The sequence below is a fragment of the Acipenser ruthenus genome, chromosome 6, assembly GCF_902713425.1.
Source record: "Acipenser ruthenus chromosome 6, fAciRut3.2 maternal haplotype, whole genome shotgun sequence".
Lineage (NCBI taxonomy): Eukaryota > Metazoa > Chordata > Actinopteri > Acipenseriformes > Acipenseridae > Acipenser > Acipenser ruthenus.
The window spans coordinates 61,798,168-62,026,788 of record NC_081194.1 but is presented as its reverse complement, the minus strand read 5'-3'; the positions used below and the strand labels follow the sequence as shown (position 1 = coordinate 62,026,788).

Below are 228,621 nucleotides of genomic sequence, written 5' to 3'. Positions count from 1 at the left end.
CATTTCCAGATATTTCTAAATATTTGAAGATATCTTCAAATATTTAGAGATATCTCTAAATCATTTTAAGATATCTAAAATGCATTTTTAGATATCTTTAAATCATTTTAAGATATCTTTAAATGGGGCTTTAAATGAGATATCTAAAATGCATTTTATATATCTTTAAATCATTTTAAGATATCTCTAAATGTTTTTGAGATATCTTTAAATACTTTTCAGATATCTTTAAATCATTTAGAGATATCTCGAAATAACTTCCCGTTCATTTAAAGATATCTCTAAATCATTTGAAGATATCTTCAAATGAACAGGAAGCTATTTCAAGATATCTTCAAATGATTTGCAGACATCTTTAAATGAACAGGACGTTATTTAAAGATATCTTCAAATGATTTAGAGATATCTTTAAATGAACGGGAAGTTATTTCGAGATATCTCTAAATGATTTAGAGATATCTTTAAATAATATGTGGATTTGGCTAGCGTGGTGCGCCAAACTGTCATTTAGACATATCTTAAAATTAGGGTTTTAAAGATATCTGTAAATCATTTGAAGATATCTTCAAATAACTTCCTGTTCATTTAAAGATATCTGTAAATCATTTGAAGATATCTTCAAATAACTTCCCCTTTATTTAGAGATATCTTCAAATAACTTCCTGTTCATTTAGAGATATCTCAAAATCATTTGAAGATATCTTCAAATGAACAGGAAGTTATTTCAAGATATCTCAAAATGACTTCCTGTGAAAATGCTCTATGTTTTCAATGGACTTCCTGTCCATTTAAAGATATCTTCAAATGAACAGGAAGATATTTAGAGATATCTCTAAATGATTTAGAGATATCTCTAAATGAACAGGAAGTTATTTGAAGATATCTTCAAATGATTTAGAGATATCTTTAAATGAACAGGAAGTTATTTGAAGATATCTTCAAACGATTTAAAGATATCTTTAAATGAACAGGAAGTTATTTCGAGATATCTTTAAATGATTTAGAGATATCTTTAAAACCCTCATTTTAAGATATCTCTAAATGTCAGTTTGACGTGCCATGCTAGCACAATCCATATGGTTTCCATAGTATTTAAAGATATCTGTAAATCAATTTAAGATATCTTTATTTCATTTTTAGATATCTCAAATTGATTTACAGATATCTTTAAATTAATTTTAGATATCTTAAAAACTGCACAATTAAAGATATCTGGAATTCAATTTGAGATATCTTGAAATGTTTTACAGATATCTCTAAATATTTCAAGATATCTTAAAATGCAATTAGAGATATCTCTAAATGATAATTTGGCTTGCCATAGGTAATGGTATCTTAACATGTATGTAGCTGATATTAAATCTTCTGCAAGTCTTACAATGGAATTTGGCAAGATAGCAAGTTAAAAATGATCTACTTATGATTCTGACCTCCTCAGCTGCAACCTTTTGTTTCTATTTTTACATCTATTTATTTATTAACTGCAGAACGGCAGTTGTAAAGGAACCTCGAGTGGTGGCACAGATTTCCACTCCATATAACTACCGTTCAGTTTATCAACAACCTGGTCAAAATGTGTCATCCACACCATATCATCCATCCACTTCGTTTAACCAGGTCAGCTGTTCACAGCAGTTCCAGCAGGTAATTGACTAATGCATACTTTTGTTCAAAGACGTAATGCAGAATAAGACTTAGGTCACATTATAATTTTAGAACCGGTCAATCCATATTAGTTTACGTCTGCAAAAACAAGAAAAGTAAAGCCTTATGTAATATGTCTACAACACATGAATAATATATATTAATCCCTTTTTTTAATAGGCACTCCAATGACTGCATTATGATCACAGGAAAAAACTACTATGTATTAAAACAAATCGGCAGAGGAGGTTCAAGTAAGGTACTGTCACTTAAAGAAACCTAAAATTCACTGTGGCTGCATTGCTTCGGTTAGTCTAAAGTGTTTAAAAGTCACTGCATTTTTTAGTGTGAGGTTTCAGTTTGGGCTCTGATTCGATTCTGCAAAACTGAATTGGAGGATGGGAACAAAGGAATCTTACAGAAGAGGAAGAGGAAGAGGGAGGGAGGGAGGGAGGGAGGGAGATCACAATAAGCTAGGAGTGTTTTTACAAATGCATCCAGGACATACTTTAATGTTTTTAAAATAATCAGTACATTTTTTTAATTTATTTTTTTAAACTATAATACTGGTATGAGGCAACTTTACAAAAAAATTTATATATATATATATATATATATATATATATATATATATATATATATATATATATATATATATATATTGTAATGGAGTGGGCTTTCTTATTAAAGTAATACAGGCTTTAGGACCCTGGGGATTAGGAGAGGACACTCCATTTTGGTAACACTGAAGTAACAGGAGGCCATTTTGCTAAAGGCCTCCTAATTGGGTTAAATTATTTGTTAATTGTTTTGGCAGTGGGTCTGATTGGGGTAAATTAGAGCCAGCTGCCCACACTTATGACTGTGGGGCATATAAACCTCACAGTTGGTTAATTCAGGGCTGTCAGGTTGGAGAAGGCAGTCAAGTAAAGTGAGTACTGTGTGTACTGGATTGTATGTTTGGGTCGGTAAGCAGCTTAGCTGCCCGACGCTCAGTCAGGGACTGTATTGAGTTTAGGAAGTACTCCTGAGAGGAGTTAGGTTTTGTTTTGCTTATTTTTGTTTGGATGTAATTGCAAATAAAGATACAGGCACTGTCCTGTTTAACTGAGAACAAAGTGTGAAACTGCTTTATTGTGTATCAGAATACGGGGCTGGTAAGAGCGGACACCTGGAACAGTAAATACAGAGGGGTGACTTTATCACATATGGTACCAGAAGTGGGGCTTAGAAGAGCCCAAGAAAGCACAAAGGGAGTGCATACGGCAGCCTACCGAGGCGCTGCTGAGGGAGGAGAAAATGGAACAGCGGGCCGCCCAAAAGACAGGTCCAGAAGGAGAAGCACCTGTCAGTGGATCTCCCTGGTGTGAATGGTGTGGAAACCCGGTCCACCGCTGGAGAGAGTGCCCGGATGTCCCGCCAGACTGGTGTGGACTGTGTGAAGGGTTTGGACACGAGTGGCAAGAATGCCCAAACCGAGATCCAAAAACGGGGCGTTACCAGCCTAAGAAGAGAGAGGACAAGCGGTACAGGTTGACCCGGGAGGCTGCACTAAAGTTTTCCTGGTGCCAAGAGGATGGACACGAGGAAGCCAGGAGGGAGCTGCTACTACAGGAACCAGAAGTTTTCTGGGGAGAAGTACACACTGTGAGGGGTTGTCAGCCGCCACAGGAGACGCTGCTGAGGAAAAGACAGTGTGACCTGCAGCTGCCCATACAAACCCAGGATGATGGGAAGAAGCGGTTACAAGCTCAACGGGAGGAGCAGCAGAAACTGAAGAGCCAACTGCAGGAATTAAAGAAAAACATGGAGGTCCTTAACCAGGAGAAGACAGCTGCTCTTGACGAGGCAGAGCAGTGGAAAAACAAGCTTTCAGAGTGGAAAAAGAAGGCCGAAACCAAGTTCTTGCAGAACCATAGCGCTGTAATGTCACTACAAGGCAAGTTGAAAGAGCTGGAGAAGCAAGTTTATGGAAAAGATGAACAGTTAAGCAAGCTCACAAGGAATGCTGCTAAACAGCACAGAAGCAAGTCTGAGAGAGACCAGGTGCTGGACAAGAAAGAGAAGAAAATCGGTGAGTTAACTGCTGAGCTACAAAACTGTGTGTTCAAGATAAAGGAGCTGGAAAACCAGCTTGAAAAGAGTGAGGAACATGAGTGTATTATAGTAGAGCTGCAGAAGAAGAATAAAGTAAAAGAGGCAGAAAACAAAGAACTGTTTCTGAAACTTCAACAAGCTCAAGTACAGTCTTCCGAAATGGGAAACAGAGTTAAAGAAACTGAAGATCAGTTGTATACTTTGAAAAGAGAGACTGAGTGTTTGAAACAGGAGCTTGAACACAAAGAAGAGGGTTTTGAGAAGTTGAAAATAGAAGCGCTGAAGAGTAAAGAAGAAATGCACCGAGCAGCAGAGAAATGCAGTGCGGATGTACAGCAGATTTTAAAGGGAAAGAACAGTGAAATACAAGAAGTGCAGAACTTTCACAGAATCAAGCAGAAGGAGATGGAAGAGACAGTTAGTGAACTGGAGAGGGAAGTCCAAAGTCTTGTGCGAGAGTTACAGGTTGTCCAAGAGAGCAAGGGGAACCAGATTGCAGAGCTGAAGAAAAGCGCTGATTATTTGAAAGCTGAGTGGGAAGAAAAGTTACAGTGTGTTGTGAGTAAAATGAAACGGGAGAAGTTCGAACTTCAAAAGAAATACAGGGAAAGTAGTGACGACGCAAACTCTCACCTGTCCCAGCTAGAGACCCGAGTGCAACAGCTGACAGTGGAAGTTGAGGATAGCACCTTGCAGTGTCAGAAACTGACCCAGGAGAAAGTAGTCTTGGAGCAACAGCAAGTGAACAGCATTACAGAACTATATGAGGTTAATCTAAAGTATAATGCCATGTGGGAAGAAAAGGAAGTGCTTGGAAAGAAGCTTGTAGAAGCAAATAAAGAAGTTGAAAAACACTCCACTAGAGTGAAGCAGCTTATACAAGAGAAGGAGAGGTTGCAGAAACTGTACAAGATGAAGGAAAGTGAAGCTGCCGAAGGGAGCCGGGAGAGTGACACTCTGAAAAAAGAAGTCCATTACTATGCAAGTAAGTCGAAGTGGGCACAAAACAAGTTAAAAGAAGAAGTTATTGCACATACAGAAACCAAGAGGAGACTGGAAGATACTGCCAGCAAACTAACTCTAGTGAGAGGAAAAGCTGAACAGGAAAAGTTGAAGGTACACCAAGCTGAAAGCAAAGAGCTTGATACTCAGAAGAGAGCCTTTAAAGAAAGACTTTGTGCTTTGAAGTCCCACGTAAAGTGCCTGGAAGCTGAAAAGTTAAGTACTGAGATTGAATTTGCAGACTACAGGAAGGTTGTCCTTAGACAGAAAGTTGAGCTTCAGAATCTACGGGATCAAGTAAAAGGGGTACAGAAACTTGAAGGACAGGTTAAGCAACACGAGTCTGTCCTACAAGAAGAACAAATGAACAGAGGAAAGTTTCAAAAGGACCTGCAGAAATGGATGAAACAGAGTTCAGATATGGAGAGCCAAGTGAAGGAACTCTGCAAGCTGTTTGGAGCGCGAAAGGGAGTTGGAACTGCGGTCAGAGAGGCACTGCGAAAGATATGTACTGCTCTTAAAGAAGCAAAACAACAGCAGACCAAGCAGGAGGAAGGCAAAGTTAACCTGAAGCCGGACTTGAGGAAATTGAATCGGGAGGCAAGGATGCATCAGGAGGAACTGCGCAACAGAGCTCAAGCCTTGATGGGAAACCTTCAGAAAACTCATCAGGAAAACAAGTTCATGTTGAAAGATATAGAAGCCATGGAAGAGAATCGGTCCAATGTCTCCCAGTGTCTGAAGGAGTTGCAGACACAGCTAGAGAAGCAGAAACAGAGCGGAAAGGAAGCCTTAGTTCAAAAGGAAAGAGTTAATCAGAAAGGGGAACAGGAGCATCAGAAGAAAACAGAGTTGGCATTTAGAGATGTAAATGGGGTTAAATGTCTGCTGCAGGCAAAAGCAGAAAAAGCACCCAAGCCCTCTAGCCAAGAGAATAGAAAACGGAAGCGCAAGAATAACGCTTGTACTGTTTCTTTGAAGAATAGAACGAATGGTAAGCTAGAGCGCTTGTTACAGAGAAACAGAAGGCGTAAGGTCAAGCTAGAACTAGCTTCACCGCCAGCAACTGAGGGGGAGGAGGCACCTCAGTCATTTCAAAATGTAGTGTCAGAGAAGGGGCACTCGCAGAGTTTGCAGCAACCACTGGAAGGGTCGCTGAGTAAAATAGAACCTGAGCAGAAGGAGCTTGTGCAGCTGGAGCCGACGCAGGGGGATCCTCAGCAGCCACCGGAGATGCTGCGGAGGAAAATAGAGCATACAGTGCTGGAGAACCTTCTATTGTTGCCAGCATTACCAGCGGTAAACAGTGAGCTTAGGCTACTGCTGAACCTGCAAGAAGGGACAAAGGGGACGTTGGGTTTAGTGGGTAGGCCAGAGGTTAGAAGTGCACCCCCTTATAGAAGCATGGAGCTGATGAGAGGGTCAGCTCACATCAGAGGCCTGGTCTTTGATCGGGGCCGACTGAGCTGTAATAGTCCCTGTCACCAGTCTGGAATGAGTACAAGTGGACTGTGAAAAGGTGTTGGCTAAAAGAAAGCTAACAAAAAGTGTAAGGACATCATAAAACAACTGGCAGGTGAACAAAGTAACCAAATAATGTAATGGATTTTGGCGGGTATTAAAACTAAAGACGGTGTAATGAATAAGTTTGTAAATGATAACTGTGTGTTAATTAAGGGAAAGTAAATATAGCATAGAGTTGGTATGCCCGACCCCACAGGATCGTGCAGAGGGGGAGGATATGTAATGGAGTGGGCTTTCTTATTAAAGTAATACAGGCTTTAGGACCCTGGGGATTAGGAGAGGACACTCCATTTTGGTAACACTGAAGTAACAGGAGGCCATTTTGCTAAAGGCCTCCTAATTGGGTTAAATTATTTGTTAATTGTTTTGGCAGTGGGTCTGATTGGGGTAAATTAGAGCCAGCTGCCCACACTTATGACTGTGGGGCATATAAACCTCACAGTTGGTTAATTCAGGGCTGTCAGGTTGGAGAAGGCAGTCAAGTAAAGTGAGTACTGTGTGTACTGGATTGTATGTTTGGGTCGGTAAGCAGCTTAGCTGCCCGACGCTCAGTCAGGGACTGTATTGAGTTTAGGAAGTACTCCTGAGAGGAGTTAGGTTTTGTTTTGCTTATTTTTGTTTGGATGTAATTGCAAATAAAGATACAGGCACTGTCCTGTTTAACTGAGAACAAAGTGTGAAACTGCTTTATTGTGTATCAGAATACGGGGCTGGTAAGAGCGGACACCTGGAACAGTAAATACAGAGGGGTGACTTTATCACAATATATATAGCAGTGTGGAGTAGTGGTTAGGGCTCTGGACTCTTGACCGGAGGGTCGTGGGTTCAATCCCTGGTTGGGGACACTGCTGCTGTACCCTTGAGCAAGGTACTTTACCTAGATTGCTCCAGTAAAAAACCCAGCTGTATAAATGGGTAATTGTATGTAAAAATAATGTGATATCTTGTAACAATTGTAAGTCGCCCTGGATAAGGGCGTCTGCTAAGAAATAAATAATAATAATAATAATAATATATATATATATATATATATATATATATATATATATATATATATATATATTAATTTTTATATTAAGTCATTTTGCTAGGTGGTTGTGTTTTTGAGTATTCACATAATTTTCTGTTTTTAATAGGTATTCCAAGTTTTGGACCACAAGAAACAGGTGTTGCTGTTATGTGAATCTAGAGGATGTAGACAACCAGACTATTGAAAGTTACAAGAATGAGATTGAACATCTGCATAGACTACAGCAACACAGTGATCAGATAATAAAGATTTATGACTAGTAAGTAGATCATATTGTAGGGCATAGAATGCTACATGATTTATTTTTTTTGTAATACACGACATTCAAGCTACATTTTATTCAGCAGATAATTTTGTAATATTTTTGTAGAATCATTTAAATTGTGAACGGTTTACTTTTTAAAATGAAAATCAATCCAAATAAATGGTTGTGTAGTTTTCTTGCTAGATGAGAATGAGTTTTCAACAATTAATTAAATCCGAACAGGTACATTAAAGGAAAAAATAGTTTTAGTCTTGTTGGCAAAATAAGTACTTTTTATATTGCAGTAGTTTGATCTTGGTGTGGGATTTTTCTTTTTTGTTTAGTGAAATAACTAACAGCTACATATACATGTTAATGGAGTGTGGAAATCTTGACCTGAATTCTTGGCTAAGAAGCAAAAAAGCAGTAAATCCATTGGAGTGCAAATTCTATTGGAAAAACATGTTGGAAGCAGTTCAAACCATCCACCAGATTGGTAAGAACTACTTGTCATTTCGCCATGCTTGTTGTTGATTTTTAGAAGCATTTCCCCCCCCCCCCCCCAATTTGTTTTGTATTGCTGACAATTCGTCCATTGGAGGAAAACCCAGGTCAAAGGTAAGTTTGTGTTGATCCATGAACTATTAATATTGAATAGTGTTAGTTTTACAATTAATTTAAAGAATTGTAAAACTAATACATTTGTATTGCATGCATAAAACTGTGCATCTGAAATATAATGCATTTTTGTACTAAAATCTTGATTGAATCAACAGTATTATATTTAGGGCTTCTGTTTTTCAGGTTTTATTAATTGTATTTTTCAGTGCTTATGTTTAGCTATTTTTGAGTTTTATGTAAAAAAAAAAATTTTTTTTCGGGGCTTTTGTTTTTAATACTGTATGACATTAGTGTTTTCGGTTACTTTCCAAAATGCTTATAGTGCTTAATGTGTATAGTAACTCAACAGTACTTGCACGCTTAAGTTGTACCTTCTTTCCTTTGCTGTCATCCACAACGAAATCCCTATGGTCACGGGCACAATCTTCTGGGGTTTTTGTGTGGAGACATTTTTGTACATTTCGCCACAATTCTGTTTTAAATCCTCCATATCTTAACTGTAATACAGCTTTAAATCCCGCTAGCAAGCTTCCATCCTGATTGTAATCTCGTTTTAAATCTCACATGCGGAGTCTCTAATAGAAATGTAGGAATGTGCTGTCACTCAGTAGTTGGGGCGGGTTTAAAGTATTCAGAACGAATCAATGATAGATACAAGTTAGGAAGGCGGGACATTGCTCAGCAGATTTCCACAGGTTTTCCGGTGTTTATTGGCTATCCACCGATCTTTTTTTTTATCGGGGGTGTTTTATCGGGTTTTATCAGTTAAAACCAAAAATCGGAAGCCCTAATTATATTACTACTTTTCATTATTGCAGAGCAACAGATTACCTCCCAAGAACTGAAGCGTATCTTTGAGTTGGCTTCTATTAATTCACAAAATAGCATCTCCAGAGCGGCTAATGTAAGTATAGATCCCCAAAAAATAAAACGTAATAAGTTGATACTTAAGCGCCATCCTTTTTTAAATATGAATGCAGATTTAGTCAATCAGTTCAGCTCTACATGGTCGTATTCAGAGTGCTGAATATGGTATTTACATTGTGCCTGGAATCCACATCATAATTTGGTACCATGTGTTTGAAATATGTGGTATATAAAAATATTATCTGTAAAGAACAAGTCTGTCTTATACCTGTACACCAATATTTCAAATGTGTACTCTGTATTGCAGAACTTGGCAAAGATGTGCAACAGTGGCATAAAAATTGATGTATCTGAATGCATGAAACCTTCCAGTAATCCTGCGTGAAAGATGTGAGGAAGCGCCTCTTTGGACTACTACTGTATTAGTTGAGGACAACTCTAGTTAATCAATAAATACACAAATGTTACTTTTGTTTCTGTAAATATTCATGAATCATTCTGTTTGGATACCATCTCTGAAAATCTAGAGGTCAGTTCTCTTTGATATCCATGCAGTAAACGTTGAAAGATGTAACAAAAAAAATAAACATGTTTTACAAATTCTTTTGCGAGACACTTTTTGAAAACATGCAATGGTTAAATGTCAACAAGTACAGCATTTTAACTTAATGCTGTTTAGGGTAGTGGGGGAGGGATATTCAAAAGATTGCATACCGGAAACGCAACATAAGGACGTCCATAACGTTTCCATGCATATGAAGGGCTGGACATCATTCAATGACTGAAAAATAAGGGGAGTGATTTCCTTAAACAAGGTTCTAAACAAGGTCTTTGTGGATGGATCGACGGAAACTAATTGTGATGTACCCACTGCAATCTGAACTTGTATTTTACTGTAGCTTGCAATGGGAAAATTAGGTACGGTATATTTCTACAAACCAGTATGTTGGGATTACCTTTTGTTTAGGTACTATAACTGCTTGCAAAATATTTCATTGTGGGCAAGAGTAAAACAGTGTATTGTACACTGTTTTTAATTATTGGCTATACAAGTAAATCATATTGTTAAATTAATTTCTTATGGTTTTGCCATGTGTGGGCTAGTGTGCTGGGTGGCCCATTTATAAATGTACATTTGTTCTACTGTACAGAACTTGTTTTGATGTACCCTGACTAAAATAAAATTTCTAACTTTGCAGGAACAACATTGCTGAGAGCCAAAAAAAAAAAAAATGCATACGTTCGATTGCATCCACTACTGTACATCCCTGCAGCGCCTAATAAAGGGATCAGCAGAGAAATGTTGGGTGAAGTCTCTTAATACAAATTCCTTGGGGATTTTTTTGTTTGTTTGCTTTTCCCAATGCAAACCTTTTCTGGCCAGCTAAACTGTATTAAAACATTTTACAAATGATGTGAGTTGTAATTTTCCTCTGCTGCCAGTGGGTTAATATATTTTTAAAAAGTGCTAAAATGATCTTCATGAGAGCTGCATACATAAATTGTGACAAGTACCAACACCACTTTAAGGTTTACTGAGAGGGTCTGCTGTGGATATGTAAAATCCCTGTGGTGTGCGCAATTAGGAAATACTGCTTTATAATTAGTGCAATATGGTAATAAAATGCATAAAGAAATCATAGCTTGATGAAAGTATTTACAGGAATAGCTGCTCAAAATTCACCAAACCCTTTGATATTTACAAGGACTTAGAATTACAGGCTGGAAATGGCAGCATAGCTTTTTTTTTTTTTAACTGCCCATCCTACAATTACATGCAGTATTCAGGGTTCATACGGTCATGGAAATCCTAGAAAAGTAATGGGATTTGAAAATGGCGATTTCCATACCCTGGGGAAAAAGAATAAATTAAAAGTCTTGGAAAAGTCATGAAAAAAAATACTGAAAAAAATGTTTAATATTGTTTGAACTGCACTATAGTATAGCGCTTCAGTAGGAGACAGAAAACAAGAGAGATGCTTTTATCTTTTTCAAAAGGCTTTATTCAACAACAAACCTTTTCTCACACACAGTCCACAGCTCTGTCAGTTTCTCTGGTTACATTTACAAACAACCAAAATGGTGACGCAGCTGGATGCTTTATCCATTACTGCAACCCTATCAGAAGACAGGATTGCATCACTAACTGCATGTTTAAACCAATTCAAGGAACGTGCACACCTGCAGGTGATTGACTTTCAACGCATTCTGGGCCTGATGGGAGCAGTGTCACAGGTTCTGCCTTTTGGGCTGCTTCGCATGCGCCCTATACAGATATGGTTCAGCAGACAGGCTCCCTGCCCCATACTTTACCCCGATCGCCCACTCAGAGTGTCTTCACGCTGCCGTAAAGCACTGGGGTGGTGGCTCGATCCCATTCACCTCCACATCCACTCTCTTCTGGGAGCAGGTCTCAACAGGGAGGTTATTACGACAGATGCCTCCATGCTGGGCTGGGGTGCAGTCTGGAATGACAGGGGAGTCCAAGGACGGTGGGGTGCCACCTCAACACAGTGGAACTGCAGACTGTATTTATTGTCCTGCGGTATTTCCAAAACAACCTTCTGAACCATCATGTTCTCATTCGCTCAGACAACACTACAGTGGCCTACATCAGCCATCTGGGAGGTTGACATTTGGCAGGGCTCAACAACATTGCTTGGAAACTGTTTCTGTGGGCACAAACACGATTCCTGCCACTCAACCAGAAGCCTTGCTACCTCATGGGGCCTGTTCCTTGGAGCATCTATGACTGACATCTGTAATGCAGCTGTATGGGCGACTCCACACACCTTCACAAGGTTCTACAATCTGAATGTTGTGGACCTGACATGACCCAGTCTTGGGAATAGGATTCTACAGGCTGCTGCACAATCCCTCTGAGGATGCCTAGACAAACGTATGAACGTGCTCCCTCTTGGGTATAGCTTACCCACGTGTAAGGAAGGATGTTATATTTGTCAGGGAACGGTGGGGTTGTATTACAACCTTGGTTCCCTAAAAATAAAAACATCCTTCCTTACATTCTTTGTCACTGTGTTCATGTGACGTGTAGAATCTGTAAGAGGGGGAGTGCCTTGCGCTGACGGTACTTGTAGGTAAGGGGGCTCCCAACGTCAGCGCAGGGGCTCACTTCTAAGCGAGAGACTTGTATATAACGATTCAGGGCTGTTATGGTTGATACCCACACGTAAGGAAGGATGTTTTTATTTTTAGGGAATCAAGGTTGTAATACAACCCCTCTGTACTTTCACCTCTGACTATAGCATTACTTTGACTGGTAAGCAATTTTTGACAGAATTTGCCAGGTGAATTTATTAATGTTTCTTGGAAACAGTGATGGATATTGTGACGACTCAAGCTCTCAACACGATGGATTACCCTGGAGACAAGGTGTGCATGGGTAAAAGACATTACCATTAGTCTATTGTTTTGAACAAAACTCAATACCATCCCGAGTCGATGTTTGGGCCAGCACCACGCCACCAAAATAATAACAAACTCCCGTCACTAACTAAATTGTAGTGATTTTACAAAAACCATGGCAAAAATGTGGCACGTTTTCATAACAGTGACAGAACAATGCCAGCACGGTGCAGTGGGTTTGTGGAAACCAGGTAAGTGGTGTAGAGCTGGCAGAGCGCTCCGGGACTTGAAGTTGGATGTACTTACTTGTTTATACCTGTCAATGCTACGCTACCCCGAAGCCGTCATAATGAACCTGCGGCAAAGTGACTCCTCGAGACCACGTTCAATTCACAAAATGTCTAATTTTCAATCACTCGACAACACCCACAGTAGAGAAATGATCATTAATTAGGAACAAAATGAGAATACGTTAAAATAAAAAAAATAAAATTTTTTTTTTAAAAATGATGTAAAGCTGGTACATATCTCAGAGAAACTGGAGGGGAACTGGAAATTAAAGACATTCCTGTCAATGACTTTCAAAACTTCAGTCACTCGACAACACCCACAATTCCTGTTGTTTAGGACCTTTTAACAAATCTGCCTCTGTGACGATTTACAATCATCCAAAATAATACCATCTCGGGTTTCTGTGTAAGTAAGCAATAAGGCACGACAGGGTTTGGGATATACTCTAATATCTACACGACCCGGGTGCGTTATAAGTTAGTGTGGCCCATATATTTTCGCACGTTTAAGAAGAGACTTATAAAACTCTTATATCTCAGCTCTTTGATATAATTTCCCTTATAAACATAATAATAATAATAATAATAATAATAATAATAATAATAATAATAATAATAATAATAATAATAAATCTGACTATTTGGCTACAGAGGATGGCAACAGGTATGCTATTTCCAGTTTGGGGAAACTACACAAACTGGACTGTGCACAGTACTAAACCACAGAATAAATACACCAAATACACATTTGACCATAACTGGGGCTGAGACATTAATTTAGGACAAAAAACAATAACTGCTGTGGACTATTTTAAATTGTTGATATAACTGATATAATTGATATAAATAATAAATACTACTAATAATTATTTTACCTTTCATCCACTGCTTGAATATTTATTTCTTTCCACACGTGAGTTGAAAACGGCACCGCCTTTCTCGCTGACCAATCAGAAAACTGTATCAGGTTTCTGCCTCCTCGCGTAGATTCAGCTTCCTGATTTCAGCAATAATGGCGGCCGCGGCTAGGTTTTTGCTGAAAAGTGCAGCGTCTTCTAAAGCGTCTATCAATAATATTACCAAGGGTGTGCACAGCGGGTTGGGGCTCACCCTGCTCCGACTGTCACCTAAATGCGACCCACACGCCAGAACCCAGAAACGACATGCAGCTCACTTCACCTTCCAACCTGACCCAACTCCTACAGAGTATGGTAAGACTCCAGAACCGTCCTTGCAGATTCAGAGGGCAGACTATGGAAAAACCAGTTACACAACAGTAAACAAATGTGGAACGTACCAAATGTGTTTAAATATATGTATTATGTTATGTTACGAATAGGATTTTGTAAGATGTATCTTTTCAACTATTTTAGTTGGTAATGTGTTTTTTTTTTTTTTTTTTTAAGAAAACATGTTCGTGTCATTGAGCTTTGTTGACAATGCCTGTTTAGTGGCATGGCTGTGTTATGACAATGGCTTGTTTTAACACCGCAACAGTACTAGGGTTGCCAACTTTCCATTTTTACCAAACCGGACAAAACCAGCAATGCGAGTGGAGTGATGGATGGGGGGGAAGGGGGGTCGTGCTCGTGCTCGTGCTCGTGCAGATCACAAAACCCGAAAAAGCATCGCTGTGTGTGATTTTTTTTTTTTTTTTTTTTAATTATTATTATTATTAATAGATGCTCAGTAATCGGATCCCACTAAGTAGTGAATGGCAAAATAACGCAGAATACAATTCAGTGTAAAAAATACCCAAACGGCAATGAACAGTGAGGTAAGCAAGATCCAGACTTTTGCTGTCTGGTCAGTGGTTCAGACCGTACATCTCATTAAACCCCAGTGAAAACATCAATGCAAACCCTTCTGTCTAAATTGTATACATGCATTTGGTTTTGCACATTTTCATTTTGTCGTTAAAGAGGTTAAAGCTCGATACTCCGGGACACACACTGTACTGTGCAATAAAAGCTGGAACCTTGCTTTTTGGGGTTCTGGCACCGTACAGTCACTTTCTCCAACCCATGCACATTGGAAAGACAACTTCCCAAACAAAGACAGACAAATTCATACAATTACCGATTTAGGGCCAGAAAGTGGTACACGTACCAAAACATGACCTGTGTAATGCCAGAAAATAGTATTGTCAGTGGTGTGATTGACTACTGCACAACTCGCTATGAACAAGACAAACTAGTTCATCCACATGTTTACAATTTTAGATCACACAATTTGTTGCTCATCAGTTGCATACATTTGCTGAATTAAGAAAAAAAGAACTTAAGGGGTCAAACTCAGTACATCGTACCCTCATTTACCTGAAATCATTTGCGCAGTAGAATCTTATTGTATTCTGACTGACATCACTTTTCACATTATTTTTATTTATTTATTTATTTATTTGGCAGAAGCCTGTATCCAAGGTGACGTACAGGTGTTACAGGGCAGTACTGTACAGGGTTACAATTCAAAATTAATATTTAAATAGTTTACAGTAAGTGCAAATAATACTATAATATGAACTAGAATACAACAAGTTCGGATTACAAGTTATATCTACAATGACATATTAGTAGTGCAATAGTGCAAGGATAGTGCATCAGCTGAGGATCCAGTAACGTGGTGCGTAGACATAGATCAAGAGATGTACAAGTGCAGTCTAAACAGGCTTTACACCAATTTGGCTGTTAAAGACATTTTCTCCACTAGCCAGCAGAGAAAATACATTTCTTTCTTTTTTTCTGGTCATAATCTCTTTCCAGCATATCAATAAAGCAGTGCTTCAGCAGGGGGCGGGACTCTCTACACTCAGCCCTATTTCCGCCTGTTTTTGACTGTTTTCATTTATGTATGTTTAACTACTGGATAGTTTGTGCTGCATGTATGTAACATATCAAATGAAAGGCCACAAAATATCCTTTCATATTATGTAAGTTGCAACAGGATCAGACATACTATATGTGTTAAAGATAGTGTCCGAGAATCACTTACGAGAGAATAAAGTCTTGTGGCACTTAAAATATCCAGCACTACTTTTTTTTATTTATTTATTTTAACCAGAACTAGTCAGAATGTGGCTCATAGTGCTTGCGTCACTGACACCCACTTCCTTAGAGATTGTTGTAGCGTTTCAGGCATTCTAAATTGGGTGAAAAATACAGTAGCTTGGTATCTTAAAATATCTCTGCGGGATTTTTCTGCACTGAAAGTTGCAAATATGCGGGAGCAACTTGGAAAATGCGCTATTCCTGCGATCCCACGCTGAAATTCAAGCCCTGAGATGTATATAATTTCAATTTGTAATTTTGAGGAGGCACTTCCTCCCTTGCCTCCTCTAAGGCTACATACACACACACTGCAGCTGGCTTGACAACCGTATTTACAAACGGCACTCGCTGCGGTTGTTTGTTGTACACACACACCTTTCATTACTAAAGTGAGTGCACTCCCTGTTTAAACAAACCACTGAACTCGGGCCATCATTACATGCTGGTGAGGTTTTGTGTGAGAACATGGAGGCCGTGTTTTTCTTTATGCTTTTGGAAGAAAGTACTGTACGTAATCGATCGAGAGCTCGTCAAGCACAGCTATGCTCTTTTCTGCAAAACCAGCGGAGATGCCGTTTTGCTTTTTCTGCACTGCTAAATACAGTGGTGACGGTCTGCAGTACCATGACTGTAAATCGAAACATTTGAGCGATCATCCCACCAGAAGGCTGGTGGGAATGACTTGAGTGGTTTGACTGGATTAAAAATGTACGTATGTCTAAGGAGTCCTATACGTGTCTTTGTCATTTACTGAGACATTTCCTGGAGTGCCAAAACACACAGATGAGACATTTGGTATCGATGGAAAAACGAGTTGCGGTTGCACTGTGATGTTTGGGGAAAAAACACCACCAAAAATACCATTTTTTTCTTACAGCAAAATATTATACAATTGTACTTTGATTAAACTTGGCTCATCAGGCACCTCTCTCTCTCTCTCTCTCTCTCTCTCTCTCTCTCTCTCTCTCTCTCTCTCTCTCTCTCTCTCTCTCTCTCTCTCTCTCTCTCTCTCTCATTCATATATATATATATATATATATATATATATATATATATATATATATATATATATAATAAATAAATAAATTATTTTTAGCCATGTTTCACACGGCAATGTCTGATAAACAATTACATCATTAGTTGTGCAGAAATCCACTGAGTACCAACTGCGGTTGTGTGGTTGTAATACACACACACAGTGCGCATTAACTAACCGAACTGAATTAATAACCGCACTCGATACTTGTTCTGAAAAGGATGAACTAGTGCAATTGTCGCTGCCCTTTGTAACCAAACTGTGTGTATACAAATTGTATTCAGAGCAAAAGGTGAACTCACAACCGCATTTAGCCTGTGTGTGTACGTAGCCTAAGGATCCTCCACTGGTACACATTGTGCCACTTTAAGGTATACCGCAAAACAACACCACACCGGTACTATTACATACTTTATTGGTTATCTGTAGATTATTACATATTTTAGACCAAATAAAAATATGTGTGGTTCCGGTTACCCGACCTACCCAATTTTTTCCACTCAACCATAAATATTTTTTGATGATAACGGGCTACGTTTTTCGATATCAATCTGAAAAATGGATCACTGTGTGCGGCTTCATTTTCGTTAATTGATATTATTGAAAACCACAAACCAAATTTGAACAGACTGTGACTCGTTTGTAACAAGGCAAGTGGAAAGTTTATTTATGAAGATGCACCCTCAAAATGAGACAGGCGGCTGTGAGGTGGAGAAAGGCGAGCTGGTGGGAGAATGAAGCAAGATGACGGTGTAAACTAAACTATCACTTGCCACTTTTACCAGCTCACACTGCTTATTCGGAAAATAAAAAGTACCTACCCTATTTTTTTTTCCAGCGTAACCAGAACCACATGTTTTTTTTGTTTGGCATACATATGCAATACTTGAAAGTATATTATGAATGAGAATCAATTATTACAATATTCAGATACATGCAGCCATAGTACAGTATATGCTTTTATTATTGATACATTTAGCCCAAGTGTGTTTAAAGTGGTAAATGCTTCACCCAGTAGCCCTTCACAGCATTCGTACTGTGTTTTTTATTGCCTTCCATTCTGAAATGTTTGTACTGTAGGTGTTTGGTCATTTCAAATGTTAGTACCTGGGTTTAAACTAAACCAGTGTAGCATGTGTCCTGTAGTCCACCCTGAAGTCTGAGCCCACCACTAAAAGGCCTCCAACTGCCTGGGTTGTGAAGAAATGAAAAAGTTTCAGACATTCCAGAAATGTGTGGTAATCTTGCATTTTGCAATTCTGTAATTCAAAACTAACGTGTTGGCAAAAAATGAATACATTTAAGCCTGAAATTGCAAAATAAAGCAGTGATTTTCACAAAAAAGAAGCTGAGGTCAAAGCAATATTGCAGAAAATATTGCAGTGCAACAGAGATTCCTGTGTTACAGTTTGGGGGATATAACAGTTTAACCCCTCTGCAAGGTGACTGCTCGCAAGGACGTTAGGAGAATAATGATATCGAGTAGTTTCAAAATATCTGAAATTGATCATAAATTGACATAACGCTAATAACACAATCTTAATTTCCAGTAGTCTTCCTTGGACTTCAGTCAAGTTCCTCCTTCTTTATTCTAAGCTGAACAAATTCACTGCCTTCAGCCTATCTTTTAAATCATCCCATTGCGTGCTGGGATTTGTTTGGTAGCTCTTCGCTGGACTCTCCCCTGGTCAGCAATGTCCTGATGACCAGAACTGAACACAGTATTCTACATCACTTCCTTTTGATTTGTACCCTACACCAGTGGTGCGGAGAGCCAGTAAGGGGGTTGCGATTTTGACTAAAGGGGCAGTTCTGTAATTATATAGGATATTTCACCGCAAAACTCCAGCACTGCTAGCTCAGTAAATTGAATATATTTCAATTTATGTCGACTTCAAATGTTCATCCAACTCTTTCTCCGGTGATCAATCAGGGCTAAGTTAGAGATTTGATTACAAGTACTTTTAGGATTTTTGATGTCTTATGCAGCAGACTCCCAAACCAAGGCAAACACTAGAATAGTTATCTCGTATTGCAGTGTCTTAAAATGGTATGTCTGTTCCAGTTGGTCGCAGGCTAGATCTTCAGCTTGTCACAGTTCATAGACTTGTTTGTGTATCCAGAACCTGGGATTTTGTGTCGAGAACCCTGTTTGAGTGTCGCACTCATGCTTTTGTAATTTTCTCTTTACCCCTGTGATTGGATAGGTTGGTTATTTTGGGCGGTGCCTGAGTCCACATGGAGTATTTCCCATTGGTTGTTCTCGTTCCGATGCGGCCCCTTGTTGTTATTATTATTATTATTATTATTTATTTCTTAGCAGACGCCCTTATCCAGGGCGACTTACAATTGTTACAAGATATCACATTATACATTATTTCACATTATACAGATATCACATTATTTTTACATACAATTAACCATTTATACAGTTGGGTTTTTACTGGAGCAATCTAGGTAAAGTACCTTGCTCAAGGGTAAAGCAGCAGTGTCCCCCACTGGGGATTGAACCCACAACCCTCCGGTCAAGAGTCCAGAGCCCTAACCACTACTCCACACTGCTGCCCATGTTCTCCATTGGTCCGCTATTCTGCCCCCTGTCGTCTGGATTTATGAGATGGACTGTTTTCTGTCCTAGGTATCAAAGCACCCAGAACTGTCTGGCTTGCTGCGCCAAAGGAGTCATTTAGCGATCGTTAAGATAAGCCATTTGTCCAGTATTTAGTTTACGATTCTTTTTAAAAGTATTCTTTGTCAGTGTGGGAGAGTTTGACCAGAAACCAAGTAGACACAGAGAATGGCTTAAAATCCCCCTCTGTATATTTCAATTCTGTTACTTTCATACACAGAATGATATTGTGATCCACTCTGACGCTACAGCGGGCTTGGTTCTGTCCTGCCCATTTTGTATTTGGATCCTACATTTTTGTGACCGGCACTTTAAATTTGTTAACATTAAATACAATTTTCCAAATTTCTGCCCAGTTCTGGATGTGATCTCAATCCTTTAGGATTTCCTGGGTGATTGAGAGCATGTTAGCTACCCCCTCTAGCTTTGCTGCCCAGGGTCATCTGTTAACCAAATGTCATAAATGTCATGGCAAGTATAACAGGTATGCTAAAACAAATTTGGCCTAATTTTTTTAACTTAAATTTAACCCGGTACACTTTCTTCAGCAGTTGGATTGTGGCCGTACTGAATGTTGCTCTAACAAATTTGTATTTATTTATTATTATTATTATTATTATTATTATTATTATTATTAATATATATTTTTTCTTTACCTGTAGGCCAAACCCAGAAAATGAATCTGTTCCAGTCTATAACAAGTGCCTTGGATAACACTCTAGCGAAGGACCCGACTGCAGGTAAGGTATTGAAAACATGCAAACCTTTCCCACTGCACCCAGTTTAAAATGTTTACACACACCAATCAGCACATACACCTATTTGAAACAATGCAGGCCTAAAACCATCCCCAAAGGCTTAAATAACATGGTCTTTATTCTGTGCTAGCTGAGAACTCAAGCAAAACTGGCGTTTAGTTACTATGCACCAGGATTGTAGATTTCAGTTCAGCGATGCACTGTCCTAAATGCTCAATCTATGTCTGAAAACATATTTGGTTCTTAGTATGGTTTGTATGTAGGAGAATGTGTAGCAGTGGAACGTTCCATTGCTAGAAATGGTACGTCTAAATCCACTGTTTGGAAAAAATTACGACATTGTTGTATTGAGCGATAATAAAAGTCCATGTGGCTTTATTCAATGCAAATCTTGCAAAATATTACTGAACTGTGACAGTAAAAAGACGGGAAATTCATATTTGCAGTGGCACACTGAAAAGGGATGTATTCGTCCTGTAGTTTGTCCAAAATGATTATGTGAATTTGCAAGAGCATCTTAATGTGTGATTATTTATGGTAAAAAAAAGCTTTGACGAAGCCTGTTGTCTTCTTTCAAATCATGCAGTGTTGGATTACTAGGAAAGGAAGTAAATGAGATATGATTAATTGAGAGTGATTTTTTTCTTTTATTTACGTTTTAACTGGAAATCGGGAATAGACTCTACACAGAAGGTACTTAGTTTTAATAGCGTATGTTTGGAATTGTGATATTTGTGGAGATGGTCAGGTCGGGTCGGGTATGCAAATATTTCAAAGGTCTCGGGCTCGGGTCGGGTTTGGATTTGCTTGGTCGGGTTCGGATCGAATACTTAAAGGCTGTTCTAATGTTTTATGTTCATGTGCTCCTGTTTCTGTTTTTCTAGTCATCTTTGGAGAAGATGTTGCCTTTGGTGGTGTCTTCAGGTGCACTGTTGGGTTGAGAGACAAATATGGTAAGTTTTATATAACTTATATATCCTGCTAAATATAAGTAGATTTTCATTTTCATTTACATCAATGAAATATAACAGTGGACATCATTCTACGTACCTGCGTAACCATGGATATCGAAGTAAACACCTTAATGTCGATCTCCTACCTGAACCTTCCTGAAAATCAAATCTGCTGTTTCCATTCCACCATCTTCATCGCTTGCTACGACTTCACGATCACATGGCGTATTGTTCCTGTCATCCCTGACAGTCCTAGACGCAGCGCCAGAATTCATCGTAGAAGTGCAAGTCCAGGCATTTCCTTCAAGTCAGTAGGTTGGCTTAAACAGAGCAAAGAGCAACATGTTAACATTTCCTACTGTTCCAGTTCATATCCCATCGGCTGTTCAATATCCAGCCCCTACCAGATATAAACAGCCTGATATTATCAACTGCTACGACTGCACCTGTAATTCCACCAAATCTAAAGACTTGCATGGTCGACCAGTTTTTCAGATTGGAGGTTGGTGAATTTGCTGTATACATCGTGTAGTTTTCTCCATATCTGTTCCCATTGTGGAGAAGCCCACTCCAGTACTATTTATCCCCTTCACTCTAGAACTACCTCTAGATCAATCCCATTAATATAAAAAAGCTCGGTTTTATATTCAGGTTGGAGGAGTGTATGTATACTGAGCATCAAAAGAAACATATCCCTTTATATTTGGATAAAATTCACTAGATGTGATCAAAAAATGACAAACTCTGTTTTAGAGCAGGTGCTGTGACTTTTTATTGTGCTGATTAACAATTGACATCACGAAGATGCTGCAAAATGATCTGCCAATCTTGGGCAGGTATTGTGACTCTTGGTCTCCCATTTTGTGGCCTGTTATTGACAGAGTGTGTCTGGTTATACCGTCTCGCCAGGTTTGAAATTGCTGGCTGTGAGCACCCAAGACGGCGAGCCACAGTACGCTGCCCTAGTCCAGCCTCCAACATGCCGATTGCACGAAGGCGCTGCTGTCTTGATAGATGTGGCATATTGTTTTTTTTCTGTGATTTTCTTTTATTGCTTTTAATCAAGCTTGCAATTCAACTGCTGAAATCACTCCATATCCAGTGTCCAATCAACTGTCTCGCTAATTAGGTGATTAAGCGCATATTCTTCAGTCATAGTCACTCAAGTGTGTCATGGTTAAGGATGAATGATCAAGGATATTATTTACTGAAACAAAAGAAGAAACAAACACAACGTGTTTCGACACATAGTGTGCCTGTAAGCTCGCTCGTCATTGCCGCTGGTTCCCTCAGCACCAGCACATCTGATCTACAACCCATTCACAGACTTGCTCAGCGTCAGCTGGCCTGTTGTGTCACAATTCAATTTAATCTCGTACTGTGAGAAAATGACTCATTAGCATAATGTAGTATTGTTGCCATTCTTTTTACTGTGCCTCTCAGCACTAAGTCACGAGAAAGACGTGCTGTATCATTGGTTAATGAAGGGCAAACAGAGGAGCGACACTCTTAGACTGAGCTCAATATGACCGCGCTTCCAGGAATCTTCACTGGCAATTTGTCCCTAATAATAATAATAATAATAATAATAATAATAATAATGTGAACTCACAGTTGTCAAGTACAGTACTGCAGCAAGGACGAGATTACATAGAAATAAATTGATTTGTGACAGAACAACTTAAATTGTAATACTTTAAAATGCAATGGTGCAATACACATTCTAACTCCCTTTCATGTCTTCAGTGTATATACATTGCTAATTTATATAGACATTTCAATGGCCGCTGCATTTTTATAATTCAATGTTATCCCCCCCACCTCAAGTAGCTATGACATGGTTCAAGCAGCTCCCTGCGTTATGAAACGAGTAGGAGAGATAACATAATAGTGAACGAAACACAATCTTTAGAAGTGCATCGATTTCTGGTTTCATTTATTTTGTGTAATACATTCTCACTACCTTATGTAGTTCTGCTTTTTCACTAGTAAAATGTGCGCCTTCACAAAAGGGGTTAGAATGTTAAAAACAACATAGCGTTTTTTTTCCTGAATAGAGTGTCCAGCAATGCACCATAAAAATGTGAATCACTCACAAAAACATTGATTCGTGTTTTTTTTTTATTCAAATTTCATCAACATAATAGGTTCTCTGTATTTCTTTTTTGTTGTTTTATGAATGAGTCTGACATCGCCTTGGTGCCCTTGGGTTGGATTTATGTTTTGCCTTCTTGCCTTCTAGAACTGCCTTGGTGCCCCTGAATCTTCACACCCAACGAAGGCAACATTGCCTTGCCCTTCATGACTTTAACTTCATGCCCTGTAGGTCACTTTTCCATTGTAAAAATAAAATGGTATAAAAAAAATCTAATTTAAAAACAACATCAACTTTCATAATTAAAAAATACAAAGGATAATTTGGCCAAAAATAATATTCATGGTGCCACTGATTCGACTAGGAGCTTAGATACAGCCTTAGTGATACAACAGGGGAGGTCCCCGGTTCAAATCCCACCTCAGCCACTGACTCATTGTGTGACCCTGAGCAAGTCACTTAACCTCCTTGTGCTCCGTCTTTCGGGTGAGACGTAATTGTAAGTGACTCTGCAGCTGATGCATAGTTCACACACCGTAGTCTCTGTAAGTCGCCTTGGATAAAGGCGTCTGCTAAATAAACAAATAATAACAGCACAAATAAGAAGCTTATTTGACCAAAAGTGCAGTCTGGTGTTATTGCAAACACTCGCACAAGCAAACGCGACAATTGTGTGATTTTTATGTTTCATGCTTCATTTTCTGTATTGTATCATGACCCTCGTATTGCAAAGACACTGCCGATACCCAGCCCTAATACACACATATAATAAATTAAAATACTCCTCCACCCTGAGATTTTGTTCTCTATTTAATTAATGGTCTGGTCTTCCCTTCAGGTTTACATGTCCTTCCATTGTAAAAACGTACTACCTGCCCTTTTAGAACCAGAAACTGTCGATTTTCTTTTAATAATTAAGAAATCATACAACATTTTACGTTACATCTCTTCAAAGTCCTTTTTCTGACTACCATATTGGCCCCATCGAACTGGCTACAAGAATATATTCTGGTTTGAAAAGGTTAACGTTCCCATTCCTAGCATTAACATTAACATTAAAACAAAGTAAAACATTTCTCTTAATTTTACCACCATTGACCACGCTGTCTCCCTAATTGAACAAGGCCTAGGCCTTCTTCCGGGCCTGAATAAGAGCATGGGGCGGCTCAAAGGACGGACTATCAGAGGTTTTCCTGCTCCAAGGCAATTTTTTCCTCTCCTCTGTTGCCTTTGAACCAGTGCTTATAATAATTCTGTTTTGGTAGAAAGAGGAACCCTTTGGGATTTGGGGTCTCCGGTCTTCATAAAAATATAAATTGGCGATTGTCTTACTAAGCCAAATATTATATATCATCATACATCTCGTCCTTTGGTCTGTCAGTATCACACTGTATTAATTGTATTTGCATTCTGTTCAATACAGTTATATTTCTCTATAGCGAGGTGTTTGTCTTGATTTCCTAAAATGATGCTTGTGAAGTATAGTTTGGGAGGAAGGACAGCCCCAGTGCTCTGTCTCATTACTGTATAAAATCACTGATTTACAGGTGGTTTATCATACTAGTACTATCATCAACCTCCCTCCACCTCCCCCTTCTCTTCCATTACAGCTAACTGCACTTATGTGGGGGTCTTATTAAACCCAGCAGACAAGAGGCCAAATATTGTACATCATCATATGTCGCATTCTGTTGTCTGCCTATATCACATAGTCATTGAGTTGGCATTCAGGCCAATAGAATTATATTTCTACATATATGGGGCGTTTGCTTAATTTCCCAAACTCAGTTACACAAACTAGAACACACACTGAGATTTTGCTGCAGTATAGGGATTTATTTATTTATTTATTTTAATGTAAATTGTCAATCATGGGGTTTCCATGCAAGTTATTTTTTTAACTCGAGACATTTACTCGAGAGAAATATCATGTGAAAAATGTTTTTTCTGTTCGCTCAGTTTATTTTACTCGAGTAAACCGGGCTTTTCACCCGACGTCATGCAAATGAATAGGAAAGGTGGGGGTTGATATGTAAATTAGCGATGCATAAAGAACTCGTGCTGTTTGAAGATTACTAGTGAAATTTTGTGAAACTGCGGTTTCCATGTGCAGAGAAGTGGTACACGAGTGACATCCAGTTCACCAACTATATTTATTAACGTGGAGGGCAGACACGCGTTGTCTTTAGACATAGCTGGGATCAAAAAAAGGACGGGAATTAATTCAGTTAGACATTTAAGCAGCTCACTTGATATTCGTGTTTAACTTTAGCGTAGTTTTTACAGCAAGGGTATTCTCAAACACCTGCTTTAATACCATAACAAGGGTATAATGCAGTTCATGGTAAGTGGTTTTATACAGAACTGTAAAACCACAAGAGATATACAACATGACAGACCAGACACAGCAAAAAAGCCACCCGCATTAGCATTAAGGTGAACTACAGCCTGCTAACTATAAAGTCACCCATCAGCCACTGCTTTCTGCCGTCTTGGAATCTACAGTAAATGACCTGCTACCTTGCAATATTTTTAGTTAAGGATAAACACGCTCATTAATATTTACATGTGAAATGCGGGTTTCCATATGAAACTGGGCATGGATTTTCCTGTGTTTTTCATCATTTACACGAGTATATGAAATTTAACCTATCCCTCTCTTAAAGGGGTATGTTTTATTTTATTTAAATAAATTTATATTGACTTTTCTGCTTAGGTCAGTATATACCACACTAACTAATGTGGGGCTTCTTTTGTAAAGACTATTCAGAACAATTGTTAACACTAGGGGGTGTGCAGCTGTAATTTATGGTCCTTCTGCAACTCTGGCGACCGAGTTTGTAACTGGAAACAACTGAACTGCAGCTGCACACCACTAGTGATCATTTTTTGAACCACTGTACCTCTCAAATTCAACTTGGTTGAGGAATGTTTGAAGAATATATAGCAATGTAAATAATGATCTTGGCAGAAACAACAATAGAAATTGATATCGGGCACACATAGTAGGATATTAAAAAGGTATGAATTAAAATATAGATGATAAAAAGGGGTACGTATTATACAGTACTATGGAATAATATCTTACCTGTTAGAACATAAAGTTTACAAATGAAAGGAGGCCATTCGGCCCATCTTGCTCCTTCAGTTGTTAGTAGCTTATTGTTGTGCGCTTCCATTTGCAATTAATTAGCTGTAGATCTTGCATGTGTAGGTTTCAAAGACCAATATATAATATAGCAGTCATCAAACCTATATTTCTTTTTAAAAACTATAGCTGACACTATACTACGGTAAAGAATGCTCTGCATTTTGCATGGGGAAGGGAATCTTGTTTTGCCCTTTTTAAATCTGATGACTTATTTTTTTTTATATTCAAAATGTACAGTAATACCCTGTTGGAAGGAAGGGCTGATATAGCTAAGAGTTCTGCCCAAGGAAGTCTTCTATGAGCCAGTCACGTCTGTTCAATATGTTCCAAAATATATTTTAGTATAATGCAACAATTCTGTTAATCGCTGGATTTGGGTCAGATAGATCCACAACTTAATTATAAAATTATGTATTTTTTTTATATTGATGTAATACTTCAGAACATTTATTGGAGTACAATGAGGTCTTTTTTTTTTTTTCTTTGTTGAAAATATGGTCTGATGACTTTATATTGTGGCAGTCCAAATTTAATTTCCTTTGCTGTTTTTCACTTTTCATGTGCAAACCTTTTTTTGCAACTATTTACTAGTGGTTAGGTATTTGACAGCAATTTTGCAAACTCCACATTTTTTAACAGCTCATATCTGTTTTAGGGGCCTACTTCTTCATATTGTCAATATTATTGAAAATCCTTTTGGCAAAACTTTACTGTGCCCTTCACATTGACCTATGACCTAATGTGACTAATATTGTGGTCATGACCTTTTGGATGATAAAGACCAAGCACTTTGAAATGATGGCTTCATATTCAGTACACAACTGTATCCTAGGAGTCTCTTTGTCACCTTCCATCGTTGGTTTTATATAAGAAAAAATAACTATTTTGTAGCAGTAGCTTACAAAGCTGTCAGCCTCCATTTGAGGTACTCCCTTCCTATTTGGAGGGTTATATTTGCATTGACCTCTGACCCAATACATTGGTCATGATCGCTATGATTCTCTTAATCAAGTTCCATTATCAGTGTTGTCCAGCAAAAAATGTAATGTTTTACTGCCACTCTGTTTTACCCTCCAGCCAGGCCAAATCAATTATACTAACTGTATGCTTTGACAATGTGTCTTTTGGTTGCCACACTGCAGTTCTATTCTGTGATTCTCTCGGTCATTTTAATAAAGGTTTGCTGTTTTACCCTCCCACCTTACTTTAACAAAAAAAAAAAAAAAAAAAAAAAGTTAATAATACTCAAGTGACTGGTACTGCTACATTTTCTCACATTACATATACTTTTCATTAAAAATTAAACAATGTATTGGTTTTAATTGCAAATAAAATACCTCTGCCTCGACCCATTCCTCACTTTTTAAATGCAGTTAAATGCAGATCATGTAATGCATGTAAATTGGAATCTTTTTTTTTTTTTTTAAACTGAGGTTGTGTGCTCAGGCTAGGAAACATTTCGTTTGTTCGTTCTCAGTTAATCCGTGTCATGTCTTTGATTCGTTTAATTATTTAAATCTGCCAGTCAGGGCTGAGTCTAGTGCCATGGCATTGAACTGAATGATTTTACTAGACTTCAGTGCAATAACATTTAAGAAAATCTAAGCATGGTGAGAAAGTGCAATAAAAAATGTCATGCCAGTAACTTTTTCCAGTGGTTATTCAACCATTGGAAGTACTATTGTTAACAAAAAAAAGAGAAATAAATAATTGTGCATATATTTGGTCCTGGAGAATTATGTTACATGCCTGGCTTTTGTTTTCAGGTAGTCAGTGCTCAAGTAGATGTTTAGAAAATGTGTAATATTGTAATATCCACTGGATGGCAGACAGTAACTGAGTTAAATCACAACTATTATTGCTAAAAGCATACAACTTGTTTTCCCCCCACTTTGGCAACTGAGTACTACAAAAAAAAAATGTGGTATGGTTGTTTTGTGACAGAATGATGTGAGTTGCAAGAAATACATACTTTTAGGATTATGGGTTCATAGAGGCTGCCAAGCAAAATGTAAAATGTCTCTAAAATTAAATTCAACTTATGTTTTCTTTTATTTATAGCTTATATACATTTTTAGTCTTGGTAAGCTGAATGTCATCCTACATAAGAGGAAAATAAAATGAAGACAGATTTCCTCAACTGTTAATTAATAAAATGTAAAAAAAAAAAAATAATAATAAAATAATATATAATATATTTCCCGGGATTATGTCTAAATTTTCTTTCCTTAGCACTACTAATGACTTCCAGAAAAAAAAGGAAAAACCTTATAAATCGAGGTGCTGAGACTTTTTTTTTTTTTTTTAGTAACATAACCTCTTGTCCAGTCTCTTAAAGAATATTCCAGCATGTGTGCACAGTACATGTATTTTATTGTGGTTTAAAACTATGACTGCTATAAACATCATATGGCTTCCAAGATACAGTGGTTTGCAGAAGTATTCACCCCCTACCAATAATGTCACATTTTGTTGAATTACAAATAATATGTGCACAGTTTTTTAAACAAACTTTTTTTATTCAAAGCTGTAGTGGTTAAACTGAACACTGTTATATGAGGAGGAGGTTAAATGTCAGCAAAACTTAGAAAGAAATTGTACAAAATGATATGTACTGGTTGCATAAGTGTTCAGCCCCTTAAGTCAGTACTTAGTAGAAGCACCTTTTGCAGCAATTACTGCTATGAGTCTTTTTGGATAGGTCTCTACTAGCTTTGCCCAGTAGGATGGTGACATGTTTGCCCATTCTTCACAGGAAAATTGCTCCAGTTCTGATAAGTTTGTTGGGGATCGTCGATGGACTGCAATCTTCAAGTCTCGTCATAAATTTGACCACAAAACCTTTTTCCACATGTCTGCAGTATCATCTACATGCTTTTTCGCAAACTCCATACATGCTTTAAGATGAGGCTTTTTGAGTAATGGCTTCTTTCTTGCCACCCTTCCATGCAGGCCAACCTTGTGTAGGGATGGCATATTGTTGATGTGTGCCATCTCAGACACAGAACTTTGCAGATCTCTCAAGCTCATTGTTGGCTTCAGAGTGACATCCCAAACCAGTTTCCTGTTTGCCCGGCTGGTCAGTTTGGGAGGGCGACCTGATCTGGGTAGTGTCTAGGTGGTATGAGGCATCTTCCACTTTTTAATGATGGACTTCACTGTGCTGAGAGGGATAATCAGCACCTTTTGGAATTTTCTTGTACCCTTCTCCTGCTCTGTGCCTCTCTACCACTTTATCCCTGACTTGTTTCAAAAGCTCCTTGGTCATCATGGTTGCTTTGTTGGATCACTATGTGAGTTGCATCTTGAAAGTCTTTATATACCTGAGGGAAATTATCTACAAGTTAAACCACTTTGAGTACACACAGACTGAAACCATTTCACTAATTTTGTGACGTTTCAAACAAATTATTTGCACCTGAGCTGATTTAGGGCTACAGAGATTAATCTCTGATTAATAATAATAATAATAATAATAATAATAATAATAATAAATAATAATAATAATAATAATCATCTGATTAATCTGATTTAGGCAACTGAGAATAATCGGTTTTTCTCTGTAAATCTTACTTATTTATATTATATATGCATTTGTAACTTTATCAATGTGGAGTAGTTTGTGTAGATTCTACATGTAAAATCTAATTTGAAAGTGTCGTGGAGTATGCTCAGATGCCAACAAAATGTGAAAACTTTGCAGGGAGGTGAGTACTTCTGCAAACCACTGTATATGATTCAATAGTCTGTGGAAAAGGTCAGTTGCTACAGTTCTAAGGCAGTAGCCAAAACATAAAGCTGAATAAGTAAGTCTTTGCTAATTTAGACAAGAGTGGAGATGTGCACCTGTGATGGGGTACACCCTGCCCCTGTGTGTGCATGTTACTGTGTTGTATTAATTATTTTAAAACAGTTTAGTTTGTAAAAAAACACAATGTTTTGTTATTGTTGTTTTGCAGCATGGATGGGGTCAAAATTCCCCATCCATGCTAAACTCGTGCAGAATGTGACCATCTCCAGGTAGATTAATTTATTGCTAATCTGGAGACGGTCACATGTCTATAAACCTACAGCGCTGGCTGATCGGGGTTGGGTTGTCCAGCAGAGGAAAGAGACAAGTTTACACCAGCACAACACTTGTTTTTCTTTCGTGTTTGTTTTGTATCTGTCTATTTATTTTGGCCACTGTGCCATTTTGGTTGTTTTCTACTTCCTGGCCTGACATCACCACGTGAGCTGACCTGTTCACAGCACCCAAAAGTGTTCACATGACAAAATCTCAATATGCAATGATATTTTTGTATACAAGGGCTCCCCCCCCCATTTTGTGTAGCTTAACTTCTAGTATGACATACAAACATATTACCATGGCCCATATATTAATAATATTAATATATTAATAATATATTGACAGGTATGTGTGTTATATGTTGTGGGGGTTGGATCTTGTACATTTAATGGAATTAATCTTTCTGTGACTTCAGTGTGTTGAACACTCGTTTCAACTTGGCATTGTTTACATGCCATTATGATGTGTGGGTGGTTCAAATCTGTAAATTTGCAACCAAAAAAATAATAATTTAGCTATGTCAAACTGGTATAAAAGGTGGTAAAGCAGTGTAATTTTGAATGTTTATTGGCAGAGTACTGTACAGGTTGCTGACAGATGTTTTCATTAGCCTGAAGTGATTGATTTAAGTAAATAGCAGACCCTGCTATGCAAAACTGCTTTAAACTGCAGCTGCTGCTGCAAGATCTATTTATACTCAAGGCAGGTTAATCCAAACGGTCAGTGCATGATGCTTTCTCTCTGGCTGACGCACGAGACTTCAGATAATGCAGGGCCGTTGCTTTTCACCTCCAAACAAGAGTTCAAACAGAGCTGTTACTCAGATGTTGTTTTTTTTTTTTTTTTACTTTGACAAGGGAAATAGAGAACAGACGTCAGTTCAGAACTGTCTCATTACCATTTAAATGAATGTCGTTATAAAAAGACTCTTTGCAGCATTCCTTATGATGCTGTTTAGATTATATTGGCTTCAGAAATACTAGAGAGGATGACGCAGGAAAGTGCCCCCTTATTTAGGAAGATTAATTTCTTTTGGTTCCCCAGTAACCTTAAATTTAATAAAGCCTAAGCAAGATTTCTTTAAACCTATTTGATAGTAGTTGTTGTTGTTGTTATTATTATTATTATTATTATTATTATTATTATTATTATTATTATTCGTTTTTTTTTTTTTTTAAATAGATGTTTGTTATTTTGCTTCTTTCAAAACTGCACATGTAAGACATACACAGCATATGGATGTGCACTACAGGCAGGATTTATGGGTTTATTTAATTGGCTATAGTACATGAGAATTATTGTTTAAGTGACAAATGGTTTAATGATGCCATTTCTAATTGTTAGATAATGGTTTATGTATTAATTACGTGATTGTTTTTTTTTTTGTTGTCTGTTTAGTTTACTTAAGATGGTTTACATGCTTATAAAAAATGTAAACGTGGCAAACTTCATTAAAACTACAGTTTTGAATAGATAATCTGTGGAACATACTGTACAGCATACAGCTCCTCTTTGCTCCTTCATTGAAGATTTCTTAGTTGCCCATAATACCTTGCTTACAAAAAAAAATTAACAGGGGTGTACAATTCATATTGCCTGACGCCGGGGACAACAAGATTTGTGTGAGGGTGTGACAGAAACAGAGTGAGTCTTGGTGGTAAATCTGCCTCCCGACCTGTGAGCGCGTGAAGTAAAGAGAACAGAGTACCCTGGACTGGATGGCCTGACAGTTCATTCCCTGGGTTAAAAGGAAGTCGGTCATCTAGAAAGGGGTCGGAACTCCTGTACACTAAATCATTGAGTAGTAGTAGAGACGGCTAACACGTTCTGGAGCTTTCGCCAGAGGCCAGCACTAACCCGGACATCACTGCACCTGTATCACGATACACTGTATTTGCACCACGACCACTACAGCACTCACCCAGGACTGGTGACCGTGTTTGTATATTGTGGATGTAATAACTGTTTATTATTTGGGATTGCAAACCCGTTTTATAGAACAGTGCAATACACATTGCTGTGTATTGCCTCGGATTATTGTTGAAGGTCACCAGACCTGGATTAAGAAAATAAATCTATTTTCTGATTGGATTATCACTGTCTGTCTCTTCCTTGCACACAACGTCACTCCTACACCTGTACCCTGCGAACCACTTTGCCACAGAGGGACAACAAGTTTTGCCGTTCTGCTCTGCTCGTTGGACAATTACTTCATACAAATGAAAATGGAAAAAAAAAAAAAAAAATCCAACTAAACCTGAAAGCAAAAATATATATAGAGTACACAAATACATGTATCATTTTAATTCACAAACCCTCAGTCACACACAGTAGCAAACTTTACTTTAAAATTGAAATGAATGGAACAGTACTTTGTCTGCAGTAGGAGCCCAGTAAAGTTTGACTGCCAGCTCTAGGAAGAATATTTAACATAATAAAAATTACAAAAACCTTTAAACTAAACTGCTGCCTTCTCTGAATTCTGACTCGACTGTCCGCTGAGTACCCTCAGTCTCCCACTGAAACGCCCACAAAACTAAATTATTTCTCTTTATCCAATGGCCTTATAGTAAACCAAAACGTATTAAAGAAAGCTTCATCACCATTCTTGTGGATAGTGTAGTTTAGAAACCAATCTTTAACCCTTCCGCTCCGGTGAACATTCTACCTGTCTGAGATATGACTGACATGACTTTCGGCTTATGTATCAGGACAAATATCCACCGAAAGTATACCGGATTATACCTTTCTAAACAGCTGAGAATCTGAACATTATTATTTTCACTCTGATGAAATATACCCTACGATTATATTAGTTTGAATGTAAAAAATAAGTTCTAAAATGTACTCCAATTTATTTTTCTTCAGAAATGTCTCCATAAGTGTACTTTAGAGATCTCCTACCTAAAAGTCTGAGATAGTTTGAATCTTTTTAGTTTCATTAATTGTTATAGTTAATTTAGTTGTTGCAACATTGGGGAAAAAAAAACAATTTCCTCTTGATTTTGATTTCTGGCCTATCAAACCCCAACGGCTTCTGTAATTATTCCATTGCTACTTCAAACTGGAACCCTGCCACAAATAAAGCATGTTCTGTGGATTGCATTATAAGAATAAAAACAAAACTGAGAAAATCAAACAAACTAAGGCTGGTTTTGCATTACCTCCGCTGTCTGATTTTGGTACCGTTTATGGCCTGGCTATTTGAGTTTGAATTGTTTGTGCTTTTTCATAAAAAAAGTAATGATATATTTAATTAATTGACCTACTCAGAAACAGTCATCACATATACTAATGAGTAATATGCTTATTTATGTTTGTTAACCCCTCCCTCCTTTCATTTTCTTAGGTCAGGACAGGATCTTCAATACTCCATTGTGTGAGCAAGGAATTGTAGGCTTCGGTGTTGGAATTGCAGTAACTGGTGCGACTGCAATTGCTGAAATCCAGTTTGCTGACTACATCTACCCTGCCTTTGACCAGGTATGTTTTTCACAGCGACCTCCTATAACAGTTGACCAATTCTAACCACTTTAAATAAATAAAATTCACTGAATATATTCTGAAGGTAATTGGTTTTGTAAGGTGTTTGAGTGTTTTTGTGTCGATACAGTTTTTATGATAATCCACCAGTGTCTATACCCGTGCTTTTTTTGTTTTGTTGCCTTTATTTTTTATGCAAATGCTCAGAATGAAGATAACCTATCCTTACTAATTGTCAGAGTAATAGTAATGGCAACCATCCTGCCCACAGTACACATACTTCTTAATCTTCCCATCTTTAGATTGTAAATGAGGCTGCTAAATACCGGTACCGCTCTGGGAACCTGTTTGATTGTGGGAGTTTGACAATCCGAGCACCCTGGGGTTGTGTGGGCCATGGATCACTATATCACTCCCAGAGTCCAGAGGCCTTCTTTGCACATTGTCCTGGAGTTAAGGTAAGCACATAATATGGTGGGTAAGAATTCGCTTGCAAGTAAATGTTCTATATATAACCTTAAGGTCTTGTATTTTAATTAGGTATTATTAAAACAAATAGTAAACTGCCTGTCGCACAGTAACTTGCAATACAACTACATTCAGAATAAGGTATTTTTTTAACCCCTTAACTGCTGTAAGACATACCTGGCACGTCCTCAAAAACGCTCATTCAGTGCTGCCCAATGTACAAGGTACGTCCTTATTAAAAACATTTTATATGAACACTGGATTGCAGTTATTTCACTCAGTATCGCTCATCGAGAAGCTCTTACAGATAAGGTACAGATAAGTTTTAAAAATGAGTGGCATGTAACAACATAGGAGTGAAAAACTAAAGGATTAAATAAACGGATGAATAAAGAAAATCAAATAATTAAGGACTACTGTAGCTCTTAAACATCTCATTACAAAAATGCAAAAAACTAAGTCTTGGCACCCTTCACTTTGACCTGTGACACAAGATTTTTTGGTTTCTTGATAATTAAGACGTAACGCTTTGAGAAATTGGGTTTAAACAACTGTATTCTATGTATTCTGTATTGATCAATATCAATTATGGGTATTGCAGAAGAAAAATGAACCCTTTTGTGTCTGTAATTTAACAAAGCTGCTATCACCAGGATGTAAAAAGCCTCTTATTGCAGAGACTGTTTGTAATGACTTTGTATTAGTAGGGTTATGACTTTGTTTTTGGAGTATAGAGACTGTACATTTTGAGTTAATGTATTGTTACAGTACCGAAAATGATTATTAGGTAAAAGTAGAGTAATAATGACTTTCCAGGTGTAAATATGTCTCAGGAGTGTGTATATTTAATTTATGAAATGCTTAAATCTTCTGCCTTTTTTTCCCCCCAATTTAAATTTGGAAATCTAGACTATTATTGTTTATATTAGACATTTGTAATTACTGGCGCCACAAGGTCTTCCACATAGCTCTCTGTCGTAACTGATTTAGGCAGTGTGCCATGCTGAAGTTGTTGGTCACACACACTTTCTTTGCTGCACTGTGAATGCCTAATATATGTCAGCTGGAATAAACTAATTTTGACCACATGTGTGAAAGCAGCAAATGTGCCAAAATGTATCCCGGAGGCAGGAAACGCAGACCAAAAATCAATATGTGCTCACTATGCAGTCATATCCATCTGAATATCATCAGTGAATATCTGACATTTTGTTTTTAGCTTTGTCGAATAATATGCATGTGAAAAATGTCAAAGGACTTTTTAAACTAGAGAGGATAAGGGATTATCGCCTACCGGGAGTACCCGCCTACCGATGCCTTGACCAGACTGCACCCAGCTACCTCCAGACCCTAATCTCTCCCTACACCCCCACCCAACTTTCCTCTCCGCCTGCACTAGAAGACTGGCTGTACCTCCTCTATGCTCCCCTGCTTTCAGAGCCCACTCCTTCTCCACCCTCGCCCCATAGGAACGACCTTCCTACGGATTTCAGGACTGCCCAGTCCCTAATCACCTTCCGGCGCCTCCTCAAGACAGACCTCTTCAGGCAACACCTGTAAAACTCAACTCATCCCTTCTGGACAATATAGCACACTGCCTTTAATGCACTTTAACTTGCACTTATCTGCTCCCTATTTTACTGTATTTAATCCTGCACTTAATCCAATCTGTAGTGTTTTGTATTTCACTTGCACTCGTATCCAACCCTGACGTAACTGTCAACACTTTTTATCTGCTCTTAAATTGCCCCGATATCAAATTGTACTGTGTTTTGTATTTGCTCTTATTAGGACTGAAGTCATTGTATTTTGTATCTTGCTCTTAATTGTACTGTAATTCTTGCTGTGCATTTTATTTTGTATATAACTGTAAGTCGCCCTGTTGCTGCCACTAATACCGTTGTGATAGTTGGGAGTGAAACTCTGCAACAACGTCTGTTCATGAATCTTTTGCCTGTAATAGTCTGTTCTTGTCTTGCCTGTGACTGAAACTAACATGCAACAAAAAGGTGCAACTTTTATATACAGAACCAAGGATTGCATTTGTATAAACAAACCAATATGAGGGACGCCCCATTTGTGTTACATATTGTCGGTCTTTCAAGATTTTACATTGAATTACATTTAAAAATGTATGCAAGTAGGACTAATTACCTTAAAATGAGTAACATTTCACATGGTCCTACGCAGGATTTGATACAGATGGGATGAGTTGATTTCTGCATATAGTATATGCCCTATGATAGTTTAATTAAAGGTGAAAGTTCTTCCATAACAAATACTTCATTTTTAATCGTCACTTGCAAACAAAATGTCATCAATTCATTAAAATGATGTTGTATCCTGTTTCTCTGCATTCATTTATTTCAGATTGTTATTCCAAGAAGCCCAGTTCAAGCTAAAGGGCTGCTGCTATCTTGCATTGAGGACAAGAACCCCTGCATATTCTTTGAGCCAAAAATCCTCTACAGGGCTGCAGGTGAGCTGCGTACATGGATGATTTACGATGTTGCCATCACCAGAAAATGAAACAGCAAATTGTATGCCATTAGAAATATGTATCTTGGAAATGATACATGTGTTTTGCTCATGCTGCACCGTACATTTTTGTTTTTGTTGGCTGTTAGGCATTCTGTGTACCATTTGGTACAAAAATAAAACGGGTTGTTCTGTTATTTTGTTCTAATATATGCTTCGTTGTTGAGTAAAAGGAAGTCTAGAATGAGCTAGGAAGTGTATTAGGACACAGCAGTCTATTCACGCAGAGCGGGTCAGCAGACACTGAATTCCTAACAGTAGTTCCACTGACACTGGGGCGGGGGGGATTTTAAACGTTCCAGTATTAATTTTCTAGCACTTTATTTCAAAAAAGCAATTTTGTGTGCAAAAATGGAATAATCATTTTTTAGACTTTTTGGTTCTGTGAAAGCAGTGAATTTATTTATTTTTATTTATTTATTTATTTAATATATATATTTTTGTATTTTCTTAAATCTGGTGCAGCAGTGTTTGTTAATCCTAATTGTTCTGGTAGTAGTCTTTCTGTGCCGAGAGAGGTGTCTGCCAGTGGTTCTAGAGAGAACCAGATGGTGAAAAGTAATTTCAGATGAAAGTGACTTTTGCGCAGCCTGATTCTGCAGAATGTAATCTCACTTCAAAAAGACACATAGATGGGAGTTGATAGTTTCAGCACGTTTGGGTCCTTATTACAGGGACATGGCCTCTATTCGTGAGCATTTTACAAGGTCATTAAAGTTGCACCAATACTGTTAAGTCTGAGATCTGATATCTATTCCTTGTATCCATTCTGTCCAACAGGTCTAAGAAATTCTAAATCGGATTTATATCCAGTATCTGTCCAGCCCAATCCAAAATATGTTGTTACATGTCCTGAGCTGTTGCTTTCTGGCCAGGGGCATTTTTAATATTACCATCTGTTATAAGGGTCTTTATGCTGCAACTGCTTGTGAGGTCCCTTTAATGTAGATCTTTTGAATAGCCATTTTACAGCACAGCCCGGAGTAGCATGTCCTATAGGTGTTCAGTGTGACCTGAACAGCACATCTGATGAAAGGTGTTTTCTTCTCCGCTAGGGGTGTGCACCAGTAAGTTCTTCCCCTCCAAAACAGTGAGTTTATTATATATTATTAATGTGACATCTCAACCAAACTCGTTGTTTCAGTGGGGGAAGAAATTACTGGTGTGCACACCCAGTGGTCATTTTTACATTGGCCTCTGTCCACCTTGCTCAGCGACTTTATGGAAGGTAAATATTTTGATGACTTTGTTAAATATCCTGGAGTGCAGGAACAGTAATAAATGATGATTTAAAGTAAAGTACAAAACAACTTGTATTTACATTTGAATGGCTGGTTTCACTGATCTTGGATTAGCTAATTATTTTAGGTAAAGCAGTTCAAAACTAGTGCTAATCAAGGTCTGTGAAACCAGCTCTGATACTACTCTGAGTTAAAGAAATCTCTGTTACTGCTTTACTTCCTCAGTCATATCACCCCAGCAGTGTGTTATGGGTGAAGGCAAGTTACTGACAAGAGAATTTCACCCTCAAGGCGAATTGACAAAAGAAGGGCAAGATTGTCTAAAAGCATGGCTTGCAAACAGAGACTTTTTAAACTTAGTGCTACTAGATTCATGTTTTAAAATGAAAATAAATAATGAATGAATATGCACGGGGGGAGAATCAGTTGGAATATTTGTTTAGCTACATTTAAGAATATTTATTGTTTCTGTTGAATGCCAGCTGTCACACACAATTCTGAAATAAGAAGAGTCTCTTCTGATGACAGATGACAGGTTAAACAAAACATGAAGGGTTATCACATGAATGGCTCATATTGCTCCCTGAGCTGTGAGTAATGCTGAATTGGGAATTCAGCATACAGTACAGGGCTAGAAACTAAGAGAATTGTGGTACCAGCCAGTCCAAAGGTTAAATTAAAATTATCTTTTTGAGTTACGAGATGTTTATTTTCTGAACTGTAATTGGGTTATATTACCGTTTTCAGTGGAGAAATATTTTTCTCTTGGAATTTCTTTTTTTTTTTTTTTTTTTTTTTACAGAAATACGCCCATCTACACCTCTGTGTATCGCTGGTTAGTGTCACCAGAATCGAGGTTGTCACCATGTGGAGTGGAAGGGGTCAAGGTGTGTGAGATCCCTCTTGGCAGGGTCTCCACATCAATGTTTTAGAGCTGCAGTTTACTTGGCCTTACGGAATATTTTGCAGGGGCTGTGAGGGTGACGTGCTTGTCCGTACAGCCAACACAACAGTGGTGGCTTACATCAACCACTAAGTCGGCCTCCGATCGCCCAGTCTGTATAGCGTGGCCCGCAAGCTTTTGCTCTGGCAACACGAGAACCTCCTCACGGGGTAACAAACTAGGCGGCGGACCTCGCAAGGAAGGTGGTGTGCCTCATTTCTCAGAGGTTGGGGAGAACAGGGATAGATCTCATAACCTCCCAGGAATCGACCCACTGTCCCCTCTCGTTCTCCATAATAGGAGACGGGGACACGCTTGTGGTAGATGCCTTGGCACACCAGTGGCCGAGACAACTGTTATATGCCTTCCCACCGCTAGCCCAGCGCCTGCCTTGTCTGGAGAAAATCAGGTAGGGCCGGGCCAAGGTGCTCCAGTAGCCCCTTTTTGGCCCAGGAGACTGGTTTTAACCCTGATGCAGCACCTGAGCGCCCAGCCGTGGAGACTGCCCAAGAGCCACGACCTGCTCAGTCAGGCACAGTGGACCTTATGGCATCCCGACTCATGCCTGCAGCTGTGGGTCTGTCCCCTGAACGGCAGCTTTTGAGCCGTCTGGGTCTGTCCAATAGGGTTATTGATACCCTGCAAAATGCCAGAGCAGCTTACCACATTCCCAGTACGGGTACAAGTGGGGCATCTTTCAGACATGGTGTCTGCCACGTGAGTTCGACCCCACAACCTGTCCCATGGCAGTTATATGAAGTCTATCTGGCAGCTATTTCAGCTTGCCATGACAAAATTGACTCGGTATCCCCAGGAGCTCACTTACTGGCGGGGCAATTTTTTTAATGAGCTTGCGGCTTCGGACGCCTATGAAGTATATTGTTCCTTGGTGGAAGCTTAACGTGGTGCGTGATGCACTCTGAAGCCTCCATTTGAGCCCTTGCATTCAGCTGATATGAAATTTGTATCACTCAAAGCAGCTTTCTTGCTTGCAATCACCTCTGCAAAGTGGGTGAGTGAGATGCAGGCATTTTCAATTGATAAAGCCTGCTTAAATTTTGCAGAAGCCAGGACAAATGTTACACTCTGTACCAATCCCTGCAATCTCGGCGTTTCATGTCAACCAGTCTGGGGAATTGGAGGCTTTCCATCCACCTAATTTCCAGTCTGACAGAGAGCAGCAGCTCCATACTTCTGTCCAGTGCAGGCCCTAGCATATTATGGTGACAGAAACAGTTTTTTGTCTGCTATGGGGCCAAGTCCCATGGTCAAGCCCTGTCTAAGCAGAGGGTGTCCAAATGGATAGCAGACACAGTCAGGACTGCCTATGAGCGAGCCATCTTGCCCCTTCCAGAAAAGCTCACTGCCCATTCCACCAGGGACATGGCAACTTCGTGGGCTTTATTCCAGGGTGCATCTTTCAAGGACATGTGCAGTGTAGCTGTGTGTAGTACTCCCCATACCTTCACTAGGTTCTACAGACTAAATGTTGTGGATCGTGGAGTGTTAGGGCGGCTTCTGAGTCAGCCCTTATAACACAGGCAATTTTTTAGCCCTAACTACTTGTTACTGGGGTTCCTAATGGTAATGCACAAGGCAGCCTCTCAGCTTAGCCTTGTGGCATTCCGGTCGTTCAGCAATCTTGCCCTTACGACGGCTTGGGTATACTGACCCATTAGGTAATGGTTACATTTCGTACTTGAAAGGGAGCTTTACGTTATTATCATAACCCTGGTTCCCTGAAATAGAAAAATATAACCATTAACCTTCAAGGTCGCTGTGTCCATGATTGCGGCAGGCTTGAAGGAAAAATGATGCCTAGATCTGTCTGCACAGTCCTTTTGTACCCTCGGGGGCGGGCATGACTGCGTCACATGCTCGGCCGTGCAGATTTGGTATGTAATGTTCAGGTTTCAGCGTTATTAGGTAATGGTTACATTTCTATTTCGGGGAGCCAGGGTTATGATAATAACCTAACCTTCCCTTTCAAGTACGAAATGTAATCATTACCCAGTGTTTTCCTGTGACCCTTAAGAAGTCGGTAAAAAAGGTGCATGCTTTACTTAATTATGCTCAGGTGTGCCTTACCGGTGTTCACAGTAAATGTCGGAATGGCTCAAACTGCTTGTTAGAGTGGTATGGTATGCATACATCTTGGTAAATTAGTTTTGTAACTAAATAATTATATTTATTTATTTTCTTAACCAATTAATACAGAAATAACTGTATGCCATCTATGTGTTTTCACAGTTGCAGCGCTGAGAGGTAATTCTTACCAACTTATAACTTCAGATGCAGAAGCTGTCTCTGTGTCTACTGTGTGGGGTCGGTACTGCAAGTTGTTGACTAGGAATGGAAAAGTAAACAAGATTTACGTGCTGCCTAGTGGTATCATAAGACACTGGTAATAGGAAATGTGTCGGACAATAAAGGTTGCATTTTCTCCATTGTTTAGCTTCCAGAAACTCAGATTCAGTGTCGCAAAGTGGATTTTCTTATTTGTTTTTCTGTACCAACAGAATATAAATACTGAGTTTGTTTATATTTCTTTCAGACCCTTATGCATAACATGGTCTAAATGATCTGTGCCCTCTGTAATACGTACATCGCCTGTATTTAAAGAATTCCCCACATGACGGGTTACCCCAGTACAACGGACAGCATGTTTGAGGATTATTAAAAGTAATAGGTTTTGCTCTAGCATTTTTCATTATAAATGATTACAAACATAAAATTGGCACTGGGTTTTAATATTAGACCACAGTTTTAAATTCAGTTACATTCTTTATTGTTTAAAAGGTAAGTAGCTTAAAATATAATTTTATACTGTGTGTTTTTTTTCACCTTACCCATTTTATAGTTGTATTATTTCAGACACTCACAATGATGTTATAACCATACTTTCTATATTTACACCTGTTTAGTTTTTTTTTCCTTTTTAACAGAACTCAATAAGTGAAAGTGAAACATCCATCCCATAGTCCCTGTCAGCAGAGTGGATTTACACAAAGTATTTAAATCTGCAGCAGATTGAGACTCTCTCGATTGGGCTCCTTCCTTATTACCGTCCCTATTAAATACATTAGCATGCAGACAGCTCTGAATTTCCAAGAAATAACAAATTAAGCAATTGGTAGGCAAGATACAGATTAAGAAGGCATTTTCTGTTTAAACAAATGTCATTTCGAGACCTACACAAGTCGGTGTCCTCTTTCCTTGCCATTTTTATAAGTGGGCATGTATACTGTTACAAGCATATAAAACTACATATTTAATTCTTAATACGCAATTTTAGGAAAAACAGCCTAAAACAATAACCAGATTCCTTGTGCAATTAGCTGCCAGATACAAATTAATGTGGACCAATGTCTGTTTATTATTATTTACAATCCTGTGCAGCAATTTGTTTTCTAAACGTAGAGCTGTGAATGAGCAACAGATCATTTTACTATAGTGCTGAATTAAGAGAAAACTACTAATGAATAATCCAAAACATTATGAGCCCCTCCTGTTAATGGTGTTTACCTCTCTTATTCGTTACACTGTTGTTTTTCATGAATATGACCTTTCTTTAAAGGGATTTGGGGAATATTATCAATCCAAGGTTCAATATGAACTTTTACTGACTTAATTGGCTTTGTCATGGTGGGCCTCAGAAAGACACACATCCCAATATATACCCTGCATCTATTAATCTCAATAACTTAGGGTAAATGTTAGTACCAAGTTTAAACACAATTGGAAAAGCAGTGTTTCAGATATATGCAAAAATGTAAGCATGGTTCCACTACATCCCTTGTTGCCAGTATTTCATTCACTGAGGAGGAGAATAAGGTTTGATTGGTAAAACCAACGACGCAAACTGGAGTGTCACACTGCTGTGTCAATGGAGAGGCTATAGACACTGCCAGGTGTATACGGCTACACTTTTTTTTTTTTTTTTTTATGAGGAAAAACATTCAAAAAACAATATGGTTTCTTCCAGTTGCTTGACATTACAACAGAACCCAGAGCACATAGCAGTGCTCAACATATTCCAGAGATCAAAATACTTTCAATATGAATATGTGCTCTTGAAAAGTGAAGGAAACTCCCCAATAATGTTGTTGAAGCTGACACCCTGGGATCCTTCAAGAAGCTGCTTGATGAGCTTCTGGGATCAATAAGCTACTAACAACCAAACGAGCATGATGGGCCGAATGGCCTCCTCTTCTTTGTAAACTTTCTTATGTTCTTAATTATAAACAGGACCTGAACCCATGATGGCAAAAAATCCTTAATGAAAATCTGGCTGGAGTTCCTAGGGTTATATCTACCACCCAAGCTTTTATATCATTGAGCTCCTTTAGGAACCGACTTCACAAAGTTCTGTGATCAATCAGCTACTACAAACTGGACAAGCACTGATACAGTGTTTAAAACTTTTCTTATGTTCTTATATGCTAAACATATTCAGATTTACCTTTCCGTCAACTCATGTTTACAAGAAACATTTTACTTTATGCTTGCTTTATTCCGTATTCACAATCATTTTTATCTAACATATTCCCATTTTAATTTATTTATATATTTTTTTAGTTTTGATATTTTTTTATTCACACATCATAGGTAAATAAACTATGGCATTACTTTTTTAAAACTTTTACTCTGGAACGTTCTCCAGGAGAGTGAGATTTTGTCTTCTAAGGATCAAAAATGTTGAGAAATGTATTGCCCAGTTGTTTTATGATCCATGATGTGTGACTACAAATTTCAAAAGTGATGCCAATATGTTTACAAATATAAAACTGCGAAACGGACAACACGTGACACCAGCAAAGGTAATGCAATGTGATTCCTGTAAACTTTGCAGAATGTTCTGTAACACTTCAAGCAAAACCATTTTTATTTCTCTTTTTTCTATGTTTAGTTGAACAAGTCCCTGTGGAACCGTACTACATCCCCCTGTCTCAAGCTGAGGTATTGCAAGAGGGAAGCGATGTTACACTTGTTGCCTGGGGCACTCAGGTCAGTACAGCTTCTTTGAACTTCACATGGGGCCTATTAATGCTTCTACTTCAGAAATACATTTCCTTGGGGCCTCATTGGTGTGGAGCAGCAGAGAAGAGAGACTCGGGCATGCTGTGCAAAGTAATGTGGCATTTATATCACCAGGGAGGAAGAATCAATAATATTAAGCTATATGAAGCTTTCAGATTTCCTTCTGGGGGCTTGGGGCTCAGCAGGGTTCTGCATTTCACACAAATGATTCCTGCGGTCATGCCAGATATGATTTTCTCAATAAAATGTATTTTATTTATTTTGTGTCCTCATTTGCGCAGATCAATGTGGAGTATTTGTTCCCCACTAGCTTTGTTGTGAATATTATAAATATAGTTTTCCAGGAAGGCATGTTAAGATGACCTGTTTTGTTAATGTGGATTCCAGGTGTTACCTAAACAAGGTTATTTTAATTATTTATTAATGTGTATACCTGTTACACTTGCCATAGATTGTGTAGTAGGTCAGCTTATATTCAATCATTCATTTATGATGTATGAAAGGTCTCGGAGAACATTTATATTGACATTACATTTGATTATTTAGGGTTACCAGTTGCCAGGTAAAGCCCTTGCTCCACACATAATTACCTTAATCTCACCCCAGAACCACAGACGGAACAACTTATTATTATACATTTGTCTCAAAAGTTAGTCATTAAACAGACGTTAAGTGTCACCAAATATCAAACTATCATATTAAGTGTTAACAAATATCAAGCTGTCGTCTTGTTCCCTCTCCATTGAGAGTAGGTGAACGTTCACGACATATTGACCCCATATTGTCCTGTTACACTGGTATGAACACAGTTCCTATGAATAACATGTGCATCTACAATAATAATAATTAAAATGATAATAATCCTAATAAACTAATCAGGTTTCTGCATAGTGACACAGCAGTCAAAACATTGAGTGGGAAATTGCAACCATAATTATATTTATTTGTATAAAGTAAAGCAGTGTTAGTTCTTCCTAATTTAATGTAAAGAGAATGCATTTCAGCTGCTGAATATACTTTATTTAAGAGAAGACAGGGATAAGAATAAGATTCCCATTGCATAGCAGTGTAAAACCTGTAAGACCGCAAAGGAATTGCTGTGAGCTTTGAATAGTCTGAAGAACCATACAGCAGTATTGCTTGCTACATCGCTGTTTTCTGCCAAATAGGCCTCCAATGCCCCACTTCCTAGTCTATGGTTGAGCCCTTTTAATAAAGCCAAAGTGAGTTGAAGGTAAAATCCCTGCACAAGGTCTTTAAGCATCCCTGTGAGGGGATAACACCGGTTAAGGCATGTGGCATATTTAGTTGAATTTAACATTTTCCCTTTTACAAATTTTAGGAACATCTGTTCATGTTATATGCTTTGCATTATATACAAGGTGTACTTTGCATTATCATACTATGTTTTTGATGGGGTACTGCACATGATAAAAAATAATACACCCCAAGGAAATTCAGTCATGAGTGTTATACAGTGTGCACGCTATATTTAAAAAACTACATCAGTAATATAGCATTGTGCTCAGGAAGAGCTTTTGATATTTCAATTCTCAACCACCCCGATGAAACAAACTTTTGCTTGCCAGTTAAATGACAATTTAACATTGCATTAATGTTGCAAATGTTATTCATTCTTTTGTTGTCAGGTGCAAAAAATGATTTCCTTTAAATGACACTGAAGCAGGTATGCCAATTGTTTTAAAATATTCCATAGCTTTAAACTGCAAAGTGTATCTGTAAACAGAAACTTTATCGTTTGATTGTGAAAAATGTATTCCATGCTGTTTCCATGCAAGCTCTACAACACTTTCTGTAGTGCCAAAAGCTACAGTGTATTACAAACACGCAGTTTGAAAAAAGGCTATGATGGACAAATGCTTTCCTCTCTTTTTGGAAGGTAACATATTGAAATATTGTTTCTATCTGTATAGAAATGGAATGTTGAAAACAGCCGCGGTATGATTTATAACTTGTGTGAGTGTGTAATGAATAGGGCCTTGAGAAATTCACAGATGGTTTGAAGATCTGTTATTTAGTCCGATGGCCACAATATGTCAGTTTAGACTCCAACCTAGGCTGTGTAATTACTAGCAATAATTAAGAAATCAGTTACTACTAGGGCTGTCAAGCGATTAAAAAAATAATTTTGGATTTAATCTCGCCATTTAAAAAAAAATACATAGGAGGCATAGGAGGCAGTGTGGTCCAGTGCTTAAAGTCCAGGGCTTGTAACCAGAAGGTCACCGGTTCAAATCCCACCTCTGACACTGACCGACTCATTGTGTGACCCTGATCAAGTCACTTAACCTGTTTGTGCTCCATCCTGCGGATGAGATATTAAATCAGTGTCCATTGTAAGTGACTCTGCATATAATGCACAGTTCCCAGCCAACCTCTGTAAAGCGCTTTGTGATGGTGGTCCACTATGAAAGGCACTATATAAAAATAGATATTACTTTTATATTTCATTGATACAATTACAGCATCCATCTCGTTTGTTTTATTACTGCTGCTATTATTATTATTGTTGTTGTTATTATTATTATTATTATTATTATTATTATCATTATTATTATTATAAAGTTCTACTTATTACCTTATTACCTATTAAGGCCTTACATGGTCTTGGACCTTCTTATCTTCAAGATCTGCTGGCCCCATATGTCACTTTATCATCCTAAAAAACACAACATAAAAAACCTGTTGTCCTAGTTCTGGATTAATGTTGTTGCCCAATTTATAGTTTTATATTTATTTACACAGAATTATACAGAAAAATTCCAGCATTTGCTGTTAAATTGTTTGAACCAACTGCTAAATCACAATGGAGTCAGTTTATTACTCATCTTAATGCATTTCAAATTATACTGTATTTTTTCTTATCAGTTTCCAATCGCCACAGCACATAAACTAACTAGATGCTGATAAAAGCCCAGTGTATTAATACCAAAATAAGTTTTAAAAAAAGTAAACACCAAGAAATAATAAAGACAAAGAAATGAATGTGTTAATCGCAGATGTTAAGTGTGATAATTGACAGCCCTAGTTACTACAGATTAGCAAACAATTATATCATTGATTGATATAAACCCAGAACGTTTTAAATGGTGACTGGCACTGCTTTATAAATTGTACTCGTTATTTATTTAAACTATTAACCTAATCTAAAGAGTAATTAAGTTAAGTGGAGTTCTTATTTAGTTTATGTACATCTAGAGGCAAAATGACAGAAATAATGGTGAGTCAGTGTAAGTTAGTGAATTACTCCAGTCTCCCAGTAACATTCACAAAAAAGACTTTCAAAACTTATCGTTTTTTTTTTTTTGTTGTTGTTTTTTCCCCACGTTTGTGCTTTTTTGTGTTTATCCAGCTCACTTTTCTTCTGGTGCTCCTGAAATATGCGAGACAATTTTTTAATACTGCTTCAGTCACAATAAAAACAGTAAACCAGCTGTGTGTCCAGCTTTCTACTAATGCGTCTGCCGTCTGGGTTTCCTGAATTCAGCCCAGGCCCTTGGAGGCAGTAGTCAATGGAAGATAAATTCCTGTAAATGTATATACCATTTATCTTAATAACATTATAAAGAGTGTTTGGTGTGGGAAGTTAAGCTATCTGATCTTGAATGCAGGGTGTATGTATGTGCTAATTAACTTCCCTGGGTGGAAGAAATGGTTTAATCATTTTAATATGTTTTGTATTTGAAATACTGTTTGGAACTGTTAAGAACTTTTAAAACTCGATATGCAAGATATGAATTTGAGCTCCTATGAAGGGTCTCTTGCTATTTATACAGTCATTTGAAGCTCCTTGCTTTAATAAAACAAGTCTGTAGTGATCTTACCTTAGCTTAAAGAGTAAGTAGTGGGGTTCCGAAAAATATAGCATTACATGTCCCCACATGTTGCTACAACTGTTTAAATAATGTAATTCTTCTTTTCGTTGTTAACATCCTGACTTTTTACACTTCTAGCTTTTAAACTCTTTCAAATGTCTTTTCAAAATGTCTGCTTCAGTGGACTGATAGTATAAGGATTATTGCCCACATTGTCAAACAGGTAACACAGCACTAATGATCCATGATGTAGTATGGAACAGAAAAGCCAGAGCACGTGTTACGTTTTTTTAATTTGTTTTGTTTTAAATGTATTGCTCTTCCTGCAGTGATTTAGAGGGCAGATCTCAAACCCTAGTGTACTCCAGCAGACATTTTGAAATGAGCTTTGAAACAGACTTTAAAATTATACAATTACGGAGAGAATAACGTATTAGAATGTAAATGTATTGGTATTTCCAGCACTAAAGCAGGAGGCGATTAGGGAGGAGTCAGCTGACTAAGCAGTGTTGTTCTCGCTTGTATGATATGTCACAAGATCTTTTTATCACGTCTGATTGGTGATACTAAAAATGTTTGTGAACGAGTTGAAACAAAAGATAGCGCAGGGTTTATGTCATGTAGTGGATATTAGTTCAAGAGATAAATCAGAAGTGTGGAATTATTTTGGAATCATAGCGAATGAAAATAATGAACATGTGACTGGATTTGTTGCTTGTAAAATCTGACATTATGTTTTTGTGAACGACAGCCAGAAAAAAGGTACATTATCTCTGCAAAAGCACAGGTGTAGCTCCCTTTCAACTGCTGGCATGAAAGGAAGAGACAGGTATTTTATAGTAAAGTAAGTAGCAATAGTTAAAATGTTAAAATATATGCAGACCACTAGAGAAAGCTATCATACTGTATAGCCTTGTGTAAACTCAATCCTTAGAGAATGGTAGAGATATCTGTGTGTGAATGTGAGAGCGTGAGAGTCAGTCGACGCAGGCAGTAGGTAAAGGACAAACACTTGCGGGTTTGGGTTGGGTTGCAGGTCTTATTAAAGCGTGTCGGGTCGCGGGTAAGAAGACAGTGCTGCAGCGGGTTCGGGTCGGGTCCTGTAGTAGCGGGTCGTAAAAATCAGACCCGGCAGGACTCTAATGCAGCTGATGACTGCAATGAAAACAGCATGTTTATTGTTCATATATTTTGCAAGCACATTGTTATATATTTCTTCATTAACAGTGAATGGCGGTTTTCTACTGCATCAAGTAAGCTGCATTAAATTTCATTTTTAATCGTTTTTTTTGTGCTCATGAGTTACTTCAGTATCACATTGCTCGGTTACTGGTGTCCCAAATATTTCTATGCTTTCTGCTTTCACCGATCTTCAAATGCTCAGTTTGAGAAATAAACTCCCTTTTCCCTGCAACAGGTGACCAGTACAAAACTCACGATACATTAACTGTTTTTCAATTTAAGTAACATCATAAATTGCCATGCCTCATCTAACTAGGGAAGCTGATGCGCAATGAAATAATTGTCAAACTCCTGATGGTAAACAATAAACAAATCTATTATATCTGGGATATATGTGGCTGCTAAAGTAGAAGCGGTAGACGAAAAAACTGTTTGTGTTAACTCAAAACTTAATTTTACGCACCCAACAATCTGACTTAATTAGTTTATTGGAGTTCATAAAGAAAACTGTTTTCAACTTGGTATGGTATCCTCTTTACGTGGGTTTTTATTTCATATATTTATTTATATAGTTTAATTCTTTACCTTTTTGCTGCATTTCAGCCTTTCGTTATAATTATTTTCTTTATTTACAGTAAAGTTTTTGGGGCATTTTGTTTGACACGTGTGCAACACAATAAAAATGTGCATTATAAATATCAAATGGGAGATACTGAAATTGAAGAAGGGAACTATGAAAAAGACCTAGGAGTTTATGTTGACTCAGAATTGTCTTCATCTAGACAATGTGGGAAAGCTATAAAAAAGGCCAACAAAATGCTCGGATATATTGTGAAAAGTGTTGAATTTAAATAAAGGGAAGTAATGTTAAAACTTTACAATGCATTAGTAAGACCTCACCTAGAATATTGTGTTCAGTTCTGGTCACCTCGTTACAAAAAGGATATTGCTGCTCTAGAAAGAGTGCAAAGAAGAGCAACCAGAATTATCCCGGGTTTAAAAGGCATGTCGTATGCAGACAGGCTAAAAGAATTGAATCTATTCATCCTTGAACAAAGAAGACTACGCAGGGATCTGATTCAAGCATTCAAAATCCTAAAAGGTATAGACAATGTCGACCCAGGGGACTTTTTTGACCTGAAAAAAGAAACAAATGGAGATTAGATAAAGGAGCATTCAGATCAGAAAATAGGAGGCTTTTTTACACAGAGAATTGTGAGGGTCTGGAACCAACTCCCCAGTAATGTTGTTGAAGCTGACACCCTGGGATCCTTCAAGAAGCTGCTTGATGAGACTCTGGGATCAATAAGCTAATAACAACCAAACAAGCAAGATGGGCTGAATGGCCTCCTGTTGTTTGTAAACTTTCTTATGTAACCCTTACTGCATTTTTATTTGTGTCTTGTTTTTCGTTCTTGTTCAAGATTTCTTGAAAGCAAAGCAACTGTTTTAAGGTGCATTTTTACACAACAGTGCTCTCACACATTTAGTCACCATCCCCCCTGCTGCATGAAACTGGGGTTACCATATTTCACTTTCTGCTGGTGTTAATACAACACCTCTAGACTTCCAGACATTTGTGTTTGATCAGATTATTACTATTGCACTTCAGTTTAAAACATGATATACCAGCTTTTTAAAATGTATTTAATTTTTATTTACTGACTGTCATCATAGCGCATAAATATTGACACACGTTTGTAAAGGGTGAGCATTTTTGGGGTTACTCACACCAATGGTGCATAAAGTCAAAAAGACAGTTGGCAAAAAAAAGTGTCTTTTGCATTTGCAACCATTTTAGTTACAGTCTGGAGCCCTGATTTAAAGCATGAAATCATTAACGGCTGAAACAGCTACAGAAAGTTCTAGCAGGAGGGTTTAAGTTCTTGTTGATACAAAACAGATTTCTTATTTAACAAGTGAAAAAACTGACGAGCATTAATTTGCGTTTATAATTTTGGCTTTGAGTAATTCATTTCCTCTGTAGAAATATTTTGTATCGCTGTGCTGGTAGTGCGGGAATGAAACTCAAAAATGTGGTTTAGAAGTTAAACAAACAGTGCATGTTTATTTACAATATTTACAAATAAAAGGGGGACTGCAAGCAAAACGTTTAGGTGCCGTTCTAGAAGCATGCTTTACAAAAGCCTTTCAGAAGTCAAGTGCACAGATATCCATTTCACTCCATGTTCCTCTGCTCATAACACAGACTAACAGTTCCTTAGCGGTCTGTGTTAACAAAGTATCTGCAATACAAAACACAGCAGTCAAGTAAACAAACATAAACAGCACTCTGTCGGCAGCAAGTTCCCCCCCTTTGATCTACTGTAACTGAAGGCTATAAAACAATGTGTTCCCTTTAGTCCTCAAAGCTTCTCCCTGTAATCAGCCCAACACCTATAGCCCTCTGGCCAGGTGTTCTTAATGTAGGCTGAGAAGAGGGCAAAACATGGCGCACTCTCACCATTTTCCCATACCAAGATGGCGGCCGTTAAACGTCACAGTTCTGCAGATCCTGATAAGGAAAAGCCCTCGCTAAGCTTCAGCACCTCCTAGTGTCAGGAGAGAGAATATCAGTCAAGATCTATTTCAACTTGTCTCACACAGTTATTTACATTTCTGTGTATTAGGTGACACCAGCTTAATATTTATGCCTTTTTAATTGTTAGAAATTAGACTTTAGAGTACTGTTTTTGTCTCTTAGCTGTTATTCTAATTGCAGTTTTAGTACTCAAGGCTGTACTGAAAGCTGGTAGTTGAATCCAATTTTACTGTCTATTGCCCTTTTGGGATTTTTTTTTGTTTTAAACCCAGAAAAAGGTGACCTGACAGGTCTGTATAATTCACAGCAGCGAATGTCCTTGTTTTCTTTAAAATATCCTGTGTTGTGGGCTTGTATCAGGCAAATAGCTGCTTTTGATGAATTTGCTGTAGATGGAAGAAGCATGCGTGTCTGAAACTGCAGCTTAATGTAGTGAACCGCAATGTCACCATAGGCTTGCTGTGCATCAGCAGGTTTTTTTTTTTTTTTAAAAGGGCTATTTATTATAGTGACGTTAGGGAACCTGGCACATCTTGACAGAATGTTTGATTATGATATGATTTTTCAGTTTGCAGTGAGTGATATACCACAGCTCTTCTGGATAATACATTATTTTAATACATTATTTTATTTATTTATTTATTTATTTATTTATTTATTTTTTTATTTTTTATTTTAACAGGTTCATGTTATGAGAGAGGTGGCAAATATGGCCCAAGAAAAGCTTGGAGTATCCTGTGAGCTCATAGACCTGCAGACGATTTTGCCTTGGGACACAGATACAGTCTGCAAGGTAAGATACTCCAGCATTTTGTATTTGATCTGTGTAAGTGAATAAGGTACATACTTTTTTGTTTTATTTATTTCCCCAAATGATGTGGGCTGCATCCATTTCCAACACACAGTTTAGCATTTCCTGTTTGTCCAGGCTTATTTTTGGAATATTTGCTGTGACCGCCATGTGCCAGAGAGGATTAGCGGATTATTAGCAAAGAAAATACCCCGGGTCTAACCAGGATTTGCCTGGTAAGCAGGGATTGGACAGAAAATTATTATGATTCAACATGATTTTCTCAAACCCAAATCAACCACATTCATAAAAATGCAACCAAACCGACGCCGACCAACTTTATTGTCAAGGAGTGGCTCTGTGATTTGACCCTGCTTCTTCTTTGATAGTAAGCAAGTTAGTGTTTACATCATATTAGCAGAAAGACCTGTGCTGTTGTTTTTCTATTGCACAATTGCCTACAGCAAATGCACACCACCTATTTTCAAGTGACCAGTTTGGGTGATATCCAGTCAGATCTCTGACCTGTATCACATGACATTTTGCTTTGTTCACGACAGGAGAAAAATAAGTCATGGTCATTGCACTGCCCTTATAAAAGTTTACCATAGTAAAAACATAGCAAAGTGTAACATAGTGAAAGCATTGTAAAGCACTGCAAGGTATGGTAAAGCATAATAATAAACATGGTAAACTATGGTAAATGTTTAGTTTAACCATGGGAAAAGCATGCTAAAACTGCAAAATACAGTGAAACTTTTACATGTGTGGCTACTCTCCTTGCTGCTTTGTCATTTGACATTGATTGTACATTGCTTGTTGATTTACTAACTTAAACATATTACTAAAAAAACAACAAAACTAAGGACCATTAACAATGTCGTGTCAAGCATTTCTTTTTTTTTTTTTTTGTCCTACCACTGCCTACACTCACAGTGAAATGTTTGATATTTGCTCTGCCTGTAATTTGTATTCCTAATGAGAGGTATAGTGAATGAATGTCAGTTTTAAATTATATAGTGAGGACTGCCCATGTTTGTTCATTTTAACCACATTTTTAATGTCACAGCCTCTACAGCTGTCACAATGTTTAAAAGTAAATACATAGTTATCATGTGAAAGATGTATACTGTATTCAGCGAAAGAATACTTTTGACAAAGACCATTTAGGTCTTTGTCAAATGCAAAATGTTCTTTGTAATAAGTCAACACAAGTTTCTAGCAAATGGAAAATAGCCATATATTGATAGATATTGGTCAGTGTTAAACATGGATGACTAGAAGTTGATGACTAAGTAGCTCAATGGTTTAGCTTTAGGCCATGTGAGTTTATCTTGCACTACAGAAAAGAGATAAATATACAGTAGTGGCTTTATACATAATTATATAGTTATTCCTGAGCTCCCTTAGTAGAGACATATAAAGGTCAAACTCTGTATAGCATTATTATAGCAAGCTATATCTAGAGTTCAAGTTCAATAAATGAAGTTGTAGGTCACATGGTTGCATGGCCTGCAGTAGTTTACTTTATTAACCAAGTCTTCTCATGATATTAACTTGCATTTTGGGGAATAGTATGAATGTAGTTCAATTCCTGGAGTGCATAGAAAGATTGTGTTTCTAACCGTAATGTACTTTATTAGGAAATTTAAAAGAGCAGGGGTTTCCTGGTTAACGCTTGGGTATTTCAGTTTTGTAACCAAAGTAGCACTGTAGCATGTCAGGGCTCATATGGTATGCACCAGGGTTAGGGTCACTTCCTGTTTTTCAATTCCACTTCCAATTCCTTTTGTAAAATCAATCCCCAAATCTTCAGATTAATTGGAATTTATATTTTAGAGACATAATTGTTGTGATTTGTTCAACTGACTTATGGTGACTTAAATTTAAGTCATTTGTTGGCACTGTGAAAATCTATTTTTAATAGAATACTACTAATTGCAATTCTGATCAGTGACGTGTTGGAATTGATTAAAAGGGAATTGGAATCCGGAATTTGTTTTTAAAAGGAATGGGAAGTTAATTTGAACTGAAAAACAGAAATTGACCCCAACACTGGTAGGCACTATGGTGGCCCTGAAGTGCGAAACATTAGAAAGAAAAAACACATACAAACCAGAAAAAAACACATACAGATGTGGAACAAACAAGAAACGAAACCGGAAATGGTTTAAAAACAGAACTGAGCCAAGCATCTGGTTTAACTGAATTCAATGGAGCAAGTCCATTAAAAAACAATGATATTAGAACCTATAAAATGTATGTTTGTCCTGTCATAGCTGCTGTCATGATCCTAAAATAAAAAACACTGACTGAAGAGTTTAGTGTAAGGCAAGGTGCTATCACATTGGTCATGATACTAGCGGACTGTTTAAACATGAAACGTGTTAAACTATAACCAGTCGGCTAAGGATATTGATATAGTGTAAGTTGAAAGTTTCATTGTATTCATTTATAGATAATGATGCTAATACGTCGGTCTAGGAACTAATAACACACTCAGAAAGTTTTCCCAACCCACTAGAAGATAATACTGAACAGTTTTATTGTTACATTTTAAGTTGAATTGAGTCTCATACGTGGCACTGTAATCTGTACAGCACTGTCATTGTTAAAGATATTAAAAACAGAGCAGTTAACTCGACAGACGCCGTGGCATAATTGCTGGTGAGCTTGTCTGTGTTAAAAGTTCCTATCTAGACCAACGTATTAGCATCATTATCTATGAATGAATACAATGAAACAGTATCTTAACCACTGAGTACTGAGTATAGTTTCCCACATTGCACACAATTATTCCACTAGTTTCACACAATTATTCCGCTAGTATCATGACCTATGTGATAGCACCTTGCCTTACACTGAACACTTCAGTCAGTGTTTTTATTTTAAGATCACGACAGCAGCTATGACAGGACAAACATACATTTTATAGGTTCTAATATCATTGTTCTTTTTATGGACTTGCTCCATTGAATTCAGTTAAACCAGATGTTTGGCTGTTCACTGCGGTGGCCCACAGGATCATTTCTGTGAAGTTGTGCAATTAACTGAGAGACCTTAGCATAGTCAACAGTTGCTTGTGCAGGAAACAACTGTAATACTTTTATGGAAGTACAGAAATGCAAAAGAAACTGTTAGGTAAGATCCTGTATAATAAACAGTTACAATAGATATTTAAAAAATGTTTTATGCAATTCTGCTCCATTTCTATTATTAACGAGAAGTGGCTAAGAATGCACCATTTTAACTTTTAAAAACACACATTTCTGGTGGGCTCCCGAGTGGTGCATCCAGTAAAGGCGCTCCACGTGGAGTGCAGGATGCGCTCTATAGTCTGGACGTCGCGAGTTCGAGTCCAGGCTATTCCACAGCCGACCATGTATGGGAGCTCCCAGGGGGTGGTACACAATTCGCCGAGCTTCCCCCGGGGGGAGGGAGGGTTAGGTCGGCCAGGGTGTCCTCGGCTCACCGCGCACCAGCGACCCCTGTAGTCTGGCCGGGCGCCTGTGGGCTTGACTGTAAGCTGCCCGAGAGCTGCGTTGTCCTCCGACGCTGTAGCTCTTGGGTGGCTGCACGGTGAGTCCGCAGTGTGAAAAAAAGCGGTCGGCTGACGGCACATGCTTCGGAGGACAGTGTGTGTTCGTCTTCGCCCTCCAGAGTCAGTGCAGGGGTGGTATCGGTGAGCTGAGCTTAAAAAATAATTGGACATTCTAAATTGGGAGAAAATAATTAAAATAATTGGCAGCGACTAAATTTATTTAAAAAAAAAAAAAACACACATTTCTAGCATGAAAGGGGGAAAACCCATGACATGTGGCAGTAAAGAGGATAATCCAGAGGAAATGTATTCCACATGCATGCAGGAGTGTGAGCTCACAGTAGCACCCATTCTGCCTATTTGTGGTTAACAGAGTCACTTTGAGAGGCAAGTGAAACCGCTTTTATAAAGCTGCAACTTGACACTTGTATCCTGTTAAAAATTATTCCAGGATTTATAGGGTACGCTTTAAAAAAGTAAACATTGGAGCCTGTGCCCTACCAGGCATTTTTGCTTTCTTCCTGTTCTTAATGTGACTTGCTGCATCAGTGACTGATATATATATATATATATATATTATTGACACTAGTTAATCACGCTCAAAAAAGCAGTTTTTGTCAGTTTAGGGGTTGCTATCTAGGCTGACAGAAAACGAGTGAGGTTTTCAGTCAGTTGATTGAAGATTCAATACGTTGGTTAGTCACTGATGTAGATGGCAAAAATTGCTGGCTGAGATGGAACTTCTTTAGCTGTAACTGGTGAGAGGAATTTCACTCCTTTGCAAAGGCAGATAACAACAGTACTAAGCTGTAACAATATGTTTATCCTGTGTATCAACAGATCTTTAGTTTACCTTTTAAATTAGATTATGCTCTCTCCCATCATTGTCAACAGCTGGTCATTTTAGGTAAACAGGGCTATCCCAGCTGTACAGTCAGATGGTTGTCCTCCCAGAAGGCAACTGCTGAGTTTCCTAAGGGAAAAGGATACCTTCCCTGCTGTGCCTGGACAATGGCCAGATCCCCACCTTATCAGCTTCAATTCCAGAGGCAGCACTATCAGTGCTTTGCAGCTAACATTTCCAGCTCAGTGTCTGCAAACATGAGGCACTGTTCTCAGCAGCTTATCCTGTGAGTTCCTTCAAAACCATTTTATTTCTTGTACTCAGTGTGGAGTACAAGGCTGTCCAATGGTTTATTTTTTGTACTTCTAAATTCTTTGTTGAAGTATTCTTTTGCAGTCCTACAGTTCAGTTGTGAGTAATTTATAATTATTGACATGAAAAGCCCAGCGTGTGTGTATTACGTGTATAACGATGTGATTTCTTAGAATGCAGCAAAATGTTGACATTTACTAAAGGCACTTGCAACTAGTCCTTAATTACCTTCATTATAAAAATAAAACAAGTGAGACCAGTGACTGCAGTATTTCAATACAAGGTATCCTTTTCTCGTGGCTGCTATAGCAGTTATTCTTTAACACAGCTCCCAGATACAATCTCACCTCTCGTTAGAGTGCAATTTATGTAGTAGAATAGAAAGTCACTCTAACAGGCTAGTCAAACTAAGAAGAGAGTCACATCTCTGAGAATTAGTTAAATTGTTGAACTTATTTAATTGTTGAACACGTCACACTTTACAGGACTTTTGCATCGCATCTTCAGTACTTTTAAAAGCTGCTTGAACTCACCATATGCTCCAATTTTTTTTTTTTTTTTTTTAAGTACTGGAAATATTACACATATAGTATGTAGGCACTAGATGTCACTGTTGCTCCTTGTCGGTGTCGGCCTGAAGAGAGTTTATTTTTTTGAAATTGCAAAATGTGTGTTTATTTTTTTGTTTTGTTTTTTATACAAGGAGTTTGAATGCAGTGGGTAATTTTCTTTTCCAGTGAGGCAGCCAGGACATTCTCCCATCCTCAGAGATAGGTAAAACATAGCCATTGAAAGCTTAAGATATTTAATCGCTCTGCTATCCTTAGCAGTGTTAAATTAATTACAGATGACAAAAACAAACACATTGTACAAGGTAATTGATTTTAACAAATTGAAGTCTTTATATAGAGGCAACATCATTTTAAATGAATACTAGCCACCAACCACAAGTAAAACCATAGTAGATGATTAATAAACTCTCTGATAGCAGTAGCTGAAGGAAGGCATGCAAATTGAATAAATATTTGCGGGATTTCTGAAAATCCACTAAAGTCAAGAGATGTGTGTTGCATAACAGTAAAGTAACCTTTATTACATTATTTCTGAAACTTGTTTGTGCATTACACCGATATTGTGCAGTCAGATGCAGCCCTATAACTAATAAGTTATTGAGCATATCAGCAAGTTTTGTATGTAAATAGTAAATAGGTCACAGATGTATTTCAGGTCATTAAATCCTGGATAATAGCATCATCCACTTCTGGTCAATCCAGATATCATTAACGGTCTACAAGCAGAAAATGCAATAACCAACTCCGGTAACATTTAGATGCTTCCATGGCTAATGCTGCAGTTTTATATTGCGTAAAATTGAATTTGAAAACAAATATATTTTATAATTTTTAGTTTTGTCATGTTGAATTTCTTGCTGGCTATAAAGCTATATAATTGTCAGTTGGCTGGTATGTGGAGCATCCCAGTAAACAGACAAGGCAACCAGCTTCTGGATAAAGTTGGTTCAGCACACCAGATCACTTAGTACGGTCGGATGAAATCATGTGGAAACTTTGTTGCAGTATGTCCCACAGTAGACCAATAAACATAAAAAAAAAAAAAAAAAAAAATCATTACTTAAGTTGCTAGCAAGTCTTGAGCAGGTCTACTATATTTAATCTGAGTGGTTGCCAACTGGTTTGAATAAAACAATATTAATAAAAAGAATGATGGATACAAGTTACTCTGACATGTAGAAATTACTTTTCATAGCCGTTTTGATTATTATATGCCATGCTGCTAATTAGATTTTCATCTTGTTTTTATTTCCTGTTTCTGTTGTTTTTCTTATTTTTTTATTTTTTTAAAGAGAGATAGTTCAATACAATTCTCACTTTGCTGGAATTCTTTTACTTACCAAAGCTTTGCTGTCCTGATCTTCCTCATTGTAGAATCAGCTCCGGGCTTCGGAACAATATGGCGTTACGCGTCCCCACTTGTTGCTACAACTGTTTAAATAATGTACCTGTACGTTTTCTTTTCATTGTTAACATCCTGACAACTTTTTACACTTATAACTTTAAAGTCTGTTTCAAGGCTCATTTCAAAATGTCTGCTCTAGTGCACTGATAGTGCAAGGTTTATTGTCGACATTGTCAAGCAGGTAACACAGCAATAACTATCCAGTATGTGGTACGGAACAGAAAAGCCAGAGCACTTGTTTTTGTGTTTTTTTTTTTTTTTTTATCGCTCTTCCTGCAGTGATTTAGAGGATAGCTCTAAACCCCAGTGCACTAGAGCGGACATTTTGAAAAGAGCTTCGAAACAAACTTTTAAAGTTTTAAGTGTATAAAGTTGTCAGGATGTTAACAATGAAAAGAAAAGGAGGAGAAAGTAGAGGATAGTTTCCGGGGGTTGTTAGTGGAGGATTGGATAGTAGATTGGAAATAGGAGGGTTTAGCAGAGGAGAGAGTAGAAGAGAAGGCAAATCAAATGGGTAAAAATAAAATGTTGATCCTTTCTTATTGTAATAATTTTATTTATAGCAATATGTTAAAATGGCTGCAATTACTCTACTTAACGTGGTGATTTTTGTGAGGTTACTTATTGTAACAGGGCGAGGAGCCCTGTACATGTATTTATTTATTTATTTATTTATTTATAGAATGGGGTAACCCTCCGCCCCTGTGCAATTTATTATTTTGTATTTGTTTTGTTGTAGTTATTATTTTTATTGTCGTTATTGTTATGGTTTATTTATTTATAAATATGACGGCGGAGCCGGGTTTTGTTATTATTTTGTATTGTTTAGCAGTGTGGATGGGGCTTCCCATTAAAAACCTTGTGCAGAAGGTGACCATCTCCCAAGTTAATTGTTTAATTGCTGGAGATGGTCACCTGTATAGTTCTCCATGCTCTAGGTGGGTGTTCGAGAGGAGGAACGGGAGCGAGAGAGGAGTTTAAAAATAAAATTTATATATATACAGGATCAGTGAAAGCAATTTGCTCAGCCTGATCTGGGTTTTGTGTTCGTGATTTGTTTTTGTTTTTTTTTGTTTTTTTTTTTTGTTTTTTTTTTGCTCGGTGAGCAGTGTTTTTTTGTTCAAATATTTTATTTATTTGTGTGTGTTTTATAAATAAACGGTGCACTGCGCGTCTTATTGCCCTGCAGTATTTTTGTCTTTGTAGCCATCCTGTCACACTTATATATCAATTAGCATTATTAATAATTCAATAATACGTGTTGATTGTGTTGTGACAGGGTGGAAGCCCTGCACGTGTAAGTAGTGTGTTGGTGTATTTGTGTTTAAGTCCAATGTGGCTGGGTCTTGATCAAATAATTGATCATCAATCAAGTCCCAACCACTATGGTTTATAATGGGAGCAAGATCCTTTGTTTGGGGAAGAGAGTTCAGTGAAGGCTAATGCCCAGCCTGAACAGGAGGATTTGGGAGAAAAACGGGAACCTTTAGTGAAGGCCCTGCCCAGCCTAAAGGGCAACTAGTGTGTTTTTGTTTAAACCCTTTATTTTTGGCCCCTGTACCTTGTTTGTTTTTGTTCTTGTTCTGTAAATAAACTTGCGCAACAGCGCTGTCACTGCAGTTTCCTGACTCTCATTACTGCCGTGATCCTTTCACACTGGTGTCAGAAGTGACTCAGAGTGGGACTGCAGTTTGGGAAAATAAACATGGAGGACTGGCACGACCAGCAATGGCGGTTGGAGGAAGAAGGGGCCCCCATCTGCTACGCCTGTGTAGAGTCTGACCACCAGGGAGCAGCGTGTCCCTATGAAGCGCCCCCCTCCCCCATGGAGGCCTTTAGTGAATACCACTGCCCAGCCTAAAGGGTTTAAATCATTTTTTGTGGACCCTGTGCCTTGTTTGTTTGTTCTTGTTCTGTAAATAAGCGTGTGCAACAGCGCTTCCACTGTAGCTTCCTAATTCAGAGTCTCATTACTGACGCTATCCTATCACAGAATGTAAAGCTCTAGATATGGTTTGTATCAGAATGTATTGGTCTATGACGCCCTGAGAAGGCCTGTGGCCGTAACTCATTTTTTTTTTTTGTATTCAGCTCTTCGTTTGAATCTTTTAGCAAAATGCATTGGGTGCTTGGTATTTTTCTACTTTTTTTATTGACACCTTGTACCTTGAGCACCCAAAAAAAAACTTCAGCGAGCTCTCTTTTAACTATTGTCATAATTTCACTGTAAGATTCCCTAAAGAAAAGTACATTGGCATATCATCAACTTTCCAAAGTACATGAGTATAATACTTTTTTGTAATAGCTTGTTTAGTTTGTGTGTGTTTTTTTTATGACAGTAATTTTAATTATGTATTGCTCAGCAGGACTCCGCAGGTTTGGAAGCTTTCTCCTGTAATATTCACCTTTGATAGAGTAGACATGATTGATCCTTCCAGCTGTGTTCAGGCCTCAACTCCAAAGCAGCAGAACTGTGGGGAGTTTATATGCCACTTAATGTGCATCTATTAGACATAAAGAAATAGGTGTGTGTTTTTTTTTTTTCAATGAGGTGCACTGAGTAAAAAAAAAAAAGAAATGAAACAAAACAAATGTCATTTTGACCTTAACAGCGCTGTTCTTTAGATGGTTGAGCTGAGGATGTATCCTGCTGTGCAGCAAACCCAATACTGAGATATAAGAACCTCTAATACACTCGCAAAGGTTATCTTTTAAAAATGTATTATGTTGTGGTTTGTATTACATTTTCGCTTTGACTCGGTCGAAGCTTTTTTCTTTCTTTTTTTTTTATCCTGACACGCTAAGTTTGGGGATGAGTGCTGTTTCTTAGAATTTGTTACCAAAGTGAATTGGTAATTTTACATTTTACATTCCGTGTCTAATTATGCAGTAATTACACTCAAGTTGCAGTGTAATTATACATATGGCAAGCAAACTGAGATTCCTTGAAACAAGTATCAGATAGACCTCTATAGTGAATGAAAGGGCACGGTGGGTAAGATTTTTGTGATTTTTCTTTTTATCCACAACCGCTTTAAGAAGTAAAAACACGTTTTTATTGTATATTGCAACAAGCATCTACACATGCCTGGTTCTAAAAATCAGCAGGGATTTGGAGTTTGTCGTTTTTATATCTTTTTAAAAAAATAAATAAATACAGACATTAGGTTGGATGCTGCTGTTTGTTTATAAAGTAGATTTTTAGGAATTGCAAATACCATGACTCTAGTATTTTGCCCCTCAAGAAAATTTTAGAAATGAAAGGTCCACATGGTGCTGTGTTCTTCTTTAACTGAAAAGCTAGCAAAACATTTCCAAGGGTGATGCATGTAACTGGTGCATAATCCGATGAAAAATACATTCTCTTAGTTTAAAAAAAAAAAAAAAAAACCCTAGGCAAGGTGACAGGATGTGAAAAATGTAATGGAGAAGTTGGACATGGTACTGAACTTTATACATTTAAATGGAAAACATTAAAATTCAATTTCAGCTCAGAGTAAAGTGGCTTACTGGTGTTCATATCTTGGTAGGTTATAACTAGAACACTCTCCGCTTCAAGAACCAAAACTCTGTTCTTAGGAATTTGAGGGTTCTGTTCAACTTTGTGATTGGCTGAGATGGTTTTCGCCTAATCCCAACACAATGAGTTGCCGGGTACATACAGTACATTGTGCAGCAACCAACATATGTGGCCATCTAGCTAGCCATATCAGTCCTATGTTATGTACAGTACAGATAGGATTTGGATTTAGTACAGATTATTAATAACATACCATCATCTGTAATCAGCATGTCACTGTCATTATCACAGATTATTTATTATTATTATTATTATTATTATTAGTAGTAGTAGTAGTAGTAGTAGTAGTAGTAGTAGTATTATTTGCCCTTTTCCGTGACGTAGCAGCATTGTAGCCAAACATGCTGTGTGGAGTTACTTTAAAACAATAGATTCTAATGCATTTCAAATTCAAATGTCTCAAATCTGTGATATTATACTTTAACAATCCATGCTCTATTCAAATTGCCATATCGTGCCTATGGGTCACCCTGTCAATCAAGCAAATTCTTTGCTCAGAGCACACTGTGGTGGCTCCTGGTAGGAAGTGCAATCTTAATTACTTTTTTTTTTTTTTTTTTGCAAACTTTGTCAAGTTTTCCAATTCTTCTCATACATCACCCGAGTTTCTTGGATCTTTGTATCAGGTACCAGTAGTAAATAATAAATAGGCCTGCATACATGCAATATAGAATAGCATACACGTTTTTACATTTTCAGCTGCAGTTTTGACAAAAATCTACAAAAGGATATGGGGAAGAAATTATTCAGAATGGTTAGCATGTTGTGTTTGTGTATTCTGTTAGGCTATGTGTCTAACACAATGCACATTTACAATTTCTTTGTATTCTTATTGCAGTACAGTGCACTCCATTTATAAGAATCACATCCATCCTGGGTTATTTGATTCTTGTAAGCGGTTGATTCTTAAAAGCAGACTGCTATGATTAAAATTAGCAAAAGCTTGCCTCTGCGCATCAGCAGTTTAAATACAGTATACAAATGTCAATGGTGCTCAATCACTGAGGACAATACATCAAAACAAGTCTTTATGTGTAAGCAACTTGTTATATGATCACGATTATGTTTACTCAAGGCTGCAGAATCCTATTTTACTACAGTATACTTGAGAAGCGATCATCTCGTGAGGGTGCCTAGTTTAACTGCCGTGTGGTATCACATGTAATGACCTTTGAATTAAAATTATATTACAGTACAGTATTTTACTGTCAGGACTACCACAGCATTTAAGCATCTGTGGCTTGCTTTTTTCAGTTGCGATGCAAATCTCAGTTTTTCACTAAGTGAAAATGCAAATCTCTGCAGCCCCTCCCCCCCCCCCCCCCCTTCACCGCGCCGCTACGCAATCCCCATTCCTCTACATGCATATCGCACAATAACAGTGTTGTACTCAGTATGTATTGAATGAGTGTCTATTTACTTTATTAACATTTTCACTAACAGAGAACACAAAAAATACCTGTACAATGCAGTCGCGCGTCTTTCTTTTTCCTGCCATGTCGATTCACATAAACTGTTACTTTTTTTCTACTGAGAGTCTCTGCAGATCAGGGATTATACTGCACACGCTGTGTACGTGCCTAATCACGCAAAATGTGATCAAATTCAAATTCAAAAACAGCTTTATTGGTTGTACATGTCATTGCACTTGATACAGTATCGTATTAGTAAGTTTGCCCCGAAATGATTCTTATAAGCAGATTGCTTGATTCTTACAAGCAGAGTATTTTACATTGGTTATTAGTATAGGAATGATTTGGTCCTAGTGGTTTTGATCACTATATGCGGTTGATTCTTATCAGTTATTCTATATTTACTTTTTTTAAGCTTATTTGTATTATTTCTAGTTGTTCACTAGTTTTTCATTGTACAGAACATAAATGCAATATTAATACTGCAGTATTAATATATTTAGTAAGTACACTGATCAGTGAATTTATGTACCATCAATTCTCATTAAGACAAACCTGGATTAAACACATTTCCTGATACCACACATTTTCAACATGGTCCCAACCAAGTTTAACAGTCACTTATTATAAGTTACATCTTATAATACGAATACACAACATGAATTTCCTGTTTGTGTGAATTAATTGGAGCCCTCCCCCAGGAAGAAAAATTCCAATAAAATTGCCCTAGTTTGAACAGCTGAGTATAAAGGATATTTGGAAATATATTGACTTGCATCTAGATAGAACCTCTCTACTGTATTTTAGGCTGTTTTGAGACTGTGGATTCTATGATGCATTTAGAGTTGCCATAGTGATCATGCATCAATGCCATTTCCATGTGGCATAGCGATGAGTGACAACGTAAAAACTGCGTTATCCTTGCAAACAAAAATGGAGGTGATGAAAGCGGTAGATAATGCACCACCATACAAGAAAAAGAAAGATGTTGCTGCAGTTTTCAACATTCCCGCAAACACTTTCTCAACCATTCAGAAAAAACAGGATACAATAACACAGACCTGTGACAGGCAAACTGTGGATGCAAGTTGTCAGCGTTTCCTATTTGCTCAGGACGTCTTGCTTTTGTGGTTTTAAAAATGCCTATGATTAGAATGGGACATGCAGGTTTCAAGTTGCAATGTATTATTTTTAAAAAAGTTCACTGACAACTTTTCTATAAAATATACGGTACGTTTAAATGTAATACTTTTCATTGTACTGTAATAGAAATTTGTTTCAGTGCTACTGTAACGTCAATGAAAAGTGACAGCATGCATTTGACTTAGACTCCTGGTAATAAAAATGAATGATAAGACACATTTTTTGCCAGTTCCATTGAAATTAGTATTAATGAGAGTTGACTTGGTTTGCTTGTCTGTCGCTTCGAACTGAACTCCCGACTGCCATTTAGCAAAGCTATTTATAGTTTAAAAATTGCTAATTAAAATGATCCATGAGTGGGAATGTTACCCTTTTTTTTTTTTCTAAAAAAATGTAGCGTTGATTACATGGTGCTTTATGCATGGTTAATTCACAGAAAGTTACATTTTTGCTTCACTATATATGCATTATAGAGAGGGAGTTATTTTATTTTGTATTTTAGTCAGATGTGTGTTATGTGTCCCACGGCGCTCCCCCTCCCCCGTTTATAACGCTCTTCGGTTGTAACGCTCATATTCTGTGTGTATCCCGAGACCCGTGTTATAGCGAGGGAGCACTGTGTGTGTGTGTCTATATATATATATATATATATATATATATATATATATATATATATATATATATATATATATATATATATAATCTTTTTATTTTTTATTATTATACGCAATGAAACATAGCATCTTTCAAAAGGTACTTCGGAATTTAATAAGAAATGTAATACAGTAATATAGTATAAGCAGCACATAAGACAAGCAACAGAATATAACAAAAACATCATGGACTTAATTGATTGATATCATTTGTAGAAAAAATATTTTTACAGCCCGTGGAAGATTTTTTTACCGTAGCCCACAGAAATCCACTGGGAAGATGAAGAGCCAGTTTGAAAAACCAAACAGCGAATATTCACAGTCAACCATTTCATTTTTTTGTACCATGAGCAATTAAAAAGGCAATTTTGTTTTGGTTCCTGTTGAAGAAGGTCCAATTTAGGCTTCGGATCACCTTTATTGTCATTTTTTATTCTTATTTTTTTCCAACCCATTTTGAGGCTACATTAGCCAATAGCAATACAGTAGACCTTATAAAATAACATGTAGGCTTAGCCTCCATAGCCTCTTGTGACAAGCTACCACTGGTGGTGATGTAAAACACTATTTTTTTGGAAACCCCACTACTTACTCTTTAACAGCTTCCTGCAAAACTTATAGAACTAAGTTTCCAGAAAGTTACTGAGAAATGTTTTGAACTCATATGGACTACTGATATACTAAATGCCCAATAACAACAACAACAAAATATATAACCACACTCTACTGTTGAGTCTGGCACTGCCCCTGCGGAATTCAGATTCATATTTTTTAATAATAAGAAGAATATTATGTAGTGGAAGAAGTGGGCGAGTGGGGGAGCTTATTGTAGATTTACTACTAGTGTTATAATAATAATAATAATAATAATAATAATAATAATAATAATAATTCATAATAATACATTTTATTTATAAAGCGCTTTTCCAATCCCAAAGCGCTTAACATAGTTGATGAAAGACAAGATAACAAATGACAGGGCAAGATAACATACAGTAATAATAATAAAAAAAAAACATTCAACAAAGAGACAGCATTAATATGATAGGGCAAAATAAAATACAGTAATAAAAAACAATAGAAATACATTCAACAAAGTAAGAGACAGCATTAACACAGATCCTTGAAAGCTAGTTACAAAAATATGTGTTTTGAGGCGGATTTTAAAAATCTCAACAGTCTCGGAATTTCTTATGGAACTGGGTAGTGTATTCCAGAGGTAAGGCGCTGCACTATAGGTGGTCAAAGATAACCGGAGTTGGAAGACCAGAGAGTAGACATGAAGCAGGTCTCGCAGGTATCCCGGAGTAGTGCCATGGAGCAACTTGTACGTGAGGAGCAGGATCTTAAAGTCAACCCTGAATCGTATTGGGAGCCAATGTAGTTTAAAATGCACAGGTGTGATATATTCCCAAGCTGCTGTATGGGTTAAAACAATGGCGGCAGAAATCTGCACATATTGCAAATTGTTTGTAACTCTCGTACAGACTCCAGATAAAAGCGCATTATAGTAATCAAGCCTAGAAGTAATAAAAGCATGAATCGGTTTTTCAGCATCAGAGAAAGATAAGAGGCCTTATCCGTGCAATATTGTGGAGATGGAAAAAGGACACTCTAGTGACATTTTTAATATGGGCTTTGAATGTCAAATAAGAACAAAAAATAATGCCCAGGTTACATACTACAGTGGAAGCAGATACATTTACATTGTCAATATCCAAATTAAAATTGTCAGCTCTGCGAACAAGATACTGGGAACTGATTAAAATAATTTATGTTTTGTCACAGTTTAGTTTAAGAAAACTCTGTTGCATCCAGATTTTTATATCACGAAGGCAGCTGACTAGTACAGAGGTAGCAGCACTTGTATCTGGTTTCATGCACGCATGCAATTATGTGTCATCAGCATAAAGATGGTACCTGAGGCCAAAGCGTCTAATAATCTGGCCAAGTGGTAACATGAAAATACAAAAGAGTTAAGGGGCCCAGAAGAGAGCCCTGTGGGACACCCTGAATAACTGAAGAAATATCTGCGTTGAAGTTTTTAAGGGTTACAAAGTGTTGTCTGTCAGACAGATAGGACTTAAATCTGCTGAAAACAGTATCAGTAAGGCCAAGTAATTTTTCCATGCGTTCAGTATATACGTTATGATTGACTGTGTCAAAGGCTGCACTGAGGTCTAATAGCAGAAGGATATTAAGGTCTCCTGAATCTGCAGTCATAAGAAAATCGTTAGCTACTCTGACCAAGGCTGTTTCAGTGCTTTGCCTAGCTCTGAAGCCGGATTGAAAAGGTTTGAATAACTCATTAGTCAGCAGATAATTTTGGAGTTGAGATGAGACTACTCTCTCAAGGATCTTAGATAAAAAAAAAAGGTAGATTGGAAATAGGCCGGCAGTTGTTTAGAATGTCAGGATCAAGACCAGGCTTTTTTAAAACTGGCGTAATAGCAGCAATCAGACCTAAGGCTGAAAAGCAGGCCTTCACTAGAATTGTGGGGATAGGATCCAGGAGGCAAGTAGTGGGTCTCATTTTACCAACAAGTTTAGAAACGGAGACAACATCAACAGTAGAGAAGTGAAATGACCTAGACACCAGTGAAACAGGACTTGACACAACAGTATAGTCAGGACAGGGAGAAGAGAGTAGCTGATTATTGATGTTATCAATATTATTCTGAAAAAACTGTAAATATATATTGCATTGGTCAGTAGATGCTGGGGAAGCAGTACTGGACATGTTATAACAGCTTATTAAAGGTGGTTAAAAGAGCTTTAGGGTTTCCACTCCCTCTCTCAATAATAGAGGAATAGTAGGATGATCATTGATTAAGAGTAGCTCTATAGACATCTGTTGGTGTTCATAAATCTGCGCATGGACAGTCAAACCAGATTTCTTCCACTGTCGTTCTAAACGACGATGGGCGGCCTTCAAGGAGCGTAGTTCTTAGTGTACCAAGGGCAAGCGTAAGTGAAGGAGACCATATGGGTTTTAAGAGGGGCTAGATCATCAAAAATAGATGTTAATGCATTATTATAGTGAGCAACAACTTCCTCAATTGAATAGAACAGACAGACTATCGGGGTCAACTGATTTAATGTTACGAGAAGTGATTGCTAGGACGGAGTGGAAGAGGAATAGCTATATTGAAGGAGATAGCCTTGTGATCAGAAAGCACCAAATCAATCCAATCAAGTCTAGAAATTGCAACACCAGTACAGCATACTAGATCAAGTATATGACCTTGATTGTGTGTTGCAAAATCTACGTGCTGAATAAAACCAAAACAATCAAAAACAGCTAACAAGTCAACTGCAAAGTTAGTCAGGGGAATCAACATGTACATTAAAGTCACCAAGTAGAAAAGAAACTGAGGACTCAGCATGGTGTAAGTAATTCACATGATTCATTTAAGAACACTGGGTTGTGTTTAGGTGGGCAGTAAATAAGAATAACCAGCACAGGTTTAGAAGTTACAATTTTAAAAACCAGACATTCAAATGAAGTGAAATTTTGTACAGGGATCATTTTTACATGGAGGTCAATGCGTGGATAACTGTTAAGCCGACACCACGGCCAGAGGCACGGGATCTCTCAATATAGGCATAACCAGGAGGTGTAGCCTGGTTAAGTAAAATGTATTCATTAGGCAGATGCCAGGTTTCAGTTAAGCAAAGAATGTCCAATTTCCTTTCCAGAATAGTCATTCAAAGATAAAGCTTTATTGTTCAGGGACAGTGTATTAAAGAGCGCTAGATTAGCAGTAATTGATGGTGAATCAATAACTTTACCGCAGTTCAATGACGATTTTAAAAGGTAGTGCAAACATTTAAAAGACGAACCACGTCGCTGTTGTATGATATTGCACTCAGTCACAATAGAGCGTTGTTTAGACTAAATCGAACAGGTCTTGCTTTTAGCCTGGTGGCAGTATGTGAAGCTGCGACCAGAACCCCTATGGAGATATCTGGTTTGTCGTGTGGGCCAAGTTTATAGGTGTGTAATTCAATGGGTAGAGAGTGAGAAATGTATTGAAGACGTAGCAATTCAGATGATGAGTACCTCAAAGCCATGTCGGAATCGGCAGATGAGTAGAGATGTCTCCCGATGCAGCTCAGTCCAAGGAAGCAGCAGGAAAAGAATGCCAGAATCAGGCCAAAGATCCACGTCATATCAGACTGTAATCCTACAACGGGCGACAGGTAGCAGCTGGAGGGAGGCAAGGTAGGCCGGTAGGGTGAGCCTAGTCAGCACACGAGAATGGATACTCCGGGTCAGTGGGGATCAGCGCAGCAGTAACAGCTCAGTCTGGAAAAATAGCAATAACAGTCCTCAGATTGAACAGGATCACGAGCCACAGAAAACACTGCCAATGTTAGACTTCAAACCGTTGAGACAGGTAAGCAGAATCCACGGCAGTAAAGCCAAATCTCAGAGTAGTAGTACACAGTAATATTTTCAGTAGGAATACCTAGCAAGCTAGGTGTCAGTAAAATAAAAGGTCATATTTGCTTTCCAACCTCGTATAAATATATTTACTGTTTAAAATACTGTAATTTAAAAATAAATAAATAAATAACAAGAAAATAACAGGAAAATGTACTGTACTAAACATTCGTATCTCAGTTCATAGACTACCATAAGGATCAGAATTGCTGAATCTACAGTTCTGTATTTGTGTAATGTTATGTCTGGGTTTTTGTTTTGTTTTGTTTCCCTTATTTTTTTTGTATTATATTTGTTTGGTGGCCAAATGAGGCAGGCTGCACTTGCGGTTCTTCAAAAATATCAATTCCATTTCCTTTGAAGGACTTGGAATTGGAATTAAAAAGGAATTGGAGATGGAATTGAAAAAAGTAATTGACCCCAACCTTGCCTGTGACAGCTGCAAGGTTCTTCCATTGCAAGATTTAGTTATTTTTATTGGATTTCCCCAATAACATCTGGAAGCTATAACAAGTTGAGACAAGTACTGGTTGAGCACTGCCTTGTGGTTCTCTTTCAACTGTATGAATTACTTACACTTCTGAGTTTTTAGGTAAGTTGGAGCACACTTCTGTTACTTTTATAGACTGCTTTAAGATGAAGACAATTGCGAGTGGGATAGCATAATCTGGTGGCTTAACCAATGGCTACTGGGAGTGAGTGAGCGTGTGTGTGTGTGTTGGGGGGGGGCGGGGGGGGGGGGATTCAATATAAGAAATAAATGCATTGAATATGGTATCCCTGTCTATAATTTAGAAATCAAGTCAAAAAGAAAGTGTTGCGCTTAGTGAGAATGGAAAAGGTTTTTTAAATGCTCCTTTACAACTGCCATGTGGGAGCTTGAAAATTAGTTTTGAGCCTGTAAATTAAACACTTGTGACTTGATCAGGATTTAACTCTCAACAATGCAGACTTGGAAATAGTTCTGGGACAGAAAAAGTCCACCCAAAACTGCAGACCGTTGAAGTAGACAGTTTTAATAAGTCACCAGACTGTGATAACAGAAAATGATACAAATTGACTCTAAACAAGAAGAAGAATACATCAGTTAAGTTAATTGATATTTCACACCAGTACCAAGTTCTCTTTAACAGCAGCATTAAGATTGGTAATCCTGATTTTAGAGCTGAGTGCCAAGTGGACTGGCAGCTTTTGAAATGAGTGTCCATTTAACCAAGGCTTCGCCTTTGTAAAATCCGGTCAACAATAAAATGCATCATGGCTACATACCTTATTATTTTAGAGCCTATGAAGGTCATGTTTTTTAGTCTCCTGCTGCTTTTTGGATATAGAAATATGTAATCTTTTATGAAAAAACGAAGAAATATGCATATATGTATAAACACAGTGTTTCTGATAATGCAGAATCATATAATTATGCCAATGGAACTGGAAACATGTTTTTTTGTGACGGATATTATGATATGATTCTCTTTGTGTTTGACACAGGAATTATCATTTACTCTTTTTTGTTTGGACACTTTGATTTTTGGTATGTTTTCTACAAATGTCATTTTCATAATAAGCAGCAGACACTGGTTTTCTTTTACAGCCCTTGAATCCTACTGACAAATTTGCTGACAAAGTATTTGCTCAGTAATATTTCTGGCTCGGAGAGATAATAAAGTCCTGGAAACAACTGAGAAAATGGCACAAGAAGAAAGACCAAGGCAGTATATTGTTACTTGTACTATATTAGGGACCAATTCTGCCTGTTTTATTGCTGAAACCACTGGGTGCAACTTTTTAATTAATACTGTTCACATGGGTCTAGTCTTTCAGGAGCCTTGTAAATATCTGACTTGCTGTACCAGCAGTATGACAGTGTCGGTTGCACGTTATAATTTGTCTATCTTCTTAAATGTGTTCAGCAAGAAATGTAAAGACTTTTGTTAAACGAGAGGTAAGTGTTAACAATTTCTTCCTGCATAGGAGATACAACAGACTTACACTTTCAACTTTATGTACTGTAAAACAGGGAGAACATTTTTTTTTTTTTGATTTCCTTATACAGCTGCCGAAGTATATTCTCTTACAAAAGTCACTCTAACCCTTTGCAGTCCATTTATTAAGTGTGCGTCAGGCGCGTCAGGTCCAATTTATTTTCACACATGCAGTTAATTTTAGACGCGCTGTTTAAAAGTATTTTTTTTTCACAATCAAACGGGTTTAAAAGGCCCTGCATATCAACAAAGCACTCACTAGGCATCTCTAGCCCCACCCCACCCTTTCGTTCTCTATAGCTTTCACGTATGCTAATAAATAAATAATAATAATAATAATAGTCGTACATACCGATCAATCATCTCCTTATCACTCGTTTTATCACCAAACTCCTCAATAATGCAATCCAAGTCATTATTTTAATACTATAACATCTCAAAAAAGCTCTGCAAATGTCCGTGATAGTCTCTGTGCGCTGATGCTGTATCAGGCAGCTTGTTTCCTTATGACCGCCCCTATGTAATGCCAGGGGCAGGTATGGCTATTCATGAGATACGCCTTTTTATTTATTTATTTATTTATTTTTTCGGCTTGTCTCGGCTCCTGTCGCTCCCACTCGGCCATTGAATGGTTTTCTCTGCTTTTTCCGGAGAAAAAACGACTAGAAACCCGTTTTTTGCGTTTTTTTGATGATGTCGAACAGGGTCCGACAATGGACCGGATAGGAATAATTGCAATGTCGGACCAGGTCCGACAATGGACCGCAAAGGGCTAAAAAAAAGTCCTTTTGTTGTTTTGTTTTTTTGTTTTTTTTTTCAGTCAATTTATTTATTCCCCAATCAGCAGGGAGGGGGTTAAATTTCTCCCTGCCAAAATACACGTGAGAATGTGGCTGGAGCTTTAAGTGGGTAATTGAGTAACTGATGATTAATTAGGCTCCAGCCACATGGCGTATAAGGAAGAAGAAAGCCATTGTTTGGGAGAGGGAGTTTGGTGAGTTTTTGTACTGTGTGTTTGTTTGTTTAAAGATCTGTTCAGTGGAGGCGAATGTCCAGCCTGACAGCAGTTTTTGTGTAGATTTGTGTATTTTGTTTAAACCTTTTGTTTTGGCCCTTGTGCCGTTTATTTTGTATTTGAAGAGTTGATTTATTATTTGTTACTTTATTTTTGAATAAATATCTGGGCAGCAGTGCAGTTTTGCCCCACAATACTTCTGTACTTCTTCCTGGTCTGACGTCACTCCACAAGCCAGCCTGTCACAGAGTTGTACCGGGTTTGTACTGTATACTGTAATTGATTCAGTCACTGCAGTTCTTTCAACCATTTTCATAAGGACATTTAACTAAAAATAAATGTGCAAATACTGTTACTTATATGCATGTTAATGCCATGGCTTGTGCACCAGTGTCGAGTTAATCGTGGTTGACTGTGTGTATATATATCCCAATGGAAATTTTAATTTCTAGAAATTTCTCGTAAACAAATAATTATAAGAAAAATCTTTTGTAACAAAAGTTTTGCTTTTGTGGATGAGGAAAAATAAGTTACAAGAAATAAGTTACAATTATTTATTTCAGCAATGTTTTTTGCAAAACTACAAAAATGCTAATTCAAAAGTATTCATACCCTGACAAGGAAAATGAAATTAATAGCTAGTTGAGGCACCTTTAGCAATAATAACGTCTTTTACACGATTAGGATCTTTGTGAATGAGCTTTTGGCATGATTCGTTAGTGATTTTTTGACCATTCTTCAATGCAAAATTGTTCCAGTTCGTTCAAATTCCGAGGACTTCTCTTGTGCTGCCTTCAAGTCATATCAGAAGATTCTCAATCGGATTTAGATCGGAACTTTGACTAAGCCATTCCAGAAGCTTGATTTTATTCTCCCTTAACCACTCTGAAGTACATTTTGATGTGTGCTTTGGATTGTTGTTGTTTTGGAACGTCCAGTTGTTCTTTAACCTTTTGCGGTCAATTTATTCATCGCGTCTCAGGCGCATCGGGTCCAATTCATTTTCACATGCGCAGTTTATTTTAGACGTGCTGTTTTAAAAGTATTTTTTCACAGTAAAACAGGTTTAAAAGGCACTGCACAGCAACAGGACACTCAGTACTGCATCTCCAGCCCTGCCCCACCCCTTGTACGCTGTATTTTTCACATACCTCTTCATAGTGCATACTGATAAATCATCTCCTGATCACACGTTTTATCACTAAACTCCTCAATAATGCGATCCAACACATTGTTTTATTACTATAACATCTCAAAAAGCTCTACAAATGTCTGTGATATTCTTTGAGCGCTGGATGCAGAAGCAGCTATCTTGTTTGTTTATGTCCGTGTTATCTCTGTGGTGCTGGGGCTATATGTATTCCTCAGATCCGCCCCTTTTTTTCGGCTCCTATCGGTCTCAATCAGCCATTGAATGGTTTTCTCGGCTTTTTCCGGAGAAAAAACGACTAGACCTGTGTTTTACGTCTTTTTTGTTGATGTCGGACCGTAAAGGGAAAATTGTAATGTCGGACTATTGCAGTCAGTGCACCACAGACATCTGGGTGCTTACTACCTGTGAAGGGTGGTTAATTCACTGACATAGGAGACAGAAAACTGTAGTGCTAAACACCACTTGGGTGCACAATTTATTATTGTCCACAAGGTGGCACTGCTATCCTGTGATTACCAGCAATGGTATAAGTTTCACAGATTACCTTGGGTACACTCGCATGCGCACGAAACAATAATCAAAACAGAAGGTACAAAGAAAAAGAGAAAATAAAACACTCAGCAAAACTACAAAATAAAGGTGCTGCAGCGTTTCTCTGACCGTCGCTACCTGCACAGCCCGAGACTCCGACCTACACTCTACAGTTCCCTCAACTGCGTAGTTTAAAAATATACTTTCAGGGGTCTGCCCAAGGTTTCCCCGCCACTGCTGTATTTCTTTTCATTTTTTTTTTTGCTTTATTTTGTTTGCGGGTGGTTTCTCTGTTTCTCCGTCTGGCCGCAAAGCTTCCGCTGGCTCGTTTGCATCCTATAGGGGCATCCTATAGGGGCAGATCTGCAAAAACTGGCTATTTGGCCTACGTGTTTATGTTTGATACATTAGGAGAAACCCGTCGTCAAAGGTACTGAACAAGTGAAATATGTACCAACATCTGTGTTTATTGGATAAATCCCCTTGTTGATATAAACTGTATCTTGTCTACCTGTAAGGATTTGTTGGTTGAATTCAGTTACAGATGTTGTTGCAGATCAGATTAATTGCTTTTAGTTGAAAAAATAATTAGAAATCGAGAACTATTTATTTATTTTTTGGACTGCATTTTTTCCAAAGGAAAGACCATAGAAGAGGAGATATATATATTGGGGCATGTCATCAAGGAAAAGCTTCTAGGTGTTAAGGAATGAAAACTTAGCAAGTATATTAAAAACTCAATGTTTGTCAGTTACATTAAACAGAAAAAAGGGTCAGGCAGAGGAACAAAGGGAAAAATCTCTTGAATTCGTAAAATTGGGAAACAGCTGGGATTCATCAGATACATTACAGTCGTGATGTTTACTTTCTGGGGAGCAGTTAAATATGGCATATGTGCTGTGCAATACCAGTGGTAGGTTCATGCTTGTATAAAGAATGGTAGGAGGATAATTAAAGAAAGCAGTATTCATTATATAGGGTGTGTATGGGAAATTTAGCAAGCTAAAATCCTGCCGCCACATAAACAACCAATTCCAGTTGCTATAGGCCACCATAATGACAACCCTTGACAATGCATAGCAAAGTCAAATCCAACCGCCATTGGTCGTCTTCCTACTGGTGGCTTTTGAGGGACCAAAACAAATTAAAGGGGTAAATGTAACCATTGAAGATCTATGAACTGAAAGAATTGAGGTGGTTACAACATGTTTCTTTGGAACTATATATATATATATATATATATATATATATATATATATATATATATATATATATATATTGTAGTCAAAAGTGTACATACCCCAATGGAAAACAAAGAATTTTAGGATGAGGAAAATAAGTTACAAGAAATATTTCCACAATTTTTTTGCAAAACTCCAAAAATGCTAATTCAAAAGTATTCATACTCTGACAAGGAAAATTAAATTAATAGCTAGTTTAGGCACCTTTTAGCAATAATAACCTCTTTTAAACAATTAGGATATTTGTCAGTGAGCTTTTGGCATGATTCTTTAGTTGCAGGAAACTGTCTTCACGTCTTCCTCATCTTCCGCTGCTCCTCCTTCTCTTCCCCCGAGGAAGAGGAGGAGTTGGTGTTACAAGCAGTTGGCGGACTCGGAGCAGATGAAAAAGCTGTGGGCTGCTGTTTCCCACCAAGAAACGGTGCTCGCAGAATTACTACGTGAACGTTTGGTGCCGTCTGCCCCGACTGTCACCTTGGGGGTACAGTCTCCTCTTTATCATGTCAAAGGCCCCCTGACACTCACCTGTCCACTTTAATAAATTTGGTGCATTTTTCCAGGTGGAATATTCGGGGATAAAACTGCGGTAATAGTCTGCTAACCCCAGTAGTGAGCTCACCTGAGATTTGGTTGTCGGGATCGCCGCCTCCATCAAAGCCTGGACTTTAGTGGCTACCAGCTTTACCCACCCATTACCCATAATATAGCCCAGATATTGGGTCTCATTTTTACCAAATGCGCCCTTACCCATATTACCTGTCAGCCTGGCTTCCCTCGGACACTGTCGGATGGCTGATGGATGCTCTCTCCAGGTAGAACTAAAAACCAGCACATCATTAATATATGCGGCTGCATATTTCCTATGAGGGTATAGGACCTGGTCCCAGTCTCTGGAAGGTTGCAGGGGGTTCCATGCAGTTTGAGCGGCATGGTCTGGAAATGGAACAGCCCATCTGGGATAGAAAAAGCAGTTTTCTCTCGTAAGCTGGGAGTTGGTGGAATTTGCCAGTATCCCTTCATCAAATCCAAAGTCAAAATGAACCGCTCCTTTCCCAGTCTGTCGAGGAGTTCGTCCACTCGGGGCATAGGGTATTCACCATACAAAAATCCACACAGAAACGAGTGGTGGTGTCCTTCTTGGGAACCATCACTATCGGACTGCACCACTCGCTCCGGGAAGGCTGAATGACTCCCAGCTCAAGCATAGCCCTCACCTCCTTGCGGACTGCATCCCGGCAACTTTCTGGGTCTCTCCCTGACCTTGACACCTGGCGGAGTGACAATAGCATGTTCGATAACATTTAGTTCTACCGGGTACACCAGAAAAAGCATCTGATCAGGAAGTAACTGTCCCCCCCTCTCTCACAAGATTGAGGATACCTTGGGGCTGCCTCCCGTACAGTAACTCAAAGGGAGAAAACCCTGTTGAGCTTTGCGGCACCTCTCTCACTGCAAAAATGGAGATTCCCAAGCCAAAAGAGCAGTCTGCCCGCATCCTGAGTCCACTAATGCGTCAGTACTCACATCACCGACCCGTACATCAACAATACAAGGTCCCTCCCAACCATTTCCCTGAGACATCTGCTTCTGGTGCTAGAAATTGGGAGGCCATTTCACATTCTATAGCGAAGGTGCCAACGGAACTGGCATGTCCCAGTGCCTAGCCAGCAGCGGGGTGGGGAACCCTGTTTTCACCTAGCTGGGGGCCAACTCTCAGCTCCCACCACGTGGCTGACCTATAGCCACCAGTTCAACCACTTTGTCTATAGTTAGGGTAGTGGGGCAGAGCCACCGGGTCAAATGGTCTTTCAACTGTTGCTCCACCACGCGGGGCCTGACTCCAGGGGGCCACTGGTATTCTCTGAACTGGAGATGATAGGTCTCCCTAGTGACATTAAGTCGCTGGAGAATCACCTGTTTGACCTAATATATGACAGCCTCATCCGTCAGGGCTCGGTAAGCCACCTGGGCTTCCCGGATCAAGCAGGGAGCTGGTTGAGTGGCCCACCATCCCCCAAAGTTACCACCGCCGTGTCCCTCTCACAGCCAGGCACGCACGCATAGCTCCCCCATCCTCTCGACGAGGGTGGTGTACTGCTGGGCCATCTCCTCCTGCCTCTGCGCTTCCCTGGCTTCTCTCCTTCTTTTCTGCTCACTCCTCCGCTGGTCCATAGTTTTCAGCAGTGCCGCAATGATGTTGGGGTTCATCCTCCAGTCCGCAAGAATCACATATCAGGAGGTGAGTGGTGTGGGAATACGTGAATGTCCAAACAGTGAAACCAAAGAACGTCAGTATTTAATAAAGAAATCCACCCCCTATACCAGCAGTGTTATGGGGGTTATACAGCAGGTTTACAGTCCCAAACAAAAAGATTGAACAAATAATAATCACAATACATTAATCCAGTCATGCACAGAAAAGTGCTCCGGGTGAAGAGTGCTGTGCAAGGATAGTGATGCTCTGGGATTGTTGTGCTGGCTCCATGGCTGCAGCTCCCAAGTCACTACCCTGCAACAATAAACAAAACAAAACCACAGTACTCTGGCGCGTTAGTATTTCAGCGCAAGGGGCTGTGCTCATGTCGCTAGTCCCCTTTGTACTGACAAACTCCTCCCTGTGATCAATCCAATCACTGCACGCAACACAGCTGGTCACAATATAGCAGTCGTACAGCTACAGCCTTTTCACAAGATGACCGACTTCCGGTTCAGTCCTGCCATCGAGTCCATCCCTGAGAAGGCGTACCACCAACCTTACCTAGCGCGCTTCCTGGTCAGGAGGTAGATTTGCAGCTCAGATTCCTTCTCTCCCTTGAGCCTCATTTGGGAGAGGTTCAGTAGAGCAGAGATGGATCTCTTTGCCTCCCATGAATCACCCACTGTCCCCTCTGGTTCTCCATAATAGGAGGCGGGGACCCGTTGGCAATTGATGCCTTGGCACACCAGTGGCCAAGGCAACTGTTATATGTCTTCCAACCGCAGGACCGGGCCAAGGTGCTCCTAATAGCCCCTTATAGGCCCAGGAGACCCTGATGCAGCCAGCCGTGGAGACTGCCCAAGCGCCACACCTGCTCAGTCAGTCATGGGGGACCTTATGACACCCTGACCCTTCAAGCCTGTAGCTCTAGGTCTGGCCCTTGAACGGCTGCATTTGAGCTGTCGGGGGCTTTCTAATAGAGTCATTGATACCCTGCAGACCCCACGACCTGTCCCACGGCAGTTATACTGCCATTTTTGCAGGACCTTTTTGATGCAGGAAAATTCCCCTCCACATTAAAGGTCTATCTGGCAGCCATTTTGGTCTCCCCAGGAGCTCAGTTCCTAGCGGGGCAATTTGTGTAAGGAGCTCGCCGGCTTTAAAGGACATAGTTCTTCACTGGAGGTTAAATGTGGTGCTTAATGCACTCATGAAGCCTCTATTTGAGCCCATGTATTCTGCTGAGCTGAAATATTTATCGCTTAAAGCAGCTTTCTTGCTTGCTATCACCTCCGCAAAGTGGGTGAGATGCAGGCATTCTCCATAGGGAAATCCTGCTTATTTTTTACAGAAGCCAGGACAAAGGTTACTACAGTTCAAGCAAAGTTTAAATGCATATTGTATGTGCTTGGGACCTTGCTGTTTAGAAATCTAGAATTCAGTATGTGCAAAGTCAGCTGTACATGTATTAAAGTGCTGTTGGCTTCATAATTCATAATACTTAGAATATAAACAGGTCATATTCTCTCCACTTGCACAGTACCAGCAGCTGCCAGTTTAGTCTGGAGAACATATGGTGTCTGTGAATATGACAATTACATTCCAACGTAAACCAAAGCTTTCTATTATATAGTAGCTCTATGGGTTTTTGAACAGTGGTATTTGCAGATATATGTATAACATCTTGATCATCTAGGAGTGAAAGCAGTAATTGTATTTAATGTATGTATGTATGTATTTAAAAATGGTTGGACTGTGTTCTTCAGCAAATAGGATATGGCCAAAATACTGGATGCAGCACGCCACAAATAGGTACTGTACTTGTAATTCTACTTTTATTCACAATCTCATTGCTATTATTGTTATTAGTGATAGTAGTGACAAATACTGTAATAAATGGAATTTTTATGTTGAAAAAGTGTATGAACCCTGTATTTTCAAGCACTTATTATTGATACCCATGTGCGTTTTTTTGTTTTTTTTTGAACCCTAACTAACTTGTGCCGCAGATTATAATTTGAGTTGTTCATTTCTCGTACTCATTCATACATTCTGGGGGTTTTAGTCAATGTCAATGCATTCTTGAAGTTAAGAAGATCAATGTATATTGACTGCAGATGTGTTTTTTTCAGGTCAAATTTTGTAGTATACTAAGTACTGGGTTACAGTATTTCAAGAGAGCCCTCATTTTTTGAATGAGGTCCAACCAGAGTGAGGTGCTAAATATATTTTGCCTCCTTATTGATCAGCTAATAAATCAGCAAGCCTGCTGTTCACTTGTTGTGCTTCAGCGCTCGCCAAAAATGTTTCCTATTGAGGGTCCAGGACTCAACTAAAAAACCGAAGGTCCCAGAGGAAAATTTGGGGGCCTCAATGAAAATGTAAGGGGTCCCAATAAAAGTACAAAGTCTTAGTTATGATACACGCATTTTTTTTCTTAATTTATTAAAGCTTTTGACTTTTTTTAACAGTAAGAAACAAACACTAAAAGCCACAGACATTAATATTTTTTTTTCTTTCTAAAAGAACAAAGAACAAAAAGGCATAGCAATAGAATCAACAAAAGTAAAATTCCATAAAGATCAAAGGACAACCAACCATTATGCATCCCACACTGCTCTCAATGTTAAAGGAGACCAAATGCTCCAGAACCTATGAGGTTTTTAAATTCATAAATCACAGTTCATTTTTTGGTCTCACTGTAAAAACCTTTGTAAGTCTATTTTCTAGGTATTTTTAGGGGGTCCTAAAAAGGGGGTGACCTCTAGGTGTTTTCCTGAAATTATTGTATCAAAAAGAGGGGTGGTGGGGGAAGTCTTACACACCGGTGCGACTTATAGACCGGTCTTCACAGTATATATAACTGTGCCAGAACACTAAGCTCTTGGAAAGTGGGAAGTGAAGTCCTGGTTTTGCTACATTTCTTAAAATGTCATCAACATAATGAATAATAAACCTAAATCGGGGGGGAGCTCATTTTTCAAACATATTTAATACGATCAGCTAGTAGTGGGGGGGGGGGATACAGGTACCCAACATCTGCTGAACTACCATTAATTCTGCCAAGAATTAACAAGCAATCAGTAGACCCTTAGCAGTATTGTAACTACAGTGCAGCTCAATAGACCATTTATGTCAGCAGCCGCTAAAGTCTTTCAAACACAGTTGCTTATGCTTCGGAAGTAGTCAGCAAGAAAGCCTGAAATGGATTTCAACAAAACACGCAAACGTACACAGGAATTTACATGAAAGGGGTCAACTCAGTATAGTCTTCAGTGTGCTCCGATCCAAGCATACCTGGGTCCATGTTTTTCCAGTTCTCCACAGTGGTAACTACAACGTGAGCCTGAGGACTGCAAACCTGAGAGTCCAGACAAACCATGTGCGTGTAAAGGACGCGTGTACCCGAGAGTCCTGGTGGTTGCTCTTAATTTATATTTTTTGAATTCCTTAATCTCATTCCGTAAAGGGAATTACAGTATTAAGAGAATTAGACAAGCTGCTCTGAAGCTAACAAAATAACACTTCCATTATTTGTGAAGCAGACCGTATCTGGTAAGAGCAATTACGTTCTACCATATGTTTCTATCAACAATACCAATTAGCCATAAAGAAAATTAATAAAAATAATATATTAGTTGGCTTGTGTATTGAACTGGAGCATTCAAAGTATATGCAGTTTGAATCCCACCATGCTGCCATGCACCCCCATCTGTATGAATGCTTATTAGGAAAATTAATAAACTTGAATTACTTTGTGTCAAAAAAAAACAAAACATGGAGAACACAGACAAGAGAAGTCACTAACCACCAAGAAAGACAGACGAACTGAGGGGACAGTTTAATTATGTAGCTATTCTCTAGTTTACGATTTTTAAAGAATTTGCAAACTTGTGGATCGCGCACAGTCACTGTGACCTAGTGTGCAATTATTTGTCAAAGGAGCTCATTTGGCTAGCTGCTTGTTTTCATATGAAGTTCTGATTGCAGCATGAGTGCAGACAATACACCCTGCAAGAAAGCCTCAAGCTTCAGGCGGCAGTCTAACATGGATGTAGTTTCTTGATTCTGAAATGTAGGCTTACAGTAAATCCAAAGGGAAATGGCTGTATTGTGTAAATTGTCGTGTGGATGTAAATTTGTGACACACAATTACCGCAATGATTCTGTTTGGACAGGTTTCGACTCAAAGCTCATTATCTTAACTGATGTTTTGTTTTTTGTTTTTTCAGTAAAGAAAATTTTATAAATTGACTTGTACAACTTGTGTCGAGGAAAGAATATATAGATAATTACAAAAATAATTTGTCATGATTTTGTTCAGCACTAATCTTCCTCATCTTACCAGTAATACACTTTTAATTTTCATAGGCTGACCTTTTTTATATTTTCATCTGACGTCCTCTTTTGAATGTTCAGGTTGCTACTTGCCAACCTTATGACCACCTGAGTCATAAATTCATTAGGACTCAAATGTGAACATGTGTTGGAAAGGATGTGAAAACAAAATACTGCATTTAATTCGATTTATAGGTGTTTGTGTTTATTAAAAAAAAAAAAAAACAGCCTTACTCTTTTAATGTCATCGCTAAGAAAAGGCGGACAACTTCTGTTAATTATTTTTTTTCTGTAAAATGATACTGACTGGAATTATCATGCCGTGGTGGTTTAATCCAAGTCAATCAAGGTAAAATGTCATCCCTTGTTTATTACAGGTCTCTAATAGAGATCTTGTAAAACAAATTGCTGCAGGTGAAAAGCTGGTCTCCTTTTTGTTTTCTTTTTTTGTTCCTTTTTTATTTTTAATTTGATTGTTATCGGGTATATGATGAAGTCAACCATATGTACTTCCATCACTTTGAATATACATATATCTTGAGAAACTCTTATTGAATTGTGTTAAAACTTGTTAAATTATATATATATATATATATATATATATATATATATATATATATATATGTATATGTATATGTATATATATATATATATATATATATATATATATATATATATATATATATATGTATATGTATATATGTATATATATATATATATATATATATATATATATATATATATGTATTTGTACTAGTTAGGGATGATATCTGAATATGGGTATAAATTAAGTCTATCTTTCATTCTTATTCTTGCATTTCTACACACAGTATCCAGAGAACTGCACGTTTAATTGTGTTGAAACTTGCAAATGAATCACAATCTGAAGGTATATGGAGGTCTCTTTCTGTATGTCAATAATATATTTGTCCATATTTTTCAACGACATGAAGCACCAGGTCATGTGCTATTGGGCCTCTGTGGCCAAACGGTGTTGTCACAGAGTGCCTCAGTCATTTTTTTTTTTTTTCTTTGCATATCATCCTCCATGTACCATCTAGTTTTCCTGATGATCTGACAATGCACAAATTTTGTTTAGTTTTATGAGGTCATTTCCTTGGACAAGTACAGGGTTTAATGAGATATAGTATGCAGTAATAAATGAAAGAATATTTGTACAATCAATGTTAACCCATAACTTGTTTGAATTCTGAACAGGATTCATAACTGCCAACTTAAAACTGTTAACAACACAATAAAAAATGAATTAAAAAAAAACTGCTATAGAATCATTTGCCTTTCAACTTTGTGGGCAGCATTTAATTGTTTTCACAGTGTCCTGAAATTGGCTTACATTTTTAGTAGAGCAAAATACAGACTCTATAATGTAACAACCTAGAAATGCTTTACAGTATGTAGTTCAAACTCAATAATCACATGTACATATTTAAGTCCTACTTTGCAGTGTATGGTTTTGTGGCAGCACAAATTGTACCTAAAGTTTGGGCCAACAAATAAATATTCTTGGATTTTGTATATATGTGATAGCTGTGGGTTTTTTTGGCGTCTGTGCTTTCCCTGCAGTATGTCTTTCCAAGATGTGGTTATATTCAGAAATCGTTAACTCACGAGTTCCCTGCACACCTTATAATTCGTAAGCAGAAACACACTATAAGTTTGATAGCCCTGTTCCTTAAGTAACTCGGTAGGTAAAACTTTCTGAGCAAGGCCAGTGACACTCCTAATGTAATAACAATATAAATAAATTATATAAATACATCTAACATCTGTTCTTGCAGCGGGTATGAGGTTATACGTAAAATTTAAACTCAGTTTTTGATACGTTGTTATAAACCTTCATAAGGATGTTCCAATGCAATGGAGGAGAGCAGAACAAAATCAGAAGGAGGCACTCAATCTATTACAAAGGGTCATAAAAGATAAGCTTGCAACATTGCACAGAGTGCCTATGGAAACGCTGCAAAAAGGAGCATGCAAGAACTAACTTTTATAAAGACCCATTGCAAAGAAGTTATTATGCTACCTGGAACACAAGGACTATCAGGAAAGGTGGCAATGGTAGCAGCAGAAACGTGCAACTACAATATCACCCTTCTTTTTGTGAGACCAGGTGGACACAGTCAGGCCAGTTGAGACTGTCAACAGGAGAGGAGAACGTCTCTCATACTGAGGGAGTGGTAATGATGTTGTCACAGGAGTCACAGAAGGCTCTCATCAACTGGGAGGCAGTTGGTCAAGAATTACCACTGCCTCATTCAAAACTATTAAAACACTGTGGTGTACCATAAAAGTTTATCACCCTAATCCGGAATTCATATGATAGAATGTCCTGCAGAGTGATGCATGGGAGACAACTCACCAGTATCTTTGAGGTAAGAACAGGAGGTAGGCAAGGTTGCCTACTATCGCCATTCCTCTTCCTGTTAGTGATCGATTGGATCATGGAGAGAACCATGGTATCCAGTGGACACAGCTAGAAGACCTGGATTTTGCTGACAACCTAGCTCATAATTATCACACAGCCGCAACCAGATGCAGGAGACAATATCATGTCGGGAAAATACATCAGCCCAAATTGGACTAATCGTCCACAAGGGTAAAACAAAGGTCCTTAAAAACAACTCCAGTAGTAACAATTCAGTAACACTTTAAGAAATAGACTCAGGTGGCTCAGGATGCAAATATAGCCTTCATCATGTATTTATATGAAACAACTGAGAACGCATGCCCCAGTGGGCATGACATGCAATTACATAATGTTTACAAAATTGAAATCATTTGGGAAACGCTTGCACTTTTCTGTTTCTCTTACAATATATTTATAGAATTAGCAGATTTAAGTACATTCTGTGTTGCTAATGTTGATTGTTTTACATGAATTTATTCAAAGTGTGGCTGGCTTGTTTGAGTCTCACCTCTAGCCACAATGCATATGTATGAGCTCAGAAAGACAGCGCTGAAAGGTTATTGATATTAATATATACTAGAGATGCACTGAATCCAGGATTCGATTTCGGATTCGGCCCGAATACTTACTTTCTGAGCAGGGTTCGGATTCGGATTCGGGTTCGGATGAATACTTAGGATTCAGTCCACTGAATCCTATATCCTTCCAGGCGCACAACCATTTTAATATATCCCTCCAATGTGTGCAGTTCTTCTTTAAATAAGACACAATTAAATTTTGTATTTAATAACAAGAACACGTTTGATGAGCTCTGTCCTGGCTCTCGACTCCTTATTACTGGTGGCGCATGCACTAAACATGTCATACAGCTGCTGAATGCAAACATACCCCCTGTATGCAACAGCACAGTCACATCACACTTTTCATGGAGTAAAGTTATACAGTAAACTGTTGTAGATTTTTGTGCTTTGTTGCTTTGTCTGAGATGTGTTCTAGAGATCATACTGACAGAAAAAAAAATCGGTGCATAGAAATATATATTTTTTGTAATTTTACAACTGTCAGATGTGCAAGACGTTGTTAGTAAATAAAATGTTATGTTATTGTGCCAATACAAGTTGAACCATTTGGGAACTGCTGTGTTTTATTAAAATGTAACTATTTTGTAGCCTATTTGATATGTGTTACACACACGGTGCATTTAAATCAGCGTGGGTTTTATTTCGCAGGGAGATTCAGGTCATTCATCACGGTAATTTTTTCCTCATAGCTCTCAGATAGGGTTGTCAACAGGCTCCAGAATCTCGGGACACTTTAAGGCAGGTCAGGTTTTTTTAACTAACCTCTCTAAACTGCAATATATTTGACATGGAAAGTGAGTGTGAATTGCTTGAGCAGTTTAGTAAATGGCAATTCTATCCGGAGAGCCTCGTTACAACGATTAATCAGAATTGGTTGATTTTTTTTTTTATACAGTAAACAATATCCATCAAAATAGTGCAACACCATTATTATAGATAACTTTGCACTCACCTGCACTCTTTCATTTAACCTTGCGACAGCAGGTAAAATACTATGAACTAAAAGGCTCAAAACTATAGATTGTCGCGTTCCTTGTTAGTTGCTGCCAGTCTATTTTTTCATTCAACAGTTTCCTTTAGTTTTTCTTGACAGTTTTTGTAGATTTGGTTCGGTATTTGGCCGAATCTTTTGAGATCGATTCGGTATTCGGCCGAATTTCAAAAACTTGGATTCGGTGCATCCCTAATATATACTGTGTTGCATGGGGAAGTCTCCAGAGTACACATGTTGAAAATATACCAGGCCCTTCACGACTAGACAACCTTCTGGCTGTAAGACACTGTTGCCCATACCAAGGCTTGCGAGCACAGCTTGGTTCATGAGCAAACTGTATCTCCAGCAGTGTGTGTGGTATGTGACAACAGCAAATGTGTAATATTATAAATAATGTATTTATTTTTTTATTTTTTTGCAGTCGGTGGCAAAGACTGGAAGACTGTTGGTCAGTCATGAAGCTCCAGTAACAGGAGGATTTGCAGCTGAGATCAGTTCTACAGTCCAGGTAAACATGAATTTTATCATAAAAAAAAACCGTCCCTAACTGCCCTTTAAAAAAAAAAAAATATATATATATATATATATATATATATATATATATATATATATATATATATATATATACATATACACACACAGTGCCTTGCAAAAGTATTCAGACCCCTGACCAATTCTCTCATATTACTGAATTACAAATGGTACATTGAAATTTGGTTCTGTTTGATATTTTATTTTAAAACACTGAAACTCAAAATCAATTATTGTAAGGTGACATTGGTTTTATGTTGGGAAATATTTTTAAGAAAAATAAAAAACTGAAATATCTTTCTTGCATAAGTATTCAACCCCTGTGCTGTGGAAGCTCCCAGTTTACACAGTTGAAAGAAATTGCCCTAACAAGGACACAATTACCTTACCATTGGCCTCCACCTGTGAACCATTAAAGTTGCTGTCACATGTTCTGGATAAAAACCCCACTGTTGAAGAATCATTGGTCAGGCTGTAAATCAGAAGGAAAATGAAGACCAAAGAGCATTATACAGAAGTTAGAGATAAAGTAATACAAATGCATAGATTAGGGAAAGGGTACAAAATAATATCCAAGTGTTCGGATATCCCAGTGAGCACAGTTGGATCAATAATCAGGAAGTGGAAGCTGCATCACACCACCCAGGCACTGCCAAGAAAAGGCCGTCCTTCAAAACTCAGCGCTCAAACAAGAAGGAGACTTGTGAGAGAAGCCACAGAGAGGCCAACAATCACTTTGAAGGAGCTACAGAGTTCAGTAGCTGGGAGTGGAGTAATGGTGCACCAGTCAACCATATCAAGAGCTCTGCATAACACTGGCCTATATGGGAGGGTGGCAAGAAAGAAGCCGTTACTCAAAAAGTACCATCTGAAAGCACGTCTGGAGTTTGCCAGAAAGCATGAAAGTGACCCAGCTGCGATGTGGGAAAAGGTTTTGTGGTCAGATGAGACCAAGATAGAGCTTTTTGGCCAAAACTCAAAGCGCTATGTGTGGCACAAACCTAACACTGCCCATGCCTCATGACACACCATCCTTACAGTGAAGTATGGTGGTGGCAGCATCATGCTGTGGGGATGCTTCTCATCAGCAGGGACTGGGCATCTTGTTAAAATTAAAGGAAGAGAACCTGCTTCAGTCTGCTAAAAAAACTGAAGCTTGGGAGGAAATTCACCTTTTCAGCAGGACAATGATCCCAAGCACAAGGCCAAAGCAACAGTGGAGTGGCTCAGGAACAAAAAGGTGAATGTCCTACAGTGGCCCAGTCAAAGTCCTGATCTCAATCCCATTGAGAATCTGTGGCACTATTTGAAAATTGCGGTCCACATGCATCATCCAACCAACCTGAACAACCTGGAGCAAATCTGCCAAGAAGAATGGGCCAAAATCACTCCGACACTGTGTGCAAAGCTGGTACAAACTTACCCCAAAAGACTGTTATTGCAGCGAAAGGTGGCTCTACCAAATATTAATATGTGGGGGTTGAATACTTATGCAAGCAATATATTTCAGTTTTTTATTTTTCTTAAAACTATTTCCCAAAATAAAACCAATGTCACCTTACAATAATTGATTTTGAGTTTCAGTGTTTTAAAATAAAATATCAAACAGAACCAAATTTCAATGTACCATTTGTAATTCAGTAATATGAGAGAATTGGTCAGGGGTCTGAATACTTTTGCAAGGCACTGTATATCATCTTGCCATCTTCCTGGAGGTCGTTTTCTTGGTTGTTTTATATCATTTGGGATCCAGTCTAGTATCTCCTTGGTCCAGCGATGGTCTTTTTTTCTTGCTACATGATACATAATAACATTGCATACTTTTTTTTGTGCTCTTATCCATTCCTTTCTTTCACTTGTCTTCTTGTTATTCCCGGCATGCATCTTTCCATACTCCGTTGAGTCTTTTGTAATTTTTGAGTCATTTTTGCGTTGAGGGTCCAGGTTTGGCATCCATAAGTTAGCACTGGCAGCAGGCATTGGTCGAAGAGTTTCCTCTTGAGGTATAAGTGTAGTTTCCCCTTTCAGAACCATGCTTAATCATCCAAAGGCACTCCAGCTCATTTTTGCTCTTTTGTTAATTTTGCACATTTGGTTTTTCACTGCTGTCAGTAGGATGGGCTAGGGAGAAGAGATGTGTTTTAAGCGAGGAACAGAAAACTTTGTAGTGTGAGTGACTGTTTTATGATAAATGGGAGTCTATTACAACGAAGGTGAGCAAGAAGGGAAAAGGAACGGAAACGGGATTGGGCACAGGGTGAGGGTGGGACAGATTTACTGCATTTTTGCATATTTTTGACACTGAATGTTATCAGATCTTCAACCAAAACCTAATATTAGATAAAAGGGACACTGAGTGAACAAATAACACAAAAATGTGATACATAATTCATTTATTTATTAAAGAAAGTTATGCAACACCCAATGCCCCTGAGTGAAAAAGTAATCGCCCCCTTAGACTCAATAACCGGTTACGCCACCTTAAGCAGCAATAACTGCAACCAAACGCTTCCTGTAGTTCTTGATTAGTCTCTCACAACGCTGTGGAGGAATTTTGGCTCACTCCTCCATGCAGAACTGCTTCAACTCAGTGACATTTGTGGGTTTTCGAGCATGAACTGCTCGTTTCAGGTCCTGCCACAACATCTAAATGGGGTTTAGGTCTGGACTTTGACTAGGCCATTCCAAAACTTTAAATTTCTTGTTCTTCAACCATTCTGATGTAGACTTGCTTGTGTGTTTCGGATCATTGTCTTGCTGCATAACCCAGCTGCGCTTCAGCTTCAGCTCACGGACGGATGGCCTGACATTCTCCTGTAGAATTCTCAGATACAGAGCAGAATTCATGGTTCCTTCAATGATGGTAAGGCGTCCAGGTCCTGATGCAGCAAAGCATCCCCAAACCATGACACTACCACCACCATGCTTGACCGTTGGTATGAGTTTCGTACTGTGGAATGCAGTGTTTGGTTTTTGCCAGAAATAACGGGACCCATGTCGGCCAAAAAGTTCCACTTTTGACTTTTTGTCCATAGAACATTGTTCCAGAACTCTTGAAGGTCATCCAGGTGCTTTTTGGCAAACTTGAGACGAGCATTCATGTTCTTCTTAGTGAGCAATGGTTTCCTCCTTGCTACTCTGCCATGAATCCCATTTTTGCCCAGTGTCTTTCTGATGGTGGAGTCATGAACACTGACCTTAGCTGAGGCGAGAGAGGCCTGCAGATCCCTGGATGTTGTTCTAGGGTTCTTTGTGACTTCCTGGACAATTTTACGCCTTACTCTTGGAGAGATTTTGGCAGGATGGCCACTCCTGGGAAGATTCACTACTGTCCCAAACTTTCTCCATTTGGACAATATGGCTCTGACTGTGGTTCGGTGGAGCCCCAGAGCCTTAAAATGGCTTTGTAACCCTTTCCAGACTGATAGGCATCAACAACTTTTTTTCCTGCGGTCTTTAGGAATTTCTTTTGTTCTTGGCATGATGTGCCTCAAGAACCTGTGTGAACCGCATGCGCCCCAAAAGCCAGTGACAGTATGTTGCCCCCGTTACACCTTCATAAAGGGCAGCAGTGTGGAGTAGTGTGGTTAGGGCTCTGGACTCTTGACCGGAGGGTCGTGGGTTCAATCCCAGGTGGGGGACACTGCTGCTGTACCCTTGAGTGCTTTACCTAGATTGCTCCAGTAAAAACCCAACTATATAAATGGGTAATTGTATGTAAAAAAATAATGTGTAAAAAATAATGTAATTCTATGTAAAAATAATGTGATATCTTGTAACAATTGTAAGTTGCCCTGGATAAGGGTGTCTGCTAAGAAATTAATAATAATAATAATAATAATAATAATAATAATAATAATAATAATAATAATAATTAATAATAATAAACTGTAAAGCTTTTTTTTCATTTTTTTTTTTTGACTGGCAAAAATGTATTGCAAGTCATTTATTTCATAGTATTTGGGGTAAGTGTGCCAAGAATTGGCAGCTCTTGCGTCTTTATTGTTTCCATATGGATTGTAATTAACAGTTTAATTGGAGTGCTTGGTAAGTTTCCATGCTATGATTCAGTACATGTGGATCCCTCAAACTTTGCACCTCGGTTAAAGAACAAAGAAAAGGACATCAGATCTGTAGATTACATCTTCCCCATAGCACTTGCACTGCGACAATAACAAAGATGAATTTATTCTGTATCTCTATTGCTTTGGATGCATTCCAGATTTCATTAAATGTTATAGTTGTGGTGTTTGGATGAATAAAGCTTTCTTGTGTACTATACATCCGGATTATCTATTCTTTTATAGTTGCATCGAACAGATGCAGTTTAATGTATTTTTTATTTCAAATTTAAATCCTTTGCTTTAGTCATGTCAGGGATTTGCAATACAGTAGCTTGGGGAAAAAAACATTCTGTATTCAGTAACTACTCCTCAGGACAGCAATGGAGAGATTTTCCTCTCGATATATATATACAGACGTGCTCAAATTTGTTGGTACCCCTCCACAAAAAACGAAGAATGCACAATTTTCTCTGAAATAACTTGAAACTGACAAAAGTAATTTGCATCCACCATTGTTTATTCCATATTTAATAGAAATCAGACTTTGCTTTTGATTTTTTATTCAACATAATATTGTAAATAAGAAAACAAATGAAAATGGCATGGACAAAAATGGTGGGACCGCTAACCTAATATTTTGTTGCACAACCTTTAGAGGCAATCACTGCAATCAAATGTTTTCTGTAGCTCTCAATGAGACTTCTGCACCTGTTAACAGGTAGTTTGGCCCACTCTTCCTGAGCAAACTGCTGCAGCTGTCTCAGGTTTGATGGGTGCCTTCTCCAGACTGCAAGTTTCAGCTCTTTCCATAGATGTTCGATAGGATTCAGATCAGGACTCATAGAAGGCCACTTCAGAATAGTCCAATGTTTTGTTCTTATCCATTCTTGTGTGCTTTTAGCTGTGTGTTTTGGGTCATTATCCTGTTGGAGGACCCATGACCTACGACTGAGACAGAGCTTTCTGACACTGGGCAGTACGTTTCGCTCCAGAATGCCTTGATAGTCTTGAGATTTCATTGTGCCCTGCACAGATTCAAGGCACCCTGTGCCAGGCGCAGCAAAGCAGCCCCAAAACATAACCAAGCCTCCTCCATGTTTCACTGTAGGTATGGTGTTCTTTTCTTTGAAAGCTTCATTTTTTCGTCTGTGAACATAGAGCTGATGTGACATGCCAAAAAGCTCCAGTTTTAACTCATCTGTTCAAAGGACATTCTCCCAGAAGGATTGTGGCTTGTCAATATGCATTTTAGCAAATTCCAGTCTGGCTTTTTTATGTTTTTCTGTCAAAAGTGGAGTCCTCCTGGGTCTTCTTCCATGGAGCCCACTTTCGCTCAAAAAGCGACGGATGGTGCGATCAGAAACTGACAGACCTTCACCTTGGAGTTCAGCTTGTATCTCTTTATTATTCTTGGTTCTTTTTCTACCATTCTCACTATCCTTCTGTTCACTCTGGGGTCGATTTTCCTCTTGCGACCACGCCCAGGGAGGTTGGCTACAGTGGACCTTAAACTTCTTAATAATATTTGCAACTGTTGTCACAGGAACATCAAGCTGCTTGGAGATGGTCTTGTAGCCTTTACCTTTACCATGCTTGTCTATTATTTTCTTTCTGATCTCCTCAGACAACTATCTCCTTTGCTTTCTCTGGTCCATGTTCAGTGTGGTGAACACAATGATACCAAACAGCACATTGACTACTTTTCTCCATTTAAATAGGCTGAATGACTGATTACAAGATTGGAGACATGTGTGATACTAATTAAAGAAACTAATTAGTTTGAAATATCACTATAATCCAATTATTTATTATCTTTTCTAAGGGGTACCAACAAATGTGTCCAGGCCATTTTAGAATATCTTTGTAGAATAAGCAATAATTCATCTCTTTTCACAGCTTCTTTGCTTTATTCTATGACATACCAAAGGCATGCAAGTATACATGATAAAATAGCTTTTAATTTCATCACTTTTCAGGAGGAATGAAGCATTATTTCAATGAGTTGTAAGGGTACCAACAAATTTGAGCACGTCTGTGTGTATATATATATATATATATATATATATATATATATATATACATGTTAAATAATTTGACCATAAATCAGAAAAAGATAGAAACGAGACGTCCAGAAGTTAATTTCGTCTTTTTAAAAATCTACAGAATGGATAACTAAAATATAACAGAAAGATACTAATAATAATGAGGTAAAACTTTATGCCTTGTCTCAAGCCTCTCTATTCTACTGGATATGATGCAGTAATGTTGGGAGGTTTTGATAGTCCTTTATTTAAGAGCAATGGGGTCCTTCTCAGGCATCTTGGAGAGGGATTTTTAGTCTGTGTACGTGTGGATCTGGTTATGAAAAATCAACGGGTACCCATGAATGTATACCTTTTGAAAGGGAAATGAAAATAATTACAGGGTCATGGAAAGCTAATGATCTTTTTTTTTTTTTTTTTAGCTATGAGGCTTTTGAAAAGACTGTTAGTGTAGAGTTAAACCTGCTACAGTATCTACAACATGATGAATGTAATCTTTTTTTGTCCTTTGTTGTATAATAACCAGGTCTGTGTGGTATGCAGATTCCTTGTGTCATTGTCTATTGTTGCTACCTTCCCAATTATAGAGACCAATAATGAAGTTTTCTTATGTGGTTTCACGGAGTGGAAGATGTGGAAGATTATACGGAGACAAATAAGATTTGTTAAACTGTTTGTTTATTTAGCAGACACCTTTATCCAAGGCGACTTACAGAGACTAGGGTGTGTGAACTGTGCATCAGCTGAGTCACTTACAATTACATCTCACCAGAAAGATGGAGCACAAGGAGGTTAAGTGACTTGCTCAGGATCACACAATGAGTCAGTGGCTGAGGTGGGATTTGAACCGGGGACCTCCTGGTTACCAGCCCCTTTCTTTAACCACTGGGACCACACAGCCTCCTAAACTGCAGCAAAATAAGCTTGATATTAGTGTTCCAAGTAAATGATCCTGAGCCATATACTTGTAGTCTTGTCAGGTTTCACAGTTTTACATATATTAAATAATATGACCACATTTACTGACACTGGGTGCTGTTAATAAATGTACATCACTCTGTTTCTATTACATGATCTACCATCACAGTACACTACAGTCTTTTGACCTTTTTATATGCAAAGTTCAAACAAATGAAATGAGTCATAGAAGCAACTGTTAACACAACTATACTTTCCACTGAAATGAATCTGAAATGCTTGGATACTATCACATCAGTGACATGTTTTTATACTGGAACAGATGGTCTTTTTCCATGTCTTTGTTCCAACCATGTATTTTAATTATTAAATGAATCCATTTAAACCTCTACTGACTTCTAAATGACTTAAATGTTTTAATTGTAATCATAAGCCCCTCTGTGAAGTCTCCTGTTGTCGCAGGGCATCAGGATTTTGAATCCCAATTAAGACTGATTATGCTTTTCATATAATCAGTATTATACTGTGGTGAAAAATAGTTTACTTTATGTACTTAATTTCTTTTGGTGTCCTTCAGCACACTGGAGTAAATACCATCAAGACCTCTAGGCTTTGCCCATAATCACAACCTAGTTCTCACGTGTCTTTCTTGCCTCAGTATATACTAATATGCTACCATTGCTGTCCTGTCCTTGAGGTATATTGCATAACCCCTAGAATTTGAACTTTTATCATTACTAGATTAAAAAGCGGATTCATTATTTTCGCCACTCGAGATAATATTTCTTAAATCTTAACAATATTCGACCTCTTGTAAAAAGCAGCCTCTACTGCTTTTGTTATAGAACATCCTGTTTCACTGTAATTGGAACATTCCTAACCTTCTGAAGTAAGGCAGGTTTCCGCTAGACCAGAGGAATGCTTTTCTATAGCCGTTGTCCTGATACTTTATGTTTGAAACACCGCCTCTGTTAGAACTGATAGAAATGAACCTATGTCAAAGCATCATAAAAAAAAAAAAGATTGCTGACATGATTACAAGGAAAGGGAACACTCCCATCATAAATTCACATGAATGTATTTCATGTAGAAAATAGACAATTTCTGTGTTATTGACCTGCTGTCATTTTTGGAAGGGGGGTCTACATACAAGTCAGGGAGAGAAAAATGAGTCAAAGCTGGAAAAAGCAACACTGCTTAAAGATCATTTTTGATTGATTGATCAGTAATTATTAACTATAGGTTTGTAGGGTTTCAACATTTTGCTGCTTTTTTTTTTTTTTTTACTAAATAGGCTTGTATATATAGCTTATGCTTCATTTTGATGCACTCTACAACAGCCATAGATTTTAATATCCAATATCATAGTTTTGCTTGCAGGCAGTCATAGTGTACAGCATTCAAATGAAAGGGGAAAGCTGCAGGAGTTTTAGATTTGTTTTCTTTTAACAGTACATTCATTTTACTTGCAGCTTGATCCCAATTCGTTTGCAGGCAAAATTAAGACATGTGGATAAGTGCAACATCTGTGTAAAGCTACTGAAGCCCTTGGAGGGGGAGAGTCTAAAAAGAATAGATTTTATACACACAAATAATATATTGCATATGCCGTATACTTTTAATATTGTATCTGCTCAAATTTGGCATCAACAGGTAGTAAAGCTGTGATAGAGCTTCATTGATTTGGTGGTGGCACTTCAGGTTCAAACTCTTGCTTTGTCGTGGTCTACTAAGCTTCTGTGATTTACAAGACACCTGGCATCACCTGGAATAAAAGACATGTTGAAAGTAGAAATGTAAAGAGGTGGATTGCAGCTTGGATAATGGGGATCATAGCAGGATTATTCCAATTCAACAAGACACTGACCTCCATTACCTTGCTGGTATTCTGCAAAGCAAACCCAGTGCAGACTTCACAGGCCTGTCAGTGTGAATTACATAGTGCATCTGGTTGTGCATAACTTCCAACGTACAGGGATTTTTATATTATGATCATTATTTTTAAACCATTAACATTTAAATGAGAATCACTTTTGAGGCATACAAACTAAATGAGGTTCATTATGGTTTTTATAGCCATACCAAGCATCTAATTTTAAGCGTTCCTAATCAGCTTTGTATTTGTTTGTTTTATATTCCTTTAAATAATTAATCATTGCATTTGTAATGTAGCTCTTGTACATATGAAACTCACATTTGTACAGGATGTGGCAGGATGGATATGTGTGTGTGTGTGTCATTTCTTTTTAATAATGGATTACATACTCAACTTTAAAGTAGTCTTCCGGCTGAAGTAAACATTGGTCTGTAACTGTTAAAGTAAACAAGTTGGCACAATAGAACCCTGATGTTTAAGGCTTTATCGTCTGGTACGGCCTGCCTCCTGCCATTTAACATACATAATGGTAAAGCCTGCTTATCAGGGTTATTTTGCTATTAGAAAATGTTTTCTTAGTTTTTTCCGTGATTGTATACAACACTAGATTTTATTGCGAATGAATGCAAAGGTTTTTCTCAATATTCTATGAGTAATGCGGTAATCTGTGGTCTGGTAGCCTTCAGGCCTCAGTATCCTAGCAGTGGATGATGTTGCATCGTGGGTATTTCCAATAGCCTAAATAATACCTCAATCCTAAAAAAAAAAAGCTTCTACTTACATGGAGCTGTTCTTCAGTTCAGGTACCTCGTACAGAAAAGCAAAACTAAAATTAAAATTTGTGTGCAGGTTCGTGTATTTGTGTAAATTTCAGTATTTTTAAGTTACCGTTGGATCCTAAAATGTATTGGCGAAAAATAAATATGAGTGTGACAAGCAGGCTGTAGTGAAGAAACACACAGTACTGCCAGGTGAAATGTGAATTGCGCAGTTTAATAAATGAACAAAATAGAAGGTTTAAATAAAAACAGCACACGGCACATTAGGCCAAAATAAATAGACAAACAAAACGTACTGACACTAAACGAAACAGACATTAACAAACGGGATGAACGGTAAAAAAACAAAACAGACGATAAACAATAACAAGTGTCGTGCTGGTTTATAAGCCAGCACGTTTTAGCAATTGTTATTTTATTAATCGTTTCTACCTCTTCTCCTCACCCGTTCTCCACTCACCAAACACACAACCCCGAGTGAGTGAAACGTGATCTATATATACAGTACTGTGCAAAAGTTTTAGGTAGGTGTGAAAAAATGCTGTAAAGTAAGAATGCTTTCAAAAATAGACATGTTAATAGTTTATATTTATCAATTAACAAAATGCAAAGTGAGTGAACAGAAGAAAACTCTACATCAAATCAATATTTGGTGTGACCACCCTTTGCCTTCAAAACAGCATCAATTCTTCTAGGTACACTTGCACACAGTTTTTGAAGGAACTCGGCAGGTAGGTTGGCCCAAACATCTTGGAGAACTAACCACAGTTCTTCTGTGGATTGAGGCAGCCTCAGTTGCGTCTCTCTCTTCATGTAATCCCAGACAGACTCAATGTTGAGATCAGGGCTCTGTGGGGGCCATACCATCACTTCCAGGACTCCTTGTTCTTCTTTACGCTGAAGATAGTTCTTGATTACTTTCGCTGTATGTTTGGGGTCGTTGTCATGCTGCAGAATAAATTTGGGGCCAATCAGATGCCTCCCTGATGGTATTGCATGATGGATAAGTATCTGCCTGTACTTCTCAGCATTGAGGAGACCATTAATTCTGACCAAATCCCCAACTCCATTTGCAGAAATGCAGCCCCAAACTTGCAAGGAACCTCCACCATGCTTCACTGTTGCCTGCAGACACTCATTCATGTACCGCTCTCCAGCCCTTCGGCGAACAAACTGCCTTCTGCTACAGCCAAATTTTTCAAATTTTGACTCATCAGTCCAGAGCACCTGCTACCATTTTTCTGCACCCCTGTGTTTTCGTGCATAGTTGAGTCGCTTGGCCTTGTTTCCACGTCGGAGGTATGGCTTTTTGGCCGCAAGTCTTCCATGAAGGCCACTTCTGACCAGACTTCTCCGGACAGTAGATGGGTGTACCAGGGTCCCACTGTTTTCTGCCAGTTCTGAGCTGATGGCACTGCTGGACATCTTCCAATTGCGAAGGGAAGTAAGCATGATGTGTCTTTCATCTGCTGCAGTAAGTTTCCTTGGCCGACCACTGCGTCTACGGTCCTCAACGTTGCCCGTTTCTTTGTGCTTCTTCAAAAGAGCTTGGACAGCACATCTGGAAACCCCTGTCTGCCTTGAAATTTCTGCCTGGGAGAGACCTTGCTGATGCAGTATAACTACCTTGTGTCTTGTTGCTGTGCTCAGTCTTGTCATGGTGTATGACTTTTGACAGTAAACTGTCTTCAGCAACCTCACCTTGTTAGCTGAGTTTGGCTGTTCCTCACCCAGTTTTATTCCTCCTACACAGCTGTTTCTGTTTCAGTTAATGATTGTGTTTCAACCTACATATTGACTTGATGATCATTAGCACCTGTTTGGTATAAGTGTTTAATCATACACCTGACTATATGCCTACAAAATCCCTGACTTTGTGCAAGTGTACCTAGAAGAATTGATGCTGTTTTGAAGGCAAAGGGTGGTCACACCAAATATGGATTTAATTTAGATTTTTCTTCTGTTCACTCACTTTGCATTTAGTTAATTGATAAATATAATCTACTAACATGTCTATTTTTGAAAGCATTCTTACTTTACAGCATTTTTTCACACCTGCCTAAAACTTTTGCACAGTACTGAATATATACTGTTGTGCTGGGATTCAATTACTAATTAATTATTCACTTGAATCCCAGCACGTGAACTAATTTGTGCACATATTATTCAATACTTTAAATGCACGTGAAGTGCAATCCCCATGCCTAAATACAACTACATATTTTAAATCACCCGTGCTACACAGACCCATTTATATCCCGTGCAGCAATATCTGTACACCAACATTAACACACAAAACACAAAACATATAACACAAAATACACACGGGCGGAGCACATTGCCACAATGAGCAATTCAAAATATCTAGTAACTTACATGTGTTAATGCTGATCGTACTGTTTGTTCAGTAACCTGTTCACGGTGTGTTAGCTTTCTTGTTGGCTTTCTTAGAGGAGAGTACAGTGCCTGTTGCTTAATAGTAGTGAATTAGTGAAAAGTACTGAAATTGCAAATTCTGCATTTCGAGTATATTTGTGTTACTAGCAGCCGTCAACACTTTTTATTTTAATTTGTGAATGTATTAACAGCACAGTGAATTATTTCCACAGATTCATCACTTATGTTTATACATAAATGCTCAAAAGCTTCTCTGTTTTTGCCTTAGAAGCCCAAATATATATTAGTATGAAAATGTTTAATGCTTTTTCCCAGAAGATAATTTACCAGTTGTGATATCCACAATAAAAAGTATATTTAGAATAGCTTTCTTTCTTTCTTTTTTCTTTCTTTCTTTCAGTTGATTAAATGCTTTAGCAATAATGCAATATTAAAAGTATACATTATGCCCAACTTTTTCTTTTAAGTTTGACACTTAATTTTAGAACAAAAGCAATCGTCTGCATGTTCATGAACCTATTGTCATTCATACTGGGGCTACTTACAAGCCCGGTGACTAAACACTTTTGCAAACATCTGCAAACATTGGATGCAAACCTATTTGTCTCAGATGTACTCATCAGGGGTTTTTAGCAGATGGATAGTATTGGTAAAGTGCAGCAGTCCTTCTGGTTTTCATTGCTGTGTATTTTAAAGTAGAATTGAGAGAAATAGAGGCGGCTTACTTAATTTGTCAGTGTCTTTTTGGTGTTTGTTGCCACTGTCATTTGCCTTTTAAAACTGGGGCCTATTCTATTGATTTAATATTGCAGTGGATCTAAAATACCAATGTTGTGTTATTACAGGCAAAAATGAACTAGAGATACACATGCCTTGTTAGGTGATTGGTTGTTCATATTGTACACAAACAGAGGTCCGTATATTAATTATCTACACAACAGTAGCATTTGGATTTTTTAGCAGTGACACCAACATTGGATTTAACACATTCTGAAAGCAGCAAGAGTAATTATTGTTGATGTATTTGATTATAATAATAGTTTAGCTGACTGTTATCCTGCCAACAAGTTAATAAAAACCAAATACTGGGTTGTTTAAGCTGAGAACATGCAGTACTACAGACACATGCAAAACTCATGTAAACACCTGGACGTTTATTGAAAAGTGTCAAGTGATCAAGGGATTGTTTTGTCGCAACAAAAAAACTAAAAAGTATTGATTGGAAACGTGTTGTACTTTTAAAGTATAAACACTGGGATACACACTGAGATTGGAGAAATGACAGTGCTGATGATTGGATCAATGCAATGGAAAGAAAATCCTTTTTTTTTGTTGTTGTGATGTGGAGAGGTGAAATTTGTTTTAATATTCTCACATTCAACCATGCCAGCAGTTTTTAGAAATATTACAGTACATGTATGTCGGGCATAGTTGAATGAAGTCCAGGCCAGCTAAAGAAAATAGAAGTCCTGGCCAACCAAGATGATGTTATTCACAGTTGTTGTCATGAGGTAGGGAGTTTCTTGCTGGTTATCTTTGAATGTTTGTGATTGCCTTTATCCCGCTTTCTCTGCATGCCAAGAGCTCTAGAATCTAAATGTGGTGTCATAATGCTGATATGCTGGTGCCGACTAGTATTTCACCCGTTGGTATCAAGCACAAGAGCGAATGACTCTCAGGCATCTGTCTAAGCTGTATGTCTTTGGATCTCTTCATATAATTGAGTATGCTAAGCAACATTTTTTAACATTGTTAAAAGCAGAAAAAAATCTATTTCCATGTTGCGTGTATTGATTTCTCTTTTGTTCTTTCTTCACAATTCTGTTTGTAAATGAAAGGTATCATTTGTATTGGTTGTTGTTTTGCATCTAAAACATATCTGAAATATTGAGGGTGTTACATGAACATCTTTAAAAGGAGTTGACATAGTTAACCCGAACCAATACTTTAACCACAAACCAGGACCAGAGGACACAGTTGGAAATTAAGTGGAGATAGGCTTAGAACAGAGGGAAGGAGACATTTCTTCACAGTGGTGAAGGTATGGAATTGGCTACCTACCATGTAGTTGAGGCAAAATCACCTGGATCATTTGACAAATTGATAAAGTTCTGAGATAATTAACTAGGAACCAGACAAGGTTAGATGGGCTGAACGGTCTCATCTCATTCGTAAATGTTTTTATGTTCTTACAGAATGTAATGAAATGCACCCAAATGTAGCACCCCCTGCAGCCAGAGTGGTGGTGACTGATTGCTGACAACCTTGCTTCCACATTAACATTGTATGTGTTAATATTATAATTATTAGTTGGTTTGTTTTTTGTTTTTTTACTGTACTTATAACTCACTTAAAGAAATCAATATTTTCCAGCAAGTAGAAACCTTCACAATTAAAATGCATGGATGATTCGGGAAAATTGTATATTTAAATAGGGGGTTTCTATTTGCAGCCTTACTATATTAAAGTGACTTGTGTGTTTTTTGCAGCATATTTCCATTTTCCCAAAAGAGCAGAATCAGTTTTGTTGTGCACAGTCTTTGCTAGCAAAACTAGAACAGCTCACTATGTAAAGCATCTCTTGCTTTAGGCATTTTGAAATTACAGCAATTCAGCAGTTTTATTGGCACTGTTGTTGATAATGGGAAGCACAGGTTATAGTTTACCTTGTCTGATTTAAGTTGAATGATGGATAATTCTAGCTGTGTTAAAGTACTTTAGGAATATTGTAGGATCTGTTATATAAAATGCTGTTTTTATTGTGATTTTATACATTATTTATAACCAGTGTATTTACCATTATCCAGTTAATCCTTTGCATTAGGTCAATCAATGCACAATGGCTTTTTACCTTAACAGTGTAAGTCATCCTGTCTCCATTGCAAAATACCTGTGGAAATGTTTTAATGTGTTTCTCTTCCAGATGGCATGGATGCACTTTCGAATGAGTCACTCAGAAACAAAAGAAATGATGCAAAGGTTTTTTTTAATGAATTAAACAAAAAACCCAGATGTGCACTAAATAATAGTGTGTTTGTAGATGAGAGTGGGTGTGGGTTGAAATAAACAAATGGGTAAATAGTTCATGTCCATTGTAAAAGGGATGTTGTGAGGAGTGCTCATTAAATTTGAAAGGTTGTAAAATGTAGTGTTTTCATTTTGTGTTTACCTGTTTTTCTTGTTGTTTTATTATTATCGTACAGCTGTTTGCAGTAAAAAAAAAAAAAAATGTGTATGGAGTGTTGCTAGATTTGCTGTTTATTTCAGTATTTTAATGATCTAAACAGTGGCAGATTTAAGTATCACCTCTCTTAAATTCCAAAACCTGCTCTGATGTGGACATTTAATCAACATAAATGTGGTGTGTTTAGTGATGCTACAATACTATACGTCTATACGTCTTTTAGTGTTGGTTTGTGGCTATTTTATGTATTCCAAGGGTATTCCATCTGTTTTTTCTGACCAAATACTTTGAGAAAACCTAAGTCACCTTTGTCACGCCATGGTCCTGCTTTGAATCAGCGCTGACTCATTTCCCTATTAATTGCATATGATGTGACCTAAATTTGTTATACTAGATGTAAAGGGTAAATCATGTAATTTAAGTTGTATTCGTATTTTTTATTGCTGGCAGACACCATGTTCTGTTTTTTTTTTCATATCTACAGGTTTTACAGTGCATTAGGTCAATACAGTGGTGAATAGATGTCCTTAAAAATGGCAATGCTCAGCAAGCACGTTGTGTCCATTCGCTTTTGACAATTGTTCCCCCTGGAAAATGTAATTTAAATCCATGTAAGGATCACCAAGCATTGGCAAATTGTTTCTGTAACAACTCTATCGACATTCTTTTTTTTTTTTTGTACAAACACTGGAAGACCACCTAAGCCAGATTAAATAATTGCTTGTGTCATTATTTCACCAAAAAGACATACGCTTTCAATTTGTGTCTTGAAGCTTTTGGAATTACAGCCAATTATGAGATGACTAGTCAGTTTTGTTTTGCGGATTTATCTGTTCTTTGACAGACCTTGATGAGATGGTCCCATTTTTCTCTTCCCCCTTGTGATATTATTACAGTGGGAAAACTTGTAATCTGTTGTACTGCTGGCTTCTTAATGTTAAAAGCATGGAGCCTGTAAACCTTTTGTTTGAAAGCCAGTGGGAATTAATGGAGCTGTATTTCACAGATCCTTTTTTGTGAAACTTCTAGCATCTTCTTTCCTTGAACTATTATTTTACCAAAGGAAAGTGATTTACATACCACAGCGCCAAAACTCTAGGTGTAATAGGTAAGATCAGTCCATTCTTTATGGTTTGTATGGAGCTAAATGGATCAACTAATTAGAATATGGTACGGACAATGGGAAAAAACTAATTTGCCTACCCCTTGATATAAATTGTCACCCCCAGCAGGGATTCAAACCAGATTTTTTGGCTCCGGTTCCGAATGGCTGATTTCATTCTGTTCTGGTTCAAATTAAATGAAATACCGGTTAATACTGGTTAAGAAGAAATTCTAGCAAAGTAGCCTGTTGTATTGGTGTTCATAGGTCTTCATTTTCTCTAATTAAACAAAAAAGCATGAAATACAGTAAACTCAAAGGGAAAACGGTGTGACAAGTTATCCATCTGTATCAATAAATGCACTTACTTCCTGTCTATAGAAACAACAATGCCTATGTTGCAGCCTTAAAAGAAAATGACGGCAGTCAGTTTTTTTCTTTTCTCCGTTGCAACTTTCTTTTGCCTCGGTTCGAGTTTACAATTTATTTTTTTTTAACAATTAAAAACAGCGACATTTCCCAACAATCTCGTGGGTTAGCGTCCTTACATTCAATGTAATAACTTAATGAAGTGTTTGTCTGAAATAAACTCTGCAGGTAATCGAGATCATGGCTCCATCAAATATGCCACTTGCTTTTTTTTCTCTGTTCTGTTCCACCTTTCAACTTTGTGGTGTTTTTAACGTAATAAAAAGAATATTCCAGGGCTCAACACATCTGCCATATATTTGAAAGGTAATACCAAAAAACATTTTTGTGACAAACATCTTTTCAAAGCATTATATATTTACCATACCCTACATATTTCTTCTTGCATACCTGTTCTGTTATAAACCAGAAGATATGCAGAAAAAAAGCTCTCAGATCAGTTGAAACATCATAAAAGAAAATAGTGGGTTATGGCAAAGATGCAGCTCTCGTTTCTTGTAAAGGTAAAGTAAATGGTTCTGTATTTTGACATTTCAGTTGTGGGGACAAGGGGGCTAGCGGTAAATTTGTATAAGTTTCAAACTAAAATCTTATTCAGGGATATATTTCCATTTGTTAATAAAAATACTATTAACTAAAAGGCGCAACTATAGATTGTGTGCGTCCCTTGTAAGTATCTGCCAGTTTGTTTTTCATTCAACAGTTTCCTTCAGTTTTCTTGACAATTTTTGTAGGATTCGGTATTCGGCCGAATCTTTTGAGATGAATTCAGTATTCGGCCGAATCCCCAAAACTTGGATTTGGTGCATCCCTAGTTAAAATGTCTTAACTCTTAATATCCAGGAATATAACTAGCAAACCTCCTATTATTAACAAACTGCTTGACTTGCCACACATACTTTTACAGCTTGTTCTCTGTGTACAAACATTAATAGTACCTGTTTATTTTGAGCAAATACAAGACTCACGTAACGTGGATCCAGCATGTAGCCGACCGCAAGATGGAAGCCTGAACTGAATGCAGATATAGTGCTATTTGATTTGCTGGCTGCTCTGAAAAAGCAAGCTAAATGTAGTGCTGAATGTCATTAGCTGGCTGTGATGTGTAAGACCATGGGAAGGGCTTTTTTCAAATTATTGTATGTTTGAAAACAATGGAAAGAGACAGAGAGAACAGGCTGAAAGGAGACGGAAAAAACCTGTTATTAACCGATAAACAAAATCTTGAATATTGTTTTCGTTCCAGAATGTAATAAATTAATTTTGTTTAGTTTGTTTCTGTTCCATGAAAAATGTCATTTTTTTCCCCCCCTGTTTATCATTCTGGTTCAGTTTCGAATCCATGACCACCAGGATAGATTTCTGTGATGTTAATTTTCAAAGAATCCCAAAGGGCATCAAGTATATGTTACAAAATAGTACATTTTTAAGCAGTCACTATCTAATTATTTAGACAAAATACACCAACCAAATCCATTTCCAATGCAGGTACATTGCACAGAGAGTTTCAAAAGCAATTGGTCTCAAACCATTTGAAAAAAAATAAAAATAAAAGTGTGTAATGTTATATATATATATATATATATATATATATATTATATATATATATATATATATATATATATACATACATACATATATGCTCTAAATGACAATATTTTTATTTGGAATTTGGGAGAAATGTTGTCAGTAGTTTATAGAATAAAACAAAAATGTTCATTTTACCCAAACACATACCTATAAATAGTAAAACCAGAGAAACTGATAATTTTGCAGTGGTCTCTTAATATTTTCCATATATATATCATTTTTTCTCCCCTGTTTATGCTCTAGCAGCACTAGCACTGTAATTGAGTACTCCACACAGATCTTGGGTACAACATGAACCTCTATTGGAATTTGAGAGTATTGCTCACCCCCCTGATTGAGTACTCATAGATGCACCCATCTCAAGTTTCCAGGTGCATAGGTTTAGCAGGATCTGTCAAGTTTGGCCACCTACATCATATTAATGCTTAAGTCACTCTAAAAACACAAAGACTAACAGAAACGGCTTTGGCAACAATAGAAATTGCTCTGCAATCAAGGTTACCTATGTTTTTTTTTTTTTACTTAAAATCAAACTTAAAATCTCCAGATTTGTGACCTGGTATTCCTGGTTACGTAGTCTGTACTGAGGAGATACCTGTGCTCCTGCTGTATTCCCTACACCTGGGATAGTGTAGCTTTGCAGGATTAAGTACACAGCATTAACAGACAATACTGAGAAAACTGCAGTCTTCCTGGTCGTCTTCCTGTAATAGCCTGCAAAATATTGAACAATAAAAATGTATTATAGCCTACTTTACAATTTAAATATAATTATTTAGAGATAGTACATCCATGAATTACCAAATCTAATACTTTCTTCAGTTTTCACAATTTATACACAATGGTCAGGGTAATGAAAGGGTACATATTTACTCCCAGATGACCTTGTGCTCTGTAATAATGTAAGTGATCTTTCCCACTAAACACGCAAATTTGTTGATATATAGATAGATAGATATTTGTATCCATAGCAACCTCTTTGCTTTTTCATTTTCAAGGAGGAAAATTAGACATATTTTTTAATGTGTACTTGCTAAATCCTTGACATGCTGGCAGTGGTAATGTAAGCTTTCCATTAGTCACATGCTGCTGCATGTCAGTAGCTGTGTAAGCAAATATTAGCATGCAGATCTTGTGGGCAAATCAGATTTATTTTCTGCAATCTCAAGAACCCTGGGTGACTCATTGTTTGACAAAAAATAACGAAAACTTTCAGGCTCAGTGGCACAACCTCTGTGAAGACCTGTTTGCGACTGTCTGTGTTAATTAAGACAGGAAGAACTAGGGACAATGTAAAGGTACTGTAATTATAATTTAACTTCTAAAACAGTTTTCCCTTTTTGGGTCTTACTGACAAGCTCCCGCAGGTCAAGTTGCTGGTGTTGGTTATCTCCTATAATGAGCAGTTTGATCTGGAGATTTGTTAGGATTTTTATACAAAAAGTCTTTATTGCTAAACAGTAAATGATAAAATGTAAGAATGTATTTAAACTGGTAAATGAGATTTCACTTTTCTTACCTTCTTTTTGGCACTAGCAACATAATCACTAGCCCCCCTTTTCTTGTGTTTTGATTCTTTTGAAGTATTTTATCATTTTACTTGGAATATTCAAATATTCCAACAACAGTGACACCTAATCACTTCATGTATTTTAGGTAACATTCACTCCAGTGGTCTAGCTGCAATTGGACAATGTGACCTACAACAAAGGTACCAGGAAACAGCAGTTGATTAGCTATGGTATTGTAATGGAAATATGTGCAATTCTCCATAAAATTAAATTAGACTTTAAAGCATTGAGCAATTGTTTTAGTTGTTGCTTGCTCTACTCTTGGCATCTTCTATTAAAGTGAACAATTTCCTAGCAAATTCACAAGTCGTTTTCTTTTTGTATAGTTTCTTATTTTTTGCGCCAAACCAAACTTGAAAAAAATGGCTTTTAAGAATTAAAGGTTGTGTGTCTAGGCAGTATGTTTCAGTCTAAGTATACAAGTCTAATCTTGCCTTCAGAATTATTTTATAGAAACCATATTTCACTTGATTTTATAGCATTCAATTTCTGCCTGACTTCAAATTTAACTTGGATTAATTTTTTTTTTTTTTTTTTTTTTTTCTGGGTTGTATCAACATTTTATTAGAAAAATAATATTGTTGATTTTTTTTTTTTTTTTTTTAACTATTTAATTGTTAACAAAGCAACTTATAATTTTTTATAGGGTGTTTGTCAAAAGATTTCAGTGATTTGTGTTTTAGATCTAGGTATCAGTATGCCCATATAGTGTCGATGTAGAATATAAAGAGATTTGTATTAAATGACTCATGTCTGACTTTTATTGTCCCATTTGAAGGGTATTCTGCTTTTCTAATTTCACCTCTCCAGTATTCAAGGGCCCGTTGGAGTGGTAACTTGCTACCGAAAATGATTGAATTGTTCCATGATTCCTGGGATACTATGTTGTGTATTGTGTTATATGAAAGAAATCCTTGATAGGTAGCTTTATTTTCAGGTTGAGCTGAATATATCATTTACCTATTGAAAGAATCAGAATAACAGGGCCTTGTATAGGATACCAGTTGGTATAGACTGCATTGTTTTATAACTGTGTTTCTTTTAAGTAAAAATACTAAACTTGGGTCCCTAAGTAGCACGTGATAAAGGCAAGTTTGAGTGGTGTGCAGGGTGCGTCATACAGTTAGAGGAATGCAGCTTCAAGCCCTGGCTGTGCGAAGTTAGCACTCTTCGCAGGGGATTTCACAGCGAGTGTTGCATTGGTCCTAAAGCTCCAAAATCGACTGGTACTGCTTCTGCTCACTGTGCAGCAGACACCTGTGGGGCTGTCATAAATGTCAGCTGTGTGTCTGGATTCCATCAGTTATACCAATGCCCATCACGCCTGATGAACTATATATTGGTGTGGACAGGCTGGCTAGTGGTGGTGACGTCAGACCCGGAAGAACACACAGTACTGCAAGGTGAAAAGTGAATTGTGCTGTTGCGCTGTTTTATTGGAAAATAAGAGTTGAACAAAACACAAAAACGCTTTGTAAAACAAAACGGTGCGTTGGCCAAAACAGACAGACAACAAACAATAACAAGTATTGTGCTGGTTTAATAGCCAGCACACTTGGCAATTGTTACTTCTTTTTCTTATTATTTGACCTCTTTTCCACACCTGTTCTCCACTCACTGAACACAAAACCCAGAGTGAGTACTTTGTGCATCTATATATACAATTATGCCAGGATTCAATTACTAATTAATTATTCACTTGAATCCCAGCACATGAACTAATCTGTGCACTCCCCGTGCTCACATATTAATACACATTTTATCTGCACGTGAAGTGATTGTGCAACCCCTGTGCCTAAATGCAACTATATAATTTAAATCACTTGTGCTACATAGCCCCATTGTACCACACCTATTAATAATATGTATCACACAGTTCAAGGACAGATTGCAGTACCATTCATATATAATTAAGAATCCTTTTTTTTTTTTTGTAGCTGGAGAGTTGGAATTTTGAAGTGCTAGATGATTGGCTGTAGTCCAATCTATGCTGATGTAGACTAACCAATACTGTTCTTAATCAACAGAGAAAAAATTATATCTGCCTTGATTAATTAAATCCTGGCTGGCCCCTTGGGTGGTTAGTATAGGATGGTGTGCTGTTATGCAAGAGAAAGGGAACTTTTTTTCATTAAGGGAGTCTAATGTTGGAGCTCAGTCAAATTCAGTTTGATACAGTAATAAGATACATTATTCCATTCTGCAGTACTCTGTTTAAATAAAGTCTTGAGCCCCCAAAAGTATGATTATACTTTACCTCATATAAATAAACCCCTTTAATTGAAACACTACATTTCTCAGCAGGGTCAAATTTAAAGCATTGCTTACATGCAAGCATGCTTTTGACCGTAGACCTAACATGAATTTGAATTGTAAAGTTGCCATTAAATGTGGTCCAATGTCACATCAAGTATTAAAAAGTCTTTTGTCTCTGACCTGTAATCTGAGCTCCTTACTTTTGAAGTGTAGCGTCCCTGGCATGGAAAAGCATTTGAGGAAATGTTTTAAATTCCACAATGGCCATGTTTTCATGTATGTATCTGTAGAAGATCCCCCAATCCTGTCACACAAGTGATGAAGCAGAGTACACCCATCTTCGTCAACCATTGCACAGTCTGTATGCAAGGAATCAAGTGGTGTCGTAAACAAAACAAGTGGTGTTGTAAACCTTCATAAAGTAGAAATGTAAAAGTTACTTAAAATGGAAGGATCACTTTTTGTTAAACTGTTAGTATGACGTAAAAATACATGTGATCTGTAATTTGTGGATCATTTCAAAGTGGTTGGAGATACTCCCTGAAATTGAATAAGGCAGTCATTTAGGTGCACACCTTTTTATGCAAACAAAGCTTAACCTGGTTAAGATGGTGTCAGAGAACCATGCACATTACATTATCTTTAATAAATTAGTAAAAATTACAGCAGTAATCAGCTCACACAGCAAAAAAAACTGCAAAAAAGTGCATTATAACCCGTTTTAGCACTTTCAACACTGACCTGTATAGAGGTCTAGAAACTTTCAACAGCTCACATTTGAAAAGATGCAGTAAACTGATATGTCCATATAACATTTTACTTTATTTTTAAATGTATTTTTCCTTTTTGTAGTCTCTTGTTTTCTTTTTGATATATGCATAGGTGGAAATAATAATACTAAGGGTTAGTTCATTCTTCTGTCGCAGGTGAATGCAATACGCCAGGCGCATACAGCTATAAGAAGCTCTGCAGCTTCACTATTTGCTGTACGAAGGATGCGTCGTGTCGCAGCCCTTTGACTGCACAGCTGTCGTTCATACTTTAAATGCAGACTGCATGTACTTAATTGGAAAGATGTACATTTTAGGAGGTATGCTGAGTTTGTACCTCTTATACAAGAGGTTTAAAAAAATCAAAAGTGACATTGTTGGTACATCCGTCCTCTCAACCAACAGAGAATCCGAAAGGGAGAATTTTATACATTCATTGTAGAGATGCAGGTATTTGACAGTGAGAGATATTTTAGGTATTTTAGAATTTACAGGTGAAAGGTTTGATGATCTTTTAAAACAGACTGGGACCATTGCTTCAACGCAAAAATACATAGCGATGCAGCGACACCTGCAGAAAGACTTAGCAACTGGCAATTCCCATCAAAGTGTGGCCACTGGCTTTTCTCTCCTGTCTTTTTCTGTTTGTTTTTTTCTGAATAATACACACCAACGCTGTTATTTGGGCATCTCTATAGTGAGGGGTTATAATATGGATGTTTACAAACTTCTTCTATTAAAAGTTCCTCGAAGTCTCACCTGGTAGAAGCGCAGCCGCATGGTGTTCAGGGTGAGTCATATAGTGCAGGTTCGCATCCTGGCTGTGCGAAGTAGGCCGGTCTTCGCTGGGGACTACAAATGGAGTGTCGCATTGGCTCTGGCGCTCCCTTGGGTTAAGGAGGCAAAACCGTCAGGGACTTTCTTCTCATCGCACTACAACGAACCCTCTGGCCAGGCGCCCAGTGAGCTCAAAGGCAGACACCTGCAGGACTGACCTTTGTCCTCCAGAGGTTAGTAGCTCCTCGACATCTGCTCTTGAGTTCCTGGGTGAAAAAAGAAGCTGGTTTGGTCATGGGATCGGATGACGCCCACTGAACCTTCAGGTTTCCTGAGCCATGTGCGGAATTGCTGCCATGAGGGGAGAAGCAAATAGGCACACTAAAATCTATTAAAGTAATATACTGTATAAAGAATTCTTAAACCAAGAATGTTATTTTGACCAAGGCTAATAATGCACAGTGTAATATGATACCATAGCAGTGACCAAGGTTACTGGTTGAGAAAGAATGTGGAAAGTTACATTATCCATTGTGGTACAGTTTGACTGTAAATATGCACGCAAGGTAAATTGAGTTGAACAGCAAAATGCATACCCTGCAAGCTGAACTGTATTGTTTAGTTGGAGAAAACCCTGCATTTGAGCTCATATAGCACATTTTTTCCAGAGTGGCAAGTACCAAGAAATAAACAACTAGGAAATTTAATTCAGTCTTGTGAGGTTTCTTATTCATGTTAGAATTGTAAAGGGTGAATTTTCCTTTCAGAAATAAAATGCACTAATGTCAGTTTAGCTGTGAGAATCATTTTTTGTGAACTTCTGAAGTTCACAATAAAAGGTTGCTTGTGCACACAGCACAAAGGCTACATGACCAACGAAAAAAAAAAAAACACGCTGTACAATCATTCCAACATTCATATACCACTTCAGAGTCTTACTGCCACATGCTGAACTGGTGTGGGTGCTCTCACTTGAGAGTGCTGAAAGATTTCATGTTGCTTGCGCAGTTCATGTTGCTTGCACTCTGCATAAATTAGTTTACTTTCATTCCATTTATAAAATGAAGTGTGTTACTGTTCTGTACAGCTTTTGATAAATGTGTAAATGATATAGCTATAGTTTTAAAACTTTGTTAAAAGATGAATCATAACCCTAGTGGAGTTCTTAAAGCAAAGCATTCTGCAGTTGAAGCATACAACAGGAACTGTAAAACATGTTTGTTTGTCTTCTTTATGGAATTCATGGGATAATAATAATAATAATAATAATAATAATAATAATAATAATAATAATAATAATAATAATAATAATGTCTGTGCAATATCGGGTTGTACTCTTTCCCAGGCTCGAGGTGTTCTCTTTCCCTGAGCTGTGGCTATTGCTGACACATTTAGCATCACAGTTTACATTGCTGAAGGAATTACAGAACGATATTTTAGGAGGCAGCTAGTTTCATATTAAAATCAAGACACCAGATCAAATTTAGTTTTGGGGTCGACGCACGATGACTACACACATTTTTTAAATGGATTCTATTTTCAATAGGTACCCACGCCCTTTTTTTATTTATAAAATTAAGAATATTTGTTTTTCACTCTGAGAAAAAAAAAAATTGAGGGTTCAGCTGAAATATTATTGTAATATTATTGTAAGCCAGTATTTTGCATGTAATATTTTATAGGGAACTATCCCCAACCAGGTATGGAGTTATGGATTTATTTCATTTTTTTGTGTAAATAATTTGTGGCTGAGATTTTTAATTTGAACCATTGAGATTTGAGACACATAGCTCGTTCCACTAGGAACATGGCAACTTTGGGCTTTCTTCCAGGGTTCATCTTTCAAGCACATATGCAATGCAGCGGTGTGGGCTACTCCCTGTACCCTTAACTAGGTTGACAGAAAGACAATGATTCTTGGTGGTAAATCTCCCTCTCAACCTGTGAGGGCACTAAGTAACTGGAACAGAGTACTCTGGACTACTTGGACTGACACTTCGTTCCGAGGGGTAAAAGGAAGTCGGTCATGTAGAAAAGAGACGGAGCTTCGGTACACTAACTCATTGACCTGGAGGGGAAATGATGTGGCAGCTGCAGATCATAAAAAGCAGCTGCAATCGTTTACCAAGAGGTCATGAGTGATGGTATAAATAGGGGTCAAAGCAATGTTATCTGTTCCTTCGTTTTGGTTGTGTCATTGACCTGGAAGGACCCGTACTGTTGCTGAGATAATCATGAGTGTTTGTTTGTACTGTCTATTGTTGAGTGTATTCACTAGATGGCTAACACGTTCCAGAACTGTTGCCAGAGGCCAGCATAAAACAGGAACAGCACTTCACTTACAAGAACAGGACTATTATTTCGGGACCAGCTTGGGGGATTATAAATGTAAGTAATACACGCTGCTGTATTACTTACCATTATTATTATTTCCTGTTTGTTTCGCCGTCAGACACTGGACAAAAACAACTAATAAAAACAAACCTTTTCACCTGGATTACAATTGTCTGTCTGTTCATTAATCACCTGCACCTGTACACTGTTAACCACTTTGCCACACACAGGCATCGAGGTGTGTTCTCCCGCGATTTTTTTAGCCCTAGCTACTTGTTACTGTGGTTCCGTATGGTAATGCACAAGGCAGCCTCTCGGCTTAGCCTTGTAGCATTCCAGTCGTTCAGCAATGCGACGGCTTTGGTACACTCACCATTAGGTAATGGTTACATTTCATACTTGAAAGGGAACTTTAGGTTATTATCATAACCCTGATTCCCTGAAATATAAATGTAACCATTAACCTTCAAGGTTGCTATGTCCATGATTGCAGCAGGCTTGAAGGAAAAATGATGCTGAGATCTGTGCGTGCAGTCCTTTATGACCTTGGGGGCGGGCATGACTGCATCACTGGCTCGGCTGAGCAACTTTGGTATGGAATATTCAGGTTTCAGGTCTTTAAGAGGTAAACACGCATGCGGTAATGGTTACATTTCTATTTCAGGGAACCGGGGTTATGATAATAACCTAACGGGCATTAAAACAAAACATTGCACTAAATAAAGTTCAGACAGTATGGAGTCTTAGTAAGGGAAATGGGCATAAATGAGCAGCTCAATGAAGATTTAAGGTTACAGCACATTGTAGCGTGAAACATGCTGTGTATCTGCTAATTAAAAAGCTACAGAATGAGCTCTGTCAAATAAAGAACTCAATTGTGTTTGAGTTGGTCAGAAGTTGAACTGTTAATGGTACTCATCAACTGTATGAAATAAAAGCAACAGAGATAATAAACAGGAGAGCAAGTGAAACTTTGCACTAGCAGAAGTATTCTATGAAGATTAGTAATAAAATCTACAAAGTCAAAGTTAAACCAGTCTTGTTTTATGTAGAATACAATGACAACTGGCTTTTCGAGAGATTGAATTGCAGTACATACTGTATCAGAGGTTAACAGTCTGTCTCAGGTGCTTTCAGTATCCCAAAATATTACATACAGTATTCTCCACGTATAGGAACACCTCCAAAGAGAACACCTTTGTGGTGAAATGGATTTTTCCCATTGTAAATGCTCCGGCTAAAGGAACAGAAACTTCGCTTAAAAGAACATCTTATGCGGGCTCCCGAGTGGCGCATCCAGTAAAGGCTCTCCACATGGAGTGCAGGATGCGCTCTATAGTCTGGACGTCGCGAGTTCGAGTCCAGGCTATTACACAGCCGACCGTGGACGGGAGCTCCCAGGGGGTGGAGCACAATTGGCCGAGCGTCGCCCGGGGGTAGGGAGGGTTAGGTCGGCCAGGGTGTCCTCGGCTCACCGCGCACCAGCGACCCCTGTAGTCTGGCCGGGCGCCTGCGAGCTTGCCTCTTATTGGCACATTGTGAACGATAGCGATTCGTTCACAATGTCAGTAGTACTGCTTTGTAACCTGATAACTCATCATCATCATCAAAATTAAATTAAAATGGTTTATTCAGTCTTTTCAAAAGCGACTTGTCTTTGCGACAGTGTCTTGTTTTTTATAAGTTGTTTAAATAGATAAAAAAATAAACATACAAGGAAAGAAAAGAACAAATGTGCTCCCCCTTTATAAGGCGGCCCTTTATACTGCAGAACAGTATAACGCTATTAGTAAGCTCATTTTTGCTAAAAATATTAAAGTAAGCACATTTTTATAAATCTAAAGATATTTTATTGCCAAAATAAGATTATTTGTATCCTTAGTTTGCTTGTGCAAGTTACCTGTAGATTTGCAGAATGTTTGATAAAAATCAAAATTCCCAGCAGTTGGTTTGTGCTTTAGATTGTTCTTTTATAATAATTGGACATGAGGTTTTCCTGAATGTTCTGTATTCCAACACAGAAGCACACATGTGAAAATAACTTTTTGTCTCTTAATAGAAAAGTGTATTGTGTACTGCTTAGTACTATAGTAAATGTGAAATAATGTTTAGTGCCCTACCCATATTTTAAGCTGTGTCATTTATTTTACTGTAGTTGACAAAAAAATGTAACATGACAGCCTTAGTAATGTCTTGTATGGAGCATTCAGAAGTAAATGGAAGCTTCCCCTTTAATGGCAGCAGTGTGGAGTAGTGGTTGGTCTCTGGACTCTGGACCGGAAGGTCGTGGGTTCAATCTCTGGTGGGGAGACACTGCTGCTGTACCCTTGAGCAAGGTACTTTACCTAGATTGCTCCAGTAAAAACCCAACTGTATGAATGGGTAATTGTATGTAAAAATAATGTGATATCTTGTAACAATTGTAAGTCGCCCTGGATAAGGGTGTCTGCTAAGAAATAAATAATAATAATAAAATAATAATTGCACTATTGTTTACAATTTTAAATTATCTTTATATTTTTACAGTGGAACCTTCTAAGGTAAAACATACAGGAATATATATATATATATATATATATATATATATATATATATATATATATATATATATATATATATATATAGTGGTATATGGAGTAAGCATCTGTTTATTATAGACTTCATTTGAATCTATTCCACTCAATTGTACTATGTATTTTACTATGTATTACCATTTAAAATGAGGTCCAGATTGTACTAATTATCTCATTTATGACTGAAGCACTTTGTTTCTGGAGTATATGGCTCTACATTTAAGCCAATAAGACTTCTAATTGGCATTTATTAATTGAACGGGGATACTGCCATCAAATCCCAGAAGGTCTAAGCTTCATGTGTTTCTAAACATATGCTGCTTAGTAGTTCATGCCAAAACTATATAGCTTTATGCATACTGTTTTATATTTTGGTTTTGTTTCATGTTTGCCAAAGCCAGTAATGTTTTCATTGAATGTGCTTTTTGCCTTGGCTGCTTTGATTGCTACCAAAAAAAAAAAGGAAAACTTCATTAATTACCTGAGAACATTCAACACTCAGTTAATTGCATCACACGTAATGAATTAGGATGGCAAATTACACTTGTGTTATGTTAAATCCAGAGTTAACTATTTCCTCTGGTGATCCCAAAAATGAAGGCAAGTTAACGAGAACCATTTAGATGAAACCTTACAGTTATTTGTAAATGGCAGGAAAATAATGGCAGGGAACTCATTTTGATACTCATGAGGACTAGGATATGGAAAAATCTAGATTTATATCCAGTGGCCGGCAGCAGCAAATTTGTTTTGCTGTTTCCATTACATCATTACAGTGCTTTTAAAGCAAAGTCGCTGGCTGGTTCTGTTTTTTCATGTTGAAATGCATGACACAGTAATTTCCAAATGCTTTGTTTAAAGGTATAATAATGTAAAAAATATGGGTGTGGATCATTTTATCTTTTCATTGCTTTTCTGTAATCCCTATAGTGATATAGGGTCTAAAAATAGTTATAACCTGTTTTCCTTGGTGAATTAAAGAATGTCCTTTGTATAAACTGTTTGTCATTTCTTTATCATGCTGATGTATTCAACATTTAAAAGCAGTCTAGAAATCCTTTTTTTTTTTCTTTTTACACTTCGAGTGTACCCTTTGACATGTTAAACCTGGGTTTCTAACAAATAAATCAGTGAATTTAAATATTTTGTTTACACTTGGAAAGTCAGCATTTAGCTAACATTTCTAACAAATAAATCCGTGAAAAAATACATGTAACTTAACTCTTTTTTTGTTTGTTAAGCAATTAAATCTTAGGTTTTCACAAAATACAGTATGCATATCGGGTGCGAAGCGAACGACACATACAGCACAGGTACAAAAAAATGTAGCTAGTCATGAAAAGAAAACACTGTCTCCTTTTGCTCCTTTTGTAGAGACGAAATAAAATAAATAAAACACAGAAGAGCATGGGAGCACCACACACTAAAGAAAGGAATCAGTTTAGGGAATACCACCGGCTTGTAAAAGAGCTAATGTGATTATTATTATTGGTCAACATTATTAAAACAAAGACGCATCATTTTACAGAAATACGAAACCAGTGTGTGGCGCTACCCATCACATTGACTAAAATTAAGGTGAAATAGAGATAGACATTCCATCAATTTCCAATTGTTCTGCTATTTCTTGACATGTGCGTCCTTTTTATTGTCTTTATAACCAGACACTGGCATCATAAAGAACATTATGTTTTTCGACTTTAATAATTAAATTCTCATTGATGTGGTGTTTTTTTTTTTATTATTATTTCTGTGGTAATCTCTGCGTGAGCGAGACACTGACAGTCTGACAGCCGCTACCTTTGACCTTATTTCTGTTTGGTCCATTGCGACGTGAACAGTGCGTAGCAAAATATAAATAAAACAAATGTATTTCTATATTTGCTTGCTTCAATCACGCCACTCGCTTCGCTTGTATTGTGCATTACTTCATTTAAATCAATAGTTTTAATTATTTTTGATTATTATTACACTCTGACTTTTAAGACTGTGTTTGTTAACATTTATGTATTTAGCTAAATCTGGACTTTTTTTTTGTTAAATCTCGGCAAATATATGCGATTTTACACTTATCGCCCCTGTTCACTGCAGTTTCACTGACACACTCGCCACTTCAAACATAATTTCTCCGGTTCTACAAGTCCTAGAGTAATTGTCAATGGCTCATTTGAAAGGTAAGAACTTGGCCTAATTAGCTGTCATTTATGTATTTATTTAAAATGTTCTATCTTTTTTTTTTTTTTAACAGAACAGTCTCTTTAGACTGTCGCCCGCCCTAGGACACTCCACGCCCCCAAGTTTTCGCACCACTGACCTATGCTGTATAGCTCACAGAGTGGTAGCAGAATGCTGTGGTTTTCATATAATTAGGCCTCAGTGATTTCCCCAAATGCATACAGACGGGATGGTGCCAGCACCTTCTGAGCAAGAGCCATCGCTGAGTCCTCCAGAGGGTTCCCTTTCAAGTACGAAATGTAACCATTAATGTATGGGTATTTACCTTCAAAAGACCCGAAACCTGAATAAGATATATCAAAGCTGCTTGTAGAGCTTGTGACGCAGTCATGGCCCGCCCCCGAGGACATAAAAGCTCTGTGGTCACAGATCTCAACGCCATTTTTCCTTTCAAAAACTGACCTGACAGGAGAGATGGTTCAGATAAGTACTTGTACTTTTTCTGCTATATATTACGTATTTATTGTGTTTTTACACAAATTATGTGCAATATTAAAATAATCGCTGTATTAGTTTTACCGTTTACGCGTATTTGTGCACTACAGCCTATTGTTTTTATGTCCCACTGCGGTCTTGTGCCCTGCGTGAAGACAGCGGCTTAAGATGTTCCTTGGCTGTCTACAGAAGGTGAAACGAGGCAGTCCATCTTTGATTAATGAGCCTACCATCTCTCCCGTGCCCCCGCCCCCCATGCACTCTGACATTTTAAATCCAGTCGTCCTTGGATCATCTGGCTACAGCTCCTGCTGTTTTCCGATGGACACCCTATACAGGGCCTGGCCCATTTTCTGCCGATGGAGGCTTCAATTATCGCTCTGGTACAGGCGCCTAATTTAGCACTCCTGTCCAAGGATGCTCCCTGCCCCAACAAGCAGTGCAGGGTCTCAGAGGTGATCCTCAAGCATGCCTACTCAGCCAGTGCATTCAAGCACAGCTAGGCAATTATAATAGTATTCTGGTAGTCTACCAGTCCTATTTGCTTATGTCCCTTTCTGATATCACAGGCCCTCACCACAACAGCTGGATGAGCTGCGCCTGGTTAATAAGAACCTGCTCCATGTGTCAAATCTCAGGCAGCAACCTGGCTGCACTGATAGCTGCACATAAGCAGCTCTGGCTTTCCCAGGCACACGTGCCTGACAGGGACAAAGCACCGCTGCTGCATACCCCTATTACACCAGGGCATACGTTTGGTCCTGCGGTGGACGAGATGCTGCAGCGCTCTCACTGCACGCGGAAAAATGACGTTGAGTTCTCTGACCGCAGTGCTTTTGTGTCCTCAGGGTCGGGCCATGACTGTGTCACAGGCTCTACTAGCAGCTTTGATATACCGGTATCATATTCAGGTTTCGGGTCTTTAGAAGGTAAATACCCACACGGTAATTCTTACTTTTCTATTTCATGGAACCAGGGTTATGATAATAACCTAACGTTATCTTTCATTTCTCAAAGTATCAGTCCCTGGGCTGTTTTGTTTCTGCACATCTGTTCAGTGAAGTGTCTTCATAATGTAATGCTGTGTGTGATGATGAACTCTGCTTCAAAATACAGTGAAAGTAGTTTTATATTGTCATTAATATCACATAATGCATTTAATTTTAATGAAGTGGTAGTTTTTCTATTGGGAGATGCAAAGGGGATGCAATTTATTTTATTTTTTTTCATTTAAAACAGTCACTGTATGGCCAAGTATCAAAGTTTTATGTGTGTAACAAAACCTTCCTAATAGTATGAGGTAAAACTACACTATAAGAAAGTTGTCAACAAACAGTTTGGCTAATGCCCTTTGGTGTATTAATAAGCATCACTGTGAGGGCAGCTTGTATGTATTTGCAAATCTACCTCCGACACTGGCACTACAAGTTCAAATATGTCATAATCTATTACAAGTTAGATATTCATATTGTCAGCGTTATGGAACTCCTTCTAGGCCTAAGATGGCTAGCATATTGGGGTCATGTGACCCAATACAGGTCTCATACCCATTTCTCTTTGGCTTCAAACCAATCAGACTTAGGTGAAATGATGTTAAAGACGCCATGCAAACTGAGAACATACTTCAACCTGGAATTGTACTGGATATTATGTTTTTAAATATTGGCACATATGAGATCTGTATAGGGAATGGAAGTGCGTTACAAGCAAGATTTATGTCAACACCCTGAAGGACCTGTTTTGCCAGTATGTCCGAAATAACAAAGAAACGTTTGTTTTCTAAAGAGTGCCAGTTTATATTTTGATAGAACATGAACTGCCATTATTCCAATGGCTGGTTCTGTAATTACACCTGAACTATTTCATTGCAAATTCAAAACTATTTTTAGATCTTTCTTTTAGATAATCCTGCGCATTATTACAGAGGAAGGTTGCGTAGCTGCTTTCATTAAAACATTTATTTGTGGGAAAGGGTAGGAAGCTCACATTCACATAGGTAATAGCCATTAACGTTGATTGAACTGAATGTAGTTAGCCTAGAACAAAGAAAGATTAGTGGGCACTTGATTAAATATTAAAATTATTTGATACAGTTAACCCTAGCCAATACTTTAAACTCTACATAGAAACCAGGACCAAAGGACACAGTTGGAAATTAAAATAATTCAGTACAGACTGTACGAGACACTTTTTTTTTAAAGAGAGTGGCGAGTGTATGGAATGGGTTATTAAGCTGAATCATTGGGATCCTTTAAAACCCAGCCTTGGGGTCAATCAGTTACTAGGAACTGGATTAGGATTGATGGAATGAATAGCTGCCTCCTTATTTGTACATTTTCTTATGTTCAATACACCCCTGCACATATCCTATGAATAGCGGATGCATTGCTAAGTTGAGACTAGTGAAAACAATGTGTAATTTAAAACCTTAAAGTTAAATAATTTTAGTACAAAATAGTTTTAGATTCACCAGTACATGTGTAAATTGTATTTAATTTGTAATTTTTTATCCACAAGTTAATGCATTTCAGAATCCAGTGATTAGACTATATCTGTCTGTACCTATGTCACGGTCACCTCCTTGATACTCTGGTTTTGTGTTTATATCAAGGGGGTGTATGTTGTTGAGTTAGTTTATTGAAACACTCCTACACTTGTTGAGGAAGTCAGTTTTTATTTTTGATGTTGAAATTCCAAGAATTTGTGTGTCTGATAACACTGTGTAACAAATGGTTTTTTTTTTTTTTGGTTCCTGGGTAGTAAGTGTTATTTCCTAATTGCTTATGCTTCAAAAGTATAGAAAATGGCTATTATTCCCCACAAACTTTGCTTTTGTGACCAGGACAGTGATATTTTGAAATTTACCTATTTTCCAGAACATTCCAGATAGATTCAGTGCTGAGTGAACTTGGAGTAACTTCTAGAACTTTCTAGAACTTTCCAGTAATATAAATAGTAGTATAAATACAGGGGCCTTAAGCCCACCAGTTCAGTTTAGTTCCAGCTGCCTAAATGGATACATATCTGCATTTTTCTGAGATGGCATCAAGAGGCTGCAAGCATCCGGCAGACGCATTTTGCTATGTCTGCGGCCAATTTATCAAGACAAGAGCGAAAAAGTACTCCGTGGAAGCATCTGCTAAGATGTGTGAGGCCTACAAGGCATATTTCGGCATGCCTGTCGGGGATCAAGACAAACCCTGGGCACCTCATTTCACCTGCGAGCACTGCAAAAAAACTCTGGAAGGTAAGATGGACACTTGTTGCTCGGAATTTTATGTTATAAAAGTTTTTAATTTTAAAATGTTTTACAATTTTCAATGTTATTGAAAAAATATATCATATATGAAAAATGTTGCGAGAATCTCTTACACATTAGTCATGGGTGAAATAAATGTATTTTTGTAGGATGGTACAGAGGGGAAAAGACAGCCATGAAGTTCGCTATCCTAAGAATTTGGCGGGAACCCACTGACCACTCAAGCAACTGCTACTTCTGCATGGTGGACCCTTCCAAACGTCGGACTGGCAAGAATGCACCTGCTATCACGTATCCGGACCTTCCTTCATCCATCGCCCCGGTGCCACACTGCCATGAGCTCCCCGTACCCACTCCTCTGGAGAGAGAGCAGCCGTCTTTAGAAGAGAGCAGCAAGTCAGAGAGCGAGGAAGACGTTGTAGATCCAGATGATAATTTCAGAGGTGGAGCTGAGGAGAGAAACCCATACTACCCCAACCAAAAAGACCTCAACGACTTGATTAGAGATCTTGGTCTCACCAAGTCCAATGCCGAGCTCTTGACGTCTAGGCTCAAGCAGTGGAACTTGTTGGATGAAAGTGTGCAAGTCGCAGATCAGAGGAAGCGTCACCAACCTTTTTCCAGCTTCTTCACCCGTCAAGATGGGCTCTGCTTCTGCCACAATGTGACCAGTCTGTTCGAGGCAATCGGAATCGCCTGTAACCAGAATGAGTGGCGCCTCTTCATTGACAGCTCATCCAGGAGCCTCAAAGCCGTGCTGCTCCATAATGGTAACAAGTACCCGTCTCTTCCCCTGGCTCACTCGGTGCATCTCAAAGAGGATTACAACAGCATCAAGACCATGTTGGACGCCTTGAAGTATGATGAGTACGGCTGGGAGGTCATAGGAGACTTCAAAATGGTGGCATTCCTGATGGGTCTACAAGGCGGTTTTACCAAGTTTCCCTGCTATCTTTGCCTTTGGGACAGCAGGGACACCAAGGCGCACTACCACAGGCGGGACTGACCACAGCGGACCGAGTTCTCTGTGGGGAGGAACAACGTCAAGTGGGAGCCACTGGTGGACCCCCGGAAGGTGCTGATGCCACCACTGCACATCAAATTGGGCCTTATGAAACAATTTGTCAGAGCTCTAGATAAGGAGTCGGCAGCCTTCAAGTACCTTCAAGACTTCTTCTCTAAGCTGTCTGAGGCAAAGGTCAAAGCCGGTGTCTTCGTCGGACCACAGATAAAGAAGATCCTGGAGTGCAATGAATTCCCCAAGAAGCTCACTAGTAAGGAGAAAGCGGCTTGGAACAGCTTTGTCGCAGTGGTTCAGGGCTTCCTGGGCAATCACAAGGCCGAAAACTATGTGGAGCTGGTTGAGACTCTGGTGAAGAACTACGGCACAATGGGCTGTAGGATGTCCCTCAAAGTCCATATCCTTGATGCTCATCTCGATAAATTCAAGGAGAACATGGGAGCGTACTCGGAGGAGCAAGGCGAGCGCTTCCACCAGGATATACTGGACTTTGAACGCCGCTACCAAGGACAGTATAACGAGAACATGATGGGAGACTACATTTGGGGGCTGATTCGTGAAAGTGATTTACAGTATAATCGTAAATCTCGAAAAAATACTCACTTCTAAATCTTTTGTAGTCATTTTTGTATTACTTTAGTATAAATACATGTTAATTTGGATTCATATGTTGTTTTTTTCTGACTTTATGTGAACGAAAAGACACAAATTCGCCCGTTTTCTCATTGGAAATAGGTAAATTTCAAAATATCACTGTCCTGGTCACAAAAGCAAAGTTTGTGGGGAATAATAGCCATTTTCTATACTTTTGAGGCATAAGCAATTAGGAAATAACACTTACTACCCAGGAACAAAAATTGTGTTACATAGTGTAACCATTATTTAAGAGGTTACAGATAACAACAAAGGATTAGGCCAAAGGGTCATTTGATAAAATGAACCCAAGGCAACACTAAAGAGTATTCAGCAGCCAGTGCAATTATTCAGCATTTAGTCAAAGACGAAATCTATCTGTCAGTAAGTTTATTTACTTTTTTTTGTATTAACAAAATATAAGGTAACCAGGTGCATGAAAATCAGCAAAGCAAACTGAAAGCAGAAATAGGAAGTGTATCGGTTTCATATTTGTGGAGCAGTTGATCTTCTCTGAGCTATGCAAGTGTGCTTAAATAATTATGTCCCTGATTGAATAATAGGTTTGGTTTCTGCCACGTTTTCTTACTGGAATTTGGAAAGTATATTTTTCTTGACAAAAATAATAATATATTTATAGAGAGAGAGAGGTTTGAAATGCAGCATAGAACAACAGTTATTTGGACAAAAGCCCTTCAGCTGTGTAGAAAGAAAAGTACACAGCTGAAGGGCTTTTGTCTGAACCACCCTGCAATACATGATTTTTTTAAATAATTAAAACCTTTTGTGTTCATCCAAAAAAATAAATAATAATAAATTAAATTGATGTTGTCGATTTCACCTCCTTTTGTATTGTATTTGTAGTTTTTGCTATAGTTTGGGATTATCAGTTTTTTTCAAGGGAATATTAGCATGATGAAATGCCTCGTGTCAAATCGAAAATAACACCTCGTCGGCGTTCAGAATTTTCGTTCCCCTTACGTTTTTTACTGGAGGATGCCGTCTCATAGCTGTCAATCTCAGCCTTTTGTTTTCTGTGTTTTTCTGATGATAAATGTCAGTCTATTGTTGACTTTCGAGTGTGGTCCAAAGATAAATTGCAAGTTGTGCAAAATGAATTATACCCATCGGTGTACAGAACACCAGGTGGATATTGTTGTGTGCGTTCACTCAATGAAATTCTTTTTGATTGCAATGTCTTTGACTTCATGTTTAGGTCTCTCGATTTTTTTTTTTTTATTTTTTTTTTTTTTTATTTTAGTCGTTGCCAATTAGTTTTTATTATTTTCTCCCCAATTTGAAATGCCCAATTATTTTCAGGCTCAGCTCATCGCTAACACCCCTGCGCTGACTCGGGAGGGGCGAAGATGAACACACGTTGTCCTCCGAAGCATGTGCCGTCAGCCGTCCGCTTCTTTACACTCTGCAGACTCACCGTGCAGCTGCCTCAGAGCTACAGCGTCGGAGGACAGCACAGCTCTGGACAGCTTACAGGCAAGCCCGCAGGCGCCCGGCCAGACTACAGGGGTCGCTGGTGCGCGGTGAGCCAAGGACACCCTGGCCGACCTAACCCTCCCTCCCCCCGGACAACGCTCGGCAAATTGAGCGCTGCCCCCTGGGAGCTCCCGTCCACGGTCGGCTGTGGAATAGCCTGGACTCGAACCGGCAACGTCCAGGCTATAGAGCGCATCCTGCACTCTAGCGAGTGCTTTTACTGGATGCACCACTCGGGAGCCCCACGATTTTTCTTTTAACGTATCAATTTATTCAGTTACCATTTATACTCATCATAATTTGCTTTTATTTTTTCTAATTAGTCAAAGCATAATGTGTTGATTTCTTAATTATGAATTTGATTACTATAACTGGAGTGGCTGCAGGGACATCTAGGGGGTAGCAGTTGAATTACAATTGAAAAAAAACAGGTCGTGTAAAACGCAGGACCCTAGATATCACAAATGAATATAGCAATGTTATAATGTAAATCAGACCACAATTACTTACTGAATGGTTTTGTACATTCAGGTATGTGGATATTAGCTTCTAATTTTTAAATGTTTAAAAAAATAATAATAATTACTTCCCTTTCCTGGTCATCAAAATGTGCTGTTCTACATATCTCTTTGTTTTGTAGAATGTCCAGGGGACGTTTTTTCAAAACGTAATCTGGATAACAGTGGTGCGGATTTTGTAATCCTATATTTTTTTTATCGAGATTCCTTTAAAAAAAAAAAAAAAAAAAACGAATTTCGTGATCGTAATTATTTGTACTTTGGGTAAAAGTCTGAAAAGCCTGATCAAAACGATCCTGATAAAAGTAATCTCGATCACAAAATATAATATTACAAAATCCAGATCACAGTTATCCAGATAAAAAAAAATTGAAAACTGGCCCCTGAAGATATGCTTGTGGTAGAATGTTTGTTTCTTAACAAGAAGCAGGCAATTAACCACATGTTGATGTGATTGAATGTCAAATAAGGAATGGATTAAACTATATTGATACAATTATTTAGTGTCTGGTTATATACAGGCTCAAATATTGTTTAGGTATGAGAAAGATGAAAATGAGAATTGCATTGAAACAGTGTGCAACACTACTGGTGCTAAAAGTTGTAACTATTATTGTAATAAGTAAAACAATGAATCCAAACATGGATCTGATTACTGTCAAGAAAATAATGTAATGGAAATACAATTAAAAGACGTGTTTGATCAAAGTAGAATATTCCTATAACATTTTGGTCCTTTTCAAACTAACAAGCGCATGTCTCTCGGGGATGCGGGTAACTGCGTCCTTTACACACTCATGGTTTGTCAGGACTCTCAGGTTTGCAGTTGTCTGCGTCCCTGGAACGCGCGTCTGTCCGTCTGAGGTGGGCAGCCCCACCGCCTATTATTATTTATTTATTTATTTATTTATTATTATTTTTAAATCATGCAGGTAATACAGCTGGGTTGTGTGAGGTGCAAGCTTCAAAATGTTTGCAAGCTCATACTCAGCATTTTAGTTAAAACCTAACATTAAGACTATACTTTGTACTTTATTGGGACCCCCAATATGTTCTCTGGGACCCCCCACATTTTCCTCTGGCACCTTTAGTTTTTTAAGTTGAGAGTCCTGGACCCTCAATGGGAAAAAGTTTTATAGAGCCCTGAGGACATGCAACATGTCCTAGAAATTCCTGACATTTTTCAAAGATAATGTGCAAGAGTTGAAGATAAGCTTTGGGGCAGGCTTGGTTTTTGTTTCTCTGTATTAAATATCTTTTTCGCGTTGACGTCCTGTCGACAATTTTGTGCCTTAACCCGTCAAGGACGGTGATCATGTAAACACGGATCATACTGAACTCTCATTCTGGGTCTGTGATCGGGTAAAGATGATAAAAAACACACTTCATTTCTTTGACTTACTGGGCCACTATACTTTGCAGTACAGGTTGTAAATGCATATCATTGGATAGGGGAGGGATTGAATTTCACTGCCTGATTGTTGTTATTAATTTTTGTTAAAGGGTGGCGATAGTTTACAGCAGCACGCAGAAACAGAACATCACAGGAACTTGTTTAGAGCTAATAAAAAAACTTGAAAATACTGTAAATCCAATGTATTTGACTTATAATTATATTAGAACATGTGTTTTAATATATATATATGTTTTTACAGCATTATAAATATCAGGAAATGAGTGAATATAAGCCGATAATGTTTCATGAACTAAATGTATCAGGTACTTTTTTATTTCTAAATATTTATTTTGAGAAAATAATTGAGAGTAGTGTCCATTATTGCTTGCTGAGAATTAAACGTTTATTATGGTATTGCAATCACTCAGGTGAAACAATGTCTTGTAATTTGCCTAAACATCAATGTTTTTCAACAATTCTTTCAGGAAGTATTGTAAGGTCCTTCAGGTCATAGGATAACATGTTTTACACATGTATCTCTAAACAGAATACTACATAATAAAAAAATACTTCACCTAAAAAAAAGAAAAAAAACATTTGTTATGGTTTCTGTACTTTATAATTGTCCCCAGAGTGTTCTGAAAAAAAAAAGACTAATTAGGCCTACAAGATGCTACTGTAAAAAATAGATTTTTTGTGAATTTTGAAGAGTCAAATACAGTGATAAAACCCTGGTCCTGGGGAAGCATCCCACTGAAAAGCGCTTGGTCCTTAAAGGATTAAAACTAGATTTGGTTGTCCTTTCCCAGTTCTCACTTGGCACCATTTTTACAAACTCAGCTGTATTAAGTACATTACTTTGCCCTAAGTAAGTCTCACATTTTAGCTTGCCACAATGTGTGTTTCTCTCCAATCCAAAAATAAGATAAGTAAAATAATTAAGTACACAAATATTTATTATACAGAAGCCTTTCGCTCATCCAAACCAGCAGGGACCCCGGACCCTGTTCAGATTAGTGATTTGTTCAGCGTACTGATCGGAATCTGTATAATAAAAATACATTCCAGTAGTCTTTGTTTAATGTTTTTAGTGCTCTCACAACTTATATTTCATGAAATATTTTTTTTAAAGATTTGTAATATACTATTTTGTGGTTTCCACAGCTAATGTCTGCATGCTTTCCTTTTATAATCGCGTGGTTCGAATTATACAGCTAGTTTTGCATCACCCTGGAATTTTAGGATGGGGACATAATTAAAAATAAAATTTATATGAACATAATTTAGATATTTTATTTAACATCGTGTAATCAAAGAAACTACAAAATGATATTGCTAAAGTCTACCTGAACCATAATAGTAGTACTTAGTATTTGCAGTGTATTCCATTGTGTTTTAAGACTTTCTTAATCCTGGCAGGCATGGACTCAACGCACTGAAGGGTCGAGTTATTCTTTAGATTCCTCCATGCAGCCTTTACAATTGATTCCAATTAGCTTCAGTTGCATGGTTGACTTTTCCTGATTTCCTGTCCTATCAGACCCCAAACATTCTCAATAGGATAGAGATCAGGTGAATTTTCATTTCCAGGTGACGTGATGCTGTTGTCTTCTAACCATTTCTTCACTTGTTTGGCTTGATGGCAAGGGGCTCTTGGAAGTAGAAATCACTGTTGGGAAAATGCTTCCGAGCCATAGGGAGGAGGTGGTCTTGGAGTGTTTTCAGATAGCAGTCCTTGTTCATAGCTGTCCCCTTGGGTAAAACGTGTAGGGATCCTGTGCCTTTGGCAGAAAAGCATCCCCAGATATGGACAGTTTCCAGATGCTTTGCCGTTGGACTACAGTCTGGCTTGTATCTTTCTCCTTTGCGCCTTCGGAATCTTAATCCACCTCGGTTTCTAGAACAGCTCAAGGGGGACTCGTTACTTTGACCCAGTCGTCTTTGGTCCAGTCTTTGTATGTGCAACAAAAGTTCAGGCGATTTTTTTTTCTTGCTTAGAAGGGGCTTCTTAGCAGGCCTCCCTGACACCAGACAATTCTCCAAAACAATTGATTACTTCTAATTGAATTACACGTGTCAAATTTTGTGACGTCTTTTTGGAAATTGTTTGTTTTTCATGTTTAGATTTCAAAATGTCACATTTAATATGTTAACATAGCATTATTCAGCAGGTTTCATTCGACTTTATAAATCAAAATTAGATCATTCTAGGGTGATGCAAAACTTTTGGCTATAGCTATAGGTCAGTTCATATTTCTAAGGTCCACATTAGCATCAGCAATATGTAGGTTAAGCAATTGAGTTTTTTGAGTTTGAACACAAAGAACAAAACATGTTTTAATAAAAGAAAATTGATATGATGTTCCCACACTTCAAAACTGGAAACATTGTATTATGTATGTATCAAGTTGCATTGTAAGTATGGTAATATTAGAACACAACAATATCATTTACTTTATCTGAGAAATTTTTGTTCTGTACAGTGTGGTAATATGATACATTATATTGTGCAGAAGGTTTAGTAAACAAGGTCAATCTATTCTGAAAAACATGTTTTTGATATTTGATCAGTTTTCTTCACTGTCTTGTTTGTGTGCGCAACAAGCAATGACTTCTCAGAATTTTTAAAACCAGATCTGCCTGACGCCCTCAAGGACCCAATTGGGGAATGGACGTATGGCAAAGAATTACTAAACGTCAGACATATTTCTGAAATGGTTTGGGGCTCAAAAACCAAAAAAAGAGGGAGAGAGGGGCTCCAGTACATTTCTAAAACAAATAGGAATGCTAATAAAACCCTGAAAATACACTAGTTTCAATCTGGTGGTGTTTCTGTTTAGATCACTATTTCCAATACTTACTAACTATTCCATAAAAAAATACAAAAATAATTTAAAGGGACACCTAAAAAGCAAGGTGAAGTAATCACTATGTCGCCTGATTTTGTATGGTGATTTTCCTTTTAATAACTCGGTTGCAGAGGGTGCACAAATTGCATAACGTTGCACACCCCTGGTGGTCATTTATAAAACCAGCTCACTTCTAAGGAGAAATAGCAATAGAAATGCAGTTTATTATTATTTATGTATGTGTTTTTTTGGAAGCAGACCCTGTGGTATTAAGCTGGGTAAATAATGATAAAGCAGAAAAAAGGAATATATGAATACAGAATTAAAAACACACATGATAGGGTATTAATCTTGTAGGAAATTAAATATTCAGAAAATGCAATATCCCTATAAGTATTCGAACCTGAAAGTTAAGGTTCAAATCCGTGGTCTCAATTTAGCCCCCAGTGGACCGTCTGTGGCACAAAGTACAGTATTGCAAGCTCTGCTTGATGGAACTACCACTGACACAGGCACAACAAAAAGTGAGGTGGATTTACTTCAGTAGAACAGTTACTGTCCCTCTGTCTTATTTTTCCTTGTATAGTCTTCTGGTTTTACCTTTAAATTTTATGTATGGAGCTGATGTTTGCCAATAGAAAAAGGGCGGCCCAGCTTTAAGTGTTTTGTTTTCAATATGCTTTAGTGCTGTGTTTTCAGTCTGTTACATTGGGAACTAGAGGCTGGCTTGGTTGCCATGGTGCTTTAGTTCCGTTTCTGTTGACAGTGCTTTCACTGGCACCACAAATACCCCTTTTTTTTTTTAATACTTCTGTGAGCACATCACATACAGTTCCTAGCAGCACTTTTAACCTGATGTGTCCTGTAAAGTGGTGTGACTCTTCAGTGTTTGCTTTCTCCTCAGGAGATACTGTAGCAAATCGATGGGATACGACTCCTTTGAAGTTATACAGTAGCTTCCGTTTTAGTTTTAGAATGTTGTTTGCCTTCATGTTAACACTTAATTTTACTTCATTTTAGTTGTCGTAAGCCCTGCCATTGACACTGAACATCAGTGACAGTTTGTTTAAAGTCATTATACACAATGATAATGCCTTTATTGTGTTATGTGGATCTGGCATAGGTTCTGTGCTAAACAGCCTATGCCATCAACACATTAAGACAATGCTCAAGAGGTGGCAGCATGACTTGTAGTAGCCTCTGAAGTGGTTTGTTTTCAAAAGGAATACATTTTTAGACCCAAGGTTAAATCTTTTTTGTTAACCTCTTTTTTGAAACGTCTCTGCAGGTGAAAGACAAATAATATAAAAGTCTGTAGATCCCAGGGATGTCACTGTCCGGATTTACTAAGGAGGTCATGGGCAGTGGGTCACACGTACTGCAATCGTACTGGAGCTTTGCAATAATACACCTTGACCAGACAAAGGAGCTTTCTGGTTTTCAGTGTGAGCTAAAGCTGATTAGTGCTTCTGTAACGGAGAAAACTCTGATCAAATCGGAAATAGAAAGTGCTGTTCAGGCATTGCTTCTAGTACAGTAATCACTCTGCTTCAGAATGTTCAGATCTCTCATAATGGAAAGAAAGCATGGCTGTGCATAATGCAGATTTGATCCATCAGAAATATATATGTGTGTGTGTGTGTGTATATATATATATATATATATATATATATATATATATATATATATATATATATATATATATATTGAAAATGATGATTGGGTTTTGCACTAATGGGTCACATACATTGTCAGTTCTATACATAATTTAAGACATAGTACTGTTTATGACATCACTGCTGCCGTTGAATTAAATAAATAAATAAATAAATTATCCTAGGGAGATTATTGACCCACTTAAATCACATTGTATGTCATTTTCTGTTTCAGTCAAATCAAATCAAATTAAATCAAAATGTACAAACAGTAAAACAAGAGAATAAAACAGAAGAATAAAATAAGAAAAGATTAGGTTGAAAGTGTGTGTAGACTGCCCAAGGCACCTGCGGGCTTGCCTGTAAGCTGCCCAGAGCTGCGTTGTCTTCCGACGCTGTAGCTCTGGGTTGGCTGAATGGCGGGCCTGCAGAGTGAAAAGAAGCAGAAAAGAAGGGTAGCAGCGATCAATGTGCCAAATTGTGTGGTATTTTGTTGAGGTCATCAAATGCATTCTTCATTTTACTGATGCTAAGTTTAAACCTTGGCATGAGTGATGAGGGAAATGGACTGCTGCACGACCTAGAAAAAAAAAAACATTATCACCAATTTATGTTCTTAATTAAAATAGAATATTGAATGCAAATTAAAATAGCTGAAGAGGGTCAGAAACTATTAGCATCTAATAGGACAAATATGATGTGGCTTATTCTGTATTGATCTCCTTCAGGCACATCAGGAACCATAAATCCTTTTTATTTTTGCTTAACAAATTGGTTGCTTGCAGTTGGGGTAATAGTGCAATAAATTAGTCCTTGTGTAATTTGTTGAATAGGTTATATCATTTGTCATAAGCATTAGTCATTCATAAGAGTGGCTTAGACGGGTGCTTAACATAGGTCAGTGCAAATCCCTGAATTATTCTCCATCTTCATTAGTGATTTGTGTTTTTCTGTTTTATGGCTGCATCATGATGCAGTGGAACAGTATAATAAAGAACAAATGATTTGCTGTGTTTGTTGCAAGTTGATTTAGATGATCTGCAGAAGTGTTTTATTTGAAATCAGTACTGTAGTAATACAATAGCCCTGGTTTATAAAATACTGTTGTACCAATATTAGTGGGTGCAAAGCAAACTGTTCACTTTTTCCTATTCAAATAGACACTGCCTAGCCACTTTTATTAGAGCCTGTCGACCTGAATGGATTTGGCATCGTCCTGCTGTGGGGCATGTCCTCCTGGTATACCCTGGGTCCCTTGATTACTCTGGAAGACTGAAGGGATGCTGTAGTTTACTTAAAAAAATGTTTTGCTGATCAAGCCGCCCAATAATGCTGCCCTGATCGCAATGGCTACTTTCAAGAGTATAATGCCTCTCGCCATGCCAAATGGATTAACATCTCTTGAGACACACTCCAGCACCTTGTGGTGTCTATGCCACTTTGTGGAGTCCATACCACATGGGATCAGGGTAGTCTGTGGCCCAAGCAAATGTTAAGGACAGGTCCTATAGAAGTGGCCAGACAGTGTATATAGAAGGCTCAAAAACTCACCCAAAAGCAGTGGTTCTAATTTCAAAAATTAAATTCCAAATGTGTTCATGTATACAAAATGTTAAGACATACATACCTAAGGAGTCTGCTGTCGACACAGGAGGCCTGTACAGAGGTATAGAAAACACTGCAGTTGATGCTGCCAGAATTGTATTCCATATATAATACCATAAATAAAATTTAAAAATGATATGAAACTTAGCACTGGGGTAAATGCTATGTGAATATTCAAAGTGTTCTGCATTACTAAATCAAATGAATATGAAACAGATGCTCTGTTTATTTTTTTATTTTATTTTTTATTTTATTTTTTTTATCAACAGGAGGAATGCTTTCTCAATCTTGAAGCCCCCATTGCTCGAGTGTGTGGATATGACACCCCGTTCCCTCACATCTTTGAACCTTTCTACATCCCCGACAAGTGGAAATGCTTTGAGGCTGTAAAAAAGATGATCAATTACTAATTTTAAAAGGTAAAAAATTGCATATACTATTTAAAGTGTCTAAACAATGACCAGCTCAGTCCTGGGCAAGTCTCTTGAGTGCCCACTGCGCAAAACTGTGTGGCGTTTGTTGTGATGTACACTATCACCCACAGTTACAGTTGGATAAGGTAAGACCACCAAACTCTTTTCACCTAGATTTGAACCCCCACCTGGTTGTCTACAGCTATAGAGCTACTCGACTATTACACAGACAGGTGCTGATTTTATAATTTTGGGTATGCTCCATTGAATGTTTTCATTCTCAAGTTAGCATAAACATCCAGAAAGATTTTGTTGTGCCAAGTGTATAGATACTTTCAGATTCTTTCTGTTTCCAAGCAGCTTGTGTTATCCCTGCAGTGCTTGTCTTATTATTTTATTTAGCCGCAGGGGGAAGTGGCTTTGATGTAATTATTTAATCTTTTGATATTCACATTCAATTGACTTTTTCCCCCTAAGAAGTAATTTTCCAAATACATAATTTCATCATTTTAATCTTCTCTGTGTATCTCCTTCATACAAATACAGGAGGTAGAATGGTGTGTGTGTGTGTCGTGCAGACGAGCACTTTTTAGACATCACTGCTTCTGAGCCTTGTAACTGTTTTGCAAGCCTAAAATTATATTTCTTCCTGTTGGAATGAAGTACCTGGAAATGCAAGTACACAATGAAAAACTGAAGGAACCAGTATTGTGTTCTAACCTCTTTTATACACTTAACCATTTAGAGAGGATGCTTATAGGTCCATGTCGGCATTTGTCACCAAATGAAAATATTTGTATGTTTATAAAGGTTATGGTGTTTGTCTGCCGTCTTGTGATCTCTCAGATTCATAGCACCACTCATTACTGTCCTACTTGCATTTTTATTAATCTAACCCAGATTCCTTGAATGATGTCATGATTATGTCAGAATAGAAGAGGTTCCAAAGTTCCTAATTTGAAGATAAACTCACCTTCCCTTTGTTTCCAAGCAGCATTTGTTCCATAGCAATGACTGATCCCACAGATAGTTATGTCTTGAACAGTGTGATTATCATTGTTGAAATGTCAGGCTACTAGAAATACAGTGGTGTTGATTCAAACGCTTCGTAAATGTTCCAAAAAGCGGTCTGCTAAACGCCTTTTAGTTTCCCCAGTGAAGTTTGTGGCATATATTGCAGATAATGCAGTATACTATTCCTTTAGAGGTGCATGTAAAAGGTTAATGGATGTTGAATGATGATTTACTGCCTCTGACTTCGGTTTGGGTGTTAATGTATTTACAGGTAGTACATCGTGGTCTATTGCATGGAAGTGTGCCTTTTTAAAGTTCCCAAGAAGGAGGAATCTTGCTGTGGACTACATATTCTTTTAGATTCTTGTCTCTTTTTTATGATATCAATTGGCACTGTAAAATGTTAAAGTAATGTTTATTTATGGAATTTGTTTAATGTTATTATATAAAGCATCCTGTCTGTTTATATCAGAAATGCGGGATTTAGCTTCATTGATGATCTTGTCTGGAAAACCACCTTTTATAAAAAAAAAAAAGAAAGAAAAACACACACACACACACACACATACACATTTACTCACTTTTGGTTAAAAAGTCTTGGTTGGTGTGTGTTTTTTTTTTTTTCCTTCATGTTTTGGGTTTAATTGAATTAAATGTATTCCTCTTCAAAAGCACAAAGGAAATGACTAAAACCTATGTCCCAAAGGTAGCATTAGCAGCTAAAGAACAAGATAATATTGGTTCCCCAAAGGCATGTATTTCATTGAAGAGTATTACTTTCCAGCTGCAGTTGGCAGTACCATTAAAATGAATGTCATCTGCTGCTTCTCTTCTAGTGCCTAAAGGGCAAGTGGAATGCTGACCTCCCTTCCCAGATCTCCAACACATTTAATCCAGACAATTTGCATCGCCCAAGGAATTCCACTACCTACTGACAGAACTAATCTATCTCACAGATTTTACCAAGATGGAAAGAGGTGTCTGGTGTCGTTGTTTTTCCTTTCTTTTACTCCATACGAGTTTATACTGGCTAGCCCACAAATCACTGAGTAGACTGAAAGGCAGGAGATTCCCCTCATAATAATGTGACAATATTTTGAAGAGTTCCTCGGAAAGTTTGTGCACAAACTGTATTCAATCTGTAAAAATGTAACAGATTAATGTATCGGCTGACATTACTGCATTAAGAGAGGAAGTGGGTTTTAATTAAATAAAATGTCCTTAAAGCGGAAAATGTGTCCTCTTTTTTTTTTTTTTTTTTTTTGCTTTGCAACACTGAAGAATGAATAATAAGAATGACATTGTTAACCTTCCTAATGTCTCGTCTAGTACTCAGCTACAGTAAGCACTTGAAGGAACTATAAATGGATGAAACCTAATTCTCAGTCTTCTATGTGTAGAGAACTGATTGTCCAGTAATTGTCCACAAGATGACATATTCCTAGTTAATTCTCTCTTTACTACAGTCCTTGAAGAAGATTTTATAGATCATACCACCTGTAAAATATGTATATAATAGAATGCTGTATGGGTCAGAATATATTACCACACATATAATAGAATGCTGTATGGGTCAGAATATATTACCACACAATAATGTATATCTCTAGTTGGTTTTGGGCTGGTAATGCGCTCATGGCGTGGCTGTGCCACTCGTGTGTTACTGCCCAAACTAACGAGAGCCATACATTATTGTGTGATAAAAGTATACTCTGACCCCTGTGTTATTTTATACATTCTGTCTTAAAGCATACACAAGTGCATCCAACATTTCTGTATTTATTGATTTTTTTTTATTATTATATTTATTTCTATTGTTTTTCTTTTCATAAATTGCTGACACAATGTATATTTTTAAAGTATAAAACAAATGTACCCCCCATCTGTACCCAGTATATGCACACAGGAAACTGAGGGGCGGGTTGCTGGGCAGACTCGCCGTGCTTGGACCACATGACTATACTGTGTGTGATATTGCTGACAAAAACTATATTGAGTGAAATTATCATACATGATGTTAGTGGTAATAAAATAAAAGGGGGTGTTATTTATTTATTTGTCAGACACCTTTATCCAAGGTGACATATGGGAGTTACAGGGCAGTACAGGGTTACAATGCTAGATTAATATTTAAATACAGTATAGTTTACAGTAAATGCAAATAATACTACTAAAATACAGTATGAAATAGGATGCAACAAGTTAGGATGACAACAAGTTATATCTACAATGACATAATAGTAGCACAATAGTGTAAGGATAGTGCATAAGCGGAGGATCCAGTAACGTGGTGCATAGTTCAGGCAAGTTCAGTGCATAGGAGGAGGGGTAGATCAAGACATCTGCAGCCTAAACGGTGGGTCTTGAGGAGGTGGCGGAAGGCATTGAGAGACGAGGCAGTCCTGAAGTCCTCCAGTAGCTGGTTCCACCACAGAGGGGCTAGGGATAAGGAGGAGTGGACACGGGAGGATGGAGAGTGGAGGAAAGGCATGACCAATCGGCCAGTAGAGGAGGAGCAGAGAGGGCGAGTGGGGGTATAGGGAGACACGTAAGAGGTAAGAGGGGGCAGTGTGGTTAAGAGCGGTAGGCAAGAACAAGGATCTTGACTTGAATGCAAGCAGAGATAGATTGCCAGTGGAGGGTGCGAAGCAGAGGGATAGCATGAGAGTAGCGAGGTTGAGAGAATACAAGACGAGCAGCAGAATTTTGAATGAGCTGAATGGAGTCAGATAGCCAAAGCAGGGAAATTGTAGCCAGACCACCATGAAATAACTACCCCAAAACATATCTAGCTGTAAGTTCGGCCTTTTACACAGTTCCCCTGAAAGTAATGGACATGAATATTTAGAACAATCCCTTTCAGCTTTCGAGATTTTGAGAAGCTGCTGTGGGCAATCATCAAACATCATCAAATGTGAATTGTGTGCTGCAGTTACTGTATGTCCCTCAACACAATTTTTATATTTCACAGAAAATGTGAAAAACTAATAATGCAATCTATTTAATGCCTTTTTTTACTTTAGTTTTTGGATCACATTTTCAACCTCTAAATCCTGAGACGCTTTTTATTTTTAAATGAAATGTATATGAAAATTATATTGAAGACATGGAAACATAACAATTAAATATGAATTACAATAAAAAATGAAAGGGTGACTGGCATGAATAACAGCAGTAAAGGATGATTGTTTTGTATGTGTGATGTTCTTTTCAGCCTTTTTAATAATGTTTCAGGTTTCTTGCCAATTTCTTTCTGTTGCTTAATTCACTAAATTAACACTTTGTTGTATCAATTAAGCAGTCCAGACAGTGTCTTTTTTTGTTACAGTGTTGATCTATTGGGCTTTTTTTTCAAAATTTAGAGGTTGCCAGTTATCTTTATTGTTTTCTCCCCAATTTAGTAATGTCCAATTATTTTTAGGCTCAGCCCACCGCTAAAACCCCTGCGCTGACTCGGGAGGGGCGAAGACGTTCACACACTGTCCTCCGAAGCGTGTGCCATCAGCCGCCCGTTTCTTTACACGCTGCAGACTCACCATGCAGCCACCCAGAGCTACATCGTCGGAGGACAATGCAGCCCTGGGCAGCTTACAGGCAAGCCCGCAGGTTCCCGGCCAGACTGCAGGGGTCGCTGGTGCATGGTGAGCCGAGGACACCCTGGGCGACCTAGCCCTCCCTTCCCTTGAGCGCCGCCCCCTGGGAGCTCCCGTCCTCGGTCGGCAAAGGAATAGCCTGGACTCGAACCGGCGATGTTCAGACTATATAGGGCGTATCCTGTACTCCACTTTACTGGATGCTCCACTCGGGAGCCCCAGGCTTGCAGTCTTTTCATGCTAATAATCATGTCAAAATAACGAGAAATAAATATATCTGGAAAATGTGTATTTTGTGTTTGACCAATTTTGGTTTTGCAGTATGCAGCATACTTTGACATTTCTGTATTAACTGTTTATGTGGGCAGTGGTTTAAAACGTAAATAGTTTTTGCATTACCATGTACAATAATTAAGCAGTAGAACTCATAAGAGGACTTTACCATCTGGTAAGGGCTGCCTCGTGCTGTTAAGTGTCCAAGCCAAGGAAAAGCCCTCTTATGAGGGTCCTAAAATGTATTCGTGAAAAGAATAAAGTTTTAGTAATTAAAACTATCTAGTAGTCTACATGTGTTAATGCTGATCGTAATGTTTGTTCAATAAGTTGTTCACAGGATAAAGTTTATTCAAAGCATCCTTCCTGGCTTTATTAGAGAAGACAGCACCGTCCTGTGTTGTTGTTGTGAAATGCTGAAAAAACGTTGCTGAAAGTAATCTGACTGCATCCAGTTGTTTGATTTCTTCATTTCGCCATTCAAACCAGAGATTAGTTGCTATTAGTCGCACTGTTCTTTATTTTTTTAATTTATTTTGTACTTTATTTGCTATACTAACTTTAAATACCGGTAGATTGAATGTATAGGACAGCGAGGATGCAGATAGTCTACATCAGTGGTTCGCCATCGGAGTGGGTCAGTGGGAAAACAAAATAAAAATAGCCTCCTCGCACCGGCAAGTCCCCAGTTACACAACGCAAATCATCTTTGGCAGAACGTAGTGCCTGCCGGCGTATTACACATTGTATAAAGTGTGGCTAAATGTGCGCGAGTTGCAGCATGTGACGTATTTGAGCCTGGCGACTAAATCACGTCACATGCTCCAACTCGTCGCACGTTAAAAGCAACCCTACATGGTTCGCCCCGCTAGTGGGCAGTATCAGCAATGGATCGCGGGATAAAAAAAGAGTCTTGGAGGAAAGCAAGTGAAAATAAAGCAAGTGACAGTGGAGTACAGAGGCGGCTTATCAACCAAGGCAAGTGAGGCATGGCCTCACCAAGAACTCCCAAAGGCTAAAAAAACATTTTGCATATTCTTTTTATTTATTTAAGAAATATAAACACATTTATGCACAGTTAAGCATGTATATATTAAATAAATGTAAGTCCACATTGGTTATTTCATTCCAACGAGCTAATGCCTTAGATTTCAGCACCTAGATTCTATATTGTGTAATATATATATATATATATATATATATATATATATATAAACCCTTTAAGGACCGGGATCGTGTTAACACGATCATACTGAAGTTGGCTTCTAGGACTGCGATTGTGTAAACACGATAAAAAAGCACTTTGTTTTGATGACTTACAGGGCCACCGTACTTTGCAGTACAGGCTTGAAACACGTATCATTGGATAGGGGAGGGACTGATGTTCACGTACTGCTAGTTTTTTTTTTTTTTTTTTTTCCCCCCGTGTGAAGTCACCGATAGGGAGATTTAGTGTCTAAAGGGTGGAGAAAGTTTTGGCAGCATGGAGAGGAAAGACATCACAGCCTGCTTTACAGAAACTTTTAAGAAAGACATGGAAAAACACTGTAAATCCAGTGTATTTGACATAGTTATATTAGAATATGTGTTCTGTCTCATGTTTTAATATAGATAGATAGATAGATAGATATGTGTTTTTACAACATTTATAAATATCAAGAAACGATATAAACAGATACTGTTTCATGAACTGATTGGTCACTCTAAATTGCCCTCTGTGTGAGTGTGTGAGTGAGTGTGTGTGTGGTGCCCTGCGATGGACTGGCGTCCCGTCCAGGGTGTAGTCTCGCCTTGTGCCCTGTGTATGCCAGGTTAGGCTCCGGCTCACCGCGATCCTGTAAAGGAGTAAGCGGTTAATGATAATGGATGGATGGATGTTTCATGAACTAAATGTATCAGGTATGTTTTTTTTTTCCTTATCACTGATAATAATGGAATGAATAACTATTATTTTATTTATAAATATTTATTTTGAGAAAATAAATCGAGGGCAGTGTCCATTATTGCTTATAAAGACCCTGAGAATAAAAGTGTATTATGTCATTGCAATCACTCAGGTGATTTGCCCAAACATCAATATTTTTCAATAAAACTTTCAGGAAGTATTGTAAGGACCCTCAGGTCATAGAATAACCTCCGATCTCACAAGCCTAAAGCCAGAATCGCCAAGCAATCGGGAGCAGAGGTGGGCGGGCACACATGATCAGATGTTTTGACTTGACCAAGAAAAAAATTATTTGTCAGTGAACTTTCTTAACCTTTCTCCTTTGATGTATTATTTTGATTTACCTTGATTTTAAAGCAGCAGATTATAGCTTCGGGTCTTATGTATGATTGATCATCTTTCCTGTCTTCCTGTATGCATTTTGATCTCAAATGCCATAATTCTTTCTAACAATGAAAATCAGAAGGTCAGGGCTCCCACACAATTTACAGCTCAAAAAAGCGATTCAATTTTGAAATGTTTTATCCTAGAGGGAAGAGTTAATATGATTCTAATAGGTATAATTGTTGAAGTCTCATATGGTACTTTAATATTTACATGTTTTAAGCTTATTAAAATGTGACTCCAAAAAAGCTTTTAAATAAAACCTGCTTTGCAATATGTCCCTCCCTAAAATGATTTTTCGATTTTTAATTTGAATGCTTCATCAAATTAAATTGAATTACTTCATGAAAGATACTTCAGCTTTGATTTTTACCTATGCAGTTATTAACATTTGGCATTTTCAAGAATATGTTTAATCAATCAAAAAAAATTAGTGACAATAACAATCTATTTCTAAACTACCATTTCCCTACATATTGATATACCATGTGGTTTTAATTCCCTGAAGAGTGTATTGGATCCGAGGTTCCCAGCCTGTGGTTCATGAGTATATTCAAGGTGTCCCCTGAAATATCCCCTAAAAATACAACTGCATCTCTCACACTTCTAAACCATTTGCTCAGTATATCAAGGAAAAAAAAAAATGTGTTTCCTAACAGCATGCTAGCTGCTGCAGTGTTTAGAATTAATTCTGAAGATTATTAAATATTGTGTATGGGTTATATCAACATTCAGCTTCCAGCCTTGGTCCATTTACTTCTCCTTGTGCTGATATTTACTCATAGGCAGGATTTCACCATTCTATAGCCCCATAATTACTGATCTACTGATACTAAATATTTGAGGATGGCTGAAAAACCACAGATCCAAGAAAGGACATTCACAGGTTATTAAGTCTACAGTACACCCTCGCTATAACAAACCTACAGGGGTCTAAGCCTTTTGTTCGTTATATTGAGGGGTCCGTTATAGCGAAAGGACAATCAAAATGAATGATAAACTGTTGGAGTAAGTTAATGAGATGAGATTGTGAATACAAGTAGAATTACATGTACCTGTTCATCTCATGCAGTATTCTGCCTTTACTTTATCCTATTCGTTAAAGAATTACAACGCAGTACAAAACGCAAAAATCCCAAACTGAAGCTGAACTTTTATTCAAAATAAATCTGCCATGAATTGTTTCAAAGTGCAGCAAATCTTAATCTGATCTTTTATTCCAAATCAATCCAACATGAAAATTTTGACATGAAAAGTTCATCAGATTGTCAAGTTTTTGTTGTTGTTTTTTCTTTAATCAGTTTTGCTTTGCCGCATGGTTTCTGAACAAGCCAAAAGAGATATGCCTGCGTTACTGCTTTTTTCAAACAATCAATATAGTTTCCAGCTTTGTTGCAACATAAAATGATTTTCATTTCGGAGGCGTAGTTACACGCATATTTATTAAGACAAAAAAGTTGACTTCACTGCGGAGGTGGCATCCCGTGCACACAGACAGTTGACAGTGTGTGTTTAAATTAACTTTCATGTATTTTTGGGGGGGTCCAAGGGGTTTGTTATAGCAGAAGGTTTGTTATAATGAAGGGCGTTATAGCAAGGGTGTACTGTATTTACAAAGGAAATATAACTGTTTATAAACCTACAAAAGATAGCACAGCTGGAGGGAATTACTTTACAACTATGGTAAAAGACTACTGCTGAAAGGAAAATATTCGGCTGTTCCATCTGGAAATATTTAGCACTTGAAAAATTTAAATCTGTTGAGTGTCCTGTAGCCAACTTTGAGGACGAAGTATTCAGTGTTCCCAGATGGATGCAACGTGTGACTAAACTTTCACATTATGTCAGCAGTTTCAGGTTAGGCTTCTAGACTAGTCGTGTGTTCTAGTAGGGCACATTGGTTTTACTTCTAGTGTTTTAAACTGGGTCTTTCGGCTCAGCTGCTGTTCCATTAGTAGTGTTGTCCAGTAAAAATGAACCCTTTCACTGCTGCATTGTTTTAACCTCTATACAGAGCGCATATTTTGATGTAGGGTCTTTTATAGTTCCTATGATTCTCTCAATAATTAACATTGAGATATCCACTGGCTAAAAACAATGATTTAATCTTTTTCAAATTTTGGATAGCCAATAAACACTGGAAAAACTGTTGAAATGGTTAATCAAATGACTTTACCCTATTCCCATTAAAGAAATAAAACCTACTACAAAAAATAATAATAAATACATTTCCCAGTGCTAAATCATTGCTACATTAAATATCATTTTTGTTTAGACCTTTCAAAACTAAAATACTATTTCCATTGTTCTCCAGCAGGTGGAAAGGTCATCACACCACTGTTATGGTGATTTCTTTGTTACATTTAATTACAATACGTTCCTGGAGCCTCAAAAATAATTTCAGATGGCATTTGCATTTCATGAGAAATCTCACATTTATCCAGATGATTTACTGCCCTTGCAAATTCGAAAGTTCACCTTACAGTATTGCGTTTGCAGCGTCGGCAGCAATTGTTACTGAAATACTTTATTGCTGCTAAGCTGACGTTTTGTATTGGAACGATACATTTGTTATTCTCTGTGTGAATTTGGAGAATGTTAGAGACCTGAAAATGACAACCTGGACAGTAATTTAAGCTAGGAGAGAGAATGTAGCAACACTGTAACGTGGGTTTATTATTGACACCTACAGGAGTCACAAAGGGCATACTTGAGACACTGGGAATAATGAAAGATTCACAGAATTTCATCAATAGATCTGGAAATAAACAATGCTATGAAACAAGGTAATAAAATGATGCAAATAACGTTGTCAATGTGTTGTGAACATCTTGCCAGTCATCACTCTTGAGTAGTTAGGAATGGAACCGCAGTCTGTAGTCTTGTGGAAAGACGCATTGTACCCACTAGTTGGGCATGGTCCTAATTCATAGGCTTAGTCCCAATAAATCATGGGTGTCTTGCCCATGAATACATACTGTAGTTTAACAGACAACAAGAAAAATAAATGCTTACAATATACAAATCCAAGGTAAGACCAGTAACTGAGTACCTCTGTATGACGCGGCATATAAGCATGTATAGAGACAACCCAGATTGACTGGAATTGATCAAAAATATTGTCTTTGAGGAATATCTATAGTCGTAATATATGTTTTGGCAACAGATTTAACAAAAATACAATTATTTTTTTTTTGTTTTTTTTAAAAACCATACTTGCAATCCAGCTGCTTTTAAATATGTTTCTGGAACTTGGTCCTGTATGATTGTCACCACTGAAAATGTTTTCAAGTTTGCAGTGAAGTCACTGGTGGTAATGAACAATGGGTGTATAGATGGGCTATAAAAATGAGTTGGAGCAGGGAAGTAAAAATAGCAATATATTATCTGAATAGGAGATGACCAAGAGTTTAATAAGTCACACAAATAAATAAAAAATATAGATTTTAAATAAATCAATTCATATAAAGACATAACTTAATGCTATCCAGGGGTTACATTTCAATTAAGGTGTTGCTATCCTCAAAGTGGCTTTTAAAAAATGTTACAAAAAAAATATGAAGGCCATAGAAATTCTGATATGTTATGATACAACTGCTGCAATTGCAATTGCTAAAAATCATCAATTATCTTTAAAGATTTGGTTTTGGTATTTCTTCATTAAAGCTGTTATAAGGACAGTGGTGCCATAATTCATATTTAATCCCAGTATTATTAAGCACTGCAATCAAGAGTCTGATCAAAGCAATCAATCTCTAATTATGACATGATACCTTAGTTTCCTTTCAATTCGAAGATGATCACCAACATTACTTTTGGGATATGCCTGCCATAGGTAGGTATTCACTGAGCATTTTATGTCAGAGCTGCCGATAGGCCCCTCAGTGGAGTGACGTCCTCGGTCCCGCATACCTAGGGAACAGTTAACCCGCGGAGACCATTTTCTCTTTTGCTTCTCACCTAAGGTAAGATAAACTTCTCTATTACTACAAAGAGCTTTTTCTGAGTCGACTGCAGTTCCCTTGCATTCATTCTGAGAGCTGGCTTGCCGCTTTGATGGAATCAGCAGCTCCAATTTTTAACTTCTTTCTTGTTCCTTTCTTTCACAGTCTGCGTCTGTATATAACTGCCTGTCATGTGTGAGCGAGTGCCTGTGCAGTATTTGATTAAGTGTGCGTGTGTGTTGTCTTTCAGCCTACACTGTCAGGGAGAGCATCGTTCCTCCGCTGGGGCTTTGCCATATCCCGCATATGCCGTTCGTGCAGCTTAGGCGAAATAAAAATAAATATTATTTGTGTAACTGTTGTTGTTGTTACCACCTGTGTGTTGACCTCGCCAGCTGCCTCGACCCGTCCTCCCTGGTGTATATATAAAAAAAAGTGTGTTTGCCTGCCGCAGCTTCCTTCAGCCTGTGTGTCTCCCTGGTGTATGCTGCACACTGACCAGGTGTGTGACTACACGTGGTTAGAGGAGGCACCATTGCATTAGCCTTCCCCCAGTGCTTCGGTACATCAGTACACAGTCAGCCCTTGGTACTTCAGTGCCTCAGTGCACATAGCGCCTCGGTACACACGGGGTCTAGTACCTCGGTGCTCGGTGTGCTCACTGCACACGGTACTCGGTACGCTCGGTGCTCGGTGTCTAGCATGCTGTTTTGTATTTTTTCCTCTGTTATTGGTGCTAAAAATAGAGACGTGCTCGATGTTGAGTTGACTCTGCTGGATTGTCTCGGCCCGCCCTCTCAGTGCACTTAATTCAGTTCACACACGTTGCCGTGGTGACTGTTCTATTTACCTTCACAGCTTTGCTGTTGTGTGCATGTATGTGTTTTTTTTCTTTTTACTACCTTGCAGTTAAAAAATAAAAAAAGCAACACAATTCCTCCACCTGGACCTAGCTCCACCGGGACCCAGTACTCACACGGTGACTCGGATAGTTCCGATCCCCACTACCCCACGCAATGACCTGAGACTGCCTTCAAGCTTCCGCGTCACATTCACCTGTTCGGCCAGGTGACTGGTTTACTATTGTCGACTTAAAGGACACGTGTTCATGTTCCTATTCGTCCCACACACAGGAAATATCTCTGCTTCGCTTTTTAAGGAAACGTCTTTGTCTTATTTAGCCCCCCGCACATAGATGCCATCCTAGCCCCTCACAGCTGCAGGGGATCAGGGTGTTGAATTACCTGGGTGACTGGTTGAGCTGTCCCAGTTGCAGGAAGGGGCAGTGGCCCATACGGCAATAGTGAGGGAGTAAGTGTCGAGGCTGGGTCTCACCCTCAACGATGCCAAAAGTGATTTAATTCCAGTGCAAGGTATGCCTCTCTTACAATGCGAGCCTATCTGTCAGCCGACAGAGTGGCTGCCATTCAAACTTGGGGGCCCCCAGGGGGCTGTAGTACTTTTGGTGTTGTGTCAGAAGTTGCTGGGTCTGATGGTCGTGGCTTCATTGGCCCTCCAGCAGGGGTTACTCCACATGCACCCGCTTCAGGCATGACTCAGTTCCTTCCGGATACATCCCAAACGTGACACACACTGTCGGCTGACCGTGTCTCACGTATGCTGGGAAGCCCTGCGCTGGTGGAGCTAATCCACTGCCGTCAGGTGGTGACTATGAACGCATCCAACTTGGGGTGCATGAGGAGTCCGCGGGTCCTGGTAAGGCCGTTGGACATCCTTGCACATAAATGCACTGGAGTTGCAAGAGTTTCCGCCAATACCACTGCTCCCAGCCTTCCTAGAGAAGGTTCGGTTAAAGAAGGCGAAAGTTCTCCTGGTGGCCCCTCGTGGCCCAGGAGAATCTGGTTTTTGACCCTGTGCCAGCTCCTACAAGGCCAGCCCTGGGAGATCCTGCTTCGCCTGGATCTCCTCAGTCAGTTGAAAGGCACTCTCTGGCATCCAGAACCAGGCAGGTTCCACTTATGGGTTTGGCCCCTGAACAGGACCGCTGGTCAGACCTAGGGCTATATGACGCAGTCGTGGGCACGTTGCAGAATGCTAGAGCAGGCTCCACTAGGTCGTTATACGCCTATAAGTAGAGATACTTTCAGGACTGGTGTCTAACTAGAGGTCATGACCCCATATCTTGCCCTATGCCAGTTATCTTGCAGTTTCTGCAAGAACTGCTGGATGCCGGTAAGTCACCTACTACTTTGAAGGTGTATCTGGCGGCCATTTCTGCGTGCCATGCCTCCATTGATTCTGTGTCTTCGGGTGCGCATTTCTTGGCGACCCGTTTTCTCAAGGGTGCTTGGCGACTACACCCTCCACTGAGGGACGTTCTCCCCGAATGGAGCCTTGATATTGTGCTGGAGGCTCTCACAAAGGCTCTGTTTGAGCCCATACACTCCATAGCGTTGAAGTCTATGAAGACAGCCTTCCTCTTGGCTATCACCATTGCAAAGCAGGTCAGTGAGCTACAGGCGCTGTCGGTGCACAGCTCCTGTATATGTATTTGAGATAATGGCAGCAGGGTATCATTACGTACACACCCTGCTTTCCTCCCTAAGGTGATCACAGCATTCCACATGAACCAGTCAGTGGAACTGGAGTCTTGCCATCCACCTCCGTTTTCTTCGGAAGAAGATAGAGATGGAACTCCCACTGCCCCGGCGCGGGCACTGAGGTGGTATGTGGATAGGACAAGAGCTCTGCGTCATTCTGACCAGCTCTTTTGTCTGTCACGGTATACGAACTCTAGGATGCCCTGTTGAAGCAGTGAATGTCGCACTAGATTGTGGACACAGTCTCGACTGCATATGACAATGCCACGGAGGGGTCTATTGTCAGCTCTGACATAAAATGCTCAGTGAATACCTAACTATGGCAGCCATATCCCAAAAGTAAAGTTGGTGGTTGTCTTCTCTTTCAAGGAACCAGGGTTAAGGTAAGTAACCTAACGTTTTCCCTTTCACTATGCTTTATTATACTTTGCTTTACTTTTACTATGGGATACTTTTACAAGGGTTACCATAAATCACCCAGCAATACAAGCCAAGGGGGAGAAGTACAGTAATTACCATACAGTGTGTTTCTGAAGACCATCAAACATGTGAAACATTAGAATTAAGCATTCTTAAAAAAAAAAAAAAAAATGCCACTGCTGAAGGCAAAGAGACACAGGCAATGCTATTTAGTAAGCATAATCCAACAAAATTGGAATTCGCTCCTGGCTGGTAGAGTACTTTTGACACTGCAGCCATCACGGCCTGCAGAAGCTTGAACTTGCTGCTTAAACCAGGTCTGAAATAACTTGCATGCTTTTCATCATGTTTGACAGTTGATCTTTTCTTCTGGTTCTGGGTGACTGGATTAATTTCTAACATGCACTTTTCAAAACTGATTCATTTACCCAAGATTCCTGAAAGGATATACTGCTGCATCTAGTCATTAATCAACGCAGGAGCCTTCAAGGGTTATGTCAGAAGGATGTGCAGGAAAAGTAAATGGCAAAGCCAAACACCAGAGTTCCCTTTCAAATACGAAATGTGACCATTACCTATTGGGTGTTTACCTCCTAAAGACCCCAAAACCTGAATATTCTATACCAAAGCCGTTCAGCAGAGCCTGTGACGCAGTCATGCCAGCACCCAAGGGTATAAAGGACTGTACGCACAGATCTCAGCTAATTTATTGTGTTTTTACACAAATTATATGTGATATTAAAAATAATCACTGCATTAGATTTACTAATTACGCATATTTGTGCACTACAGCCTGTTGTTTGTCACTTCCCACTGCGGCCTTGTGCCTGTCTGCAACTTGTGGGGGTTCAGCAGTGCTGCACAGGACCAAGAGGCTGCTTTAGTTGTGGTTGCTTGCAATCTCTACCACAGCACCTTGATGCCATTTTGGTGACAGCTTTTGCATCACTATTACGAGGGCTGTTAGTTCATTCTAACAACCAGGCTTTCCTCAGTCTCGTGTGAGTACTGACGGAGTGGTTTTGCCAGTGACTTGCACAGGTGGGCATCCTTGTACAGTACTACCCGCAGTAACTGTGAACTGGTGGACCTGTACTGTATCGGTACCGAGATCACCAACCTATTCCGTTCCCAACCCGGTGCTAAAGTCACCAAACCGATACCAAACCGACCTGGAATTGACCCACTGTCCTGTCTGGTTCTACATAACAGGAGACAGGGACCCGCTGATGATAGATGCCTTGGCACACCAGTGGCCGAGGAAACTGTTAAATGCCTTCCCACCGTTCGCCATGCTCCTGTTGTCTCTGGAAAAAATCAGGCAGGACTGGGCCAAGTGGGGCATTTTTCAGACGTGATACCTCACTTGGTAAGAAAGTTTACGATAAAGTTTGCTGGTCCAGATCTTATCTATACTTGAAAGTGAGTATAATTGAGATTTTTGTTATTAAGTAGTTAAACTGTTAATGCAAAAACTTTATTTTTATATTTGGTTATCAACAAAATTAGGTCTTTGAAAATTGTCAAAATGTTCCTTGAAAAGTCCTAGAAATTTGTATTTGAACAACTGTGATTTCCATTACACGAGAGTAGATGTTAAAACTTCATGCTGATTTGAACTCGGCTCTCGCCAAGATAAGCACCAACTAAGACGTAGCTTTACAGGAAACTAATGTGATCCATATGTGCCTCCATCCATTTACGTTTCCTTCCATATGATGATGTAGATATCCTTCTGTCTGGTGTTAATGGCTGAAGTGTAATGCTGGCTCCAGGGATCAGCTTATTTTGCCTCCCTGGCGCATCAGCACACACAAGGGCTGCGATGCTGGCTCCGGGGATCAACCACAGTGTGGCCTCCCCAGCGCATCAGCATGACAACCGTCTGGATTGAGCTAAGTAGGGTACATCTCTGGGGTTTTCAAGTGGGCACCTTCCATCCTCAGTGTTTCGTCGACTAGCCCACAACACCTCAAGAGGGCTCGACAGTGATTCTGGCGTCCCAGCATCACCCCCCTCCGTCCCCCACTCAACTCAGCCCAGCTTACTTACCTGTACATCAGCGTTTCTTTCTTTCTATTGTGCTTGAGATCCCCAGCCAGCATCTTTCCGTCTCAACCACAGCCAGTTGCTGCTCCTCTCTGCTGCTTCAGATAAGTTCTTCACTATGCGACGCAACTCTTGGCCACTGAATCCGACGTCTTTGAGAAACCGGGTTGTAGAGTGTGCCACAAATCTTCGACAACCCACTTCCACTGGGTAAACCCGAACTCTCCATCCTCGCTGTTCCGCTTCAGTGGCTAGTTGAGCATACCGCAGTTTCTTCCTCTCATACGCCTCATCTACAGCATCCTCCCATGGCACAGTTAACTCTACCAGGTGAACAAGGCGTGCTGATCCAGACCACAAGACAATATCTGGTTGAAGGTTAGTGGTGGCAATCTCAGGTGGAAAAATAAGCCGTTGACCAACATCTGCCAGCATTTTCCAGTCTCTAGCAGCTTCTAGTTGTCCTGGGCGAGGATTGGTTTTAACACCTTTTCTTGGTGGTTGCTCTCCTGGGCGGAGGAATGTTGTCTTTTGTGTGTAATGTTTTGATGGAACAGGTGACAACTTATTGGTCATGTTACGCTTGTCTTCCAATGCTAAGGCCAAACATCGCAGCACCTGGTCATGGCGCCAAGTAAACCGTCCTTGGCTAAGAGCCACCTTACATCCTGTCAAAATGTGCCTTAATGTTGCAGGTGATGAACACAAAGGACATGAGGGATCCTCTCCTACCCAGAGGTTTAGGTTTTGTGGTGATGGGAGAACATCATATGTTGACCTGATGAGGAAACTGATCCTGCTCTGTTCCATTGACCATAGGTCTTTCCAGCCAATCTTGCGTTGTTCCACACTCTCCCATCTCATCCATTCTCCCTGCTTGGCCTAGGAAATGGCCTTTATACACCTCATCCTCTCCTCCTGCTTTTGCACCTCGTTGACTACCAGCTTCCTCCTTTGAGCTGGGGCTGCCTTGTGCCATGTAGGAGGAGCTGAACTGAAACCAAGACCCCCTCATCCATGCTGAACTTGCCCCATGATATCACCAATTCGAAGGGCAACCTTTGCATCTTCCACAGCTTTCTTTGCCGCCCACTTTCTTCCAGTTTTCAACACAGGTGCTGCCTCCCTTACGCATTTATCGCGTGACTCTACTAATGTCATTTCCAGTCTGACCTTGGCGCACTTAAACTCCTCGGTTAGAGCAGAGACTGGTAGCTGCAGTATTCCTTTACCATAAAGTCCCACTCTGCTGAGGCAGCGTGGAACTCCCAACCATTTCCTGATAAAACACTGTATTTACAACATGTGATTGAGACTGTATATAATTTTTGCAGCTGAGGTTTTATAAAATTAATATTATGTGAATTGGGCATACATGTAAGATTTGATGAGTAACATTTCAAAAAATATGTTTGTTAACTAGCCTCGTGTGATTTATCAGGTTGATCCATCTGGTAAAATGACAAGTTGTAAGTTAAGTAATTTCTGAATTTTTTTTTTTTTACAAAGTCAAGCTCAAATTTGCTTCTGAAAGTGGTCTAAAATTGCTCAGAATGCACCCAATAGCATGTACAACCCCAGAGCTTCGGGCCAGACACCCGGCCAATAAATTGGCTTTGACCCAGAAGTGTCAGTCAAAGGCCACTTTCACCCATGTGAATATACTTTCCTCATAGCCAGGATCATATTCCATTTAATTAATTATGTCGCTGAGGAATTTCTGCTTTCAAGCAATCCTGTCTACAGGTCCATTTTAAGGAACCTTGATTGATGTATTTTTTTTTCGGTCAACTAACAGTCAAAAGTGCTACAGTAAGTTATTATGAATAGTACAATTGAATTGCTGCCATTCAAACAAAATACTTTCATTTAAATCCTAGTACAGGCTACCCTTTCTTTTCATCTTGACTTTTTTGGCTTTTTTTTTTTTTTTTTTAGATCATGTCAAGAGTAAAATGTATACTAACCAGCGGGGATGCACAAAAATGGTGTTTCTTCTTCTGCTGTTAGAGTGAAAAATGCTGGTCTGGGACTCCTACAAATACAGTTTGTGGAGCCTTGCAACTATTTAAATATTCAATAAAAATAACTTAAATATTAAACACTGTGTGCTCCAGACAGACCAGACTGTTCTGACTTTAAAATCAAACAAGGTGACCTTGTTTTGGAATGCCTCAATTATCTCAGTAATATATATATATGAGTGAGCTGGCTGCTCACTCTGCTTCCACGCTGGATCTGTTGCTGCCGCTCCTCACTGCACCGCACTGCTCTGGCTCTGGATCCACTGCTGCTGCTCCTCACCGCACCGCTCCATCTCTGACTCAGGAATCGCTGGCTGCTCACTCTGCTAACATGCTGGATTCACTGCTGCTGCTCCTCACCGCACCGCTCCATCTCTGACTCAGGAATCGCTGGCTGCTCACTCTGCTAACATGCTGGATTCACTGCTGCTGCTCCTCACCACACCGCTCTGTCTCTGACTCAGGAATCGCTGGCTGCTCACTCTTAGTAGTAATAAAACAGCTAATTTGCTTACACGGGGTAACAAACTTTATTTTCTCCTGCCCACCCTAGTTCTGTTGCATTGTTTTGGCTGTGTATGTATCTTCTGACCTGCATTCAGGAAAAGTAATGCATAATGATAATACTGGATATCACTTGAATGCCTTAAGATAAAATTCAGCAAAATACAGCACCACAAATAATGAAATTTATACCCCCCCCCCCCCCCCCCCTTGTTTTTTTATGTTACTTAAGGATATGCAATAATTTCAAATACTATAGATAAATTGCTGCGTTAGGTACATTTTCTCTAGGTCATGTGGTCTAATTGGAGCTAAAACACTGGCATAATTTTGAACTACAATAAGAAACATAGGAACATAAGAAAGGTTACAAATGAGAGGAGGCCATTCGGCCCATCTTGCTCTTTTGGTTGTTAGTAGCTTATTGATCTCAGAACCTCATCAAGCAGCTTTTTGAAGGATCCCAGGGTGTCAGCTTTAACAACATTACTTGGGAGATGGTTCCAGACTCCCACAATTCTCTGTGTAAAAAAGTGCCTCCTATTTTTTGTTGTGATCCCTGGTACTTGTTTCTTTTTTCAGGTCGAAAAAGTCCCCTGGGTCAACATTGTCAATAACTTTTAGAATTTTGAATACTTGAATCAGATCGCCACATAGTCGTCTTTGTTCAAGACGGAATAAATTCAATTCTTTTAGCCTGTCTGCATACGACATGCCGTTTAAACCAGGAATAATTCTGGTCACTCTTCTGAACTGAACACAATATTCTAGGTGAGGTCTTACTAATGCATTGTAAAGTTTTAACACTACTTCCCTTGATTTAAATTCAACACTTTTCACCATATATCCGAGCATTTTGTTGGCCTTTTTTATAGCTTCCCCACATTGTCTAGATGAAGACATTTCTGAGTCAACATACACTCCTAGATCTTTTTCATAGATTCCTTCTTCATTTCAGTATCTCCCATATGGTATTTATAATACACATTTTGTTGCCTGCATGCAGTACCTTACACTTTTCTATATTAAATGTCATTTGTCATGTGACTGCCCAGTTCTGAATGCTGTCTAGATTATTTTGAATGACCGGTGTTTGCCACTCCTCCCTAATTTTGTGTCGTCTGCAAATTTAACAAGTTTGCTTACTGTACCTGAATCTAAGTCATTAATGTAGATTAGGAATAGCAGAGGACCTAATACTGATCACTATGGTACTCCACTGGTTACCTCGCTCCATTTTGAGGTTTCTCCTCTAATCAGTACTTTCTGTTTTCTACATGTTAACCACTCCCTAATCAATGTGCATGCATTTCCATGAATCCCTACTGCATTCAGTTTGAGAAATCATCTTTTATGTGTGACTTTGTCAAAAGCATTCTGGAAATCTAAATAAACCATGTCATATGCTTTGCAATTATCCATTGTCGATGTTGCATCCTCAAAAAAATCAAGCAGGTTAATACACAATCTCCCTTTCCTAAAACCGTGATGACTGTCTCCCAGGATACTGTTAACATATAGGTAATTTTCTATTTTGAATCTTATTATAGTTTCCATATAATAGAAGTCAGGCTTATTAGTCTGTAGTTACCTGGTTCAGTTTTGTCTCCCTTTTATTTATATATATATATATATATATATATATATATATATATATATATATATATATATATATATATATATATATACATGCTCAAATTTGTTGGTAGCCCTCCACAAAAAACGAAGAATGCACAATTTTCTCTGAAATAACTTGAAACTGACAAAAGTAATTGGCATCCACCATTGTTTATTCCATATTTAATAGAAATCAGACTTTGTTTTTGGTTTTTTATTCAACATAATATTGTAAATAATAAAACAAATGAAAATGGCATGGACAAAAATGATGGGACCGCTAACCTAATATTTTGTTGCACAACCTTTAGAGGAAATCACTGCAATCAAACGTTTTCTGTAGCTCTCAATGAGACTTCTGCACCTGTTAACAGGTGGTTTGGCTCACTCTTCCTGAGCAAACTGCTCCAGCTGTCTCAGGTTTGATGGGTGCCTTCTCCAGTCTGCAAGTTTCAGCTCTTTCCATAGATGTTCGATAGGATTCAGATCAGGACTCATAGAAGGCCACTTCAGAATAGTCCAATGTTTTGTTCTTATCCATTCTTGGATGCTTTTAGCTGTGTGTTTTGGGTCATTATCCTGTTGGAGGACCCATGACCTGCGACTGAGACAGAGCTTTCTGACACTGGGCAGTACGTTTCGCTCCAGAATGCCTTGATAGTCTTGAGATTTCAAGGCACCCTGTGCCAGGCGCAGCAAAGCAGCCCCAAAACATAACCGAGCCTCCGCCATGTTTCACTGTAGGTATGGTGTTCTTTTCTTTGAAATCTTCATTTTTTCGTCTGTGAACATAGAGCTGATGTGACTTGCCAAAAAGCTCCAGTTTTGACTCATCTGTCCAAAGGACATTCTCCCAGAAGGATTGTGGCTTGTCAATATGCATTTTAGCAAATTCCAGTCTGACTTTTTTATGTTTTTCTTTCAAAAGTGGAGTCCTCCTGGGTCTTCTTCCATGGAGCCCACTTTCTCTCAAAAAGCGACGGATGGTGCAATCAGAAACTGCCGTACCTTCACCTTGGAGTTCAGCTTGTATCTCTTTGGCAGTTATCCTTGGTTCTTTTTCTACCATTCGCACTATCCTTCTGTTCAATCTGGGGTCGATTTTCCTCTTTCGGCCGCGCCAAGGGAGGTTGGCTACAGTTCGATGGACCTTAAACTTCTTAATAATATTTGCAACTGTTGTCACAGGAACATCAAGCTGCTTGGAGATGGTCTTGTAGCCTTTACCTTTACTATGCTTGTCTATTATTTTCTTTCTGATCTCCTCAGACAACTCTCTCCTTTACCCTCTCTGGTCCATGTTCAGTGTAGTGCACACAATGATACCAAACAGCACAGTGACTGCTTTTCTCCATTTAAATAGGCTGAATGACTGATTACAAGATTGGAGACATGTGTGATACTAATTAAAGAAACTAATTAGTTTGAAATATCACTATAATCCAATTATTTATTATCTTTTCTAAGGGGTACCAACAAATGTGTCCAGGCCATTTTAGAATATCTTTGTAGAATAAGCAATAATTCATCTCTTTTCACAGCTTCTTTGCTTTATTCTATGACATACCAAAGGCATGCAAGTATACATGATAAAATAGCTTTTAATTTCATCACTTTTCAGGAGGAATGAAGCATTATTTCAATGAGCTGTAAGGGTAGCAACAAATTTGAGCACGTCTGTATATGTGTATATATATATATATATATATATATATATATATATATATATATATATATATATATATATATATATATATATATATATAGTGCCGTGAAAAAGTATTTGCCCCCTGTCTGATTTTCTGCATTTTTCACATTGTATTTGGTCATATTTTTTTGTGGGTTGTAGTAGTAGAGGGAGTGAGAGAAAAAATGACACCAAATCGTCCAGGAAGTCACAAAGAGGTTAAGTGACTTCTCAGGGTCACACAGTGAGTCAGTCAGTGGCTGAGGTGGGATCTGAACCGATGACCTTCTGGTTACAAGCCCTGGACTTTAACCACTGGACCACATTGCCTCCTATGCTTACCTTCCAAAAGGCAGAGACTCCTAAATACGACCAAACAGCAATCCGTTTTTCAGAGACCCTCGGAGCATGGACCATGACGGTTTGCCAGATCAAGTTCAATGGTATCAAATGGGGTCTTGCTCTGGGCTTATATAGGTTTTTCCCTCCATTGAATACATCAGGAGTCCCAATTAAATCTGATCATCAATCTGCCTTGACAGTTCTTATCTTTTGAGTTAATGATATTTTCTAGAAGGATCCGGTCAACTCTTTTTTAAAACTAATTGGAGTTACATAACAACCTTCTAAATTAATTGGATATAACTCATTTCCAAAAAATATTGGAAGATGATCTCATAGTTCTCATTTCCAACCCTTTTCTCTAAAAAGTCAGGTGAACCAAAATTCACAGGATCCTTGCTATAATACAATACGATATAAGTTTATATGTGTAAATACATTTTATTTATAATAAGTGCCAGCACCATCCTACTATTTTTTTTGCTGCTTTGAATCTGGTTTTTAATGTGAGCATCATATTTAAAAAATTTGGTCTTTAATATGTTGTTTATGATTATTAAGATATATTGTTTAAAGATGGGGCTCTTGGAAACAAATTAGGAAAAATAGCTTTAAAATGAGCAAAATTTTGGCCTATATAAAATTTGAAACACTAGGAAAAAATAATAACATGGCAAAAGACATGTTCATTTCAGATACATGGTACTTTTTTATTAATCTTCCTGTTTCCTAACACCACAAAGAGCATTTTTTTCTTATTTTGTTGTAGGTCTAATGTGAGTATCTCTGAAACGTAAAGTTGGTTCATGCTGTTCCCTGTGTAAGGCAGAGAGTAGTGTTGGCATGGCAATTGGAAATTAATCCAATTCAGATGTGTCTCACTAACAGCTCAATGTTGAATGTGTCTTTGAGAATAGACCATATTTCTACCAATTGTTTTCTGTTATACTTACCTACTTACCTATAAAGATTCATAGAGTAAGGGTGCCATAACATATTCAGACCCACACAGACCAGGAATGACAAATCTGTCAAATCATATTTTATCAAAGATAATCTTTTTATATGAGGGATGAAATGAGGTTCATCCAAACACCAGTATAGTCTTTCTAATTATGTGATTTCTGACAGGAGATTGAAGTATCTAGGTGTAAGAATGAAGGAGTTGTTTTACAATTATAATAAAACAAAGCTTATCGACACAAACATGGCCTAAACCAACAGCAAGTTAGCAGCAAGCACCTCACTTTCATGTCCAGTAGAATGATCAGGTTACATTTTAAAACGAAAAGGGACAGGTGAGAAAGTATTACAGCAGTTGAAAGATTTCTGTAAAAAGTCAGGTGAACCAAAGTTCACAGGATCCTTGCTATAATACAATACGATACAAGTTTATATGTGTATTAAAAGAGATGCTGTTTTATATATAACATCAACTCTGTGATTATATTAACCTGGGTCTATAATATATTCCCTCTGAGCAGCATAACTTGTCAACTTTTCAGATTAGTTTACTTTCATAAATAGGTGTGTTAATAAAGTATTGAACAAAGACTGTAGGGGTTTATCAAAAGCCCTTGTATGAAAGTACTAAGCATACAGTTGTCAGTTCAGTTATTTTCATTTAACTGTAGGCTATAATGAACATGTTAAATATAATGTGCCATTCTTGGACCAAGCATTTGCCTGCACATGCAGGTTTCAGACATCCTGTTTTCTTGCCAAGACTAGTGTTTTAATTAATATGAAACTCCACTGTAAGCACTTTGCCAAATTCACCGCATTAAGTCATTTTTGGCTCACAAGCATCATCCCAATTAAAGTCACTACCTATATGATAAGGACTGATACTGTAGACAACTTTTCTAATTTAAATTAAATGCTCGCTTCGGCTGCCAGGTTTTCATTAATTTCTGTGATATAATGAGAGAGTTAATTTTGCTCATTATAGAAAGGCCTTGGAATCAAAACTGCTGATGACCAGTAAATCTCGCTTCAATTGCCATAACATATTTTTTTTTATGCCCAGTACAGCCTTGCTTGTAAGCAGGTGAAGAAGGGGTCACAGAATTAGTTATATTCCTTCAGCAAGTTTACTGTATGTTAAAGTTATCCACTACAGTTTACACTTTTATTGTCTTACATTCAAACTTAAGTTCCTCTGTTTTTTGTTTGTAGTAAAACCTTTATACAAACCAAACATTTATATTCTTTAGTTTAATTGGTATTTTAATGTCTAAAATACTTTTTTTCACTTGGAGACAGAAACTGAACTGATTCTTAAATTGATCAAATTCAATCAATACCATCTCAAATGTGTCTTAACAATTTGTCTACAACATTGTCAATGTCAAACTTCTGTTATAATACACTTGTAATATGTTCTTTCAACAGTTTATAAACAACTTCATAACATATATTCCCAGTTCAGATACTTCAATAAATGTATTTTACTCCATTGATCTGTTATAAAGTAATTTAAGCTTTCAGTGGAAGGTCCAGATATTTTCATTTATTGTTACATGTTAGAATGTAATAGTTTTATAGTGACTCAACTAAATCTGACCTCTTTCTCTGTTCATACAAAATCCAGTTGAAGCAGGTTTTAAGACATCCTAGCCTTTTGCCAATTTTTGGTGTTCATTTAATATGAAACACTACCGTAAGCATTTTCGAATACTCATTAAACCATTAAACTACATTTAAACCAATCTTTAGCATAATTCAGTAAAACCGTCCTACGCTATGTGCCTCCATCTGTTCTTGCCAGGTTCTAATTAATTTCTGTTATATATAGAAAATGTTTATTTTAATATAAACTCCTATCTTCTGTTATCCAAAAGGTATTTTGTTCATTAATATTAAAAAGATCACTCATTATAGAGGGGATCTTGGCTTTTAAATCGCTGACCAGCAAAAAAAACCCAGCTACATTGGCCAAAACCAATGAGTCATTTCCAACACTGCTTTTACTACAAGTACATAGACAAGGTTACAAATCGGTTCACTGTATATGTAAAGTTACAGTTTATACTTTAAATGATTTTATAACATATATTTCTAATTCAGATACTTCAATATAGCAATCTCTTTTATAAATTGCAATTTTATAAATTGTAATCAATTACTCCATTGATATACACAGAAGGCAAGAGGTTAATTTTTAATTAAGGAATAGCTTGGCAGCAAATGAAACCTTGAATTTTAAAACTTAGGACTGCTCATATATTTACTTAATGTTATTATATTAGGTTTCTTATTTATTTAAATACTTTTGTTTTTTCTTACTGTAATCAAACCTAGTTCGATTTCTTCTGGCTTATTAACTCTGTTCCACAGAATGCCATTCTGCTCTCGCTGGATCAGAATGTTTTAAGGCTGTGAGTTTAATTAAAAAAGATGCTTTTGCATGATAAGGGAGGTTTGGAACTTTCAGCAGGTCAGTCTGACCTTTTGATACCAGGAGCTCTCTTTTTCAGACCTTACACAGACTTATTCAAAAGGATACAAAATACAGGATCCTACAACATTACTATTAGCAATGCATTTCATTCTATAGTATCCAATCCATATCTAATAAGTCAGCTTGTTCCCAGCAAGATTTGAATTCTCCTCCTGGCTCAGCTCGAAGTGGCTCTGCGAACACCACAACAGGCCTGTGCATCAGAGGTGTGGGTGATCGGGGTCTTTACTTAGATACCTGCAAAAACTTAAATCTTGTTAGCTGGGCTCCCATCTCTACATTCTCATTCCCATTGTCGGTGAGCAAACACATTTCAACTGAATCTGGGTCCATCAAAGAACCGCACATCCTTACAACCGAGGCCTTCCATGCAAAAGGATCTAATGACTTATAGCACAAAATTGACGTTCCAGAACCATCTGTGACATTTTCTATCTCTCTCTTGGCCTTTCTAACTTCCTTTTTGACTTGCGCTTGCAGTTTCAAGTACTCTTTCTGTGTACTTTGTTCTTGGTCCCTTTTAAACGCTCTGTAAAGTGCCTTTTTTCTCTTTTTTCTAAAATAAACTTCAGACAGTCTTGGCCAACAAAGCGTGTCTTCTGACACTAGGTAAAAATAAAACTACTAGTTCATGATTTAAAAAGAGCAGCAGTTCTGTTGGATTGAGTCTTCAAATTCAAAGTACATTTTATTTATAATAAGTGCCAGCACCATCTTACTATTTTTTTGCTGCTTTGAATCTGGTTTTTAATGTGAGCATCATATTTAAAAAATGTGGTCTTTAATATGTTGTTTACAATTATTAAGATATTATATTGTTTAAAGATGGGGCTCTTGGAAACAAATTAGGAAAAATAGCTTTAAAATGAGCAAAATTTTGGCCTATATAAAATTTGAAACACTAGGAAAAAATAATAACGTGGCAAAAGACACATTCATTTCAGATACATGGTTATTCCATAGTACTTTTTTATTAATCTTACTGTTTCCCAACACCACAAAGAGCACTTTTTTCTTATTATTTTGTTGTAGGTCTAATGTGAGAATGGTGCCATATGATAAAACATTCAGTATATGCAGTTTAATAGGTTTATCTCTGAAATGTAAAGTTGGTTCATGCTGTTCCCTGTGTAAGGCAGAGAGTAATGTTGGCATGGCAATTGGAAATTAATCCAATTCAGATGTGTCTCACTGACAGCTCAATGTTGAATGTGTCTTTGAGAATAGACCATATTTCTACCAATTGTTTTCTGTTATACTTACCTACTTACCTATAAAGATTCATAGAGTAAGGGTGCCATAACATATTCAGACCCACACAGACCAGGAATGACAAATCTGTCAAATCATATTTTATCAAAGATAATCTTTTTTATATGAGGGATGAAATGAGGTTCATCCAAACACCAGTATAGTCTTTCTAATTATGTGATTTCTGACAGGAGATTGAAGTATCTAGGTAAGAATGAAGGAGTTGTTTTACAATTATAATAAAACAAAGCTTATCGACACAAACATGGCCTAAACCAACAGCAAGTAGCAGCAAGCACCTCACTTTCATGTCCAGTAGAATGATCAGATTACATTTTAAAATGAAAAGGGACAGGTGAGAAAGTATTACAGCAGTTGAAAGATTCTTGTTTATATAACCAGGAAAAAAAAGTTACTCCAATGCTTAAGTCTTGTGTGAATCGCTCAGTAGGATGGAGGAAATGAGACAGCATCACTCCATACCAGAGCGAATACTAAACCATTTCTGGTTTTATGGGGATGTGGAAATAGGCATCTCAGGCTGGGTTTGCATGCACGTGAAAATCAACTTTACAGTTATGACTGTGTGACGTTGTCACACGAATACATCGTGAAACAGCAAAAGGACGTCCTTTAGTCAGCGCGACTTTAAGGGCAGGGTCAGTCACTTTCTCACGATAAAAATAGCTGTAAAAACCATCGTGCTTGTGTCTCACTAGATTTCAGCAGTCAAGATCCCATTTAACTGGTGGAATCTCACGTAATTCCTCAGCAAAGCCGTACCAAACCACACACACAAGAAAGAACGCAAAAGACGCTGCAAATATAAACCTCTTGTATAGACTATTAATATTTATATAAATGCATGTTGTTAAGCACAACTAACTGAACTTTTAGCCTCATATTATTATTATTATTATTATTATTATTATTATTATTATTAGTAGTAGTAGTCGTAGTAGTAGTACATGGTAATAGTAGTAGTCGTAGTAGTAGTACATGGTAATAGTATTAGTCGTAGTAGTAGTACATGGTAATAGTAGTAGTCGTAGTAGTAGTACATGGTAATAGTAGTCATATTTTCTTTCTATAATTCTGCCAGTATGCATAACATTTCCCTTGCAAATTGGGACAGTGTTGGAAAACTTGAGGCATGTTGTTTCCACCATAAGAGCGGTTCTTCTGTGACAGATAGTTTGGGTTCTTGCAAAAAAATATCATACTCAGATCGGTCGTCCACGGTGTCCGGTTCCTCACCTACGTCCCCAGATAAACTGATGTAGTCCTGTTTTGCTTTCTGTTGGCCACGGCGGGTATTTTCTGTGGTAACTGCATCAGTGTTGCTGACGGAAGCCAATGCCGATGTTGTCTCGCATCCCAAATCGAAAACACCACCTGAAACCCCAGGTAGAGCAGTGTTTGCCAGCTCTGGGTTGCGTGCCCGTAATCTGGACTCAAGTTCTCTTTTGGTTTCTTTTTTTTGGACATCAGAAAAAAAACTTGAGCATTTTAAATTGGGGGCTTGAAATGAGGTTGACTTGATATTGTTAAGGAAACTATTCTCCAGGTCAGTTCTGATCAAAGTTTTTGTCTGTCTAACAGCGGGTGAATAGGTTTAGGTGGATATGTGAAAAAGTTGGATTTGTGAACATCTATAGAAAAAGCATTTACACATCCATAAATAGAATTGTGAACAAAAACAACACGCAAACTGCTTTAAACATGGGGACATTTTTTGCTTTAAAAGTAAGCAAACGTAAACAAGATTAATTAGGCTAAAGTACACAGTGTTGCTATGCGGTTTACTATAAGCCATCTCCATGCAAAGCTTAAAAAAAAAAAAAGAAAAATACAAAACAAATGGCAAATGTACAATAATCTGCAATTGATGGCTTCTTTCTTAACTCTAGATTGTGCTTTCTTAATATCTCTGTCACGGTACTTTGCGCTCTTTCTTGATATTGCCAACAGCCGATAAGCAGCTCGGTTTGAATATTGCTTCGGCTATTTTAAACAAACGGCCGGTAAGCATTGCCTTTATGAAGCTTGCTTTGTTTAATTCAGATGCATTTAAAAGCTACAACAACACGCTGCCAATATCTACAAGTGTGCGCTCCATCATATAAACACATTGCACAAATTTTTTTAACTGGTGTATTGAAACATCACTGCTACACGCAGCTGACTGACACATGTACACAGCCCACCTCTCTAAAGGGGAATGCACCAAAAGGCTGATTGCTATAACGCTTTGTTTCTGTTTCCATCTCGGAAGCTGCATTTGCTGCTAATGCCATTACTCTTGTAGCCTACTTTTAATATTTATTTATTTATTTATTTATTTATTTATTTAGTGAGGCGGTTAATTGATCAGGGCGGTTATGTGACGGTCGGATATGCGACGTTCGACTGTATCGCATTGCTCTGGTTTGAGATCAAGCAATGAGCTTGTTTTGTGACTTTTCGGTTACTCAGTACTGCAGATAACGGCCATCTATGTTTGGAAAGCTGCTCAATCGTAGAGTAGGTTGCATTCCATCTCATTGGTACATCTTGTGTAAGCACTTCTTTGCAGACACCAAACTGCTCTTGTCGCCGGTGTAGTTTAGTCTGTGCTGTGGAGCTCATTCTAAAGTGGTCAATCAACTTTCGAGATGCACCAATAGCACAATCAATCTCCGGTACTGCCAGACCTTTACGAGCTGAAAGTTGTAAACTGTGTCCCCCACACATCACAGCAGTTAAGTCCATCTTTTCTGTCATGAGCAACAAATTGGCAGCATTATCTGTAAATCTACTGCAAGTATTTCAGGGAGGGGGATTGCAAAGTCTGACAGTATTTCTTCTAAGTGGTGCTGTAGATTCACAGCAGTGTGGCTCTCTGCAATCGGTTTTGTAGCTAGAATTTTAGTTTGTAAATTCCACTAACCGTCCATGTAGTGGCAAGTTACAGTCATGTATGGCTCGTTTGCCACAGTTATCCATATATCTGTTGTCATGGCAAGAGAACTCACATTTTCCAGTTCGGACCGAAATGCTTTTTGTCCATCATTGTGTTGTTGTTTAATCAGTTCTCTTGCGGTTTTGCAACATGGTACTGTGGTTCAACGCAGCAACTCAATGAAAGGTTTGTCTTCAACAATACTGAGTGGACGCATTCCCTGTACCAAGAAGTTGACCACCTTACTTGTTATTTCATCTTTACGCGATTGTGTTAGCGAAGTTGGTTTCTTTGCAAAGTTGGTGATGGTCGTCTGACCGCTGGCTTTTGTCTGGATCTTCTTTGTAAAGTACAGCATGCACCATGTTTAATATGTTCTCGCAAATTAGTAGTACCACCATAGTAACACAAAGCTTGCATTGTACAGCATTTCATTGTTCATTTTGTCAAAATAATACCACACATCAGACTGAGGCCTTTTGCCACTTGCAGTATTGCAATGTCTGAATGAAGCGGAAGAGCAAATACACATGATGCTTATTTCCGACTGTTTTCAACAATGTCATTTCTCGCAGCAGACACTAACATTTTATTACAGTAGCCTATTACTAAAATAAACCCTGCATTAAGTACATACACGATGTATTATGTACTTTTTACTTTGCAAAAAAAAACAATAATAATAAAAAAACACACAATACGCATTTCTGACGAATACAAATATTTTATTTTCATGTTCGAATACATGTAAAAAAATATTCATTTTGATATTCAGATATTTTTCCCACCCCTACCTGTGATACTTGACTACATCTACAAGGGAAATTTGCTGGACCTGTGTCCTATCCTCAGTATTGCCTTGCGTCTGCTTTTAACTGTGCCAATCACAGTAGCGTCAGGGGAGAGAAGATTTTCCTGCTTGAACATAAAATGTATCAAAAACTATTTACTTTCTACAAAGTCACAGGAACATTTGACTGGACTAGGCCAGATGTCGATCGTGCACCACATTTGCAGAAAACTGGAATATTCAGCTATAATTTCAGGCTTTGCCGCTGTGAAAGCACAAAAGGTTAATTTCTAAGTGTCTCCGTGGGTGTGTTTCTTTGTGATTGCTGTAGTAAAATGCAATACATTTAATAGTGGCGTTGTTGCTGTGTTTGAAAGTTATGTTATCGTAGGTAGTGTAGTATTACTGGTAAGAATGCGGGAAAGGGGCCCCGTGGTACAAATGCCGTCACTGAGTCTGGTACTAAAGGGGTGAGAAGAAAATCTCTTTTTAAAACTGATGGCTTGCTTTCCTCAACAACCTACTTGTTACATAATTCAAACACCCTCATCTTGTCTTTTAATAAAACCATGAAACAAAAAATGAAAAAAACTTTCCTATCTATTAATACATTTGCATCTTAATTATTTGAAGACAAAAATTGTACATACGAACCTGTAAATAGGAATGTTAAACAAAATGAAGTTAAACATACAGACCTATAAATATTCACTTTAAGAAGCCTGAGGGTTCTCTTGTCAGAACCTCTCCCAGCACAAACCCCTGTAGTCTCTAATAATAAAAAGAACTATTACAGAGAGCATTCTAGAAAAATGTTTCAGGGCCCCAAGCAACACATATGATAGCTCTCCGTTCCATTTTATTTATATCTGAATTGGCTTGTGATATTATTATTATTATTATTATTATTATTATTATTATTATTTATTTCTTAGCAGACGCCCTTATCCAGGACACACAGATCCACTAGGAATGTGATCATTGACACAGATTTTGCCTAAACATATTTGTAATGTTGTCAGACTCCCCCCACACTTTATGTACAATGTACACTTTCACCTTCACATGCATATCAAATGTTTTTATAATACTGTAAGTGTTTGGTGGCTACTTCTAATGCATGATTAGAGGAATTCACAGAACAATTACAAACAAATTGTGTATTGGGTTAGGGAGTTCTGTCATAATTTTAAAAGCTTAATAAATATATAATGAGGTGTTACATGTATACATGTATAATAACTAACAACTACAAACACAAATGGCACTTCAAACATTTATTTATAGCCTAGAATCGTACATGTTAAAATACTGTAGCGTACCTCAGTTCCCGCAGGGAGGCGCATTACACATGGCGAGGCAATCCACACACAGGTGGATGGAGGGCACGAACCTGGGACCTCTCGCACTAAAGCATAGCGCTGATACCGCTGTACAAAAGAGCTGGCTCTGTACACAGGGCAAGGCAGCAGCAGGGCTGGTAGATGATGTAATCTCACACTCTGGGACATATACGCTGCTTGCAAGGGAGCCGGCTCCTTTCTACAGCGGTATCGGCGCTATGCTTTAGGTGAGAGGTCCCGGGTTCGAGTCCGTCCTCCGCCTGTGTGTGGATTGTCTCGCCCTGTGTGATGCGCCTGTCTGCGTTAACCGAGATCGCTACAATATCAATCAATCAGTGTTTATTTTATATAGCGCCTTTCATAGTGGACCACCATCACAAAGCGCTTTACAAGATGCAGTAACAACAAGATCCATAATACTTTAAATACAGAAGTGCGTAATACATGATATACAGTAAAAAACAATGCCTAATACAATACAGTGAAAAATGCATAATACATGAAATAGTAGCAACAACACAGCAGCTAATAGCAGATATCAGGCTTAAAGAGCATGGAAAGCAAGAGAGAACAGGTGGGTCTTGAGAGTTGATTTAAAGTGAGCAACGGTGGGAGAGAGTTCCAAAGACAGGGAGCCATGAAGCTAAACGAGCGTTCTCCAAGTGTGATGCACTGCTTGGGGATAACAAGCAGGCCAGAGTCAGAGGACCTCAGCTTGCGGGCAGGGACATAGCGGGTCAGCAGGTTGAGGAGGTACTTGGGACCTGTGTGATGAAGGGGATTGTAGGTGAGCAGAAGAGTTTTGAAAGTAATCCTGAACTTTACAGGTAGCCACTGCAGCTGGGCAAGACAATTGGTGATGTGCTCACGTTTTTTACATCTGGTAAGGATCCTGGCACTATAAAGAGAGCTGCAGTAGTCGAGAGGAGACAAATGCATGACAAAGTATCTCCGCATCTGGGAGGGAAAGGTAGGGACGGACTTTGGAGATGTTTTGAAGATGGTAGAAGGAAGATTTGACCACAGAGGAGATGTGGGCATCAAAGGAGAGGTTGCTGTCAAGAAGTACACCAAGGCGTTGTACTGCAGGGGAAAGCAGCAGCAGACAGTTTCGGAAGTTCAGGGCAGCTATATTGAGATTCTAGATCCTACTAGAAGGAGTTCAGATTTGCTAGTTTTCAGCTGAAGAAAATTGGCAGACATCCAGGCCTCAATGTCTTGAATGCAAGCCGAGAGCCTGGCCATGGCAGAAGGGCTTCAAGGGTCGAGTTTTAAGTAGAGCTGGGTGTCATCAGCATAGGAGTGAAACATGAGGCTGTGTTGGTGGATGAGGTGACCCAAGGAAAGCATGTATATATTGAAGAGAAGGGGTCCAAGGGGTTTGCGAACCCACTGCATCCAGCATAGGCAACAGACTGCATGCGTCCGGATCGGTAAGAGGACATCCAGGAGAGACAGGTTTCAGAGATCCCAGCATATTTCTGAAGGCGGTCAAGAAAAATGCCATGATCGATCGTGTCAAAAGCAGCTGTTAGGTCAAGGAGGACATGCACAGAGGGAGCATCAGCATTAAGCAGGAGACCATTCACAATCAGGAGCAGAGCAGTTTCACTACTGTGATGCGGCCGGAAGCCAGACTGTAGGGATTCAAGCAGATTGTTATCCGTGCAATGTTTCATCAGCTGACTGGCTACAGCCCTTTTGAGAGTTTTGGAGAGAAAGGGGAGTTTGGAGATGGGACAGAAATTAGATAAGTCAGCCGGGTCAAGGGAGGGATTTTTGAGTACCGGTGTAACTTGGGCAAGCTTAAGGGCAGCAGGAACCGAGCCAGAGCCCAGGGACAGATTGAGAGTGTGCGTAATGGATGGAGCAAGATCAGAAGCACAGAGACAGACAAGGTTAGTCGGCCAGGGGTCCAGGGGGCACGTGGCAGTAGGTGATTTCAACAGGAAGCCGGAGACATCAGCAATAGAGGAGAGAAAGAGGAGAATCAAAGTGGTCAAGAGAATCAAAGTGGTCAAGTAGTAGACTGGGTTTGTGGTGGGAGAGCATAGAATAGATATTTTCAATTTTGTTCCGTAAGAAAGAGGAGAAATCATGACAGGTAAGAGAGGAGGATGAACAGGAGATGGATCTGTTGGTGGCTGGATGTAGGGTTTGGTCAATGGTCTTAGAGAACATTGGGTTTACAGTGTCCTACAGTTATAATTTCAGAGAAGTACTTCACCCTGGCAGCGGCGAGCGCATGCCTGTAGCTACCAAGATGGTCGGTCCAGATCTTCTGTGAACCGTTAGTCCAGACAACTTCCACTTGTGCTCAAGCTTGCGGCAGGCAGACTTAAGCAATCAAAATTTGAGGGTGTACCATGGGCAGTTTCGATCTTTCTTGACAGTTCTGGTTGTAGCAGTGCAATAGTGTCGATGATATGAGTAAGGGTGGCATTGTGAGGGTCACCGCATCGTCAGTGGAGGACGGGAGAGTACCAGTTAGCAGAGGAAGGAGCAGGGAGATTAATATTAGCAGTGATTAAGAAATGGTCAGATTTGAGGGGTCAAGACCCTTGGTGATGAGCAGATCCAGGGTGTGTCCTCGGGTGTGAGTGGGGACATTGACAGATTGAGAGAGTCCAAGACAGTCCAGGGGGGAGGAAGACAAGTCAACATGAATGTTGAAGTCACCTAGGAGTAGGATTTTGTCAATAGACGAGGGAGAGAAATTCTGAAAACCTGGCAATAAAAGCAGAGTTATTCTTAGGTGGACGGTAGATAACAGCAAGGGTGAGGGACTTGGGAGAGGGGAGCTTGATGGCAAGATGCTCAAATGAAGAAAAGGCTGGCAAAGAAAGAACTGTGGAAGCGAGCACAGAATTTGCAATAACAGCAGTGCCCCCGCCTTGGCCAGTGAGGTGAGGTTTGTCAAAGAGGGAATAGCCCTTTGGGGTGGCTAGATGCACCGAGTGCATGTCGTTTACAGAGTGCCAGGTTTCAGCTACACAGAGAAGATCAAGATTGGTATCAGTTATAAGTTCGCTGAGAAGAGATTTGTTAATCAGAGAACGACAATTGAGAAAAGAGATTTTCAAATTTGTAGCAGGCAGCGCAGAGGGAGAAGGAGTTAGTAAGGGGATGTGCAGCAGGTACTTGCCAGTGTTCATTCTGGGAGTGGAGAAAGAATGAGCCCGTTTTGTCCAGGGGATCCAGACGTTGGGTGTCAAAGTAGGAATGAGGCCTCTAGTAACCATTGGGAGGGATTTGGGAAAGATACTCGCTCCACCTGTCCTCGCTCTGACTGCCACAGCTCAGACTACCCTTGTACGTGTGATCCTTAGACTGCCACAGCTCAGACTTCCATCCCTTGGATGTGTGGCCCTTAGAACGGCTGGCGTTCTAAGAAACTGTTTGCCAATTTATACTATCCTGTAGGCCTAGAGCCGTATACTTAACAGAATATTCGAATCAACCTCACGATTCAACACAGCCCAGCACAGTTTACAAAACTAAAATTACAATTGTTAAAGGCAGGGATAGTTACCCCAGCAACAACGATTTTAACAAGCAAATTAAATACAATCCACTTACCTGGTTATATGTTGAGTCGCCCAGCAGCAGCACGGAGTTCAGAAAACGAGCAGAGACACACAGCACGTGTGGTCTCAGTTGCAAGGTACAATACATACAAAAGTAAATTCCAGCCAAGCCTACATAGCCTACACTTCATGCGCTGACAAGTCTACCATACCCATCGCCTAGATTATTTTTAATATCACATATAATTTATGATATAATCTATTGCAGAACAAGTAACAATGACTTATCTGAATAGGCTCTCCTGTCAGGCCAGTTCTTGAAATTAAAATGGTGCTGAGATCTGTGGGTTATTTTAAAGTGATTGTGAACAAGACAGCAATCAATCAAGTAACACGATATGTAACAAGATGAATCAATGTGATTAATAACTCTATTTAGTTTAATATTGAAACATATTTATAGCTTCAAATTAGTCACAAAATCATATTAATCATATGCATCAATCGGATTTCTTTAATTAATGTTATCAAGTATCAAGAGTTAGTATGAAAATGTTTCTATGAAAAAAATGAATGTCTGCATCTCAAAACTTAGCCCATAGCACAAATGTATGTACAAGCGAATTCATGAATTTGGTAACTATTAATGCAAAAAGTCCCCACAAGTTTGTTTCAGTTATTTAGCATATCCATATTGAACATTTGGCATTATTTTTTATAAACTGAAAATCATAAAATAATGTAAAATAATAATACCAAAAATATTGACACAGAGACAGTTGTTTGATGTTGCCATGCCACACAGGCACGCAGATTTATTTATAATCACACAATATACTGCAGAGGTGCGTCGCCACCACTAGGGTACCAGCAATGGGGGCTCATTACTGCATAGTGTAATATTTCTTAATACTTATCATTTAAGGTTTAACTTAAGTGTTATATTACAGTACATGACTGAGTGATACATGCAGAAGGGTACAACGTTTTCAGTATTTTCAGCTTCTTTGTTTATGATGAATTGGTTATATTTTATCAGTTATTTTTTAAGGCTTATTTTGTATTCATAAATGTATTGTGTACCGGCTGCGCATATGAATACCTGCACTTTTTGTTGAGAATTTCACCCCTGACCACAGGTAATCCTTTATCAAAGACAATTTACTAAAGGATTGCTCAGCACTTGCAACTGTATTTGAAATTGTAAGCAGTGCTTGCAGTCCAATTTGGGTGTTGGGGAATCCTCTGCTCAGGTCTTTCTGAACCAGGTACTGTACCACTTGAAACTAGAGACTTCACATCATCAGGTAAGAGACGTGCAAGCAAGGTTATTTCTCTGGCCATTTAGGTGCCCTGTGATCTACTGGGATTAGAAAAAACAAAACAAAACATAGCAAGGTAGTAAAACAAACAAACAAAAAAAAGATATTTAAAATAACCAAAAATCATGAAAGCAAAACAAACGGCCCACTATTAAACAATTTACTTTTAAATGTTCTTAGTACATTTTCCGTTTACTAAGAAAAATCACTTCCCACTGTTTACCCATTAGACATCAGAAAAACATATTAATGAGTGAACTGTAATAACACCAGCCAGCTAATTGAACATGCTTTTCCTGGCCACGAAATTGAGTCCGTGTTCTGCATAAGTAAAATGCCTGTTCCCTGACAAGTGTATTAACATCAGCAGTGTGTGCAATATATTTAAAAAGGTGCCTTTTTATAGTCCTTAATCATTTTTATTCATGCAAAATAGATTAATAAAAGCTGAATAAATAAATAAGCTGTTGCTAAGGGAACATAAGACACTTTGTTAGTGGAGGTAACTTGGCTGAAGCTTAACTTGTAATTGTTAAATATACATGGTTTCCTTTTTTTTCAACATGGGGGGAAAAAAGTTTGGAACCCAAGAAGGTGGCTCTGCAATGATGTAAGCAAAGGTCAGTTGTGACACTGAGTGGTGAATATAAATAGTCTGCATCTGACAATGATAGAATGCATAATCTGTAATTGGAATTTTATCATAGCCTCTTTTAATCATAGCCTCTTGGTAAACAGGAAACAAAGAATCACAGTTTTCTTTCTAAATGTGGTTGGATAACAATGGCATAATGGAAAACTGGAAAATATAATCATACCATACAATTGTATGTTCTTCACAATAGGAGCTTACATTTGTCAGTAAGCATCTTCGCCCTCAGCAATGTTTTAAAGCAATGTACAATCACAAAGCTAATAGGTAGCCACTCCAGGAGGTGGAGAATAAAGAACATAAGAAAATGTATAAACAAGAGGAGGCCCATCAGTGCTTCTCTGGTTCCTAGTAGCTAGTTGATCTATTAGCTTTGTCAAGCCAGGTCTTCGAGGATCCCAATGATTCAGTAAGAACAACATGACTAGGCAACCCATCCCATACCCTCACCACTCTGTCTAAAGAAGTGTCTCTGGACCTAAACACAGTGTTCAGTTCTGATTGGCTACCTCTATGCACCGCTAAGGTCGCTGATGTTTCTTACAGTGATACCACCCTCTGATGGTTGGGACAGGTACTGAATTTCTATATAAAGTTATATACTAACATGTTATTTTCGTGATGTTTGCTAAGAGATGGCCATACCAAACAATGATAAACTAAAACTAGCAGTAATAACAGGATTAAAATCTGCATTACTAAAACACTACTTCCTTAATATACAAAAAAATATACTATACAATAATATAATGAAGAAAGAAAAAAAACTTAAGGAAGCTAGTGGCTGGTGCCTGTGAACTATGAAGAAGTTTAAATATAGTAAGATTAACCCAAATTCTTGCTGGCACAGTATATGATAAAGTGCTGTGAATGCACAAGAATTCCCGTAATGTTTCTGTAAAAGGTTATTGGTCACTGTGGCAATGTGGGTTACAGTGCGCAGGTGTAGAGGTGATGCAGTGCTCCAAACAACGACAAACACAGTTCTGGTGATATGATGGTGGTTTATTTGTAGTCCAGCGGTTGAAACTGACCAACAGAAACGTATAAAGAAATACAGGCAGTACACAATGATTGGTAATGCTCTGTATAAATAATGCTCCAGAACGTGTTTAGCCGTCTAACTAACAACAAGCAACAGTTAGACAAACAGAACAAAACACTCATAATACAATAATTCGGGTCCTTCTGGTCTCAATACAGTCACCAAAACGAAGGAACAGATTACGATTCTCCGTCGCCTTTTATGCTGTCACACATGACCCCTTGATAAACGAGTGCAACCGCCTCTCCAATCTGCATCTGCCTCGTCGTTTCCCTTCCAGGTCAATGCGTTATTGCAATAGAGTTTCACCCCCTTCCTGGCTGGCTGACTTCCCTTGAACCCTGGGAAAGAACTGTCAGACCAGCCCGTCCAAGGAACTCTGTTGGACTTACATCTCTTTTATCCCCCCTCCCCGTCACCTCCTTTGTAGCTCCCACTCCCTTTTGGGGGTTGTTGGGTTCCATCACCCAGGGTTGGATTCACCTTATACGATGGTGGCTACTTCCAGGCTGAAAGGCTGAACCTGTGTCACACCTATCCTATTATTCTATATTCCAATAACATAACTACTTTCTTCCTGCTACCACATGACAGAAGTGCAGGTATGTCATTTTTTTAACTGTCTCATTGATGCTTCCTCCCATTTTTCAGTCCATCTCACTTTGTTTTTCTCGGACGAAAAGTGGGGGAAAACATTTCAGCTTATATGGGAAAAACATCACCAATTGTTTCCCTTTTCCCTTTTCTGCCACGTTTACATGTATGGTCGAGACTGCCACTGATTTCACCAATTCTTTATAGTCTCAGCCCTGAATTAACTGGGTGTGGTAGCCTTTCCACCACCCCTACTAATAGGTGATGTTTTATCGGTCTCACCGATAAGTATACTTTTTGCGTGGGATATGCCATCGGGTCTCCATGGATACAGAAGATAGCCACCTGACCTTGTGGCTGCCACGACACACTGCCCAAGAGAGCTGTCCGAATTAAGGTCTGCTCACACCCTGTGTCTATTAATGCGTGGGTTTTCACATTCCCTAAAACCACATCAACAATACATGGTCCCTCCCGAACATTTCCCCTTCGCTTACCCGCTTCTGATGCCAAAACGGAGCATAACCGATGGGCATAACCTGGCACTGTGTCCGGGCTGTTGATGCCTAAAACAGACAAGAGGGGCAGATGGAGCAGAGGTTAAATATCTGTCCGGTTGCTGGTATGGCAACAGGGCAGGGGCAGCAAATCTACCCCAGCTGGGGGCCAACCTTGGTCTCCATGGTAGGGAGGTAAGGTTGCTCATTGGGGTCGGCGGTCTTGGGCATCTCGATCCAGGTCCAGGAGGTGGTGGTACTGGGAGTGGTGGAGTTTAGAGAGGAGGTGGTGCTCGGCTGGTCCGTTGGGCTGGAGCGGTGAGTAGGCCGGTCTTGGCGGAGATCAGGGAGTTCTCAAAATCTTCTGCCTGTCTCTTCCAGGGTGTCTGGATTGTGGCGCCGTATCCAAGCTTAGCCGTATCCAACTGCTGAGTTACGATCGCTTCACCCATCTGTGGCCCCGTCTTCTGACCAGGGCTGAACCAGTGTACCATGTGATCACACAATCATTCGACAACCCCCCTGGGGCATGTCTCTGGCGACCGCTGGTACACTCCCTAAACCGTACCCGGTGTGTTTCCCCTGTGATGTTCAGGCGGCGGAGATTGGCTTGCTTCACTAGGTCGTACTGGGCGGCTTCGTTATCCGGCATGGCCTGGTAGGCTGTCTGGGCTTCCCCAATCAGGTAGGACCCTAGCTGGCTGGCCCAGAACTCCTTTGGCCAGGCTGCGATGGTAGCCAGCCATTCAGAAGCGACCAAGTAAGCTTCCGGGTCATCCTCCATCGTCATTTTCTGTGCCCGCGCCTTTGGGGCCGTCATCACGGGTCCTGTTGGTGCATGGGGCAACATCGCGATACTGACCCTCTCAATTAGAGCCGTGTACCTCTCCTCTCTCCATCTTTCCTCAACCTCCCGTCTACCCTTGAGGACCTCAAGCAGCACCGATAGTGTAGCGTGATTTATCCCGTTTTCTGACACCACGTGTGGCAAAGTGGTTTGCAGTGTGCAGGTATAGAGGTGATGCCGTGCTTAAGACAGTGACAAACAACAAAGTACTGGTGAAATGGTGGTTTATTTATAATCCAAAGTCTAATGACAACAGTAAAGAAATGGAGGGGTGGCAATACACAGTGATGTGTATTGCACAGTTCAATAAACAACGGGTTGCAGTCCTGAAATAATTAACACAGTTAAGTACACACACAAAACACAGACATGGTCACGAGTCCAGAGTGAGTGCTATAGTGCTCGTGGTGAAATACAATTTTAATCCGTGAACAATGGTGCAGTGTTGTCCGGTTTTGTGCTGGCCTGTAGCAACATCTCCAGATCGTGTTAGCCATCTAATAAATAACAAGCAGTACAGTTAGACGATACAAACAAACAAAACACTCACGATTATTTTATACTCGTCCTTCAGCGGTTCTCTTAACCATTACAAAGGAACAGATCACCTAGCCATGTCCCCTATTTGTACCTTCAGTCACACCCCCTTGGTTAGTGAGTGTAGCCGTTTCTCCTCCAATCCACGGTTGCCACATCGCTTTCCCTCTGAGGCGATTACTTAATGTACTGCAGCTGTGCCCCCTTTCTAGATGGCTGACTTCCACCTAACCCTGGGAATGAATTGTCAGGCCATCCAGTCCATGGCACTGTTCCCTTTATACAACATCCTCACAGGTCGGGAGAGAGATTTATCACCAAGAATCATTCTGTTTCTGTCACAGTCTGTTTTAGAAAATTTTTTGTTGGACTAAAAATTCAGCCTAAATCTGATTGCAATTGAAGTGTTATGTTAGCAACTGATAACCTAATGTAAACAACAGCATTGTCCTTGCACACATATGTCAGCTTGTTTACAAACTAAGAAAAGTTGCTGGGAAAGTACGAATCCATGTGTCCTGTGGGACTCCCAATATACTCAGATGAAGCAAGTTTCCTTAAATGTAGTTATACTTCAGAATACCCGTAATTTGACTCTGACTGCATACAAAGTAAATATTTTTTTACTTGGCTCCAACCATAAAATACAATTTATTCACTTTTGAATTTGCTTACACTGCTGTGCAAAAGTCTTAGACATGTTGCATTTTCTACAATTTGCTCAAAGCCTCCTCTAGTGTTTTCTACTATTATGCTTGACTTGCATAAAGAAGAAAAAACATTGAGTGAAATAGCTTGCATCACTCGATTTTCAAGGTGTGGTGTCCGAAGCATAATCAACAAGTACAGAGAAACTGTAATTGACAAACCCAGGACTGGAAGACCCAAAAAGCTGTCTAACAAGGATGAGCAATACTTGAAGATAATGTCCTTAGGGAATAGAAAGAAAACAAATGTTGAATTGACAACAGAACTGGCAGAAGGCACAGGTGTCGCTGTTCATCAGATCAACAGTATGAAGGTCACTCTTGAAATCAGGACTTAAAGGGTGTGTTGCAGTAAGAATACCTCTGTTAAGAAAGGGGAACTAAAAGGCTAAAATATGCACAAAAACACAGAAATTGGACTATGGAACAATGGTCAAAGGTGCTTTGGACTGTTGATGACACCTGTGTCTTCTGCCAGTTCTGTTGTCAATTCAACGCTTGTCTGGTACATCTGCTTTAGATAAGCTATCCATTCCTCTGCATGCAAGGTATTCTTTGTATTTTGTAAATTAAACAGAGATTGTTATTCTTATCTCAGACACTATCCTGCCGTAGTCAGCATGTAAATCCAAACAACACTTGACTAGTCCTGACGAATATTAATTTATTTATACTAATAATTTGAAATGCCATAAACAATTTGATAGCTTCAGCATGCAGGAGCAGTTCAACCCATTGTATTGTAAAGATGCTACTTTTCAGTTTTCTTATTTGGGATTGATTAGGTTACGTCACAAGAGAACACACATGGGAGGGTTAGTATTGTGGAGTGTACTGTAGGCTCTAATGCTGATCAAGGGGGCGGCAAGAGTTTGACTGGGCTGAGGTGAATGGGACTGAACATCTGCATGCGCCAATGGTCTATAGGAGATAATCTGATTTTCTCAGTTTTATTGTTTTAGGCTGACCTATAATAAAAGCGCTGAAAAATGAGAAGCACGGGACTGTGAACATCTGTGTTCTTCTTTTAATAATTTTACCCCATTTAGTTTCTTTTACCTGAGACTGCATGGTTATTTCCACTGGTCTCAGTGTCCCACTAGCACCATGGTTTTATTGACTCACATACCTCTAAGCTGCCCTAACATGTTACCTACTACACTGAAAAACATTATCAGATTTTTCAAGTAACAAGCCACTGCAGTTGTTACAGTACTTTTTCTTCTTAGAAATCTCCCTGTGGTTTTCTTCAGAATTCTCTCTAAAATGCACCCTGTATCAAACAGCTTTGCTGGTTTCTGACCTCACTACAGCAGCAGGGACACAATGTAATGTACATTTCAGAGAATCATGTAAATATTAATATGTCTGGCACAGAGATTCAAGTAAATATGAATATATCTGTGTCATAAATCTTCCGGTTCTGAAAGCTACAAAATATTTGATAGCAGCTGTTTCTTAAGTGTATGGTGTGATGACATAACTAGAAAAAAAGGAACTAGACCATATAAACATTCAAATACTCAAGGTGTTATTCATTTTTGTATTTATTTTTATAAGTTGGGACTTGCCTATGAAGTAAATCGGCTAACGTGAGACAACCAGGAAGAAATTATATTTTATGATGGTTTATAGTTGACGTTTTTGAAAATAAATGTATTCTAGATTATAAGATTTAATTTATTAAAAGGATTGGGAACAAAACGTTGTTTTCAAGCAGTGCACAGAAAACAACACAGAGTCCATATGATGAATCATTACATCCCTACTTAATTCTATCCAGTGTAGTTTTTAGTGTACACTAAATCCTATGACTACAATTGACAACCTCATTGTCTCCAGAGTCTCCCTATTCCAATGCTATTGTGGTGACTGAATAGTAATAACAGTTCCGTTAACATGCCTATTCTTTTTATGTAGGACATTAACCTGTGACTTTGTAGACCATCTTCTTCATTGGTACGTCATACAATTATTAGGTTTGGCTTGTAATGGAAAGCAGCTTGATGCTTTTGATTTCTTGGTTTCCTTAGTGGTGTTCATAATGACTTAGATGAAAGTGTGGCAAAGCTTTTCAAGAAACAGCAGGACCTTTAGTTTATAGCAGTAGAACACTGCATCCACTGGAGAATTACCCTGTTGGAAATTGCTTTGATCAATCCCAGATCAAAAATACAGTAGGAGTTAATTTTGATGTGGGTGCTTCAATATTCTTTTCTATCTTGTGTTTAATAAGCGGTTTCGATTTACAGTTAAGTCAAAAAGATACGTGGTTAGATGGCTGTGTAACTCTTAATATTTTATCCATGTAGCGACCTTAAAAAAAGAGATATTTTAACCCAACTTGCTGCTGAACTCACTCAACCCTTCTTGGACATTAACCCTTTGCGGTCCATTTATTAATTGCGCGTCAGGCACGCCAGGTCTAATTAATTTTCACACGCGTAGTTAATTTTAGACGCGCTGTTTAAAAGTATTTTTTTTCACAGTCAAACGGGTTTAAATGGCCCTGCATATCAACAAAGCACTCACTAGGCATCTCCAGCCTCGCCCCACCCTTTCGTTTGCTATAGCGTTCACCTATGTAAGAAATAAATAATAATAATAGTCGTACATACCGATCGATCATCTCTGGATCACTCGTTTTATCACCAAACTCCTCAATAATGCGATCCAAGTCATTATTTTATTACTATAACATCTCAAGAAAGCTCGCATGCCGCTTGCATTGGATCATGATCTATGCATTATTCTTTTCTCAAGATGATCCTGGTGTCATAAAACAAAATGCTCCTGTGATCGACAAGCCTACTGCCTGGCCAGACATCAAAAAACAAGACTGCGTGTCTGTGTCTACCATAATTCCATTATTAAGAAGAGCTGCCCCATATGATTGAAAGGATAAATCTGTCTGAAATTACCCAGTTTATTCCACTAACCTTCTAAACAGCTTGCAGAGAATTATAGTTACAGAGGACAATCTTATCCCATCTGGCTGGTCAATTAAACAAAACACAATATGAGCAGTAATTACTGTATAACCTTGTACAAGATTAAATATACAGCTTTAGTAGGGAATAGTATGTCACATTACCTGCAGCTAAAATTACACATATCCTTGCCGGATAAATTGCATAATACAGGACCACTAAATGAAGTACTAAAATTGCCTCCTATGAATTGATCCAGATGAACCAAGTTTATCAGATGTATAATGATCAGCTGAAGAATGCTCAGGGCCAGATGAACCATTAGGCAAGGCCCACAGCTGTCAGGGGGGCCCATGGCAAAAATGAATCTGTCCTTGCTTTTTTCTCCATAGGTTGCAGCCCGGACTTTAACTTTAACCAGTCCTGGCCTTCCTCTATTGGCTGCAGGTGAGGTTCTGGGTCGATTTTAAGATTTTACTTCTTACCTACAGAGCCTTTAATGATTTGGCTCCTAAATATCTAAAAGACCTCTTGCATGTTTATGTCCCCTCTTGTGCCCTACGATCAGTGGTTCCTAAAGCTAGGCTGTGTTTGATGGGTGACTGGGCTTTTTCTTGTTATAACCCTTGCCTATGGAACTCTCTGCCACTCATTGTAAGGGAGGCCCCTTTTCTTGATGTTTTTAACCTGAAGACATACATTTATACTAAACCTTTTTAAATTATAATTTTTTTCTTAATTGTATTGGTGTTGATTTTATTTTTGTTTTGGTGGGTTTGTTGTATTGTTACTGTTGAACATTATTGTTATTATTTATTTCTTAGCCGACTCCCTTATCCAGGGCGACTTACAATTGTTACAAGATATCACATTATTTTTACATACAATTACCCATTTATACAGTTAGGTTTTTACTGTAGCAATCTAGGTAAAGTACCTTGCTCAAAGGTACAGCAGCAGTGTCCCTGTGGCAGTCTGGCTCGCAGTGGTGTGGTGGATGACGTCACGGACCAGGAAGTAACTGACTCCAAAACAGTGGATGGGCGGGTGAAACCGAGTGCAAAAGCACTCAGCGTATTTAATAATAAACAAACAAAAGATTTAAACAAAATACAAACAAGTAAGTGCCGTGCTGGATAATCCTGCACGTATTAGCAATTGTTTTTTAAATTTTATTCCTTCTCTCCGCTTCCCGTACTCTCTACTCCAACACCCCAACCCCGAGTGCAGAGAGCTGCTGGTTTATATACTCTGGCCGAGGGATTTAACTAGTTGGTAATTATCTTATTATCCCCCGGCCAGAGTCTGCACGCGTTTGGTAAGGATGCATGACTGTCAGCTATTTAAATAATCAGTAGCTGATCAGCCATGCACCCTCACTGGGTTTTTAAATAATAATAAAAGACGCGGCGCTTTTATCCGCGCCGCAAACAAAAATACAAATAATAATAAATAGGGGCGGGACACTCCGCCACACATGCCCCCCCTTGTGCGCAGCACACATGGCCCCAACGGCCACCTCCCCCCTCAGTCTTAAAGTCCCGGAAGAGGGGGAAGCAAGTTACTTCTAGGGGGTGGCCATGGTGGAATCTCTGGCACCCCCCCATTCTTCGTGGCCGGCAGCTCCCTCTTCCGGGGCTCCCGCCACACTCTATCCTGCCTCGAAAGTGCGGCTGGGGGAGCTGGTCTCCTGACCTCTCCCCCCTTCTTCATGGCCGGCAGTTCCCCTCCGTGGGGCTCCGACCACATGATCTCCAGCCGCGAAAGTGCGGCTGGGGGAGCTGGTCTCCTGACCTCCCCCCCTTTCTTCATTTCTGGCAGCTCCCTTTCATGGAGCTCCGGCCATCGTGTAGCGACCCCAGGCGACGGCAGCAGCAGCGGACCCTCGGGAGGCGACGGCAGCAGCAGCGGACCCTCGGGAGGCGACGGCAGCAGCAGCGGACCCTCGGGAGGCGACGGCAGCAGCAGCGGACCCTCGGGAGGTGGAGGCAGAGGCAGCTCCTGCTCCTCTCCCTCGGGTGGTGGTGGAGGCAGAGGCAGCTCCTGCTCCTCTCCCTCAGGTGGTGGAGGCAGAGGCAGCTCCTGCTCCTCTCCCTCGGGTGGTGGTGGTGGAGGCAGAGGCAGCTCCTGCTCCTCTCCCTCGGGTGGTGGTGGTGGTGGAGGCAGAGGCAGCTCCTGCTCCTCTCCCTCAGGTGGTGGAGGCAGAGGCAGCTCCTGCTCCTCTCCCTCGGGTGGTGGCGGTGGAGGCAGAGGCAGCTCCTGCTCCTCTCCCTCGGGTGGTGGTGGTGGAGGCAGAGGCAGCTCCTGCTCCTCTCCCTCGGGTGGTGGCGGTGGAGGCAGAGGCAGCTCCTGCTCCTCTCCCTCGGGTGGTGGAGGGAACAGCAGCTCATCTCCCTCCGGTGGCACTGCTGGCTCCTTCGCCAGCGGGGTTAGAGCTGTTGGCGCTGCCGGCTCCTCCGACAGCGGGGTTAGGGCTGGTGGCGCTGCCGGCTCCTCCGACAGCGGGGTTAGGGCTGGTGGCGGGCGTCTCCGCTGGGCTCCCTTAAGCAGCAAAAACAGCGGCTGCTGTGGAGCCTGAGCTTCACGCCCTCGTCCCTCCCAAAAAAAAATAGGGGTTTGGGCCTTCAGCTCCTCCCCTCCGGACACAGGACGCACCGGCTCCTCCCTCTCGGACCGTGGACGCACCGACTCCTCCCTCTCGGGCCGTGGACGCACCGACTCCTCCCTCTCGGGCCGTGGACGCACCGACTCCTCCCTCTCGGGCCGTGGACGCACCGACTCCTCCCTTTTGGGCCGTGGACGCACCGACTCCTCCCTCTTGGGCCGTGGACGCACCGACTCCTCCTTCTTGGGACGTGGACGCACCGACTCCTCCCTCTTGGGCTGTGGACGTTCGGGCTCCTCCCACTCGGGCTGTGGACGTTCGGGCTCCTCCCACTCGGGCTGTGGACGTTCGGGCTCCTCCCACTCAGGCGCAGGACGTTCGGGCTCCTCCCACTCAGGCGCAGGACGTTCGGGCTCCTCCCACTCAGGCGCAGGACGTTCGGGCTCCTCCCACTCAGGCGCAAGACGTTCGGGCTCCTCCCACTCAGGCGCAGGACGTTTGGGCTCCTCCCACTCAGGCGCAGGACGTTCGGGCTCCTCCCACTCAGGCGCAGGACGTTCGGGCTCCTCCTCCCCTGGCTCCTGCTCTGGGCAGTCCTCGTCCTCATGCCCATAAGCAATGCACATGGTGCACCACCTTGGCTCCCTCTGCATCCTCCTCACTTTTCCCCCTCTCTGCCTCCTTCTGCTCACCTTCCTCCTTTGGGCTGGTTCCTCCTCCTCTTCCTGGAAGGGGCAGACAGCCACCGTGTGCCCATACACCCCGCAGGCAAGGCACCAACCTTGGTCCTCCAACCTGCCGAGGAGATCCTCCAGCTCACTGCAGCCGTCTCTCCAGTTCCAGCCTTCCATTTTTTTTTTATTTTTATTTTTTTTTTTTTATTTACTTTTCCACAAAAAACAATTTTCGAAAAAAATAATAAAAAAAAACCGCCCTTTGTATTCCTGGTCCGGCTCCTGGAGGCGTTTATCCCACGCAGGACACCATATGTGGCAGTCTGGCTCGCAGTGGTGTGGTGGATGACGTCACGGACCAGGAAGTAACTGACTCCAAAACAGTGGATGGGCGGGTGAAACCGAGTGCAAAAGCACTCAGCGTATTTAATAATAAACAAACAAAAGATTTAAACAAAATACAAACAAGTAAGTGCCGTGCTGGATAATCCAGCACGTATTAGCAATTGTTTTTTAAATGTTATTCCTTCTCTCCGCTCCCCGTACTCTCTACTCCAACACCCCAACCCCGAGTGCAGAGAGCTGCTGGTTTATATACTCTGGCCGAGGGATTTAACTAGTTGGTAATTATCTTATTATCCCCCGGCCAGAGTCTGCACGCGTTTGGTAAGGATGCATGACTGTCAGCTATTTAAATAATCAGTAGCTGATCAGCCATGCATCCTCACGGGGTTTTTAAATAATAATAAAAGACGCTGCGCTTTTATCCGCGCCGCAAACAAAAATACAAATAATAATAAATAGGGGCGGGACACTCCGCCACAGTCCCCCACCTGGGATTGAACCCACAACCCTCTGGCCAAGAGTCCAGAGCCCTAACCACTACTCCACACTGCTGCCCCGTTACATATGAACCGTTCATTGTACACCATCAGGTATACATTTGTTACAGTATGCAGACTGTTTCACAGCTAGTCATTTCCATAACAAGGATACTGAAAAGTCAACACGAATCAACACTCCTGGCATAGACTGAAAGCATGTTTTCCATTAAAAAGACATAGTAGCTAGGTAGTTAGAAGTACCTGATCATCAATTAATTAAGTATCCTCAGAAGTGGTAGGAATCCAATAGGAGATGCTAAGGAAGTGTCATGAATGTGTCATCACTTTGCTGTCCAAACAATTACACACCAATCAATAAAGCCCTGACACTGACTTGCCAGATATTCCATAAATAACCACAACTGAGCTCAATGCACTAATTGTCAGCTCATTTCTCATTTGTTTTACAGGAGAGAACTCATTCCATCATCACACTATCAGGGGGTGGTGTCATCAATGTAAATTGGAGGTTTTTCACTATTTACAGCAGCTGTGTCACAGTAGCAAACTTAAAGAACAAGGAGCTTCAATATAGAAATATAGAATATTCAATATAGAATATATTAATATAGAAAAATAAAGTGCTACAAGTTACAAACAATAGGTTTTTCACTGGTGTATTATGCTTTGAAAATGATCTAAAACCATAACGGATACTCATAAAATCTGAGTATTCGACACACCCATACTAACCAGTAACTATGCTTACCTACTACTGGTAACATGTTTTGTTTTTATTGGTGGTGGCGTTTTTTTTTTTTTTAAATGTTTCACCATATTTTTTTCTGCTTACCAGTGTTCCAGCATGCTTTCATAATTTTATAGTATGGTACCACAGTAAAGGTTGATTCAGTTGATTGTGAAATACAATAATATGGTGGGTACAATTATAAAGAAATACATTTTGTTAAATAATAAAAAGCAAGAACTGAGACTTAGACCCTTGTTTATCATGAGATATAAATGAAATATTTAGCTTTGTATGATGTTCAGCAATTTCCTGTAATTGAATAGTCACTAAAGTAGTAGAATAATTTGTAAGACACATGGGCCTCCCACAACTTAATAGCATTAGACCCTAGAGGAAAATCTAGAGTACACTAAGAAAAGCTTCTGGTTGGGTATTCGCTCTTGGATGAGATCCAGCCATACAGCTGGGCTGTAGCTGAAGCAGTAAACACATTCTAATGCTGACATTAAAGACATGTAATTCACCTTGATTATGCCTTTTAAAGGTGTAATAAGAATATAAGAACATAAGAAAGTTTACAAACGAGAGGAGGCCATTCGGCCCATCTTGCTTGTTTGGTTGTTAGTAGCTTATTGATCCCAGAATCTCATCAAGCTAAGAAACTGCCACATATGTCTATCCATCTTCCATATACCCAACGTGGCACCTAATATTGTTGAACATCAGGGACTGTTTTAGTGTGAGTGTTAAATTTGGAACCCTCCAGGAAATATGGTCAAATGTGAATCCACAAAAAATACTAATAAAATGCTAAATGTAAAAGGCGTTTGCAATTGTATAATAGGCTCTATAACTTCCTACATTTTCTGTAGTATATTAAATAAGCATGTATAAAGGAAAATTAAGTCATAGTAGAGCTACAGGTTTTGTGATACAACATTTCAGTAAGCTGAGCATTGCCACTGATACAACACAAAATTACACATGTAGCTTATAGTCACCATGTTTCCATTCTTTTTTTTTTTAGTTTGCATAAACAGTAGGTATTAGTTACATACATTGCTAACATAAAGGGGTTTAACAGAAGATATTTGAGCAAAATACAGGAGACACTCTACCGCGAGTTGTCCAGGAGACGTGTCCAAAAACCGGGTTGACAGATCTGGGTGAGACTGACTGATAGGTTTAATAATGACTGGCACCAAAGCTGCCAAATAACTTCTCGTGATCTTGCTACCAAGAACCAAGGTAAATAAGTCACCCATTGCCATTGGTTCATTTCAAGAATATTTTAATGATTGTTCAGTTTCTGTGACGAGACTGCTTTCTTAAGGAACTCTAGTGGATTGTGTGAGAGTGGATGGAATGCATGAGTGTTGGATGAAAAGCAGATAAAATAAGGTATCCAGTACCGGCATCAAAAAAATACTCCAGAGAGGAGGGATATAAATGTATACCCCCCAAGAGGTAAGTTACTGTCATGTTACGGTTATTCATGTTAATATCCGCTGTCATGTTAAGTAAGCTGAAATGCTGGTTGTCTAGTTGGTTTAAATAAGACATATGGGTGCCTTAAATATGAGTGCCTTAAAAGAAAACAAGAATTCCTGGTATACAAAACAGACACCAAACTTTCAACAAGATACAGTTAAAGAACAAACAACCTTATGTTAGCTTTTGCTATTAGTAAAACGAAATAACACACATTTTACAAACTTATGATCAGAGGTGTTCACTGTGTTTAGTTATATGAGCTAACTGAGTTTTGAAAAGAAGGGTGATGATCTTTGTATGTTATGAAATAGTTTATCAATAACTTTAAATATTAGGTTGTACTAAAAATAATCTTTTTATAAATTTAGACAAATATCTTGTCAATGTCTTATAACAAAACAAGTTCTGAATATTCTCAAGCTAGCTATACAATATCTTCAAATGTTATACAATAACAAACTGTATTCCAAATCTAGTGTACATTGGTAAAGCCTTTATAGTGAAGGTAAACCACAACTATAGTGCTTTCACCATATTCTTACCAGTGTTCATGTGGCCCTAAATTGAACGTTGTGTCTTAATTTTTTTATTTGGGTCTGGAGATTCTGAATCAGCAAATAAAAACATACAGAGCTGTAAGGGCTTGTATACAATTCTCTGGGGTTGTCTGTGCCTTGGTAAACCCCTAATTACAGCCTCATCAGACAGCAGCGCTCTGTTCAATCAAAACCAGATTCTCAGTGTGATCCCTAAAAGTGACAGATCTGACTTCTATTCCCTCTTGTATGCATTGTATATATTGAGCTTGTGTAATGTGATTCATTTTCAAATCAGCCATCATTTGGGTTCCCATTTGTCAGGCTTTGTTTGCTTGTCCCAGTTATCACTAGATCGGTAAGCCAATGCGCCTAATTTCCTCTTCTTGCACTTCATAAGAGGGTGCTACGTACAGCCTGTACGTTGCAAAGATTTTAAATCTTTTCATTCCTAATCCCCAGAAGAGGAAAAAGTCAGATTTGAGGAATAATTAGAAAAATGAACAACGAAAAGCAGATGGCTCAGATTAATCGTAGAGACAATTAACTACTCCCTGTCTGTTTAGATTTATAGAAGCCCAATAGAATAACAAGTGAGAATCAAGAAAAGCAAGAATAGAAAAACACCTTCTCCCATCCCACTAATCTCGATAATTTGTCCCAGATTCCATTGTCCTTATTAAATTCCCTGTACTCTCATAATATCAAGAATGTATGGAATGACGTTTTTAATCTGTAGCCTAAATCTTTAATTGTTTGATATATAATACTTAAATAAGAAACACTACTCACACAACCTATAAAATGTGTTTTAATCATGTTTTGAAAATAAATGGAATGGCAACCATTTTTTCCATGCATTATTTATGCAATGTAGATTAGGTATTAGTTACATTTCAGAATCTGTCTCAAAAATGTGATTGTTACTTTTTAGAACTTCTATAATGGTTTAGTTAAAACCAAGGCTTTTATGTTTGATGAGTAGATTGTACCCCCTCCCCATTAGGTCAAACCTTTGACCTTGTTATTAATTGTATTAGATTACAGTACATGGCATTAAATGCTGCTGAACCTATAAAGGTTCTAAAAAAAAAACTATAAAGTGGTATATGGGACCAACTTCAAAAGAAGGGTTAAATTAACAGGATAAAGTAAGAATTACCTTTTGAATAAACCTCAGCCTCATGTGCTTGCCATTGGGAATGAGGAACCCCTGCTGAAATGGAATTGCTGCTGTTACTCACGGAAACGTTGGCAGTTCAAAGATGCTCCTGCCAGCAAATAACCACCAGAGAGCTTTCCTATGGAGTCTGTGTAATTTGTATCTCAAATCTATTAGCGGTAGATTAAACTTCATACATAACTTCAGAAACACCCAATAATACATTTCTTAAGAAACTAAGGTGTTGATTTGATAAACCTGTACCACGCTGGGGTAAATAATACTTTACACTGCTGGGGAATCGCCCTGGATTACCCATACAAGTGGTTAATGCAACCCAGGGTAATTCTCCAGTGCTGTAAAATACTCTAAATATCCAGCTGTGGCTTGAGAAGAAAAAAGGTAAATAATTTAGAAATGTTTAAATATACTGTATAGATTATTGTGGCAGGGTGACCGATGGTCTGACGTCAGGCAGAAGCAGGAACAAAAACTGACACCAAGGCAAGTACTGCAGTTAACGGCTGTGCCGCTTTTATTCAGCAAAAGAAAGATAAATCAAAAGTTTAAACAAAAACACTTGCTCACAGAGCAAAATAAAAGGGTAAACAAAAACAAATCTCTGACACAAAATACTAAATAATACGATCCCAGGTCAGGCTGGGCAGTTGCTGTCACTGTTCCTGGAACCTTTTTAAATCACGTTTCGTTTCTCTCCACTCTCGCTCCTCACTAACACCCACCTGGAGCTAGAGAGCTGCAGCCTTTTTATATTGTGGCCGAGGGGCTTAACTAGCTTGCAATTAATTATTCTATTACCCCTCGGCCACAATCTGCACAAGTTTATTAAATTACTTCTGTGGATGGGACTACCCATCCACGCTACAAAACAAATCGGCTACGCCGTCAAAATACAAAACAATAAAACATACGGCGCTCGCCGTCATGTAAATAATAAATCATAATACAAATACAAAATAACACAGGGGCGGAGGGGGAACCCCCGTTCTAAACTAAAATAAACAAAACAATGTACAGGGCTGCTCGCCCTGTTACCATTATACAAATCAAATCTAATTGGGATTTTTCCCAAGTAGGCTCATTTTTTGGCCTGTATCTTCATTACCTTGGATACATTTTACTTTGTGGAAAAAAAGAATACCATTGTTTTTAAGGGGTAAGTTTTTCTGAGATAATGAGATAAATTGGTTTTCCACAGTTTAATGTTTAACACCCATGGGATGTTTAAATGCTTCTTGCATCCTTTGCATTGGACACTCATTAGGTACAGTAACTCCCCCATCAGAGAGAGTTGGAGAGTCTGGTTTCTGCCACGATCTATAACGATCATGTGATATACAGTCTTTTTATGGGGTGCGTGACAACTTGAAGAGAGTCTGATACATGACACTAGTCTAGATAATCTGTGTAGGAGATGAAAGGGTGTGCAATATAATTTACGTTTAAGTTTCCATTAACATGTTGAGTGTAAAGAGTAAGCAAGCACAAGTATAACAGATGCTCCAATAAATTTTGTCAGAACTTGCCTACTGTACCTGCCTGTAAGGTTAAAATGATACTTTTTATTCAGTGCTGTACATTTGTGATTGATATCCTGCATTACTTGTATGTTGACTGACAGAAAATCCTTCTGTGTTTTCATACTAAACAGCACAATCTAGCCAAAGGACCCAAGACCTTAAAAGGCCCAGGCTGTTTGACGTTTGATGACTGTTTCTTGAAATCATATAAATAAAATCTTTCTCCTTTGCAAAGGACTGGGAAATTAACTAACATTTATAGAAATAGCAACATTGGTAATCCTTGGCAGTACAACAACCTGGAAAAACCAGACCAGATGTTTTTTTATTAAGCACCGTAGAGGCAGGGGCACTTGAAGAGAGACACTCCAGAGCCCAGCATTATAGGGTTAGTCTTCTTTATTGATCGAAATGTTAGTGATACCCCCTATACACTCCTTGGTGTGATGCTTTTTATGGATATTTAAAACAAAATATAATGTGCTGTTTGTTTATTTTGACACGTTCCACAGACTTCTCTTTGACTTTAAGTGCTTATTATAGTAGAAAAATGAAAATACTTGGTTACATGTACTCCACAATTAATCAGATGTCTATCAAAAAATAAAGTTACCATAAGTATTCAATATCAACCTGTATTGACATTATAACATACTAGATGTCATTTTCAGTGTTATATAAAGTTTCACAAGAAATTATCAGTATTTATATAAATAAAGCAATAAGCTTTTCTCTGTGAATGCTAACAACTGTCAGTAAAGCTACAGTATCAGTTATGCTGTATTTGGTATATTATTGCCTTTAGCTTTAAAAAAAAGTACAAATTAGTAAAATCTGGAAGTAAAGGACATTAAATGATACTACTGTGCTACAGGTCTATTTTCTTAAAACATAATGAGCAGATAGCATTTAGACTAAAATATTTTTATAAACTGTATTATTAATTTGTACAAATATGAATACATACCTTTAGGTTTATTATAATACTGCAGTATGTGTGTGTGGCAGTGGCGTAGCCAGGATTTTGTTTCGGTGGTGGATGGAGATTCTTTGATGATGGTTAATAACAATGGTGTAATATACAACTTAGAAAGTCCAGCTACAATTGTTTCTATTCATAACAAACTTTTTTTAGGCCATTGTTGTTTTCACTGAAAAGCGGGAATTATTGATGAAGAGAACACTGCTAAGTGGCTTATTTCTCGAACTACATTTGAATGTATTAGTTAAAATGTGTATAAAGAAATACACACAAAAAAGCTAAATGTTCTGAAAATATATTTTACAAGTTTGAACAAGATATCCAAAAATCTAAAGTCCTTATCGTGTCTAGATTGTGGCAATAGAAAGACAACAGGAACAGTGCATCAATTATACATATTTTTTTCAGGAACAAATTTATGAAACGTGGCTCAGTGTAAAAAATTGCCTCACCTTGGTATTTTTGGATATGAGAAACCAATTATAGTATCTATTATTGAAGTAAATACCAGCCCCCTCCACTACACAACAGTTTACAGAAAAACAGCACATATACTTTTTTAGGTTTTAACATACTTTCTTTTTCATACGTTCTGCATGTTTGTTATATAAACAGAATACTCCCTCATGAGGATGGCCTTAAACACCCTCATTTGTGGAATAACTACAGTAACATTGTCTCCTTTATAAACATGAGGGAAAAGGTGAAAAAATAAATAACAACATTTTTGTTGCATTTTGACTGTACTTACTTTAGCCAAATACTTTGGGCCTCATTCACTAAACGATGGTAAATGACCAGAATTATCGCATGGTAGGGGGAAGCCACACCGTGTGCAAAAATGAACCAGCGGTAGCTCTATTCACTAATTATATGCACAAATAAAGTGAGCTAAATGATTCATTTGCAAGTTGTCACAACACACTGAATTATGCATGAGGTTTATACACAGTAATATTTAATTATATATATATATATATATATATATATATATATATATATATATATATATATATATATATATAAGGGTGCTCGAAAGAAAAGGTAAGTACAGTTCTGAGTTTGTCACAATGACAGCGACCAAGGAGGACAGAGTGAGGAATCTAAAGTTTACAGACCAGGAGCTAAATGTATTAGCAGAAGAAGTGGTGAGGAATTATGAAAGGCTTTTTGGTGCTGAATCAGCAAGAGCATTAACTTCAATGAAACATTAAGGCAGTGAACTCTGTCACTACTCTATCCTAATCTACTACTGTTGTGTAGTAAAATGCAGTGTATCTACTAAGTAAGCAGTAAGCAGTATCTACTAAGTAAGTTCCTCAGAATTAGCAGTTGTAAAGCTCTGTGGGATGAGAATAATGTACAAAACACAGTTGCCTCATCAGTGTCCTCGGCGCATACAACGCAAACAGACTCAAAGTCGTTCATTTTGCCATTTAAATATTCTTCGTGTGCTGCATATACTTTAGGGAGATACTTTTGTCTGAGTGTGTCACTGTTATTCATGGCTGCACAATTTAGGATTTTTTTCATTAAAAAACTTTGTAATATTTCATTGACCAGTCGTTGTATCGGTATGTTTGTTGCAATAAGGCTTCCACTAATTCAAACTTGTTGACATTATATGTTTCTCCACTTTCTTTGCTCTTTTTAAACAATCCTGTGATTGTGACATGCTTGTTCGGTAATTGTTTAGCCTAAACTTCGAGTTTGATTTTCTTGTTTTTGTGTACTGTGCTGTCAAGATGCTTGTCAATAGTACCTTTTCATAGATGATCCAAAGACACATTACAAGTTGAGCAAAACAGAGTCTCATCATCTGCATTCAGAGTTTTTTATGTTAATCATATACTGAAAGCTAATAAATCAACAGCTAAACAACTATTTTAAACTTCCCGCCTCTGACTATCATGTTACATCATTGTACAGTGTGAGGAATTCACCAATCATGAAGCCGTTTTTTGTTTGACCCCGTTGCCGTAGCAACCGAATGCACGACATTGACACCGGGCCGTGTACAGCTACTGTAGCACTGTTTCTACTTGAAAAAGTATGAAATGAACAGGGGAGGTGAAGAGTTCATTTCTGTGAAATTCGTGATATCGTGAATTTTCCGGGGCCTACATATAGGGTTGCCAACAGGCTCCAGAATCTCGGGACACTTTAAGGCAGGTCAGGTTTTGTAACTCACATCTCTAAACTGCAATGTATTCAGTAAAGTGAGTGTGAATTGTGCGAACTGTCACTAAATTAATTGAATTGTTTTACTTAACTGTTACCAAAAGCACACACCTGCCTGCGAGGATTGTTTCCATCAATCAGACCTATACAGCAGCTGATTGGCTTTCTGAGTCTCTGACTGGGTGGGACTGTGTGAAGCAAGAAATATTAAACAAATAGAAACTTTACCTGCTGCCACAAGGTTAAATGAAAGAGTGCAGGTGAGTGCCAAGTTATCTATAATAATGGTGTTCAAGCAATACGTTTAATCGTTGTTAAGAGGCTCTCCGGATAGAATCGCCACCACAATTAAACAATTAAATACATTTACTAAACTGCTCAAAATTCACATTCACTTTACATGTCGAATACATTGCACTTTAGAGAGGTGAGTTAAGAAACGTGACCTCCCTTAAAGTGTCCCGAGATTCTGGAGCCTGTTGGCAACCCTACCTAGCTAGTATGATCTGTGCTCAATCTGTATCTAGTTATGACCTCCTCACACAGCCCTAGTAATGTTTGCCTGGTCCGAAATACTCTCACCCTGACGACTTCTCACTCTTCTGTGCAGCTCTTCTGCTGGTTCTGTGACACCGTCTGGTTTCAGGAAGCGGTACTTTTAACACACGCTGAGGCACATAGTAAAGATAGCGTCCTTAAGTGAATATGGTTTGCATATCAAATATAGTATTTTGTGATGTCATTTGCATACATTTCCACACATTAACATTATTCATTATATTTAAATGAATCGAACGTGGTACTTTTCCCACGTGTTAGGTTGCCTGCCACTATGGAAGGCCATTGGGTCAAAAATGCATTATTTAATATGCGTTTCAAATATTTTGTATGTGCTTGATTTCAGCCAATCAGAATACATAAAAAACTACGCGTTCTAAATAAATGTAATTAATTACACATTTTCTATGTAGGAGCTGGTCATTTTACAGTAGTACTGACGTAATGGCTGGTAATTTTACAGCGGTACCTACTTATACGCTGGTAATTTTACAGGCATGTAGTGTAATTACAATTGTATCCAATCACCTTCGGGATAACATCTTTTTAATTTCAGACATGAAATACGCTTAAAAAAAATTAAGAATTAAGCCGAACACACTGCCCGATGCGACTGTCGCATCTCAATGGAGGAGGTCTAAAAGAATCTTTGCGACCGGGCATCACACACTGCCTGATTTAAATCCATCGAAGGGACACATAATTTGTGATTTTTTTCTGATGTTTGACCTGCCCTGGATGCATAAAGTACAGTGCAATGGGGCAAATCAATGACAATATGCGAAAACATAAGGCTATGGCCCAATTTTGGCAAGAAGGCGATGGGATCGTGAAAACTACAACCATGATTAATTTATTATTAATAGTGTTTTAATTAATTTATACCAAATCACATTTTTATTTACAATGAAGGGAACATATACTGTGCCGCCCAAATGGTTGTAATGAAACCATTTATTATGTTTTCCCTTCATTAAAACGTGATTTGGTATCATTTAATTAAAACGCTATTAATAATATGTTTAAAATTACATATTAGTTACAGTTGGGTTACCACTGAATTAAAGCGGTTTCTAAGGCTCTGAAACTGCAGGTTGATGCTCGTCTCGGAGGTTCCAGGTCTAACCATCTTTCACTTCACTTTACCCAATGCCAAGTCCATATACCGTCACGAATTGGAGGGGAATGGCAAACGTAAAACAACTTTTATTTTGATTATTTATTGCATATGCTGTTTTCTTTAAATGTATTGGTTCTCGTTTCATTTTCAGCGATCTGATTGGCCAAATTAGTATGCGTAGTATTAGAATTACAACACGTACTAAAGTCAAATGAGAACGTGTAGTAAATATTTGAAACGCGTATTAAATAACGCGATTTTTGACCCGGATGGCCTTCCATATGCCACAGCTTAGTAATTACAGCAGATGTACAAAGCATGCAGTAATAGGGCTTACTGCGTGCAAAACACGGTACCGCTGTTTAGTGAATGAGACCCTTTGTCTTTGCAATCTTAACAGCCTTTGATGGGATACTACACATTTCAAGAGTCGCAAGCAGAGCCATCCATTGGGTCCTTATTTAACCTTGGAGTCATTTGAGGCTGATTTCACAGACAGAAATGTTCCCTATTCTGCCTTAGACAAGGTAGTCCAAGATTAGTGATAATCAGGGTCTGTGTAGCCAGCCATTTAAGGAAATTAAATTAAGTTTGATATTCTTGAAACGTACCTTGACGGTTGCTAAAATAAGCCATATGAGTTTAATGAACATCAAACTTGAATAAACAAAAGACAAAAAATACATGCTTTAAAGAACTCATAGCTTTGTGAATTTAACAATAATAGTTTTGTTAATGACAATATTTTAAATATTAACTTAGTAGTTTTTAGTGCAAAAAATAAATAAAAACAAATATTTCATATGTTTGTACATGTTGTAAAGTAGGTTTATTTTAGAATGTATGTATTCCAAGACCTTCATGGTTCATGAATGGTAGGCTGTGTGTCCAGAGTATCCTGGCAGACATGTAAATATGCGGGCCACACTAGTGGTTATTTTCCATAAAGCTACAAAGTCATGAACTTCTAATCTGCCAGAAAGTAATTCATGAGAAACACATTTGTGCAACACTTAGTTGGATCATTTAAGCTTTAATAATCATGCATTGTTCACAAGGACTTAAAATGACGAAATGCAGGTTGATTCTTTCTCTCAAAAAAGTAGCTGAGAATATCTAGAAACATCTGTACATACATTTAACACCACTAAGGGGCCAGCTCATACCTTTTAAGCGTTTCAATTAGTCAAATATCCAAAATGCCAAATGCTCCTGGAACATCCACTCTTCCAGGAGTATCTACTCATAAACCTATTCCTAACCTTAAATCAGATGTGAGATGATTGAACAATACACACAGATGCTTTTCAAAGTTTGTATGTTCCAAAATATACCAGACAAATTGACAACAATATACAATGAAACCTAAGCGCCTCTATGCCACTCTGTGAGCAGTAGGTGGTTATGAATCAAGCCAGTACTAAGGTACAAATCCACTGAAAATATTTACAAATATTCAGTTAAAAGGCTTAAAACATAGATTGAGATATATAATGGGATTGTTTAATCATTTTTCTTAAGGAGAAGCTTTGTTTTATATCAGTTGCTTGTTGGGATTTAATTAACAGGCGTCCCTAAGAAACATTACAAAATAGCTACCAATCCCAGCTTGCTGTCATATTTCTGCAGGCATCATCCTGCTCGGTTTTCAAGGCTCTGCAGTGTACAGATGCCTCATTGCATTTCTTTCCTCCCTTAAGAGTAATGACAAAGTCGCTTGGGATGTATCTTTTTTCTCACAGATGCTACAGAAGTCTGAAAGAACGTCTTTATTCATTTAGAATTCAGACAAAGTTTCCTATTCTGTATTTCATTAGCACACATTTCCATTCATAAAAGTAATGTGTCTGAAATCCATAGAACCCGTGCTGGAATTCCGGTATGTCTGCTAGGGAGGCTGTAAAGTAGGTCTTTAAAGTGGACTGAAGCTGTCCCTTAAATATTTTCCCAAGGCTAGTGGATAAACTGGCAAAACTGCCCCTGAACTTGTGAGCAGGTGACTTCTGTAGCATAAAAAAAAATGAAAAACAGGAAGCATTTTATTTATTTATTTTATTATTTTGGTTTTTGCCTATGACAAATACTACCTATTTTGTTTACAGTACACCATAACAGTCAATGGAATGCCATTTTGAAATAGCGTTTCAATGGCAATATATATTTGAGACAGAGATGTAGAGATTTTTGTTGTATTATGTTTAGTACGTGTGCGTGTCTGTGTGTATGCTCTAGCAGGAAAGTTAAGTCGTATTTTGGCATCCTTTTGGAATATAGCCTTAGTTGTACTTTTCCAATCTGCCCAGTGAAGTCTAGTATAAAAATAATGTTTTTATTTAATTGGTATTTTATTTATTTATTTATTTGTAATAAAATGTTATCTCTTATTTCTCACTGTCAACCCTACTAAAAATATTGGGCATAATTATCCACTTCAGTTCTTGAAGAAACACTATGGATGCCCACATTCATATATAATGAAACTGTCTCATTGTAGATACTACTCCTGATTGATGTGTCGAGGAGTACAATTATTATTGCTTGGCCCCTGTGTAAGTTTGTCTAGACTGTTTCTGAATTAAACAGTTGTGTTCTGTATTGAAGGTGTAGACATTATACTAAGGAATACTAAGGAATAATTTTGTATATTTTGTATATGGTGTGATTTCTATTAAACATTGAACTAGATTACTTTAACTTGTTTTCCCTGTATAGTAAAATACAGCTTGCTTGTATGTGTCTTCATCATATGCCTGTAGTTTAGTCTGAATCTGTAGTACTATAGTTTCCTGTGATAAACTATGTACTGCAGTATAGTTTAGTACTGGTATTGTTTTATATGGAGTTGCAGGCTGAACTGGGCTGCTTCTGTAGGTGTGGAATATAGTGAAATATCTGTAATCATAGGAATATAACCCAATAAGTGGTTACATCAAGACCATAAGCCACGCATTAAAAAAAAAAAAATATATATATATATATATAGAATATATATATTGTAATGGCGGGTCCCGAGACGGGCTGGTGAGATGGGCGTGGTCAGCGTGCTGGAGTGAACAGGAGAACTCGACATGTACTTTTCCATCCAGCGAGGTTACCCGCGGTCAGGCTGCGGCTCCTGCCCCCTTTCATCTAGAGTGTTCCGATCTCCAGACTGAGGCACCTGGGCTGGGGAATTTCCATACAGCTGTCATTCTGGAACCTTCCAGCAGTGTGAGGTGTCCATTCTGGATTGGTTGGAACGAGCACTGCCTCCCTCCAACTCTCCTATAAAAAGGAGCTGAGAGCTGTATCCCAGGGTCAGACTGAGAAAAGGAGAACAGAGTGAAGAGAGAAAGAGCTGAAGAGAAGAGAAAGAGCTAAAGAGAAAGAGCTAGTGAGAAAAAGAGCTAAAGAGAAGGGAAAGCCGACTTGTAGAAGCGTGAGCTGTGGCTGACAGCAGCTTTGTTAAAAAAAGTGACGCGCATCGTGAGATGGCCACTTTTCATTCGGCTCCACACCATTACCGCCAGTATCTTAAATTAATTACTTATCTGCGTAATTTTAATTATTTTTACTGAATTCTCTGCTGTGGAATGACATCCAGGAAGAAAGACACGTCTTCCCCTCTATCTACACCGGATGGGAAGCGTTTTAAACAATCGTCCATGCAGGAGGAGTTGCCCCCGGTGACTGAGCGAGGTGTGAATGTTATCTGAGTCTTTGGGCCCGATCAACGAGGTGATGCGGGACAGTGTAACAATGCACCACTCTCTCAGAGAGGACCTTAATACTCACATTAAAGCGATGGAGAAACTTACCTTGAAAGTTGATGCAGTAAAGGCAGAAGTGCGTCAGGCTAAAAAGGACGTTAATCACCGCCTTGACCAAGTGGATACATTTCAGGATAAGCTGAATGATCTCAAGGATCGATCATGCTGTTGCAACGTTCAGCTGGTCAACTTGCCTGAGGGTTTGGAGGGGGACGATCCCACCGGCTACTTGCAAAGAATGCTCGTTGGATTCCCAGTATCTCCTTAGCTTCAACGGCTCCGATTGAGATTGACAGGGCCCATTGCATCTACAGTGGCCCTGCAACTGGATCCAGCAAACTTCACACCCTGCTGTTCAAGCACGGACCAACAGGCTATACTCCAGGGAGCATGGAAAACACAGCCAATTCAAGTGGATGGTCATCGCGTGAGCTTCTTTGCGGATTACTATCAAACAACAGCCACCAGGCGTAAGGCTTTCATGGAGGTCAGGGCTAGGCTTCGCCAGAAAGGAGTGGACAATTTCCTAATTTACCCTGCAGTGCTAAAGGTTTCATACGGAGGTGAAAAACTTTCGTTTGTATCTTCTGAAGAGGTAGAAACCTTTTTGTCTCATCTGACCAGCCCAATGCTGCTGCCCTCTAGGAGTCCTCTTCACTTCAATTCATCTGCTATGGAAGAGGACTCTATTGCTAACAAGTGGGATAATGTATTGTCTCTGTTATATTCAGCTGCTGATAGGTAGGAGAATACTGTCTCTGTACCATAAATGAGCGCTATGTATGCACGCTATGTAGCCACCTTTGACTTACAAAAAAACGGGACACCAGAGTCATTTTGTACAAAAATAAATAAGTAAATAAATAAATAAATCATATACATTTGACATTTTATATCCTTACAGATTTCCCAGGACAGCTGCCTCAAAAAGATAACAATCCAGGCAAAACCAGAATGGGTGGCAACCCTAGGGAGGGGGGGTGCCGGTTTTGTTTTTTTGTGGGGGGGGGGTGGGGTGGAGAGGACCTTGAAAACTACAATCGTTGCTACCCTCAGCTATTTCTGGACACTATCGGGGTCTGCCCAAGGATTCCCCGCTCTCTCTCTACTTGTTTAGTTTCTTCTCTACAGGCGTGACAGTATCCATCCACCTTGACCAGAGGAGCTGCCTGAACAGTGCTCTCTGTCAACCACCACCACTTCCTCCAGGTCCCCGAGCCAGCAGCCAAGGGTTTCTCCTCGACCAGAAAGTGTGGAGGAAACTGCTCACAACACAACAATTGCAATCTGGCAGCGTAATTGCAAGGGACTTTGCCCGGAGCAACAAGGCCAGCTGAGAAAGCTGTTGTTGAGATTCCGTCACAGCTTCGCTGCTAAGGCTGAGGAACACCTTGGTCCAGCACAAAATCGACATGGGGGTGTGGCAATGTGCCCCGCCCCTGTGTGCATTTGTGTGTTATATGTTTTGTGTTGCGTGCGTGTGTTAATGTTGGTGTATAGATTGGTACACGGGATATAAACGGGTCTGTGTTTCACGTGTATTTAAAAAGTATAGATTTGTATTTAGGCACGAGGAGAGCACAAATCACTTCACGTGCTGGTTAAATGTAATATGCGAGCAAGGGGTTGCACAGAATTAATTCACGTGCTGGGATTCAAGTGAATAATTAATTAGTAATTGAATCCCAGCACAACAGTATATATAGATGCACGTTTCTTTCACTCAGGGTTGGGTGTTCGGTGAGTGGAGAACGGGATTGGAGACGGAGGTATTTGTGAAAAGTAAAGAATAGTTAAATCTGCTCACCGTGTTTTGTTCGTCTGTCTGTGCACTGTTTAGTTCGTTTTGTTTGTCCTTTTATTTTTGCGTATAGTGCCGTGTCCAGTGTTTTTGTCTGTTGAAACCTTTTATTTTCTGTTCTGTTATTAAATGCTGAGCGTAAGCATTCGCTCAGCTTCACCAAACCACATCTCTCTGTTTATTTATTTCCTGGCTCTGGTCTGACACCACACACTCTGGCCGTCTTTGTGACAGGGGGACACCATACCGATTAAACTGAGACCCCACAATGTTCCACTGGCTCATCAGCCGTAGACAGAGAAAATCTTGGAGAATGCTAAATCTTGCGGGGAATGCTGTATGCAAGTCTGGTGGAGCCTAGTGGAAGTCCCTGGACGGCCCCGGTAGTCATGGTCCCTAAAAAGAACGGAGAATGAAGGTTCTGCATGGACTACCAGCGGTTGAACGAGGACACTAGAAATGACTCTTACCCACTTCCCAGCTTAGCCGAATCCCTGGACTTTGTGGCCGGTTCCTCGTGGTTCACGTCCTTGGACCTAAGGAGTGGCTACTGGCAGGTAACCCTCGCGCCTGAAGCTCAACCAAGGACCGCCTTTTCCACCAGACAGGGTCTATGGCGGTTCCAGGTGATGCCATTTGGACTTTGCAACACTCCTGCTACTTTCGAGCTGCTTATGGAGCGAGCCCTAACTGGCATCCCCCGGCAACGCTGCCGTCTACCTGGATGACCTGCTGGTGCATGGATCCAGCTTTGAAGAGGCCCTTGCATCCCTCCAACAGGCAGCAGGTCTGAAGCTGAACCCAGATAAGTGTTGGTTCATGAGAAAGGAGGTCACCTTCAGACACCGGGTGGGGGGTCAGGGCATCAGCACCGAGGCAGACAAGATCAGTGCTGTGTGGGACTGGCCTACCCCTCCTAACCAACGACAAGTGAGGGCCTTCCTGGGATTGGCCTCTTACTATCGGCAGTTCATGGCCATCTTTGCGGACAAGGCAGCTCCCTTGAACTGCCTCCTTAAAAAGGGCGAGTTGTTCTGCTGGAGCCCCAACTGTCAGGCCACTTTTGAAGAGTTAAAGGCAGCCTTGACCAACACACCGGTACACTTTCCCCCCGACCCAAGATTGCCATTCTTGCTGGACACTAATGCAAGCAACCTGGCGATTGGGGTGGTCCTTTCCCAACAGGGACCAGAAGGAGAGCGGGTACTGGCCTATTACAGTCGGAGTTTAACCAAGGCCGAAACCCGCTACTGCATAAGTCGCCAGGAGTTGTTGGCTTTGGTAGCAGGGGTGCATCAGTTCCGCCACTACCTCTGCAGTCTTCCATTCACTGTCCGGACCGAGCACACCGCCCTGCACTGGCTACTGACTTTCTGGGAGCTGGATGGACAAGTTTCTCGATGGATCGAGCAGCTGCAGCCCTTTAACTTCACGGTACAACATCGGGCCGGGGTCCGCCACACCAACGCGGATGCCCTGTCCCGGCGGCCGTGTGCTGAAGAGGGCTGTGACCACTGCCAGAGAATGGAGGACCGGGAACAGGACCTGTAAGCTGAACAGCACGAAAGAGACTCGAAACCCGCAGAGCAGCCGCCTGGAATGGGAGACCCAGCCCCACTAGCAACCTGTGGAAGGACCATGATGGAGGCAGCTGAGTGGTGCCGGATGCAGGAGTGGGACCCCGATCTCCTTCCTGTCCTGGACTGGGTGGAGCGGGAAGCCATTGCCAGGCTCTCTCTGGTCGTGAAGGGACTCTGGGCACAGTGGTCCCACTTGGCCGTGTGGGAGGGACCTGCAGCGTCCTGCAGCGTCGCTGAACAAAAAGGCTGCTGGCAGGTGGTGGTGCCCAGACCGTGGTGGACACACTGCTGGAAGGCTTTGTCTGCCAGTTCTGGGTCCCCCTGGAGCTCCCCTCTGACCCAGGCCGTAATTTCGAGTCCCGAGTCATGGCGGAGATGTGCAGCTGGTTGGGAATCCGGACCACCCCACTTCACCCCCAAAGCGATGGGTTGGTGGAGCTAAAGAGAGAAAGCGCTAGAGAAAGAAAGAGCTAAAGAGAAGAGAAAGCCGACTTGTAGAAGCGTGAGCTGTGGCTGACAGCATCTTTATTAAAGTGATTTATTAAGTCTAAAACAAATACAAAGTTTAGCCTTGGAACCTTGTCTTGCGTCCTTCTTAACACCGCCACTATATATATATATATATATATATATATATATATATATATATATATATATATATATATATATATATACACACAGAGCGCGACAGCAACCTACACGCAGTGCCCAAGCCACTTGCCGCAGTGCCTCTCGAATTTAAAAAAAAACTTATGGCAAAAGTTGCTTATATGCCCGTCCGTCAACACCAGCACATCTGATCTACAATTCACAAATTTGCTCAGCGTCAACTGACCCGTTCTATCACATTTCAATTGAATTCTGACTAATCTTGTCCCTCTGTGAAAATTACTCATTTTTCATAATGTATTATTGTTGCCATACTTTTTACAGTGCACATCCCAGCACTAAGCCACAAGAAAGACATACTTTATCATTGAGCATTGGTTAATAACGGGCAAACAGAGGTAAGGACGCTGTTAGACTGAGCTCAATATGACCGCGCCTCCAGGAATTTTCAATCACACCTGTTCACTGGTAGTGTAACTGTGTGATTTTTCTGTCTATGAGCTCCATGCTGTGGTAACTCAAAAACGTTTAAGAAGAAAGAAGAGCTGTCTAGAGCGGCAGCGAAGTGTTCTAGGATTTACCTAATGTTCAGGTAAGAAATTAGTGCTCAATAATCCATCCCTGACAATAATAATAATAATATTAATGTGAACATACATCAAGTACTGCAGAAATTGGTTGTGCCTTCATATGTTATGATCCACTTGTAAAGTTTGAATCATTTAGGCATTTCACAAAAAAAAAAAAAAAAAACAGCAGAGGGTTTTCAGGCCATTTATTTAGCAGCTGCAATTTAATTTGTTTTTGATGCGATCGCTGCCACTATTTCACATACACGTGAATATCCTTCAAATAATGTACACCTACATCTAAATGTCCTTTTTTAATTTACAGCTTAGTAAAAAAAAAAGAAAAACACATATAACGTATATAAGGAAATCTGATTATATGCTTAAAATTGCAATACTTTAAAATGCAATGGTGCAATACACACCCTGACTCCTTCCATGTCTTCAGTGTAGATACATTGCTAATTTATATATTTCAATGACCATTGCTGTTTTGTAATTCAGTGTTAATCCCCCCAAAACACCAACGCTAAAAATGAACACACAAATGGTAGATAACACTATGTAACACAATTTTTGTTCCTGGGTAGTAAGTGTTATTTCCTAATTGCTTATGCCTCAAAAGTATAGAAAATGGCTATTATTCCCCACAAACTTTGCTTTTGTGACCAGGACAGTGATATTTTGAAATTTACCTATTTCCAATGAGAAAACGGGCGAATTTGTGTCTTTTCGTTCACATAAAGTCAGAAAAAAACAGCATATGAATCCTGGTGGAAGCGCTCGCCTTGCTCCTCCGAGTACGCTCCCATGTTCTCCTTGAATTTATCGAGATGAGCATCAAGGATATAGACTTTGAGGGACATCCTACAGCCCATTGTGCCGTAGTTCTTCACCAGAGTCTCAACCAGCTCCACATAGTTTTCGGCCTTGTGATTGCCCAGGAAGCCCCGAACCACTGCGACAAAGCTGTTCCAAGCCGCTTTCTCCTTACTAGTGAGCTTCTTGTGGAATTCATTGCACTCCAGGATCTTCTTTATCTGTGGTCCGACGAAGACATCGGCTTTGACCTTTGCCTCAGACAGCTTAGGGAAGAAGTCTTGAAGGTACTTGAAGGCTGCCGACTCCTTATCTAGAGCTCGGACAAATTGTTTCATAAGGCCCAATTTGATGTGCAATGGTGGCATCAGCACCTTCCGGGGGTCCACCAGTGGCTCCCACTTGACGTTGTTCCTCCCCACAGAGAACTCGGTCCGCTGTGGCCAGTCCCGCCTGTAGTAGTGCGCCTTGGTGTCCCTGCTGTCCCAAAGGCAAAGATAGCAGGGAAACTTGGTAAAACCACCTTGGAGACCCATCAGGAATGCCATCATTTTGAAGTCTCCTATGACCTCCCTGCTTGAGCCTAGACGTCAAAAGGTCGGCATTGGACTTGGTGAGACCAAGATCTCTAATCAAGTCATTGAGGTCTTTTGTTTGGGGTAGTATGGGTTTCTCTCCTCAGCTCCACCTCTGAAATTGTCATCTGGATCTACAACGTCTTCCTCGCTCTCTGACTTGCTGCTCTCTTCTAAAGACGGCTGCTCTCTCTCCGGAGGAGTGGGTACGGGGAGCTCATGGCAGTGTGGCACCGGGGCGATGGATGAAGGAAGGTCCGGATACGTGATAGCAGGTGCATTCTTGCCAGTCCGACGTTTGGAAGGGTCCACCATGCAGAAGTAGCAGTTGCTTGAGTGGTCAGTGGGTTCCCGCCAAATTCTTAGGATAGCGAACTTCATGGCTGTCTTTTCCCCTCTGTACCATCCTACAAAAATACATTTATTTCACCCATGACTAATGTGTAAGAGATTCTCGCAACATTTTTCATATATTATATATTTTTTCAATAACATTGAAAATTGTAAAACATTTTAAAATTAAAAACTTTTACAATTTTAAAAATTAACAAATTTTATAACATAAAATTCCGAGCAACAAGTGTCCATCTTACCTTCCAGAGTTTTTTTGCAGTGCTCGCAGGTGAAATGAGGTGCCCAGGGTTTGTCTTGATCCCAGACAGGCATGCCGAAATATGTCTTGTAGGCCTCACACATCTTAGCAGATGCTTCCACTTAGGCAGCTGGAACTAAACTGAACTGGTGGGCTTAAGGCCCCTGTATTTATACTACTATTTATATTACTGGAAAGTTCTAGAAAGTTCTAGAAGTTACTCCAAGTTTACTCAGCACTGAATCTATCTGGAATGTTCTGGAAAATAGGTAAATTTCAAAATATCACTGTCCTGGTCACAAAAGCAAAGTTTGTGGGGAATAATAGCCATTTTCTATACTTTTGAGGCATAAGCAATTAAGAAATAACACTTACTACCCAGTAACCAAAAAAAAAAAAAAAAAAATTGTTACACGGTGTAATTATTAGTTTTGCACAAATCCTTACACCAAAAAAAAGTAGCTAAGTGTGCTTCCATGAAAGTGTTTAGAATGTGTATGCTTTAAAACAGCATACTTTTTTTCCTGAATCGTGTCCAGCAATGCACCATAACATAACTGTAAATCCTTTACAACTGTAAAAAAGAACTGTGAAACTATATAAAGTCTCTCAAATGTAAACATCTAACATTATGTACATCCATAAATTAGAACCAATGCCGTGTAATAATAATATCCAATTCTCTGTGAAAATCTCAATTTCTGAAAGAAAACTATTTTTAGCATTTAAAAATGCACTGATTAAACGTTCAATTCACCAGCAGACAACTTGAAATTGCTTACCCTAAATTATGACACAAATGGCATAAAGGGTTTTAAAAAACCTGTAATTACAGGACACAGACAAGCGCTGTATTTAGCGCTTGTTAACAGGGTGACAGACGTAAAAAAATACCCTGAATATTTATTTTTTGCAAAATGCCCTTTGTATTTTTTCATTATGAAAATTTGTATTTAAATTGCATATTTTTATACCATTTTATTTTTATAATGGAAAAGAGACCTATATTTCATTTTTGTAACAATTAGTGTGTGAATCACCCAGAAAACATTGATTTTTGTTTGTTTGAATTAACATTTCAACAACAAATAATAGGCTCTGTATTTATTTTTTGTTGTTAGTTTTAGTTTTTGTGAGAGTTTCTCTTGCAGCTGTTACCTGATTATTAAAAAAAAAAAACAGGTACTTTTCAAACCAGATTTGTCTTTATTGCTCTGTTTTCAGAGGTTCACTGGACAGCATTTCCAGGTAACTGAAAGCACAGCACTGGTCAGCCCAGCACAGCTCACTGGGTAAAGAATTCAGGACACAAAGGTGGCCATTGTGTGTCGTGACGACACCCTGGTGTCTGTTTCCCAGCACGCCACCCTCAACTTCCCCTACCACCTCCCCCCATGTAACACTAACCTCATTAATAATGCAAAGCATGAGGCGAGGAACAAGCAGGCTATTAAAGACCCAAAATCAGCATTCTACAAGGTGTCAGTTTGGTGGTCTGACTAACTGAAACACACTGTGTTTACGCTACAACATGATATCAAGCATATAGGTTACAGAAGAGAAGCGTGATGCCTATTGATTGATAAAGTTGGAGTTGGCTGTATTTTTCTAATCTAGTAACTATAACAGAACAGATATTTCATGTAAATTCTTATAAGACAACTGGGTAAGACTACTTCAGTAGAAATCTAATGTAATTAATCTTTTTTTTTATCATTATGTAAATAATATTATTATGGCTTGTTGTCCAATTTGAGAAAAAAATGGCTACATCATTGCAGTGCTTCTATTGTATTAATAGTAATATTACAATGTATGGTGCCATACCATTGTAATTTGTACATTACTGACTAATGTACTAAAACAATTACTGGTACATGTTTTTGCTTTATTGTGTCAACTTTGAAAGGGGGATTGGAAAAATACTAAATACTCACTTGTAGGAGAATTTAAGAATCGGATGGAAGCTTGATGGAAACAGGCACAATGTGTAACCCTTTGATAGTACTTTTTGTATTCTCCCTAGGTGTTCATTTGTAATTTGAAATAGAATTCCACTTGACATCTGTTTAAAACGACTTATTTGAAAAAGTGCTGTTGCATTTCTTGCATTAATCCCATTGCACCGAAGACAACATAAAAGCTCTTAGTTGCTTATAATAGGCCAGCAGCTTATTCTGCAGCCAGAAGGCTTACAGGTCGAAGTTTTTAATTGTTATGGTAACTATAATTGTAAAGCTGATGATTAACAGGTTGAGATCTACTGTATATGAATGTTTTGTTTGTGAGTAAAGTTACAGTTTACAACTAGACATCATACTATATAACCTGGCAACACTTATGAAAGTCTGTTCTGTTTCTTAAGCTTACTGGCAGTCTTTTGTGTCGCCATGCCGATTATGTTTGTATGATGTATAGTACATCTTAACACAATACTCTTAGTATGAATACACTTATTAAAAAAGGAAATATGGAATGATCTTAGGTTAAGAAAACATCCTTGATTTTATAAAACAGTAAATCCACAACAGTTAGTAAAATATATATATATATATATATATATATATATATATATATATATATATATATATATATATATATATATATATATAATGCTAAAAAGAAACATACTAGGGAATCATCCTGGATCGCATCAACCACCTTTTCCTGGTTAACCCGTAATTGCCAGAAATATTCACCAGTGCTGTGAAATGCCCCAATGCAATCCAGTTTTGGTTTATCCTGATAGGGTTGATTTTGTATGTGATTGGAGGATGCCCACTGACCTTCAGTTCTCCTGAGCTGTTGTGAGGAGTTGCTGCAGTGAGGGAAACAATATTGGACATTTTAAACTGAGAAGAAAAAACAGGGGGTAAATTAATAGGCTGTTATAATTGTATTTTAAAACAACTGTCACATAGTTGTTTTTTTTTCAGTCTTTTGATTTTAAATATATCGCCTACAGTTATGGCAAAAAGTTTTGCATCACCTAGAATTTTAGGAATGAGACAAAAAACCAAAATAAAAAGATATATGAACATAATTTAGATTATCATGTATTCAAAGAAATTTCAAAATGATATAGCAAAAGTCTACCGGAAGCCATAATAGTAGTGCAGTGTTTCATGTTAGATTGCAAAATGACAAATGTTTCCATTTTTGTCAGTTTTTCTAAATTATATAGAAAACTACAAAGCAGTATGCAATTCAATATGTTCATGTAACATTATTCAGTAGCCATTCGACTATGAAGCAAAATGTGTCAATCCTATAGGCTGATGCAAAACTTTTGGCCACAGCTGTAAATTTTAGTAGGGATAGCAACCCAATATAACCGAATAGATTACACTGGACAGAGATTTTTTTTTTTTTTTTACTGGATTCAGCTATACTGTACATTCTAACTTTTATTGATGGCTATCATGTTCCATGTCTTTCCTGGTATTCGAGAGGAAACAAAAGTGTCCGTATTATACCAGCCTCAACCAGAAAGAGAGCTTTGATTAAAAAATGGATGTAGAGTGGGACTTGTATCCCAGCAGATGGCAGCCACACAGTTTGTAGTCATTCATTGAGAGGTCATAACTGAATACTGCAGTGAAAATGTGGCTGTGTCGATTCCCAGACTGCGATGGTGAGGTTTCACAGTAATTATGAAAAATAAAATGTGTGTGTGTTGAATGCGAGTACCAGTGATTGCTTTGCTCACCAATTAACATGCACTGTAATAAGTGAACTGTCTACAGCAGCTCTCACAACTCTTATCCATGTACAGTAGACATAAAAAACATAGGACATTATAATTGGATGTTTTTTTCTACAACTAAGTAAAACAAACTCAATAATGTTGAACACCTGCAAACAACAATAACAACAAAAGTAATATTTTCACAAAATCTTACTGCCTGGAGGTGGTTAATCCTGGCATAAGACCATCCAATTATAATGATCTAAATCCATTTATTTCTGTTGGAACAGATGTAGTGCACGGAAAGCAAGTCTAGATTCACATTGTCCCACAAACATTATGTGAAGAATAAATGCCAATATAAGGCCCAATTTTGGTGTGTTTTTGCATCAGTGCAAAGTTTACATCAATTAAAAAACTAAAATCAGTTTTGAAACAACTGATGATTGAACTGTTTCGACCTAAACCCAAGTATATTAAAAAAATGTTACTTCTTGGAGGCAAAATCAGGCCCATTACATGGTCTGATGAGGGAAATAAATGGGTACACAGTATCCACCACTTACACCGTGCAGGGTTATTTTAGGCAGCCGTTAAATCGGACAAATAGCGTTTGCCATTCCCATTGATTTTAATAACAAAGGCATCGTTTATACTGTAGTAATCGCTCTTACTAATCCACCAATCAGCAGTTTTCGCCTCGTTACCTCGTCATTCACATATATTTCAATACAAAAGGCAGCACTTTACTGTAGTAAAAGCTTGACAGATCGATCAATCAGCTGTTTGCACCTCATTACTGAGCGATTACCCCTGTACTGTACCTTGGCTATTTAATCCCTTTATGTAGTGTCTGGTCCATTTACAGTTTGAAAAAACAACACTGACTGCTACAGCAAGCATGGCTGGAAAGAGAAAAGCGATGCCCATCAGCATGAAAATTCAGTGTAAAATAAAATGTCTCTGTTAGATGCTGTGAACTTGCTAAAGCATGCTTGGAACTCTGTCAATCCGTAAACAATGCAAGTTGCTTCAAAAAAGCTGGGTTTTCTGTAGTTGAGGAGGAGAGTCCTGATGAAAGTACAACTGAAACTGAAACTCTGATAACAGAGGGGATGCCAGAGGAAGAATTTTCAGCTGTGTCACCTTGGCGACCAGGACGCTGTGCCTGAAACAGACACCGATGACGTAAGCGTGCGGGCTGCGCTTGTAACACTGCAGCGTGCAATGAAGCAGCATCTGGATATAGAGCCGAATTGGGATTTTTTGAAAACGCTGAAAGTTGCAGTCCATACTTGCAAACAAAGATCGTCCAGATGCGTATCACAGAGTTCTACGCTGTAAACAATTTGCAGTAATGTAGCCTACACTGTTCTGTACATTTCAGCACTTGCATTACTTTTTTGCACTTAATTTTTTTTCTTCATAGGTTTTAATACATGTTAGTGTAATAAGTGTCTTAATAGAGATTTAACCGCCTACATGCTTGTTTGTTTTGATTACTGTACTGGTGGGTACATTTTGAATGTCAGGTTATTGTGTGGGAGTTTACACCGTCCATCGCTTACTGCGGGTGAATCACGTTAACACAAACGTGCCCGTTCTAACTGTACTTAGAACCCTGTTTAAAAGTGAAGGATTTGTTCCTAGTGAAGTTAGTTAGCAAAATGAATGCCAGATTGTTTTACTTAAATTGTATTCAATTGATCTAAACAATGACAAATCTTAATACTTTTATCATTAAAAGAAGGGAATTTGTGAAAACCAACATCTCTTACAGTGTGCGTGTTAATGTTTTTAGTGTATTTTTGTCTTCAAAAGCAAGTACTGTAAATGCCAGGTTAGTTCCTGTTTTTAATACATACTGTAAATGCTGGCTGTGTTTAGACGTGCCACTTAGTTCAGTTGACCCCCAAGAAGTTTCAGTATAGAGAAAGTTAAAACCCTGCTTACCAATCAAAAGCAATGCCACTGAGCAGTGTCTGGTTGTCCGAAGTTGCAAGATTAGTGTGTTTAAATCCCGGCCCTCTTGCTGGAAGATCAATGAAAGACGATGATCTATTGAAAACTCACTTTCAATAACCTTCAAATCTACCATCAAAAGAACGCTTTTTTTCTGAGCTCACTGATCACAAGGGTGTGTGTGATACTATAAATACAACATTTGTGCCAAAATATGTGCTAATCTGTAATAATAAAATAAAAAAAGTCATTCCAACAAGCAAAGTGAAATTAGGTAGCGATTTAACAACACAGCAAATGTTTTTTTCTACTATTTTGTGGTTTTATGCTTAATTAAGCTAAAAGCTTATATAGCTTTTTTTGTCTATAAATACCCATCATTAAAACACCAGTAAGGTTTATTTAGCTCAGGAACTGGCGACATGAAGTGATAATTTACCATAGCTTCTAAAAACAATATGATCACTAATGGGTACCACATGCCAACTATGTTGTTTACTGCATCATGAGAAAACACTGATATCCATGGCAACGGTAAAAGGTAAGTGCTTAACTGGTTGCAATCTCTGGCTGCTCTTTACAACACCATAGACAACTCTTTCAAGAGCCTCAGGAAGCTATGACACCAGAGCAACGACATGTAACACAGAAAAATACTTCTACTTCTTCTTTAACCCTTTCTCAGTAAACATAAAGTGTTTGGAATTTGGAAACGTGCCAGCACAGCCGTTTCGTGTCTTGAGATAAGCTTGCTTCAGGATTGCCTCAGAACCGTTTCCTACATCATCCACATCCTTCATTCACACATACAATGATTTTGTTTTATAAATGTAATTCTTAAAACAGTGCTCCCTTGTGTATGTTAGGTAAAGTGAAGACCATACTCCTTGTAAATATACATATGTACATAATGTTACTGTGCTCTGGGTAAACGCATCATCTACACAATATTATTACTGCCAAATAGCATTTCCCGATCCTACTCTATATTTGTCTTTTCCCGATGCATCGCACAAAAAAAGAGAATCCATATAACTGGAATTCCAGATGCAAAAACATGATCTCTTTTCCTGTTAAAGGTTTTCTTTTTGGTGGATTCCATTTCCACAAATTACAGTGGTTTTCAGTGTGAACTACTCCTGTTAAAGTTACAAAACTGGAAATGAACACCTCAGGTATTGAGGTTAAGTTGTTTAATTTGAATCCCTCCTATTTCTATGTGTGTGAGTTGTATGCAGAGTGCACATACCACAGTACTGTTTTTATAAGTTTAGATGTTTGAATGTGAAAGCTGGTGAGTCATAACTTCTGAATGCCTTGCTAGATTGATCTGAAAATGGGCACTCGGCTTTATAATGACGGTGGAAAGAAAGAGGCACAGTCACAGGTTTCTATAAGAAAACATTCACCCAAAACACTGAGAGTAAAGCACCCGCTGGGCTGACTATAAGTCGATCTGTGATAATCATTTGTGAGCATACATTGGTGTGATTTGTCACGTTAGACAAATATCGTTCTAGTCGGTGTTTGAGTATTTTCCTGTGAAATTGGCTACAGTCGTTAATTGCTGATTTTACATCACCCTATAAAATGAACACATTATGCTTTATAAAGTCGAACGAAACCTGCTGAATAATGTTACGTTAACATATTGAATTACATAATGCTTTGTAGTTTTCCCATATACATATAAATCTGACAAAAAAATGAAAAATGAGACATTTCATAATCTAACATGAAATACTTTTATGGCTTTCAGTAGACTTTTGCAATATCATTTTGTGGTTTATTTGATTACATGATATAAATTATGTTCATATATATATACACTTTTTAAAAAAAAATTTAGTCTCAATCCTAAAATTTTAGGTGATGCAGAACTTTTGGCCATAGCTGTACGGTCAGTCAGAGAGGAATTCAGAGCTATGAGGCAATATCTGAAAGCAAGGTTGGGTTTGTTTTCTGTCCTAATATTTTCACCCTAAATGACCTGACATTGAGTATTTTTTTCACTGTATTAAAAGCAGGGAAACATTACAGCACGAATTAACTTATACAATAGTAACAGTCTTATGTGAAATGAATCCAGTGTTAGTCAGAGAGGGAAATGCAATAATTCTTCAATTCTAGCTGTAAGATGGCAACAATAGTACAATATAATCTATTGACAAAGAACTTACCCATAGAGATGAAATCTTAAAAGCTGTATCAGGCTATTGCAATCAAGTTTTATCTTTCATTATTAACCTTATTGATTGGCTCAGCCAATCAGGTGTTGAGTAAAGCTATCATTATACAGTACAAAACCAGTGTTTGTAAAATATTAGGATTTTAAAGAAATATTTAATAACACCAGCATGCACTGATAGAGTATATTTTATATACAAATTGCAAGCCACTCATGCTTTACTTTGGAGGCTGTTACAAAATTAGTATAAAATAGCTTTTGAGTAAACTTAAAACCAAGTAAAATCCTTTAAACCACTTTTATTCCACAATTTGTGTTTTGTTTTGTTTTTTTTAAACCCAGTACAGTATCTTAAATTAGCGGCACGGTAATTTTAGTTTTATTTTTAGTTAAAAGTTACTTTACTATTTTTTTTCCCACTATTTAGAAAAATAATGAAAAAAAACATTTGACCTCTTTGACATGGACCTTTTGAAATCCTGCAACATGAGTGAGGCTCTTTGTTTTTTTGTTTTTTTTATTTTTGATCACGTGATGTATCTTTTTTTTTTTGAGCCGTTCAAAAAAAAAACTAAAGTGAACTTGTTTCACAATCAACACTTTTCCAAGAGTTTAATTAAGAATGGCGCAATATAACTTTAAAAGGGACATCACGTGACCAAAAATAAAAACTGAAAGCGAAGCGCCCTAAGTAAGAGGTAATTCTCACCATCTTTCCAAGAAAGCAGAATTGTTTTTGTAGCCTGATCTTTGGCCTTAGGTACAGCTTTCCTTGAAATGATACCAGGCGTTCAGGGGTTGTACAAGTTCACTCAGCTGTGTAAAATATCCTGCTGGGAGAATCAAGGGCCAGGACCTGTCTGAATCTCATATTTTATTGAGCAGCATATATATTTTCAAACTGTTTCGCTTCTGTGCAAAGTTGGCGCTACCACTTACAAAAAGGAACCAGTATCATATTTTGGATGCAGTAATAAGAGTAATTAAAGACAGACGTTGATTAGGTAATTAAAAGTAGGGCACTAAATTGATAATTTAATGTCAGATTATTCTACCTATCTTTATTTTTAATGGCAGCTTAGTCCTTAAATGAACCACCTGCATTTAATTTGTAATTCTAATTTTTCCTTTCATAAAACATAGAGCACTTTTTTTATTTTCCTATGGAACAAAAGGCTTTGAAAATTGACTAGTAAACGTGTGCTTTTCCATGAAACATTTTACTCAAACACCAATTTTAAACAACTAACATCCTTAATTATATATAGAATACCCCACCAGTCCAATGAATTAAGTTACTGTGGCTGGGTTTAGGTGCACGTGAAAATCGACACAGTCATGACTGTGTGACGTTGTGTGACAAAGTGGCTGATTGGATACAGGTGCAGGAGTGATGCAGTGCGTGAATGAAACAGACAGAGATGATTATAATCCGGTTTGGAATTTGGATTTTATTACTGGTTTTCCAGGGCTGGAAACCAAACAATAATCCCCCAGGAATACACACCAATGTGTACTGCACAGGGTAAATAACAATAGGATTGTAGTCCCAAATAATAAACAATAATATCCGCCCCACAATAATACAAACACAGTCACCAGTCCTGGGTGCGAACAGTAGTGCTCGTGGTGGGTTTATTTTGTGACAGTGGTGAAGTGTTGTTCCCGCTTTGTGCTGGCCCAAGGCGACAGCTCCCGAAACGTGTTAGCCGTCTTATAATTCACAAGCAAGACAATTACTAACAGACACAAAAACAAACAAAACACTCACAAAACTGCTACATTCTCTGGGGTCTCTCACAGTCCTTCTAGGTTAAAATACAAAACCAACATGAAGGAACAGATTGCAATTCTCCGTCCTCTTTTATGCCGTCACATATGACCCCTTGGTAAAAGAGAGCAACTACCTCTCCAATCTGTGGCTGCCACGTCTTTTCCTTTCTGGGTCGATGCATTCTTGCAACGGAATCTCGCCTTCATCCAGACTGGCTGACTTCCCGACCCTGGGAAAGAACTGTCAGACCAGCCCGTCCAAAAAACTCTGTTCTCGCTGCTTAGTGCCCTCACAGGTCGGGAGGGAGATTTACAACCAATAATCATTGTATTTCTGTCACACGTTGTCACGTGAATACATCGTGAAACAGCAAAAGGACGTCCTTTTGGCAGCTCGACTTTAATGGCAGGGTCAGTCGCTTTCTCACGATAAAAAGAGCTGTAAAAACCCATGTAAACCAGAGCAGAAATCGTGCTTGTGGCTCACGTGAATTCATTTCTCTTGTTAAATGTTTTTATCTTCATGGCAGCGCATGAAGCTCTCCTCACGATATTCAGAGTCGTTCCTTTCCTACTTAGTAAGTGTAACAGGTGCAATTTGAATTTGCACTGTTCCTTTAAACTTGTATAGCTTGTTCAATAGTGCCTCGTTTGGAGGTCAAGGGTAAGAGCCCATCTGTGCAGGAGCAAGTCACTCCAGGCTTGCTACTTACAGGTGAGGCTGCGTGTTTGAGGTGCTCTGATTTATAATAATATCATTTTGATTTTTACATGTATTTTGTTAAACTATTTGAGCGGTATATATATATGTTTATGTTATGAGATACACATATAGAGCATTATGTGTTGTGAAAAAATGTTAAATAATTTTTGTATGCTGAGTGCGGCGAAACGTGGTTAGCACGTGTTAATATTGTGTACACTAGCAATGTAAATGTGATTGTTTTTTTGGTATTACACTTATTTTATCTGAAGTGACTCCGGGCTTGCTTCGTACAGACCCGACGCTGCATGTGCAGATCAGTAAAAGCTGTTGATTTATGAAATGTCGTCCTGTCTGCTTTACGTGGGCCTACACTGAGTGGAAACCAGCGCACACAAAAAAAGAGGAAAAAAGTTTCAACGCAGAGTACGAAGGAAGTGGGGTTACATAAGCAGACATTTAAATATCCCCTCCCCTAAATGACTATGAATTGAGTAATCTGCATTGGTACAGACGATTTTTTTTCCTAAATCGGAACTGCATAGCAACGCATTTCCTGAAAAGTACAGCAAACACATTGTGAGGAAAACTGTCATGACTTGTGCATGTAAACACCGCCATTGATACTGGTTTACGCACTTAACATTATAAAGCCACATTAGTACAAAACATTACAAATATGACGCTGTGGCTTATATGTTATGGTTAAAGATATATAGGTTGCGGGAACTAGCAGTGTTTTACTTAGAAAATAAATGTGTTTGAAGACTTTCGTGAATATAATTAAAGGGGTCAACAAAGTCACTATTTCAAACTTAACACAAAGACCAGGACCATATTACACATTTGAAAGTTGAGTGGAGAGATTCAGGACAGAGGGCAGGGGGCAAGGTCTATGGATCAGGTTACAATGTTGCAGCTTATTCATGGGGATCTTTCAAGAGTTGTCTCTGCTGTTTCTGGGATCAATTAGCTATTAAGAGAATTGATGAGCTGAATAACCTAGTTTCAATAGCAACTTTCTGATGTGCTTGATTTGGAATTGTTATTATTCAACCATTTAAGGACCGGGATTGTGTTAACATGATCATACTGAAATGGGCTTCTAGGACCGCCATCGTGTAAAAATGATAAAAAAGGCACTTCGTTTTGATGACTTACAGGGCCACCGTACTTTGCAGTACAGGCTTGAAACACGTATCATTGGATAGGGGAGGGACTGGCGTTCACTTCCTGATTTTTTTTTTTTTCGTGTGACGTAACTGAGAGGGGCATTTAGTGTCTAAAAGGCAGAGACAGTTTACAGCAGCCCACGGAGACAGATAAGCAGAAACAAAACATCACAGGAACTTGTTTAGAGCAAATAAAAAAGGGGAAACACTGTAAATCTGACGTGTTTGACTTATAATTATATTAGAACATTTATTCTGTCTTGTGTTTATATATTTTTACAATATGTATAAATATCAAGAAACAAGTCATATAAGCAGATACTATTTTCATTAACTAAATTTATCAGGTACGTTTTTTTTTCTTATTACTGCTAATAATGGAATGAATAACGTATTTTATTTTAAAATATTTATTTTGAGTAAACAATGTCTTGTAATTTGCCCAAACATTAATATTTGTCAACAAAACTTTCAGGAAGTATTGTTAGGTCCCTCAGACCATAGAATGACATGTTGTTATGCATGTATCTCTAAACAGAATAGATAATACAAAATACTTCCAAAAGCGAAAAGTATGTATGGTTTTTTAAGTACTTCATAATGTTCCCCAATACTACTCGTTTATAAAAAGCAAGTTCAATATTAACACACAGTTGCATGTTACAGTATATATTTAAGACAGTGGGATCAATTCAGTTGATCGAAACAGTGGCTAAACAGTCTAAATACTGCCACTGAGATATAGTAATTAAAACATCTGACAGTGCATGTGAGTCTCTTTAGTAAAAACAAGTGAAATACCAGAGAGGGTCCTGTTTAGTGATTTAGTGCACAGCAGTGTTTAGGTCTACCAATGTTTAGAACACATGAACACATAGTGCTATTGCATTGTGAAGCCATAGACTGAGGAGGATGATTCTGATCCTAGCACAGTGGTAGACATTAGAACTAAAACAATTAGAACAATTCCAATGGCACCATATTCATTCAAAGGTTAATGGAGGAAATATATGTCACTGTGGAACCTATGTCGAAATGTTTTATTACACATCCATATAACCTAGGGAGTCTTAACCAGCCCAGCCACATGTTAATGTTGCTTGGTGATATTTTATTTTCTCTTTCAAACAATACCTTGCTGATATATAAATGCTTTATCAGATCCCATGTTAGTCATACCGATGACTGCACAGCCAGATTCTTAAAACTGATGTTTACTGTCCCTCCTAAATATATTGCGAATGATAAATTATGTGGTTTCCTGCTGCTGGAATTTTACACTGTGGAAAAAAAAACCTCCTGGTTTAGAGCAGAATGAATAGTCTTCTGGATAAGTCATTACGAAAAAAATGTCAATAAAACCATAACCAGCCCTTCTTGCCATAGTGTTTACTACAGCAAAAAAAAATATGTGAAATTGTTAGCAGATTAAATTTTTTGCCATAGGAAACAGCAGTACACTGTTAATGAATAATGAACACATCGCTGCAGGATGAGATAGATGAATTGAGGACAGGGGCTGGAATTCGGTCACCTCAGCAAAATACCAAAAGTGCTGCCTCAGGGTCCTAACACTGCTGCTGGCCACACGGAATGCCTGCATCACAGGCTTGCTGGTGCATATTAAAGCATTCCATACATTGCATCAGATACTGGTGACCTGGAATGGCAGATTCTTCAGGACAATTAAATGTCAATATGTACTTCCACGGTCAGAGAAACACTTTGTTCAGGTTTAGGCAATGAGTTACTGATTTCCATTACACGAGAGTAGATGTTAAAACTTCATGCTGATTTGAACTCTTGCCAAGATAATTACCAACTAAGACGTAGCTTTACAGTAAATTAATGTGATCCATCTGCGTCTCCATCCATTTATGTTTCTTTCCATATGATGATGTAGATATCCTTCTGTCTGGTGTTAATGGCTGAAGTGTAATGCTGGCTCCAGGGATCAGCTCTCCTCTTAGCAACAAAGTCTTCAATCCTACATTGGATCAAACTCGGCAACAAAGCTTTCAATTCTCGATAGAATCAACAAACAGCTGCAACAAAGTCTTTAGTCCTCAGTATAGGAGCCACAACAGCGCCCATCCACTCTGTCCTCTTCGCTGAATCTTTTAGCTACGCAGGTAGCAGGGCACAGTTTCTTTTGGATACTGTGGTTTTAGGTGTATAGCAGACCTAGACTGGTTTGTCTGATAACAGTTGCTGTAAGTTTTACGGCAGTCCTCCAGCCAGGCCTCAGTCTTGTTGCTTCTGGTCGTTGACTCGCTTGCAGCTTGCTTCCTCGTCTTGGTTCAGTTTCAAGCAGTCTTGTCTCGAGTCCATTTTTAGTCAGAGTCCCGGAGTTGCAGCTTTGCTTAGCAGAGTGACAGCACCTTGTTTAGCATTCGATTTGGAGCACAAAATGTTTAGTTTTGCTTGGGTATTTACAGTCTTTTCACTCTGCTGAGTAGCCACTTTCATGAGATAATTTGTGTATCTTGCTTTTTTAACTCATGAATCTTTGAGATTTGTCCTTTGTCTGCTTCCTTTTATCCAGCAGCTTGTTGTTGCAGTCTTCTTTGCACCAATCCGCTTGTGTTTACAGTTTTACAGTCTCTTCATTGTCCTTTCAGCCTCACCCAGTCCAGATGCCCCCTCCTAGCCCTGGTCATCTTCAGTTCAGTATTTCTGCCAGGAACCAAGGGACCCTTTTTCTTAGGACACAGCAGTTTGCTTTTTTCCTAAGCGACAGCAGTTTCGTTAACTAGTCCAGTTATATCATTAATATCATATTCAGGGAATCTGTCCCACAGTACCAAGGACGGCTTCCCAGTCCACCCTCACAACAGAACATTAGAGGTGAGTCCATTCTAATGTTTTTCAGTTTACTGGAAATACTGTTTGTAGCACAAAGCAGTGTTTGGTTAGCTTTGTAGCTCAGTGTTATATACCATGTCCTTGTGACAGTTGATTATACTCGTAGAATATTAGGGTGAGTCCAGACCAATGTTTTTATTCCAGCTATGCTGGTATTCATTCAGGCACAAGGCGGCTTCAACTTGTCCTTTGTAGCTGATTGATGTATGCTCCATGTCCTTGCGACAGCTTTGGTATGCTCACCCATTTTGTAATGGTTAATATTCCCTACTTGAAACGGAACGATAAGTTATTATCATAACCCTGGTTCCCTGAAATAGCAATATTAACTACTTGAAAGGGAACGTTGGGTTATTATCATAACCCTGGTTCCCTGAAATAGCAATATTAACCATTAACTTTGGGGTTGCGGTGTCCTTGGTTGCAGTTCTCAAAGGAAAATGACGATACTGTCAGGTGAGTAGTGGCTTTATGTTCGCGGGGGTGGAGCAACACTACGTCACCCTCTTCTGAGGAGTGTCTTTGGTATGTTCTCAGACGGGTGCCTTAAAGGGGAACACCCATTTTGTAATGGTTAATATTACTATTTCAGGGAACCAAGGTTATGATAATAACCTAATGTTTTGTAGCTTACAACATGTTGGTCTTATGAGGGAGGCAACTTAACAGAGGGTTTATATATTTGGGACTGCAGATGGTGGCATCAACACTGAATACAGAGTTAGCCTTAATACTGAGGGTCACTATACATTGCTGTCAGTAGGAGCAAATCAGGACAGTATAAAAGAGGTTTAAGATTGTAAGATGGTTTTAGTACTTGGCCTTACAGCCAGGTGTTATTGTATGTCATGCATATTTCTCAGTAAACTGATCTGGCAAAAACATCAAGCTGTATAGTAGCCCTACCAAAAATATTGTTGTTGGTCTGTCTGATAGTTTGAGTGTCTTTTAAAAACATTTAGTATGGCACTGCCATTAAGATGTAAGAGGTACTCTGTTGTTTTAGTGTAAACTAAACTAAACTAAAAAATAAACGGTGAATCCTGTTCCTGGCTCAACTAGTAACATCCCACTTGTGGCTGGGGATGTGCAGAGAGTGCAGCACTGGCCTTTGCACTCCAGGATTTGTGGGGACTAGTTTACCTCATCACTGGTCAGGTGCTCGAAGAATCCAGGTGAAAAGAAGAGGAGCTATTTAAATTGGAGTTTGAATAGATAAATAAAGTTTAATACCATTGAACTCTATCTGTTTCTAAATCATCATTATCCACAGCAGAGATGGGTAGAGGAAGTTGGGGACTTATCTGCTTAGTTTAAGAGTATTTGAGCCCATGCAGTACTATCTATCTATCTATCTATCTATATATATATATATATATATATATATATATATATATATATATATATATACACACTATGAACTGTGTATACAGTAAGTGTGTTCAGCATACTCGGATCAAAGGGATATCCATTACAATTATGGCAATTCTGAGTACAAATAATGCACAAGAAAAACCCTATTACTCGTTACTTATAGTTCTATTTCTATAGAGTTTTATTCTCAATCTGCAATACAAAAAACTCTTAAACAGTGGCAGCTTTGAAGACTTAATATGCAAAAAAAGTAGTACACAACTGTGCCACTCCTGAAAGCAATGATATTTATTTTCTCATAAGTATGTCACAAAATAAATCGTAAAAAGGTGGACATATCATTCTAGTTGGTGCACTGTAAGAGATAGGACACGTCTGAAACTCGAACCAAGAGAACGATATGAGTTTCCAAACCAGCACCAAATGAGAGGCAAATATCCCAATGCGTCATCTGGAAACATAAAAGACTACACCATGGGAGCCACATTAGGTCACAGGTTTATTGCATTTTGCTCTTTGAGTTTCCACAATATACTGAAAATACCATATGATGTCTGTAACACGAAGTTTATGAGATATTAACTGATTTACCCCCCCCCCCCAGATTATTAATAAGTATTGAACCTTATATATCAATGATTCCATCATGGAATGACAAGGGGAAGACCCATATGAGTCAATAAGATTAACATAGAACACCATTATGCATATCTTCAAGTAAATTAATAGACCAGACTTCCTTAAGTAGCTTGAGGATAAAAATGGTGTTGCTTGTGTGGTTCAGAGAGCCGTAGATTAATTCATTAAATGCGTAGTGATGCTAAGTTATGTATGGTTAATGCAAATGAGTTGGACACAGCTGGCAGATAACAGCTATGTATACAGGTCATTTCTAATGTTGTTTAATGTATGCATTTTAAATTCATGTTTTTATTGGTACAGTATATGCAGTGAATTATACCTCTGGAGCTGACACATGCTGCCATAACATTTTTAATGCTTCCTACAATTCTGTGCCTTTTTTATCCCCTTTTCATCTGGTGCTAATAAAAACTGTGATTATTGTAGAGAACATTTTTAATGATGTTGGGAGTTTTGCCCCAGGAGATCCCGTTTGAAACTATGCAGCTTTACAGTGCCAGCCACAGGGCTGACTGTTCATTTATAGCGGGGAGGTTCTTTTTATAATCCCTGATCTAGGAAATTAGCTGCAGTTACTGCCAGAGCCAGGTAACTGACAAGGATATTCCTTGTGCAATTTCTCTCCTTTTTTGGATGCCGTGTGAGGCCCTGAAGCTAAAGTATTAGGTAAATATTTTAAAGGATTTGGAAAGGAGCTATAACCCAATAAGCCTGGATTTGCTATGTTGAGTGGATGTTCTAATTCTTGCATACCTATTTTAGAGTTCAAAAGGCACGGTGTGGTGGGGGGGGGTTACAATTTGTTGAAGGTGCAACTATACACAGATGCCGAGTTTTGAAATTCCCGGGGGGGGGGGGGGCTGAGTTAGTCGTCACTCCCCCACCCCGCTAAATGCAGCGCTGCTGTTTTATTATTATATTCTACTTGTAAAAAAAGAAATTTAAAAAATGTACAACATAGTTTTACTGTAAAATACTAAAATTGTGTTGCTGCTGTTTAATATCTTTTTTTCTAATTCTGCAGTTGATTTATCTACTAAAAAATAAAAATAAATCAAACAGACATCTAATGTAGCAGATATACAACTTGAACTCTAAGTTGATAATAAATAAATAGCTATGAACACACTGAAACTTCTTCAGTACAGACAACAAAATTACTGGGCATTGGTAGTTTCTTTTTAGAAGACTAGCAATCAATGTCAGTGGCAAATAGTTCATAAGACCAACTTTTTTTAAAAAACTAAGCCAGTATTTTAATTACTGCAGCACAGTTCCCCTCCAGTAAAACGTACAGTTTGTAGCATCTGCCGTGGTTAAGGCAGGGGAAATTTAAAGATGAATACCTCAAAATCAACGCCACCCTTGTTTATTTAGAGGTAAGGGGCCTCTAAGTCATGACCAAAATATGGGTTCCTTCACACAAGCCCCTTCAATTAAATGACAAGTCACAAGTGCAGTTTAAAATTGCCTTTTTCAAAGCAGTTTTATTAAATGATAAAGTACTGTTTAAAAAGAGCACCACAGGACTCTAATGTATCAGAAGAAAGTTAGAATTAGAGAGAAGTAAATGTCAGGTTTCTAGAAACACCAAGTATTTAGGGTCTGTAGAGAGACTAAAACTATACAGACAACCACACCACGGAGAGCATGGAAAAGGACACATGGGAAACATGATAACTGCACAAAGAAATATAAAATGTGAAAAAAGGAAACAAATAAATATAAAACCACAAAAACACCAAATGCAAAATAAATGTGCAAACAAATATCAAATCCCCAAATAAAATCAAGCGACGTGACCAATTCCAGTACATGCAGGCCGTGGTGGGTTTGCTTTTTGTTGTCAAGTTACAGTGCAAAAGGCACATTCAATAATTAATAACCCTAACCGAAACACAGGGTGTATAAAATAAAATAAGAAATGACATTCCAAAAATAAAATGTTGATTTAAAAGAGGGGAATGTCAGAAATAATAGAAAAATAACCAAATAAATACAGGAAAGAAAGAGAAAATGATTGGTAATCATAAATATGGAAATAAACAGTAAGCAAACAACAGCAATAGGTAATAAACAGTAATCAGCGCTCACGTCCTCGGCCAGACTGGCGTGTTCATAAACCGTAGAGTTCAGCACAGCTTGGCACAATACCTATAGACAATAATTATTTAAACCAGTAGAAAACAATATGAGCAATTCTTTAAAATGAAAACAAAAACATACCTCAGGTAAGCTGTTAATAAAGTTGGAGAAGTCTCGCACAGCTCACCCGACAATTTACCGAACATGAATGTCTACAAACAGCAGTGCTGGAGACCTGGCGGAACGCACCGGAACAGAGTTCCTGTACTTTTTGGTAGCCAGAACGGAGCTCCCACACTTTTTGAAACCATTTCGAAAATAAATAGAACTCAGCAAACTATTCCAGCAAACTATTTTCGAATTTGACCACACACACGTGAAAATGTATCAAAGAATATCGCCATCGCCTCATTCTGGACGTTGAGACAGCAAACTCACACTGAGTGCGGTTAGACTCACTCAACCTCTGTGCGTGCTCATTGGAAAAGACAGTAACTGTGCGGTTTGTACAGTATTCTACTCATTATATACTGTGGGAAGAGGGATATCATTTTTGTTTCTATGCTAGTATGTGCTGACTGTGATTTACACTTAGTCGCTTCCACATATGCTTCAAGTTCAAGTTCTTATCTGCATGTGCCTGGTCCAGGGTTTTGTGTCTAATTGTTGGGAGCTGCATGCAGATTTTTGCCTAGGCATGTTATATAATCTTCAGTTTTGAACAATACCATTTTTTTTTTATTCTCTAAAAAGTTTTATGTTGCATGAATAGATAAGACAGTTAATATAGTAAATGAATTTAATGAGAAGAAGCACAAGTTATAAATTACAGGTGGAACCCAAGTTAACTTAATTTGGAATTTAAACTTGTACAGAAGCTGTTCAGAAAGACGTGATGCTGTATTATCGCTGATTTAATTTCAAACGTCCTAAGCTGTCAATCTTCGTTGTTGTTTTTGGGGAAATATCCACACAAATGTAAGCGCAAAACAAGGACAAACAGCACTCTGGAATACAGTCTGCTGTTTGAGAATAGTATTGAAACTTGTTTTCAGTACTGAATTCAGTTTATAGTTTTTCCTTTTAACGTTTTAAAAAAATGTGAAAGCAATGAATTGATATGCATGTGCATACAAAAAAAAACAGCAGTGCTTCACTTGTTTGACTCAGTTTTACATTTATTATACTTGTAAATAACGCTTCAGTACCGCTGGCAGATGTGCTTTGCAGAGTGACGTTATAGGGGCTATCAGAAAAATACTCATTTTTAAATAAACCTTTAGAGTCCAATACATGTATGTGTATTGCTGTTTCTGTAAACATCTGAATGCTAATTAATACAAACCATTGCTATGTTCCCCAGCTGTACGGATGAACGGGCTAGTGTTTCCATTTTGATAGCTTCTTAATTGGTGATTGCAAAAAGGGAGCTACAACCTGCATTCCGCGTGGTCCTAGTGTCCCGCACGTGCAAGTTCATCAACATCCTATCAAAATCCCAGGGGGGCTGAGCCCCCTTTTTAAAATTCCGGTGGGGGCTGGGGACCCTGAGCCCCCCCATAGTCGGCACCTATGCAACTGTATGTCTGAGGTTACAGTGATGTAAACCCATATCTCAGTTTGTTAAAATGCCACATTAATTGACATGAGACATTTGATACGGGACACACACACTCATTAATACCAGCAAAAGAGCACTACCCCAGCACAAGCTGTCAAACTGTCAAACAGCAACACATCTCCACAATTCTCTAGTGTGTACTTGATAAAGAAACCTCTTCAGATCCCTTCATGTCCATTTAAAATCAGGGAAACGCACGTTTCCAACATCGAAACTACCTCAGCAATAGGCTCTCTGCTTTCAATCTTCAGGTCAAATTCGCCGTAAGCATCTATTAATTGACCACCCGAAAAATCTCCCATCCACAGACAAAGATGCTTTGTAATACACTCTGATTTCTGACTGAAGGTGAGCCACTTCTTACAAAAATATCCACAGAAATGTTAGCAAACACAAAAACACTCGGAACAAACCAGTGAACATAAAAATGGCAAAATAGTTGTATATAAAAAATGTTAAAGCTTGTATTTTTAACACACTCCCTAACTTTTTTGTCGCCTCCTGGAAAAAAAAAAATAAAAAAAGAAATTTCCCTCGGAAACCTAATGGCAAAAAAACAACATAATTGGCACAGTGTCTGGTCTCACATAAAATACAAACTTTATTTCAAATGTTGTTCAAGTTGTCAAAGTTGTTACTATTTTAATAACTTACGGACATAAACTAAGTAGAGTAAGCCCCCCCCACAAGAAGCAACACAGAACTTTAGAACTCTGGCAGGAAGAAGATTGCTCACCAGAGATTATAAAAAATACTGTATGGGGTAGTGTGTGATAAATGAGAATTTAATACCCACCCTTCGGGGTAGGATGCTTGGATAAACCGACCCCTCGGGTGTGCATTAAATTCTCATATTGCACACTACCCCATGCATTATTCTCTACATATACTTCAATGGAAAGATATCCTGCAGTCTGATTGGTTGCGCTAGAGGGATATAAGTAAGCACGACAGGGTGTGTGATATACTTTAATATCACAAGGGGCATGGTGATATTAGAGTATATCACACACCCTGCCATGCTTTATTGCGCTTATAAAATTGATTGACTTACTAAATTGAAAAAAAATAAAAACGTTTAATTAACAAAAAATGTATTTTTATTAAATACCCTTCTGCCTAAAACTGAGATAAGAGAAAATACTTCCATGTAACTTTTTTTTTTTTCAATAAAACCAAAAATGCATTAATTATTGGATTCGTTATGCTTAGGCTTGCTACTATTCGAATATTTTTTTTGCAAAATCGATGATTAAAATCAATGTTTATTTTAGAAAGAATTTACCGGGTTTTTTTCGCTTTATTTTTCAATTCAAGCGGAGAACGGGTGAAATCAACCTTTATGCAAGCAAAAGTAGCAAGCTTAGTTATACTTTTTTGTAATTCTTGGTTTGTTCATTACATTTTAATGCGAAATATTACTGGCCATATTCTTCATGACACAGCACAAATCAGTCTGCCTTTAAATCACACAGAACCTTCCTCACAAGACCTGCAACAGTATTTATTGATTTATTTATTTATTTATTTTAATCGTCCTTTGTTATGCGGGGTAAGGAGATATCCATACCAAATTTGTGCTACCGCTTTACAGTGGCGAGAAAGACGTTATTTGCATTATGGAATATCCGTACTTATCAAACTAACTGCAGTTTACAGCTGGACAAAATGGAGAATTACTGGGCCTGTGTTAAGAGCCACAGGGGTCGCTAGTGCGCAGTGAACCGTGGATTACCCTGCCGACCTAATCCCTCCCTACCTGGGTGGTGCTCGGCCAATTGTGCACCACCCCCTAGGAATCCTCAGTCACGGTCGGCAATGACATAGCCTGGATTCGAACCTGCGATCTCCAGGCTATAGGGTGCATCCTGCACTCCACGCAGAGCGTCTTTACTGGATGCACCACTCAGAAGCCCCCATAGACCACCTCTTAAGCCCAAACTAAATCTACGTAGTTCAGGGAGAAGGAGCAGAGAGCGAACAGAATGACAGAATTGATTGAATTGATTTGATGCTTTGTCACAAAGACGGCCAGAGTGGGTGGCGTCAGACCAGAAAAGGAATACACAGAGACGGTGGTTGTGATGATGAGCCGAGTGCAATGGCTGCACTCAGCGTTTAATAACAAATAAAAGGTTTGCACAATGGAATACAAAACAGGACACGGCACTTGACGCCAAAATAAACAGACATACAAAACGGACTAACACTAAACAAACGGTGCACGGACAGACAAACAAACACGGTGAGAACAAACACTTATATTTATGATCTTTACTTCTAATTACTCCTTTCTCTCTCACCCGTTCTCCTCTTCCGAACACCCAACCCCGACTGCATGCTATGTGTCTCTATATATACTGTTGTGCTGGGATTCAATTACTAATTAATTATTCACTTGAATCCCAGCACGTGAATTAATTCTGTGCAACCCCGTGCTCACATATTACATTTAACCAGCACGTGAAGTGATTTGTGCTCTCCTCGTGCCTAAATACAAATCTACACTTTTTAAATATACGTGAAACAGACCCGTTTATATCCCGTGTACCAATCTATACACCAACATTAACATACGCACGCATACATACACAAAACACACAAATGCACACAGGGGCGGGGCACTTTGCCACATATACCCCCCCTTGTGCGCAGCACACATGGCCTCAACGGCCACCTCCCCCCTTAAATACCCAGCAGTCCAGGCCAAAGTCTCGGGCTGGGAAGGGAGGCTTCAGTGGGCCCATGGCTGGAAATGCTGTCAGCTCCCCTGCCGGTAGTGGCACGGCTGACAGCATGCTGGTCCCGTCCTGCAGCGAAAAAGCTGCGGGGGCAGGTGGTCCCCCGACCTCCCCCTTCTTCGTAGCCGGCAGCTCCCTCCTGTGGGGCTCCGGCCACAAGAACTCCTGCAGCGAAACTGCTGCTGGGGAAAGTGGTCTCCAGACCTCCTCCCCCTTCTTCGTGGCCGGCAGCTCCCCTTTCTGGGGCTCCGGCCACCGTACTCCCTGCGGAGGTACGGGCAGCAGAGGCAGCTCCTGCTCCTCTGCTCCGGGCGGTGGCGGAAGCAGAGGCAGCTCCAGCTCCTCTGCTCCTGGCGGTGGTGGAGGCAGAGGCAGCTCCAGCTCCTCTGCTCCTGGCGGTGGTGGAGGCAGAGGCAGCTCCAGCTCCTCTGCTCCTGGCGGTGGTGGAACCAGCAGGTATTCACCCTCTGCTGGTGGAGGTGGGAGGGGCCAGCAGTCCTCCCACTGCGGTGAAGGTGGAACCAGCAGGTATTCACCCTCTGCTGGTGGAGGTGGGAGGGGCAAGCAGTCCTCCCACTGCGGTGGAGGTGGAACCAGCAGGCATTCACCCTCTGCTGGTGGAGGTGGGACCAGCAGGTATTCACCCTCTGCTGGCAGCTTGGGTCCTAGGGCTGTGGAAGCCCCGACTTCCCTCTCTTCGGGCTGTGGACGCACTGACTCCTCCCTTTTGGGCTGTGGACGCCCCGACTCCTCCCTGTTGGGCTGTGGACGCACCGACTCCTCCCTGTTGGGCTGTGGACGCACCGACTCCTCCCTGTTGGGCTGTGGACGCACCGACTCCTCCCTTTTGGGCTGTGGACGTTCGGGCTCCTCCCACTCAGGCGTAGGACGTTCGGGCTCCTCCCACTCAGGCGTAGGACGTTCGGGCTCCTCCCACTCAGGCGTAGGACGTTCGGGCTCCTCCCACTCAGGCGTAGGACGTTCGGGCTCCTCCCGCTTGGGCTGTGGACGCTCAGGCTCCTCCCATTTGGGCTGTGGACGCTCAGGCTCCTCCCGCTCGGGCTGTGGACGCTCAGGCTCCTCCCATTTGGGCTGTGGACGCTCAGGCTCCTCCCATTTGGGCTGTGGACGCTCAGGCTCCTCCCGCTTGGGCTGTGGACGCTCAGGCTCCTCCCGCTTGGGCTGTGGACGCTCAGGCTCCTCCCGCTTGGGCTGTGGACGCTCAGGCTCCTCCCCATAACTGCGGAAGGGACAGTGGGCGAACAGGTGATCCTGGTCGCAGAGGAGGCACCCCGACGATGGCTTGTTACATCGCCGTGGATGCCTGGCCCTTAGGCGGCACTCCTCCTCCCTGTCCTTCACCTCTTTATCTGTCTCCCGCTTGGGCTGTGGAGGCAAAACCAGCAGGCATTCACCCTCTGCTGGTGGAGATGGGGACAGCAGGTACTCCTCTGCTGGTGGTCCTGCTACCTGGGCTGCTGTTCCGTTTATCGTTGCCTCCAGGTAGCTGAGGAGAAACTCCACACCTTCCTCCAAGGTGTTTGGGGTGTGTTCCTGCTGATAGGCCTCCCATCTCTCACTGTCCATCATCCACAGGGCCCGAACGACTATGGGCAGAGCCTGGGCCTCCAGCCCAGCATTCTCCAGGAACCAGTCCCGCCATTTTGTGGCGTCTTCTGCCATTATATATATATATATATATATATTTTTTTTTTTTAAACAAAACCCCTCCTGGTCTGACGCTTGGAGGCGCGGCTATCCCACGATGACACCACGTGTCACAAAGACGGCCAGAGTGGGTGGCGTCAGACCAGACAGGAATACACAGACAGAGACGGTGGTGATGATGAGCTGAGTGCAATGGCTGCACTCAGCGTTTATTAACAAATAAAAGGTTTGAACAATGGAATACAAAACAGGACACGGCACTTGACGCCAAAATAAACAGACAGACAAAACGACTAAACACTTAACAAACGGTGCACGGAGACAAACAAACACGGTGAGAACAAACACTTATATTTATGATCTTTACTTCTAATTACTCCTTTCTCTCTCACCCGTTCTCCTCTTCCGAACACCCAACCCCGACTGCATGCTACGTGTCTCTATATATACTGTTGTGCTGGGATTCAATTACTAATTAATTATTCACTTGAATCCCAGCACGTGAATTAATTCTGTGCAACCCCGTGCTCACATATTACATTTAACCAGCACGTGAAGTGATTTGTGCTCTCCTCGTGCCTAAATACAAATCTACACTTTTTAAATATACGTGAAACAGACCCGTTTATATCCCGTGTACCAATCTATACACCAACATTAACATACGCACGCATACATACACAAAACACACAAATGCACACAGGGGCGGGGCACTTTGCCACATGCTTTCACTACTTTAATTAATCATTGGTGTCCGATTCAGATTCATTCAATATCTCATGTACACTTCGGTTTTCCAAAAGGTCAACATCTATATAAATCTTGTCAGTCATGTTTATTTGCAATAAATTCCAATATGTCTGCCCCTTTGTTTTCAAAATTTTAGTGGTGTGTAGCTATCCACCTTTGATTTGTCCCTTTTTGAAAAGATGTGCCGACCCATGGTGATATGCTATAATAGCAACACCCCCATTTGACCTGTTTTGACCAATCAGGATAGAGTATTTAGAATAGCCATTTTATAATCCCTAGTATATGCCCTTAGAATGTTTG

At 38.9% G+C, this 228,621-nt stretch overlaps 1 protein-coding gene and 1 long non-coding RNA gene across 3 annotated transcripts; both read left to right on the top strand.

The window, feature by feature from the left end:
• The first annotated feature begins 8,123 nt into the window (after nucleotides 1-8,123).
• Nucleotides 8,124-9,612, top strand: LOC117411169 (uncharacterized). The gene is made up of 3 exons (XR_009328936.1): nucleotides 8,124-8,159; nucleotides 8,981-9,066; nucleotides 9,337-9,612. It is a non-coding gene; the product is annotated as an uncharacterized LOC117411169 (long non-coding RNA).
• Nucleotides 9,613-13,654: 4,042 nt separating this feature from the next.
• Nucleotides 13,655-135,809, top strand: bckdhb (branched chain keto acid dehydrogenase E1 subunit beta). Of its 2 annotated transcripts, none has more exons than XM_034018402.3 (11): nucleotides 13,655-13,896; nucleotides 20,060-20,137; nucleotides 21,040-21,108; nucleotides 33,773-33,906; nucleotides 34,209-34,364; nucleotides 36,745-36,853; nucleotides 44,006-44,103; nucleotides 52,379-52,489; nucleotides 87,277-87,363; nucleotides 133,418-133,567; nucleotides 135,412-135,809. In XM_034018402.3, the coding sequence occupies exons 1-10, from the start codon at nucleotides 13,698-13,700 to the stop codon at nucleotides 133,556-133,558; spliced, it is 1,182 nt and encodes a 393-aa protein (XP_033874293.1). In that variant the 5' UTR covers nucleotides 13,655-13,697; the 3' UTR covers nucleotides 133,559-133,567; nucleotides 135,412-135,809. The 2 variants fall into 2 exon arrangements, with proteins under 2 accessions (XP_033874293.1, XP_033874292.1); XM_034018401.3 differs by having other exon boundaries at nucleotides 134,847-135,809.
• The last annotated feature ends 92,812 nt before the right edge of the window (nucleotides 135,810-228,621 follow it).

Excerpts from the sequence above, each read along its gene's own strand:
- bckdhb (XM_034018402.3), top strand. The coding sequence starts at position 13,698 with ATGGCGGCCGCGGCTAGGTTTTTGCTGAAAAGTGCAGCGTCTTCTAAA. Across the intron at positions 33,907-34,208 it reads TCTACCCTGCCTTTGACCAG|ATTGTAAATGAGGCTGCTAA; the intron begins GTATGTTTTTCA and ends TCCCATCTTTAG. Across the intron at positions 52,490-87,276 it reads ACACAGATACAGTCTGCAAG|TCGGTGGCAAAGACTGGAAG; the intron begins GTAAGATACTCC and ends ATTTTTTTGCAG.